The sequence below is a fragment of the Gorilla gorilla genome, chromosome 1, assembly GCF_029281585.2.
Source record: "Gorilla gorilla gorilla isolate KB3781 chromosome 1, NHGRI_mGorGor1-v2.1_pri, whole genome shotgun sequence".
Classification (NCBI taxonomy): Eukaryota; Metazoa; Chordata; class Mammalia; order Primates; family Hominidae; genus Gorilla; species Gorilla gorilla.
In genome coordinates, this window is record NC_073224.2 from 77,853,321 (window position 1) to 78,141,678 (window position 288,358).

General features: G+C 38.1%; 3 protein-coding genes and 1 pseudogene across 11 annotated transcripts; 3 read left to right on the forward strand and 1 right to left on the reverse strand.

The window, feature by feature from the left end:
- Positions 1-25,574: 25,574 nt before the first annotated feature.
- On the reverse strand, positions 25,575-211,362 carry RALGPS2 (Ral GEF with PH domain and SH3 binding motif 2). 8 transcript variants are annotated; one of them, XM_055366705.2, is made up of 21 exons: positions 198,606-198,706; positions 167,899-168,038; positions 164,034-164,173; positions 158,286-158,390; positions 157,195-157,245; positions 136,415-136,498; positions 133,117-133,206; positions 122,838-122,930; positions 111,273-111,399; positions 67,183-67,320; positions 65,826-65,916; positions 61,272-61,339; positions 59,600-59,735; positions 58,691-58,842; positions 55,112-55,166; positions 52,513-52,590; positions 50,796-50,901; positions 47,969-48,061; positions 43,523-43,628; positions 38,834-38,925; positions 25,575-29,346 (listed from the first exon to the last, which is right to left on the reverse strand). In XM_055366705.2, the coding sequence occupies exons 3-21, from the start codon at positions 164,088-164,090 to the stop codon at positions 29,317-29,319; spliced, it is 1,752 nt and encodes a 583-aa protein (XP_055222680.1). In that variant the 5' UTR covers positions 164,091-164,173; positions 167,899-168,038; positions 198,606-198,706; the 3' UTR covers positions 25,575-29,316. The 8 variants fall into 8 exon arrangements, with proteins under 8 accessions (XP_055222680.1, XP_030869516.1, XP_055222686.1 ...); XM_031013656.3 differs by lacking the exons at positions 167,899-168,038; positions 198,606-198,706 and adding an exon at positions 211,149-211,303; XM_055366711.2 differs by lacking the exons at positions 167,899-168,038; positions 198,606-198,706 and adding an exon at positions 210,371-210,492.
- On the forward strand, positions 73,226-95,106 carry ANGPTL1 (angiopoietin like 1). 2 transcript variants are annotated; one of them, XM_004027964.5, is made up of 6 exons: positions 73,522-74,085; positions 75,604-75,713; positions 79,029-79,877; positions 91,019-91,212; positions 91,857-92,127; positions 93,500-95,106. In XM_004027964.5, exons 3-6 carry the CDS (start codon positions 79,055-79,057, stop codon positions 93,685-93,687), a joined length of 1,476 nt encoding a protein of 491 aa, XP_004028013.1. In that variant the 5' UTR covers positions 73,522-74,085; positions 75,604-75,713; positions 79,029-79,054; the 3' UTR covers positions 93,688-95,106. The 2 variants fall into 2 exon arrangements, with proteins under 2 accessions (XP_004028014.1, XP_004028013.1); XM_004027965.5 differs by lacking the exon at positions 75,604-75,713 and having other exon boundaries at positions 73,226-74,085.
- On the forward strand, positions 188,745-189,964 carry LOC101132250 (tyrosine-protein phosphatase non-receptor type 2-like; annotated as a pseudogene).
- On the forward strand, positions 210,261-211,230 carry LOC129527780 (soluble scavenger receptor cysteine-rich domain-containing protein SSC5D). The gene has a single exon (XM_055366733.2). It carries the CDS (start codon positions 210,361-210,363, stop codon positions 211,228-211,230), a length of 870 nt encoding a protein of 289 aa, XP_055222708.2. The 5' UTR covers positions 210,261-210,360.
- Positions 211,363-288,358: the final 76,996 nt, after the last annotated feature.

Here is a 288,358-nt window from a genome sequence, read left to right on the forward strand (position 1 = left end):
CTGATGCAAGCCAGTCTTCCTAAGGGTGGTCACTGTCGCCATCCCCAGCAGGAGAGTGCTTTGGGAACCAAGAAAGTAAGCACCCACGCCCACCTGGTGCAGCAGAGAGGAGTCCTGCCCAGGTGCCTGGCCCGTCCCAGGCTTGGTTGGGACACGCGCTTCAGCTACCTTACCTCTCTGGTTTCAGATTCCCCTCTGAATGGCCAAGATTTCTTTTCCTGGAAAGCCGAGCACCTGTTTTTCCCGAGCCTCTGGTGCCCAAGCCATCACCACTGCTTTCCTGGGAACCACTCCAGGGTGGTTGACTTGGTACCTTGCAGAAACCCTTTTGCTCAAAAAAAAAAAAAAAAATCTACCTCTGAGCCAGGCGTGCCTGCCAGGAGAGACCTGGGAATATGAAATTCCTTAGAAGGTTTGCTCTGAGGCTGAAAGCAACTAAATGGCTGAATGGGATCATGTGGAGCTTCCTGTCCTTCTAACCTGAGAAACTCAAGCATCACATATTTTCTTGTATCTTCTTTCTCCCTTTTCTACTTAAGACTAAAATAGGTGCTCAAATAGGCGACCGTCCTGCTGCCTCCATCAAAACACGCTACGGCTCTAAGACGAAAAGATGCAACTCTTTTTGTGACTCGTGGACATGGGGCCATCCCTCAGTGCTTATTGTGCTCTTGACATAAATGATGACCCTGCAAACAGCTACTGGGTGCTGCCTATAGGCCAGCATTGTGTTAAGCAGTGTACAGGCACCATCTCATTTAATCATTTCAACTACCTTGTGAGGAAGGGAAGTATTATTTTTACTATCATTTTCCAGGTAAGAAAAGCAAGCCTCAGAAAGTTATGAAGCTGATCACACAGCTCATATGCAGTGGTGTTGGAATGTAGACTCAAATATTTCAGACTCGGGGTACAATACTGCCTTCCTGTGACTTGTAAATTCAGTCCAGTTGTGAAGTGCAAAGGCTTACTTGGACTGGTGATATGGTTTGGCTCTCTGTCCTTACCCAAATCTCACCTTGAACTGTAGTAATCCCCACATGTCTTGGGAGGGGCCCGGTGGGAGGTAAGTGAATAATGGAGGTGGGTATTTCCTGTGCTGTTCTCATCGTAGTGAATAAGGCTCACGAGATCTGATGGTTTTATAAAGGGGAGTTCCCCTACACATGCTCTCTTGCCCGCTGCCATATAAGACGTGTCTTGCTACCCCTTTGGCTTCCACCATGATTGCGAGGCCTCTCGAGCCATGTAGAACTGTGAGTCGATTAAACCCCTTTCTTTTATAAATTACCCAGTTTTGGGTATGTCTTTATTAGCAGCATGAGGACAGACTAATAGAACTGGTCTTTGGACAATAGACAAACTATAACACCAATCCTTTTTTTTTTGAGATGGAGTCTCACTTTGTCACTCAGGCTGGAGTGCAGTGACGTAATCTCGGCTTACTGCAACCTCCGCCTCCCGGTTTCAAGTGATTCTCCTGCCTCAGCTCCCCGAGTAGCTGGAATTATAGGCGTCCGCCACTACTCCCAGCTAATTTGTGTATTTTTAGTAGAGACGGGGTTTCACCATATTGACCAGGCTGGTCTTAAACTCCTGATCTCAAGTGATCCACTTGCCTTGGCCTCCCAAAGCTCTGGGATTACAGGCGTGAGCCACTGTGCCCGGCCTAGTCCTGTTTTGAGAAAGTAGAAAGTGCCATCCCTAGACAATCTCTGTCAACACATTATTAAAAGGTTAAATAGTGTAAGTTTACCAGTTGCTGACAGACATTGAACTTCTTTGGCCTGGGTTTTTCTCTACAAGTGGTGTTTTCCCACTTCCATGTTGTACCCAGGAAGTATGATGTTGGACCATCTGAAGTTGATGTTATTGCAGGTCAATACCGATAGACTATCAGCAATTTCATGTGAGTCAACCTAATCACAGATACTGCAGCTTGAGAAGCTTTTACTATCTTTACCACCCCATCCCCCCAAACTCTCAAGCAATAATTCTTTCTGCCCCAATTTTACCCTCACTTCAAGTTCCAGCTAAAATAATGCCAGCTCCTCCAAGAAGCCTTTCTCGAATTCTCAACTGGAAACAGTCTTTCCTGAACTTCCACAGCACCTGATTTGTACCTCTCTTCACTATCTTCTGGACATCTTGGTTGTATATATGTGTGCATTCTTTTGCCTGGTCAAGGAGCCATGTCTAATTTTTTTGTTTGTTTGTTTTTGTTTTTGAGATGGAGTTTTGCTCTTGTTGCCCAGGCTGGAGTGCAATGGTGCAATCTCGGCTCACTGCAACCTCTGTCTCCTGGGTTCAAGCGATTCTCCTGCCTCAGCCTCTGGAGTAGCTGGGATTACAGGCACCTGCCACCATACCCGGCTAATTTTTTGTATTTTTAGTAGAGACAGGGTTTCACCATGTTGGCCAGGCCGGTCTCAAACTCCTGACCTCAGGTGATCCACCTGCCTTGACCTCCCAAAATGCTGGGATTACAGGCGTGAGGCGCCTGGCCAGCCATGTCTAATTTATCCCTATCTGATCAGCTCTCAGCATAATATCTGGCACATGGTAGCTGCTGGTTAAGAGTTTACTGAGCTCAGCTGTGTGACTTTCTGCTCTTGTGGTGGCAGTGTCTATCCCAGGGCTTCACACTCTAGCTTGTAGGATAATCTGAGCAGAAATCGGGGAATGGGGGGTAGTCGTCCCAGTCTCTCCCACCCCCACCCTGGTACCTTCTCGGGAAAAGGGTAGTGAAAGTGCACCTCTGGCCCTGCTTGGGTGGAGAGTAGCTGAGGAGCCCTCTCTGAGTGAGACTGAATGAAAGGCTCAGGTGAGGATCACTTTAGATGTGCCAGGGACAGGGCCCTTTTAATGTCATTCTACCTCAGAGAAACATCTCCCGAATCTGGCTGATTGGCAGAGCCACAGACACAATTTCAGTCATTGCCTCATGTACCGTCTCAGGAAGTGGTCTGCTGGCCGGTGAGTCAGAAGGCAGGGGCTCTGCATTTTCCCCACCGACTACATTCTGGAAAGGATCCCCTGGCAGCCCTTCCCTCCCAGGCTTGATTAAAATGGAAGGGATTAGTGAATTTGTGTTTCCTCCAGAGAGGCGAAATCCACACAAACTGAGTCGGCTTCGTCTCTAGAAAATGTTGATGGTAGAAGACTGCATGCTCTTGAGTAGCTCATCTCAAGAGCTGTGGTTTCCTCTTTGTATCTCCTGGCTTAAAAGCATGACAGAAAAGGGGGGAAGCCAGGATTTGAAGTGGCTGACAATCTCCATCTCTTTGTGGGCAACTACCCAGTGCAGACTCCAGATCCAGCGCAGTCTCCAAATCCAGCGCAGTGGAGCCAGCATATGGGAGACATGGGGTGCGGGGGAGAACACAGGCGGAGACGGAGGGCTGTTGGGTCTTCCAGGCACCAGCTGTGTGACCTGGGCAGCAGGGCCCCTCCGGGTCATGCTGCACCTCACTTTCACCACCTCTCCTGTCTGCCAGCCTCAAGTGAGAATGCAGATGGTGCAGGCAATACTGCTGAAAACAAGTTCAGGGGCACAAAACCCAACCGCAAACACACATAAGAAAGTACTTAGAAAAATCATAAAGAGCTGCATGAATGTAAAGAATCAATATTATCCACTCAGTCCTTAACTCGCTTACTGAGTGGTTAGGAAATGCTAGGCAGTATGGGCAGTGCCCGGACACAGATGAAAGCTCCTGGCCCTCGAGGAAGTCAGACAGCAGTGGGGAGACAGACAAAGACAAGAGGAATCACCAACGCTAAGCAAAGACACAGGCGTGAAAGCATGCAGGAGCACGCAAGAGACTGTGTTGAGGAGCAGGTAAAGTGGCAGGGGTGACCCGGGGGAAACAGGATGGGGAAGGCAAGGGCATTCCAAGCACGGGAGCAGCACAGGCAAAGGCTCTGAGTCAGGGAGACAATGATGCATGTGGGGGACCTCCAGCTGTTGTTCATGGTGGGTGGGAGGGTGCAGGGCAAGGGCTGCAAGGCCGGAGCCTGTGAAGGTGGGCAGGATTGGATCACGAAGGGCCTTGGAAGCCATGCAAGTTGCTCCAGTGTGCTCTGGAAATGAGGAGGCCGCTGCGGGTTTTTATTCGTATTTATTTATTTTGGAGGCAGTCTTGCTGTACCGCCCAGGCTGGAGTGAAGTGGTGCAATCTCACTGCAACCTCTGCCTCCCGGGTTCAAGCAATTCTCATGCCTCAATAGCTGAATAGCTGGCATTAGGCATGCACCACCACGCCCAGCTAATTTATTTTTTTATTTTTAGTAGAAACGGGGTTTCACCGTGTTGCCCTGGCTGGTCTCAAACTCCTGATCTCAGGCAATTCGCCCAACTTGGCCTCCTAAAGTGCGGGGTTTCAGGCGTAAGCCACTGTGCCCAACCCCACTGCAGGTTTTTAACAGGCCCGTGGCAGGAGCGGATGTGGGTTTCAGGGAAGATCACCACGGCTGCAGGGTGCCCACATGGAGGCAGAGAGCATGCTGAGGAGCCAGCCTAGCCCCATCGGTAGCAAGCAAGATAGTGGAAACCCAAACTGAGAGGCAGTGGGTGTGGCACCTGTGTGAACAGGAGTCAGGAAATTTAAGTATGAAGGAAGCTGCATGTGGAGACTTAGTAACTGGATGAATGGGTTGAGGGAAGGTAGGAGGCTGGGATGCCTGTGGGACGTGGGCTGGTGAGAACCTGGTGCTATTTTCAGAACTGGGGATGCAGGAAGAGAGTCAGGTTAGGGAGGGAGATGAAGAGTTCTATTTTGAGTATCCTGGACTTCCTTTCTTTTAAGTGGAAAATAGCATTTCCCCTCCTTTATACTATCAATTTGTTTCATTGAAATGTCCTTTGCTGCAAAAAATTTTTCAGGACACCCAGAAGAATACATAAGTGAATAAAAATTCTCAATTCTATTACTTGGAGATAGTTAACATATTGGTGACTGTTCTTCCAAATCTTTTTTCTCTGCACATGTTAATTCTAAAAAACATAATTAGGGGCCAGGTGTGGTGGCTCACACCTGTAATCCCAGCACTTTGGGAGGCCGAGGCAGGTGGATCACCTGAGGTCAGGACTTCGAGACCAGCCTGGGCAAAATGGTGAAATGCTGTCTCTACTAAAAATACAAAAATTAGCTGGGCGTGGTGGCGTATGCCTGTAATCCCAGCTAGTAGGGAGGCTGAGGCAGGAGAATTGCTTGAACTCAGGAGGTAGATGTTGCAGTGAGCTGAGATTGTGCCATTTCACTCCAGCCTGGGTGACAAGAGTCAAACTCCATCTCAAAAAACAAACAAAAAACAAAATACATAAACAGGATAGAGTATAACACCTTGAAAAACTTTTGGTGCTCAGGCGTGCCCTAGATCAATATAATCAGAATCGCTGGGGGTTGGGGACCAGGCCTCAGTGTTTTTAAAGCTGTCCAGATGATCGTATGTGCAGTCAGGGTCGAGCACCAGCCCCTTAGAGATGAGGTAGTACAAGGAAGGAGAGCACAGGCAGCATCTGTGTTGATTCCACACTGTTCCTGCCTTCCTCCTGGAGGAGGAAGGATTCCATGCTTTCCTTCAGAAAGGAATCAAAATCTATGCAATAACAAGAGTCATTGACCCTAAGGCATTGCAGACTTCTATCCAATAGAATCAGACCCAGTCATGATTCAAAGACTTGAGGAAATGGCAGGACTTTTGGATAATCTTCTCAAGCCCAGTGGAGGCTTTGCCTTGGGTGATGGATGGTGAGGAGCCACGTCAGTGGTTGAATCATTGCATTAACACGTCAAGGCTCAGGCTTTCTAGCTGGCCATTGGAACTGAGGATGTCATTAGTCTCTTAGCAAGGTTAACTTTGGGTAATATGAAGAAAAGGGATTATGAACTCTTGGAATCAGCATTCACCTTCTTAGAGAAAGAAAAGAAGGCGAAGAGGAAAAAGAGTGCCTCCGATTCGCGTTAGAGCTTCGAGTCCAAGAATTGTAAACATGTATAGGCTGCCAAATCTCACTCTAAATATATTCCAATGATCTCATGTTTTCATATGCAGTGGAATAAAAAGAGGCATTTTTATTCATTTTGGATGACAGCATCTTGAGCTTTTATGGGAGTGTTGTAGGAGTATTAGTTTAACCAAGAGCTGCAATCAATATTTCAACCATTCAGAGTCACCAAAACAGGCATGTTAGACACTGAATGACAATTATCTTGTCATTGCAAGTTGGACCCTCAAACGTGTTCCCAAATATTGATGGCAAATCCCCCACCCCCAGGGGGAAAATCCCCCATCAAAGATCCTCTGAGGAGAGCCAAGCGAGGCACTGGAGAGAGCAGTGCACATATTTCGAGGTGATTAACGTTTCGGTTTTGGCCTCCTCATCTGCAAGGGCTTCGTCTGTTACTCGTTTTCTCTTTGGCCAAAGAGACCACATCCAGTGTCCCAAAGGAGAAGGCTGGAAATTTTTCGGAAAGCCCTTTTAGGAGAAGCCCAGTGAGAGGGCAAGCAAAGCTTCATTCCTTTTATGGCCAAGATCTCACAGTGTGAGACACAAAAAAGAGAGCAAGAGCAAGAGAGCTGGAGAGCATGTTATCTCTGTTCCTCTGCTCCTGGGGCTGTGGAGCCCACATGGTCTCCAACCTTGAGCTGAACAGAGTTGATACAAAAACCAGGGACCCTTTCAGTGGCCCCTGGGGTGACGGGAGGGTCCAGCACCCCACTTCCCCTCACCCTCGGGGTTAGCCTTCACCCCGCTCTGGCATCTTCGTCCCAGCCCTGCGTGCACATAAATCAAGCAGCAGGGTAGCTCGGAAACATGACGAATACCTTGGCTGGCTCCTGCTTGAAAAGACAAGGGGGGAAAAGAGGGATTCTAAAGTAACCCGGCCTTGGCTGGAAACACAGCCAGAATTTAGTGTTCCTGGAGCTGGCCCCAGCTGCTCAGACAGGAGCTGCCAGGGGAGCCTTCCCTGGGGGCAGCCCCAGCCCTCCACGCTCTGGAGGAGGAAAAAGCTTTGGTGTCTGTCAAGAACATTATTCAAAAATTCTTGGACACTTCTAAGCCCTTTCTGTGAGCATGGAGACAGGGGGTTGAGGGAAGCTTTGCCTAGGCTGGGATGGCACTTGGGTATAGCCCCAGGTTTGAGTGCTGCTGTATTCATGGACAGTGCCCCAGAGGTGGGTGTGTGATGCCTGTGTGTGTGTGCATGTGCATGCGTGTGCATGTATGTAGGGGACCGGTGAGGCAAGACAGCCCACTTAAGGACACGGTTTTAAGTACACTGCCAGCTTTCAGTCTGGGGGCCTGTGAATGTTGTGGCTGTTGGCTTCTCCCTTTCTCTGTTTCCCAGTTCCACCAGCTCCCAGTGTCTCTGGTCTCTCCATTCATTCTTTTCAGTGGGTCAGGCCCCTGCTGGAATGACTCTTCAAGAGTCTGCTCTGCCCACCCTGACCAGGGGCTCCCAGTAGGGAAAGCCAAGGGTTCTAGGCGTTGCCCTCCTGCCTCCTCTGTCTGCCAGGCCCACTGCAGGGGGCTCCTGAGTGTCCTGGCTCTCCTGTGAGGTGCCACAGAGGCAGGACTGCATAAGGGACTAGTTTAGCCTTCAAGGAGCTTCAGTCGAGAGATTCTCTTTGTTTTGTTCTTGAGGGTCATGAAGAGATCATTCCAATTGTCACCGACAAGAGATTCTGGGAGGCACCTGAACACAGTGGAGGGCCACAGAGAATCTTCTTCCACAGAGAGCTCTGTAGGGATGAGGCCTCAGATGTGACAGGCTCTGAGCACAGGAGTATTAGAGGCTGAGAAGGGCTGCCTCCCTAAAAAACATTAATCGTGTTAAAATATTCACTGCCCTCTCCAAAATCTCAACACTTAAAAGCATTTTTTACGTTTCTTTTCTTTTTTTTTTTTTTTTTAAAGGAAGAAGTACCGTGGGGACTCTCACTGCAAAGAAGACAGATCATTATCAACACTCCTCCCCTCTGTTCCCCAAAGTCCCCTCCTGACCGCAGCATCAATCTTCCACGCTGGCCGGCCGGTAATTAGCTTTCCTCAGGGCAGGGGCAGATCACCAGCTCAGGCCTCCATCCAGGGGTTTCCTGTCCCCAAAGTTGCACTAATGCAAATCCATTTTTCATTAGGAGAAAATAAAACTCACAAGTGACATCAACTGAAAAATGTTCTTTGAGAGCAAGTTATTTCCATTTAAAGCTAAGCACATGACAGCTGGTGACTTTTAATGGAAAGTAAAATTTGCTGGGCTGAATTACTATCAAACCACTTGAGAATTTGTTTCTAATTTTCCTTTTTGGAGAAAGGCAGTGCTCTGGAGTCCAGCAGAGCAGATGAGGAATGGAAAGGTCTGGTCTCATCTCTCATTGCGGCCTCAAAAGACCCTGGACAATCCTGAGTAAAATCATGTCCCAAGATTTAGTTACATTAATTTTCTTTACTCTGTACTTGAAACTCATTTAATAAGCTGGTTAGAAAACAAACTTTCTGTACCACCTTTTGTTTGGGCCCCCAAAACCAAAACGGTTGTATGTGTACTGAAAACTATCCACAGTTTCTCCACTTAATAGAAAATATCTGGTATAGCAGAACCTGGTGGGCATTTGCTATGGACTGAATGTGCCCCTGCCATTCATATACTGAAGCTCTAACCCCCAGTGTGATGGTATTTATTATGAGGTGGTGCCTCTGGCAGATTTAAATGAGAGCATGAAGGTGGGGCCTCCATTACTGGATTAGTGTCCTTATAAGAAGAGGAGAGACCAGAGCTCACTCTCCCCACCACGTGAGGATACAGTGAGAAGGTGGCTGTCTGCAAGCCAAGAAAAGAGCCCTCACCCAAACAGAATCTGCTGGTATCTTGATGTTGGATTTTCTAGCCTCCAGGACTGTGAGAAATAAATGTGTGTTGTTTAAACCACCCAGTCTATGGTATTTTGTTATAGTAGCTAGGGCTGACTACAACAGAAGTAGGCTAGAAGGAACTCTGTAATCATGAGCTCCAGGGATGAGCTGTCTATACACTTGTGCTGCATCAGACATGAAAGAGGAGTGGTGTGAGACTTGCTTTTCTGTGCATCCTGTTTCAGAGCAATATAAATTCAGTTCCTCTTATCTTCCAGAATCTTCTAGCACTTCTGGAATCTATAACATATGTCTGTATGGATAATAGCACCTCTGGAATTTGGGGACAAAGTCAAAGGGTGTCGGGATTTGAAGGGGAAGCCATAAGAATCTTCACAATATAAATTGAGATTAAACACTTGCAGATGCAACCCATCCTGGGGGTGGTTTTGCAAATATATTGCTGAGGATTTCATGGTTTGCTACATCAAGATTAGATACCCAAAGTTTATTGGAAGATTAAATTACAAAAAGTAATGACAAGGTAAGTTGTAATAAGTCATGTCATTTGATGAGAAGTAAAGAGAATTAAAGGCATGAAAGGGTCTGTAAGGAGCCTAGAAGAAGAGAGGTGAAGAGTAAGAATCTAGCTAGTGTTTCCCCAGGGGTGTCAGGGAATGGCAAAAATGTTCCAGACTGTACCAACGATCTGAGCCACACACTCCTGAAGACTTCTTTTACCCTGATTCCTGTTTAACAAGTAGTTTTCTAAATGCTAATTCAGTTTTTCTGGTACACAACAGAAAGGGGTCCCCTGCATAGTAATTAGAAAGGTGTGTCTCTGATGGTACATTACTTCAACTGGCATGCTGGTTTTCCCATCAGTCTACTAAGGGAGTTTGGTTGGCAAGAGTCCATTCCTTGAGGCCTGGTCAACGTTGTGTGGGCTGATTACAACACGGGGTTTCTGAAACTTAAAAGTTAAGGGCCCGATCTGGACCCAGGCCTCTACCAAGCCACAGATGACCTTTGAGGCTCCGCTTGATCAGGCAGCCAGCCATTGAACATCATCATGTGGCAACTCCACACCCACAGCTATCATGGCTCCCACTTGCGGACACATTACTTTGTATGTATTTTGTCTTTCTTAAACAACTCCTTGCTCCCATTTCTTCTCCCTCAAATTGTGAGATTTTCTGCTGCAGGGCTTGTCTCTCCTCTTTCATACATTAAATGTGTAAGATCTTGACCACAGGGACACTCAATATATTGAATGACTTTGTTGGCAAAGATATTTGAAAAGATGATAGGTGCAAATATAATTTATTTATCTTCTTTGGAATCCAGCTGTAAAATACATAAAATAGAAGCTAAAATGTTCTGTTGTTTGATCTTCAGTTTCTGTCTAAATTGAATTGACTCTCCATCCCATCCTACTTCCTTAGAGACAGACAAGAAACTCCTGTCACCATGCTTTTCTGTACTCTGTCCTACGACTTTGCTTCCATTTAATTTGTCCTCTACTTGTCATTAAGATGTTATTTGGGGCTGATTAGAGTTTGCACCTGTTTCAGTTTATTCCCGATTATATAGTTATAGGTAATCATTATAGCCAGCCACCATTATGGAACTACAAACCTCTCAATCATCCTATTACAGAAAATCTGCTGAACTGGGAAGTCATGGTAACAGGCCAGGCATGGTGGCACACACCTGTAGTCCCTGCACTCGAGTGGCTGAGGCAAGAGGATTGCTTGAGCCTAGGAGTCTGTAGTAAGCTACAATTGTGCCTGTGAATAGCCATGGCACTCCAGGTGGTGAAATACAGTGAGGCCTCATCTCCTAAAAAACACATTGAAAAAGGAAACTCATAGGAACAGCAGCAGTAGGCTTACCATGTGGCCTCAGCAGCCCTGGGAGAAGGAGAGTATGCAAGAAATAAGGAGCTTCAGCCAGGAGCGCCAAGAGGCAGAATGTTGGTTGCAGTGATGACTAGATGTGTGAGTTTGGGTAAGGCCCTTCAACCAAGACTATTTCCTTACTTACAACAGTGCAGATAACAATCCCTATCTCGTAGGACTGGTGTGAGGGTTACATAACATGACACGTGTCAAAGCCACAGCACGTTGTCGTTAAATGTCAGTTCCTCCTCTCTTTCTATGTCCAGGACATACAGGGATGGGATGAGGGAGCTCTTGTGTGAAGGCCCTTCCAGTATTCCCAGGACTTGACCTCTATGGAAGGGGTCCAAAAGCATCCTAAATTCCTATCCAGGGGCTCTGCTATAGCTTGGCTCCAAGATATCATAGCATAAACACAAAAAGGAAGAAAAGTCTGTCTGTACAATTTATAGAATAAGAAACTATGAAGTCATGCTTCACTGTCAGAATGAAACAACTTCTGGCTCTTTTCTTAGGAAGTTGCTTATGTCCAACTTACCTGACAAGTAGCCCCAGAGACAGACCACACTTCAAACTTGCTTGATTTCACCTTCAGCTGTCTGCTAGTGTCTAACATTTCACAGAGAGAGAGGAGAATAGCCACTCTCAATAACGGGTCCCAGCTGACCAAGGGTGCAGAATATTCATGCTGGCGGTTCCCATCTGCTGAGTGGTTACAAGCGCCAGGCCCTGTGCTTTGCATCTTCCACGCATGACCTTATTCAACCTCACAATAAACTTAGGAAGGAGGAGCTTTCTCATGCTGTTTTTGCAGATGAGGAAATACACTTGGGAGGGTAAGTGTGGTGGACAGGAAGAGTTGAGTGATGTGGGCAGTTGAACATGGAGGGAGAGGGGGCCAGAGTCCCACTCTTCTTCAAGAAGGGTGCCGGGTCATCAGGGAGGGCCAATGCATCCACTGGCAGATCAGTTAATCAGCATTACTAGTCCCACAGCCTAGCAGAGGGCAGGGCTCCTGGGCACAGGAGACAGAGGAGCCTTCATCCTTCAAAATGCCTCTCAATTGTTTCCTACCTGTGCTCCCACTTTGGGACAGACCCTTGCTCTCTCTCTCCTGGAGCATAGCTGTTTCCTGCCTGGTCTCCCAGCTTCCATTCTCCAATTCCTCCTTCTGGCACTTAAAATCCTGAGCAATTTGGCTCTAACCTACTTTTCCAACTTTATGTGTTGCCACTTCCCAATGTGAGCTCTTCCCAGCCTCAACTGTATACTTCCAGCTCTTGCTTGCAATTCTTCTCCCCTGGTCCTAAATCCTATGCACCCATGGACTCTCCTCTTCCACGTGGCCTTCCCTGGCCTCTCAGGGCCACAGTGTTTCTCCTGAATACGAAGAACTTTCTTAGTCTAGCATGGGCATCCAGCACATTTATGCAATTCAGGATTGCTTGTGTTAACCACTCTGTTTTGTGTCTGTAGTGAGGCTGTAAAACTCCAGGGACCACATGCAGCACAGTGCAAGGCCTACTGGGAGGCTCTGTCCCGGGAACAGACATTGGAAAAAAAAAAAGGTTATATTTACATGTTGACAGCACATGGATTTCTTCAGCTGAAAACTGTCATTAGCAAGGGAAATTAAAGTAGGAAGCTGCTGGGTTGTTCTTTCTTTGAGTTTCATAATAAATCACAAAGTCATTTGTGGAGCTTTTGTGCCGCAGGTTCTGGGCACCAAAATTGCAAGTTACAGCTCTGAAAGCCAGTGTCCACCAGGGCCGAGAATCAGACCAGAGTTTGAATCCTGGCTCCACCTCCTTACTGGGTGACTGTAGGCAAGTTCTTCAACCTCTCCAAATTTTCTGGTTGTAATTCAAGAAGTATCTCTACTGTACAGGGTTGTTAAGAAAGAATAAATTAGATACAATGTATAAAATAAGCTTAGAACCACAACATCAGAACCAATGACTATATGATGAATCAAACTGACTTACTTTCACAAAATGTGTTGGGAGCTTAGAATAGTATCGGTAGGAAAGTAGTGAGGACCTGAGGTGGGGTGAACAGGAAAACAGCTGCTCGGTTGCCTTTGCTTAGGATGAGTTTGTGCTCCGGGTGCAGGGATTAGGTGATGAGGAGGTAGTTGCCACTGGACAGGGAAATGTGTTGCTTCTTCCCAGCGACCTCAGGGGACACTCTCCTCACTGACTGTGAGATCCCCTTGGTCAGGGACTGCCTCCCCTTCCCCAGAACCTAGCACAGAGCAGGAGTTCAGCACATATTGGTTTTCATTGAACATTCCCAAGTACTTACTTTCCAAGAATAAAAGAAGCGGTTCTTTCTAGATTGACTTGCTAAGCAAAAAATGGATAATTAAGATGTTGCAAGGAAGTCGCTGGCAAAAGTCCAAGGAGCTGCTTTTCTTAAACCCTGCACGGAGGTGCAGGGGGTGACATATTTTGACAGCTATGACATAGCTCAGGGCAGATGGAAGAACAACAAGTACAAAAGAGAACTTGATTTTGGCTTTGGCCAAAGAGAACTTTTGACTTTGTTTGGCAACTGTTTACTGGATACCATAGTAGCATGCCTTGCCCTAGTGTGGTGTGAGAGCTGCCCCTCAGCCAGTGATGGAGAACGAAAATACTTGAGAGTAAAAGCCTAATTATTTAAAAATACATCAAAACAAAAGCAAAGAGGGAAACAATCTGGCTTCAACGTTTATGAGAGTCCAGAGTCTCTGAAGAAGCTGGTCCTGTTAAGGAATGGAAGACAGGGCCCCAAGGGAGCTGAGGGCGTGGCTGCTTCCCCAGGGCCTGCTGTGGGGGCCAAACTGACCCCGAAAGGCAGCGTGTCAGCCTCACAGCTGACTTGAGAACCAGCGGGGCCCTGGGTCTGGTTTACCACAATAAAGGAACAAAATGTTCCCTTTCTAGCAGAGCTGCTGCTGGTGGGGTTCGGGACAGAGGCGGGTCAGGGCCCTCCGAGATGTAAGGACACTGCTTTGCTTTGCCAGTGAACCCTGGTTTGGTTTGGGGGTATTTCATCTTTAAGGACTGTGAAGGTCCCATTTGTTCCCTGCTTTAATAAAAAATAACACAAGAAATAGGTGTTTCTTTCCCTTATTTTGAGACCACTAATCAATACCATCTGATCATAGTTTTAAAAATTAATAAATTAGGCTACACAAGCAGAAATCTATTTTTTAAGCTGTATTATTTCTTACCAGCACATCTAAAATTCTTAAAGGTGGCTGATTTTTTCCCCCTTTCTTCTTCCTTTTTCCCTCCTTCTTTCCTCCCTCCCTCTCCTCTCTTTTTTCTCCTTTCTCTCCTTTTTTCTTCTTCCCTATCTTTCTCCCATTTTTCTTTTTCTCTCTTAAAAGTCCAGAAGTAAGGCTCTTGTAGGGTTAGTTCAGCAGCACAAGAAAATCATTATGGGCCTTGGTTCTTTCCATCTTTCCCTTCTGTTCTCTGAGGACCAGCTTTGCTCAAGGGCCAGCCTTTATCTTGGTCATAAGATGGGATGCCCAGTTCTAGGCATCACATGACAACACCTGAATTGGTAAAGAAACATCAGTCAAAAGACTATAGGGGCCGGGTGCGGTGGCCCATGCCTGTAATCCCAGCACTTCGGGAGGCTGAGGCGGGTGGATCATCTGAGCTCAGGAGTTCGAGACCAGGCTGACCAACATGGTGAAACCTCGTCTCTACTAAAAATACAAAAATTAGCCAGGTGTGGTGCTGCATGCCTGTAATCTCAGCTACTCAGGATGCTGAGGCAGAAGAATCACTTGAACCCGGGAGGTGGAGGTTGCAGTGAGCTGAGATCGTGCCATTGCACTCCAGCCTGGTCAACAAGAGTGAAAAAAAAAAAAAAAAAAGAAGGCTATAGTGAGTGGTGGGGACTGTAGTGAACTGGAGAGGAAATGGCCCTATTTAACACATTCAAATACAAAACAATTTCTTCTTTTTGTAGTTTCAAAATATTTTGTTATTGTTAGGGAGGGGGAAAGGGAATTATGGATGTTTTCAAATAATCCTTTTGCGAGTAACTACATTGTTGCAAGCAGTCAAAACATTGTTAATGTTCCAATTTTGCAGAAGTCAGCATGGAACTTCAGGGGAGGTTAGGTGATCTGCCCCAGATGGAACTGTTACAGGAAAGGGGTCCTGATCCAGACCCCAAGAGAGGGCCCTTGGATCTTGCGCAAGAAAGAATGCAGGGCCAGTCCACAGAGTAAAGTGAAAGCAAGTTTACTAAGATAGTAGCGGAATAAAGAATGGCTACTCCATAGACAGAGCAGCCCCGAGGGCTGCTGGTTGCCCATTTTTATGGTTATTTCTTGATGATATGCTAAACAAGGGGTGGATTATTCGTTATTCATGCCTCCCCTTTTTAGACCATATAGAGTAACTTCCTAACATTGCCATGGCATTTGTAAGCTCCCATGGCGCTGGTGGGATTGTAGCAGTGAGGATGACCAAAGGTCACTCTCATGGCCATCTTGCTTTTGGTGGGTCTTGGCTGGCTTCTTTACTACAACCTGTTTTATAAGGAAGGTCTTTATGGCCTGTATCTTGTGCTGACCCCCTATCTCATCCTGTGATTTAGAATGCCTTAACCATCTGGGAATGCAGATGACCAGTAGGATTCATTTTACCCAGCCCCTACTCAAGATGGAGTTGCTCTGGTTCAAACACCTCTGACAGAATGGGAGTAAAGGCATTGTCAGCCCCAGGCTCTCTCTGCTGCTTCACGGCTGCTCAGAAAACTTGCTGCTGCCCAGGTGTGAGCTCTACCTCCTTTGCAAGATCCTGAGCTTCCTAAGGGTTGGGTGGTGTCTTCTTTTGTGCCCTCCCATCCCCCAACTCATATAATCATGATATCGAAGGGACCCCATTCACATTCACGCAGAGCTCAGGATGGATCCTCTGATGCTTCCCTTTCTAATCCAATTTTTAATTTCTGTGTTTTAATAAGTCCTCCAGGGATTCTGTTGCCCTCTAAAGTTTGAGAACCACTGTTCAAAAGTCTCTGTAATGCTTATAGACCAACAATCTAAATATTGGTTCTCAACCTGAGCTAGATATTCAGGTCACCTGGGGGAGCTTTCAAAAATTATTAATGCCTGGATCCTAGCCTGGCCTCCCACCCACAGACTCTGATAGAATTGGTCTGGTGTGCAGCCTGAGAACTGGGACTTTTAAAAACTTGCTAGGTGATTCTAAATTTCAGCCAAACTTAAGAACCACTGATCTAAATAAAATATGAAGGGAGACAACTGCACTGTAAACAAATGAAAGATTAAGTGGAAATCCAAAAGTGAGATGCACACTGACAAAAAATGAAAAAAAAAAAAAGGCTAACATGAAAGATTAAACTCTAACAATAGAAGTATAAGGGAAGAGAGATTATTTGGTTTAGGCACTACTGGAGGTATTTCTCTTCCATATTTAAAGGAGCCTGGAAAGCTCATGACTGCCTTCAGGAACAGGTGTATGTACTGATGGTTTCTAAATTGCTGTGGATTAGTGTTACTGGAAAAATCCTCTTTACTGCTTCAAAATGCACAGCTCAGTATGTTATGAAACACTCTCATCATTTGATATGTTCTCCTAACTGTCCTTTTCCCTTTTCTGTGAGTTCAGAGAGAGGGAGTGGGTAAAATAAGCTTGTGCTGTAACAGGGAACCTCATGTCACTTTCAAACAATAGTAAGATGTGCCCCTGGGAAAGTCCCATGACTGCAGAAGCCCTCCTGCTACCAGGCAGCTCAAATAACAAATGGCACTCGGAGACTACTTTAACCAATATGAACACAGAATAAAAGCCTCTTTTTAGAGAAGGAAAAACATAGAGACAGAAATGAGTTTTCCTTTAAGAGGGGAATCAGTTTTAAGTAAAAGCAAGGAAGCACATAGAATTTGTTACTCAAGTGCAGTACAGTATTTTGATTTGGAATGAGACAGAACTTCATTAACTGTACCCTAGCAAGTTAGTCTAGAATCAGAGGTCTCAATTCAAATTGCACCAGGCCATATTTGGATATTTTCTTAGGCTAATTCAAAGATCAAGGGAGATACAATCACCCTCAAAAGTGTAGTCATTTCTCTTTTAAAATGGAAATACTAACCCCATGTTTTTGTGGTTAAAATTTGTTAAAACATGATTTAGGTTATATAAAGTCATAAAACATGGCTACTAGAAGGCTTAACGGCTGGCAGGGGGTTCATTGATTGCACCTATTGTTAATTGTTCACGAATCTCCAGGTTTTTCTTCTAACTCAATTAAAAAATTTCCACTTTTCACATTAAAATCTCAGAATAGTTTCTGGCAATAAAAATGATGACTTGCTTGTCTTTCTCCCACAACAGCTTAACACAGATGCCAATGGTTTCTGAAAAGCTTGGGTCTGACAATCAGGCAATAATAAAGCAAATTCAGCAACTGTTACTTCTAGTTTAACTTGGGCTGTGGGCAAATCAGGTGCACATTTTAGTGTGCAGCAGACCCTGGCCTCAGATTCTGATTTGGCTGGTGGGGTGGCATTCAGAAGTCTGCATTTTATACAAGGCCCTCCAGCGATCTAACCCATGTGGCTGAAATACTCCTCTTAATAATCAACAATAGGCTGGGCGCAGTGGCTCATGTGTGTAATCCTGGCACTTTGGAAGGCCAAGGCGGGAGGATCACTTGAGGCCAAGATCAGTCTGGACAACATGGCAACTCCCTGTCTCTATAAAAACAAAACAAGGCCAGCGTGGTGGCTCATGCCTGTACTCCAACACTTTGGGAGGTCAAGGGGGGCGGATCGCTTGAGGCCAGGAGTTTGAGACCAGTCTGGCCAACATGGTGAAACCCTGTCTTTACTAAAAATGCAAAAATTAGCTGGGCATGGTAGTGTGCACCTGTAATCCCAGCTACTCGGGAGGCCGAGGCATGAGAATCTCTTGAACCTGGGAGATGGAGGTTTCAGTGAGCCAAGATAGTGCCACGGCAGTGCAGCCTGGGTGACAGAGCGAGACTCCATCTCAAAACAAAAACCCAAACCAACCACCACCCCCCAAAACCCCCAAACAATAATAAATGCGAATTGTTTCTTTTTTTAGACTCACTCTGTCACCCAGGCTGGAGTGCAAAGGTGCCATCTTGGCTCACTGCAACCTCCGCCTCCCGGGTTCAAGCGATTCTCCTGCTTCAGCCTCCTGAGTAGCTGGGATTACAGGTGCCTGCCACTACACCCAGCTAATTTTTGTATTTTTAGTAGAGATCGGGTTTCACCATGTTGGCCAGGCTGGTCTCAAACTCCCGACCTCAGGTGATCTGCCCACCTCGGCCTCCCAAAGCGCTGGGATTACAGGCGTGAGCCACCGTGCCCGGCCACGGGAATTGTTTTACAGGTGGCTTTTCTTCAGGTTTTCCTCTCCTTGCTAGTTTGTTCATAAGGAATATGCCTGGTTTATTTCTATATTCGATATACAGGTGAAGACACTCCTTAGTTCACTGTGACTTAATTCATAGGTAACTGCAAAGACCTGACTCTTGTGACTAGTTTTATGACTGTTTTGTAACTGTTCCATGTAAAATTTCCCCTTCATTCCTAATCTCACTCCCAGTGCCTGATTCCAAGAGCAGCTAGTAGGTTACAGTGTAACAATGACACTAATCTCCCTCACACTGACCAAGTGTTTCCTATGTGCTAGCCCTGCTCTAGGGCTTGAGATTTATCAGCTAAGTTTAGCCTTACAACAACTCTACGACATGGGTTCTGACACTGCACATTTTACTGATGAGGAAATTGAGGGACGAAGTCACCTGCTCCAGGTCCTGCCACTAGTTAAGTGACAGAGCCAGCGTCTGAACCCAGGCAGTTCAATTCCAGCATCAGAATCCTTATTCCTGTGCTCTATACACATACATGATTTCCCTAATACTGTCCAGATGTTCTCTGGCATGGCCTCATCAGTTTATACCCTCATCTGCTGAGTGCATGAGGATTCCAGTTTTCCCCAAACCATAACCGGTATTATCTGGCTATTTTTCACCAAATTTGATAAAACATATAGAACATGACAGCTCTCACCTTGCACTTCTCTACTAGTGAGGTTGAGCATTTTTTCATGATTTAGACTTCCCTTTATAAATTGTCTATTCATATCCGTTAGCTCAGTTTTCTCATTTTATTTTGCAAAAATGTCCTGTATCTTCTTGACATTAATCTTTTGCTCTTATAAACTCCTAAAGTTTTCTTCCAAATTTTCACCAGTCTGTTAACTTTGTCTTGTCCATTGAACAGAAACCCTGTTTTTTGTATTTACAGAAGGGCTTTGAGGGATTTAAGTTCTTTCCCATCCAGGTTCACAGAGATTTCCTTTCACTGTCTTTGTAGCTTTACCTTTAACAATCCAATCAGGTCTTTAAATTTCTCCACATCCTCACCAAACACTTGTTATTTATTTTTTGATAGTAGCCATCCCATTGGGTGGGATGTGGTATCTCACTGTACCCTTGATTTGCATTTCCCTAATTAATCCTGATATTAAGCATTCTAAAAAATGTATTTATTGGCAATCTTCTTCAGAGAAATGTGTATTCAAGTTCTTTGCCCATTTCTGGATTATTTCTGTTGCTGAGTTTCAGTTCTCTATACATTCTGGATATTAATCCCTTATCAGCTAGATGATTTGCATATGCTTTCTCCCATTCTGTGGGTTGCTTTCTGTTTATATTGTCTATGACACACATCTTAAATTTTCATTAAGTCCAATCTGTTTTTCCCTTTGTTGCCTGTGCCTTTAGTGTCTTATCTATAAAGTCACTGCCAAATTCAACGATGTGAAGCTTTTGCCCTATGTTATCTTCAGTAAGACTTACAGGCTTAGGTCTTACATTAAGGTCTTTGATTCATTTTGAGTTAATTTTTGTATACAGTGTTAGGTGAGGATACAACTTCATTCTTTTGCATGTGGAGATACAGTTCCCCAGCGCCATCTGAAAAGACTCCTTTCCTTATCGATGTCTTGGCACCCTGTCAAAAATCATTTGACCATATATGTGAGGGTTTATTTCTGGGCTCTCTATCCCGTAGGTTTATGTTTTTACGCAAGTACCACAGTACTTTGATTACTGTAGCTTTGTAGTAAGTTTTGAAATCAGGAAATAAGTCTTCCGGCTTTGTTCTTTTTCAAGATGTTTTGGTTATTAGGGGTCCCTTGAGATTCCATATGAATTTTAGAATGGGGTTTTCTATTTCTGTAAAAAACACTACAATAGGGATTGTATTGAATCTATATATTGATTTGAGTAGTACTGACATCTTAACGATATTGTCTTTCAATCCAGGAGCAGGTGATGTTTCCATTTATTTGCCTTTAATTTTTTTCAGCAACGTTTTATAGTTTTCATTGCACAAATATTTTACTTCCTTGGTTAAGTTAGTTCCTATTTTATTTTTTGATGCTTTAGGAAATGGAATTTTGTAATTTTCAGATTGCTCATTGTTAGTATACAGAAATGTGACTGACTTTTATGTTGACTTTGTATCCCGCTACTTTGCTGGATTCATTTACTTGTTCTAATAGTGTGTGTGTGTAATCTTTAGGGTTTTCTGCATATACAATCATATCATCTGTGAACAGAGATAATTTTATCTTTCCCTTTCCAATTCTGGCTAGAATTTCCAGTTCTATGTTCAATAGAAGTGGTGAAAGTGTACATTCTTGCTTTGTTCCTGATCTCAGAGGAAAAGCTTTCAGTCTTTCACCATTCAGTGTATTTGCTGTGGGTTTTCCATATATGGCTTTTCCATATATGGCTTTTATGTTGAGGTAGAGTCTATTAGTTTGTTATTATCATTTTTTTAAATCATGAAAGGGTGTTGAATTTTGTCAAATACTTTTTCTGCACCGACTGAGATTTTTTTCCTTCATTCTGTTAATATGGTGTACTATATTGATTTTCATGTTGAACCATCCTTGCATTTCAGGAATAAATCCCACTCAGTCATGTTATATAATCCTTGTAATACACTGCTGAAATTAAAATTATAGTGTTTTGTTGAGGATTTCTGCATAAATTGCTCATAATAGATGTTGGTCTGTGGTTTTCTTGTAGTGTCTATGTCTGACTTTGGTGTCAGGATAATCCTAGCCTCACAGAATAAATTAGGAAGTGTTCCCTCAGCTTTGATTTTTTGGAAAAATTTTAGAAGGATTGGTATTAATTTGTCTTTAATGTTTTATCATTCACCAGTGAAGCCTTCAGGTTCACGGTCTTTCTTTTTTGGGAGGTTTCTGATTACTGATCTATAAGCTCCTTACTAGTTATAGGTCTCTTCAGATGTTCTTTGTGATTTTGTGTTGGTAGGTTTCGAGTTTCCAGAAATTTGTCCATTTTCTAGGTTATTCAATTTGTTGGCATATATTTGTTCAAAGTACTCTCTTATAATCATTTTTACAGCTAATTCGACCAAATAAAAAATAATGTAACCAATGCATCACAAGTCTATGTGGAGTAAGGACGATACTTTTTATGCTTTTAGCTCTGACAGTACTAGAGCATATGTAAGGGTCTTAGATTGGGCAAAGGTTTGAGGGAGGTGCAAAATCATTCTTCAGAGCCTGAGACTGAAAGAAACTAGGCTAGCATTACAGGAATTTAGTCAAAGATAGATGTTTTTATTAAATTTGGAGATGGGAATTTGATAGGTCGGGCATGCATTTTTCACTGTATAATTTTCTGTAGTTGAACTTTTTATAATGTGGATATAACACTATCATAAGAACAAAAAGTAAATAGCTTCTGGTTTTATTGAAGCTCAGATTAGTTAAATAAATAATCCAGCCTGACATATTGATAACCTATTTTGTCCTACTGCTATTGGGGTTATCTTTTCAGACTTGGAATAACCATACAGAGGTAGACAAACATTTCTGTAGGTCTGCACTCATTTAGAATGTCCCCACAAATCTACTTTAGTTGAAACATGTAGCTTTTAGCTCAACAAATACTTGAAGAATAACACATTATGGTCCAGGCCATGAATATATTCCCGTGCTATTAATTTATCTCCTCTGGCCAGTAGGTTAAACTTCTGTAAGAAAGGTTAACTTCCAGGGAAAAGTTAAAGTCCCTTGCCAAACATAAACCGCTTTCCTACAACCAAGCTCAATATATTCAACTTATGAGATACAATAAGTCACTCACATAGAGCAGGATTTCACAACCTTGGCATTATTGACATTTTGGAACAGATAATTCTTTGCTGGGGGGCTGGCCTGTACACCATAGAATGTTTAGCAGCATCCCTTACCTCTCTACCTACTAGATGCCAGAAGAACCCTCTCCCAGTTGTGACAACCAAAAATGTCTGTAGACACTGACAATATCTCCTGGGGACAAAATCGCTTCCAGTTGAGAATCAATGACATAGAATAAGAAAATTAATTACACGTGGATACTCTAAATTTTGCAGTATCCCTGTGACCCACCATTTTACTTAGTTTTGACTGATAAGTGGTGGCTGAGAGCAAATGCCACTTATTTTCTGCCTAAGAGTATAAACATACTTTACAAGAAAAAGGAGAAATTTAAGTTGATGATTAGTTGGCCTAAAAATACAATAAAGATTATACTTGGGCTACACTATAACATGCTTAGGGTTCATTCTAGGGCTGTGTTATATTCTGAGGTTTTCTGAGGAGACTGGATAATTAAGTTCTTTGGCATTGTACCACTGCTTCTAATCCAATATTGTACTGGAGTCCTAGCCAAATAAGGATAAGACAAGAAAAAAAAGGTACAAAGATTGGAAAGGAAGAAACAACTATTCTTATTTGCCACCAATATAATTCCAACAGATCTCTGGACAAACCATTATAACTAGGTAAGGGAGTTCAACAAGGTTGCTAGATATAAGAATCAACATAAAGACCAATGGCATTCCTACACACAACAGTCAATGAGGAAATGTAACAAAAAAGTCACATTCATAGTAGAAAGAAAAACTAACTTACTTAGACATAAACTAATAAAAAATGTAAGAGACTACTCAGGAGAAAACTGTAAAACATTACTGAAGGACATTAAAAGCCCTAAATGAACAGAGAGACATGTTTACAGATGAAAGGAGTAAATTTTTCAAAACTGTTAATTCTCAAATTAACCTATAAATCCAAAGTAATTCCAATAAAAATAACAACAGTGTTTTCATGGAACATAACAAACTGATCCTAGAATTTACAGCAAAGACAAAGTCAAGAAGAGCTAAGGTAATTCTGAAGAACATACAATTAGCTCACCAGATACCAACTTATACAGCTATATAGTAATGAAGACAATATGGTATTGGTTGGGACAAACAACTGTTGAAACAGGAAAGGGGATCTAGGAAATTCTGCATATATGGGAAACTGATGTATGACAAAGGTAGTACTATATGAGGTAACGACAGGTTGGCCCCATCAAATAAGTGTCATTCTTCTCTTTTGGTTCAAGTAAAGGGACAGTGAGAATTTTCAAAGGGCACTATGGAGGTGAGAAAACTGCTGAAAACTGAATTATAATTTGCCAAAATATTGGGCTTTTCCTGGCTGGGGGTTCCTAAACCATGCAGAGGCTAAGCTAACGTGGAATTCTCAAGCATAACCAACACCCAGACAATAGCCTACAGGAGACTCCACACAGGTATTTCTGTACTTCTTCCAATTTAAAGCTCCATGGTCTGGAATATGGATTGTTTTCAGAAATGGTAAAAAGAAAAAAATGTTATGTATTAGCAAAGAGAGCCTCTTTGGGGACTACTCCTATTGTATCACATACTCGGAGTGGGAGATGTAGTTGGAAATGTTATGCCCTTACTCTCTATTCCCCACAACCCCATTTGTCCACATGCGAGGTGGCACATTCTTGTCCTGGGCTAGAGAAGAGTGACTAAAGTTTTTTCAGAGCTTTCCCTGCACCAACAATAGCCTTGTTGACTACCTTAGAAAGGGGAAAAAAATCAACTTAAAGTTTATTTGCACCTTAAAAGTTAATGATAAAAATGCAAATACAGTAACAAAAACATCCTCACACAATCTATAATTTTAAGTAATTTATTTCAATAGAAATATTTCAGAAAACTGTACTTAAATTCATTTTAAGTTAGCTTATGCAGACACACTGAAGATCGCACACTCACATGTGCATATTAAAAAGAAACAAAAAGTGAGAGAGGAACCAAGCTGCACATCACTCAAGGAGGTCATAGTGCAATCGAGTGCTTCATCATTAGAGTACCTCAAGTTAATTGGGATAAAGAATAAAAATGGCTTGTGTTTTCAGATATATTATCATCACTGGGTACCTGTCCTTACAGATGTTTGATCTCCTTCAGATTATGTTGTGAACCAGTTCCCCACCCCCTCCCCACACACATGTTCTTCAGTAGGATGTAAAACAATGAATTTGTCAATAATCAAGGTACAGAAACTCTTGAGAGTCTGACTTATTATCAGCTATTTTACCATACCTATTAAGTCAGTAATTATTGGACTATATATGTGAGTAGTTCTAGTAGGTCATATCTTCAGGGGAAACAATATTTGTTATCTGGTATCTAAAGCACAGCTATTATTTATGAAGTTTCTGCTTTTCTATTAAGAAAAAAAAGAGCCCAATCCCAAAACACTGTAATTATGTATTATTTTAATCCCATAATCACTTCTGTAGTACAAATGGCCAGGGTCAAAATTTAAATTTTGCTAATACTCCTCAAGGACCAGTTAACTCTTTCATTTGGCTTGAATGACTACTTGCCTACTCTGGAACATACTAACCCTTTAAAAAAATGTGAAAAGAACATTTTGATTCAGGTTAACATCCAGTAGCTCCAGGTCTTCCAATAATCTGAGAGAAGCAAAATATTTCCAACTTTGCTTTCACTGAAAAAACTAGCTTAGTCTCTTAACTTTCCTTTAACTTATATATTAGAGATATTTTTACTTTCTTGTATATTTTCAAGAAAATAATAACTGGCAGGTTAAGTGACTACTTGTTTGTTTTGAGTGTTACTTAAATGTAAAAATAAATGGAAATAAATCTCATTTCTGGCCAAAGGGATTTTCATTACAAGACTTCAGTACATTTAACAAAACTCAAATATTTCTGGTTGTATCTTATTCTTTTAGGGCTTTTCCAAAAGGCCTTACAATTAAATGTATGCTCAAAACATCGACAACAAAATAAAAATGAACTTGGCTGAAGAGTGCTCTTCAAATTTGTTTTTAAGAGTGCTTATCTAAAGGTTGACTGGGGTGGGTTCATTTTTTAATCTCCTACTCTAAAAGGATAGAAGCAGGGTAGGAGCTTGTTTAAAAAGACTCAAAAACCAAGGAAGACTGCAACAATCACCTACAGAGGTTTCTGTAAAGACTTTGTTAGACTTGGGGTGAGAAAGATTAAGCTGGTGGAGAGAGGGATAGCACACACTCCTGAAATAAGAGGAGCAAGAGGGCACATGATTATTGTCATACTTGATGCCCTAAAATTGCTCTTCAAATAATAAGGCACTGACCAAATTTTCTCCCCACTATAACTTGAAACATAGGTGTAATCAAATTGCTTTCAACAAGCAAAAGAGTTTTTATGCCTGGATCTCTTTCATTAGAACCCTCCAAATAGGGAAAAAAAATGTCACTTTAGACACAAGCCATTTTTAGGGGAGCAAAAGCAAAGGTACTTAAATCATTTTGAAAAGGTTCACATGGAAAGTAATTCATCATCAATGTGATTAAGTAGCAATATTTGTATCTCAAAGCTTAGAAAAAACAGAATACCGCTTTGGCTGTAAAATCGTATATTTACTATGTTTGAAAGAAATAATACAAAAAAGAGAGGAAAATAAAAGCAAACACTAAAAGGTCACTAAAGAAGTCATACCAACCTCATCACTTGCTTTGTATCATCTATTCATGCAACAGGAGTACTATTATTCCACCTGGACACAGTTAAACTCATCTTCCTTTTCAAAAAGGGATCCAATTATTTCAAAAGCCTTTGAAGCAGAGGATTTGCTTTATTAAAGATTATCTTCTGTTAGGCAACACGGGCACCCCTTGTTTGCAGAAGATGATTACGTGGTGGTTTAAACACTGGTTGTAAAGGAATGTGCCTCAAAAAAACAGGAAGGAAATCAATACCAGATCTATTCATTTAAAAAGCCAATGGATGGAACCTATTACTATCGATTTTCAATTAGTATGATGCCCTATAGTTTTGTCTTCAGTAGTAAAGGTATACAGTTTACGATTTAACCTTAAAAAGAAATAAAAGACTTACGCTCAAGTCATTTGGCCAAAAGATCAACAGGCTGCTCTTTGAGGGCCCCAGTTTAAGCTAATAAGGAACGCTAGAGTCTGTAAACATGTTTTCCATTCTTTTTTCCTCCTGTACCAATAGTGCTTCCTAGGCTCCTCATAAATCTTCTAGAAGAGGAATAAAGCCACTTATACAAACTTTGCAGTTATACACCCTGACTTTTGATATACAGAAAGAACCAATACCAACACAGTCTACACAGAAGGTAGTGCGATAGTTACATGGCATTTTCCACACAGAAAAAATATTTGAAATTGAAGCACATGCCTAGGGAGAAAAAAATACTGAAACTCAAATTGTTTGGATCCCTTTTTGTAATGTTTGCCCAAATAATATTTACATAGTGAAGAAAACAAAATAGGAAGGTGTGTTTGATTAGTTCTTGTTCAATTCTTACTGTCTGGAGGTAAAAATCATATTCTGAAAAACAAGCAAAGCCTGAACAGAGGGGGCACGAGGCCAAAAACAGTGCTCTGGAAGGTCATTCTGTAGTTATTTTCAACAGGCTATATAACATGCCAATCATTATGCTTATCATAAACAGGCTTAAATTTAAATTATAACTGAATTTCTAATGAGTTCTTCTTGGCTAAGGGTGAAACAAATGACCTTAATGCTGATGAACATTTTGAGTTTTTGAGTCACTTATTTACAATTGAGGGCAGGCTTAATAAGAAGATTCATCTTCCCACGAATGAACTACCTATATATTTAATATATTTTGGTAACATATTTTCTTTGAATTGTTATCAGGTATTATTTGGTAAATTATAGATAAAAAATTCACCTACACTATTTTAAGTCACTTCTCTGTTTTCAATTTGCTTCAAATGCTAAAATAATCTTAAAAAGCAATGACTAATTTTCTGAATGAATAAATTTTAAAGACAGAAAAACAACGACTTCTGCGCTGTTAAGAAATTTAGTCAGTCAGAGGCCACAAGTCTATCTATAAACTATTAACCAAATTTGAACACTATCTTACTCTACGCAAACATCCATTAATGTTTAGAGCCGAAAGTATCAAACACATCTTCCAGCTTAGCTCTCTCCCTTTGGCAAAACTATGTGATGTCAGGCTCTGACTTCCAACTGCATATCTCCACAGATATGGTTAACCTACAACATTTCTACGTTAGCTTATTATGACAAACAAATGAAATTAAAAAAATCCACAGGGTTCTCATTCACAATACTTTTTAAAAAAGCACATACACTGTTAAAAACACTATTTCTGAAGAGAAATAAACAAATTAAGAAATTTTTAAAAATGCAAAACAAAAGTAAGATGTGCAAGGTCTACGTAGTAATACTGCTGGCTATGTCTTTCTATTACCCAACATGGGTTAAGCTTAGAGCATTAATTGAAAAATCATTCAGCACAGGAAACTTTTGTCCTCTCCAGCCTGTGTCACTAAACCCCAAAAATAATGGTATTTCTGTTATATAAGAAGCATATTTGAACTCTTAACATCTTTTCCAAACAGAAAACTAAATTAAAAAACTTAACACTCAAAAAAAGCTCTTCTCTTTTCCTTTGGATGGATTTTAAGCTAATTATTGTATAAGCAATATTTTCTATTGAAGTTTCATGGACTCAAGGGCAAAATACTTATAATAAAAAAGTATAAAATTCTCTAAGAATACGAATGTGTGAAATTTTATGTGAGGCCCAAAGTAACAGAAGTCTATTAGTAGATATCAGTCACAAAGCATTACCTTACTCTAGGCCACTGCTAAAATTTATTATGTCTCAAGAGTTTATAACATTCGACATATAGCCTTTGTTTGAGTGTCATTTTTCATTAAAATTCTAAGGCATCTCACCTTCAAACTTTTTTTTTTTTAATAATTCAACATTTACTTTAGAAATTAAATGCATCATTGCATAGAAGAGTTCTCATAAAACTGCTTGGTCAACTACTGACAAAATACGGTTTCATGTCAGAGACCGACAGTAAATTTTCAGAAAAATGTTTTGGTATGTATATGGTAAATCATACAAGTATAAAGTTTAGATACTTAAAATTTCCAGAATCTGATATTTTCACCTTTATCCCTCTTAAAATTATTTTGTATGTCTTATAACAAAATATATACATACATCTCTATGTGTTACCTTTTAAACAAATATGATCCTGAATCTCATATTGAACAAAAAGAGAGAAAATGAATAATAAAAAAATAACTCTGGCATTATGCACATCAAATACTGTAAAAGAAAATATCCTGACAAAATATCAGTCTGTCTTGATGATAAAAACCACCTATGACTGGGAGAAGGGAAAATCCAATTAACTTGGAAAAAGATCTAATTATTGTAAAATCTCAGAAAAGTTTAGGTTGGGATTATAGTTCTTTACTTAAGCAGATCTGTGGTCCAACAATGAATTCATATAGAAAGCTAAACTTTAACCCTAGTTAGAAACAACCATGTTTTCTGGAACCTATTTAAAAAAAAGCATCTGGCAAATGAACACTCAGCCTTTGTACCTCCTGCAGGAAATAATGTTCCCCTTACAGTACTACATTTCAGAAGTTTAGTGTTTAAAAAATTCTCCCCTCATCCAAAACAAAACAAACACCCCCACCCAATCCCAAACGAACCCAAGAACTCACATGACTAACATTTCTCATTCCTACACTCTTGCTGTGAGAAAGCCAGTGAGGTTGCAGACTACTAGAGGGAGAACAAACCTTGCAGGTGGGCTGCTGGTACAATCCCTGCTAAGTCTCTTCACCTCGGTTCAAAACCAGCGCCTGATGGAATCCACAAGAATATGTTTTTCCTTTTTAAAGCATATCTAAAAAGGGCAATTCCCCCCTCTAAAATTATTACAAAGTTAAAAGAAATGCAAATTAGCTACGATCTATTCCAAGCACAGCACCGCCAGAAGATTCACACACACTATTTGGTGTTTCATGTTGGTTTTCCTTTCATTCTTTTAAGGCAGTGGTTTCCACAGGTCAGTTCTGAGATAAGAAGCATGGTTCATGGCAGTTTGTTTTGCAACTCCAATTTGTTCTCTGGGAATATCTCAATTCATTCCCTGAAATTAGTGCTTTTTTGGTTCAGAACTCCAAAGACTGAGACAGAGCCTCTGGGCTCTTCCTGGCACAGGATGGTTTATAGCTGGCGCTCTTTTATCAGGTCCTCATGCTCACACAGAAGCAACAGTTCACCTCTCTTTTTTTCTCAGGCTTCTACTCAAAAGTCATCAAGTTTGTAGGAACCTAAAAAATATAAGCATTAAAAACTGAGTTTAAAAGTTGTTTTTTCAAAGGAGTATTTCTTATCTTTCCTTGTTATTTAGGCAAGCCCAAATCTTTCTACTTAAGTATCTTTTAAAAGGAACTTGATATAAGGAGCTTCAATAGTTTATGAATAATTAACACGCTAGAACATTTTTGAGAGAAAATCACCAAAATGAGTTAATACTCTTTCTAGTAAAATGACATCTATATAGGAGAAGGGGTAGAGACAATATCTTTCTTGTCTAACACAGGGGGCTCAGTAGACGTTTACTGAATGAATAAATGAGAGCAAGAGTAAGTATGACTCTGGTAGGGTGAGATTCCAGACACACTTGTTTGCCATTATTTATTTTCTCATTATATATTACAAAAATTCCTAGGTGCACATTTTTAAAATCAGCAAAAATAATTTTATAACAAACATTACTAAGAATTTATTTGTAAAATCATGATTAAAATAAGTACAGAAAAACAAAATTCCTTATTAGAGTTTCACTATGTTAAAACAAATCCTCAAAACCAGTTTTCCAAAATACTGGGAGAGGTATTCACATGTCAGTGGTCTCTTCTGTCCTTAAGACAGTTTAACAGCTCTCACAGTTTAGCAACCTCTCTCTGAAACCTATTATATGCAAAAACATAAATATCTTACAAGTGTCAGCTTCTGAATAAAAAAATTATGTTGGACAATGTAATCATAACTGAATTACAAATCAAATACAACACAAATGCTCAAGTGCTTAAAGTATAAATTTTCAGGTCTGATTATAAGAAACTCATATTTTGCCGGGTGTGGTGGCTCACGCCTGTAATCCCAGCACTTTGGGAGGCTGAGGCAGGCAGATCACCTGAGGTCAGGAGTTTAAGACCAGCCTGGCCAACATTGTGAAACTCCATCTCTACTGAAAATACAAAAATTAGCTGGGCCTGTGGTGGGTGCCTGTAATCCCAGCTACTCAGGAGGCTGAGGCAGGAGAATGGCTTGAACCCGGGAGGCAGAGGTTGCAGTGAGCCAAGATCGCACCATTGCACTGTCCAGGCTGGGCAACAAGAGTGAAACCCTGTCTCAAAAAAAAAAAAAAAAAGAAAAAGAAAGAAACTTGTATTTAAGTAAAGTAAAAGTCTCATTTCTTTTTAAGTTGCCTGAATGTGGTTTAAGGTATTTTGCATTTGAGTCAGACTTTTCTACTAAAATTTTCACAGGTTCTACTTATAAATTTGCCACTATTCTAATTCTTGCAAGTATAGAAACAAATATTTATACACGTCTGGTTGACTTGTTGCACAGAAATACTCACTAATACAGTAAAAGAAATTGAACATTTAAGCTGGTATATGTATATATTGTCTAGATTCATCTTGGAATCTGAGATTGAAAAAAAAAAGAGTCTTAATACCCTAAATTACATTTAAAGAAAATGTATAGCAATGAGGTGAATCCTGAAAGGCTTAGTTTAGATAAAGCCTGATCTGTTTCTTTCATTCTGCCCCAGACACTAACCTGACAAGGCAAAAAATAATTTTCGCTCTATGACATTTCATGTCCTTTATGGAGGTTGCTAAAAATGGTACTAAATACTGCTATTAGTGTTTCATATATATTTGAAACAATAAAAATTATGAGAGAACAAAGCCCACTCCAACAATATTTAAAAAAATGCCCTCGGGATTGGGACAAGATGGCCAACTAGGCAAAGCCAGGAAGAGCTTCTCCCACCAAGAGAGATCTGAGTATCTAGTAGACCAGCATACTCCAAGCCTATCTTCTGAGAGGATGCACTGACAGAAAATCACCGATTTTCTGAGAGTGGGTGCAGAGATGATGCAGAACCAGGGCTGAAGAGCGAAGAAGCTAGGAACCCTGCACAGGGTTGTGGAGTGCTGGGACTCATTCCTGGCCCTGAACAGCTCCTAAGGAAGGGGTGAGTAAAGTAACTGTGGAATGGCCCATTCTCACCACAAACCGCTGGGATCCTAGTGGCAGGAGATCCCATAGTCCTCCTGGATATTTGAGTTGCCAGGGGGAACTGCCTGGAGAGCTGGCAGAGACAGAACTTAGGTCTACATGGAGCCCAGGTGGTATGGTGTGGGGAAAGCTGCAAACGAACACGGCCATAGGTGCCCACCCACCAAGGCTCTTCATACTCCTCTAGGTGGCTCTGACCTTTGCTAACTGCCATATTTGGAGACAGCAGGGCTGTGTTTCCCATGGGACTGGGGTGAGTCTGAGCTGCATGTCCCATTGTCTACTGGCCCCTTCCAAGGTCCCTGTTTGGCCACTCCCATGGGAGCAGGCACACAGCGTAGCTTCCACTATTCTGTTGGAATGCTTTTGCAGGCGACTGTCACCATAGTGCTTTTACCAGTGGCCCCCACCATCCTGCCAGAACACTTTCAACACTGGCCCCTGAGGAAGTAAAGCTTTTGCCAGTAGCCCCTGATGGAGAGGTTTTGCCAGCAGCCTGGGAGCACCTTGGTCCACCCAGTGCAGCTGGTGGTCGACCTCAAGAGGCCAGAGGAAAAAGCCAGGGGCCCACTCCCAGCCCCTTGGGAGTTACAGGACACAGCCCAGGAGTGCCAAGCTGAACCTTGGTTCTCTGAAGACAACCAGAAAGGAAGCCAATTGACTATACCCAACTTATACCACAGTCAAACCGTGAAGGGAAATCAAAAACATAAAAACAAAAAGCACCATCCAAAAGTCAGCAACTTCAAAGGATAAAGGAACATCAGCCCTCACAGATGAGAAAGAACCAATGCAAGAACTCTAGCAACTCTAAAAACCACAGTGTCTTCTTACCTCCAGACAACTACAATAGGTTCCCAGCAATGGTTCTTAACCAGACTGAAATGACAGACTTCAGATTTAGAATCTGAATAGCAAGGAAGCTCAGTGAGATACAGGAGAAAGTGAAACCCAGTTTAAGGAAAACAGTAAAACAATCCAAGAGTTGAAAGATAACACAGCCATTTTAAGAAAGAACCAAACTGAACCTCTGGAATTTAAAAATTCACTCTAGGAATTTCTTTCTTTTTCTTTTCTTTTTTTTTTTTGAGATGGGAGTCTTGCTCTGTTGCCCAGGCTGGAGTGCGGTGGCATGATCTTGGCTCACTGCAACCTCCGCCTCCCAGGTTCAAGCGATTCTCCTGCCTCAGCCTCCCTAGTGGCTGGGACTACAGGTGTGCACCAACATGCCCGGCTAATTTTTCTATTTTTAGCAGAGATGGGGTTTCACCATGTTGGCCGGGCTGGTCCCGAACTCTTGACCTCAAGTGATCTGCCTGCCTTGGCCTCCCAAAGTGCTGGGATTACAGGTGAGAGCCACCACTCCCAGCCTAGGAATTTCATAATGCAATTGGAAGCATTAACAACAGAATAGACCAAACCAAGGAAAGAATCTCAGAACTCGAAGAGCACTCCTTCAAATTAACAGAGACAAACATTAAAGAAAAAAATTTTAAAAATGAGCAAAACCTTTGATAAATATGGGATTATGTAAAGAGACTAAACCTATGACTCATTGGTGTTACTGCAAGAAAAGGAGACAGAGTAAGCAACTTGGAAAACATATTTGAGGATACGATCCACAAAAATTATCCCAATCTTGCTACAGAAGTTGATGTGCAAACTCAAGAAATTCAGACTCCCCACAAGATACTATACAAGATGAGCATCCCCGAGACACTTAATCATCACATTCTCCAAGGTCAATGCAAAAGAAAAAAATCTTAAACGGAACTTGAGAAAAGGCGCAGTAAAGGGAATCTCATCAGGCTAACAGTGGACCTTTCAGTAGAAACCTAACAAGCCAGAAGAGGCTGGGGGCCTATTTTTAGCATTCTTAAAGAAAAGAAATTCCAACTAAGAATTTCATGTCCCACCAAACTAAGCTTCATAAGTGAAGGAAACAGAAAATCCTTTTCAGACAAGCAAAGACTAAGGAATTCACTATCATCAGACTTGCCTTACAAGAGGTCCTTTAAGGAGTGCTACATGTGGAAATGAAAGAAAAATAACTGCCACCACAAAAACACACTTAAGTATATAGTCCACTGACACTATAAAGCAACTATACAATGAAGTCTACATAACAAGCAGCTAACAACATGATGACAGGATTAAATCCTCACACATCAATAGTAACCTTGAATGTAAACAGGCAAAAAAGGCAAAGTGGTAAGCTGGACAAAGAAGCAAGACCCAACTGTCTGCTGTCTTCAAGAGAACCATCTCACGTGTAACAACATACTAGGCGCAAAGTAAAGGTAAGGAGCAAGATTTATCAAGCAAATGGAAAACAAAAAAGAACAAAGGTTGCTAGTCTTATATTAGATACAACTGACTATAACAATGGTCAAAAAGGACAAAGAAGGGCATTACATAATGATAAAGGGTTCAATTCATCCAGAAGACTTAACTATCCTAAAGATACATGCACCCAACATTGGAGCATCTAGATTAAGAAAACAAGTTCTTAGAGACCTACAAAGAGACTTAGATAACTACATAATAGAAGACTTCAACACCCCACTGATAGCGTCAGGCAGATCACTGAGGCAGAAAACTAACAAAAATGTTCTGGACTTAAACTCAACAGTTGACAAACTAGACCCAACAGACATCTACAGAATACTTCATTCAACAACACAAGAATATACATTCTTTTCATTGGCACAAGGCACATTCTCTAAGATCAACCACATGCTTGGGCATAAAGCAAGTGCCAACATATTCAAAAAAATCGAAATCATACCAACCATAGCCTCAGACTACAGTACAATAAAACTAGAAATCAATACCAAGAAGGTTTCTCAAAACCACACAATTATATGGAACTTAAACAACTTTCTTCCAAATGACTTTTGGGTAAAGAATGAAATTATGACACAAATCAAAAAATGATTTAAAACTAAGGAAAACAGAGACACAACATATCAGACTCAATACCTATGTCAAGAAGTTAGAAAGAGCTCAAATTAACAACCTAACATCATACCTGGAGGAACTAGAAAAACAAAAGGAAACCAACCCCAAAGCTAGCAGAAAAAAAGAAATAACCAAAATCAGAGCAGAAGTGAATGAAATTGAGATGTGAAAATGCATACAAAAAAGCAATGAACCAAAAGTTGGTTCTTTGAAAGAAAAAACAAGATCGATAGACTGGTAGCTAGATTAACAAATAAAACAAGAGAAAAGATCCAAATAATCACAATCAGAAATTACAAAGGTGACATACAACTGACTCCATAGAAATATAAAAAATCCTCAGAGACTAACACTTATATGCACACAAACTAGAAAACCTAAAAGAAATGGATAAATTCCTGGAAACACAACCTCTGAAGATTGAATGAGGAAGAAACTGAATCCCTAAAAAGACCAATAATGAGTTCCAAAACTGAATCAGTAATAAACAACCTACCAACCCAAAAAAGCCTTGGAATAGATGGATTTCACAGTTGAATTCTACCATATGTACGAAAAAGAGCTAGTACCAATCCTACTGAAAATATTCCGAAAAATCGAGAAAGAGAAGACTCCTCCCTAACTCATTCCATGAAGCCAACATCATTCTGATTCCAAAAACTAGCAGAGACACAATGAAAAAACAGAACTACAGGTCAATATACCTGATGAACACAGACACAAAAATTCTCAACAAAATATTAGCTAACTGAATCCAGCAGCATATCACAAAGTTAATTCACCACAATCAAGTAGACTTTATTCCTGAGATGCAAGGTTGGTTTACCAGATGCAAATCAATAAATGTGATTCACCACATAAACGAAATTAAAAACAGAAAACCATATGATCATCTCAAAAGATGCAAAAAAGGCTTTTGATAAAATTCAACATCCTTTCATGTTAAAAGCCCTCAACAAATTAGGCACTGAAAGAACATATCTCAAAATACTAAGAGTCATCTATGGCAAACCCACAGCAACATCATTCTAAATGGGCAAAAGTTGGAAGTATTCCCTTACAGAACTGGAACAGGACAAGGATGCCCACTCTAACCACTCCTATTCAACATAATACTTACTGGAGGTCCCAGCCAGAGCAATCAGACATGAGAAAGAAATAAAAGGCATTCAAATAGAAAGAGGAAGTCAAACCATCTCTCTTCAGACTATATGATGTTATATCTAGAAAACCCCATAGTCTCTGACCCAAAGCTCCTAGATCTGATAAACAACTTCAGCAAAGTCTCAGGATACAAAATCAATGTACAAAAATCAACAGCATTTCTATACACCAATAACATTCAAACTGAGAGCCAAATCAAGAACACAATTCCATTTACAATAGCCACAAAAAGAAAAAAATATCTAGGGATACAGCTAATCAAGGAGGTAAAAGATCTCTACTATGAGAATTACAAGCCGGGCACGGTGGCTCACGCCTGTAATCCCAGCACTTTGGGAGGCGGAGGTGGGTGGATCACGAGGTCAGGAGATCAAGACCATCCTGGCTAACACAGTGAAACCCCGTCTCTACTAAAAATACAAAAAAATAGCTGGGTGTGGTGGCATATGCCTGTACTCCCAGCTACTCGGGAGACTGAGGCAGGAGAATCGCTTGAACCCGGGAGGTGGAGGTTGCAATGAGCCGAGATCACGCCACTGCACTCCAGCCTGAAGACAGAGCAAGACTCTGTCTCCAAAAAATAAAAAAAATTAAAAAAGAAAAAGAGAATTACAAAAATTGCTCAAAGTAATCAGAGATGACACAAACAAATGGAAAAGCATTCCATGCTCATAGATTGGAAGAATCAAAACTGTTAAATGTCCATATTGTCCAAACCAACCTACAGATTCAATGCTATTCTTATCAAACTACCAATGACATTCTTCAAAGAATTAGAAAAAACCATTCTAAAATTCATATGGAACAACAACAACAACAACAACAACAACAACAACAACAAAAGCCCAAATAGCTAAAGCAATTCTAAGTAAAAAGAACAAAGCTGGAGGCATCACACTACCTGACTTCAAACTATACTACAAGACTACAGTAACCAAAAAATAGCATGGTACTGGTACAAAAACAGATACCAATGGAACAGGATAGAACCAATGGAACAGTATAGAGAGCCCAGAAATAATGCCTCACACCTACTACCATCTGATCTTTGACAAAGCTGACAAAAACAAGCAATGGGGAAAAGACTCCCTATTCAATATGCTGCTAGGATAACTGGATAGCCATATACAGAAGATTAAAACTGGACCCCTTCCTTACACTGTATACAAAAATCAACTCAAGATGGATTAAAGACTTAAACGCAAAACCTAAAACTATAAAAACCCTGAAAGATAACCTAGGATATACCATTCTGGACACAGGCCCTGGCAAAGACTTCATGATGAAGACTCCAAAAGCAGTTGCAACAAAAACAAAAACTGACAAACAGGACCTAATTAGAGAGCTTCTGCACAGCAGAAGAAACTATCAGCAGAATAAACCAACATTCCTAGAGAATGGGAGAAAATATTTTCAAACTATGTATCTGAAAAAGGTCTAATACCTAGAATCTATAAGAAACTTAAATTTACAGGCAAAAAACAACCCCATTAAAAAGTGGGCAAAGGGCATGAACAGACACTTCTCAAGAGAAGAAATACACATGGCCAACAAGCATTTGAAAAACGGCCAATATCACTAATTGCCAGAGAAATGCAAATCAAAACTGCAATGAGATACCATCTCACACCAGTCAGAATGGCTAAGTCAAAAAATAACAGATGTTGGCAAGGTTGCAGAGAAAACGGAATGCTTATATACACTTGGTAGGAATGTAAGTTCAGCCACTGTGGAAAGCGGCTTTGAGATTTCTCAAAGATCTTGAAACAGAACTACCATTGAACCCAGCAATCCCATTACTGAGCATATACCCAAAGGACAATAAATTGTTCTACCAAAAAGACACATGTATGTTCATCCCAGCAGTATACACTATAGCAAAGACATGGAATCAACCTACGTGCCCATCAACAGTGGATTGGATAAAGAAAATGTGGTACATATATGCTATGGAATACTACACAGTGATTTTTAAAAAACAGTGAAATTATGTCCTTGGCAGCAACATGAATGCAGCTGGAGACCATTAAGTGAATTAATCCAGGAACAGAAAACCAAATACTGCATGTTCTCACTTGTAAGTGGGAGGTAAACACTGAATACACCTAGACAAAAAGATGGGAACAATCGACACTGAGCATTACCAGAGTGGGGAGGGTGGGAGAGGGGTGACGGTTGAAAAACCAGTGGGTACTCTGCTATCTGGGTGACAGGATCATTTACACACCAAACCTCAGTGACACACAATATACCCATGTAACAAACCTGCACAAGTACCCTCTGAACCCAAAAGTCAAAAAACAAACAAAAAGAATGGACTTAAAGGATGAAGAAAGTTTGAATCCACCATTTTTTACTTGTGTGACCCGTGTAGGTCATTTTGTATTATGGAGCCTTAGTTTCAATTATCAAGAAAGGGTAATAACTTACATCCTGATATGACAGGGTGAAAAATACTTCTGTAAGCTTTCTAAGCTTATATAGTGCATCATATTCAATATTACCTACTGATAATGCTAACCATAGACTTCTGCATTATCAATATGCTAAGTCAATGATTTTCAAATATATTTAACAAACAACTGGTTCTACAAAAAGTCTATATAAATTTCTATAAATGTGGCTATGTGTTTTATGTCTGCTCTACCAATCTGTGGTTCAACTCTAACTGTGCAACAGGGTTTGGGGAAAACAACACAATGGATTCCTGCTCTGCTGCAGCTGAAAGCCTTTCAATTAGACCATTTTTGTTTCAGTAAAATAAAAGCAAACAAAATTCAAATGGTTTTTGGTTTCACTACCACCACAGAAACCCACATCAAATTGTCAACAGATCAAATAAAGATGAATTCGAATAATTTTTATTAATTTAATATGCCATCTAATTTTTACCCTTTAGAGAACTATACTCTGACTACTATACTAGCTACCTTTCTGTGCTTTGAACTCACCTTAAGCTTGTTCCAGCTTCAGGCTCCCTGCACTTGCTCTTCCCTTACACAGCACTCTGCTCTGCTCTTCTTATAGCTCGTTCCTTCTTGTGGTTCTTGCCAATACCATCTCCTCAGGGAGATCTTTGCTGCCCATCCTTATGTTATCAAAAGTTGTCTATACTCCCATTGCTCTATATCACATACGTCTATTGTTTTCTTTATATAGTTCTGACTGTTCGAAATTTTGTTACTTGTTTGCATGATTACTGTCTAGCTCCTCACTAAGATGTAGACCTTCATGTCTTATTAACTGTAATCAATAAGAATAAAAACACCACCATTCTCCTAGTTAATTCAGAACTAGTCTGTTTACTTCTCTTGGAACTCTTTTACATATGTTCCCAAATTATGGACTATTCTGAGAATTAGGAGAAATGCTTACCTGTTGTTTGTTACTTTGGCAGGCTGCACTCAAATGCTTAAACCATAACATTGCATTCATTCTATTGCCAGCTTGAAACTTGTACGAATTTCCTAAAATTATCCAAAATAAGGGGGAAATATTAAAAATGTAAGGACAATGACACATAATAATTCTGCCAGATAATGAGCAAATTAAACATGACTAGAGTTTTCAGTTTTAGAATTCTATCCAACACCTCCATTTTATTGTATTTCCTATTTTTATTGTATTTCCAATACAATAAAGAGTTCTCGATGCAACACATTTACATGCTATCATATATTCAGAAAGTCACTTTTGCTGCTTATGAATTAGAAGAAATAATTTTGTCTCCTTAAATATTCTTTAGAATGAAATACACCTACATAAAATAACTGTGTGGCATCTCTAGATCTGTGTGGATAAGACTGCAGAATATTGGTTCTGAATACTTACTACTTAGATGATCTAAATATTATTATTATTTTTTTTTGAGATGGAGTCTCGCTCTGTCGCCCAGGCTGGAGTGCAGTGGCACAATCTCAGCTCATTGCAACCTCTACCTCCCAGCTTTACGAGATTCTCATGTCTCGGCCTCCCAATAAGCTGGGATTACAGGTGTGCACCACCATGCCCAGCTAAGTTTTTTGTATTTTTAGTAGAGACGGGGTTTCACCATGTTGGCTAGGCTGGTCTCGAACTCCTGACCTCAAGTGATGTGCCTGCCTTGGCCTCCCAAAGTGCTGGGATTGCAGGCGTGAGCCCCCACACCTGGCCTAAATATTAGTAGATGTTAAGTTTTAACATGCCAGAATGCTTCAATATGTTTAATACTTAAACACTAGCTATTTAGTATAATTAAGGATTAGTCATATAACATTGATAGACTATGCTTTTAGTCTTTAGTTACAAGATATTTGTCAATATTATTACAGATTTCCGGTTCTGTTGAGGGCTCTTGGGGAAAGTCTAGGAGGCAACTTTCTCTCTTTTAAGAAATTAGAAATTCATTTGTGCTGTGTGTATTTTGTAATTTCTATATTGACTTTAATTCAAGACTGACATATAATGAGGATATTTTAAATGGTTGTATGTATTAAGGTGAGAAAACAAATTGAGAAAAGAAAGGATCCATGTACTATAGGCTGCTCTAAATTAAGCTTTATTTCCTTTTTTCATTGACCTAAGTTCTTTTTATTTCACAATTTGTGCTGAATTCTATTCTTTCCTTAATAACTGCATTCAATGGCTCAAGAGCCTAACTATATTTAAGCATTATTCAGCTTTTCCTTGAGATTCTAACACTCAAAATAACTTTTTCACTTTCCGAAGTAATTGTTTCTTCACCAAATGTTTAGTCAAGTAACACTGTTACACTTGCTGAACTCAGACACAGACATTAGGTCAATGTGAAAAAAAAGCCATACCTACAATTAAGCTGGTCACAGCTACAATTTACATACTCACCCCTCCCCCGCAAAAACCATTAGTATAGATAGACTTCATAAAATTTTGGCTACCTGAAGTAGTTCTATTAGGCATGCTAAGAGAAACTGAAGAAAACAAAGAATCTGTTAACTAAATCCAACGAAAATGCTCTCGTCTTGAAATGTAATTTCGTGAATTATGCCTTTGATACGGGAAGGAGGCTGGGGCTTTGAATTCAAAATTTTGAGTAGGCTTCTATACACCAACAGTGACCAAACAGAGAATCAAATCAAGAATTCAATGCCTTTTATAATAGCTGCAAAACAAGACAAAACAAAAAACAAAACAAAACAAAACAAAACAAAAAAACCACTTAGGAATATACCTAACAAAGGAGTCGAAAGAGCTCTACAAGGAAACTACAAAACACTGCTGAAAAAAATCACTGATGACACAAATAAATGGAAACACATCCCATGCTCATGGATGGGTAGAATCAATATTGGGAAAATGACTATACTGCCAAAAGCAATCTACAAATTCAATGCAATCGCCATCAAAATACCACTATCATTCTTCACAAAATTAGAAAAAACAATTCTAAAATTCACATACAATCAAAAAAGAGCCCACCACAGCCGAAGCAAGACTAAGTGAAAAGAACAAATCTGGAGGCATCACACTACCTGATTTCAAACTATACCATAAGGCCACAGTCACCAAAACAGCATGGTACTGGTATGAAAATAGGCACATAGATCAATGGAATAGAATGGAGAACTCTGAAGTAAACCCAAATACTTACAGCCAACTGATCTTTAACAAAGCAAACAAAAACACGAAGTGCGGAAAGGACACCCTTTTTAACTAACGGTGCTGGGATAATTGGCTAGCCGCATGTAGGAGAATGAAACTGGATCCTCATCTCTCACCTTATACAAAAATCAACTCAAGATGAATTAAGGACTTAAATCTAAGACCTGAAACTATAAAAATTCTAGAAGACAACATTGGAAAACTCTTCTAGACATTGGCTTAGGCAAGGATTTCATGACCAAGAACCCAAAAGCAAATGCAATAAAAACAAAGATAAATAGTTGGGACCTAATTAAACTAAAGAGCATTTGCATAGCAAAAGCAACAGTCAGCAGAGTAAACAGACAACCCACAGAGTGGGAGAAAATCTTCACAATCTATACATCTGACAAAGGACTAACATCTAGAATCTACAATGAACTCAAAACGAATCAGTAAGAAAAAAACCAATCCCATCGAAAAGTGGGCTAAGGACATGAATAGACAATTCTCAAAAGAAGATATACAAATGGCCAACAAACAAATGAAAAAATGCTCCATATCACTAATGATCAGGGAAATGCAAATCAAAACTACAATGAGATACTACCTTACTCCTGCAAGAATGGCCATAATAAAAAAAATAAAAAAACAGTAGATGTTGGCATGGATGTGGTAAACATGCAACACTTCTACACTGCTGGTGGGAATGTAAACTAGTACAGCCACTATGGAATACAGTGTGGAGATTCCCTGAGGAACTAAAAGTAGAACTACCATTTGATCCAGCAATCCCACTACTGGGTATCTACCCAGAGGAAAAGAAGTCATTATATGAAAAAGATACTTGCATGCGCATGTTCACAGCAGCACAATTCACAATTGCAAAATCGTGGAACCAACCCAAATACCCATCAATCAACGAGTGGATAAAGAAACTGTGGTATATATATGTGATAGAATACTACACAGCCATAAAAAGGAATGAATTAACAGCATTTGCAGTGACCTGGATAAGATTAGAGACTGTTATTCTAAGTGAAGTAACTGAGGAATGGAAAACCAAACATCATATGTTCTCACTGATATGTGGGAGCTAAGCTATGAGGATGCAAAAGCATAAGAATGATACAATGGACTTTGGGGACTTGGGGAGAAAAGTGAGAAGGCGGATGAGGGTAAAAAGACTACAAATAGAGTGGAGTGTATGCTGCTCGGGTGATGGGTGCACCAAAATCTCACAAATCACCACTAAACAACTTACTCATGTAACCAGATATCACCTGTACCCCAATAACTTATGGAAAAAAAAAGCTGAGTAGGGTATATTTATTCTGTAAATCAATCTACTTAATCTAAAAAGAAGACATTTTGGTATTATTTTTTCCTGCCTCCAACATATTTGCTTACTTGTTTACTTAAAACACTTAAACATCATAAAAGTGGGATATCTGTTGATACAAAATAGTATCTGAATAAACAGAGGTCAAAATATAGTTGTGAAGTCAATAAAAGGTAACACAGTATTCCAGTTGTGAACTGCTGAAAGTATCTTTCTGGTACTTGTCAACAGCTAGCAGTTGTTATGATGGAAGAAAAGCAACCACTTGGGGATATTTTCTGATGAGCCTTGAGGTATCCACTATAGTCACAGGTAGAGTAAGAAGAACATATGATGTGATTATACATGGCCCATCCTCCAATTTCTCATATCTACTTTATAAACTCCAATGGTCAATAGCCAGTTATTTTATTCATAAGTGTCTCTCTATATACTGTATGTAAAATATTATAATTAACTTGGAAAGTGATCTGAGCCAAATATATTCAGAAAGTCACTGTTTTGCTGCTTATGGATTAAAAGAAATAATTTTGCTCTTAAATATTCTTTAGAATAAAAATACATCTAAATAAATACAATAATTGTGTGGCATCTCTAGATCTGTGTGGATAAGACTGCAGAATATTGGTTCTGAATAATTTAATTAAAAGTGATAGAATAAATACTTAAAGGAAAACTCTGCCACTTTCAGAACTTAAGAATAACAATCCATTTCAAGGTATTGATGAAGGAAGCAGTATGGCCTATATGGCAAGTCTCTAAAAATTTGAAGCAACAATGGGGTATATATTCTCAAATTCCCTCCCTCCTTTCCTAGTTAGGTCTCTAGGGATTAGCTGGGCTTTTAATTTTCAAGCATATATGCCCACGGAGCAAAGAAAATAAGCTCCACAAATATTATTAAAATACATAATGGGACAGAAGTATTTCCCAATAGATAAAACTACACAAATACTTTCTCTCTTGTGTATTCCAGTGAAACTAGGTTTTGGCTCATCAAGTTCTTCATGTATGCATAAAACATTATATATATGACAAGTATACACACATACATACATACATACATATACACAAACACATACACATACGCAGTATCGTAAGCCCCAGTTATTCTAACAATTCACCTTTCTCAGAGTCAGTCAGCAGGAAGAGATCAGGATGTTCAGGGTCATCAGCCATCATCACCATCCATCCTACCACAGATACATTCTTATTGGATGTTGATTTGAACTGAGAGAAAAAAAGATAATTAGTGGAAACAGAAAATTTATGGTTTATTCTAGCAAAACTTCACTGTTAGGGAGTGTATTTTCAGTTTCTCCTAATGAAAGATGAGATTTGTGACTTCATGCTGGTCTCAGTCAGCCTGGGGCCTTTTACTGCTGAATTTCATCCTAGGCATACCTTCTTCAGATAATCTCCTACTTTCCAGACCTTCCCAGCTTCAACTCTTCATCAAAACCTAACTGACCTATTCCCTATTCCCAGAGAGCATGTTTGTGAATATGATATGTTAATCTGTTGTTTTTTTTCTGAATTACTGTACTACTCCTTATAGGAAGGACATTTGCATTTTAGTAGCTATGCTATCTTACATCTGATGATGTAATAAATCAGCAGTGCTATCAGAGAGTTCTTTTTTTTTTTTTGAGACAGTCTCACTCTGTTGCCCAGGCTGTGGTGCAGTGGTGTGATCTCAGCTCCCTGCAACCAGATAATTCTTAATGACAATATTCTTACTTGTATTTTTCAAAAAAGAAGGGTATTCTTAGCATGTCTATTACTTTTGTAGTTAACCATTCTTTTATTATTATTTTAGCTACAACTTCTTTTCTTAATTCTGAGAAAGGGCAGTTATAAAAGAACAGGTTGGCTTAAGCTAGTGCTTAAGACTATATGTGAAGCCATTCAGGTATTGTTTAAAAATGAAACAGTGCATTGTATAAGGACGTGTACATGGTAAAACACTAAAGAAAAACAAGGTGACAATTAACAAGAAATTCAGGACAGCAAGAAGCTGTGGATATGGTTGACAGGAAAGAAGTGGATGCCTCTGGGAAGGCTTTGACGGTTCTAGTAACATTCTGTTCCTCACACTAGGTGGAGAGTATACAGGTGTTCATTTCATTTATTATGCTTTAAAATGTACATGTACACTACCTATCTTCTTTTGTATGTATGATATGCTTCACGATTAAAGGAAATGGGAAAAAGAATGAACATGGCACATTTATAACAACATGAAATTGAAATATGAAAGCTAAAGAAATCAGTAAGTTTTACTACTGTGAAGAATGAAATTGGCCCTACCACAGGACTGCTGATTTGACAGCTCATAATGTACTTCGACATGAATAGTATGATCTTCTAATATTCTTTTCTTAAGCCTAAAAACTTCCACCTCAATTCCCTTTTTCAAAAAGTAAAAAGTAACTCAAGCAACATAAACTGCTTCAGAAACAGGGATGAAACTAGAGTGCAAATGCCCTTTAACCACCAGCTGAATCCCATCACATTCCCCAGACATAATCATCACTTGAGGTGACAACCTCCAGACCTTATTCTATGCATTTATTATATCAGAGGTTTGTGTCATTGCTGCTGTTGGTTTTTACATATTAATGGGGGATGTATTTACACTCTGACTTGTGTTTTTCATCTATCAGTAACCATTTCCTTATTGATAAGTATTTTGGGTATTTCCAGATTTCTGTTGTCATAAATATTATAGAAATATTCTTCTACAGATAATCTTTGTGCACTTGTTCAAAAATTTCAGTAGGAAAGATTCTCAGATGAGGAATTTCTGGTTATTACCAAGCTAAATACTGACTCGGACTGGCCACCACAAAAACAATACCAATTTAGATTTTTACCAGCCATGGATGACAGTCTGTTTTCCCATATCATGACCAATGCTATGTCATCAATCTTTTAAATTTTTGTCTAATGGCAGGAAAGTGTCTCCCTTAATTTGCATTTTTAAATAGTAAGTGAGGTTGATCACTCTACCCACACAAACTCTGTTCTTCATAGGCAAAAAAATATACACTTTATAGAATACTAAAATAAGGTATACAGACTTCCGTATGTCCCACTTCTGGGTTTATTGCCATGAACAGGTATATTTTAATCTATGATTTTTTTTCTCCTCCAGCTTTTTATTTTGAAAAAATTCAAACTGTATAGAAGTTGAGAATGCCACAATGATTAGCCATATATCCTTAATCTACATTTTTGTGTTTGTTTGATCTTTCTGAACATTCAAATGCAAATTGCAGACATCATAACATTGAACCCTAAATATTTCAACATGTATCTTTTAATAACAAGAATATATTCCTATACAATCACAACGTAATTGTCATTTCTAAGAAATTGAAGAGACAACCACATAAAGTCCATGTTACATTTTCTTAAGTTGTTCCAATAATAACCTTTATAGCTTTTTAAATTTTTTCCCCAATATAACTCCAGGATTGAACTAAAAAACATACATTGCATTTAGTTGTCAAGTCTCCTTTAATCTAGAACAGTCCTCCTGTCCCCCTGCCCTTACTCCACCTGCCAAATTTTGGTCTTTTTAAGAATCTAGGCCAGCTGTCTCATAGAATGACCCACAATTTGGATTTGATTATTTCCTCATAAGATTCAGGTTAAATATTTTGGCAAAAAAAAAAAAAAAAACCAAAAACAAAACAAAAACAAAAACACAACAATACAGGTGGTGCTATGTTTAAATAGTGATTTTAATCCTTTATCGGTTGCTTACATATAGCAGATATTTTCCTCCAATTTATTCGTATTCTAACTTTATTTGAAAACGATTAAAATTTTTTTCTTCCATTTAGTTCTGTGCCATATCTTTTCTATCTCAAAATTAATACTAAATATAGATATAGACCTGTCTCTATATCCTCTATCCTGTTCTTCAAATTTATTCTTTAATTATATTTTAATTTAATTAGAAAAGATGAGAAATGCGGTCAATTTCCTTGGTACTCAGTAAGATTTTCTCACAACTCGCTATGCTTTAATTTCCAAACATTTTGCATACATTACCTATCAGAAACCTCATATAATTAAAAACCCAAAGTATAACATACTAGTAACTTTATGCACAAGCAACAATGCAAAGCACAAAACAATATTTAACATATCCATTAGATGACAAATTCAGTTATAACGTCTCTAATTTGGACTTTTTCTAATTGAAACTAAGAAAAAACAAAAAACAAAAAACCCATTTTATTCTGAATAATGACTTTTCTACAATAGTCAGCTAAGTGAAATCTATCCAGCAAGTATCTCAATGTGGCTATGTGAAAAGTTACTTTCTATATGAAGCTAAGGATTTAATTGAACTGAATGAATCCAACCTTTTTCTCACTTTGACAACAGCAGTACTAACTCTACAAATTGTTCTAGCAAAACTAATCTGTGTAAATGTTGTAGGGTATATAGGCATTATTGTCAATTTGACCAGAATACAAAAAATAAATATTCACAGAAGAAATCTCCATGATCCTTCACTCAAGTCCTTTATCTCAATGCAAGAGCTATCTTAACAATTATATAATAATAGTGAGCAAAAAAGCTAGTGCTTAAGAATATATATGATCCCACAGAGGTACAGTTAAAAAATGAAACCATGGATTAATTAGGGAAACATATATGCTAACACTATGAAGAAGAGCAAGACAATGAGTCATGATGATCAGGAGGGTGGCAGGTGGTGGGTATGGCTGATAAAGAAAGGCAATCTATCTTATAGTACTTCCCACATTCATTTAAACCAAAAATGTTCTTTTCTATACCTGTGGTTTGATTAAAGGGCTAAAACTGTGAGAATAAAGAAGAGTTTCTCTGAATTACTCTGAATTATACAGTATCATTTGGTTAAGTTTTAAGTAGAAAAAGGACTTAAATTTTTCCTCACTGGCTTACCTTTCCTCAGTAGGATAAACCACGTAATTTTTCTCCCCCAAAACATGTGACTTAGAAATAAAATTCCTCTCAGATTTTATTAATGCAACATAGAAAATCATTCTTCCTTTCAAAGATTCTATCACTGGTATGTAAAAACAAAACAGGATGCAAAAAAGATTTATAGGAAAATTCTACAGGGTGAAAAGAGGCTTCTTTTAAGTAATATGAAGCACAAGAAAGTGACTGCAGTAACTGTTGTAATTGATCATTCCTCTTCATTGTTGGGAAGAATCACTGAACCAGAGATTGAGGTGGAAAGAACTTTAGATGTTGGTCCCATATTTCCACATTTTGCTGATTAGGAAAGGAAACTCCAAGGCAATAGTTTTGAACAATATTGAACAGGAAACTCCAGATTTGAGAAAGCTTTGATGTCAAAATAGATAAGCGTAATCTGCAGTTTTGACATTTGCAATGGAAAAATGGTATTTAAAAAAGAAATAAATGCAAAAACTTTTGGACTAGAAGATAGGAAAAAACAAGGCAAACCCAAAAAACCTTGTATCCCATTAGGACTGCTTTCTTTATAACCATGAACAGTCTGGGAAATCACGCTAAAAATGTAGAGAACAAATACTTACATGTTTTCTTTCGGTAGCCTTTAGAGATTTGGCAGCATAGTAAAAAAGCTGTGTCCCACACAAAGCTGCCCAATATTTTGTCCAAGATGCTACCTGGATAGGACAAACACAGGAATATACTATTACAGTGCTCCTGGCTTCTTAGTTTCTTTACATTCTAAGTGCCAATGATCAAGTCCACTTCACTTCAACCAAAGTCCTAACCTCAGAGTTGAGCTGTATCACTTCTGAAATCTTAATCTCAAATACTCCTGTCACTTCCATCTAACTACCTGTTTGTAGACCCACATACTCAGTCTTTCCTCTAGCTACAAAAGAATAGTTAACCCTGATTCTATCTAAAGGCAAACTCAACTCTCTTTTTATGCCCTAGATTCCAACTCTCTCTCACTTTTTAAAGAAGTTTGCTTTTGCAATTAACTCCATTGCTTCTCAATCTCTCTCCCTCTACCACCATTATACAAATGAACCTTAATAGTACTCCCACCTTTAAAATCCCTCCTTTGACCCATCTCCTCACTCCCCAGACACCAACCAATTTCTCTTCTCCTTTTCACAGCATAACTTCTTGCAAGGGTGTCTCTAAATCTTGCCTCTACTTCTTCTGTTTTGCCCATTTTCTACTTAACTCATTTCATTTGGCTTTTGGGCCATCAAGGTCACTGATGATTGTAATTTTAGCAAAGCCTCTGTCCTTATCATAGCCAGCCTCTTAACAGCATCTGACCCAGCTGGCCACTCTTTGCTTTTTGAAGTACTGTAACTGCTAGGCTTCTGGGATAACAGTTCCTTAGTTTTCCTTTATACTCTTCTTTGTGGGAGACCTTTAATGCTACGGAGCCCCATCTCCAACCTTGTTTTCTTCTCTAGCTATACTTTCTTCTGAGATAATCTATCACCCAGTTCCATATTTCAAATACTATCTATCTGTATGCTAATGACTCCCAAATCTCTCTCCCTGCCACCTCTCTGCTGACCTCATGATCCATACTTTTTCAACAGCCACAATGACACCTCCACTTGAATGTTTAATAAGCATATCAAACTGAACTTGGCCAAGACTGACCTGCCCCCCATTTCAATAAATGTCCCCAACATACACCCATCTCAGTCCCCAAACCTAGAAGTTATCTTTGTTTTCACTCTTTCTCTCATACATCATGTTTAATTTATCATCAAACAACTCCAGCTTTTGCCTCTTACCTGATCTCCTCCACCTTCCCCAATTTCAATGTGTAAACTACACAAGCCTTCTTGTCTCCTGAACTCTAGATATTCACACAGCTAACTCACCTTCCTCATTCAGATCTCAGCTCATATGTTTTGCCATGGTGGCATCCCTCCTTGCCCCATCATTCTGTATCCTATGACATTATTTTAAAGCCTTATTCTCTATTTCTCCTCACTGAAATGTAATCCAGGAGGAAGACACTTTGCCTCACCTTGTTCACTGCTCTATTTCTAGCATCCAGCACACAAAAGGTATGGTAATGCTTCAACTGACATGCAATTCTGAGTTCACTAGCCTGCCTAAGAGATTCTTGATTTGTATGTGCCTTTGGCTTACTGTGATATAAACAACAAAATAAGATTACTTATATGAAGCCCCCATATCTTCAAAAGCTTTAAGTGTGAATATATATCAAAGGTTTTATATTTCAAATTTGAGAAAGGGAAAAAAATTGTTCCTTAGTAGTCAAACTACTATGCTGGTGTTGAGGAAGAAGAAACTTCTTTGATACATATTAAGAGCTTTGTTCCACCAATCTTCCTTTTTTTTACCCCCAATATAGTTATGGGTTTGGAAAGCATTTAATATTTGGGTTCTATGTTATGTAGAAAACAAAACTGTATTACAGGAATTTAAATAAAATGATAAAACGCAATCAAATTCCATTTTTTAGGGTTGTTACTCTTTATTTTCTATTTTACCTAAACTTAATACTAAAATACTTCTTCATGATACACTTTCAGGGTTCTCTAAGAAATAATTTTGTATACGAACTATAATGGGGGTAAAAAAAAGTACAGGATTTAAGCACCCTTAACACATGATTTAACAGAAATCTATATGGCACATATAATAACATTTTATGTTAAGAAAACATGGTGAAACAAATGTGTACAATATTTTCCCTCTTATCTGTGGTTTCAGTTACCCACAGGCAACCACAGTCTAAAAATATTTATTGGAAAATTTGAGAAATAAACAATTCACAGGTTTTAAAATCATGTGTTGTTCTGAGTAACATGATAAAATCTCACACAGTTCTGCTCTGTGCTTCTGTGGACATAATCATCCCTTTCTTTGTCCAGCGTCTCCACACTATATGTGCTACCCTTGTGCCCCACTCCCCACTGCTTCCTTAAGTGAAAAGAAAAGTTCTTGGGTTAAGGAAAGAAAAATTAGACGCTAAGGTTGCTAAGATCCATGGTAAGAACAAATTTTCTATCTGTGAAATTGTGAAGAAGGAAAAAGAAATTCATGCTAGTTTTGCTATAGCATCGCAAACTGCAAAAGTTACGGTTACTGTGTAGGGTTAAGTGCTTAGTTAAGATAGAAAAGGTATTATATTTGTGGATGGAAGACATGAACAGAAACATGTTCCAAATGATGGTAATTTGGTTTGGTACTATCTGAGGTTTCAGTCATCCCCGGGGGATCTTGGAATGGATGACCCAAGGATAAGAGGGGAGGACCTTATTTAATATTATTTCAAGTCTACTATAATCAGGTTTTATTTTAATTGTTTTAGTACTTTTACAGAGTCTTATAAATTTGCATATTTTTAGAGGTGTATTAAAATATAATATGATGAAATCTTACTGTAGGCTTTTTGCCTTCTTTTAACAAAGTTTTTCTCCTGAGAACACCTTGAATGGTAACAGCTCCTGGATATAAATGTACTGCCAAATCTTCTGATTCTGCAGAACTATAATAACGAAGAAAAGAACACATAAGAGCTTTTGTCTATAATAGTCATCAAGTAGGTACTTAAATAAAATGTAATTATTCTTAATTTTAAAACTTTGTTACTTTATTCAGAGCTGAGAAGACACTGACAATTCTAAAGGTTTATTAATCTTGAAATTTATAAGCTGTACAAAAAGTTGATTAGAAAGTTATTAAAGTCAGCAGATGGTTAAAAACACACTCTATTACATATTTGAACAGTATCACTTAGAAAGAATGCAGTAATTCACTTTAGTAAATATTAAATTAAAAAATTTAAGATTTGTTTTCTTCTTCTTAACATGCCACACTGCATCACTGTTGCAACCTTATTTTCCCCATAGAAACTTTAAGTCCTGGTAGGAAAAATGAGGATTCTATTTGTTAAAAGTATTTAAGTATATATAAAACTGAAAATAAAAATACAAGCTCAAAAAGAAAAAAAGAAAACATGCTTAATTTAATTCTAAAATAGCAGAAAGAAGTAATAAAGTCAATAATAATATATTTTAAAAACTAGCTTTCTGCAATACATTTTAATAACATTTAAATGGTGTCAATGGATAAGTGATTATGGCCTAATAGCGCTCCACGAAAGGAAAAAACCCAAAACTCAAGATTTCCTTTTCATGTATCTTTAAAAAAAAAAAAATCACAAAATAACCAACACTTTAATATCTTTCCCTAATTGATTTAAGGTCCTATGTTTAATACAATAATTAATGATTTCTACATGAGCCAATAAAACATACATGCTGATAAAAATGTCACTGGTGACTTGACATGAGCTGCAGAATTCCTATAAGAGCAATGAAAACTAAAGTTTGCCAGTTTATTCCTTTGTGATTATTTAGGTGTCTTCAGAGTGACTTAAGAACCTATAAACCAGTAGAAATTTCATGCTAGACCCTATTTATATTCAGGGAGGTATATGCAGGGAGATTAGACACCATCAAACTGACGTAAAGTTTGCTTCTGAAGTTTGGTATTTTGTTGTATTATGAATTGATTACCTATCACCACTAAACCCCACATTCCCAATCAATACACCACCCTTATCTGCCTCCACAGCTAATAACAGTCCAAAAGAGACCTGGTTTAACTAGACAAACAACTGAATGAATATGAATTTAAATATACAAATGATTATTTTATGAAATAGACTCGTCTACCTTCAGGACCTGTAGTTTATATGAAAAACTTTTTAAAAAGACAAATCAAATATAAATTTATTAGCAAAGTAAATGCTTTGATTACAACTTATGAATAAAGAAGTAGATTTTTATATTGTTCATTCAAAAACTATCAGCATTAGAAAGACCGGTGCAGTTTAAAGGCTACCAACTTGGAAGCATTTTAAAATATATAACATTAAGACGCAAGTTTTAGCAATTAGCTCTGTGGATCAGAAAGAATAGTTGAAATTTATCTTCATATTAGATCTTGGAAAGAAAGTTTTTCTAGGTAATTTGTTTAGTTTTTAAATCAATTAGTTGAGAAAGAAAAGAAATAATGTCAGACCACACCCATGTAAGCCAATCACCAACACCATAAGGGAGTTCTGTGACCCCTGAATGCAGGGGAATTGTACCTGCTGGCCTTCATGTGACTTCGATAGCCATTTCGTGCCACTCTTGTCACCGGGCCGAGAGAATGGTATAATCTGTTCCTGTTGGATTCCATTATAAATTGTATATATTACATATACTTTTATTCACACAGTCATTATCAATACCTAGAACAGTGTAATAGTTTCTTCTTGTAATATAGCCTTCTAAATCTTACAAAAGGATAGTATGTGATTGTTCCTCTTTCTTTTTTAAAGCATGCAGCATAGATTTCAAAAAACTTTTTCTTCTACTATTGACTCTAGAAATACTTAAGAGGTATTTAGTACACACCATATATTTACATATACATTCACTTTCACAAATCTGCTAAAAGAATTAAAGAGGTATTTGTAGCCAAATAATAAAAAAAACCTCAAAAATACTTCAAAAATTCTTACGTTTCTATACCACTTCTTGGATTCTAGTTTAAATATGATGCCCGGATTTATATAAGTAATTCGTTTTTATTATATGTCCCTATGAAGACACCTAAAAGCAATGTGGCTTGTAAACTCATGAGGAAAACTTTATTTTCCTCTTTATCCTTTATAGTAAATAAAAGAAATGAACTGAGTAATAGAGGCGTTATATTATTTCTACATTAACTGACAAAGCCAATAAATGATAAAAATGATGAGTTAATACTTATCCAAAATGGCACATAATAGTTAAAAACAAAAAAAAAATAAAAACAGACACATAAAAATACTGATACTTCTTTGCCTAGGAAAACCCGAAAGTAGCACTGTTGATAAATGATGTTTTAAAGGAAAAGCATTATTTCAGCAACTTAAACAATGTATTTGATGTCTGTCTAGAAAAAAAGACAACAATGTATTTGATGTCTGTCTAGAAAAAAAGACAACAATGTATTTGATGTCTGTCTAGAAAATAAGAACAGAAAGTGGTATGTCAACATTCAGAGTACATTTTTCAAGTTCACTATCCATGAGTAGTACTTTATATCCTAGTTCTTTATTCACTTTCTATTATTTCATGTCTGAATCTTGCTGGGCAGCATTCATTTCACTGCTCTCAAAATGTTCTAAGAGCCCACTATTTTAAACTTGGCATAAGAAAAGTAGCTTTTTTTAGCCACACATGTCTGCAAAGCAAAACACCTGTTATAAAGCAAAAAAATTGTTTTGAGACGTGAAGGTAACATCATTAAATACTGTCTTCATAAGTAACCTGCTGGGATGAGAACAGATTATTTAACACACCACCATTCTGGTTACTCATAAGTCAAGCAATCTAAAAAACAATTTGGTTAATCAATATTTTTTAAATATAAAGATTACAGTACACTCTATAATCAACTTCTCATGGTTTTACGTTCTTTCTAGAGGGAAAGACAATTTGAACAAATTCAGACAACACGTCAAAGGCAATTCTTCTGTTTTTCACATTTCAGGCAAACCCAAATGAACAGATCAGAAGTAAAGGTTGGAAGAAAAATAATACAAAAATAAATAAAAATAATTTGTTTTTACTTCTTATTATCCCACAAAACAAAGAGAACAAAAGTTGGGAACACTGATAATTAGAGTAGAAAGGATCAAAAGTACTTTGCAATGTAGAACTTATAAACAAAATCTTAATCACATAATAGTGAGAAATCTTTATGAAGTCACATAAAAAATAAGGATCTATTTTTCCAATTAAACAGCATGAAATTTACGATTTCAAAAAAAATTTAATTTAAAATTGTTTTATAAATTGTGACTGATAAGGAGTTAGGCAATTAAACATTTTCAACTTCAGTATTAATATGACATTTAACATTCAATCTAAATGACCCGCTTGAGTAATGAATATAGGCATTTTTAGAAATTTAGTTACTTAGTTCATATACAAAAAAGGGAGTAATTATTTTGGTCAAGAGCCAAATACCTTATGAGTCTGAAATGGCAGAACTGAAATGGTCAGTGAAAACATAAGAATCCTAATGGACATTTAATAAATAATTATTTGCATTGTTTGGTCACATTATTCAGATCTTATATGTACTTAGACCTCAATATAGTATGATATTTGCTATAGGCAGATGACAGCTTTAACAGCTTAAAGCAACAAAGGAAGGAGAAGGGAGCACAACTTAGAGTATTTCAGTATAAAAGTGTACTCTGAAAATTTTGAGTTTATGACCATTTAAATTCTAACCTTAACTTGCTTTACTTGTATAATTTAAAATTTATTAAATCATTTTGTCCTTGACAAAGCAGCAGAGAATAAAGTTGACCATTCCACTAAATGCCTTAAAATTACTTAAATGAACCAGAACTTAAGGAAATAATTTTTTGAATATGTAAGTAGGTTACTTATCAATGATCGGTTATTATTTTTAAGTTATAAATGTAAATGTATTAAAATTCAATACATGTGAATTGAGATAAGACTATCATTCATTCTCATTACTTACATATCCAAACTTTAAATATCAACTTCTAATTTCTTTTACCAGTAGAAAACTTAATCGCTTAGGGATATGTAGTAAATATTATCTCTTAAAATTTGTATTATATTATTTAACCCGGACAAAATAAACTCAAAGTAGTTCAAATGGACAATTTATCTTACCTTTCAAAAGCAGGCCATGAGGTCTCTTCACTTAGTTCAGAACCATCGCTGCTACCTAAAATGAAAAGTTATTCTATTTTTTAAACATCAGAATTACCTCTCTAGTTTGCATTTCACAATTTAAAAATAAATTAATTAACTATGCTCATAAAATGACAATCGCATTGTAGATGAACATATCCACATATTAATTCTTTATTCTAATATTACTGCTGTTAGGTTTATTTTGCAATATATTGGAAGACAGTTGACACGACAACCTAAAATAACAAAATAGCATAAAACATTTTTGCTTGCCTATTTGTAGCTGAAATTCATTATGTCAATAAACAATTTTTCCTACCATTAGAGAACATAAAATAACACAAAATTTCTTATTAGGTTTGTCATAATTTAGGACCAATATAATTATAAAATCCTTGGCGATTCATGGCATACTTCTTTCTCTTTGTATTAAAGTCCATTACTACCCTAAGCATAAAAAACCTAATGAAATCCAATTATTTGTCTCTAGAGACAAAGAAGATGGAATCTCTAAATTTAAAAAACCAAAAACCGGTGCTATAAAAATGCAACAATTTTCTCTTTGGCCAAAAGATCAGTTAAAATAAAATGGTCTTCAAACAGAACGTTTACAACTAGCTAGGGGGAAAAAAAAAACCAACAAAAAAACTATGGGGAATGAATTTAGAGAGTCCAAAACAGCTTAGTTGACTTAAATGTTACTTTAAAGATAATTCTGGCTCTCAAAAAAATTAGGATGACTAATAGGTCAAGTTAAATTGTCTATCAGACAGGGTTCTAAGAAGAGAGACTCAAACTCTTTTTTACGAGCAGGGTTCTGAGAGACTCAAATTCTAATGCTGTAAGGTATCCATCAGATATCTGTAATGGATGCTGTAAAGTATCCATTAGACTCGTCTCTCTTAGAGACGATGGATTAATACCCTTCTACGGGTTTGCAATGGCACTAGTTATGTACCATCCTTGGATACAACTGAGATAACAATCACTGAAATAATTTTCTGTATTGTATGGTTCAGAAGAACCAGAGGTAACCCGTGGTGGTGGTGGGGTCTTGTACATTATCTACATTATCTTTTGATTTGTGGCACTATGTGGTAAAGACTGAAAATTTAAGCATAATTAGGCTAACTTATTTGTAGAAAATGTAAGCATGAAGCTCAGAGTGAATATGCTTCTCTTAGTTAGCTAGGTGAGACTACTCAAGATTATCTAGGATAGATACCACATTAGAAAATGTTTAAGGCCGTTCTTCTAAGCACTGGTTAATTTTCCCACAGTATTTTCAAAGCCTTCACTGTAGATTAATATTGCATGTAAAAGTTAAAGCTAAGGGAAAAACTCGTGTGTGTATATTAACACCTATCATCTTATGGTAATAGACTTATTCTTTTTTTCATATTGTTAAAGCTTTAAAACAAAAATCCTCGAAGGTAAATGCCTATGTGTAATGTTCTTAGTTTACAAACTAGGATGCAATGATCTTTTACTGTTTACTTACTTAGCCTTAGAATAATTAAAAAATAAACACAAATGCAAAAATCTGCTCTAAAAGAGAAAAGTCTCCACACTGAGACACTAACTGTAACTCAATAAAATAACTAAACAATAATCTTGTGGTAGCCAAAAGGACATCCATGAAAAGTAAAAGCTATAAACTACAGAATAATTCTCATTATAACACTTATGAGAAAGAGTAAAATATTATATACTTGAGAGCTGTAATTTTAAAAACTTTTTGCTTTAAGTGGCATGCCAAATTCCATACGTGTAGAAAATTTTTGACTGAAAAAAAGTTCTTTCCTTTGCAAAATTATTCTTCATACTGAGATTAGTATTTGCATATAGGCAACTTAGAACATTGATAAGAGGTATTTCAGGTGACAAACTTGCCTTCTTTTTAAAACATTTTATCATTTAATCACTTGCATTTTTATATAAAAAGGGGACTATCAGAATAAACAACTACTGAATGGTAATGGAGAGCTCTGAAATAATTTAATTTTAACTCTCAAGGGCTAAGAAAGTCAGTATGTTCCAGAAAATCAATCTCCTTTTGCATCTCCTTCTACTGGCTGTTTACCAATATTGATTAAGATATTAGTAACAATAGGCTTAGTCCTTGAACAATCTGGTAGTTAATCATACATGAAGACATATTCCTCCTTTATTTCTTTTTAAAAATAAAAGTAGCTATTATATGAATAATTTCTTTCTTTTTTTGAGACAGAATCTCGCTCTGTGATCCAGGCAGGGTAGTGCAGTGCTGCGAACATGGCTCACTGCAACCTCTGCTTCCTGGGTTCAAATGATTCCTATGCCTCAGCCTCCTAAGTAGCTGGGATTACAGGCATGCACCACCACGCCCTGCTAATTTTTGTATTTTTAGTAGAGATGGGGTTTTGCCATGTTGGCCAGGCTCATTTTGAACTCCTGACCTCAAGAGATCTGCCCATCTGGGCCTCCCAAAGTGCTGGGATTACAGGTGTGAGCCACACTGCCCAGCCTATATGAATAATTTCTAATTGTAACAAGAAATAATGCTCATCTAGAAGATACAAAAATTAAAAGTTTAGGAAGTAAAAACAAACAAATCCCTCTCTTAATCTCACATCCCTTTCTAATATGGTCTCTATTTTCTGCTCTCCTTCACAGTAGCTATCTCTGTTTCCTCACCTCTCATTTTCAAATCTACTCCAATCCAGGCCATGCCCTGACACTTCCATGAAGCAACTCTTATCAAGGTCACCAATGACTTTTATCTTGCCAAATCCCCCAGTCAATTCCCCATTCTCATCTTAGCTCTCTTGTTCTGCATTTGATATTCACACATTCAGTACTTTCCTCCTCCTTGAGATACTTCATCTACTGGGCTTTTGTTTTTTTCCCCCTAATTCACTGATCTCTCCTTTTTAGTTTCCTTTGATGACTCATCCTTCTTTTAAAAAATAATCAGACTTCTAAATGTGAGAATGTTTTTTTATTTATGTACACTCTCTCTTTAGGTACCCTCAACCAATCATGGCTTATAAATATGCTACCTCTCGTATATCTTCAGATCTGACCTTATCCCCGAGCTCCAGATTCATATATTCAACAACCTACCTGACATCTCCACAGGGACTAAACATGTCCAAAACAGACCTGATTCCCCAAATTCACAAACGCTTCACTGCCCACAGATTATTACTCTGTCTTCTCTACCTTGGTAATAGCATTATCATCTAACTATTATACTTGTTTAACCCAAATAACCTGAAGTCATTCTTGACTCCACACTCTTCCTCCTCCCCATATCCAAATCACATGCAGTTAACTAATTCAACCAGCCCACATGTTCTTTTTCCACCTTCTTCAAATGCTTCCCCTTCTGGAGTTAAAAACAGCAAGCACTTTTAAAACCATCACAAATTATTAACTTCATCCCATATTTAACTGCTACTTTGATTTTTTAACCAAATTTTCTCTATGTGTGGTGGGGTTTTTTCCAGCCAAGTTTTATTAACATTTTTATTTAAAGTTAAATCGCAACCCTCTCAGAGAAGTATTTCTCACCTATTGATATTCCACTAGAAAGAGTAGAACTTTCAGCTTGGCCTCGAGATGGCGCATGGGGCTCCATGACGCTATCATCTAACAGATGTCTTGGTCCTGCATTTGGAAACGTTGCACTCTTAAATTCTGCTGTGTTCATTTTATGAATGAAACTGGAAACAGAAAAAAAAGTTCATATCTTTTATTATTGTTACTAATTTAAAAACTGCTCTTTATATAAAGATTTAGGACATAAAAGATTTACCTAACTGTCATACTCAGATCTTACCATAAAAGCCTCAAATGAACAGTTTAGGGAAAATGTTTTAGGAAACCTGGCCATATCTATCTATATAATTAGAGCATACTTTAAAATAATTTCATTTTAAGCCTCGTGTCCATTTAAAAAATTGTTTCCACATTCACTTTTGGAGAACAGTTATTACATTTCCAGAGAAATCATGGCAAAAGTGAACACGTGCCCCCATTTTGAAAAAACAATACTGCAAAACTAATGAAGTTAAACAAAAAGTCAGTTTTCTTTATATTTAGGAATAAAGAAAATAATTTTTATAGCTGTTATTTTTGACTTATTTTGGTTAAGACAAATAATGACTGTCTTGATATAAAGGTTATAACTTTTTTAAAAAGGTATATTGCTATCCTGATTTTATTTATGATGGCCCTCTGTAATGTTCATTTATCGTCCCCAAATATAAATGCATTGTTGACAAAATCCCATTTCCAAATTCAGGTAAAGTAAGAAATAAAAGCTTTTAGGCAAACAAGGCATTTTACTGAATCAGAAAACAGCTATTAAGAAAAAAGAAAACTATTCAAGGATACCATTTTCTACTGAACTAATAAATCGACAATAAATCCAATTATAAAAGACTTAAAAATTTGAAAGATAAAATTAAAAATGCTGACTTATAACCCAAACTATGGCACTTCCTATGTCCATGTGGAATCAGATTCCGAGGGGATGGCGGTGTCTGTGGGAGCAAGGCTCCTTCAGCTGCCACACTTTTTCGTCCACTCTGTGGAGACGCTCCTACTTCAGGACCTAAGCGTTAAATTTAAAGAGATTTTCAAATGATTACTTTATTTTTCAATCCCTTGATAGAAAATATTAAATGTGGTTCAAATTTTGAGATAGTACTGATGTTAGTTCTATTTAATTGGCTTGAAGATGAGAAATATATTCTAAGTCCTAAAACACAAAATCCCAAACCATACAAAATCCATTAATTTTTATCTTACTTATACTAAGTAGAGGCAGTGTAAATATTTTCTCCATTTACATAGGAAGAAGTAGAATTAGAAGAGACTAGCTTTCACATCACAGACAAAATCTGGACTAAACACACAGGTCTTCTGAGTCCTAGGTTCAGTGCTCTTTTAATTTTATACATTCTTTACTCCTAGTTTCAACTTCCTCTTAGATAAAGAATGTGTAGGGTAGGTCAAACACTCAAATCAGAAATTAAATCTACACTGATACTGTTCAGGCTTATGGGAATAAATAAAAGAATATTATGATAGTGCAAAACAGCACTTTAAGAATAAAAAGAAAAGCAAATTTAAGAAATTTAAACTGCAATGTTTTTTCTGCTTGGAATATTCTTCCCCATAGACATTGTCATGGTTTGTTTCTCCACTTCTTCACATCTTATCAGATTAGCCATCAAATATTTTTAGAATATACATGAAACTTAGTGCGAAGGCCTATATTGGGAATTTTAAAAAAGGTACTTATCAGGGATTTCTTAATGACGATTTTATGTTTTTTAAAAAATTATTTGTGGTATATGCATAATATCCCCATTACAATGTAACAGGTAAAGTAAGGAACTATGATTTTTACATTTTTAATACTTGGTATAGTATTAAAGTGAACATTTGAAAAAATTACGTCACTAAAATTGACTTCTATAATTATTCAAATTAGTAGACTTTCCCATTAGACCACAGAAATTTCTAGTGTAATCAACCTTCATTGCCTAGGACAGTGCATTCTTAATCAAAAATGAATATTCATAACTACTTATCTATTATTTTCCATCTGTTGCATCTATCTATTTTCCTTGATTAGGTAGCATACTTGTTTGTACACTACTGACAAACTATAACAACATTTTTTTTTTGAGATGGAGTCTTGCTGTGTCACCCAGGCTGGAGTGCAGTGGCACGATCTCGGCTCATTGCAAGCTCCGCCTCCTGGGTTCACGCCATTCTGCTGCCTCAGCCTCCTGAGTAGCTGGGACTATAGGTGCCCGCCACCACACCCGGCTAATTTTTTTGTTATTTTTTTAGCAGAGACGGGGTTTCACCGTGTTAGCCATGATGGTCTTGATCTCCTGACCCTGTGATCCGCCCGCCTCGGCCTCCCAAAGTGCTAGGATTACAGGCGTGAGCCACCCTGCCCGGCCAGCAACTTTTAAATTAAAAAACAAAAAACACAGAAAGGACAGATTTTAATATCAAAATAAATTTTACATGCAGTATAAGATGTACTAAGTTTTTATTTACTTTGGAGTATATTCTTCCTTATTAGGTTATCTGATTTAGATTTGGTAACAAGAGAAAACTATGTACTGACCTACTAAATCTTCTCTGGAAGCAGCAGAACGTGGGGTGCTTGTACCTGGTTCTATCTTTAATGAAAGCCTGAATTTTAAAAAGACAAAATACATACAATGATTAATTAACACTTAACAAAATAAGATTAAAGTTGTGTATTTTCTCACAAAAAAACTAAAAACATTTTTATGAAATAATCTGACCTATATACTTTTCTTCAAGAGCAATCTTCTTCTTTTTAAGAGACAGGGAATCTCACTTAAGCCTCAAACTCCTGGGCTCAAGCGATCCTTCCATCTTGGCCTCCCAAAGTGCTGGGATTACAGGCATGAGCCACCAAGCCTGGCCAAGGGCAATTTTTAATTAAGATGTTAAGTCTCTTATCTCTTTCATACAAAGCTGATCTTATGGTTATTCTAGGAAATATTAGGAAGGGAAAATACATTAAAAAGTTGTATTTAAAAACACAAAAATCTCCCCAATTACCCCAAAGTTGCCAAACCATGGAACACATTTAAAGATATTTGATGAATGACTAAATGATGATTCAACTTAGAGCTTACACTGATACTTTACATTTAAATTCAGAAACTTTCATATGTATTATTAAATATATTATGCAAATTATTTCTAAAAACACCTTATTTAAAACTAACCATCTAACAAACCAGCTGACAGAACTCTTCAGCAGAAAGATCTATACAAATAAAAATGTTGTTTGCAAAATTCCTAGTAAGTCCCTGTCCTAAGTCAGAGTTTATTATATGGTACTTAAGTTCCATTTAGGATAATATATCCAGTTCTGAGTTTCACAGTGAAAGAGATTATGATTTCTATCAGTGGAAGCTATTTCAGAAAACAGGACACTAAAGTAGTTGTAGAAAATGCTTTGGTGTAATACACGAAGCTTAATATTGCTGAGTCTGTCTGAAATTTAATAAAAACTGTTTAGTATTCTACTGACTAAAATTTTAAAAATAATTAAACAATACAAGAGGCATTTATAATGATAAATCTACTGTAGGTTAAGTTATTAATTATATTCCAGTTATTTGATAATATAAAATGCATATATTGAATAGATAAATGATTAACCAGACTTTTTCTTTTTATGAAGATGTTTAATTATTTAGGCTACAAACTATACTGCATTCATTCATGTGACAAATATTTACTGAACACTTGTGTTGGGCACTGTGCTCAGAACTGGAATGTAACAGAGATTACGGCAGACACAGTATTCCTGTCCTTCTGAAGCTTACAGTCTAGTGGATGAAAGAAAAGTAGTAAATGAAATAACTACCATTTCCCAATGGCACCAAAATAGAAAGGAACAGAAAGGGAGCTTATTGGGTGAATCACATTGCTATTGGTAGCACCTAGAAACTGACAGCAATATAAAAAGCAGAGGCATCTTTAAAAAGCAGTGAAGGCTAGTCTGAGTGCCAGCTGCTTACAACATCGTCAAAGCACCACATAATAATAGAGATGCTGATTCATTAAGAACAGGTATGTTCAGTATTAAAATAAAATCACCCAGAAGAATTTTCATCCTGACCAAAAGACATGTAATTTGTAATATCTATACTGGCTGCCTATGTAGATGAAGTTGCCCAAAACAGGCCTTTTGTAAGTGACATGCCATTTCTATTTACAAATTTTTCATCATAAAAGGCATTTTTTTCTAACAAAATGTTTTCTTCTAATTTTTTCTAATAATTTTAATGACATCTTAAAATGCTCTATTTTTCAAACACACTAAATTATTAGGCTCATGCAACACACTGCATTTTTAGAAAAACAATCTGTCAGTGAGTGCGGTGGCTCACGCCTGTAATCCTAGCACTTTGGGAGGCCGAAGCGGGTGAATCATCTGAGGTCAGGAGTTCAAGATCAGCCTGGCCAATATGGTGAAACCCCATCTCTACTAAAAATACAAAAATTAGCCGGGCATGATGGCGGGCACCTGTAATCCCAGCTACTCGGGAGGCTGAGGCAGTAGAATTGCTTGAACCCCAGGAGGCGGAGGTTGCAGTGAGCTGAGATCGCGCCATTGCCCTCCAAACTGGGAAACAGAGTGAGATTCCGTCTCCAAGAAAAAGAAAAACAATGTCTTCTCTAGTCCCGTATGATGTCCCAATAACACCAAATGACTCATCGTTCGCCATGCAAAGACACTGTTTCTTATCCCATTCCTTTGATCATTCCATCCCCAGCATACTTTTCCTTACCCTTCACGTGAGACTAACTCCCACTCACCTGTTAAGATTCAGCCTCAGATGACGCTGTCTCCTGAAGCTGTTCATATTTCCTTTTAGTTTTCCTAGGTAAAGCTGGGTTAGGTCCCCCCTATCTATGTTTCCACAGCATCCTTGGCATATCTTTATTATAGTTCTGTTTGAAATGTTTTATAATCATCTGTTTTGTGGATGTATCTGACATTAGACTGAGCTTCTTGAGGGCAAGAACAGTATCTTATTTTTATAATCCCAGCAACTAGCACAGTAACTGGCCTATAACAAAACCTTAGTAAATATCTGTCAATGTAATGGAAGGGCTGCTCTGGTTCTAGCTCCTCATGAAACCAAAAACCAGTATAATAGCATTAGCTTTCCTACAAAAATGAAGGCATTATATGATATGTCAGTTTACAGAATGTCAGAACTACTTCATGGCTTCACTGGCTAAGTCTACCCTTTTAGCAAAGTAAAAACTAGCTTTAATAAATATTGTATTATAATTTTACAGTAGTCACAAAAAATTTGCCATCCTCTATAAATTGTGCAAAATTTTCTTAGATTACATTTCAATCTAATAAACTTTAAATTCTTTTAAGTTCAGTAAGTTTCTTGAGCCAGATAAATATCTAATAGCTACTTACTCACATTTTGAATTTTAAGATATCTGTTCTACACCTCACTGGACAAAACTTAAGTATTTATTAGGTAGGAGTTCTATGTCAGTAATTAGAGAGAAGGGAAAAACAGTGGTAAGTATAAGACACAGACCATCAAACTTGAAAAACAACCTAGGGCAACAGATTTGTGAAACAACTCCAGCTTTAAAAAGCTTCTTCATTGACTTCATACATTTTCAAGTAAGTAACCATGTAGAAACTTTTTGTAGAATGAAAATTGGTACAGAAATACAGTGTTGATATTATGGTGTGAGAGAGAAGATGGCAATAAAGGCGTTTTCAAACATTAGTAAAATTTTAGATGCATTTAGAAAAATTATTCCTAGATGTTTTCCAGAATTTCTATAGCCATTTACTGGGACTAATTCTGTTCTACAAAATTTTTAAAAAACTGTCAAAATCTGGAAAAAGGAAGTTAATAATCATTACCAAAGGAAGATAAAAAATATTTCTATGTAATGCATTAACACTGAAAAATAATCTAGTCTTTCACTTCGATAAATTTTTGAAACATGATCTTTTATTGGAAAAAATATTTGTGAAAGTGCAAAATTCAATTTGAAAGCTTGTGAACAAATGGGATAATAAAGCTAAGTAAACTTTTTAAAAAAAGTAACAAATGAAGCTAAAAGAAAAGAGTGAAGCTTCAAGAGAAATAAGCTCTTTATCCTCCCACCTTAAAAAAAAAAAAACCCCAGCAGTTTTGATGTAAACTATATCAAAGAAAGATGAAAGGGTTAATAATTTAAAAATTTCCTCTCCCATCTTTGGGAAATACTGTGGCTATAAGGAGATAAAAATGGATATCAGCTATTTTAAAAGTGATTTCAAACAATCTTTTTTTTTTTTTTTAGACAGAGTTTTGCTCTTTTTGCCCAGGCTGGAGTGCAATGGTGTACTCTCGGCTCACTGCAACCTCTGCCTCCTGTGTTCAAGTGATTCTCCTGCCTCAGCCTCCCAAGCAGCTGGGATTACAGGCATGCACCATGCCCGGCTAATTCTGTATTTTTAGTACAGACAGTGTTTCACTATATCGGTCAGGGTGGTCTTGAACTCCTGACCTCAAGTGATCCACCTGCCTCGGCCTCCCAAAGTGCTGGGGTTACAGGCGTGAGCCACTGTGCCCGGCCTCAAAAATCTTTAATAAAGAACTTGCTATAATACAGGGAAAAGGATAATTGTGCTACATTGGAGAAAGGTCTCTTCTCCTGAGACAAGATGGACCAACAGTCTCTCAATCCACAAAAACAATGAAAAACAAACAATGATGTGTCAATAATTAGCATTAAAGAAGAGTAATTTTTCTATTTTAAAAAGTTGCATTAATTTTTCTGTCTATTAAAAGACAAATTCTATAAGGATTCAATGATTGAATATGGGGGAAAGGAAGAAATTTAAATTAGAACTATCAAACGTTAGCTCTCTACGAACAGAGAGATAAAATATTAAAAAGAACAGATGAGGTATTTGTATATTGGCTCAATCATAGCAAGTGATTAAGAAGTAATACATGTTAGTACCTTTACTGCTGTAAACCTACCACTGGATTAGTCCTTTGTATGATACCATGTAGGATTTAGATGTTTAAATACATAGGGATAGAAAGATGGAGGACAGGACAAAGTTATACAAACCACTTTTGAAGATCCAACCTACTTGTAATTATCGTCTTCCACAAACTTTTGTAGTTCTTCTATATACTGAACGGAGTTGAGATATTTTTGGACATGAGGCAACATGGGAATATCTAGGCAAAAGGTGATAAACAATTATCTGATAAAGTACATCTTAACCAGAACTTTAAAAATTAAGCTGAAAATAACTTAAACGTAAATTAAGGCCACATGGCAGCAAAATTTAAATTAACTCTAGAAGGTCATTACTGAGATAAACTTTAATGTGAATCTGAAGGTAATTTAGAAAATTACAGTTGTATATTGTTTGTATAGATTGTTGTATTTTTTTAATAGCTCCAATTATAAAGTCCCATATATTTGAGAAATTTCACAGAAAAAGATCAAGAACTATTCTAAACTAAACAGAAGACATGAAGGCAGTTACTTTTCTTTTAAAGAAACCTGGTTCCTATTTATAAATGTGGTTTATCTCCTCCCCTTATAAGTTTCAAGCAAGATTAATTTAACATCACAACTTGATGCTATGTTTAAAATACTGAGAAAAGGACAAAATAAGGAATTATTTGATTTAACTTTCAGTAAGATTCTATCTCCACACTGATAGTTTTAGGAAGTTTTTGAGGTTTTCTAAAAAGTATAGATGCATGAAGCAAAAGTTAACTTTAAGATAAATTCACTTGAAGTAATCATATAATGTAAAACTCAGTTTTTTAACCCATAAAAATTATGTATTAACAGCCTAACTTTATTCCCTATCAAACTGGAAGTATTTAAACATTAAAAAAAATGCCTTTTCTCATCATTTGGGCTTATGTAGCTGTTTCTATATTTGTCATTCCATAAAATACATGTTGGACAAAAATTGGTTATTTACTTGATAGTCTGACTCAAGAAAGTTGGTCAATTGTCACGAGGCTCAAGGGTCTCAGCTATACTTCCCTAATTGAAAACTGTAAGAACGACTTACATAATAGATCAGGGAGATCAAATGAGATAATAGAAAATGACTAGAAAATGACTTTGCAAACTATAAAGGGCCAAATAGCTGTGCTATAAAGGGCCAAATAGCTGTGAGGTAGTAATATTAAATACTTAGTGCCTTTGTGCTGTGAGAAAGTTGCTGCAAAATAGCAGAAAAGCAAAATATAAAAATAAAAATTTTAAATATTAGATACTTAAATTCCTTAAAAGCAAGATCTTAAACAGGATGCTACATAGTAAATGGCAAAATAAAACAAGCATTATTTTCCTTTACATTAGAATGGAAATAAGAAATTGATGTCCCCTGCTGTGTGAAAAGTGATCATCAGTGTGTGTAAATAAATCACTGGATTACAGCAATCTTAACGGCTTGGCATTATCCCCCAGAAACTTACCATATTCACAAGACTGCTGTAAATCAGAAATTATTCGAAGGATATTATTCATTAAATTTGATCTTTGCTCATTTTCTAGAATGCTGCCAGTTGATGGGTAGGCTGAATCGATGTATGTTAAATCTGACAAATAGATACCTGAAATAAAGTTAGATAAATGAATGTTTTCTTAGTTGTAGGTTGGGAGACTATGACAAAGAAAAGGGAGGAAGGGGTTGTTTATAGATATATTCCACTGTACGCAACATTTAAAATATATTGCTATTAATACACTGAAGCCTGGGTAACATATGGTTACCGGGGCCTAGCTTTCCATACAGTTGGGGTCAGACATATACCAATTTTTTGTAATAATATGCTATTTTGTAAATGTCTTCTTGTGATTTCATTTTCAAGTACAGTTTGAGGCTAGAGTTAGAAACTCCAGCACATATGGGAATTAATGGAAAGGAGCTGAGTTCTTCAATTGGCTCTGCCTCTGACTAGTTTCATAATGGAGAGTTATTTTAAACTCAGAACCTCAGACTTAAAACCTATGCAAGTATCCATTTTCCAAGGTGTGTTACAACTTGAAGATATTAATTTAGCCAGCAGCCCAGCCACTGATTGACACAGGGAAATTATTTAATATTTGTTTTTACTCTCTTGCCTTGAGTTGATAGCTAAAATTTGAGTCTTAACTACTTTGAAAATTATCTCAATCTGGTAGAAATGTTTTACATTTTAAAGATCAACAAATAAATTTCTGAAATGGTTCATGTGACTACAAATTGAAGTTAACTATTTCTTACCCTCCATGCTTTTTGTACCAACAAAAATAACACATCCTCTAAAATTTGGTTGTACTAGTCCTTAACATGAAAGGTCACTTATTTAAGATTATTTCTGGAGAGTTCACAATGCACATGTGAAATGTATTAGACAACTATAGCTGGAGAGAAAAGAAAAACATACCTTCCTACTTTTACCCCATTACTTCATGTTCATGTACTCTCAGGGTAAATGCAGCCAAAATGACATACCCACTGCCTTCTAAATAAACCCTGTTTTTACTCAGCTTTTTCTTATACCTTATGTTTTCTGGACTTATCTCTGCCTATCCAAATCTTATATTTTGCTTATCTAATTTGGTGTCAATATTCTCTAGTTTTCTCACAGATTCCAAGAAAGGAATTCAGACACTGTCTAGTCTAATCCTCTCCTTTTATAGATGAAGAACCTGAAATACATAGATAGTAAAGGGACCTGTCTAATGCCATGCAACCTGTTAGTGACAGAGCTGGATCTCAGACGTTTCACTTATAGCCCAATTTTTTAAAAAATTACTTATATTCTATTAAAATATCATACATTATGTGTGCTTACTATTCACTTAATGACTTTTATGACTTCAAAATCTCATTACTTATGTTTTTTTACATTTATATCTTATCTATTCAAGACTGCAAACTCATTTAAGGCAGTTGCTCTATCTTGCACTCCAAGAGAAAGAAAATCTTGTGCAATGTTTTGACAATAGGTGCTTAACATAAAAGGTTGGCATGGTAATCTTTTTACTCATCCTAGTATCATTCATTTTCCACTCAGTAAATCTTTACAGTATTAAGCCACCTATCATACTTTTTTTTTTCTTTAGATAACCTCAACTTTATTTCCCTATGACTCCAAATGAATCTGAGGTTCCAAATGAAGCTGAGGTTCTTCCCACTTTCCCCAATCTTGGAGGAAGAATCATCTCTCTCTTCTTCTGAAATCTCAACTGTAATTTTGAATGCAATCGTTGCTGCCTCCTTCCAGACAACCACTGTTGCCTCTACTATCATTCACCCCTACTGGCTCCTTCCCCAGAGCCAGTATACATATTTTTTTTTTAAACCATTTTTTTTTTTCAAGAAAGAGTCTTGCTCTGTCTCAGGCTGGAATGCAGTGGTGCGATCTCGGCTCACTGCCACCTCCGCCTCCTGGGTTCAAGTGATTCTTGTGCCTCAGCCACCCGAATAGCTGAGATGACAGGCACGCACAACCACGCCTGGGTAGTTCTTGCATTTTTAGTAGAGATGGGGTTTCACCATGTTGGCCAGGCTGGTCTCGAACTCCTGGTCTCAAGTGATCCACCCGCATCAGCCTCCCAAAGTGCTAGGATTACAGGCATGAGCTACTGCACCTGGCCCAATATACATGTTTAAATCTCCCCTACTTATAAAACAAAATCTAAGCAACTCTTCCTTCAAATCTGATCCCACGCCTCAAGATAACATCCTTGTCCTCCCTTCAACAAACACCTTGGAAGAGAAACATAGAATAGTACACTTCTTTTATTCTTCATTCTATTTTTAATGTAATATTTGATACACGTGTCAGGAGAATTGTGAAAAACTTTGAGATGGGAAAAAAGATTACTGGGTATCCTGTCTCCAGTGCACCCATTTGGTCCTTCTGAGCTATTTTACAACTCTGCACAGCTGCTGAAAACTTGTAATACAAATTATTGTCCATAAACATGCCAAAGAATTATGTCCAGTGGGATCTAATCAGTGTTGACCAATTTTGCAACTATTTGTAAATTTACTTCAGCGTTCCTGATTGCATATATGTGTGTTACTTTGAATTCTCCCTTGACACATTTTTGATTCCCTTATAAATTTAATAATTTAAATGAAAGTTCTGACACATATTCATTTCATATTTGTGTGAGAATCGTGATTTCACAAAAATTATTGCCGGGAACGGTGGCTCATGCCTGTAATCTCAGCACTTTGGGAGGCTGAGGCGGGCAGACTGCTTAGGAGTTTGAGACCAGTCTGGGCAACATGGTGAGACTCCTGCCCTAAGAAAAAATTATCAACACATGTGACACTTGTTGTTATCAAACAATATAATAAACATTTGTGAAAGACCAGTCAACTTATGACTACAACATCCCTAAGGAGAGCTAAAAGATTCCTCAAGGAAATGGCATGGGGATGTTGGCATATGTACATCAATAACAGCAATAAAAGATATAAAAAAGTAGCACAGAAAAGTTTAAACAGGAGTTTCATAAGAATTCTGTGCAAAAAAATGTCATTCCTTGCTGATGGGATCAGAGAAAGCTTCAAGGAAGAAGTGGGATTTGAGCGGGGTACTAATGTGCCAGTTCTTGCCATTCTTCCATCTTATTAAACTCAGATGACAACTTGCCCGTAGTCACTCGCTATACTGTGCTGTCCAATATGATAACCACTTGCCACATGTGACTACTGTTTCATGGGTCTATTCTGAATTGAGGTGTATTTGAATATAAAACAGACAAGATTTTGAAGAGTTAACATGAAAAATTAATGTAAAATATCTATTAACTTTTTTATTGGTTACATGTTAATATTTTAGTATGTTGGGGTAAACTACTTTAAAAAAGAACTACGACATCATCAATACTGTTGCATCTATCTGTATGTTCCTTCTCTACTTCATCTCCTTGCTTCCTGTCCAGAAGTAACCATTACCTTGAACTTTAAGATCATTCCCTTATTTTTTCCCCCAGACATTTGTCTGTATCCCTACTTTTGCCTATTTTTGAACTTTAAAAATCATATTTTATTGTATGTGTGGATTAAATAATAGTATTTGTAATGTTAGAAAAGTGTCTAGTATGGGAGGCTGAGGCAGGAGAATGGCGAGAACCCAGGAGGCGGAGCTTGTAGTGAGCCGAGATCGTACCACTGCCCTCCCGCTTGGGTGACAGAGCAAGACTCCGTCTCAAAAAAAAAGAAAAGTGTCTAGTACATACCAAGTGATTTATAAGCATTTATTAAATAAAATTTAAAAATATGGTCTTCTGTGGTTGCTTTGTCTATTTTGTTTCTAAGACTTGTCCACGCTGTTAAATGCTGCTGTAATTCCTTATAATGAGAACAAGCTAATGCGTGACAATTGTAACTCATCCATTTTATTTGATAGACTTTTGAGTTACTCCCATCCCACCCCCAACCATGTTGCTATAGACATTCTTATACACATCTCCCAGTACACATGTACAAAATTTCTTCAGGATATACAAACATGCCTAGGAGCAAAACTGCCAAGTGCTAAAGTATATTAATATTCAACTTTACAAGATGGTGTCACATTATTTTTCAAAGCTGTATCAATTCATACTCCCACTCATGGTATATAAGCTTCTGTTGACCCACATTTGTGCTAACAATTGGTATTATCCATCTCAATTTTGCCAATCTTCTGAGTATAAAATGGTATCTCTCTGTCTTAATTTTTATTTCCTTGATTAGTAATAAGGTTAAATGTATATATGTCTATGTAATAAATGTTTCTGTCCATTTTTTCTTTTGGGTTGTCTTTTTCTTATGGATTTCTAATTTCTTAATGTATTGTGGACACTAATTTGTCAGTTAAATTTTATCTAGTCACCCTTCAACACACTAAATAATCTGAAATCTGTATGTATCACTTATTTTGGAAATGGCATTAATAACTTTCTCATTCTAAGTCTTAAAACATCTCTCTTGGTCTCCCCTCCCTATGTAATTTCTCTGCAGTATTGTAACCATTCTCGTCTAGTTCTCAGGTTTTCCCTACCTTGAACTTTCGTATCTTCCCCCTAAGCCCCCACCATTCTTCTTTTTCCTCATGTTTCTTGGAAGCTGGTTTCCTGGAAATTGGTATCATGGTCTGTCATTAATCTTCCTTTACATTCTACATGTACTTTCTCTAGTATCTTAGTTCCATAGCTTTAGCTACTACCTAATTGCTGGTGACTTTCAAATCTCTCCATATAACTGAGCTCCTGACTTTCATTTTCAATTTAACATATCTAACCACAATCTGTCCCTAAATACCTGTCATTCCAATTTCCTACCCTGGCTAGTGATATTACTAAGTGCTCAAGTTAGAAAGCTCCAAACTGCTGAAATTTAAAAGCTCAGAAAGAATTTACTATCTCTTATTTTTCCCAGATTTAAGCCATTAGTGACTACAACATAATTACTGAATGCTCAAGAAACGATACATAATACAAATCAGAGGCCAGAAGCTGGCAGCACATCTGTCCCAATGTTTTTTAAAATCAGGAAGTATTACAGGAAAAATCTAAATGGCTCTTTTTTCCTGAATAATGGGAAGATCTGGCAACACTGTCTCATAATCCTTCATGGCCACAAGCACAGCTGAGAAGGTGCAGGCAGATCCCTTTAAATTAACCAAAAGGATGCCAACTTGCCATAAACTTCATTTCCCTCCAGTATCTTACTACTGATTTACTTCACTGATTTATATTACCTGCTCCATTCTTCTTGTGAGCATTTGCCTTTCTAGGCCCTTGTGTTTGCAACCTCTGGTATACCTATATATGGCATAGGAATTCAAAGAAACGATTCTGTGAAAGAGGTAGAAAATAAGCTCAGACTTTAAATAAAGGATGTGGATCAACAGTGTGGCCTAACAGAAAGAGAAACACAGCACAAGCTATAGCAATAAGGAAGGGAAAGCACAGGTATGTAGAGAAAGCCCAAAAGTTTTATCTAGAAGCAGCTTACAGCAACTAGGTAATCAATGACAGAGAGTGTGGCATAATGCTTTGGCATTAGATTCAAATCCCAGTTCCACTACTTAGTACTTAAGTGCTAAGCTAAGTTACTTAAGCCTAAGTTTGTGTTTCTTCAGCTATTGAATTACTTAACATTTCTTCAATTAATGAAATACAATAGTATAGTTGTACTCAACACTTATTCATTTCTTCCACCACCCTATTTCATAGCAGAAGAACCTTGCCAGAGGCAGGTAAAGTGATTTGTCTAAGTTCACATAGCTAGCGGAGAGTCAGAGCTTCCTTGTTTTTCACTCAGTTCAGGGTTATGTTTGTTTTTAAACCACACCACATCAATTAATAACAAGAATGACCTTTTACAGAGAGGAGAGGTCATTTTGTAGAATAGGAGGATATGACATCATGTAACACCAGAATGTAATATTTAGAAGTCTTAAGCATCTGAAAGAATTTCACTTATGTTTGGTAATTATATATAAAGGCTGTTTTATCTTAAGACACATTACACAGTAAGACATAACATACTACAACAACATCAAGTTTCTTGTAAGTTTAAAACCTTCATTAGCAACTTAATAAGTAAAATGTTTACAAATTCTTCTAGGCTATAAAGAGTATTACATTATTTAGATGGCTGCCTCCTGACAAAGTCTAGCTCTTGTTCTTTGTTAACAAAAACCAAACTCATCAGCCTGCAACTACTTCTAAGTGAAGTGGAGCACTATTTTTTTTTTCAGTATTCAACTTAAAAGATCTCTGGCCAGCAGACTAAAATGTTTGTTTTATAATTGCCCGCTGAACTATGATAGTTTGTTTCCAGATGGTGCCCTTCCTTCAACCTGCACACAATCTCTCCTTGTTCGAAACTATTCAACCTCCTGCTGATCCCACCCCCCTATTTAAGGCTACAAAGAGGAAATCCTAAGGAGGAGATTCCCGCCCCCAGTCTCCAGCAATTTTTGGTGATGTAATATGTGGGCTGAACTTGAGTCTACTGAGAAAGAGGGAATCACTATTCAGGGGTACTGTATATACAATCTGGGTCAGCTGCAGCTGGTTACTGCATTTCTCCATGTGGCAGACAGAGCAAAGCCACAATGCTTTCTCTGCTGGATTAAAGACGGCCCACAGACCAGAACTTCCACTATACTACTTAAAATTACATAGGTGGCTTGTCAAATTCAATTGATTAGTATTGTAAAAGGAAAAAGAAGTTCCTTCTTACAGCTTGGATTCAACGGTCCAAAACAAAAATGCAGCTGCCATTAAAGTCACAGATGAACAAACTTCTACACTGATTTTTAAAATCAAGAATAAGGGCAGCAAGTTTCTGGATTCACTGAATCAACAGATACAAAAAGGTATTTAATATTTCTTTTATTTAAAAATATTATGTATAGCAAATGCATAACTATTTTATATTTGTAGTAGAAATTTCAGAATCTTTTACTAAACAAAGACCTTTGGAATATACTACAGTTTATCTCATCTGAAAAAGGTTTTATCTTGCAACTTGACATAAAAACATTAAGTACTGTGCAATGGTTAATGCATTATTTGAGGTTCAATTTAATGATGTTTAGTGTATATGATTACAGACTGATACATGCATGCCATGCTGGGTTTCTGAAAACAAGTGCTTTAGTGACAGTAGAAAGAAATTTTAACAAGTAACAGATTAAATGTATAAGGCTTACAGCACAATGATTAAAAACAAAGGAATACAAACTAAATAGTCGTGAACACAATTAGTTTCTCTTCCTGCAGCCACAGTGTGGGTGCTGAAGATATACATAAACTGTTGGATTTCTCAGAGTGTAGTCATAAAACAAAGCTAAGATATAAAAATAGTTGAAAGTCTTTGCAACAAAATCTCAATTACAGTATAACCAAATATTAGGCAGAAATTCTTGTACAGATGTAAGATTAATCTATGGCATTTCTTGTTCCAACTCAAAATTTTAAATAGCTTTCCAGGCTTACATGTAATAGTAATTTAATTTGGATGACAGAAATTAAACTTGCTACAAATGGAATCACTTGGAAAAGCTAAGTTATTGATATACACACAAAAGCATTATGTAAGTGGTATTAACAATAGAAAATAAGAACCCAGAAGATGTAATTAAATTCATGACTAAAAGGCCAAAAATATGTAATATTTTAGGTAGAAATAATTTTGTTAAGCACACATAAGAGGTTTCCTTCAATATTCTATCTGGGAGCTTTTTTTACATGCATTATAAAAACTATTAAAGATAAAATTACTTGTTACCAATAGTATGCCTTAAACCAAAGACACTTAAGTTTGTTAGATTCGGGGCTCCTTTAGCCTTGTAAAAATTAAAGATATTAATGGTTAAGAATCTTGAACAAGCAAATAATGGTAAAGCTAAAATTTTTTCCAACTTTGCTTTCGTGTCCTTTCCTTAAAGATCTAAAACTGTAAATGCTGGCAGGATTTCTGTTAAACACATATTTTACAAGAAATTCTAACAAAATTTCCAAGCAACAGTGGATCTGAAATACTGTCATCTCTCTTTTTTGTTGTTGCATGCTATGGAAAGTGCAGGACTTCATTAAGACTCAGTTCTTACTGACGCTGTCTTAGGCAGGCATTTAATCTGAACCCCAAATTACACAGACAACTATTTATCCTTTTCTTAAATATATCCAGGGGATTAGATTGTTCTCAAGTCTCTTCCCAGAACATATTTCACAATCTAGAAATTCTTTATCTAACATATCCTGAATGCTTCATAAATTTAACTTCATTGCCTCATGCTGTTTTCAGTGCATGACCCAGCCAGTTAAATGCCTCTGTGAGTTTACCATCTGAAAGGAGGCAAATCTTGACTTTCGTTTCTTCTCTCTACTAGCTGGCAATATAGCAACTATGAAGAGAAAAGCTACTAATAAAATTAACCCAACGCATAGAAGACTTTTTTTTCTCTTCTAAAAACAACTAAGTAAAGACTTAAATTTAAACGTAAGTATTCTATAACTAATTATAACATTCTCTTGGGGCCTAGGAAAATTTTAACATATACAGAAAGTTTTATGAGGTAACACAGATTTATGGATCTTTTGCTTCAAAACTGAACATATGTGAGAAAATATTAAATAAGAGAATGTTTTTAGAAAACATAACAGTAAATGTATTTTTAAAACCAGTTCTTTACTCCTGACGTAGCTAGTCTACTACTTAAGAAATGTGGCTCCTTGCCCTGCTTTAAGTGACAGTGAAGCCAATACTTTTGTATTTATTAAAAAAAATTATATTTATTTAAAAACTAAACTTTTAGTTGTCTCCTTTAAATGCTAATTTAGACCACTTTCTCTTATGGTAAACAGTGATTTATCTTATGATTTAATCTTATAGGAACCACAATGAGCCAAGGCAGAATACATACAAGGAAGCTGTTTTTATTTTAATTTAGATTAGCATTTTGGTGTTTTTTGTTCTTCAATGACAACACTGATGCAAAGTCCTAACAGCAGTCTTGGATGATGTGCTTTTAGCTGTTCTATAAAAATCTGTGTCTGGTATTAATATAAGCTGTTCAATCAGAATATTGCTCATAAAATTCTATTTGTTTTAGAGTTTTATATTACTTCCTGCATTTTCCTTGTTTTGGTAGTTTATTTCATAGTAAATATTATTTAAGTAAAATAATTTTATGATCTCAGTTTCCATTCTAGTATTAAAATGAATGGACTTTAGCAGTGGTAAGTTAAATTAAATATATAGGAAAAATGATATGCATGTGCCCAGGAGGATAACGGCTTTTATTTTCTTGTCGCTAGTTTTTAAAATAACCCATATCTAAATTCCACGAATCTGGAGATATAATAAATGTTTTATCGGTTTTTGGTACAGGTAACTCCTATAGAGTAAAAGTCTATTTTAAAAAATAAAATAGATGACTGTTTCTGTCTAAATTTTCTATATATGTCAGAAAGCAAGGTATGAAAACATAAAAAGCTAAAAAAAAAATACCCATGTGTGCTTTGGCTATCAGTCAGCAAAAGAAGGCCTCGATAGAAATACAGATTGTTATGTCCTCCCTATCTTTTGTTTTCATTCCCTCTCTTGTTAGTAAAATAATAATAATTCGCCATACTCCATCTATATTTGCCTTATTTTCATTATCTACCCATTTTGAAGACACTATTCAATTGAAAAATACCAAAAAAGGAACATGGTTTTAGAAAGTGAAAGTAGCAGTAGTCTTCATGATGACAGCATAAGAGTCTATATTTCATTGACATGACCTTTGTTTTCGGGAGGGGTCCATAATCATAGGTTAGATATATAACTATCAGCTGACAGAATACATATGGAAGGAAAGAAATTGCCGCAGAAGAGTCTGAGATGTAAAAAAATGATTTGGCAGAACATGGACACAAATTCTACCAAAAATTATCCATAAATACTTTTGCATAATTAAGTAACCGGTCAATGAAAAGGGATATAAACCAGGAAAAGGCAGTGAAAAACAAGAAACATAAACTTAAGACTCCTCTGTGGTTATGACATGACTAGGGTAAAAATCATAGGTCTAGAAAAGTTAGGAGTAGAAGGTTTGAATCCCATTTGAGTGATTTAGCTTCTCAAGGATTTTCCTCCTTTATAAAATGATACAGCATTACTTCAGTGTTATAAATGCAAATAGTTAACATGTGTTAAGCTACATAAATACAAGGGATTGAAAACATGAACTCTGAAGTCTTCAGCCTGGATTCAAATTCTCGCTCCATCACTATGAACCTGTGTGACTCTTGATAATAAGGTACTTAACTTTTGGATGTCAAGTTTTCCATCTGAAAGTGGGGATCATAATAATCTACTTCATAGGGTTGTGGTGATAAGTAAAACATGAAAATGGCTTAAAACAGTGCCTAAGACTGAACAAGCACTCAATAAATATTAATTACTGTTATTGTGTTGTTATTAACAACAGGCATAAACAACTTAGGAGCTGGTTTCTTAAATCAAGAAACAGGTACTTATGTGGAAATTTGGACAGAAAAGCTCTGTCTTAGGGTATCCACTGCCATCCTTCAAAAATGGCAGATAGGTATGAAGTTCGCAAGAGTGAAAAGGTGGCCTGTAATAGACCAGCTCGTTAGTAGATCTGACAGAGTGAACATACCTTACCCATTCTACTTCTGCTACTCTTGTGGGAGGTAACTAGAGAGAAAGGAAAAAGTCTTGGCTCTTGAAACTGTTTCCTCAGAAGAATTTGTACCATAAAGAAGTATTTCTCATCTGCTACAGCAAAAACGAAACATTCTAAGCACATATTTTAGTATAGGTGCTGCTTCTATAAATACTGACTATGGGTCAGAGAACCCGATGTAGACCTGGTTCTCATCTTTGTGTGGCCTTAGCCTTCAACATGCACAGAGTACAAAGAGGTTCTTGAATGACAGGGTCTCTAAGGCATTTCCAACTCTGACATTCATATTCAATTACAGATACGTTTCTTTCCTTGGTAACGGTTGTAGAAAATTACTAACATTTTACTAAAATACAGTTCAGTAGGACTTCTGTTAGAAGAACAAACCTGCTGAATTATCTATAAGCTTAGAGTACATATAATTACAGTTCAGGAAATATAATTACCCACAATGACTGTGAGCATTCTATCATTCTAAAACCTGTCACTAATCCCAAAAGGAGATGCTATAAAAATAAAAAGCATGTGATGCTAAAACTATCTGGGTTTAGATTTCCCTAAAATCTTTAACTTTATTGAACATTTTAATGAAGATGACATAATTTATTACAGAGGATCAATTTAATTGGAATTGCATGGTATGAATCTAAAACATTGGCTAGTAAAGTCACCTGGTAATTTTAATACTAGTTAGGCAAGAATGTTTTAATTAATGCCTTACAAACACTGTGTACCATTTTCATAGTCTTAAGGTAGTGAGCTTTTTAAAGGTAAGAAAGCAATCTTATCAGGGTCTCAAAAGTCTCAACAGCACTAGCAGCGTATCTTTGCACAGAGTAGACACTGACCAAAATCTGCTCAATAAACTGGGGAACAAAAAGGATTACAATAAGGTGGTAGCTGGAAGAGTTATTCTCTGAAACCTAATCTTTAAACAAATGCCAAAGTATTACAACTTAATATTAAATTTAAGAAATTAATAAAGTTAATTCTAGCCTAATCTATTGACACCAATAACTATTCAGTTTTTCCCTCAGATAGTTTTTAATATTACTGACTTTAACATAGATTAATATGAATTCTTTTTGCTTTTTCCCCTTCACTGATTTGTTTTTCAAAAGACATCATTTTACAACCTCATTTCAAAATGAAGGCTTTTACCTGGACCCTAGGTGTGCTATTCTTCCTACTAGTGGACGCTGGACATTGCAGAGGTGGACAATTCAAAATTAAAAAAATAAACCAGAGAAGATACCCTCGTGCCACAGATGGTAAAGAGGAAGCAAAGAAATGTGCATACACATTCCTGGTACCTGAACAAAGAATAACAGGGCCAATCTGTGTCAACACCAAGGGGCAAGATGCAAGTACCATTAAAGACATGATCACCAGGATGGACCTTGAAAACCTGAAGGATGTGCTCTCCAGGCAGAAGCGGGAGATAGATGTTCTGCAACTGGTGGTGGATGTAGATGGAAACATTGTGAATGAGGTAAAGCTGCTGAGAAAGGAAAGCCGTAACATGAACTCTCGTGTTACTCAACTCTACATGCAACTATTACATGAGATTATCCGTAAGAGGGATAATTCACTTGAACTTTCCCAACTGGAAAACAAAATCCTCAATGTCACCACAGAAATGTTGAAGATGGCAACAAGATACAGGGAACTAGAGGTGAAATACGCTTCCTTGACTGATCTTGTCAATAACCAATCTGTGATGATCACTTTGTTGGAAGAACAGTGCTTAAGGATATTTTCCCGACAAGACACCCATGTGTCTCCCCCACTTGTCCAGGTGGTGCCACAACATATTCCTAACAGCCATCAGTATACTCCTGGTCTGCTGGGAGGTAACGAGATTCAGAGGGATCCAGGTTATCCCAGAGATTTAATGCCACCACCTGATCTGGCAACTTCTCCCACCAAAAGCCCTTTCAAGATACCACCGGTAACTTTCATCAATGAAGGTGAGTTACCTCTTACTGTAAAAAGTGGGAGTATGAGGTTTATATTTTTATGCTTTATGAAACAATGCTCATAATAAATGCTTATTCTTCGTTTTGCGATGTTATATATGTACATTAAAATTTCTATTGTTTTTTATTAATATCAAGAATTGAACTTAAATACATCTCCTCTTCCAGCTCTGAAGTTCCAGGAGTTTATAAAAACTTAACGTATTCTGTGAAAAAAACCAGTCTTCCATCCAAATTCTTATAATCGAGGGGCTACTATTCTTGAGATAGGAATAAGTACATGCTCCACTCCGAACCACTCCTGCGCACCATAACCATCCTATCAGCTTCTAGCTAGGTCGTCGCTGCTACCCGACAATTCTTTTATTTACTTCCTGCTGCTTGTACATCATCTTCTTCAAAAGAAACATGTAAAATTTTGCTTTCACTCTCTTCAAGCTGTAATTACACCTCATTATCTCCACTCTCAGCAGATGACTCAACTACTACTATACTGAGTAAGTCTAATCAGGTCCTGGGTTTTGTTCTTTCTTATCTTGAAAGCATCTGTACAAAAGCCATGCCTTCTTGCCCTCAGCCTCAAGAAAAGGTATCCCTCCTATTTTCCAAGGCTAAACAATTAGTACTGTGTATCCTAAGAAATATAAATGTTCATTATTATAAAAAAAACTATTGCATTGATCATGCATGATTCCAAACTCTACTTTTAAATTTCATTTCTTTCTCTCTTCATGCATTCAATGTCAGTCACTGATCTAGGTGTCCAGAAAACAAAGATGAATAATTCATCTTTGTTTCAGTTTACTAAACCCACTGCTAACTTTCTGAATTCAGTATTTTATGTTTATTTTACACTTGCATCCATTTTCTCACAACTCATTCCCCAGAATCCTTTACAAGCTGACTTGCTTCCTTAGAGTGGAAGGGAAAACCCAAATGCCCCCAAAGCAATGAGTAAATAAATTGCAGCTCATTCACTTATTGAAAAGGCAGGACATAAAACATATACTATGAAATAATTTTAAACAATAACAATAAAAACACAGACTAAAGACTAGAAAGAAATATATCATGAAGTGGTTTCATCTCTCTGTCAGTGAATACCACTTGGCTATTCACAGCCCTGCTTTCCTGGCCTTCTACATTTTAACATTCTTCCTTCACTTCCTATTTCTTTAGGTCCTTCACTGGCATCTTCTTTCTTATATGCCTTTAAGTCTTTCTTCAAGATATTCTACTTTAGAATATTTTGGCTTCAAGCATCACCATTGCTCAGATGATTCCTGAATGTAGCTCTCCCTCCTGATTTAACCAAAGCTAGATGTTTGCATTTGGATATTTCACCATTACCTCACATGCTACTGCTTTCTTTATTGAAACACCTTTCAGCTTATCTGTCAATTTAGCATATCTCAAGGCTTAACTCAAATAATACCTTTGATGTTATGACTTCCCAGATTCAAACAAACATACCTAGGTGGCTTTTTCCCCAAATCACTGACTATTTCTTAAACATGTTTTCTATATGATATTACACTGAAGTTATCTATTTATACGTCTGTCTCCTTGCTAGTCTGAATGCTTCTGGAAGACAGTTAACTGTCTTTTCACCATTTGATCTCAACATCTGTTTTGATTAATGTTGTCATCCATTTCCAAATGAGCTTGGCTCATCTTTGATACTTCCCCAGCTGCCCCATACACAGTCCACTGAATTTACTCATGTCTCCTTTTTGGTCTCTTGTGTGCGTGCCCCTCATTTCTATTCAGAGCCAGAACTCTCGTTTAGATTCAAATGATCCACAGCAGCAGCTAGAAGACAGAGACTCCATAGGCTACCAGCTGTGTGATCTTAGGGGAAAGAAAATTATCTGTGCCTCAGTTTCCTTACCTGTGAAATGGGAATAACAGTATTTACCGCATAAGATTTAACAATTGAAGAGTGCTTAGAACAGTGCCTGGCACTCAAATGTTAGTTCTTACTATGAACTGTATAATAGCTTGCCAACTGGTGTAACTCTGTTTTCTCTCTCCATCAAAATATATTTACATTGCCAGCAGATTCATCTTCTTAAACTACTCACATATCTGCTTCTGCAAACAGAAAAAGTCCAATTTGCTTAGTCTGGCTAAGAGTAATGTCCTCTTAAAGAATAAAGCCTACTTTCCTAGCGGACCTTCCACTAGTTTCCTTCACAAAAACCATCTGTTCCAATAAAATAAATTCACTCATTTTCCCCTAAATATTTTCATGCTTTCTGCCTACTCAAAGAATAAGGCTCAAGCCAAACCAACCAACCAACCAACCAAATAAATAAATAAATAAATAAATAAATAAATAAATAAATAAATAAAATGCAACTCCTCCTTGAGGCCCTTGTTGACGCCTACAGGTTTGAAGTGATTGTTCCTCTCCATGAATACCTCTACTCTCTGTAACATACATAAGACATTTTGTATAGTCCCTCTTAAATTATCAGTTATCTTTACATACACTCAGAATACATCTAACTAAGAGGCTTTCCAACTATATTATAAGCTCCTTCCTGGTAGATGGTTACAGTGTCTTATCTGCAGTTGCTAAATATGTGTTAGCTGATTTGGTGACATTTTTATAGAGCTTCTTAAAATTGTCATTCCAAAGACCCTCATGAAAGTAATTTGATACATTATATCATATTGGATTTGTTCATTTTATACTGTTCTAAGTTACAGTAGCAATAGGCCAGAGTATCATTAAATTAAGTAAATGATTATCATTATTAATATCCTCGCTGGGCATGGTGGCTCATGCCTGTAATCTCAACACTTTGGGAGGCTGAGGCAGACGGATCACTTAAGGTCAGGAGTTTGAGACCAGCCTGGCCAACATGGTGAAACCCCGTCTCTACTAAAAATACAAAAAAGTAATGGGCATGGTGGTGCATGCCTGTAATCCTAGCTATTCAGGAGGCTGAGGCAGGAGAGTCACTTGAACCTGGGGGGCGGAGGTTGCAGTGAGCCGAGATTGCACCACTGCACTCCAACCTGGGCAACAGAGTGAGACTCAAACAACAACAACAACAACAACAACAAACAAACAAACCTCAATCCCTTTGATTTCCAAAGGAAAATACGGTGTATAAAGTGACCCACTGGGTACAGAAATAAAAAACAGAAAAAAAAAATTGCTTTTGATATCCTTTAAAAATTTTGTTTTATGTAAGCTTTTATATAATTTATCAGTAGTTTGTACACATAAGTTATAAATAAACATAATTGAGCTGTGTGAATTTTTTTTAACTGATGAGGTATATAATTATGTAAGTATGAAGACAACTGCCATGGAGTATTCTATGTGATCCCTGAAGCTTGAGTGGATGGTATAATCAATTCTAGCAGAAATCACTATTCACATTTTTAAACACTGACAAACTTTTCTAAGAAAATGTTTATACAAAATGAAACCAATTCTATGTTTTATTATACACTTGGCATTAGTACAAAAAAAAAACCCACTAATGCTACAGAATTAAACCTCATATTAGGGATTTAGTATGTCAAAAGTCCTCTTAAACACATTTTGTTTTAATGAAAAAATGGTGTACCTATCCCCAGTGAAACTTTCTTTAACACAAAAATTAAGGGCAGATAACTTTTTCTGTTATTCATTATTTGTTTTATGTAAACATTAGCTTTTTACTTATTTTATTCTATAAATGTTGATCTCTTAAATTCAAAGGGATAATCTGTTACACCATAAGAATTACTACACTAATTAGTACATTAATGAACATATAAGGGAAAGAGCATGTAATTAAGAACACCTGGTTCCACCATTACCTTTGTTATGTGACCTTGGGTAAGTCATTGCCAGTTTGTGTTTTCTCATTTGTCCAATGAGAGTGCTGGACTGGATTATTCTAATATCCTTTTCAAATTCTAATATTCTGTGATTCTTACTAAATTAAATTACTACAAGCAACAACACATAGGCTGGCTATTTTCTTTACACAATGTGCTCAATTATTCACTTATGTTATTTTTACATCTGTCTGGAAAAAAATGTCTCAGGCTGTTTAGGTGCTTGCACAAAAAGGGTAAAGATGGATGGCTACTGGTGTACTTATGTATGCTCTGGCACCAAGAAATTCCTATTACTGTACTTTACATGGAGGTACGTGGTCATTCTAAAGTCTCTACATGCATAAGGTGAAAATATACAACAATGTATATTTTAAGAGGTGTTTAGCCAGTTACAAAAGATAAACACTGTATGAGACTCTACTTATATGAAGTATTTAGAGTGGTCAAATTCATAGACAGAAAGTAGAATTGTGGTTGCCAGATGTTAGGCGGAGGGTGAATGGGGAGTTGTTTAATGGTTAATAGTTACAGTTTTGCAAGATGAAGAGTTCTGGAGAAGGATGGTGGTGATGGCTGTACAGTATAAATGTTCTTAATGCCAATAAACTGTACATTTAAAAATGGTGAAGACAGTAATTATGCATATCACATTTTATAAAAGGTGTTATGACAATCTTTTATTTTCTTTAAAAATGGTTATAAGAAAAATCTACCTCAAAAAACCCATGAAGTTATAAAAAATAGTATTTACATAAAAAACATTTTTCAAACACATTACCTTCTTCTCTACCTTAAAAACAAAATGTTTGAGAATGTAATAATACACCTGACAAGTTGCAATCAATGAAATTCTTAACTATTAATGTTATTTGGTGCCTGCATTTTGGGTTAGTTTTTATTAAAAAAAAATTACTCTTTTACAAATAGCATATTTATAAAAACAAGTTTATTCCTTGTAGGAGAGCTGAGAGGAGAAAGTTCCTTCACCATGTGTAAAAGCATAGATCTGAGTATCAGTAAACTTGGATTCTGGCAAAGCTTTCTGGGGTCCAGTTGCCTCTTTTGTAAAATAAATTATTGTGATGATTAAATGAGGGGGTACAGGTAGAAGTGCTTTGTGTATGGGCCGAGACGGGCGGATCACGAGATCGGGAGATCGAGACCATCCTGGCTAACATGGCGAAACCCCGTCTCTACTAAAAATACAAAAAAATTAGCCAGGCGTGGTGGCGGGCGCCTGTAGTCCCAGCTACTTGGGCGGGGGGTTGGGCGCGGGGCTGGCGGGCAGAGGCAGGAGAATGGCATGAACCTGGGAGGCAGAGCTTGCAGTGAGCCGAGATCGCGACACTGCACTCCAGCCTGGCGACAGAGCGAGACTCCGTCTCAAAAAAAAAAAAAAAAAAAAGAAGTGCTTCGTGTATGATGTGGCATGGTTTGACCACCATTAATCATTGCATATTTTGTACACTTCCCTTTATGTGTCTTTCCTTGTCATATTAGGTATATGAGGACATAAATGGTAAGCTTAAAAAGTTAAAACTTCGTAGTGGCGGGCACCCGTAATCCCAGCTACTTGGGAGGCTGAGGCAGGAAAATTGCTTGAACTCGGGAGGCGGAGGTTGCAGTAAGCTGAGATCGTGACACTGCACTCCAGCCTGGCGACAGAGCGAGACTCCGTCTCAAAAAAAAAAAAAAAGTTAAACTTGGAAAGTAGTCATTAGAAACTAAAAATATGCTTTTCAGTGGTAGGCTTATTTTAAATCACCAAATATTTACATTTTTCAAATTATTTATAATGCTTCTTAATATACTTTTTAGGTATAATTGGTTTCAATGGAATACTTATACTAACATTTAATACAAAACAAAAAAACTAGTTAAGCCAAGGTGCTGTTGGAAAATGACTGTATTAGCCAGTAGTGAGAAAGTAATTGATAAATTCTTTAATAATTAAAAAAAAGTTTGGGTTGCTAAATACAGTTTAAACATACAGATTAATAAACTAAGTAATTCATATTATTACAGAAAGACCCTACTGTCACTTTAGAAAGTATTTGTCTCAAACTTCCCACTCCAGAAATGTTGAATATATTTAACTGAAAGTTAATGCACAACCCAACTGAAAAGTTTACCTCTCAAAAGATCCTACTTGGTAACCAATAATTTGAAAGCTCTGAATTGGTTTACTGTTTCTCTTGTCGTAAAAAGTATTCTCTTTGTAATCTGTAATTCTCTTTGTAAGAGCTCTTTTTACAGAAAAAGAACACATATGTTACAGATGGCTCCCAGTAAAGCTGCTATTCAAAGTGTGAAATCCTTTTTTCTTTTTTAACTCACTGTTCTATGCAAAATACGGGTTCTTAATAAATACATCTTGGGAAATAATGTGGCATGACTGGTCAACATTTTTCTTTCTATAAATCAGAGGTATTAATATGGTTTCATTAGCCCTATGTAAACTTTAATCCTCACATAAATGGAGGAACAGAGAGACTGGTTCTTCAAATTCAATGTACAGAATTCCAGTTGCCTGCTTTGAGAAGACTCTTGCAAAAAAAAGTTGATACTATGCTTAGTTTAAAAGAAAGGTAATTCCAGTTTATACCTTTTGAATCATCATGAACAAATTCCTGATTCACATATCAATTTATTTCTGAAAATATGCAAACCTGTAAATTAAATCTGGCTTCTCAAGAATAAAGCTTAAAATTTTCTATTTGTCATTAATTTCTTCCAAGCAATATTCTTTATGGTACAGAAAAAGCAGTGAAAACATTTAAGATAGGGACAATAGAGAATCTAATTTTAGGGCAGAAAGTAAATACGATTTTCAGGTAATAATGAGAAAATATTTCTGCTAGGATCAACAATATACACTGGACTAAGACAGGTTAATGGTATGTTTATAAAAATAAATACAAACAAATATTGAATTCTGATATTTAATATCTTTACTGAGGAGAAAAAAATAGCTTTAGGCACTGCTAAATTTTATCCATATGTTCTGGAAAAGAACTTCAACTACATTTCCCTAAGTCTAACAGATATCCAACTGTAAACACAAAGCCCACTGCAAAACATGGGTTGAAAATTAAAGCTGAAGATAATCTTAAATTTGCATAATTGAAGTCTTATCAAATCAAAGCTGGATTCAGAAAACCAGAACTCTCCATTTTGCTTTAAACATCTGAGTGTCTATTAAATAGCAAAAAATGAGTATAGCTCTATGGAACAAATGATACTTGACAAATATTCTGTCAACATTCAGAACACTGATGTTTCTAAATATTCTGCAGCAAAGCAAATAACCTAATAAAAGTCCAACCTTTGAATATATACTTAAATGTAAACTGTCAAAACTATACTCAAATGAATGCAGAGTAAGCATTTACAAAAATGATATTCATAGAATAAGCAATACAAAGATAACATTTACAGAATATGCAAATTTATAAAATGAGATATTTATATGTTGTAACAAAACTACTTTCATGTGTGCATTAACTATAATACTAACAGGTTTTAAAGTAAGAGCAATGCTCCTCAGATATCTCAGCTAGTTCTTAGACTTTGCTACCATGTGCGCTACATAACTCCATCAAAGTACCTGTCATATTATAGTGGAATTCTCTCTTTCTTGTGACTTCTCCCACCCCCCACTTGACTCTAAGGTTGTTTCTTTATCCCTTGAGCCTAAAACAGTCCTTAGCCTGTAGTAGATGCAGAAAAGACATTTCTTGAAAGAATAATGCAGAACTAAGGGAATTCTGGGAACCATGCCTACTAGGAATCACATAGTTTCATATCTACATATCTGAATTCCTAAGTGGGCTCAAACTGTGGATACATACTGAAAGATAAAGTCCTTGCCTATGAATACTGTAAGTATACAAATATACTACCTGCATTACACGCAATAATCTAAGTATGAACCTGGGAGTCATAATTCACTTTTCCTTCCATCTCACTCCCACATAAGAAATTAAAATTCTGTAAATTTCATCTTTTCTGAAATATAGGCTCTTTACCCTTCTTCCTACTTGACTACAATGCATGTTTCTATAATGTGAAGTAGCCCATATGTGACTAGTGAAAAGGAGAATAGTGGTAGCAAAACAGAGAGGTTATACTGGTTTACATGGGATTTTTTCCAAGCACATTAATGTTTTGTGCCACAGGTAACTGCAGCTGAATACAAATTATGTTAAGAGCTAAAATTAGCTACTATTTTTAATGCATGAATTTGCAGAACATGAGGTTTTTCAGTAATATTTATCTGCAGTAGAAATGACTGTACATTCATCTTTGATGAGCTATATTAAATTTATTAAATAAGCAGACATTAAATAAGCTGCTTTATTAAATAAGCTACAATTATGTGTTAAGATGAGGAATAAAGGAGAAATGAAATAACTAACAATTACCGATGATGACTACTTTGTTGGGTATAGTGTTAAGGGCTCTGAATACGTTCACTAAGTTGAGTCTATCTCAGAAGCACAAAGTTGGTTTAACATTCAAAATACAATCAATGTAAAGGCTGGGTGGAGTGGCTCATGCCTGCAATCCCAACACTTTGGGAGTCTGAAGTCCGACTTGAGACCTGGAGTTCACTTGAGACCTGGAGTTCAAGACCACCCTGGGCAATGTACCAAGACCTCATCTCTCAAAAAAAAAAAAAAAAAAAAAAAAAAAATTAGCCAGGCAGGGTGGCACTTGCCTGTAGTCCTAGCTGCTTGGGAGGCTGAGGTGGGAGGATCACTTGAGCCCAGGAGTTCGAGGCTGTGGTGAGCTATGACTACACCACTGCACTCCAGCCTGGGCAACAGGCTCCAAAAAAAACAAAACCCAAAGCCATATATATATATATATATATATCTGGAAAAGTACAGATAACACAGTTCTCAAAATGTCAACAATCCTATTCTCCTTATAGTATAGAAATTCTTATAAGGATAAAACTATTACCCTTATCGTATAGAACTTTACTTGACTAAACTCTCACATATTTCTAGTAAAATATAAAATTTGACAATCAGAATTTTTATACATTCTTTGTTCTAATATATATATTTTGTTCTTATATATATTACACTTTTCTGTTCTTATATTAGATATTATATATAAAATGTATATATATTCAATGTAATTCGTGTACTAACAACAAAAAGAAAAACCCTATCATCACCTCAATAGATAGATAAAAAGCCTTTGATTCCTGTGATGTGTCTAGTTAGAAAAGAAATTAAAAAAGAAAAAAGACTTTAAAAGCCTTTGAAAAAATCCAGAATCCATTCATGATAAAAACTCTCAGCAAACTTGGAACTGAAAGGACAATAATTTTAAAGTAGTGGTTGTAGCTATTTTCAATGTCTTAAAGGAAAATACGTTTATAACGAATGCAAAGATAGGGCATCTCAAAAGAGAAATAAAAACTATAAAAAATCAAATTGCAACTCTAGAACTAAAAAATACAATACCTAAAATAAATATAACGCAAGAAAGACACCATAAATAAGACTTTCCAGTTTCTCAAAGTTTTACTAGTCTGTACTACTTATGGACATTGCATTATAATTTTTAAAAATTTAAGAGAGAAAAATATCAATGAACTATAATAAACATTTGGACTAGAGAAACTGATGTCCTCTTGATTTTTGCGTGTAGTTTTTAATTTCCTTGTATTTAAAATGAGAAATTTAATCAACAAAAAATTATAGACAGTTTCCTAAGGGTTTAAACACTGATGACATGAAGTAAAAAAAACAAAAAGTCTCTGTCCTCACGGAACAATCTATAAGGAAGAGCTCATAGTCTCTAAGAATCCCTTCTATTGTTATAGTTGTGTAATTACCTAATGAGATTAATTCTATCCCAGTAAGACCCAAAAGGAATACTGTACATATCTGGCAAAGTATAGATAACACATTTCTCAAAATTTCAACAATCCTATTATCCTTATAGTACAGAAATTCTTGTAAGAACTTTACTTGACTAAACTCTCACATATTTCTAGTAAAACATAAAATTTGACAATCAGAATTTTTATACATTTTTTGTTCTAAGAGATCTTTAGGGTAATTCTTTTTTCTAAATCCATTAATATATTTTGCACGTTTATAAAAAAGGCTCGAAACACTGGAGAAGGATGAAACTGAAGAATATTCACCTGATCCAAAAATGTGGAAATCTCAAGTTCAAGAGTCAGACACCCTAAAAGTAATTTCACAAAATGTGTTGTCACTCGTAAAATTTGAAGAAATTATTAGTGGATTAAAAATGGAGAATACCTAAAATTATGAAATAACATGAGGGCAAATGCATGCAACACAGCAGTTCAGAGCAGGGACTCTGGGATTAGACAAGGATTTATGCCTAGGGTTTACCATCTTCTATGATACATGACATTAGTTAATCGTTCTATCTCTAGAACATCTATCAACTATCACCAGGTAACTGTAGGTTAAATGAGAAAATTACTATTAGTCATACAGATTGATACAACTCTTTAGATACTCATTTATGCTAACATTCCTGAAATGTATTCTCATGGGCTGTTAGTAAGTGTTGTTGGGGGAAATTTAAGATTCTATGAGTTTGGGCATCTGGTTTATTTCAGGGCTTTTCAGTCTTTAATATGTGAATGTACACTGAGAATTTCCAAAAGGGAAACATAATATTTTGCATTTCTAAAACTTATTTGACTGACCCCATTTGCAATGAGTATCTCAAGGTACTAGTATGTTCCACTGAAGTCAAATTTCCAAAACTGTAACTTGGGTATTATGCAGGACTATGAATAAGCTGATATCCTCTGATCCAGTAGATCGATCCCTCAGCATTTTTATAATATTAAAAAATGAATTCAATAAGAATGAAGACACTTTGTGCAGTGTTTTTATAATAGCAAAAATCCATAAAACCTCAATGTCCAATGATAGAGGGATAAAAATATATCAATGTCAAGGATTATTATGCAGCTAGAATGGAGACTATAGCTGCATGAAAATGTTAAGACAGAATCCAATTTTCTACATGTATTAGGATTATAACAATATAAAAAATACATATATGGAAAAGAAAAGAACAGATGAAAACGAAACAAATTAATGTTCCAGATAGAACTGGAGTCACCCTTTTATTTAGTTATATTTTATAATATTGTATATATGATAAACAATGGTAACTGTAAACAAAGACACAAAGGTAAGAATCTTGATTAAAAACTTTTAATATGTCTCTTCTCATATTAAGTTTGCTGATAATAAATGATATTTAAATTATAGGACCATTCAAAGACTGTCAGCAAGCAAAAGAAGCTGGGCATTCCGTCAGTGGGATTTATATGATTAAACCTCAAAACAGCAATGGACCAATGCAGTTATGGTGTGAAAACAGTTTGGATCCTGGGGGTTGGACTGTTATTCAGAAAAGAACAGATGGCTCTGTCAACTTCTTCAGAAATTGGGAAAATTATAAGGTAAATCAGTGATGCAGACCTAAGGGAAGTAAAACAAACCCATTCTTGCAATAATGCAAGAAACAAGATGCTATGCAATAAATAAGACACACAGTTAAAAATAACTATCCATATGTTTTTTCATTTTCTACATCTGTCAAAAAAATGATTCTCATCTCTGATTTTAAAGTCAAAATTAAATTGCAAAAAGGAAACAGAAGATATACTTTAAAATGATCCCTTTCAGTCTGGATGACTTATACTTACTACTTTACAAAGATTACTATTAGGAAAAAAATGTTGGGCTCTTTAGATGAATATGAGAGAGACCAGGAACCCTTTTTAAGGATCTGGGTAGTATACTAGCTAATATTTTTAGTAGCTATGGATAAATTTTATTCTCATTTGCATTGTCTTATTTGTAGGATTTGAAGCTAGCTATGCAAATGAATACTGACATATCAGAAGCAAAAAACAAACAAACAAACAAAAAGAGAATGACAATGTGTGGCTTATAAAACGCAAGTGACCAACTAAAATGGAAGCTCACATTACCACTTAAATGGCCAGTATCTTTATGCTATCGAATGTTTAACACTGCTCTATAAAAATGTTTACTATCTCTATACTTATTTATGCACTCATGTTTCTTCACTTATTAACAGAAAGGGTTTGGAAACACTGACGGAGAATACTGGCTTGGACTGGAAAATATCTATATGCTTAGCAATCAAGATAATTACAAGTTATTGATTGAATTAGAAGACTGGAGTGATAAAAAAGTCTATGCACAATACAGCAGCTTTCGTCTGGAACCTGAAAGTGAATTTTATAGACTGCGCCTGGGAACTTACCAGGGAAATGCAGGGGATTCTATGATGTGGCATAATGGTAAACAATTCACCACACTGGACAGAGATAAAGATATGTATGCAGGTAAATATGAAAAACTTTCATTCTTTGTAGAATCATCACCTTCTATGCATTAAATAGAATCTACTAATATATATGCTACTAAAGTCTTTTCAAAAAGGTCAGTTTTGGTCACTGTGGCAGGAAATACAACCAACCTACTGAAAGAAATAGCTTTTAGGATCTCTTCTATAAGGCAATCCCAAAGTGTGATCTATGTGAAAAACAAAGTTCTGGGAAAAAAACACAAAGCAAAACAGAAACACATTAATCTGGAAATAAAGTGCAAGTGCCTACAATTCATAACAAATACTAACTGAACACCTACCACGTGCCAGGCACTGTTGTAGGTGCTAGGGATATAACAGTGAACGAAGTCCCCGCCCTTTGGAGCTTACTCACTGGAGGAGAGACAAAACAATTTGTTAGGTGGGAATAAGTACTCTCAAAAATAAAACTGTGTAAGAAAATAGAAAGTGGTGGGCAGCAAGGCCTGGGATGGCAGCTATTTTATATGGGTTCGCCAGGAAAATCTACTGTGAGAAAGCAACATTTGAATAAAGAGTCGCAAGGAGTGAAGGATGCAAGCCATTTAGATACATGGTGTAAGAGCATTTCTTTGAGGGGGAAAACCAAGATGACTGTGACATGTGGCACAGGAATAACAAAAAAGCTTGATTCAGAGGGGAAACTAATATTTTCATTAGAAAGAAACAACTAGACCATCCACATAATTTCAAATTTAGTTTTCATACGCTTTTGACTTTTTAACCCAGGTTTCTTCTCGTCCTGATACAGAGATCCCCTCCTCCCCTCCACCCAACAATTCTCCCCCATCCCTGCCCCAAACTGGTTTTTCTCTCCAGCTGTATTTTGGCAAACAGCACACAGGTCTCTATTTTAACCAATTTCACACTGGTAAACGAGAAAAGAGGAGAGATAGACCATAACATATGTCTTATTTACAGAAACTCATTTGACTGCTGGTTTTATTTTACTTTGTATTATTTTTTGCTATTTTATTTTGACAATTCAATTTTCCTCAGACTTTTATCTTCTTCTGTATCTTTCCTTCCCAATTTCTCCCTCTGTAACTCTTTCACATATAAACACTGCTTGCATCTACTCTGCTAACTAGAAAATTAAATCCCCCTTTTTAAAAATGTACATTGTAAGCAAGCAAAGAGCAAGAGTTAAAAAAAGGCAATTCAAGTGATTTTTCAAGCAGTTGATGCAACAGCAATCAAATACGTGAAGGCATTTAAAACTGCTAAGATAAAGGTAACTGGCATTAGTAAGGGAAGTTCAAATTAAAGGTAGAATAAGTTTTTTATGATTGCAGAGTACCACACCTAGAAGAAACTTTTACATTTATATCTGTATTTTTTCCTCAAAGGAAACTGCGCCCACTTTCATAAAGGAGGCTGGTGGTACAATGCCTGTGCACATTCTAACCTAAATGGAGTATGGTACAGAGGAGGCCATTACAGAAGCAAGCACCAAGATGGAATTTTCTGGGCCGAATACAGAGGCGGGTCATACTCCCTAAGAGCAGTTCAGATGATGATCAAGCCTATTGACTGAAGAGAGATACTCACCAATTTAAATGACACAGAACTTTGTACTTTTCAGCTCTTAAAAATGTAAATGTTACATGTATATTACTTGGCACAATTTATTTACACATAAAGTTTTTAAAATGAATTTTACCGTAACTTTTTAAAAGGGAACCTATAAATGTAGTTTCATCTGTCGTCAATTACTGCAGAAAATTATGTGTATCCACATCCTAGTTATTTTAAAAATTATGCTGACTAAATACAAAGTTTGTTTTCTAAAATGTAAATATTTGCCACAATGTAAAACAAATCTTAGCTATATTTTAAATCATAAATAACATGTTCAAGATACTTAACAATTTATTTAAAATCTAAGATTGCTCTAACGTCTAGTGAAAAAAATATTTTTAAAATTTCAGCCAAATAATGCATTTTATTTATAAAAATACAGACAGAAAATTAGGGAGAAACCTCTAGTTTTGCCAATAGAAAATGCTTCTTCCATTGAATAAAAGTTATTTCAAATTGAATTTGTGCCTTTCACACGTAATGATTAAATCTGAATTCTTAATAATATATCCTATGCTGATTTTCCCAAAACATGACCCATAGTATTAAATACATATCATTTTTAAAAATAAAAAAACCCCAAAAATAATGCATGCATAATTTAAATGGTCAATTTATAAAGACAAATCTATGAATTTTTCAGTGTTATCTTCATATGATATGCTGAACACCAAAATCTCTAGAAATACATTTTATGTAGTTCTAAAATCCGCAAAATATTGGTATTACAAAAATGCAGAATATTTAGTGTGCTACAGATCTGAATTATAGTTCTAATTTATTATTACTTTTTTTCTAATTTACTGATCTTACTACTACAAAGAAAAAAAAACCCAACCAATCTGCAATTCAAATCAGAAAGTTTGGACAGCTTTACAAGTATTAGTGCATGCTCAGAACAGGTGGGACTAAAACAAACTCAAGGAACTGTTGGCTGTTTTCCCGATACTGAGAATTCAACAGCTCCAGAGCAGAAGCCACAGGGGCATAGCTTAGTCCAAACTGCTAATTTCATTTTACAGTGTATGTAACGCTTAATCTCACAGTGTCTTTAACTCATCTTTGCAATCAACAACTTTACTAGTGACTTTCTGGAACAATTTCCTTTCAGGAATATATATTCACTGCTTAGAGGTGACCTTCCCTTAATTTATTTGTGAAGTTAAAATTTTAAAGATAGCTCATGAAACTTTTGCTTAAGCAAAAAGAAAATCTCGAATTGAAATGTGTGAGGCAAACTATGCATGGGAATAGCTTAATGTGAAGATAATCATTTGGACAACTCAAATCCATCAACATGACCAATGTTTTTCATCTGCCACATCTCAAAATAAAACTTCTGGTGAAACAAATTAAACAAAATATCCAAACCTCATAGTGGTATTATTCTTTGTTTTACCTGTGGTCATCTTAAACTGGTTTTTCAGTCCCTCTCCACTTCCTTCAGAACCAAAGAATCTGTTATAAGATTCCTGGAAGGAACTGGGCATCTAACTGTTACACCAAATCTTAAGTGAATAAAACTTTACCAAGGCTTCTCAGTTATTGAAAGCAGTATATCATTTCATTTAAACACCCAAAACTTTATCAAAGACAAGCCTTACAGAATTTTCACAGAAGAATATCATTAAAACTAGAATGTGAAAGTCAACATACAACCTTGGAAAACTAGGCTGAATGCTAAACTGCCTTAGCCAATGGGCCCATTCTGCTCTCCTTCAGAGAGCTGATTTATTTTACTCTGAAGTTCCTAGACAGCATAATAAGTTGGGCAACTAAGTTTCTTGAGAGGAGAGAATAAGAAGTGGTATTATATGATAGTTAGTGTAGGTTCTGAAGTCAGAACTGCTTGGGTCTGTGGCCCAGCTCTACCACTTGCTAGCTGTGTTACCCTGAGCAATTTATAAACTCCTATCTCAGCTTTCTTATCTATAAAATGGGGTATAATAAGAATATCTAGCTCGTGGTTTTTGTGACGATCAAATAAATGAGTTAATACAGGTAAAACATTAAGAATAATGCTTGACATTTGTAAGTACTCAGATTTAAACTATCATATTATTACTACTCATCTACGTACTTTCTGCAATACAAATCATAGCACCTTGCATAGAGTAGGTGATCAACAAACGTGTTTTAAAAACAATATCCGGGCCAGGCGTGGTGGCTCACATCTGTAATCCCAAGACTTTGGGAGGCCGAGGCAGGTGGATCACTTGAGCTCGGGAGTTTGAGACCAGCCTGGCCGACATGGGGAAACCCCATCTCTACTGAAAACACAAAAATTAGCCAGATGTGGCACATGCCTGTAAACCCAGCTACTTGGGAGGCTGAGGCAGAAGAATTGCTTGCAGTGGGCCGAGATTATGCCACTGCACTCGAGCCTGGGGGACAGAGTTAGACTCTTTCTCAAAAAACAAAACAATATCCAAGTTTTCGGGTATGAAATTACATTGATCCATTATCTTCACTTGCAAATCTAACAAAGCCATGCCAGCTGTTATAGTAGGCAGTTAAGTGGCTGGACCAAAAATAAAAAGAAAACTTAAGGCAAGAAGAGACATAGTATGAATTTCAGCCTAAAGAGAGTCTTGTGAAAGACCAGGTTAGCTCATTTGTGTGGTAGGTAAGGTCCAAGAGCTACCTACTTTGCAGGTCATCTAGGAATAAAGATGGGTTTGCCTTATCTTCAGTAAGACTGAACTACAACCTTCTCTTAGAGCTGGTTTATAGAAGGATTCTTTTCTTTAATTTTTTTGTTTTTTTTAGACAGGGTCCCACTATGTCACCCAGGCTGGAGTGCAGTGGCACGATCTTAGCTCACTGTAACGTCGAACTCCTGGGCTCAAACAATCCTCCCACCTTAGCCTCCTGAGTAGCTGGGACTACAGGTGCATGCCACCATGCCCAGCTAATTTTCGTATTTTCTTTGTAGAGATGGGGTCTCACTGTGTTGCCCAGGTTGGTCTCAAACTCCCGGCCTCAAGTGATCCTCCCACCTTGGCCTCCCTAAGCACTGGGATTACAGGTGTGAGCCACTGTGTCCAGTCAAGAATAAGTTAATGAATTTTATCCTACAACAGATATAGACTCTATTCTGGACTAAATGGGAGGCCATCATTGCCTAGAACACTTGACCTCCTGAAGCAGATTTTAAAAATTTGAGATTTTGGAAAATGCCAAAATTAGACAGCAACTTGAAATTTAGTAGACACCTACAAATACACTATCTCTGGGCTTCACGCCTCGTAGAATAAAGATCAATTTTCATTCTAATGTTTACTTAACTCTGAGTCATGATAGGAGAGTGCTATTCTCTTAGCATTATATTTCTTAGGACTCCTGCTGGTAATATAAGAAGCAGAATAAACCTTCCACAATCATAAAAACATTTTAAATAACTTATAAATCTGTACTAAAGTAATATGGTTTACATATATTTAAATTAATCTTTGTAGTAAGTTAAAGATTATTATACCCTAACAAGTTTTTAGTCTTTTTATTCTAGTGTCTGTGAAAAATAACCAAGTAAGAAAACAATGATTCCACTTACAAGGCTATGACCTCGCCCTGAAAAAACGGCCATCTTATCTTAAACTAGCTCACTTTTCAGTTTTTTTTTTCTTTTTGAGACAGAGTTTCGCTCTTGTTGCCCATGCTGAAGTGCAATGGCACAATCTCGGCTCACTGCAACCTCTGCCTCCCGGGTTCAAGCGATTCTCCTGCCTCAGCCTCCCCATTAGCTGGGATTACAGGCGCCCACCACCACACCCAGCTAATTTTTGTATTTTCAGTAGAGATGGGGTTTCACCAAATTGGCCAGGCTAGTCTCGAACTCCTGACCTCAGGTGATCCGCCTGCCTTGGCCTCCCAAAGTGCTGGGATTACAGGCATGAGCCACCATGCCCGCCCACTTTTTAGTTTTATCAGTGGAGTTAACTGTTATCAAGTTATAATTTTACACATAATTATAGGAAAGACTGATGAATGAACTCAAAATTTTAACCTGAACACAGATACCCCAAATTTTAATGTAATCCATAATGCTTTCTTTGAGCTGTGAATGAAATACATATCTTTACAGCAAGTCAATTTAACCTCCTTTGTCTCAGTTTCTTCACCTGTAAAATACAAGTATCATTACTGCTGTTATGTATTAGATAATCTATATGAAGTACAGTGTCAGCTATACAGGCCTAAGTGTTGAATAAATGTTAGTGAAATTATTACTTTCCTGCTAAAGCCTGCTTAAAAAAATTACAAAACAAATCACTGAAATATTCACAGTTGGAAACACCACTGGTAAAACTGTTGTTAGGGGAATCTGATTCTGTTTACAATTAGCATGCAGATCTGTATAGCTGCTGTTCTTATTTTTTTTAGAAAGACAAGGCACTTAAAGAAAACACTATGAACATGGGGATAAAATTAACACAACCCCACCCCCAGCTCTTTTATTTCAGAAGTCTTTGGTCTAAAGTAAACGTCAGAAAACATATCAACAAAGAACTTAGAGGAATTTTAAATATATAAAAGAGTGAGGGTAAAAAAATATATAAATGAGGTAATGGAAAATGGGGATGTAATTCTGGCTAAAGAAAAGGGGCTAGCTGCCATTTGGTCAGAGCTTATTCTCAAATCCAAAAGAAAATCAGTGAAGATGCTTTACTGCTGTTTTAGTATACAATATATAACAACATGTAATTAAAAGAATAGGGTAAGGTAATCCATAATGTATATTATTGACAAATCAAACTAAAGAAAGGAAAATGGAATAAAACTTAAAATATTAAAAGCCAATGACATTTATTGACCAACAGGCATTTTTGAGATCAGTGTCAGAGCCTTACATATTGAAGAAAAATTCTATCAAACGAGAGGAAAAATCTCCTTTTAATTCCTACAGATCAGCAAAAAGACTTGGACTTTGTTGAAATTATCTGAATAGAAATATGAATACAAAACTATTATTCTTGAAAACATTTTTACATGAGTTAGAAATTTCTAAAACTAAATAACTATATTCTACTGAATATTTAACAATTCAATATACGCAAAAACGACTGAAAACCAAATCGGTAAGATTCTTATCATTTTAGGTATGCTTTAAAAATGTCATTAACTATGATAAGGACACCACTAACAATGTAAGGCACAAGGCAATGATATGCATCTCTTCCAGGATATAGAAAAGAGGAGAGATTATTCATGAGGTTAATGATATCCTGGACCTTTGTAATTCCAGAGATATTAAGTTCTATAAAGGCAGGGACAAAGCCCATTGTAATCTCTTGCTATATATTTAGCACCAAGCACAGTGCTAAGTAAATACTAGGTGCCAGCTGAGGCACCAAAAACAAAACAAAATAACAACAACAAAAAAAATCAGGGGTGGGTAAGGAGTTGATCCATGCAAATATGCCACGCAAATACATTTATTGTTTAAACAGAAATTAAATCAAAATCACTGAAACAATGGGAAGAGCTAGAAAGGGATGATTAGTTGAACCAAGAAACATTTATTATATGACTACTTTTGTTCTAGATGCAGTAAGGATAAACCCTTAAACCAAGACAAATAGGGGCTTACATTCTGTTGAGGAGGAGACAGATTAATGAAAATATCATAAACGGTGCTTTTCAGAGAGCAGTAGGCAAGGAACACTATATTACAGAGGGTTATAAGAACAGCATTTCTCTTCTAACAAAAAAGTACTACCATGAAAACCTGACATATTAAATTAAAAATTAAATGGGGAAGGGGAAGAAGTCTCTCTCCAATAGGAAAAAGGAGTCATATCTAGATCCATCAAAAGAGTATACTCACATTCTACAGAGGGCTAGAGATTTTACAAAAACTTTTCTGTTACATTCTGCTTCTACTTAATAGGAAGCAGTATAGAGTACTGCAACAATTTACTGATTTCCATAGTTCAAAAAATATGGTGTTTTTTTTTTTTTTTTTTGAGATGGAGTCTTGCTCTGTCACCCAAGCTGGAGTGGGAGTACAGGCGTGTGCCACCACACTCAGCTAGTTTTTTGTATTTTTTAGTAGAGATGTGGTTTTGCCATGTTGGCCAGGCTGGTCTCGAACTCCTGACCTCAGGTGATCCACCTGCCTCAGCCTCCCAAAGTGCTAGGATGACACGCGTGAACCACCGCACCTGGCCAAAATATGCTTTCTTGGTCGAGCTACTGCATCTTTGTAGTACATAAAGTAGAAATGAGGCTTAGAAAAAGCACATTAAAGAATATTTATGATGTTTCATATGACTAAATTATTTTTTTCACAATATTCTAGTTTGCGCTCGTCAGCAAAATAAAACTTACCATGCCAAATTCTTCAACAAGCCCCTTAAGACTGTTCTCCAATGACAAGAACAAATAAGTGTTATTAATGACTTTCAGATTTAAAAGCAATAATTCTCTTATAAAGCAATTTTTTCCTTCAGATTTGCCAACTATTCCTCTCTAGACAAATTATATCCTTATTCTAAGAATTTTTCACGATATTGTCCAAGCTGACTAATTTTTACCTTGAATGCAAACCAACAGAAGAGACAATTTTTCAAGGGATGATGAGTTGAGAGCCAAGAAAACATTTCTACTTCTTATAATTTAATCCACATTGAACTACAGATAAATTTGGTGGTATCAAAATAAGAGTTTTATCAGCATATAGGACTCTACTCCCTTTCACAAGCTTCACAAAAATTGGTAGGTTTTGGTTCTCATTTTTAGGGGAGAAAAAACTATTAGTTTGGACCATATACCTCATGTTAAGAAATCATTAGCTGTTACCTTTTTTCTATTCACTATAGATATTTCACTGATATATTCTTTCCATAATAACCTCTGCAGACATAATGAATAAAGCATAGCATTATGCAAACTCTGTATACTTGAAGAGGAATAGTTAAATGAAGCTACCAATTTGCATAATGAGTTTTGCCTTTTAATTGTCCTTAAGGCAACTTCTATCAAATGTACAGCATTTATAAATGCTGAAGTTTTTGTCAACTGTACTAAGCCTAGCTTCACAGGAATAGAAAAGGATTCTGAAGTCAAAACCATGTATGTTTTAATAGATTAAATACATTTAATCTAACGGTTTGCTATAAGGCAAAGAGGTCATTACATTAAAAGGATGATTTTCATACTGGAAACGAACTAAACTGAGTCATAAAAACTCATCTGACAAATGTTTCATTTTCCTTTCCCATGTCTACCAAATATTTATGCCCAGGAGTCCACAATAATCTCACAATCAAGATGCTTCTTCACATACCCAGATAGGGACGAACTATATGAAGAATACCAGTATCTAAAATTATGCAGATGCTATAGTGTATGTTCTTAATTTCCTTCTGTTTTTTTTTTTTTTCCCCTTTTTGGTTTCTTTTTAAATTATACTTTAAGTTCTAGGGTACATGTACACAATGTGCAGGTTTGTTACATATGTATACATGTGCCATGTTGGTGTGCTGCACCCATTAACCTGTCATTTACATTAGGTATATCTCCTAATGCTATCCCTCCCCCCTCCCCCCACCCCACAACAGGCCCCAGTGTGTAATGTTCCCCTTCCTGTGTCCAAGTGTTCTCATTGTTCAATTCCCACCTATGAGTGAGAACATGCGGTGTTTGGTTTTCTGTCCTTGCGATAGTTTGCTCAGAATGATGGTTTCCAGCTTCATCCGTGTCCCTACAAAAGACATGAACTCATCTTTTTTTATGGCTGCATAGTATTCCATGGTGCGTATGTGCCACATTTTCTTAATCCAGTCTATCATTGTTGGACATTTGGGTTGGTTCCAAGTCTTTGTTATTGTGAATAGTGCCGCAATAAACATACATGTGCATGTGTCTTTACAGTTGCATGATTTATAATCCTTTGGGTATATATACCCAGTAATGGGATGGCTGGGTCAAATGGTATCTCTAGTTCTAGATCCTTGAGGAATCGCCACACTGTCTTCCACAATGGTTGAACTAGTTTACAGTCCCACCAACAGTGTAAAAGTGTTCCTATTTCTCCACATCCTCTCCAGCACCTGTTGTTTCCTGACTTTTTAATGATTGCCATTCTAACTGGTGTGAGATGGTATCTCATTGTGGTTTTGATTTGCATTTCTCTGATGGCCAGTGATGATGAGCATCTTTTCATGTGTCTGTTGGCTGCATAAATGTCTTCTTTTGAGAAGTGCCTGTTCATATCCTTTGCCCACTTTTTGATGGGGTTGTTTTTTTCTTGTAAATTTGTTTGAATTCTTTGTAGATTCTGGTATTAGCCCTTTGTCAGATGAGTAGATTGCAAAAATTTTCTCCCATTCTGTAGGTTGCCTGTTCACTCTGATGGTAGTTTCTTTTGCTGTGCAGAAGCTCTTTAGTTTAATTATATTCCATTTGTCAATTTTGGCTTTTGTTGCCATTCCTTTTGGTGTTTTAGACATGAAGTCCTTGCCCATGCCTATGTCCTGAATGGTATTGCCTAGGTTTTCTTCTAGGGTTTTTATGGTTTTAGGTCTAACATTTAAGTCTTTAATCCATCTTGAATTAATTTTTGTGTAAGGTGTAAGGAAGGAATCCAATTTCAGCTTTCTACATATGGCTAGCCAGTTTTCCCAGCACCATTTATTAAATAGGGAATCCTTTCCCCATTTCTTGTTTTTGTCAAGTTTGTCAAAGATCAGATGGTTATAGATGCGTGGTATTATTTCTGAGGGCTCTGTCCTGTTCCATTGGTCTATATCTCTGTTTTGGTAACAGTATCATGCTGTTTTGGTTACTGTAGGCTTGTAGTATAGTTTGAAGTCAGGTAGCGTGATGCCTCCAGCTTTGTTCTTTTGGCTTAGGATTGTCTTGGCAATGTGGGTTCTTTTTTGGTTCCATATGAACTTTAAAGTAGTTTTTTCCAATTCTGTGAAGAAAGTCATTGGTAGCTTGATAGAGATGGCATTGAATCTATAAATTATCTTGGGCAGTATGGCCATTTTCACGATATTGATTCTTCCTACCCATGAGCATGGATTGTTCTTCTATTTGTTTGTGTCCTCTTTTATTTCGTTGAGCAGTGGTTTGTAGTTCTCCTTGAAGAGGTCCTTCACATCCCTTGTAAGTTGGATTCCTAGGTATTTTATTATCTTTGAAGCAATTGTGAATGGGAGTTCACTCATGATTTGGCTCTCTGTCTGTTACTGGTGTATAAGAATGCTTGTGATTTTTGCACATTGATTTTGTATCCTGAGACTTTGCTGAAGTTGCTTAGCAGTTTAAGGAGATTTTGGGCAGAGATGATGGGGTTTTCTAAATGTATAATCACGTCATCTGCAAACAGGGACAATTTGACTTCCTCTTTTCCTAATTGAATACCCTTTATTTCTTTCTCCTGCCTGATTGCCCTGGCCAGAACTTCCAACACTATGTTGAATAGGAGTGGTGAGAGAGGGCATCCCTGTCTTGTGCCAGTTTTCAAAGGGAATGCTTCCAGTTTTTGCCCATTCAGTATGATATTGGCTGTGGGTTTATCATAAATAGCTCTTATTATTTTGAGATACGTCCCATCAATACCTAATTTATTGAGAGTTTTTAGCATGAAGGGCTGTTGAATTTTGTCAAAGACCTTTTCTGCATCTATTGAGATAATCATGTGGTTTTTGTCTTTGGTTCTGTTTATATGTTGGATTATGTTTATTGATTTGCATATGTTGAACCAGCCTTGCAACCCAGGGATGAAGCCCACTTGATCATGGTGGATAAGCTTTTCGATGTGCTGCTGGATTCGGTTTGCCAGTATTTTATTGAGGATTTTTGCATCCATGTTCATCAGGGATATTGGTCTAAAATTCTCTCTTTTTTTTGTGTCTCTGCCAGGCTTTGGTATCAGGATGATGCTGGCCTCATAAAATGAGTTAGGGAGGATTCCCTCTTTTTCTATTGATTGGAATAGTTTCAGAAGGAATGGTACCAGCAACTCCTTGTACCTCTCGTAGAATTTGGCTGTGAATCCGTCTGGTTCTGGACTTTCTTTAGTTGGTAGGCTATTAATTATTGCCTCAATTTCAGAGCCTGTTACTGGTCTATTCAGGGATTCAACTTCTTCCTGGTTTAGTCTTGGGAGGGTGTATGTGTTCAGGAATTTATCCATTTCTTCTAGATTTTCTAGTTTACGTGCAGAGAGGTGTTTACAGTATTCTCTGTTGGTAGTTTGTACGTCTGTGGGATCGGTAGTGATATCCCCTTTATCATTTTTTATTGTGTCTATTTGATTCCTCTCTTTTCTTTATTATATATATAGTCTTGCTAGTGGTCTATTTTGTTGATCTTTTAAAAAAAACCAGCTCCTGGATTCATTGATTTTTTTGAAGGGTTTTTTGTGTCTCTATCTCCTTCAGTTCTGCTCTGATCTTAGTTATTTCTTGCCTTCTGCTAGCTTTTGAAGGTGTTTGCTCTAGCTTCTCTAGTTCAATTGTGACGTTAGGGTGTCAATTTTAGATCTTTCCTGCTTTCTCTTGTGGGCATTTAGTGCTATAAATTTCCCTCTACACACTGCTTTAAATGTGTCCCAGAGATTCTGGTATGTTGTGTCTTTGTTCTCGTTGGTTTCAAAGAACATCTTTATTTCTGCCTTCATTTTGTTATGTACCCAGTAGTCATTCAGGAGCAGGTTGTTCAGTTTCCATGTAGTTGAGTGACTTTGAGTGAGTTTCTTAATTCTGAGTTCTAGTTTGATTGCACTGTGGTCTGAGAGGCAGTTTGTTATAATTTCTGTTCTTTTACATTTGCTGAGGAGTGCTTTACTTCCAACTATGTGGTCAATTTTGGAATAAGTGCGACGTGGTGCTGAGAAGAATGTATATTCTGTTGATTTGGGGTGGAGAGTTCTGTAGATGTCTATTAGGTCTGCTTGGTGCAGAGCTGAGTTCAATTCCTGGATATCCTTGTTAACCTTCTGTCTTGTTGATCTGTCTAATGTTGACAGTGGGGTGTTAAAGTCTCCCATTATTATCGTGTGGGAGTCTAAGTCTCTTTGTAGGTCTCTAAGGACTTGCTTTATGAATCTGGGTGCTCCCGTATTGGGTGCATATATATTTAGGATAGTTAGCTCTTCTTGTTGAATTGATCCCTTTACCATTATGTAATGGCTTTGTCTCTTTTGATCTTTGTTGGTTTAAAGTGTTTTATCAGAGACTAGGATTGCAACCCCTTTTTTTGTTTTCCATTTGCTTGGCAGATCTTCCTCCATCCCTTTATTTTGAGCCTATGTGTGTCTCTGCACATGAGATGGGTCTCCTGAATACAGCACACTGATGGGTCTTGACTCTTTATCCAATTTGCCAGTCTGTGTCTTTTAATTGGAGCATTTAGCCCATTTACATTTAGTTAATATTGTTATGTGTGAATTTGATCCTGTCATTACGATGTTCGCTGGTTATTTTGCTCATTAGTTGACACAGTTTCTTCCTAGCATCAATGGTCTCTACAATTTGGCATGTTTTTGCAGTGGCTGGTACCAGTTGTTCCTTTCCATGTTTAGCGCTTCCTTCAGGAGCTCTTGTAAGGCAGGCCTGGTGGTGACAAAATCTCTCAGCATTTGCTTGTCTGTAAAGGATTTTATTTCTCCTTCACTTATGAAGCTTAGTTTGGCTAGATATGAAATTCTGGGTTGAAAATTCATTTCTTTAAGAATGCTGAATATTGGCCCTCACTCTCTTCTGGCTTGTAGAGTTTCTGCAGAGAGATCTGCTGTTAGTCTGATGGGCTTCCCTTTGTGGGTAACCCGACCTTTCTCTCTGGCTGCCCTTAACATTTTTTCCTTCATTTCAACTTTGGTGAATCTGACAATTATGTGTCTTGGAGTTGCTCTTCTCGAGGAGTATCTTTGTGGCACTCTCTGTATTTCCTGAATCTGAATGTTGGCCTGCCTTGCTAGGTTGGTGAAGTTCTCCTGGATAATATCCTGCAGAGTGTTTTCCAACTTGGTTCCATTCTCCCTGTCACTTTCAGGTATACCAATCAGACGTAGATTTGGTCTTTTCACATAGCCCCATTTTTCTTGGAGGCTTTGTTCGTTTCTTTTTACTCTTTTTTTCTCTAAACTTCTCTTCTCGCTTCATTTCATTCATTTGATCTTCAATCACTGATAACCTTTCTTCCAGTTGATCGAATAGGCTACTGAAGCTTGTGCATGCGTCACGTAGTTCTTGTGCCATGGTTTTCAGCTCCATCAGGTCATTTAAGGACTTCTCTACACTGGTTATTCTAGTTAGCCATTCGTCTAATCTTTTCTCAAGGTTTTTAGCTTCTTTGCAACGGGTTCGAACTTCCTCCTTTAGCTCAGAGAAGTTTGATAATCTGAAGCCTTCTTCTCTCAACTCGTCAAAGTCATTATCCATCCAGCTTTGTTCTGTTGCTGGCAAGGAGCTGCATTCCTTTGGAGGGGGAGAGGTGCTCTGATTTTTAGAATTTTCAGCTTTTCTGTTCTGTTTTTTCCCCATCTTTGTGGTTTCATCTTCCTTTGGTCTTTGATGATGGTGACATACAGATTGGGTTTTGGTGTGGATGTCCTTTCTGTTAGTTTTGCTTCTAACAGTCAGCACCTGCAGCTGCAGGTCTGTTGGAGTTTGCTGGAGGTCCACTCCAGACCCTGTTTGCAGGGATATCAGCAGCAGAGGCTGCAGAACAGTGAATATTGCTGAACAGCAAATGTTGCTGCCTGATTGTTCCTCTAGAAGCTTCATCTCAGAGGGCTACCCGGACGTGTGAGGTGTCAGTCTGCCCCTACTGGGGGGTGTCTCCCAGTTAGGCTACTTGGGGGTCAGGGACCCACTTGAGGAAGCAGTCTGTCTGTTCTCAGATCTCAAACTCTGTGCTGCGAGAACCACTACTCTCTTCAAAGCTGTCAGACAGAGACATTTAAGTCTGCAGAGGTTTCTGCTGCCTTTTGTTCGGCTATGCCCTGCCCCCAGAGGTGGATTCTACAGAGGCAGGTAGGCCTCCTTGAGCTGCAGTGGCTCCACCCAGTTTGAGCTTCCAGGCCAATTTCTTTACCTACTCAAGCCTCAGCAATGGTGGATGCCCCTCCCCCAGCCTCGCTGCCGCCTTGCAATTCGATCTCAGATGGCTGTGCTAGCAATGAACAAGGCTCCGTGGGCGTGGCACCCTCCGAGCCAGGCACGGGATCTAATCTCCTGGTGTGCCATTTGCTAAGACCTCTGGAAAAAGTGCAGTATTAGGGTGGGAGTGACCTGATTTTCCAGGTGCCTTCTGTCACACCTTCCCTTGGTTAGGAAAGGGAATTCCCTGACCCCTTGCACTTCCTGGGTGAGGTGATGCCTCGCCCTGCTTCAGCTCATGCTCGGTGGGCTGCACCCACTGTCCTGCACCCACTGTCTGACAAGCCCCAGTGAGATGAACCCGGTACCTCAGTTGGAAATGCATCAATCACCTGTCTTCTGTGTTGCTCATGCTGGGAGCTGTAGACTGGAGTTGTTCCTGTTCGGCCATCTTGGAACCCTCCCCACTGCCTTTTGTTTTCTAATTCTTGGATAACCCTCAGACACATGCATTTTACTAGAGAATATGAGAAGCAGAGGAGGAGGAAAGAGAAATGCATTAAAACACCAGGCTGTAGTGTGGTACCGCAGTGTCAATACTACTACACTGACTGGTCACTGGTAGAGAAAGCTAGGAGATCAGATGGGGATCAAGTTTGGAGGAAGAAGAAGAGATGATGAATTCACTTCTGCACATGTTGAATGGGAGATACCTGTAGATTTTTCTCACTTAATGAATCAGTATTTTAGTATCTAAAAATGTTAGAAGGCCCCAGGGATTAAGTAGATAGCTAAGATATACAGATAGATATAAAATATACAGTGATACACAAAGTTAGACAGATTCAGTCTAGATTTGGAAGATCAGGCAATATACAGAAAAAACCTGAATGAGACCACTCCGATTATATAGAGTAAGAAAAGAAGTGGACTGGCTGAGCCCAGTGGCTCACACCTGTAATCCCAGCACTTTGGGGGGCTGAAGCAGCAAGACTGCTTGAGGCCAGGAGTTTGAGATCAGCCTGGGCAACATGACGAGACCCTGTCTCTACAAAAAAAAATTTTTAATTAGCCGTGCTTGGTGGTGCACACCTGTAGTCTCAGCTACTGCAGAGGCTAAGGTGGGAGGATCGCTTGAGTCCAGAAGTTTGAAGCTGCAGTGAGCTGATCATGCCACTGCACACCAGCCTGGATGACAGGGTGAGACCCTGTCTCCGAAAAATAAAAAAATAAAAAAAAAAGAAAGAAAGAAAAGAAGTGGACTGAGACCTCTCAAGAATACATTTAAGAGACAAAGGTAGAGTAAGAGCAGCTAATAAAACAAAAGCCAGAAATGTAGAAGGGAAACCAAGAAAGACTGGTGCTACTTGTGGAGGATTTCAAGGAGGAGAAATAACTGACACCAACCCTCACACAATTAAGATGGGGCTTGAGAAACATCTATTAAATGTTTCAACCAGGAAGTCACTGGTGACCTTATTAGGAAAATTTCTAGAGAGTGAAGATGGAGAAAAAGGTGACAACAAGAATAAGATACTTTTAAATTAGCTTAAGTATAAAGTGAAGCAGAACTACATGGTGAGTGTGAAACGTAAGATCCTACGTCATGAGAACATATAAAATGAAAGGGAACTGAAAAAAGAAGGAGTCATTGGAGATGACGGGAAAAATGGAAGATACAAGAAAAACAATGCTTGTAATATTTTCTCCAAATTAACATCTGTACCTCAACATTTTCCACATTTGCTTTAACCCGCAGGTATGATTACTCTTTGTTTCAGGTCGGGGGCTGAGATAGAAGAGGTATATTCTCCACTAGAAAACCTTTCCTGATTCCACTAAACTCCAACTTGGCTAGTGCTTTCTTCCCCAACTTTCTCTCTGTGTGTGCATGAGAGTGCATGAATGTACCTAAGCACATATACAGACGCACACAGCTTCAATCCTGTACTGATGTCTCCACTGTGGAAAAATGTCAAGAAGGTCCAAGAGTACAAGAAGGTCCCCAACTAGAAATCACAGCATAAGGATTCCTATTATCTTATTTTCTCATTTTGAATGGAAAATAATCTTAATTTTCTTTTCTAGAAGATACAAATTATGAAATTTAGTTTGAGAAAAACATATTTCAATGAGAAAAAGAAAGCAATCGTAAAATTGGTAAATTTTAAAATGAGAGTTCAGCAGGTATAATTGGAGCTCTCTAGGTTAAGACTTCAGAATGCAGACCTGTCAGTAACTAGGTCTTAGGACTATGAGCCAGGTCTTCTCCCTTTCTGGATCTTGGTTTTCTCGATAGTAAAATAAGTTAATTAGAAGACATCACTACAGCTGGGTGCCATCACTCATGCCTATAATCCCAGCAATTTGGGAGGCTGAGGTGGGCGGACAACTTGAGGTCAGGAATTCAAGACTAGCCTGGACAATATGGTGAAACCCCATCTCGACTAAAAATACAAAAATTAGCTGGGCATGGTGGTGCATGCCTGTAATCCCAGCTACCTGGGAGGCTGAGGCAGGAGAATCACTTGAACCCAGGAGGTGGAGGTTGCAGTGAGCCGAGACTGTGCCACTGCACTCTAGCCTGGACAACAGAGTGAGACTCTGTCGCAAAAAAAAAAAAAAAAAAAAAAAAAAAAAAAAAACGAAAGAAAGAAGATATCACAATGCTCCCATCCAGCCTTAAGGAGAACATGATTCTAGTCCTATGCATGCTATTTCTAGGTAAAGAGAACAAGGCTCAAAGAAGAAAATTCAATGACTTGAAAAATAAGGACTTGTAGAGTCATTGTGGAATTGAGGATTGCCAATTTTCAGTCTAATGTTCTTCACACTATAAAAAGTACACATTCTTCTGAATTGTGAAGGTATTATTTTTGAAAAAATTCCCTATTCCTTCTCTCCTCGAATTATATTTGCAAGTATGGGCACAGCCAAGGCTATGGTAAAACACAGAGCACCACGCTGGGTGTGATGGCTCATGCCTATAATCCCAGCACTTTGGGAGACTGAGATGGGCGGATCACTTGAGGCCAGGAGTTCAAGACCAGCCTGGCCAACATGGCGAAACCCTGTCTCTACTAAAAATACAAAAATTAGCTGGGCATGGTGGTGCTTGCCTGTAATCCCAGCTACTTGGGAGGCTGAAGCAGGAGAATCACTTGCACTTGGAAGGCAGAGGCTGCAGCAAGCAGCGATCACACCTCTGAGCTCCAGCCTAGGAAACAGAGCGAGGCTGTCTCAAAAAACAAACAAAACAAAACAAACAACGACAGCAACAACCTAAAAATGTAAAGCACATACAGAATGTCTTTCTCCTAATATCCAGCTTAGAGCCTCTCTGATAAGAGTCATGCTTACTATGATCCTAAGCTGTTTATCAAAGAAACAGGACAAAATATTCTGGGATGCAGCGGCCACTAACTCTACTGTGCTTAGGGGTATTCTGCCTTCAACACAAGGTACACAATAGGTCCCCATTCTCTGCAATCCTAGGGTGTCCCACAATATTCTAAAGAGTTAAACTCTTCTCTGGGAAACTAAGGTTGATGTTCTATAGTAGCTAAATGGGCATGTATCAACTGCCTTTGTCCCTTCTTTGTCTTCTAGTCACTGGGACTGTAAACACTTCAAGGTGACACTGTAATCACTCTCAGAAATAGCTATCTTGAAATTTAGTGTGAGTAATTTCATCAAACACAAAATCTGGGGGGTGGGGAGGACCAGAAAGCACCAAATCTTCATCATTTGATTACTCTCTACATAGGATCAAATCAATTCATTTTTATGTATGCTAGGTATGTATCATGTATTTTCCTTATGTTTGATTTACATACCTATTTAAAAGAACAACTTATTTGGGTCTTCTTTTCATTCAAACACCTAACAAAGCATTATTCATATTTTGTTAAAAATAATCTTATAATATTACTGGTTAAATACTTCTTGAATTTATAAGCACTACAATATATATAATAAAGAGATAAATTCTTAATTAGATGAGATGCGAAATACAGAACTGTCTCAGCACGAAGCTAAATTGCCACAGTGAATCAACTCATTTCATTCAGGTAAACAACAATACCAATATGCATTGAGACTACTTCAGAATTCACACTAAAGTATCTCCTCACTATATAAGGACTTTGATCAATTTCCTTAATGTATTAAACATCATTACAAACTATTATATTCTTTAAAAGCATTACTAAAACAGCTAAAAAATATTGTTTTACTATATGGTCCTATTCTAAGAAAACATAATAGTCTATGAAAAACCTTGACGGCAAAAGGCTAATCTAATATGAAAATACATTCCAGGTAATAGGGTAACAACTATCTTTAGGCATTTTTTTTCAGCTTACCAATCTTGAAGTAACTTATTTAAAAGATACAAACATTTAAAAAATACCTTGAATTTCACATAAATTACTGAGTAAGGAAGAGTAACAACTAGAAACAAAAAACACACAGTGACATAACTCACCTAAATAGGGAATGCAAGGTGTCATCTTTAAGCTACTTATATAGTCTCTGAGTCTTTTGTAGTTATCTTCTTTACTCATTACATATTCTAATTTTTCAAAGGTAGTTTTGTCTTTTCGACTTAATAACTAAAAAACAAACAGAAAAACCTAAGTTATTTACAAATCTCATTTTATTGTAGCAAAGACCTGAACTGAAGTTGTATTTACTGTGAATATGGATTTTAATTTCAAAGTTATATCTTCTTTAATTATATCTTGGTAGTATATAAATAAGACAAAATCAGATTTGTCTATTAATAATCCAAATTCATTATTTATAAGATATCCTTTGTATGTTCATAAAATTAACTAAGTAATAAATTATAACATTTTCGTGTTTACTATTTTAAATTAATCAATTTTTATTAATCACCTTCCTAATTTTAGAAAATTATGCATTCATATTTAGCTCAAATGTCCAAGTATTTTAAGGAACTGTCCCTTGCCACCTCAAAGATAAACATCATTCTTGCATAATGTTAAGAAATAAACACTAAATTTTGCAATTAACACTTTTTCTTGATAAATCTAGTCATGGCTAGTCCTAATAACTGTAAAATCCTTTAATTCCTTACATTTTTGGATTTCTGATATTTTCTTCTCTTTGATCAGTGCTATATCACATACAACATAACTAAAAGATACTGTTGTAAGACACTTGAGAGGCAGATTTGCAGTAAGTGCCTTTGAGATCAATGTAAATAATCAAGGGGAGTTAAAAAAAAAAAAGCAAAGTCAGTCAGTCACCCACAATGGTGTTCACTAAAAGGTTCAGGAAATAGTTTTTCAAATCATTCCAAAGACTGGAAAATTTTTTTTTTTTATTTAGACATGAAGTTTCTATTTCATTACTACATTAGATTTCACTTTATTTCATATTAAAATATTGGTGGTGTTTTACAGCATGCAAAACATTTCCACCTATGTAAGTCTCACCTAATTTTCCTATGAGATTAACAAAAAAGTATGAGTATTAATTTAGAGATGAGGAGACTGAGATCACAAGGTTAGCAAGTAGCAGAATATAATACTCTCTGTTACCCACTCACTTACAAAGATGTATGTCCTTGTTTTTCAGGATCTCATAGTCTGGTTCTGGAGATAAGAATATTCTGACACCTAATCCACTACTCTTTCTAGTATTATAAGTAGCACAGTTGGGATCTATTGTTCAGAGGCTCAAAGATGCAGACTATCTTCAGAAAATCTCTATTAGAAAAATGTCTCAACAGTATCGCTCCCTCTTTAAAATACAATGTCAAGGGGTCCTTTGCTTTAATGTTTTAGATGGATATGCCATGGTCTAAAACAGCGGTTTTACAATTTTCTCTTACTCCACTTTCAAGATACTTGATTAGTAATCTCAAGATTAGGTGCAAATGTTTGCTTGCTGCCTGTATATCTATCTTTTTACCACTTAAGGAAGTATCTGGATATGTAAAATATAGTTATGTGACACAGGGATAATGATAAACCTGCTCTTTATTTTCCCCTAAGTCAGTCATTCAAAAACTTTGGTACAATACCAGGAGAAACAAATTACTTAGAACTCGTAACTAATCTTGCCACAGCTGAAACACAGAACTGTTATAACAAACTATATGGTCTAATACATAAAAAATAACATGATTTTGTAATTTTCATAATAAATCAATAATCAGATAAATAGAATTCAATCTGAGTTGTGGTAGGAGAGACTTGTTTCCAGAAGACTAGAGGAAGAATGTGAATGTAAAGAACTAATTAGATGTTAATATAGGTATTTCCTGAATGATAGCTCAGAAGCTCTATTAACTGAGAAGCCTTTTCTTTCTTCTTTTCAAATCTTCTTTTGATATTTATAATGTTATATTTATAAAGTCACTTTACTGTATTTTCCCCTCCAAAAACCTCTGGGGGTTGGGGGGGGGGGGGCGGACAAAATACTTCACAGTGTTCTACTTCTACATGTCCTTGGCACCAAGAGCATGACAAATGGGGGCAAGCCTCTTCACACTTTCATTGGTATTAATGAAAGAGGAGACCCACAGAATTCTAGATGTTCCTGACCAGATATCTAACACCACCTTACCACCACAATCTGTTTTGGGGGAAAACCTAGATGAATGCCTGCTCATGTCAGTCACCCCAGGAAACACAAACTCCCAGATTATTCCTCGTCACCTTGATTTGTATCTTCACACAACATGTATGAATGTGTGCAACTGCATAAATGAATACTTTATCTTAGACCCGGGGTGCAGATTAATTATAATCTTCTGTTTGTGACACTCAATTATCATTAGAGCCTGGTATGGCTTTGTTAAATGGATTTAAACTTTATAATGAACACACATGACTCATCTTCCATCCAATTGCCTTGACTGCCTTTAAGAGGTAACCAGTAACCACTACTCTGAATGTTCTGTTTATCATTCCCCTCAAATTTTATTTCATTTTTGGCAAATTTTATTCCATTTTAACTTTTATTTCATTTTTAGTCTTTGGCAATTACTTTGTTCATATAACATTGTGATATTAAAGCTTCATCCATGAAGTTGTGGGAAGCTATAGTTCATTCATTTTCACTGCTTCTATGTGTATCCTCTCCTCTACAAAATACTTTTATAATGTTAATTTTTCTATGTTTTTTCTTTTTTCATTGTTAAGAGTTCTAGATGCAAATTCTTGTGTTGGACACATTCTAGTTGGACAACTGTTGCACATATCTTCCGCCCACTGCATCCTCTTTTCCATTTTAAGGTATCTTTTGATGAACAGAAATTCTTCCTCTAACATGACAAAATTTATTATTTTTTTCATTGTTGGAGCTTTCTGTATCTTATCTAAAAAATCCTTACTTATCCCAAGCCAGAAATCTATTCATGCCAAACCAGAGAGATATTCACATATATTTTTCCTTCTAAAAAACTGAAGTTTTTCATTTCACATTTAAGCCCTTGAGTCATCTCACAAGGATTTTTGTAAATGGCGCGAGGGGCCTGATTTCACTTTTTCCCCCAAACTGGTGACCAATTTTGCAGCTCCAATTAATAAACAGCCCCTCATTTCTTTACCAACTTACAATGCCATCTCTGTCATACACGTATCAGAATCCTGTAAAAACAAAGAGGTATTTCTGGGTTCTTCATTCTGTTTCATTGGTAGATATGTCTAAAACTGCAGGAATCATACACTGTCCAAGAATACAGTATATCCTGACATCTGTTAGGGCAAGTGCTTATGTCCCCAATTCCCATTGTCTTCTTTAGCTATTCCTGAACCTTTAAATTTCCATATAAATTTTACAATCAATCGTCCACCAGCAGTACTGGGGTATAACTGACAAATTTAAATTGCATATACTCGAGGTGTACATGTTTTAATACACATATATAATGAAATTATTATCAAGCTATCAAGCTAATTAACATATCCATCATCTCACAAAGTTAGTTACTTCTTATGTATTTGTATGGTAAGAACATTTAAGATTCACTCTCTTAGGCTGGACACGGTGGCTCAAGCTTGTAATCCTAGCAATTTGGGAGGCCAAGGCAGGCAGATCACTTGAGGTCAGGAGTTCGAGACCAGCCTGGCCAACAAGGCAAAACGCCATCTCTACTAAAAATATAAAAATTAGCTGGGCAAAATGGTGGGCGCCTATAATCCCAGCTACTCAGGAGGCTGAGGCAGGAGAATCACTTGAGCCTGGGAAGCGGAGATTGCAGTGAGCCAAGACTGCGCCACTGCGCTACAGCCTGAGTGATAGAGCGAGACTCCATCTCAAAAAAAAAATAAATAAATAAATAAAAAAATTTTAAAAAGATCCACTCTCTCAGAAAAGTTCAAGTATACAACATAGTCTTATTAACTATAGTCAACTATAGTCCTCATGCTGTACATTAGATCTCCAGAACTTATTCTCTCTCCATTAGTGGTCCCTAACCTTTTTGGCACCAGCGCCAGTTTTGTGGAAGACAATTTTTCCATGAACATGAATGGGGAAAGGTTTTGGGATGAAACTGTTCCACCTCAGATCATCAGGCATTAGATTCTCATAAGGAGCACACAACCTAGATCCTTCACATGCGGAGTTCACAATAGGGTTCATGTACCTATGAGAATCTAATGCTGCCACTGATCTGACAGGAGATGGACCTCATGCCGTAATGCTCACTTGCCTGCTGCCCACCTCCTGCTGTGGCCTGGTTCCTAACAGGCCATGGACCAGTACTGGTCAGCAGCCCAGGGTTTGGGGACCCCTGTTCTACATAACTGAAACTTTGTACCTACTGACCCAACATTTCCCCTGCCCCTCAGCAACCATCCTTCTACTTTTTGCTTCTATGAGTTCAGCCTGGTAAGATTTCACAGATAAGTGAAATTGTGCAGTTGCATTTGTCTTTCTGTATCTAGCTTATTTCACTGAGGATAATGATCTCCAAATTCATCCATGCTGTTGTAAATGTAAGGCTGAATAGTATTCCATTGTGTATATAAACCACATTTTCTTTATCCATTCATCTGCTGATGGACATTTAGGTTGGTTCCATATCCTGGCTATTGTGAATAATGCTGCAACGAACATAGGAGTGCAGATATCTCTTTGACATATCAATTTCAATTTCTCTGGACACATACTCAGAAATGGGATTGCTGGATCACATAATTGTTCTATTATTATTTTGGGGGGAATCTCCATACTGTTTTCCATGACTGTACCAATTTACATTCCCACCAACACTGTAAAACAGTTCCCTTTTCTCCACATCTTTACCAATACTTGTTAGTTATCTTTTGGCTTTTTGATAATAGCTATTCTAACAGGTGTGAGATGATATATTATGTGGTTTTGATTTGCACTGCCCTGATGATTAGCGATGTTGAGCACCTTTTGATATACCTGTGGGACTTGTGTATGTTTTCTTTTGAGAAATGTCTATTCAGATCCTTTGCCCATTTTTTAATTGGGTTGTTTTCTTGTTATCACATTGTCTGAGTTCCTTATACAGTCATGTGCTGCAAAACGACATGTCAGTCAAGAACAAACTGCATATACAACAGTGGTCCCATAAGATTATAATACTGTATTTTTTACTGTGCTGTTTCCATGTTTAAATATACAAATACCACCGTGTTATAAGTGCCTACTCAGTACAGTAACATGGTATATAGGTTTGTAGTCTAGAAGCAATAGGCTGTACCATATAGCCTAGGTGTATGGTAGGCTATGCCATCTAGGTTTGTGTGATTACACTCTATGATGTCTGAACAACAAAATCACTGAACAACACATTTCTCAGAAAGTATCCTCATTGTTAAGCCATGCATGACTATATTTTGAATATTAACCCCTTATCAGATGTATTATTTGCAAATATCTTCTCCCATTCCATAGACTGTCTCCTTTGCTGTACAAAAGCTTTTTAGTTTGATGCAATCCCATTTTGTATATTTTTGCTTTCGTTGCCTGTACTTTTGGGGTCATAGCCAAAAAATTATTGTCCAGATCCACTGTCAAGAAGCTTTTCCCGTGTGTTTTCTTCTAGTAGTTTTACAGTTTCAGGTCTCATGTTTAAGTACTAAGTATATTTTGAGTTCATTTTTACAGATGGTATGAGATAAGGGTCCAGTTTCATTCTTTTGCATGCGGACATCCAGTTTTTCCGACACAATTTATTGAAGAAACTACCATTTCCCCATTGTGTGTTCTTGTTATCTTTGTTGAGGATCAATTGACTGTAAATGTGTGTATTTATTTCTGGGCTCTTTATTTTGGTCCATTGGTCTACATGTCTATTTTATGCTAACCACAATATTTTGATTACTATAGCTTCACAGTGTATTTTAAAATCAGAGAGTATGATGTCTCTAGCTTTGTTGTTGCTCAAGATTGCTTTGGCTATTCGGAGATTTTTGTGATTCCATGTGTATTTTAGAATTGTTTTTTCTATTTCTGTGATAAATGTTATTGAAATTTTGATAGTGACTGCACTGAATCTGTAGATTGCTTTGGGCTGTATGGACATTTTAACAATATGAATTCTTCCAATGCACAAACACAGGATATCCTTCCATTTATTTGTATCTTATTCAATTTCTTTCATTAATGTTTTATAGTTTTCTGTGTATAGATTTTTCACCTCCTTGGTTAAACTTAATTTTTCAGATAGTTTGTTATTAATGTATAGAAATGCAACTGATTTTTGTATGATGATTTTGTATCTTGGAATGTTACTAAATTCATTTATTTAGTAACATTCAGTTTATTTTACAGTTTCAAAAACCTGTTAGAACTCTAATAGTTCTATCCATGATCATGGGCTATTGCTCCCTCTATTTAGCTCTTTGTTAATGACTTCCTGTAAAGTTTTACAACTTTCTGCATATAGGTCTTACACATTTTATTCCACTTATTGTTTGATATTTTGTTTCTTTTGTTGATATTGTAAACGATGTCCTTTTAAATAATACTTGTTTCAAATATAACCGATTTTGTATTGCTCATATATTCAACCACTTTAAGTAAACCTATTTTTTAAAAACTGTGGTAAAATATATATGTAACATACAATTAACCATTTTCAGGGGGACATTTCAAGGATATCACCAACATCCATATCCAAAACTTTTTCATCTTCTCAAAATGAAGCTCCATATCCATTAAAAAATAACTCCCAAATCCCATTTCTCCCCATCCCTGGCAACCATCAATCTAGATTCTGTCTGTATGAATTTGATTACTCTAGGTACCTCATATAAGTGGAATTATAGGAATTATTACAGTATTTGTTCTTTTGTATCTGGCTTATTTCACTTAGCATAATGTCTGAAGGTTTATTCATGGTGCAGCATGTATCAAGATTTCATTGCTTTTAAAGGCAGATGAATATTCCACTGTATGTATAAACTACATTTTGTCTATTCATTCATCCACTGTTAGATGTTTGGGTTGTTTCTACCTTTTGACTATGTGAATAATGCTGTTATGAACATTAAAACATATACAATAGCAATTGTATGTTGAATACAACAGTGAAATTGTGCATCCTTTTCCTTGATGCTCTTAATATTTTCCCTACATAGAATGTTGTTGTCTTTTTGGTACATTCCCTTTATCGGTTAAAACAAAACAAAACAAAACCATCCCAAACCTTTCCAACTGTATCCTCCTGAATTCATGGTCCATCCTCTGCAAAATCCCTATCCTTAACATTTTCTGTAAGCATTCCCTTTCTTTTCTTATAAACCTTGTAACATATGCCTGGAGGTTAGGTTAGGTGTAATCTTTGCTCCTTACTCTTCACAATTTCTTCCAGCTCATTATCTCTCACCCTGCTCCCTAAAATCCTCCAGCTTCTATTAAATTGAAGGCACTAGGATAAGTGCTGTCCAACAGAATTTTTTGTGATGGTGAAAATCTATGCCTGTGCTGTCCAATATGATAGCCACTAGCCACACGTGACTACTGAACACTTGCAATGTTGCTAGTATGATCAAGGAACTAAATTTTTTATTTTATTTTATTTTAATGATTTAAATTTAATAGCCACATGTAGCTAATGGCTACCATATTAAACAAGAGAACCCTAGATTACAACACTTATGTTACTGTCATTTATAGATCTACAAGTCATTTTTCCCCTATATCTTGAAGATTTTGGTAGTTGGAGAAAAAAAATCCATGAACCAAAATTATTATCATAAATGTTGGTGATTGCCATTTCATGGAGAGAATACTCCCAATACCCTGGTTTCTTAGTTTCTGGACTTCTGCTCCAATGATCTTATCTTCTACCACCCTGAGCTTGCACTCCCTTTCTCATTCTGAATCCAGTGATTATTTGACTCCACTGTGGCTTCCAAACCACTGACCAGCCTACCTTTTCACTGTTCATTATCTCCCTCCTTTTACTTGGCTTAGTTTCCTCATCTGTCAATAAAACAACTCTCATATTTTCCGTCTTTCACCTCTTGTGCTACCCTTAACCCCTCTGGTACAAAAGCCTCGAAAAATCCCATCTCTGGTTAAACACAACTCTTGGCACTATTGAAAGCTTATGCTGAATATCTGAACCTGGCTGGAGAATACATAACTCTGCTAACTGGTTTTACTTTAAATTCATGATTAAAAAAAAGTCTTAAGCAGATGGATCCTACATAAGGTCTATCAAACCTATTACGTTTTCTTAGTTAACGCACTCTCACACTCTCCAGATGACTTTTATATCCTCTCTTCTTTCTTCAAATCTCCAACACCTCTCCCATACCACCTTAACTAAAGACCTTGCTTTTTTATGTCTGAGGAAACTAAACAATCAGAACTTCTAAGAATCCCACCACGAAATCTACCAACTTACCTGCATCTGTAACTAAATGTGTTCCCTTCCCTGCTGATAAAATGGATATCTTTTCTTTTCTTTTTTTTTTTTTTTTTTTGAGACAGAGTCTTGCTCTGTCGCACAGGCCGGAGTGCAGTAGCGCGATCTCGGCTCACTGCAAGCTCCGCCTCCTGGGTTCACGCCATTCTCCTGCCTCAGCCTCCAGAGTAGCTGGGACTACAGGGGCTCATCACCAGGCCTGACTAATTTTTTTGTATTTTTAGTAGAGACGGGGTTTCACCGTTTTAGCCAGGATGGTCTGGATCTCCTGATCTCGTGATCCGCCCGACTTGGCCTCCCAAAGTGCTGGAGTTACAGGCATGAGCCACCACTGCACCCGGCGTAAAATGGATAAACTCTTACTGATACACTAGAGTACTAAATCTAGTTCTCTTTCATCTCATCAAGCATATCACTGGTATAATCCCTCATTCTCTTGTCATTTTTTTAGTTCTACTAGATTATTGCCACCAACATAAAACATATTGCCATTGATGCCATTTCCAAAAACAAAACAAAATACAACAAATCTTTGGTCTCACATTCCCTTCCAGGTACCATATTTCTCTGCAAACCACACTGAAGCCCTTTACAGTAAAATTCCTCAAAAGCATTCTCTATACTTGCTGTCCCACTTCTTCATCACCATTCTCTCAACTCCAGTCAGTTTTTCACCCCACTTCTCTACTGAAATCACTCTTCCCGAGGTCACCAATCCTTTCCAATTGTCAGGTCATCTCAAACTTTGCACCTTATTCAAATTATTAGTAGCATTTGACAAAGGTGATCAATTTTTATTGAAACATTTTCTTTACCTGACTGTGAAAAATGTCTCCTACCCAAAATTTCCTTTGTTGATTTCTCCTCATTTTTCCAATCTCTACTTGGGAATCCTGGAGGTTCCCAGGGCTTTTCATCTATGCTCCCTCCTTAGGTAATCCCATCTAGCTTCAAATAGTTTACATTGATGATTATAACAATCTCTCTCTAGCCCCAACCACTCCCGTAAACTTGTACATCTAAGTCTGACCTTACATTTCACATGGATGTTTACTAGCCAACTCAAACACAGTATGTGTAAAATAGAACCCCAGCCCACAATGGTCCTTCTCTATACCTCTCTGAATATGAGTAAACAGCACCTCCATTACCTGATTCGTGCCACCTCTTTGAAATCATCTCCTACCACCGAGTACCTTCCTAGCTTATTCTACTGTCAACACTGACCACTCTGCCATTTGAATGTATCTGGGCCTTTTTACTTGTTATTACCTCTACTTGGAATTCTCTTCCCCCAGATATCCAAATAAATGGTTCCCTCAATTCCTCCAGGTCTCTACTGAACTGTCATTTATCAACAATTCTCTTACCATGTTACATAACACAGTACTGTCCTGCCTTCCTTTCTACTTTTCTTCAGAGCATTTATTGCTATTTATGTCATTTATTTATTTGTAATTTATTTTTCCCCAGCAGAATGTTAGCTGTATGAAAATAGAACTTTGTCTAGATCATTCACTATTAAATGTCAAGCAATTACAGAGTGCATAGCACAGTATGAAATATTTTAAAATACAAACCATCAAGTTTTATTCAGATAAATAATGAAGCTGTTACCAAATAAAAATTATTATTTTCCACAAAAATACATAAGGGAGGCAATGAAAATATCTTCAAGGAAAATAAAAATTAACTTCAGCAAAATCTACCTCATTACTAAACCAAATCATAAATAAAAGTATAGGACTGGGCGTAATGGCTCATGCCTGTAATCCCAGCACTTTGAGAGGCTAAGGCGGGAGGATCACTTGAGGTCAGGCGTTCGAAAACAGCCTGGACAACACAGTGAGACCCCATCACTATAAAAACTTTTTTAAAAATCAGTTGGGCATGGTGGCATGTGCCTGTAGTCCAGTTACTTGGGAGGCTGAGGCTGGAGGATCCTCTGAGCCCAGGAGTTGGGGGCTGCAGTAAGCTATGATCGTGCTACACTCCAGCCTGGGTGCAAAAAATAAAACTAGAATTTTTTTTTCACAGAGTATAATTCTTTTCCCTAAAACTTTAAAGATATTATTCATAACTGTATATTTATAATCATTTCCATTCCTCCATGAAATTCAAATTTTAAGAAAAGACAATAAGGCCATAATTATTAAAAAGAATTTTTAAAGAAAACCCTTCACACCAAGGTGTTTCTATAAAATAGAAAAAAGAAACATAAAAAGGATCATAAGCTTTTCCATACTAATGTTTTTCCAATATAGAAATCTACACTGGTTTTCATGGGAAACATCTGTCTCTTCAGATACTATAAAAAGCAAAAGCAGCACTTTGTTAATTAAAAACAGTTATATTTTAGTAATAAAAAAAGTTTTAAAAAGTCAGTCATGATTTTAGCCCAGAACCTTAAAAACACATTGATCCTTTGTACAAAATGTAATCGATTCTAAACAAAATAGTTGCTCTTTAACATTATAGTATTGAATATAAATAAATTTAATTGAATATAAAATTTTACTTATATAAACTATAAATGAAAAATACCTGAAAAGACTGAGTACAATATCATGTTACTCAAATATGAAAATACACAAATTTGCAGAGGTCAAAATTCAAACTCTGATCTCGTATAAGTAATAGAACCAAATATGATTAACATAATATCAGCATGTGCAGCAACAGCAAATAATTCCATGTTAATCATCAAGTTTTCCATTATTTCTAAGGAAAAAACTTAAGATTTACTCACTAAAAAATAATGGAAATTGAAATCAGTAAAATTTTTTTGAAACCTATGATTCAGATATGCCTCAAACTTTCCAAAAGCATAATCTTTACGATTAAATGCATTTTTTTTGTATTCATACCTTCCATCAGTTGAATATTGAACATTATGTTGTCAAAGATACTGAAAGTGTTTCAACAAAAATGATTCTCTAAGGAGCAAAAACTAAGCACCAAGCTGTACCCAAAAATTACCTTATACCCAGTGCACTGCTTAAGGAGAAAAAATGTAGGTATCAAAGAATAGAGTACAAAGCAATTTAAAAATCCTTATTGATTATCATTATATTAACTTTAATAAGAATTACAAAGGAAATGAATATATCTTTCCTTTCCACAGGAAGTCTAACCTTTCATTAACTAAAGAATATTACTCACCGCCCATGTTTTAGTCAACCTGAAAATTGGGGCACTCTGTAGGCCAGAAACCACTGCCATAAGTGCATGAAGGTTATTCAGCTCATACAGTTTCTGAAGATTTGAAAAAAAATGGGGGAGAGGGATGAAAAAGAACAACATGAATACAAGAAAATTTAGACTAACAAGTACAATCTTGGCAACTGGTAGTGTTCCAGCATACATTACCTTCATTACTGAGAACTGTCTTTAGAGTACCCACTGTGTTTACACTAAGTTGTTTTGGTGCACAACAGAACTTACGTGTTCTACCCTGGCATTGTCCCCAAACTCTGGGAATAAATCTACTTCTAGTTGAGTAATATATTAAGAAAACCAAGGTTATGTCTCATTATCAAGTTTACACGGTATGACCATGAAAGCTGGTTTCTAGTAAACAGTCTCCCTTATACTGAACTATTACTAAGCCTCTGCTTTATGTTTCAAGTTTCAATAAAGGGTCAACATCCAGGATTCTGATTTGGTTTCCCATCCAGTACTCCCATTATTCCAGGGCAAGGGAGAAACCTGCCTTTCACAGTACAGTCCCCCTCAATTTTCTGCTTCCTCCTACCCAAATCCCCAGATCCTTTTTCCCTCAATCGTGCTGAGACATTGATTTTACAGTCTGTATGCATAAAACTCCTACCTAACACTAGTTTCCAGCTCTTTCCCATGAGATCTGCATAACATTTATTGCTGACTTCCCAGATTTTTAAATACTGCCTGATGCTTATATCCTGCAAGTCCTGTCTAAAAATCAGTCATTTTACAACTGTCCTAATCCTACAACCAGGTAAGCCCCAGGTCTAGAAAATGCTGTGGATAGAGCATTTAATTGAAAGCCTGAAGAAAACAAATAAAAACAAAATAAATTAATAACACAAAACATAATATAAACCTTCATCCAAGGTTATATAATCTAACTGGAAAACCATTCAATGAATGTATTTTAAGCATTTATTATACTAGGCACCATATTAGACTGCATACACAAAAATGAAAAAGACCTATCAAGAAGCTTCAGTCTAGCGAGACATGAAAACAAATATGAATCCAATTTGCATATTTCTAGAATAAAAGTATATATAGGGTTATATAAATAAAAGTATATATCGGGTTCTACAGAATAATCAGCCCCTAACTTTGTCTGAGAGATTCAGATTTCCAGATATGACACTTGAGAGTGAGGCGCTATGAGAAAGAGGGAATACAATTTACAAAAAGCAAAAAGGCATGAAGGTGTCTGGAAGCTGAATATGAGAAGTATCAGAGTACCAGAAGATGAAAACAGAAAGGGCCATTTTTACATGTGAAGCCTCTTTAAAGGCTAGATTTGCTCTCATAAGCAGTAAGAACTCCAGTGGAGGATTTGGAGAATTTTTAAATTTGAGAATGATATAACTGAATGCCAGGCATCGGTTCACAACCCTTTATCTGCAATTCTGAGATCTCAAACCTGAAAAGTCAAAGTTTTGTTTATTTGGTAGTGTGGTCTCAGGTTCACTAGGTGGGAAAATCTAACCTGATGTGAGGCTAATGACAGACTTCATTGATCTCACTTAAGGTGAATAATTACATGTTTTGCTCCAAAAATATTAAGTGTGTTTGATTTCAAGGTATTACATAAGCAGGAGGTGGAGGCGATTGTGATGAGCATGCCACAGATGGTATATGAACTATACCACCTTTCTAAAATCTGGGGAAAAAAGTGTATTCCTAAATATATCTGGCCCCAAATGCTTTGGGTAAGATATTATGGATGTGTACTACATTTTGGAAAGATCAGGAAGCAGAAGGTGGCATACAGGAAGGGAATCAGTTCAGAGACTACAGTGAGAGATGATGAGAAGGATCTGATACATTAGTGTCACTGGAGTTGAAGAGGGGGAATGGATTCAAAATTTAGTAAGGACTACATACCAGAAGTCTGGTAAATTAGACACCTTGACCTACTCTTCCAGTGAAAATAATTAAAAATATTCGGTAAGATATGAAACACATCTTATGAAAATTCACTGTAAAGCTAGCAATAAAGTAAGGAATACTTAGGGCCCTAAAACTAAGGAGAATCCAGAGATGTAAGCTGAACACCAAAGCTGGCAATCCCTTGGAGGACATTTGAAAATCGGTTAGCTTTCCAAGCTTCATGGGACACATTGCCCAGGGCCTAATCTATGGTGGGGGTTCCAATAAGAGACTCTCATTGCATAAAGCAGAGACACTGAAGGACTCATTGCCTGAGCATAAGGGCAGGATAGAAGTAATCCTTACCCACGACCAAGAGACTGCCAGACAACAATGCCTGCTGTGAACCTTAGTGCTAAGGGAAGAGGGGAGGGGTCTTATGGAGGTTTGCAGCCCAAATAACTACTTCATAGTAAGAATAAACAGAGGCCGGCCATGGTGACTCACACTTGTAATCCCAGCACTTCCGGAGGCTGAGGCAGGTGAACTGCTTGAGCCCAGGAGTTCATGACCAGCCTGGGCAACATGGCAAAACCTTGTCTCTATAAAAAAAAACACAGAAATTAACCAGGTGTGTGGTGGCATGTGCCTGTAGTTCCAGCTACTGGGGAGGCTGAGATGGGAGGACTGCTTGAGCCCAGGAGGCACAGGTTGTGATGAGCTGTGCTTGAGCCACTGCACTTTAGCCTGGGCAACCCAGCAAGACCCTGTCTCAAAAAAAAAAAGAAAAAGAAAAACAACAAAAACCTCATGCTGAACTAGCAGCTTCTGCCTAAGATGTAGAACAACATGAGAAACCATTGTTAAAGCCATAATGGCAAGAAAACAAAATAGATAAAACTTAGAAAACCATTTTATTAAAGACACTGGAGAGTTGTGGACACAAAGAACACAAATAACTAAATTCCAAAGTAAAAAAACCCAACAGCCTTTAAACAGTTTTTCCCCAGTGGGCATACGCTGAATCTCTACAAGGCTAGGCAAAGATGAAGGCTCCGATAGGCAGATTTTGCTAAAGTAAAATCTGTGGGCTGGTATAATAGACTAGAATCTGTAGGAGTCTCAAACCTAGAGTTGGCTCTGTGTCCACTGATTCACTCCTAATGGAACTTTCTTTACTGTGTGCCAGTGCTGGAGGCTGACAGCTGGGTTAGAAAGCAGAGAGAGATCTCTGGGATTTAGATCCCAGGGTCCTACTACAGCAAGGGGCCTGTACCATACAAAGTACAGATTTTGCCCTGAGCCATTTGTGACCAGAGGTTATCTGAAACTAACTAAAGCTAAAACTCAACCCTATCCACCTCAATTCCTAATTGGATCAGAAAAATCAGCTTCTCTCTCTTTTTTCTTTTTTGAGACGTGGTCTCGCTCTGTTGCCCAGGCTGGAGTGCACTGGCATGATCTCGGCTCACTGCAACCTCTACCTCCCAGGTTCAAGTGATTCTCCTGCTTCAGCCTCCTGAGTAGCTGGGACTACAGGAGAGCCCCACCATGCATGGCTAATTTTTGTATTTTTAGTAGAGACAAGGTTTCACTATGTTGATCAGCTGGTCTCAAACTCCTGACCTCAGGTGATCTGCCCGCCTTGGCCTTCCAGAGTGCTAGGATTACAGGCGTGAGCCACCATGCCCAGCCAGAAAAATCAGCTTCTCATTCTCGTTCCCTCACAGAGGATTGGGCTTAACCACCGTGGGAGAAGAGAGTATTTACTCCAGTCTCTACCATTCTTTTAAATATAATGTTTAAAGGTAGAAAAGTCAGAAAGGAAGAAGTCAAATCTGCCTTTATTTTCAGGTAACACGATTGCATATGTAGCACCAAACAATTAGAAAATGAGCCGGAAAAACATTTACGATAATATCAGAACATTGGCTGTCTATTAGAAATAATGATATGCAAGAGTGCTTCACTGAAAATAAAGCACTGCTGAGAGAAATTAAAGAAAACTTAAACAGAAATAAACCATGCTTGTGGATTGAAAGTCTTAATGTTGTTATCAATTCTTCCCAAAGTGATCTATAAATTCAATAAAACCTCAATCAAAAATGGAAGCAGGCCATGTTGTAGAAATTGACAAGCTACTTCTAAAATTTCCACAGATATAAAATGAAGATAGCATAGCCAAGACAATCTTGAAGAAGAAAAAAAAATTAGAACACTATCAGATTGCAAGGCTTACTACAAAGCTACAGTAATTAAGACAAAGAGATATTGGAATAAGAATAGACAAATAAATCAAAGGAACAGAAATATACCTACACATATTTGATCAAGTAATTTTCAACCAAAATGTCAAAGCAGTTAAACAGAGAAAAGAATGGAGTTAGCACAATTAGATACTTTTTTTTTTTTTTTTTTTTTAAATTGAGACAGAGTCTCTGTCGCTCAGGCTGGAGTGCAGTGGCGCGATCTTAGCTCACCACAACCTCTGCCTTCCAGGTTCAAGTGATTCTCCTGCCTCAGCCTTCTGAGTAGCTGGGATTACAGGAGTGCACCAACACACCTAGTTATTTTTGTATTTTTTAGTAGAGTTTGGCCAGGCTGGTCTCAAACTCCTGACCTCAAGTGATCTGCCCGCCTCAGCCTCCCAAAGTGCTAGGATTACAGGTGTGAGCCACTGTGCCTGGCCTAGATATTCTTATGAGGAAAAAAAATGAACCTTAACTCCTACACCTTCCACCATACACAAAAATTAATTTGGCTGGGTGCGGTGGCTCACACCTGTAATCCCAGGACTTTGGGACGCCGAGGTGGGTGGATCACCTGAGGTCAGGAGTTCGAGACCAGCCTGGCCAACATGGTGAAACCCCATCTCTACTAAAAATACAAAAATTAGCTGGGCGTGGTGGTGCATGCCTGTAATCTCAGCTCTTGGGAGGCTGAGGCAGGAGAATCGCTTGAACCTAGGAGGCGGAGGTTGCAATGAGCTGAGATTGCGCCACTGCACGCCAGCCTGGGTGACATGAGCAAAACTCCATCTCCAAAAAAAAATAACTTCAAACTATAATACTTCTAGGAGTGATCAAAGGAAAATGTCTTTATGACCCTGGATTAGGAAAAGATTTATTAAACAAGACACAAAACACAGTAACCACAAAGATAAAAATAACAAATGGGACTTCATCAAAATTGAACAGTTCTGCTCACTAACCAAAAGACAGCATTAAAATAAAAACGCAAGGCATAGACTAGGAAAAAATACTTATTTCTGAAAAGGGTTTGTATTCAGAATACATTAAAAAAATCCCTACAACTTGATAAGACAAACAATCCTATTAAAAATATGGGTAAAAGATTTGAAAGGACAGTATCACAAAACAAAATATCCAAATGGTCCACATACATATGAAAAGATACTCAACCATCACTATCATCAGAAAAATACAAATTAAAACCACAGTAAGATACTATTACACACCCAAAAGAAAGGCCAGGTTAAAAAAAAAAATTAAACACCAAGTACTGGCAAGATGTGTGGAGTAACTGGAAGACTTTATTGCTGACTGCAATTTAAAGTGGTAAAACCAACCGGGTTATGTTGGAAAATAACAATATTTGGCAGTTTCTAATAAAGTTAAAACATATTCCTAATCTATAACCCAGAAAGTCCACCATTCCTAGGTATAATCCAAGAAAACTCAATGCATACTCCACAAAAATGTTCATAACAGTTTTATTCATAAAAGCCAAAGTAAAAACAATATGTGCATTAATAAGCAAATGATAAAGAAATTGTGGAATATCCATACACTGGAAATCTACTTAGCAATAAAAGAATTATCAATAACATGCAATGTGGATGAATCTCAATGGTAAGCAAGAGTAGTCAACCACAAGCAACAGCTTTCTGTAGGATCCCACTTACATAAATTCCCAGAACAGCCTTCATCTATATTGTAGCAGTGGGGTGTGTTGGCAGGGCAGTATGGAGGAAATGTTGTTTGGGAAAATGCTTGAAGGAACTTTGTTGCAACATGAAGGGCCTTATGAGAAATGGGCCCTTACCAGACACTGAATCTGCTGACACCTTGATATTGGACTTAATCCTCATAGTTCTCTAGAATGTTTGTTGTTTATAAATGTTTGTTTTTACAAGCCACCTAGTTTATGGTATTTTTGTTATAGCAGCAAGAACAGACCAAGACAGAAATTAAGGATCAGTAAATCTGACTACTAAAATTAAGAACATGTAAATCAGAAAATATGAAAAAAGTGGTAAGACAAGCTACAAATAGGAAGATACATGCAAAGCTTATGAGAACTAGCATCTAGAGTTATATAAAGAACTCCTACAAAAATCAATAGAAGACTGCCAGGCGCGGTGGCTCACACCTGTAATCCCAGCACTTTGGGAGGCCGAGATGGGAGGATCACCTGAGGTCAGGAGTTCAAGACCAGCCTGACCAACATGGCAAAACCCTGTCCTACTAAAAAAAAAATACAAAAATTAACTGAGCATGGTGGTGTGAGCCTGTAATCCCAGCTACTTGGGAGGCTGAGGCAGGAGAATCACATGAACCCAGGAGGTGGAGGGTGCAGTGAACCAAGATTGCACCACTGCACTGCAGCCTGGGCAACAGAGTGAGAATCCATAAAAATAAATAAATAAATAAATAAAAACAAACAAACAAAAAAACCAAAACACACACAATAAAAGACCAATACCAAAACAGAAAACTGCTGAAAGATCTTAAACAGACCTTTCAAGAGAGAAAACCTAAATGGCCAACATAGAAAAGATGTTCACTCCTATCAGATTCAATGAAAAGCAATTAAAACTAAAATGAGATAAATTTCACATCCACCAGAATTGGCAACAATGAAAAATTTTGACAGTATCAGATGGTGACATGGATGTGGAGCAACAGGCATCTTCATACATTGCTAGTGAGCATATATAAATATAAACCAGTTTGGAGGTTATCTATAACAAAGCTAAAGAGATGAGGGGCCAGGTACAGTAGCTCGCACTTGTAATCCCAGCACTTTGGGAGGCCAACATGGGAGGATCACTTGAGCACAGGAGTTCAAGACCAGCCTGGGCAACATAATGAGACCTTGTCTTTACAAAACAAAACAAAACAAAAAAAACAGAAATTAGCCACGGGTGGTGGCATATGCCTGTAATCCTAACTATTCGGGAGGCTGAGGTAGGAAGATTGCCTGGGCCCAGAAGGTCAGGGATGCAGTGAGTTGGGATCACACCACTGGCCTTCAGCCTGGGTCACAGAACAACAAGATCCTGTCTAAAAAAAAGAGAGAGAGAGAGAGACTCAGTAATTTCACTGCTAGTACGAACTCTGTATTTCTAGGGCTTCAACCGTCACATAAGCACCAAGAGACTCATACAAGAATGCTTATGGCAGCAGGGCTCATAATAGCCAAGAATTTGGAAATAATCCAAAGTACATTGAATAATTTGTGATATATACAAATAGGATACTCTACAACAGAGCTACTCCCAAAACCATTAAGTAACACTGCTGAGTTATGAAAGTACAAAAGTAAATATGGAATAATTCAATTTAAACAAAATCCAAAAGCATATATTTGCAGCAATGTATGATTCAGAAACATACACACTGTAAAAGAAAAAATTCAAGGCAGTAGTTCCCATTGCAGTAGAAGGGAAGGAGGTGGCATATGAAGAGGCATATGAAAATTCCCAGTGGTCAGTGGGTGCATGGGTAACCACATTATCATTCTTTTGATACTTTAAATATTTTTATATTCTTTTGTATCTATGTGACGGTAAGTTTGATGTGTCAACTTGGCTAGACTATTAGTATCAGTTATTCAATCGAACCCTAATCTAGGTGTTGTCATGAAGATATTTTGTAGATGTGGTTAACATCTACAAATCAAGAGATTCCACTTGATAATGTGTGTGGGCCTCATTTGATCAGTTGAAAGGCTTTAACATTGAAAACTGGGGTTTCCTGGAAAAGAAATTCTCTTTAAGACTAGTGCCTAAACTCCTGAGTTTCCAGCCTGTTGGCCTACCCCACAGATTTCATACTTGCCAGCCCCTTCAATTGTATAAGCCAATTCCTAAAATCTATTTATACATTTTATATTTAGATCTCTTTATACATGTTTACACAGAACTCTACGGTTCTATCTCTCTGGAAAATGCTGACTGATACAATACTCAAGTAAGAGACCTGCCAGTTTTATAACAAACAATATAGAAGGCAGAGAGTCAGAATAGAAGGGTTTAAGGGACAATGAGAAAAAAAAATTATGAGTTTAGAGCTTGGGATGAAGGCAAGTGCTGTCAAAAATAATTCAAAGTCTGAACTGAAGTTAAATGATTGTTTGATGAAGACAGTGGTAGGTTTGAGCAAAATTTGGTGGTTTTGAGTGGAACATACAAGTAAATTTAAAAACTAACAAAAATATCAGAAAATAATAATGCAGAATCCATGAAGAATCATTAATTTTTATTAGTTAAAAACCAGTATTGGCCGGGTGCAGTGGCTCACGCCTATAATCCCAGCACTTTGGGAGGCCGAGGTGGGAGATCACTTGAGGTCAGGTGTTCAAGACCAGCCTGGCCCAACATGGTGAAACCCCATCTCTACTAAAAATACAAAAATTAGCCGGGTGTGGTGGCATGCACCTGTAGTCCCAGATACTTGGGAAGCTGAGATGTGAGAATCACTTGAACTCAGGAGGAAGAGTTTGCAGTGAGCCGAGATCGCACCACTGTACTCCAGCCTGGGCCACAGAGCGCAACACCACCTCCAAAAAAAAAAAAAAAAAAAAAAAAAGTATTTACCTAACATATCATCACAAAGAATTTCTAAAAATATTTTGACACTTTTGCAAAATATCAAATTTGTAGAAGGCTAGCTCTGCCACCTAGTGCCACAGAATGTTAGAATACAATTGCTCCCATGTTCTTAAGGAAAATAGGAAAGAGTTATGACTTTTAATAACTGTAAACATGATATCCTCATTTTATTCTGCCTTCTTTCATTCACATGTGAGGAAAGTTACGTATTTATTACAAGAGTAATGAATGAACGTGGCTACAATGACCATACTTCTTAGTGAACTTAACATTAAAGGAAACCAAAAATATATTACCCTAAAATATACTTCTTTGACATATTTTGAGATGGCTATTCAGAGGGCCTACGGACAGAAATAGCCCTGAAAAGCTGCCTTTTGTGGAGGAGATTCACATCTGTAGAGAAAATCTACAATGGTGAAATGAACAGCTAGGTTTTCTCTGAGCATCCTCTCCCTTGTCCAGATCTAGGAAAGATTAACTCAACCATAGGCTACCCCAACTATTCTTTCTGAGGGTAGCTCTGAGATTATCTGAGATATTTCCTTGAGGTATCTGTCTTTGCTTAACATGTTTTTCTCCCTTCGCTCTCCCATAACCTGTAATGCCACCTCCCCTAGAGCTCAGAGAAACTTGGTCTCAGGACTTCGTTCTCTGGGCTCATTCATTTTACCTGAAAATCACTTACTCTTATGTACCCCCTCCCCCAAAACTCCCCTCTCCCCAGTGAAGAAGATATTTAAGCATCAACCATTTGGCCCTGCTTTGAGTTTATACTTTGTATGACTCCTATGCACATGTAATAAATCTGCTATGCTTTTCTCTCATTAACTTGTCTTTTGTTATATGGCTGCCGGCCTTGACCCTTCATGATGGAGAGGAAGCGCTCACTCCCCCTTTCTGCCCCTCCAACCAAATTCAGAGTTGTTACAAGTTTTAATAAAATCTTGATATCCTTTGTAGAACATCCTGTCTCACCCTTCTAATTTCCAACTACCTTTGAAATCCATGCTTCATTTCTCTTGCTGTATTTATTATCTATGTCACAAAATAACTGTTCAGTTAACAATGTGGTAATATCACATATACCATTCTCTTAAAAATAAAGTCTTATTCTTCACATAATTCACTTCAGAAGTGAAGTAGTATTCTCCTACTTAATTCTTTATGGCTTTCATCACCTGCAGAATAGTCCAATATTTTATAAATATCATACTTTACCATAATCCAACCTTTGTCTACTTATTCAGTAAAACAGATCACATAATTCAGCTACTCAGAGAGTAGGAGGAAGAATATAAAAGAAAAGGTAGGAAAAGAGGAAGAATAAAGGAAAAGGCAGAGAAAGTAGGCATCCAATTTTAAAAATTGACTTATATCAATGAGCCTTATTTTTCCAGTATCAATAAGCAGTGAATAAAGCATCATGAACATTTATTCACTTACAAACATTTATGAATGGTTGAACTCAAAAATAAAAACACAAGTTTTTCTTACCTTAGCAGTTTTAATATAGTGGCTCAAAACTTCTGCTCTAATTTTTAATGTTTGAGCATGAAGAATCTCTCTAACAACCCAAAAGCTTACCTGTAAATAAAAATTTTAAATAAATATCACTATGATTTTTAATTTGTAAGTTTTTTTGCTGTATTTTAAAAAATTTTGGCAGAATTAGGTAAGCTCTAAAATTAAACATTGTAAAAGATGCTACTTATAGCAGGTTTTTCTGTGGCTGTGTAATTCTACATGACTGTTTATTTAGATTGAGTAGAATCATAAGTGAAGATTCCCAAGTAGGGTTTTCTTGGTGTAAATAAAACAAAATATCAAAAGAAAAAAATATATATCTAAGTTAACATTCTAAGATTAAAACTGCATTTCAAAAATTTTGTAATGTTTTCAAATAAAACCATCTTGATTTAAAAAATAATTAAAACTAATTTATTAGAAGGCAGATTAGATATATAATATGAAAATGCTCTACTCTGAATAGTTTGCTTATTATATGATACAATATGTCCATGTAATACACTTTAATTCATGTACTATGAAAACAAAGTCAAAGCACTGTAAGTTGGTTCACTTATACAAATCTAAATACAGAATATAGTTCAAAATTATTGTGCAAAAAATAATACCACTGCCTCATATTTCTTCACATTTTTAATGAGAAATATTTCAGATTTTACTTGCAATTTTCATCTGTAAAGAAATGTCATTATGTATGTATTTTACATATATTTTACAAATATATATGTAAATATAAAGTATACATATTTTACAAAGTCACCTTAATATTTGTTACTATACTTGGGCTACTAATAGTAATAATCCTCCCCAGTTCTAACAAGGTTTACTCCTAAAAAAAAAAAAAAAAAAAAATCAAGTTATGCTATGGAAATCTTAATAACCTTAGCAAATATCAACTACGAATTCAAATCTAAAGTGCATGTTCACCAACTTAATTAAATTTAACATCAGGCAAATTTTAAGACAAATATTATGGTGATTTGTTTTGTTTTGGAGATAGAGTCTTGTTCTGTTGCCCAGGCTGGAGTGTAGTGGGGTGATCTCGGCTAACTGCAACCTCTGCCTCCCAGGCTCAAGTGATTCTCCTGACTCAGCCTCCTAAGTAGCTGAGACCACAGGTGTAAGCTGCCATGCCCAGCTAATTTTTGTATTTTTTTAAATTGAGACAGGGTTTCACCACGTTGCCCAAGCTGGTCTCAAACTCCCGAGCTCAGGTGATCCACCAGCCTCTGCCTCCCAAAGTGCTGGGATTACAGGCATGAGCCACTACACCTGGCCAACGTGACTTTTTTTTTTTTTTTTTTTTTTTTTTAAGACAAGGTCTTAGTATGTTGCCCAAGCTGGTCTTGAACTCTTGGGCTCAAGTGATCCTCCTGTCTCTGCCGCCCAGCAGCTGGAACTACAGGCACTTGCCACTGCACCTGGCTTAGACAAATGCTGTGGTGATTTTAAGCATACATTCTTTGTCACTCTCTATCAAAAGTTAGGACGTATATCACTTCTTAATGAATCTGGGCAGGCTTGTGACTGCTTTGATGAAGAAAGTGTTAGTGAAAGTGACACTGACTTCCAGGACGAGGTCATAAAAGACCATGCAGCCCCTGCCTCGATTGCTGGAACATTCTCTTGGAGAGCCCTAAGCTACTATGTAATAAATCCAGCCACCCCGAGACCCCCATACTGGAAGGGTAAGTGTACGCACTCCCCAAATGACAGTCCGTTAAAGCCAACTACATTTAAGAACGCTGACCCAGAAAAACCAACACCAAGACATGGTTTCATAAAATTACTGGACTCACAAGAAAAAATATTTTTGCTATCAACCCCTAGAATTGCTGGGTTACACATAACAAACTGTTTTTTTTTAATGTATTTCTGAATTGGAAGAAAAATAAAGGATTTCCTCTAGAGATCAAAAACAAATAAGGAAATAAAAGCAAAGCAGTGGTTACAAGAGTGGGTACTGTAACTGCCCTTGGAGGATTTCCTATCTCGGTGACATAGGGGCTTGGGACTTAATGCTCCTTCAAAGACATAATACAAGGCCTCACACCTCTCCGCTCCTCCATTTCTATCTAATGCTGCTCAAAGGTCTACAATCTCAGTGAAAAGGCAGACTAAAACAATTCACTTATTTTTCAACTCCCTTGAAAAAGGGAGACAACATACAAGTGCATCTATAATAATGTAAACTCTGGGTGGTCAAGGAGAAAAAAGAAAAACTCTTTCATAAGAATTTGTAGACTGAGAAGAGTGACTCATGCTTACAATCACAGTGCCTTGGGAGGCTGAGGCAGGAGGATCGCTTGAGGCCAGGAGTTCGAGACCAGCTTGGGCAACATAGTGAGACCTAATCTCCACAAAACATTCTTTTTAAATTAGTCTGGCGTGGTGGTGCACGCCTGTAGTCCTGGCTACCTGAGAGGCTGAGTCAGGAGGACTGGTTGCAGTGAGCTATGACTGCACCACTGTACTCCAGCTTGGGTGACAGAGACCCTGTCTCTAAAAAAAGAAAACATTAATTTAATTTTAAAAGAAGAATTTGTTAACTACAGGCTGCCTTTAACTGGATTTGGTATTTAAATTTTTACTACAGAGAAGTACAAAGATGCCCCAAGCAAAACAATAAACATAAAAAATAGTCCCAGGTCTGCGACAACCCTACGTATGAACAAAAGCAAACAAAAAGCCTCTTAGAATAATGTATTCCCTCAACTGAGGCAGCAGCAAAATTCTCATGAATAAAGCTTAAACAGACACGAGCTTTCAAGCCAAAGATACAAAATTCACTACATATCTTTGAAAAAACCACTTTAAGAATGAGCAGAAATAGAGTAGTAGTACCCCAAGAAGTTCCAATAATAACACAGAAACTATGTTGAAAATTAATAAATTTTAAAAATAAAATAAAAATAAGAAAAGAGCATGACTGGTGTAAAAGCATAGAGATTTGAAACAGATAAAACACATCTGAAGATAATCAGTGAACTGAAATGTAGATCTGAGGAAATCACTCAGAATGGAGGACAAAAACAAAGAGAGAAAATATGTAAGGTTAAGAGACAAGCAGGAAAGAATGTCAAGTTCCAATAAATTTTCAATAGGAATTACAGAGAAAAAAAGAGATCATGCACAGAGACAATACTTGAGAGATACTGGCTGAAAATATTCCAGAACTGATGTAAAAAGTTAAATTATTTCTTAAGGAAAAAGTATATATTGAGGAACTGAATTTCAGACACAGTATCAAAATTTATAAACTCACATGATTGAATCTTCTTGTGAAGGCAACTGCATTTGGTGCAGAACTATATTTTTCTTTTTTATTCCATCCACAACTTGAAAGCTCCTGGAAAATTAAGGTGAAAATTAAATATAAGTAATAGCCTAGTTTTTTTCTGCCAGATTAAGGCTTTCAAAACATTAAAGACAGTTTGTGTTCTTTTCTAGAATCACTTTATTTAACAGGAACATACGTAATATTATATCCATTCAGTTGGATCACAAAAGCAAATTTGATTAGCAGGACATAAGAGAGCACAATGACTATGAAAACATAGGCAAATTTACATTCCACAGGCAGAATACTGGTGGATTCTTTTCTGAAAAGATTTGAATCCCAAGAGGAAAAGATCCACAGATAAAGATGAGCATCCCACACCATACAGTGAAGACTATTCAGTCACCCAGAGCTCCCAATCAGCTTTCTAGTATCTTTGAGCTAACAGTCAATTACCCCAAACACTTGAAGAAACCTTTAATAAAAGGGATCATGATCCCCAAAAAGTGCCTGTCGACAGAATACAAAATGCCCACAAACTTGTATATTAAAAAATTGATTTTCATTTTACACTAACCTCTAACTGAAATAAGACAGTCCTTTTAGTTATAAATGTAGGCTACAGATTACAGTGGCATTGGCAACACATGTGATGTAGTTACCAATCAAAATCACTGATATTTTCATATCACATTACAGTTGATGCAGATACCTTAAAAATATCATTTACACTCATCACTGCTTCAAACTTATGGTAGTTATTTTATTTTTTTGAGACAGGGTCTTCCTCTGTTGCCCAGGCTGGAGTATACTGGTAGGGTCACAGTTCGCTGCAGCTTTATCTCCCTGTCTCAGGCAATTCTTCCACCTCAGCCTTCCAAGTAGCTGGGGCTACAGGTGTGTACCACCACACTCAACTAATTTTGTTTGTATTTTTTGTAGAGACAGGGTCTCGCTATGTTGGCCAGACTGGACTTGAAGTCCTTTGCTGAAGCAATCCTACTGCCTCAGCCTCTCAAAGTGCTGGGATTACAGGCATGAATTATCACACCCAGATACGGTAGTATTTAAGACTGACCTCTCGATTTTAATACATTAAGGGCAAAGAAGCACATGTATTGCTGTGTAACAGCTTTACAAAATATTTTGTAAGTATATTTTAATAGAACTGATTTCCTTTTAAAGAAGGGTTAGCATTCCATAGGCTTCAGCCTGCCGGACGGGTCCAAGGTCCGAAACAGGTTAACAAACTTCTGTAATACAACAATAGCCAGGGAGAGAGAGAACCACAACAAAAAAGAAAAAGAACTGAGGAAATAGAGTTAGGGCAGAGAACGAGTTAGGGCAGGGAGCGAAGAAAACTGAGAAAAAAAGAAGCCAAAACCATATAATTATTATTTTTTAATACATGAGAAAAAGACACTGTACCCATTAAGCAAAAACAGGAGGATATATAAAAAGAAATATTCAGAGAACAGAGCTTTTAGATATAAAAAATATAAGAGAAATTTGAAAGTCAGTAGAAGAGTTGTGAAATAAAGGTGACTAAATCTTTTAAACAAAAAGTTAATGATAGGAGTAAAATGTTGTTATGCTAATTTGAAGACCATAAGAGTCAACATCTGAATAACAGTAATTTTAAGAGGGAACAGAGAAAACTGATCAGAGATTCAAAAACAAAACAACAACAAAAAAACAGCACATATGGAAAAAAGGGATCAGAAGGTATCAGATATCTTAATAGCAGCACTGGAAGTTAAAAGACAACTGAAGCAATGCCTTCAATTTTGAAGAATTCAATTTTCTAGAATTCTATATCCAACACAAATATCAATGAAGTTTGAAAGTAGACTACAGACGTTTTCAGACATGAACATCTCAGAGAATTTGTCTTCTATGTACCTACTCTCTGAGAACTAGTAGAGTATGTGCTCTATCAAAACAAACTAGCAAACAAAGAAAAAGGAAGATATGAGACCCAGGAAACTGAAAAGCCAATATAGAAAAAAAATATATATATATATTGGGAATCCTCTGATTAACAGAAATGGGAGATCCTGGGGCAAAGCTATGAACAGACCTTTAAGAACAAGAGTCAAGAAAGGAGCAAGAGGACAGAAATTCCAACAGACATCTGTTTCTGAAAGTGAAAAAAAAAATTCCTTATGTGTTTGGAAATATTAAGAAGAGACATTCAGTACATTCACTTCTGGCAGAAATTTAGTGATGGATACAAAGAAAACTAAAGTACATTTTAGCTCAAAGAAAACAAAACTTAAGTACAGGTCGATTGTAAAAAATATAGTTACTTAGTCAAAATTGTGATATAACTGTATGTGCAAAATAAGGAGAAATGAATTATATAAATGGGGGGAGAGAATATAAGACAGTGAAATCATCTTCTATAGTAAAGAGTTAACATATCATACTTAAAATAGAAAAATCAAGGAAAAGTAAGGATTTAGATATATTATGTGAAAAACAGACATAAATTCCTCAAAGAAGAAACAGCTAGTAACTATCTGATCTTTGACAAACCTGAGAAAAACAAGCAATGGGGAAAGGATTCCCTATTTCATAAATGGTGTTGGGAAAACTGGCTAGCCATATGTAGAAAGCTGAAACTGGATCCCTTCCTTACACCTTACACAAAAATCAATTCAAGATGGATTAAAGACTTAAACGTTAGACCTAAAACCATAAAAACCCTAGAAGAAAACCTAGGCATTACCATTCAGGACATAGGCATGGGCAAGGACTTCATGTCTAAAACACCAAAAGGAATGGCAACAAAAGCCAAAATTGACAAATGGAATATAATTAAACTAAAGAGCTTCTGCACAGCAAAAGAAACTACCATCAGAGTGAACAGGCAACCTACAAAATGGGAGAAAATTTTCGCAACCTACTCATCTGACAAAGGGCTAATATCCAGAATCTACAATGAACTCAAACAAATTTACAAGAAAAAAACAAACAACCCCATCCAAAAGTGGGCAAAGGACATGAACAGACACTTCTCAAAAGAAGACATTTATGCAGCCAAAAAACACATGAAAAAATGCTCACCATCACTGGCCATCAGAGCAATGCAAATCAAAACCACAATGAGATACCATCTCACACCAGTTAGAATGGCAATCATTAAAAAGTCAGGAAACAACAGGTGCTGGAGAGGATGTGGAGAAATAGGAACGCTTTTACACTGTTGGTGGGACTGTAAACTAGTTCAACCATTGTGGAAGTCAGTGTGGCGATTCCTCAGGGATCTAGAACTAGAGATACCATTTGACCTAGCCATCCCATTACTGGGTATATACCCAAAGGACTATAAATCATGCTGCTATAAAGACACATGCACACGTATGTTTATTGCGGCATTATTCACAATAGCAAAGACTTGGAACCAACCCAAATGTCCAACAATGATAGTCTGGATTAAGAAAATGTGGCACATATACACCATGGAATACTATGCAGCCATAAAAAATGATGAGTTCATGTCCTTTGTAGGGACATGGATGAAATTGGAAATCATCATTCTCAGTAAACTATCGCAAGAACAAAAAACCAAACACCGCATATTCTCACTCATAGGTGGGAACTGAACAATGAGATCACATGGACACAGGAAGGGGAACATCACACTCTGGGGACTGTTGTGGGGTGGGGGGAGGGGGGAGGGATAGCACTGGGAGATATACCTAATGCTAGATGACGAGTTAGTGGGTGCAGCACACCAGCATGGCACATGTATACATATGTAACTAACCTGCACAATGTGCACATGTACCCTAAAACTTAAAGTATAATAAATAAATAAATAAATAAATAAATAAATAAAAAGAAGAAACAGCTAAGAGATCTGGGTGGGAGTGGAGCTCCAGGATCGAGGTTGGAAAGATGCGAATAACTGAGTTAGGATTTTGCTATATTTTGTTCTCTTATGCAAATATTTGACTTCTTAAACACGATACATGCAAAACTTCAATAAAATCTTAAATTAAATTAGAAACCAAAAAAAAAAAAAAAGGAATAGATTGAGTCAGGGGAAGATTGAGGAAATAGTTAAGATGATACTATAGTCCTTCAAGAAAAAAGTAATGTTCCCTCAACCAGGGCACTGTCAGTGGATATGGATACGATAGACTCAAGATACTCTGGAGGCAGACAGGACTTCATCAAGAATTGGACTCATGTGATGTAAGCTAAAAACGAAGTCTGCAGAAGTACTAAGATTCCAGGTTTCTGCTTTGAGCAACTGAGATAGGGAATACTGAGGGGAGAGATGACAATTATTTCTACACAGTAGATAAGGAGTGAATGCTCTGGAGATAAAAACTGCCTTTTTAAATCTAAAATTAGATCATATCTTTCAAGCTTGAAATTTCTCAAAGAAATAATGAAATGATAAAAAGCAATTCTATAGCAAAAATAAAAATTTCTGGATATTCAATTAGCCTAGCTGTATGATCATTTTATATTATCTCCCTGTAAAAAAAGAAAACATTTAGTAGTAAAAATTATATTCACACAAAAATATTATGACAATGATACTGAAAACATCAAACTGCTAGAAACATTTTTGTTCTTTCCAAAATCACAGCATACATACACAACTACATAAAGATGTCATATTTTAGGATAAAATTCCTAAGATTAAATCCCTAAGTAACTGAATTCATTTTTAGCCAATTACTATAATTACAAAACTTATATTAATGCTATAATCAAAGTGCCTATCAAATTAAACTTATCAAACCGCTCAAAGTAGCCATTTGACAAAGAAGTCAAACTCCATTATAGACCTTTACACAAAAGGCTGATTTTATTTTCCTATTGTTAAGTAATGCTATAATTACAAATAATGAATATCCTTGCACCTTTTCTGACATTTCTGATTATTTCTTAAAAATATAGTCCTACAAGAAATCACGAGGTCAAAGAGTATGAACCTTTTCAAGGCTTTGCTACCTGTCAAACTGCCCTCCTGAAATACTGAATCATTTACACTCCCACGAGAAATGAATGTAAGTTTCACAACACTCTTAACAAAATGAGGTACATAGTTGACCCTTGAACAACATGGGTTTGAACTGTGTGGGTCCACTCATACACAGATTTTTTTCAAAAAATATTTTGGAAATTTTGTCTTGAAGATTTGCAACAATTTGAAAAAACTTGCAGACAAACCGCATGGCCTGGAATATCGAAAAATTAAGAAAAAGCTAGGGATGGCGTGAATATATAAAATACTAGTCTATTTTATCATTTACTACCATAAAATACACACAAATGTATTAAACAAAGTTAACATTTATCAAAATTTATGCACACCAACAGACCTTACATGCTGCCATATGCAGTCCAGAGAAATGTAACAAACATAAAGGTGCAATATTAAATCATAACTGCATAAAATTAACCATAGTACATACTGTTCTACTATAATAATTTTGTACCCACCTCGTGTTGCTCTTACAGTGAGTTTAAGTGTAGAGAGTATTCCCTTAAAACACCCTGTGATGACACTACTTATCTCCACATGAGCAGTTCCTATCTCCAGTAAATTGTATTATCACAGTAAAATGTGATTTCTCACGGTTCTCACGTTATTTTTCATCATGTTTAGTGCAATATCCTAAACCTTGAATAACACCATGGGACCCATAAGAAGTACCACTAGAGATGCTGGAAGTGCTCCTAAGAAGCAAAGAAAAGTCATGACATTTCAAGAACAAGTTGCATTGCTTGATATGTACCATAGACCGAGGTCCTGCTGCCATTTCAGTCAATATATCTTATAAACAGACTATGTAAACTTATGATATACAATACAGTACTGTAGATGTATTTTTCCTAATAACATTTTCTTTTTTCTAGCTTACTTTAAGAATATATTATATAATATATATAACATACAAACTATGTGTTAATCGACTGTTTATGTTATCAATAAGGCTTCCAGTCAATGGTAGGCTATGAGTAGTTGAGTTTTACCTGCAAATTTTCAACTTCTGGGAGCCTGGTGTTTCTAACTCCAGAGACATTCAAGGGTAAAGTGTAGTTCTGATTATTGTTGTATGAGATAGGCTAGTGATGTAACACTGTTTCATGGGGGAAATGTTTTCTGATACAGAAACTACCATCTTATGAGGTTCAAAAACATCTTGTCTTGTTTTCTAATTATAAGCTTCTTTAGAATGGAGGGCTTCAAACAGAATTTTAACCCAGCTGCTTCCAAAGAATGTGACTACACACCTCTCCCTCCCTCCCTTCCTTCTACCCATCAAGTCACCTTTTGTTAATTCCTCTGGTGTGGTGTTTATTAGCTCTTGAATTTCTCCAAGATCCGTATCTTGAAACTCTTAGCTCCCTAACTTTTTTGCCATATCCGCAATCTTTTTCATGATTTCCTTGATTGGCTCTGTCATAAAACCTGTGAATTCACATGTAACATCTGGACACAGTTTTCTCCAGCTGAAATTTATTGTTTTGGGCTTGATGGCTTTCATGGCTTTTTCTTTAACAATGATGGCATCTTCAATAGTGCAATTCTTTTAGACTTTGATGATGTTCTATATAAGGGTTCTCTTCCATATCACTGACAATCCTTTTCATAAAGTATTGAGTGTAATGAGCCTTTGGTGTTGAACACATGGGGCTCTGGGTGGCCAGGCGCATTGCTCAGAATCAAAAGAACTTTAAAAGGCAGTCCCTTATTAGCAGGGTTCTTCCTGGCTTCAGAGACAAAGCATCAATGGAACCAATCCAGAAAAGGGGTTCTCATTTTCCAGGCTTTATTATTTCACATCCAAAGACTGGCAGCTGGTGTTTACCTTTTCCCTTCAAGACTCAGGGTTTAGCAGCTTTATAGGTAAGGGCAGTCCTGATCATAAACCCAACCGCAATTGCACAAAACAGTAGAGTTAGCCTATCCCCATCTGCCTTAAATTGTGGTGCTTGCCTCTCTTCCTTGCTAACATATGTCCTTTGTGGCACTTTTTTTTTCCAGAGTAGGACACTTTCATCTGTATTAAATCTGTATTAATTTGGCTGGGTGCGGTGGCTCACACCTGTAATCCCAGCACTTTGGGAAGCCGAGGCAGACGGATCATGAGGTCAGGAGTTCGAGACCAGCCTGGCCAACATGGTGAAACCCCATCTCTACTAAAAATACAAAAAATTAGCCAGGCATGGTGGCATGTGCCTGTAATCCAAGCTACTCAGGAGTCTGAGGCAGGAGAATCACTTGAACCCAGGAGGTGGAGGTTGCGGTGAGCGGAGATCGCGCCACTGCACTCTAGCTTGGGCGACAGAGCAAGACTCCGTCTCAGAACAACAACAACAACAGCAACTTGTTCAAGCAGATACCCATTCTCCTCAATGATTTTCTCAATGGTGTCTGGGAGCCTGTCTGCTGCTGCTTGGTAGGCAGAAGCTGCTTCTCCTGTTATCTTGACAATTTTTAAGCAAAACTTCTTTCTAAAATTATCAAACCATCCTTTGCTGGCATTAAATTCTCCAGCTTTAGATACTTCACTTTCCTTTTAAGTTGTCATATAATGACTTTGCTTTTTCTTGAATAATATTTGAGGCTATGGGTATACTTTCTTATAGAAATACTGGACACATTTAAAAAGCTGCATTTTCAATACAAGATAAAAGACACAATATTTCACAAAAAGTGTGGGGTTTCCATACCTGCTGGTGTATGAAAAGTGATGACTTCACAAATTTCCTTTTTTAAAAAAAAACAAAAAACAATGCTCCTTACACTGGATTCATTTATCTTGAAATGGCAGACAACTGCAGCTGCAGACCTCAATCTATGGTACATTTCAAGCAATCCAACTTGTTCCTGTAATGTCGTAACTTTTCTCTGCTTCTTAGAAGCACTTCCACCACCACTAATGGTACTTCTTATGGGTCTCATGGTATTATTCAAGGTTAGGATGTTGCACTAAACACAGTGAGAGATCACATTTTACCGTGATAACACAATTTACTGGAGACAGGAACTGCTCATGTGGAGATAACTGATTAGCATCATCATTTTCAGCAGATACTCTCAACACTTGAGCTCACTGTAATAGCAACGCGAGGTGGTTACAAAATTACTACAATAGAATGGTATGCACTACAGTTAATTTTATGCAGTTATGACCTAATACTGCATCTTTATGTTTCTTAATAGTTCTCTCGACCACATATGGCAGAACACAAGGTCTTTGTGTGCAAAGTCTTGATAAATATTAACTTTTCTTAATACATTTGGATATATCTCATGGTAGTAAAAGACAAAATAGACTAGTATCTACATATATTTTATACATTCACGCCATCCCCTTTTCTTAATTTTTTTTGATATTTCTAAGCTATGTGGTTTTTTTTTTTTTTTTACAAATTGTTGGAAATCTTCAAGACAAAATTTCCAAAATATTTATTGAAAAAAATATGTGTATGAGTGGATTCTCACAGTTCAACAAGATGAAGAACAGATTTGTGGCTGCCAGGGTTAAGGCTGGTGAGGAGTAGGAGAGGAGTAATGCGATGGGTGTGACTATAAAGAGGTAGCACAGGGAGAGATCTTTGTGGTGATGCAATAGTTCTGAATCTTGACTGAGGTAGTGGTTAGATAAATCTACATATATGACAAAAATCACAGAATTATACAGACATGTATTATAAAAATATCAATTTCTTGGTTTTGATATTGTACTATAGTTATGTAAGATGTAACTGCTGAGGAAAACTGAAGGAAGAGTAAGTGAATGGGACTTTTCTGGACTACTTTTATAACTTCCTATGGGCCTCTAATTATCTCTGTACTATTTTGTTGCAACTTCCTGTGAATCTATTATGTCAAAATAAAAAGTTAAAAAACAGCAATAAAAACAAAACTACATAATGAATTATGAAGCTAAAATTGCACTGGGACTCCCAAGAACTAACCCACTATTTCTTCTTAAACTTTGACATGCATTTATGGTTACCTGGCATTAAAGGAATTTTGCCCTGCCCCACCTCTACCTCTCAAGAGCTGCTAAATTTCTCTGTGATTAAAAAAAAAAAAAAATTGCTTTTCCCTTTGTCTCTATCTCTTTCTGTTTCAGATTCTAAGATCTTCCTCCAAGTCACACTAGAATACAATCCAGGAAATAAATTATGCCACAGATGCCATCTTGCATATTGACAGTTCAGCCTGGTCAAGAATTAGTCTATACTAAAATATCTCATATGAACATCAAAAGGTTGAAGTAAACTCAACAACTCAAAGGATGCTTTTTTCAAGGGTATGACTTAGGAATAAAACTGTTTTGAGTATACTATGTAAATAAGCCTCCATTTTAGCAAAGGCTAAATGAAATTTAGCAGCCTTGACACCCCTTAAAATTTGTTACAATGGATTTAACTTGCAATTTTAAAATCACGTAGTAAAGAGAAATCTTCAAATAGTAAATCATATATAAAGGCAATTTCTTAACAGTCATTATAAGTGTATTTGAAAGAATATTCATTGATTAATTTTAAACTATGAAACTACTAAGCCCAATTTTCACTTGCATTTATTTTGGAAGCACAGGGAGGGCAAAATCCCACAAATGATGACCACCTACCCTATGAAAGAATTACTGAATTCACAGAAGTCACAGCTTCCTTATATCTTGTAGGTTTGTTCTGCAAAGAAATTCTTGATCTAAATTTCATCTTGTAGGTTCCAATACTCTTAAAAGGAATGTTCTAAGGGTGATGCTGTAGGGATACCTACAGATAGAAGAGAGAAAAGGCCAATATAGACTAGTATGTAGATAGAGCCTGAGGGAAGAAAAGAAAAAGCTATGGAATCTGTAAATGACTGGAAGCAGGGAGAGGGCAATGGGGCTGGGAGATCCTAACAAAGAGAAGATAATTATTGCTGAGACATCTCTGTGCTCAAAAGAGGACAGCTTTAGAGGAATACGGTATATCCATTAGCATTCAGCCTAATATGGTTATCTACAAAGAAGTCTCAGTCACACATGAAGTGCTCACTACTATTCCTATATCTTAACCCACAATATAAACTTTAAAACTAACTCCTAGGTATTAAGATATATATATATATATAAAAACCCTATTTTCTAATGTACTCACATCCTCTTTTCTCTTCCTTCCTCCCAATATGTTAAAGCTGTCCGTATAATGAGATCACAGATACAGGCAGGAGCTTTCTTTTCCTATCTCTGATGTCATATACACCTACACTACCAAACAACACTTTTCTTCTCTACCTTCCTTAATCCTAATCTAAGCCTTATCTTACTATATATTAAAGAAGTTCATAGTGATGAACAGCAGTAATACAAACTGACAAAACAGCTGCAACTTGCTTCTAACACAGCAATTGGTTTATTCTGGTCTGTATCGCAGAACAATTTCAAGTCTACAAGTCTTCTTTGCTTTCTTCAAATCTCTCATTATATTTATTAATTGTTTATATTTTAATTTTAAGGCAAATGATTAATTTTCATTAAAACAAGGATAGAATTATGATATTCCTGATGCTGGAACTTTGGATGTTTCCAAGATTATATTATCTTGACATACACTAGAAGGTTTGCACAGAGAAGCTTTTTCTATACACTGTCGGAAATATCTCAATTGTTAAATTTTTCAGAAATATTTTAATAAGATACAGTCCAGGTGTGGTGGCTACACCTGTAATCCAGCACTTTGGGAGGCTGAGGTGGGTGGATCACCTTAGGTCAGGTGTTCGAGACAAGCCTGGCCAACATGGTGAAACCCCATCTCTACTAAAAATACAAAAATTAGCCAGGTGTGGTGGTAGCACACCTGTTATCCCAGCTACTCAGGAGGCTGAGGCAGAAGAACCACTTGAACCCGGGAGGCAGAGGTTGCAGTGAGACAAGATCGCACCACTGCACTCTAGCCTGGGCAACAGAGTAAGACTTTGTCTCAAAAAACAAACAAACAAACAAGAAATATTTTAATTAATAAGAATCAGAATTATCTATTACGTACTTTCCCTCATTTAACCAACATTCTTCCTTGATCCCTAGTAAATCCTAGTGATCCCAGTTATATAGAGGGGCTTATTATTTTTTGTATTTAATGTCTGTTTGTTGATATAATCTAAATGACTGACTTAATGTATTGATCTACGAGGATAAATAGAGTATAAAACTTTCTTCTTTGCTTTTTTTTTTTGAGACAGAGTCTCACTCCATCACCCAGGCTGGAGTGCAGTGGCGCAATCTCGCCTCACTGCAACCTCCGCCTCCCTGGTTCAAGCGATTCTTGTGTATCAGCCTCCCGAGTAGCTGGAATTACAGGCATGCACCACCATGCTTGGCTAATTTTTGTATTTTTAGTAGAGATGGGGTTTTTCCATGTTGGCCAGGCTGGTCTTGAACTCCTAGCCTCAAGTGATCCACCTGGCTCAGCCTTCCAATGTGCTGAGATTACAGGCGTGAGCCACCACGCCCAGCCTAAAACGTTCTTTGAATGCTCTATATGTCAGACTTTCAGATATAGCCTGTCACTTTAAGAATACTTGAGACCCTCATAAAAGAGGCAAACAGTATCCAATGTAATAACTACAGCACAAATTTCAAGCACAGCTGATCCCCTACTTAAGGCTTATTAAAAGCACCAGAGAATTGCTACTGGAAAGAAAACCGCACTGCAAACCACCTTTTTGTCATAACTCACCTTGTGCTTAGTAACAGAAAGTTCATTCTGAAGAGAAACCCTATTAGTGTAATCAATGTAGCAATGCCTTCTGAAGAAATACAAGCTTTATAGAACATCCGAGAATTTATAATAGACAAAAATCTAAAACAAAAATCCTCTAAATGTAATAACATGGAAAAATCTTCAGAATACAGTCAATGCTTCTGCAACATGAAAGAACTCACACTGGAGAGAAGCCCTATAAATAAATGTGTAAGAGCCTTCTAAAAGAAAACAATCTAAGCCAGGTGTGGTGGCTCACACCTGTAATCCCAGCACTTTGGGAGGCCAAGGCAGCTCACTTTAGGTCAGGAGTTTGAGACCAGCCTGGCCAACATGGTGAAACCCTGTCTCTACCAAAAAATACAAAAATTAGCTGGGTGTGGCGGCACGCGCCTGTAGTCCCAGCTACTCTGGAGGCTGACGCATGAGAATCACTTGAACCCAGGAAGCAGAGGTTGCAGTGAACCGAGATCACGTCACTGCTCCCCAGCCTGGGCAACAGTGTGAGATCATGTCTCAAAAAAAGAAAAGGGAAAGAAGGGAAAGGGAAGGGAAAAGAAAACAAACCTTCATGATCAAAAGAGAAATCATATTGAGGAGAACTATGTATATAAGAAATATGGGAAAACTTTAGTAAGTGCTGAGCTTTGACTGAATACCAAAAATCATTACTAGAAATTAATGAAACTACAGAATCCTTTGGCAAAACTTCTGCCCTACTCAGCACTGGAAAATTCATACTAGGGAAGAAACCTGAAAATATAGCCTAAATTATGGGAAGGAAAAAACTCCTGTTTCTGTAGAAAGGATGTTATTTTACAAAAGTCACATTGGGTGGATAACACTCTTGCAAAAATAACTCCAAAATGATAAACAATGGGAGATCATGTGCCTACAGGCTATACAGTATGAAGTTTTGAAATGGTCATTTATCAATCTCTAATAGTAAACAGGTGAGAAGGTATTATTCTAAGGTGCTAGAGACACCAGTGAATGGAACAAAGATTCCTGCCCACATGGAATTTATATTCTCGAAATGGGATGACAGACCCCAATCTGTACGTGCTTGACTTGTGACAGCCCCCCAAACTTTATCACCTATTAAGACTCCTGGGCTGGGCATGGTGGCTGACGTCTGTAATCCCAGCACTTTGGGAGGCTGAGGTGGGAGGATCACTTGAGCCCAGGAGTTCAAAGACCAGTCTGGGCAACACTGCGAGACCCCATCTCTTAAAAAAAAAAAAAAAGACCCCTGTGGTTTTGATCGAAATTCTTATTTATTAAAGCCTTATAACGACTAACTGCAGCTTAACTCTGAAATTACCCACTTCCAGGAATTTCTCAGAAATCTATAAAGTATTTTAAAGATCAACCAGTCTAAATACCCTTTATTTAGATTTTAAAAAAATTTCAAGGCCAAAGACAAGAAACAGATTGTATTAGCAGCACAATTTATAAATAGCAAAGCTGAAACAAAAATACAAGTCTTCTGGCTCCTTGCTCTTATGGTTTGGCCGCTAAAAAATTATCTTCTGTAATTCAAAGGGCTTTTAAATAAATTTTAAAGTAAGTGAAATTAAGTAATTAAGGATTTATTGAGCACCCATTCAGACTGCTGTGTGTTGGACCCTGATTTTACAAAGGGGGAGGGGCAGCAGCAAAATATATGGCAATTTGTCTTCAAAACTGCTTTAAACTAAAAAAGAAAAGACGGAAAGTGAGAGAGCAACTGTGTGAAAGTAAGAGTTGCAAGGGTATATTAATAGTGGTTGAATATAGATGATGGAACTTTTCCCCTTCTTTATAATCAGTGTAATTACAGTTTACAGTTACAACCATGTTATTGTATTTTCTCCCCACCACTAAGAGACTACATATCGAGAGGAAGGGCGAACAGTAAAAACCAAGGTTTTGTGTGAAAGGGATCACTATCCATAGAAGTATCCAAATTTGGTCACGCAGCTTGGGCCAATGGACAAATGGAACATCTTAGGATTTCTGCAGCACCAGTATGGAAACACCAGGGCACAGTACTGAGGCCAGGGGTGGAGAGGGAGCTGTCAGGATATATATAACTGACTGAGCTGTGACCAATCTCAGTCCCAACAACCACAGACAGACACTAAAGAATACTCCTATTTCTAGAGCCAATGAGCTGCAGCCTTGTAATAGCATTTTATTCTTTCAATAAATATGCTTCAGAGTTGACAGGAGAAAAGAAGGGGAGAAAATTTAGGAGGTAAAGTCAATGGGAGATACTGGAGAACAGGAGAAGAAGGACAGAGAAAGAAGTGGAAAGGCTGAATTTTTGGTTTCTCAATTGTATTAAAAATGGATGGTTCAGAGCACTCAGAGAACCTTAAAAAACTTAACAAAATATGAGTGAACTTTTTTCCTATGTAATTAGATTCCTACTAAGTAGTTTTTAAAATGACTGGTGAAGTTTAATGGTGAATTCTTTTCTTTGGTAAACATATTTGCCTGTCTTCTCTATCATTACACAAAAAACTAGAAAATAAAGTACCAAAACCTGTTTTCTTGTTCTTCAATCTGAAGTAATTTCAAGTGTGTTACAGAATTGGAGAAAAACCAGGCTTAGCATTATGCTTGCTTCAGATCTGCTTTTAAAGATGTGATTTTACTTATCCAGTATTTTATCAATGACCAAGGACAATCTTTGTACAAAGAAAAATAATTTTTAACACTTCAGAGATAAGACAGTTTCTACAGTGAAATAAAAGACTTGGAATTTTTCTTTTTTCCCCCGAGCAATTCTGAGATATATAGTACAACAGACATTGTAGGTAAGCAGCTTTATTTCTGAGCAAACAACTGTACTTCTTATAATTGCCCTATAGTCTCTTCCTCCAAGTCACGAACGAGTTTAGGTAGAACACGTCTAGCTAAATTCTGCTTGACATACGAGAGTTGAAAATGCAGAATTCCATAAACTAATAAGAATTACCAGGTCCTACTTAGGAAATTAAATCGGGAGTGGGAGATATATATCATACGTAACTCAGAAACTGTCTACATTATTGAAAGCTGAGACTTGCCTGGTTCAATCACCAATCTGCAACTAAAATCACTATACCACACAGTTGGATTCAGAATCTATATTCTTCAAAATTGAAATTTAGTTCATATTTTAATATAAATAAACCATCACCTAAAATAATGTTACATGTGGAAACACAAAAATGAGCATTGATTTAAATAGTTTTCAGCCTGGTGTGCTGGCTCACACTGGTAATCCCAGCACTTTGGGAAGCCGAGGCCGGGGGATCGCTTGAGCCCAGGCATTCAAGACCAGCCTGGGCAATGTAGTAAGACCTGGTCTCTATCCAAAAAAAAAAAAAAATTAGGCAGGTGTGGTGGTGTATGCCTTTAGTCTTAGATACTTGGCAGGCTGAGGTGGGAAAACCACTTAAGCCCAGGAGATCAAGGATGCAGTGGGCCGTGATCATGCCATTGCAATCCAGCCTGGGCAATACAGTGAGACTCTGTCTCAAAAAACAAACAAAAACAAAATACACTGAAGATCTTTTAAACAGTTTTATAAAGTATATGTATACCTTTAATATACAATTATATATGAAGTGGAGACCTGAATATTGATTAATGGACACAAACATAAAATTAATTTACTAGTTATAGACTCAGTTATAACCAATATCTTTTCATAATATCTGAGGTTTAATTTTGATTTAACAATAAGAATTCCTTTATCCTCCAGTGAAGGTAATATTCTAATGTATACTATATAAAGAGACAACATTTTATGTTAATAAAGATTAATACACTAAACTGGCTGCCATCATAGGTTAAACAATCTATTTTTAACTTATCAGTAGCAAGAGTTTTGACATAATAAACAATATCTGTACAATCATTTTGGAAAAAAATTAGCAATAGTTGATTAAAAATTTAAAGATGCTCTATAATCCAGTGATTAATGTATTAAAGTGTATATATCAACATAGATGCTAGTCAACAATGTTGAACATCAAAAGCATGCTAAGAAGACAAGAACATCAAAAGCATGCTAAAAAGACCGAAACAACAGAACACCATCTACATAAAATATTTGAAACTGCAATAGCACGCGTTAAGGGATACCTATACATAAAGAAAAAATATAACTAAATAGGAATGATACAGACTAATACTGGATGGTGATTACCTTGGTGGGAGAATGCAGAAAGCCTTTCTCAGTACTGGTTAGATACACAGGAATTTATCTTATTATTTACTATGCTTTGTTATATGTCTTTAATATATCATACTAAATTTTAAAAACATTTTTCTGCCAGATAACAAAGGCCTTTTTATACTGGCCAGATTTAATACACTCTTAGTGTTCACGTGAGACTAATACATTAAGAATATATTGGCTGGGCGCAGTGGCTCACACGTGTAACCCAGCACTTTGGCAGGCCAAGGCAGAAGGATCACTCGAGCCTTGGAGTTTGAGACCAGCCTGGACAGCATAACGAGACCCTGTCTCTAAAAAAATAAAATAAAAAATTAGCCAGGCATGGTGGCACACGTGTATGGTCCCAGCTACTTGGGAGGCTGAGGTGGGAGGATCATTTGGGCCTGGGAGGTCCTGGCTGCAGTGAGCCGTCATTGTGCTGCTGCACTACAACCTGGGGAACAGAGCCAGACCCTGTCTCCAAAAAAAAAGCTAAAAGTATTTTGGTGCTACATCATTTCTTCCAATAGTTACTGTTGTCAATTTTTAAAAACACTCTCTCATTGGGCAGACATTTACTAAATACTATGTTCATCCTCTCATTCTAAATATTGAGCTTCCACTATGTGCCAGTCAGATAAAATGGTAAGCAAAAATTGTCAGTCTCTGCCCTCATGTAGCTTAAAATCTGGTGGAGAGGCAAGCAAATCAAGTACCTGTATTCACTCTCTTGATAATCTCACCTACACTTTTAAATACCACCTCTACACTGACATCTCCTAAACTTATTATTTCTAGACTGGACTGGAAATATATGCCAGTATACATTCCCTAACTCAACATTCTCCTTGGCTGTCTAACAGGCATGTCAAAATAAGTACGTCCAAAGCCAAACTCCTGCAAAATCTGTTCCTCTAGCCTTTCTCCACAAGGGTGCATTGTGCATTATATTTTATATGAATAGCAGCCCCAGGAGTTGTATAGGACAACAATAATAATTTTTCATCCCAGAGAATATCAACTACATGCATCTGGCTTCAGGCCAAAAACCTTGGTGTCATCCTCTACTCTCGTTTCACATACAATGTCTGGCAACTTCTCATTTATCTCTTCCATTCCCACCCTGATCTAAGCCACCTTCATCTCTCACGTGGTCTCCTTGATTCAGTCCTTGGTACCACCTCTTCTTCCCCTATGCTCACTTTGCCACGTATCCTAGTCAGCAGTACCAAAGAGCTGCTTAAGGCCGGGCACAGTGGCTCACGCCTGTAAACCCAGCATTTGGGGAGGCCAAGGCGGGTGGATCACTTGAGGCCAGGAGTTTGAGACAAGCCTGGCCAACATGGTGAAACCCTGTACTAAAAATACAAAAATTAGCGAGGTGTGGTGGCATGCATCTGGAGGCCTAGCTACTAGGGAGGCTGAGGTAGGATAATCACTTGAACCTGGGAGGCGGAGGTTGCAGTAAGTTGAGATCACACCACTGCATTGCATTCCAGCCTGGGTGACAGAGCAAGATTGTCAAAAAAAAATAAAAAAGAAAAAGAAAGAAGGAAAGGAAAGAAAGAAAGAAAGAAAGAAAGAAAAAGAAAGAAAGAAAGAAAGAAAGAAGAAAAGAACAGAAAAGAAAGAAAAGAAAAGAAGAGAAGAGAAAAAAAAGAGCGACTTAAAACCTAATGCGGAAAATGTCACTTCTCTGCTCATAACCCTCTAATGGCTTCCCATCTTTTTCACAATGGTGTTCAGGGCCTCACACCATCTAGCCCTCACCCTACCTCTCATCTTCTAGTACATTCCCTCCCTTGCTCACTCACTGTAGCTCACTGGCCTTTGCCCCGACTTTCCCTTTGCCTGGAATACTATTTCCCCAAACACTCATATGGCTTGCTCTCTCACTCACCTCCTTTAGGCCTTAATGCAGATGTCATCTTCTCGGTAAGGTCTTCCTGATCATCCTATCTAAAGTTGCAACTCCCACTACCCTCACACTTCCTATTCTCTTCTCTCTGTTTTATGTTTTTCATGACACTGTATAGCTAACCTCACCCAAATATCAGATCCATGAGGGCAGGAATTTTAGTGTTGGCTTACTGCTATACCTTCAGCAACTAAACTAGATGTTTTAAATTGCATATATAGGCATACAATAGGCATCCAGTAAATATTTGTTGAATCACAACACAACTGTAAAATTGCAATTGACGAGTCCAGTGAAAAAGTAGAGTGCTAGGTGACCCTGAAGAAAGACAAAAAAAGCTTACCTGAGAAGTCAAACTAGAGCTGAGAACTGAAAGATGAGGAGAAGTTAATTAGGATGTGCACAAGCTCAGTGGTGAGAGGGGCTAAAGGAAGGCTAGTATATCTTAGACCAGAAAGACAGGAAAGATGTAAGATGGGTTTGCAGAAGGTAGAAAAAGGTAAAACTGTGAAGAGATCTGTAGACCATATTAAGATGGTTCTTTATCCTCAGAGCAACAGGAAGCCAATGAAGTGTTTTAAGCAGAGCGATCACATGAACAGATCCAACAGATGTTGAAAAGATTACCATGGCTACTGGGTAAAAAAGCATTTAGAGGGGTCAAAGTAAATGCAGGTAGATGAAGTAAGAGGTCACTGCAATAATTCACTTGAAAGAAGACGGTATTTTACATTGGGGTGTTGGGAGTAGAGATAGACTGGATAAATAAGGTACTTAGGAAGTTAAAAAAATCAAAGGGATTAGATAAATGGAGTAAAGGTCAAGGGAATTTTAAGGTTTATTTCTAAGTTTCATAAAGTACTATCAGATGCCCCAAGGGAATAAAAAATTCCCATAGATGTGAAGTCTATGTCTTCAAGTAGTATTATCTGGATCTTCAATATCCAAGCTCCTAGCCACCAATGGCTACTAAGCACTTGAAATATAGCTACTCCAAATAAAGATGTACTGCAATTGTTGTATATGTTGGATTTGAAGGCTTAGCGGAGAAAAAAGAATGTAAGATATCTCAATAATTTTTTACACTGATTACAAGTTGAAATGATAATATTTTGTATGTAGCAGGTTACATAAAATCATTAAAATCAATTTCATCTTTCTTTTTACCTTATAATGTGGCTACCAGAAAACAAAGTTATATAAATGGCTTATACTATATTTCTGCTAGACAGCACTGATCTCATATAAAGCAGCAATACAACTGTTGCAGTTCATTCAAAAGGAAAAAATACACCTAAGAAGAAGACAGGTGAATTTTAGGTCAAAAACGTAATTTGCATAAAGAATTTCATTTTTTTGATTTTTTTTTTTCAGGGAGGAGAAGAAATAAGTATTTCTGGTTTTTTCTTTTTGCCATTTAAATACAAAAGCCATTTTCTTCTTGTGCTTTATTTATAGAATACATTGTTCTTCTTCTATTGCTAATCCAATGGTTCTACTTAGAGAGCCCTCTGTGGTACGGGGGAAAAGTTAGGAAAACACAGAATTGCGGAAATGATGGGAACTGAGAGATCATTTCGGCCCACCCCTTCATTTATAGGTATCGAATTTGAGATACTAAGACAGGAAGTAACTTACTTGAAAATCACAGGACTAATACTACCCAAATCATGTAGGACATAAATGGAAACTCATAGTCATTACAGTGTTCAAGGCCACTACAGACTTGTATATAGCACAATGAATACACTATATTTTGTTCCCGAAAAAACTAAAAATGTATCTATTTATAGTATTGAATTTCAGGATTATCAATGACTTTGTTTTGGAATACAAAATCACATTGATATACTAGATGAGAGGTTAAAAAAAATCAGATTTTAGAGTCTGAAACCCAGTTCCACCACTTAGTTGTGTACCAAAGACAATTATCACTGTTTCCTCATCAGCAAAACAGAGATACTATCATACTCAGGATGTTAAAATGATAGGAACACTATACACCCCCCCCCCATGCTTATAGTGGATAGATGCATAACGCCAGTCCCTTTGTTTTCATTAGAAACAAATGATGTGTTTCTTGATCCTTTCTCTCCTCTCCAAAATGTCAACGCAGTCATATTATTAAGTCATAAAATAAAGATATAAGGGAAAAGATTACTAGAGTTAGTGGTGAAACCCAGTTTCAAATTTCCATCTTCCCATTAAAAAGCTTCAAAGCAATAGGTAAATCATTCAACTTCCCTAAGTCTATTTCCTCCAGTAAGTAATGAAGCCAAATCAATCAAAATGATTCAAATACAGCTGACCTGTAAACAACACATGGGTCTACTTATACATGGATTTTCTTCCACCTCTACCACCCCTGAGATAGCAGCACAAATCTCCCTTCTTCCTCAGTCTACTCGATGTGAGGCTAATGAGGATAAAGACCTTTATGATGATCCGCTTCCACTTAATGAATAGTAAATATTGTTTCTCTTCCTTATGATTTTCTTAGTAACATTTTTTCTCTAGTTTATTGTAAGAACCGAGTACAAAATACATATAACATACAAAATATGTGTTAGTTGATTGTTTATGTTACCAGTAAGGCTTTTGGTCAACATCAGGCTATTTGAAGTTAAGTTTGCAGGGAATCAAAAGTTACAGAAAGAGTTTTCACTGAGCAAGTGTCAATGCTCCTAACCTCCGCTTTGTTCAAGTGTCAAGTATAGTCCTATCTATGACTCAATAATGTATTGCTATGAATGCCACGTGGGTTTCTGAGGCCCAAACAGTATGTAGATAAGTTACAACACAAGCTTCAAACATTTTAAAATTAATATGAAGTATAATTTGACATTTCTAAAACACTTAATTTGAGATTGATCGTTTTCTATATTTAAAAGGAACATTCTCAAAACTACTTACATCTGGTTGAATAGCTTTAAATACTGGAACATCCATTAATGTTATCTGACCCTGAAATATAAAGTAAAATTGACAATTTCTTCTTTGGAATTCTATACCATAACATGTAACCTAAATTAAAATTATATTCTATACTAAAATATTACCAAATACTCAATTTTATAAGGGCTTATGGAAAACAAAATTTAGCCCCTGTACCATTAAACAGAATTATTTCTAATGATCTCATGTCTATTTATATTTTCTTGGAAGATAAATTGTGTAAAGTTAAAAAATAAAAATAATTTTAAAAATTTGGACAGTCACATTAAATTATAATCAAAAAATAAAAACCAGATTTATTAGTTCATGTAGCAGTGTTCTTGTTATGATGATTACATTACAGCTCCTCAAACAGTGGTATAAAATCAGATATTACTAAAAAGGTTTTCTTCCTAACTTATAAAAAAATAATGAAACTACACTAAAGCCAACATTATATCTAAGAGCTTTATATGCTATGGACCTATCCCACTTATGGCTATAGATATAAGACAAAAGTCAACACTATCAAGGAATAATATGCTATGACCAAGCACAGTTTATCTCTGGAATGCAGCAATGGTTTAACATTAGGAAATCAATATATTCTGTTAACAAATTAAAGGAGAATGAGAAAACAAATAAATTTATATTAAGAAATAAATGTTTTTCTAGATACCTTTCATCTAATAACACCTTCATATTTCATTTTTCAATTTTTTAATTAAAAAAAACCAGTGAAAATGTTTCTTAGATATGTCAACAAAATACAGTTGGCTTAGAGAAATGGTATAGAGGGATGAAAGCAATTACCATAATGGTAAATACATATTGCTACTTACCAAATTGAAGTGTAACTTATAAAGTTGCCCTAAAAAAAAATGTACAGCTTTTCTTACTCTTCCCACTTCATCCCTCTGTTTGCTCCACAGCTGTACTATTTTCCCCAATAATTCCCATATCCAGGTTTCTAAAAGCTGTCTCTTTTGCTGGACCTACAAATTCTAACTCAATAGCACCAATATGTAAATTATGTGCAAAACTGGAGAAGACAGAGGTAGGAGGCTTACCGCATATTCTTCTGGTGTAACCTTAAGAACATCGAATACCACAGCATCAAAGCTTTTCTTCAATTCAGAGCCTTTGTCACTTAAGGATTCAGAGCTGCTACTTTTCTGTTAAAGTGAAAGAAAATGCAGCCTTTTAAATACTGTCTCACAATCAAGTGATAGAAACTAGATTGGCCTTAAAAACTGAGAAAACAAAACAGTAGGTTAACAAATGCTGCAGAAAAGCTGAGCAGAACATGCTGCTTAGTTGTTAGAGTACCAGATAAAGGGTCAGACAACTTGAAATCTAAAACTGTGACTTTAAATTTTTAGGTTCTTGAACGAGTCATTTTCTTGTGTGTCAGTTTCCTCATCCTGACAACCTATCATTTTCTACAGAAATAAATGATCTTAACTAGTTCAATGATTCTCAAATAAGGTAAAGGGAAGTCAGGGGAGAAGGCTATACACTTACTTAAAATTTTTTAAACTAATTTTTATTAAGAAAAAGACAAATTAGCTTTATAACATAATTATCAGAAAATATTCAGAATGCTGTTAATTAAAGAGTTACATATAATCCATTCTTCGTTATGTGATCTGTTTGTGATAGTACGATTAATACTATTCTTCCTATTATATTACAAATTTAAGTTTTCCCTGCTTAAAAATTACTGTTTCAAGTTTGAATATGCTGTGGCTATACATAGAACGAAAGGTGGATTTTGGCCCTGAAAATCTTATTACTGTTAAAAATTTTCCACTTCGTCTGTGCCATGACATGATAATATTCTATATCAGCTGGCTAAATTCAGAGGAACATCAATATGAGAATATTTAGATCAGGCTCTATTAAATGGTGGTAGGATATGAGGCTACAGATAACAGCAAAAAAATTAATCAAAGTTTCAATTAGCACAGTACACATAGATCAACCCACCAGCTATTATATATTAGTTTTAAGCACTTGTCATTACGCCTTATTTTTGCTTTTCCTCCCTTTTAGTAGCAGCTAAATACCAAGTATCGAGCCACGATCATTACAAAGAAAGGGATCTGTCCTTAACTTTAAAAAATTCTCAACTATTATTACTTCAAATATTTCTTCTGCTTCTTTCTCTTGTCTTTCTCGTGTTCCCATTATGCATATGCTACACCTTTTGTCACTGTCCTACAGTCCTGGGCTATTCTGGATTTTTTTTTTTTCATTCTATTTTCTGTTTGCATTTCAGTTTGGGAAGTTTTACTGACATGTCTTCCAGTTCACTGATTCTTTCCTTGGCTGTCTATTGGTCACCAGTCTACTGGTACTGGTTAGCTCACCAAAGGCATTCTTCGTTTTTGTCACAGTGCTTTTGAATCCTAGCATTTCTTTTCAATTCTTAATAGTTTTAATATCCCTGCCTATATTATCCATTTGTTCTCGCATGCTGTACGCTTTTTTTCATTAGAGACTTTGGCATATTAATGACAGTTAATTTTAATTCCCAGTCTGATAATTGTGAAATCTCTGCCGCATGAGTGTGGTTCTGTTGCTTGATGTATCTCTTCAAATTGTGTTTTTTCCTTGCCTTTTAGCATGGCTTGTAATTTTTTGTTGAAAGCTAGAAATGGTATATTGGGTAATAGGAACTCACGTTGAATAGGCCTTTACTGTAAGGGTTTATTTTTATCATGCTAGGCATTATGCTGTGCTTATAATTTGGTGTTGTTATAGGTGTCTGAGTCTTCAGTTTCCTCTAGTATCATTTTTTTATCCTCTGTTGTCTTTGGGTTTCCCTAGAAATCTCTTCTTACAGTCTGAGCCTTGCAGTTCTTTCAGCTGAAATCTTAGTATTATACAGGAGCCCTGCTGATGTGGTGGGGGAAGGCAGGGTGTGTGTGTGTATTTGAGGGGGTGCTGGGGGGGAGTGCCCTATAGTCCTAAGATTAGGTTTCAGTCTTTCACTGAGTGTGTCCCCAGGCTGTGACCTTCACAAATGCTTCTCTGTCCCCCTGGCTCTGCTTAGGTGAGACAGGAAGTCTAGAGGGGCTTCAAGTTGAGGATCTTTCCTCTCCCAAGTAGGTTAGGCTCTGGTGAAGTAGTTTCCCTTGAGGGCAGGTGGAGAACAGAATGCTCTGGGCATATTTCAATATGGTTACTTTCTATCTGGGTGTATTTCAAAATGGCTACTTCTTTCCTCCTCCTGCTAGAAGCAGAAGTGATTTTTTCTCTGTCTTTACTGTGAAAAACTGGTGGGCATCCTAGAGGTAATAAAAATCACAAAAGCAGAGGGTGAGAAGAACCTAAGACTGGACACCCAAGGAGTTTTTAACTTTCAAGCTAGTCCAGCAGTTCATCAATTAGGGTTTACATGGCTCCACTGACTTCTGCTCCCGTAAGCTGTGATTCTCTATTTGCCTATCTCTCCAGGTTTCAGGGCATCACTGTTAAATGTGCTCTGTGATAGCAATTCTCTGATAAAGCTAAGAGGAGTTATTGATTTTCAGTTTGTTTAGCTTTTTTCCTATTGTGAGGACAGGAGTGATGAATTCTAAGCTCTTTACAAATCTGAGCAGAAACCTGAATTCCAGTGAATGAATCCAAGCAGAAACCTCAAGTCTCATAAACAAAATGGAGTTTTATTTCTTGTGTTTAATCTCTGTAACTATGACTAGTTTATAGTATGTCAACAATATTATTTTACATCCCAAAACTAATACAAAATTTTTTTCATAATGTTAAGTATTCAAATAGACATCAGCTAAACAGTATACACCAATCCAATAGCTGTCCAAATAACCAGATGCATTCTGTCAGGTGAACACATGAATCATAAACATAAATCAGTAATTTTCTCCAAGTTTTTAACTCATCCAAGTTAGTAAACCATCATGACAATTTTATTGCTTATCAAAAAGAATAAACACTTCTCTTTTTTCCCTCTTAATGGCCATTAGAGGCTTAAAAATTACTAGTGTGCATTTTGACATGCTTCCCTAATACCAGTAATAAATTGGTAATGATAAGACACTAAGCAATAATGTCCACCAGGAGAATAGCAATAATTCATTCAAGGCACGACTCAAAAACTTCTAAATGTCTTCTAAATGTCTGAAAACAAGTTCACTGTAATTCTTCTACTGATGGAAACTTCAAACACAGGTTAAATATAAAAGGATAAAGTATTTTATCCATTCTGTAAGCTTATCACTTCTATAAGAAATTTGTACTTTGATGTTACTAGACCTATAATTTGAGAGAAGATGGAAAATACAGATTTTTAATTTTATTTTCTTGCCACAATAAATGGACAATTTAAAGGGCAGACTTTTTTCACTCTTACTTTATAACTGCTAATTATACTACTCTGAAGCCTGATGTAATTAATTCACTTTTAGTAAAGTCAACAGAATTGTTTGTACAAGTGAAATGATCTATTTTATTTAACAAATATTTGTATTCTGCTTCCTATGATACTAGAACACGTATTTCTGAATATATAGTTAAAAATATACACATACATACATATATATAACATATTCAAGAAATATGGTTATAAATATACAAAGAAAACAAACATATATAAACATAATCTTATGGTTGTAAATATAAAAAAGCTATGTATACATTTACGGAAAAAATTACAGAAAGAGATTTTTCTAAGTGACAGTTTTAAAAATAGGAAAGCTCCCATCTGTTTAAGGGATTAGGAGAGGCTTTATTAAAAGCATAGCATTTGAAATATGTTTGAAAGACAAAATTTTTGTGTGCAGTGATGGGGAGGGGACACACCAGAATGGGAAGAAAAATTCCAGCTAGAAACATTGGTATAGGCAAAGTTATGACAGAAGAAGGAAAATGTTATAGTTTATACAGACACCAGCAAATGTAGTATTCTCTCGTTAGACTGTTAAGTTTCAAGTAGAGGATTAGTAGGGGTTAAATCCAAAAATTTGGGGCCATTTTGAAGAAAGTCTTGAATAAAAGGCTCAGTGGGCATTTAAATTTAATTAGTAGGCAATGAGGAACCACAGACAGTTTTGAGAAAAGATAAAGTTTAAGAGTTGTATTTTAAGAATATTAAACTCAAATTTCAGTTGAAGGACCAGAAACAGCAGAAAATATAAGTGCAACACCCAACTAAAAGGCCATGGCACTAATCCAGACAAGAAATAATAAACGACCAAACTAACATGGTAGTACAGTAATAGAAATTAGGAGAAAAGTACTGGATCCCAGAGATAACGCACAGTGGACAGGCTCTAAGATAGCTGCTAAAGATCTCTATCTCTTGGTATTCTCAACCCTGTGTGATCCTCTCCCCTTGAGTGTGGGCAGAACCTGTGACTTGCTTCCAACCAGCAGAATATGGAAAAGGAGATGAGATGTCACTTCCATGATTACGTTCTATAAGATTGGAACTTCTGTCTTGCTAGCGGACTCTCTCTGCTATGATGAGACAATGGTTGTGGTGGGCAAAAATTAACAACACATTGGCCGGATGCAGTGGCTCAAATCTATAATCCCAGCACTTTGGGAGGCCAAGGCAGGTGGATCACCTGATGTCAGGAGTTCAAGACCAGCCTGGCCAACAAGGTGAAACCCCATCGCTACTAAAAATATAAAAATTAGCCAGGCGTGGTGGCAAGCACCTGTAATCCTAGCTACTGGGGAGGCCGAGGCAGGAGAATTGCTTGAACCTGGGAGGCAGAGGTTGCAATGGGCCCAGATCGTGCCACTGCACTCCAGCCTGGGCAACAAGAGCAAAACTCTGTCTCAAATCCCACCACAAATAAACCACATATCTAAAGATTAAAACTTAGATGGCTATGGAAATGTGATGCTATTAACGTAAGTTAGAGAAAAGCCTTGGACTATTTTCTTTATGGTTGTGGAGCAGAACAGTAATAAGAAACTTGATTTTGTGGACATTAAAATGTCTGGTCCATCAAAAATGCTTAATAAAATTCATGAGGGAAGCCAGGGCTAGAGATAAAAATAAATCATCTACATAACAAAAACAATTGAAACCATAGACTTAGACTATTTTCAGTGATATCAAGGCCTAAGTAACTAGCTGGGGCAAAATGGAGTTGAGGCTATTAAGGAACTTTGAGGTCAAGGTGTTAAAGGGTCATAAACATTATTCTCATCCAATATACTAAGAGAAAAATAAGAAATATAGAAGCCAGATGCTAAAGTTATTAAGGGAAGCAGGCAAGTTCCCTAGATTTATTCACAAAGAAAAAAATTAAAAAGTTGGGGCAAAAATACAATCATAATATATTAACTAGAGGGGTGAGCATCTAGTTCAGTCTTCACATCTCCATCTTAAATGCTAAACTACATCAGCAGAGTAAGCCCTTACAACATTCCAGCCTAATGGTTCTTTGGTTTCCTCTAATATATGTGGAATCAAGGGATCTAGATGGGTCCAAAATTTAGTGATTCCAAGTAAAAGAATCTTTCTTTGCCTTACTTGCATTATTGCCCTCAAGGATGATGTAATGTAAAAATACTCTAAAAAGGAATTCTATGTTTCTTTTAAAAATAAAGAGTTTTATGAGTTACCATTATTTGTCATTATTTTTCAAGTATCTTAAGTAGATAAGGATTAAGTATACCTATGATGCACAGGGAACATACGAATCACTAAAGTAAAAGTTAAAATATGTGTATTTCTGCACTAAATGCATTTCTGATTTAAGTATGTGAACAAACATAATGCTTGAAAAATTAGAAAGCCAGGTAAGAAACTTTATACCCAAGCTTCTTAAATATCTTACCTCAGAAGCAGTAGCTGCAATATTGACACTGCTTGCCTGCCCGTTCATTAGGTCCATGCTTTCCTCATCAGTCCCTGACCTTATGTTAACAGCAACAGAGGACTGATTGCCTCATGTCCAAGGCCACAAATACATTATTCCTGTAAAAAAAAAAAAAAAAGTTAAGCATATGTCTTCCTCGAAGTTCAGGAAAACAACTCTATGCCTACCACCATGCCAAGAAACAAAAATTTCAACTTCACTAAACTCTATTTATTATCTTAGCTCAGTCACTAAATCCAAACTGAGGACAATCTTGTATGCTCTTCTCAAACAATCAGAACACCAAGTAAACAGTATTCAATAGATGTTATTGTTATGTTCTTCATAAGCAAAGCAAAAGCATAACTTTTTGCTAAGTGGGTATTGTAAGGGAAAAAAATCAAATGTACAACTTTCTTAAAGTAAATAAAATGTGTAAAAACACAGGTGGCAAAGTAACACATACCACAACACAATAAATTTTTAGCGATCCAAATGACACCTGTAAATCAACAATACTGAATAAGCTTATCACAGCTAGTGATCTAGATTACCAACATATCACAAATACTTAAAATATTATGAACTACATGTCATAAAAATACAATCATCTCTCAGTATCCATGGGGGATTTGTTCCAGGATCCACTACAGATACCAAAATCCACCGATGCTTAAGGCCCTTATATAACGGTGCAGTATTTGCATATCACCTATACACCTCCTCTTGTATACTTTAAATCATCTCCAGATTACTCATAATACTTAATACAGTGCCAATGCTATGTAAATTGTTGTTATATTGTATTTTTTAGGGAATTATAGCAAGGAAAAGTCTGTACATGTTCAGTACAGATGCAATCATCCTTTTTTTTTTTTTTTGCCCCAAGTATTTTCAACTCAGATTTGTTTGAATCCAGATGTAGAACCCACGGATATGGTGGCTTTACTGTACCATAATACACACTATGTTTATTTGTATAGGACTTTAAAGTTTATTAAATATCTTTAATACATTATGTTGATTTGCACAACTACCAATAACACTAATTAGGGAAGATATACCCACATAACAAACAAACACAGAGCTTCTGAGGACACAGGATGGTAAATAAGGAGCCAAGAACAAGTTTCAAGCCATCAAAATTCTAGTCAAATATTCTTTTCACAACACAGATTTTCCACTTTACTGGAAGTCAGAGTACTTACTTGAAGTTCTAATACCTTTCCATAAATAACCTGTCATATAAACTGAGTAGGTAACTTTACCTCTAGGACAGAATTTCTTCCTCTTTATAAAATGACAGCAGTAAATGAACTTTAAGATCCCTTTTCAACTTTAAAGATCTATGACGTTTTTCATAAGAGAAATGGTAAGTGTCTATAAATTAGGTACTCTATGGTACATTCACTTTAAAAGCTGAGTTTTAAATGTTAATAATAATTACTTCAATGCTAAGTTTCCTTTCTCTGGAGAAGCAATATAGGATATAGTGATTTAAAAGCACAAATTTTGGAACCACATTACCTCTGTGTAAACCCAGGAAATTTTAACTTTTCTGTTCTGTTTTGTCATCTATAAAATAGGGATAATAAGTACCTACTTCATAGAGTTGTGGTGAAGCGAAATGAGATAATATACACAAAGCACCTAAAACAGTGTTGGCACATGGTAAATATGCTATTAATATGATGCAACGATGATGCAGATGTTACTATCTGCTTAATCCCCATAAAGCTTAAATTCAACAGAGTCTCTTAAATAAAAAACAAAAGACAAAACCTTAGAAATACACCTTTGGGAAGCAATTGTTGCTGGGCATTACTAAAAATCCTAATTGCAAACACAATGAATGAGAATGGCTAAGATCTGTTTCCTAGATGTAGTATAACATGCTCTTGGTTTTGAAATGCTTAAAAATTATTACTAATGATAGCAGCCTTCAGTCACATCTTGAATTTATCTTAATTTATTCAGATACAGCCTAGGTACCTGCTAAGAGCAGAACATCGTGCTAGGATTTTTAAAACAGAAATATATTCAAAATCATGAAGTTTTAAAACCATTTAACGCACCTACTTAGAAAATCAACGTGAAAATGAATAAACTACAAAACAATTTCCTCCCATCTAAACTATCTTATTCTATAAGCTTCATTATCCTTATAGTATTAAGAATCAACTTATATTTATACTGCTATACAACAAAACCAGCTGATAATCCAGATTCTCTTTGAACATAGCACTCAGTTTGCAAAATATTTTTCAAATAATTTCATTTCATTCCACTTTCTAGGCAACATTAAGTATAACAAGAATTTATAAATCAGGGGTGCCCCCTAGTGCTAAGAAAAAGATTTTAATTTAATAGTTAAAGGAGTTATATCTTTAACTTACTTTACGTATCAAAATATACAATTTATTACTTTTACTTAAAAAAATGTAATACAGACCAGGAACAATATTAAAATATTTGTAAACTATAAGCATGAAGAATCACATTTTCTCTCCCCTTTTTTTTTTTTTTTTTTTTTTGAGACAGAGTTTTGCTTGTTGCCCAGGCTGGCATGCAATGGCATGATCTCAGCTCACTGCAACCTCCGCCTCCCAGTTTCAAGCAATTCTCCAGCCTCAGCCTCCTGAGTAGCTGGGATTATAGGCACAAGCCACCAAACCCAGCTAATTTTGGGTATTTTTAGTAGAGACAGGGTTTCACCATGTTGGTCAGGCTGTAGAGACAGGGTTTCACCATGTTGGCCAGGCTGGTCTCGAACTCCTAATCTCAGGTGATCTGCAGGCCTTGGCCTCCCAAAGTGCTGGGATTACAGGCGTCAGCCACTGCACCTGGCCTTCTTTGCTTTTAAAATAAATTGTCACCCATGTATTTCATGAAAATTAACGTCACATTAAAATCCATTACATATTTTAAAATATAGCAAAGCATACCTTAAAGAATATAAACTTTTCGTAACTATTTACAAATGTACATGTCAATAGTATTTTTTTTTTTTTTTTTTGAGACAGAGTCTTGCTCTGTCGCCCAGGCTGGAGTGCAGTGGCGGGATCTTGGCTCACTGCAAGCTCCATCTCCCGGGTTCACACCATTCTCCTGCCTCAGCCTCCTGAGTAGCTGGGACTACAGGCGCCCGCCACCACACCCGGCTAATTTTTTGTATTTTTAGTAGAGATGGGGTTTCACCGTGTTAGCCAGGAGTCAACAGTATTTAATAATGTTGAAGTATAACAGAGAGGCTTATACGATATTATAAAAGTACTACAAGTTCTAAAAGACAGAGATATGAGTTTATTCTTTTAGTACGTCCTTCAAAGACCTTTCTATACTTTGCACACAGAAAAGTTCACATTAAATATACCAAATATATGCTTTAATATTTTATTTACTTTTCTTTGTGTTATAAATGACAAGATCTTTCAACATGACTCAACATCACAGTAGCTTTTTTTTTAAGAGACAGGGTCTTGCTCTGTCATGCAGGCTGGAGCACGTGGCACAATCTTAGCTCACTGCAGCCTCCAATTCCTGGGGTCAAGCAATCCTCCCACCACCTCAGCTTTCTGAGTAGCTGAGGTGTGCACCACCATGCCCGGCTAATTGTTTACATTTTTTTAGAGACAGGGTATCACTATTACATCGTCATCTATAAAATAGACGTTATTTCTCAAAGTGTAGAGAAAAGTTTAAAAATAGGCCAGGTACAGGGGCTCACGCCTGTAATCCTAGCACTTTGGAAAGCTGAGACAGGCAGATTACCTGAGGTCAGGAGTTCGAGACCAGCCGGCCAACATGGTGAAACCCCATCTCCATTAAAAACACAAAAAATTACCTGGGTGTGGTGGCGCGTGCCTGTAATCCCAGCTTCTTGGGAGGCTGAGGTAGGAGAATCGCTTGAACCTGGGAGGCGGAGGTTGCAGTGAGCCGAGATTGCACCACTGTACTCCACCTTGGGAGACAGCGAGACTCCGCCTCAAAAAAATGTTTAAAAATAACAAAGTTACTTCATTCACTTAAGTTAAAATTGTTTTGCCTTCAGTCAATAAAAAGAGATTCTACACCTAAGTCTTCCAAATATAATTTTGTCACATTTGAACTAAACTATGAAAGCATGGGCTGATTCATTTGTAAACTGTCCCACATCTACACAGAAAGGTTATATTTCCACATACCTAAATAGCTTGAAACTAAACAACTTGTAGGAGAAGAGAGACTTTCAAGTGATTAAATATTAAAGGGAGAAAAATCTATAAAATAATGCATTTAAAGGTTATGCTTTATCTCCTGTATAGAAAGTTCACTAAGATAATTTGCTAAGTAATCCTAATAGACAAGAGCTGAGATCTCCTAAGATACCTGACCCAAAATATGAATATAGGTTAACTAGAAATTCAGGTAATAGAAAAGAAGTTCCAAATAAAAAGATAAACTGTGCTCTCCAAATATTTTGTGTTTTTGTTTTTGGTGGGTATGAGGTATTTTGGCCAGATGCTCTACTCAGAAGACTACCCCATAAAAGTTCACTTAACTCATTATAGCCTATATTTGCAATAAGACAAACAAGAAAACCAACATCTGGATACAATATTAGCAGTTAAAGCATGGAAACAACCCAAGTGAATCAGAAATAGGTTTAAATATTTGACAAAAGTGTGCTACTGTGGACCTAGGAATGGTCAGAGAAAGGAACATAGCATATTAGTGTGGAACAGCAGAACAGAAAAACAACATGGCAGTGCTGATGGGATAAGACAGACATCAAGATTCCATGCTTGGAGGCTCTTGGGTTTAAGAGATTCCCTAACCCCTAGGGGACAGCCATTAAGGATCTCTTGTACCTGGAACGTGAGGCTAAACTGAACATCACAGAATAATCTATAGGCAAGTGACTGCTACACAATGGAAAACTATGCAGCCATTAAAATACTGTAATACTTAATGACACATGAAAAAAATATTTATAATATACTGCTAAGTGAATGAAGCAATTTACCAAACAGTATTTAAGGTATAGTCCTTTTTGGTAATCATTATTATAACATAAAGAAGAGAGATGCACCAACATACACTAAAATGTGGTTATTGCTAGGTTTATGACAATTTTTCCCTAACTTTAGCTTACCTGTATATTTTTAAATTTCCTACAAAGGCATTAATTAGAAAAAAGTAAAAAAACAAAAACAGTTTTTCCTCACAGACTGCTTACTAGTTACAAGAAAAAAAAAAAGTAACTATACTGTGTGAAGAACTGGACAATCCCTTAACTGAGTACATCAAAATTATTACCACCAATGGGGAAAAGAGAGACATCATGTGCCTCTGCATGTGATGATACTCCGGGAAGGACACAACATTACTGACAAGAAGTTGAGCTGGGAACCCATAACTGAAATCTAATCTCAAGGACATGGACAAGTCTAATCTGAGAAACATTCAATACATATATTCTTCAAAAAATGCCAATGTTATGACAAAGGCTGAAGAACTATTACAATTTAAAGGAAACGCAAGAGATATGGCAACTAAAGGTCCTGTACTGGATGGTAGTAAATGCTTTAAGAGATATTAATGGTAATTCACAAAATTGGAATATAGACTGTAGATTACCGTATCAATTTCCTAAATGTGACAATTTCCTGTAGTTATTAATACATAAAGAAGGCTGGGTGCGGTGGCTCACGCCTGTAATCCCAGCACTTTGGGAGGCCGAGGCAGGTGGATCACCTGAGATCAGGAGTTCGAGACCAGCGTGGCCAACATGGTGAAACCCCATCTCCACTAAAAATACAAAATTTAGCTGGGGTGGTGGCCGGAGCCTGTAATCCCAGCTACTAGAGAGGCTGAGGCAGGAAAATAGCTTGATTCCGCGAGGGGGAGGTTGCAGTGAACCGAGATAGTGCCACTGCACTCCAGCCTGGGCAACAAGAGCAAAACTCCGTCTCAAAAAACAACAACAACAACAACATAAAAGAACTTTGTTTTTAAGAAACACAGAAGTACTAAGAGGTAAAAGGGTGGCCAGGCGCGGTGGCTCACGCCTGTAATTCCAGCACTTTGGGAGGCTGAAGTGGGTGGATCACCTGAGATTAAGAGTTCGAGACCAGCCTGGCCAACATGGTGAAACCCTGTCTCTACTAAAAATACAAAAATTTGCCAGGCCTGGTGGTGGGTGCCTATTGTACCAGCTACTCGGGAGGCTAAGGATGCAGTAAGCCAAGATTGCACCACTGCACTCCAGCCTGGGCGAGAGAGCAAGACTGTCTCAGGAAAAAAAAAAAAAAGTATGAAGTATGCAAACTAATCTTAAATATTTCAGGAAAACAGTATGTATATGTGTGACAGAGAAAATAAAGTGAATGATAAAGACAATGTGGCATCTTTTTCCCCCCAACATGGTTGATTAGAGGCTTTTAGCATGCATCAGCCACTTGGAAATATCAAGATAGTGCATAAAGATCAACTGTGGGCTGGGCATGGTGGCTCAAGCCTGTAATTTCAGCACTTGGGGAGGCCGAGGTGGGTGGATTGCTTCACTTCTGCTTAGGAGTTCAAGACCAGCCTGGGTGACATGGTAAAATCCTATCTCTAAAAACAAAAAACAAAAAATCAGCCAGGCATGGTGGTGTGCACCTGTAGTCCTAGCTACTTAGGACACTGAAGCAGGAGAATCACATGAGCCTGGGAGGCTGAGGCTGCAGTGAGCCGTGATCATGCCACAGCACTCCAGCCTAGGCAAGAGAGTGAGACCTTGTCTCAAAAAAAAAAAGCAATCGACTCTGTAAGCTTTAATTCAGGAAGGAAAACAGAAACCCAGTGGAATCATAAACGACACCCAGAGCCTGGGAAGGAGAACACAGGCTGATAAAAGTGAGTGAGGCCCCAGTATGCAAGAAAGGCAGAGAGCCTCTCTCTGTGACACTTTTTCCCTCGGCATCTGAGCAACCCAGGCCAAGGAATAGAACATTGTTGCTCCTAATCCCTGAAGCTAACTGGGGTGTTGGAACTGTGCTTTCCCCCATTGAAGGCCTTGGATGTGTGGGGAGAGCTGCTACAGCTGCACTTTCTCCCGGACAGTGAGATGGCAAAAAAAAAAGACATACCTGAGACTGGGTAATTTATAAAGAAAAGTGGTTTAATCGGCTCTGGTTCTACAGGCTGCACAAGCTTCTGCTTCTGGGGAGGCCTCAGGACACTTACAATCATGGCAGAAGGCAAAGGGGAAGCAAGCATATCTTCACATGGCCAGCAGGAGAGAGAGAGCACAAAGTGGGGATCTGGTTGTTTCACACACTGTCAAACAACCAGATCTCGTGAGAACTCTATCATGAGACAGCACTAGCAGGATGGTGCTAAACCATTAGAAACCACCCCCATGATCCAATCACCTCCCACTAGGCCCCACCCCCAACACTGGGGATTACAATTCAACATGAAATTTGGGTGGGGACACAGAGCCAAACCATATCAGCCTATATTCAGCATTCTTAAAGAAAAAAATTTCCAACCAAGAACTTCATATCTAGCCAAACTAAGCTTCATAAGTGAAGAAGAAATACTACCTGTTTCAGAAAAGCAAATGCTAAGGGATTTCATTACACCAGATCTGCCTTACAAAAAGTCCTGAAGGGAGTGCTAAACATGGAAAGGAAAGACAGTTACTGGCCACTATAAAAATACACTTAAGTACACAGGCTAGTAACACTATAAAGGCACCACACAAGTCTGCATGATAACCAGCTAGCAACATGACAAAAGGAAATAATCCATACATCGCAATACTTACCTTGAATGTAAATGGACTAAATGCTCCAATTAAAAGGCACAGAGTGGCAAACTGGATAAAGAAGCAAGACCCAATTGTATGCTGTCTTCAAGAGACCCATCTCAAATGCAATGGCACCCACAAGCTCCACGTAAAAGGATGGAGAAAAATCTACCAAGCAAATGGAAAATAGAAAAAAGCAGAGGTTGCTACTCTAATTTCAGACAAAACAGACTTTAAACAAAGATTAAAATAAATAAATAAATAAAGGGCATTACATAATGGTAAAGGGCTCAGTTCAACAAGACCTAACTATTCTAAATATACACACCCAAAACAGGAGCAGCCAGATCCATAAAGCAAGTTCTTAGAGACCTATGAAGAGACACAGACAAACACACAATAATAGTGGGAGATTTCAACACCTCACTGACAACAGGCAGATCATTCAGGACCTGAACTCAACACTTGATCAAATAGACCTAACAGACATTTACAGAACACTCCACACAGACAAGAGAATATACATTCTTCTCATCTGAACAAGGCACATACTTTAAAATCTACCCACAATCGGACATAAAACAATCCTCATTAAATTAAAAAAAAAAAACAAAATCATACAAAGCACACTCTCATACCACAGTGTAGTAAAAATAGAAATCAATACTAAAGAAACTCAGTCAAAACTGTATAATTACATGAAAATTAAGCAATCTGTTCTGGAATGATTTCTGGGTAAATAATGAAATTAAGGCAGAAATCAAGAAATTCTTTGAAACTAATGAGAAGAAAGTACAAAGGTACAAAAATCAGTAGCACTCCTATACACCAACATCCAAACTGAGAGCCAAAGCAAAAATGTAATCCCATTCACCATAGCCGCAAAAAGAATTAAAAACCTAGGAATATAGCTAACTAGAGAGGTTTACTATCCTTACAATGAAGATTATAAAACACTGCTCAAAGAAACAGAGAGGACACAAACAAATGGAAAAGCATTCCATGTTCATGGCTAGGAAGACTCAATATTGTTGGCCAATGGCCATGCTGCCCAAAGCAATCTAAAGATTCAATGGTATTCCTATCAAACTACCAATGACATTCTTCACAGGATTAGAAAAAACTGTTTTAAAATTCATGTGGAACCTCAAAAGAGCCCGAATAGTGAATGCAAGCCTAAGCAAAAAGAACAAAGCAGGAAGCACCACATTACCCAACTTCAAACTATACCACAAGGCTACAGTAACCAAAACAGCATGACACTTCTACAAAAACAGGCACACAAACCAATGGAACAGAATAGAGAGCACAAAAATAAGGCCATACACCTACAATCTGATCTTTCACAAAGCTGACAAAAACAAGCAATGGGGAAAAGACTCCCTATTCAATAAATGGTGCTGGGATAAGTGGATAACCATATGCAAAAGACTGAAACTGGACCCCTTCCTTGTACCATACACAAATACAAAAATCAACTCAAGATGGAGTAAAGACTTAAAGGTAAAACTTAAAACTATAAAAACCCTGGAATGATAACCTAGGAAATACCATTCTGGACATAGGCCCTGGCAAAGATATCATAACAAAGACTCCGAAAGCAACTGCAACAAAAACTGACAAATGAGACCCAATTAAACTAAGGAGCTTCTGCACAGCAAAAGAAACTATCAGAGTAATCAGATACCCTAGAGAATGGAAGAAAATATTTTCAAACTACACAACTGAAAAATATCTAATATCCAGGATCTATAAGGAACTTAAACAAATTTACAAGCAAAAAACAACCCCACTAAAAAGTGGGCAAAGGACATGAACAGATACTTCTCAAAAGACCTAAATATGGGCAATAAGCATATGAAAAAATGCTCAACATTACTATCATTAGAGAAGTGCAAATCAAAACCATAATGAGATACCATCTCATACCAGTCAGAATGGCTATTATTAAAAAGTCAAGAAATAACAGATGCTGGCAAGGCTGCAGAAAACTGAAAATGTTTATGCGCTGCTGGTGGGAATGTAAATTCGTTCAGCCACTGTGGAAAGCAGCTTGGCAATTTCTCAGAGATCCCAAAGCAGAACTACCATTCAACCCACAATCCCACTATTTAGTATATACCCAAAAGAATATAAATTGTTCCAACACAAAGACATATGCACGTGTATGTTCACTGCAGCACTACTCGCAATTGCAAAGACATGGAATCAACCTAAATGCCCATTAACGGTAGACTGAATAAAGAAAATATGGCATATACACATCACGGAATACTACACAGTCATAAAAAAGAGTGACATCATGTCCTTTACAGCAACATGGATGGAGCTGGAGGCCATTATCCTAAGCGAACACATGAACAGAAAACAAAATATTGCATGTTCTTCACTAATAAATGGGAGTTAAACACTGAGTACAGTGGGCACAAAGAGAGGAACAACTGACACCAGGGCCTACTTGAGGGTGGAGGGTGGAAGAAGAGTGAGGATTGAGAAACTACCTACTGGGTACTATGCTTATTACCTGGGCAATGAAACAAATCTGTACATCAAACCCCTCAAAGCACAATTGACCTACATAACAAATACTCCGGACCCTAAAATAAAACAAAATTTAAAAATCATTCAGAGCTTCTGGAACTAAAGAACTTAAATTTAAAAACAGGAGGTGAAGGCGGGTGGATCATTTGAGGTCAGGAGTTTGAGACCTGCCTGGCCAACATGTTGAGACCCCGTCTCTACTAAAAACACAAAAATTAGCCAGGCGTGATGGTGTGTGCCTGTAATCTCAGCTACTTGGGAGGCTGAGGCAGGAGAATCACTTGAACCTGGAAGGCGGAGGTTGCAGTGAGCCGAGATTACACCATTACACTCCAGCCCAGGCAAAAGAGCGAGACTCTGCCTAAAAAACAAACAAACAAACAAACAAACAAATAAAAACAATTGAAAGCTTTATCAATAAACTGAACCAAACAGAAGAAAGAATTTCAAAGCTTAGAGACGAGACTCTCAAACAAACCCAGTCACGCAAAAATAAAGCAAAAAGAATTTTTTTTTTTTTTTTTGAGACAGAGTCTCACTCAAGTCGCCCAGGCTGGAATGCAGTGGCTCAATCTCCGCTCACTGCAAGCTCTGCCTCCTGGGTTCACGCCATTCTCCTGCCTCAGCCTCCCGAATAGCTGGGACAGCAAAAAGAATTTTTTAAAACGAACAAAGTCAGGCCAGGTGTGCTGGCTCATGTTTGTAATCCCAGCACTTTGGGAGGCCAAGGTGGGCAGATCACTTGAGGCCAGAAGATCGAGACCAGCCTGGCAAACGTGGCCGAAACCCTGCCTCTACTAAAAACACAAAAATTAGCCAGGCATGGTGGCACATACCTGTAATGTCAGCTACCTGGGAGGCTGAGCCACAAGAACCCCTTGAACCTGGGAGGCGAAGGTTGCGGTGAGCCAAGATTGTGCCATTGCACTCCAGCCTGGGTGACACAGCAAGACTCTCAAAAAAAAAAAAAAAAAAGAATAAAGTCTTTGAGAAATATGGGATTATGTAAACTGACCAAATCTACAAATTATTGGCACTCCTGAAAGAGACCGAGAAGAAGAAAGCCACCTGGAAAATATATTTGAGAAAATAATTCAGGAAAATTTCCCTAATCTTGCTAAAGAGATAGATATCCAGGTATAAGAAATTCAGAGCACCTGTGAGACACTATGCAAAATGAACATCACCAAGGCGTATCATCACCAGACTGCTGAAGGTCAATGCTAAGGAAATAATCTTAAAGACAAATAGAGAAAAAGGTCAGATCATGTATAAAGGGAACCACATAAGTCTAACAGCAGAGTTCTCAAGACACAGAGTGGCACACTGGATAAGAAAAACAAGACCCATCCATCTGCTGTCTTCAAGAGACCCATCTCACATCTAATGACACCCATAGGCTCAAAGTAAAGAGCTGGAGAAAGATCATGCAAAGGGAACACAAAAAAGAGCAGGTGTTGCTATTCTTATATCACAGAAAACAGACTTTAAACCAACAACAGTAAAAAAAGACAAGGGCATTACAGAGTGATAAAACATTCAATTCAACAAGACTTAACTATCCTAAATATATACACACTCAAAATTAGAGCACCCAGATTTATAAAACAAGTACCTTTAAACCTAAGGAAAGACTTAGCCACACAAGTAGTAGTGGGAAACTTCAACATCCCCATGACAACGTTAGATCATTGAGGCAAAAACCTAACAAATTCTGGACTTAAATTTGACACAGACCAACTGGACCTAATAGACACCTACAGAATACTCCACCCATCAACCATACAATATGATCTGGAACATGACAAGGATGCCCACTATCACCACTGTTATTCAACACAGTACTGGAAATTCCTAGCTAGGGCAATCAGACAAAAGAAATAAAAGACATTCAAACTGGAAAGGAAGAAGGAAAACTATCCTTGTTTACAGACAATATTATCTTATTTTTGGAAAAACCTAAAGACTCCACCAAAAAACTATTAGGACTGATAAACATTCAGTAAAGTTGCAGGGTATAAAATGAACATACAAAAATCAGTAGCATTTCTGTATGCTAACAGTGAACAATCTGAAAAAGCAATTTTAAAAAGTAATCCCATTTACAAGAACCACAAAAAAATTAAATACATAGGAAGTAACTTAACCAAAAAAGTAAAAGATGTCTACAATGAAATTATAAAACACTGATGAAAGAAATTGAGGAGGATGCAAAAAAAAATGGATATTGCATATTAACGGACTCAAAGAATCAATATTTTTAACTTGTCCGCACTAACTAATCTACAGATTCAAAGCAATGCAATCCCTATCAACATACCAATAATATTCTTCATGGAAATAGAAAAAACAATCCTAAAATTTATATGGAACCACAGAAGACACAGAATAGCTAAAGCAATCTTGGGCAAAAAAAAAAAAAAAAAGAACAAAACTGAGGAATCCTATTACTTGACTTCAAATTATACTATAGAGTTACAGTAACCAAAACAGCATGTACTGGCATAAAAACATAGAAATAGACCAGTTGAACAGAACAGAGAATCCAGAAACAAATCCACACACCTACAGTAAACTCATTTTCAACAAAGGTGCCAAGAACATTCATTGGCAATGGGAGAAGCACAGTCTCTTCAATAAACAGGGCTGGGAAAACTAGATATCCATGTACAGAAGAATGGAACTAGACCCCTAACTCTCACCTTATACAAAAATCAAACCAAAATGGATTACAGACTTAAATCGAAGACCTGAAACAATGAAACTACTACAAGAAAACACTTGGAAAACCCTCCAGAGCATTGGTCTGGGAGAAAATCTATTGAATAACACCCCATAAGCACAGGCAACCAAAGCAAAAATGGACAAATAGGATCACATCAAGTTAAAAAGCTTTTGCACAACAAAGGAAACAATCAACAAAGAGATGACTTACAGAACGGAAGAAAATATTTGCAGCCTACCCATCTGAGAAGGGATTAATAACCAGAACATATAAGGAGCTCAAACAACTCTACAGGAAAAAAAATCTAATAATCTGATTTTTTAAATGGGCAAAAGATCTGACTAGACATTTCTCCAAAGAAAACATATAACTGGTAAAGAGGCATATGAAAAAGTTCTCAACATCACCGTAAGTGTCCATCAACAGATGAACGTATGGATAAAGAAAATATTATACATATACATAATGGAGTACTATTCAGCCATAAAAAGATTGAGATCCTGTCATTTACAACAACACGGATGGAACTGGAGGTCATGTTAAGTGAAATAAGCCAGACACAGAAAGATAAACATTGTATGTTCTCACTTATTTGTGAGAGCTAAAAATCAAAACAATTGAACTCACGGAGACAGAGAGAAGGATGGTTACCAGAGGCTGAGAAGGGCAGTGGAGGGGATGAGGGCGGGGGGGTAGGAAGTGACAGATAATGGGTATAAAAAGCAGTTAGAAAGAATAAGACCTAGTATTTGATAGCACTACAGGGTGACTATAGTCAATAATAATTTAATTGTACATTTTAAAATAACTAAAAGAGTATAATTGGATTGCTTGTAACAAAGGATAAATGCTTGAGGGGATGAATAACCCATTTACCACGAGATGATTATTACGCACTGTATGCCTCTATCAAAGTATCTCATGTACCACCTAAATACATACACCTACTATATACCCCCAAGAATTAAAAATTAAAAGAATCAATGAAACCAAAAGTTGGTTCTTTGAAAGGTTATATGAGATTGACAGACCACCAGATAGACAAACTAAGAAGAAAGGAGATCCAAATAAGCAATCAGAATTGACAAAAGTGACATTACAACCAATTCCACAGAAATACAAAAGATCCTCAAAGACTATTATGAACACCTGTACACACACAAACTAAAAAATCTAGAGAAAATGGATAAATTCCTGAAAAATCACAACCCCCCCAGATTGAATTAGAAAGAAACTGAAACCCTAAACACACCAATATCAAATTCCAAAATCGAATAAGTAATAAAATACCTACCAACCGAAAAAGGCCCTAGACCAGATGGATTCACAAATTCTACCAGACACACAAAGAAAAACTGGTAACAGTCTTCCTGAACCTACTCCAAAAAATCAAGGAGGGGGGACTCCTCCCTAACTCATTCTATGAAGCCAGCATCACCTTGATACCAAAACCTGGCAAAAACACAACAAAACAAGTAAACTGCAGGCCAGTATCCCTGATGAACATAAACGTAAAAATCTTCAACACACGACTAGCAAGCCGAATCCAGCAGCACACCAAAAAGTTAATTCACCATGATTAAGCAAGCTTCACTCTTGTGATGCAAGGTTGGTTCAACACACACAAATCAATAAATGTAATTCACCACATAAACAGAATTAAAAATAAAAACCCTATGATCATCTCAATAGATACAGAATAAGCTTTTGATAAAATCCAACATCCCTTATGATAAAAACCCTCAAAAAAACTAGGCATCAAAGGAACATACCTCAAAATAATAAGAGCCATCTATGACAAACCCACAGCCAATCATACTGAACAGGCAAAAGCTAAAAGTATTCCCCTTGAGAGCTGGAACAAGACAAGGATGCCCACTTTCACTTAACATAGTACTGGAAGTCCTTGTCAGAACAACTGCACAAGAGAAAGAAATAAAAGGCATCCAAATAGGAAAAATAGAAGTCCAACTAGCTCTCTTCACTGACTATGTGATTCTATACCTAGAAAACCCTAAAGACCGCAAACGAGCTCCTACAACCGATAAATGACTCAGTAAAGTTTCAAGATACAAAGTCAATGTACAAAAATCAGTAGCATTTCCATACAACAATAACGTTCAAGCTGAGAGCCAAATCAAGAACACAATTCCATTTACAATAGAATCAACAACAACAAAATACCTAGGAATACACAGAAACAAACAAACAAATACCAAGGAGGTGAAAGATCTCTACAAAAACTACAAAACACTGCTGAAAGAAATCACATATGACGCAAACAAATGGGTAAGCATTCCATGCTGCTGGTTTGAAAGAATCAAAAAAATTAAGGAGGAGGGACTCCTCCCTAAACTCATTCTATGAAGCCAGCATCACCTTGATACCAAAACCCGGCAAAAACACAACAAAACAAGTAAACTATAGGCCAAATAGCCTGTGGTAAGTAAACTATATGGCCAAATTAAAATGGCCATATTGCTCAAAGCAATCTGCAGATTCAATACTATTCCTATAAAGCTACAAACATTTTTCACAGAACCAGAAAAAAACTACTCTAAAATTCATATGGAACCAAAAAAGAACCTGAGTAGCCAAGGCAATCCTAAGCAAAAAGAACAAAGTGTGATGCATCACACTACCTGAGTTCAAACTATACCATAAGGCTACAGTAAGTAACCAAAACAGCATGGTACTAGTACAAAACAGACATACAGACCAATGGAACAGAATGGAGAACCCAGAAATAAAGCCAACAGCTACAGCCATCTGATCTTGTATAAAGTTAACAAAAATGAGCAATGGGAAAAGTCTTCCTATTTAATAAATAGTGCTGGGATAGCTGGCTAGCCATATGCAGAACAATGAAATTATACCCCTACCTTTTACCATATACAAAAATTAACAAGATGGATTAAAGATTTAAATGTAAAACCTAAAATTATAAGAACCCTAGAAAAAAACCTAGGAAACACCATTCTGGACATGTGCCTTGGGAAATAACTTATGACTAAGTCCTCAAAAGCAAATGTAACAAAAACAAAAATTGACAAGTGGGACCTAATTAAAGAGCTCTTCCACAAGAAAACAATCAACAGGGTCAACAGACAACCTATAGAATGGGAGAAAATACTGACCAACTACGCATCTGACAAAGGTCCAAAATTTATAAGGAATGTAAACAATTGAACAAGCAAAAACAAAGGACAAAAGATACAAACAGACACTTCCCAAAAGAAGACATACAAGTGGCCAAGAAACATATAAAAACGTTCAACATCGCTAATCATTAGGGAAATGCAAATCAAAACCACAATCAGATATCATCTCACACCAGTGAGAATGGGTATTATTAAAAAGTCAAGAAATAAGAGATGTTGGAGGCTATGAAGAAAAGGGAAGGCTTACACACTGTTGGTGGGGATGTAAATAGTACAGCCACTATGGAAAGCAGTTTGGAAATTTCTCATATAACTTAAAATAGAACTACCATTTGACACAGCAACCCATTACTGGGTAAACTTTCAAAAGAAAATAAATTGTTCTTACCAAAAGACACACGCACTCATATGTTCATCACAGCACTATTCACAATAGCAAAGACATAAAATCAACCTAGGTACCCAACAATGGTGGACTGGATAAAGAAAATGTGTTCCATGTACACCATGGAATATTACGCAGCCATAAAAAAAGAATGAAATCATGTCCTTTGCAGCAACATGGATGCAGCTAGAGGACATTATCCTAAGCAAATTAACACAGGAACAGAAAACCAAATACTGCCATGTTCTCACTTATAAGTGGGAGCTAATCAATGGGTATTTGTGGACATAAAGATGGCAATGATACTGGGCACCACCAGAAGGAGGAGTCAGGGAAAGGGGGAACGGTTGAAAAACTAACTACTGGGTACCATGCTCACTACCAAGGTGACGGGATCAATCATACCCCAAACCTCAGCATAACACAACATACCCAGGTAACAAATCTACTACACATGTACCCCATGAATCTAAAATAAAAACTGAAATTATAAAAGAAAAAAAATCACACATGCATTGGAAAAAAATAAAAAGAAAAAAGGAAATGTGACAAAATGTTAAAAACTGGTGAACTGGCCGGGCACTTTGGCTCATGCCTGTAATCTCAGCACTTCAGGAGGCCAAGACAGGCACATCACCTGAGGTCAGGAGTTCAAGACCAGCCTGGCCAACATGGTGAAACCCTGTCTCTACTAAAAACACAAAAATCAGCCAGGCATGGTGGCATATGCCTGTAGTTCCAGCTACTCGGGAGGCTGAGGCAGGATAATCACTTGAATCTGGGAGGCAGAAGTTGCAGTGAACTGAGATTGCACCACTGCACTCCAGCCTGGGCAACAGAGTGAGACTTCGTCTCAAAACAATCAAACAAACTAACAAAAACTGGTAAATTTAGTAGAAGGTATATAGGAGTTCTCTATTTTAAATAATTTTATATGTCAACTTGACTGAACCACAGGATGCCCAGACATTTGGTCAAACACTATTCTGGGTGTGTCTTTGAGGGTATTTCTGGATGAGATAAAAACCTGGATTAGTAGACTGAGTAAGGCAGATTGCCCACCCAATGTGGCAGACCTCATCTGTTGAGGGTATGAATAGAACAAAAAGGCTGTAAGAGGGAACTCTGCCTGCCTGAGTGCTTTAACTGAACATTGGTGTTTTCCTCCCTTTGGACTCAAGACTGAAACAACAAAACTCTTCTCAGGTCTAGAACCTGCTGGCTTTTGGACTAGAACTTATACCACCGGCTCTCCTGCTTTTCAGGCCTTCACACTCAGTCAGGAATTACATATTAACTGTTCTGGGTATCCAGCTTACCAATGGCATATCTTGGGACTTCTCAGCTTCTAGGATCATGTGACCCAATTCCTTGTAATATATACTATATAAGAAATTATATAGTGTATGTAATTATATAAGGATTATATATATAATAAAATATATATACACATCCTATTCATTCTGTTTCTCTGGAGAACCCTAATACACTGTAAATTCTCCCAAATTATACAGAAGCTCCTCAACTTAAAAACCTTCAACCTGCAGGCTGGGGCACGGTGGCTCACACCTGTAATCCCAGCACTTTCGGAGGCTGAGGCGGGCGGATCACGAGGTCAGGATATCAAGACCATACTGGCTAACACAGTGAAACCCCGTCTCTATTAAAAATTAGCCGGGCGTGGTGGCGGGCGCCTGTAGTCCCAACTACTCAGGAGGCTGAGGCAGGAGAATGGCGTGAACCCAGGAGGTGGAGCTTGCAGTGAGTCAAGACTGCGCCATCACACTCCAGCCTGGGCGACAGAGTGAGACTCCATCTCAAAAAAAAAAAAAACCTTCAACCTGCAAATTTTCATAGAAACCAACAAAGCCATACATCCAATACACAGTACAACTCTAATGCAGGTACTGTTATAACTGAAGCATTTTACGGTTTTTTCTTCCTGCTTAAAGCACTTGGTACATAAGTATCTCTAACTCGATTCCATAATAAGACAGAGACGCTTGGTCTCAAACATTTTTGTTTTTGAGTATTACGGTGAACATTATGCTACAACATAAATTTTAAAAGAAAAAGTACAACTGTTACCACCAACAGATGGCGTTAGTGATCACTTGTTTAGCATCAATCTGGACTTGAGACAAAATGAGCTGAGGAACAGCTTTTTGGACCTAAGCTCATATATCCATAAATTTTTGCCTCGTGCTAATAATACAGATGAATATTATTTAGGAGATGGAAGATATTTTAGAGATCTCAACTTAGGGTGCATTTCAAACCCCCAGGTCTTCTCTAATTTTAATATTTGACTCGTCTCAGGGCCCACGTCCCACCCCCGAATACCATAGAGAATCATGGCTATAGGAATTCATTGTAAAGTGATGAGAAAGTGTTGTATCTTTCAAATGTGTAAGAATGAAAGAATACGAAGGCAGAAAAAAAGGGACAAATTTGCTAACCCACTGCTTTGTTCCAATCCTGATTTTACATAAGACAACATCGATCCAATGCCAAGGTCATGTGATCTTGCCAAGTCCACATAACCAATATGGCACAGGTAGACCAATTCAAGTCTTCTGTTTGCTAATCCTCAGCACTTTCCATCAGCCCTTCTTGAATGTTTAAATGCTGTGGAAATGTGTGAGTGGCCAGGGATAAAATAACTAGTTTCTCTCCTTTTTCATTTCTAATAAAAGTTCTTTAGTTGAATAAGATTACAAAGGAAACAGTATGTACAAAGGAACAGTGAAATCCTTTCTCGTATTCAGCGGACTGCCAGTAGTTCAAGTACAGTACAGAGGGCAAATGTAAACAGAGGTGGGAAGCATCAGGAACTGAGTCTGAAGAAATAAAGGGCAATGTTTGTCACAATAATAGAAAAGCCTGGACTGTGCACAATGAAAAGGCAGAGTCCATATTAATGAACTATTAAATTGTATCTTACAAATTCCATTCAGGATACATACATAAACAGAAAAAGAGAGAGAGAAAGACCATACTGAATTCAGAAGTCTCAACAAATGGATACCTAAGCAATGACTTCACCTACAACAGACCCTTGGTATCAGTTTATTAAGTATTTTTTCCAAGGCAACTTGAAAGATTTCCAAATTGGAGAATATTACTATGGCATATAAAACATTAAAGTATAACTATTTTTTAACTCCTTCAGACCTTTAATGATTCTAAGAAGATTGAAATAATTTATACTTATTCACATTACTATATAAACTGTAAAGGTGACTCATATGCACCATGAATTTAAGCCATCACGAAATGTTACATTTTACTCTTTAATTTACTCTAAATTCTTCCTTCTATAGCTATTGCTTTTTGCTTCTCTTTGATCACCAGCAGTAGGAGTAGCTGCAGGAAGATAGTGCTGGCAACAAAAGCTACTACGGCCAGGCAACATGGCTCACACCTGTAACTCAGCACTTTGGGAGAGGGAAATGGGAGGGCCACTTGAGCCCAGGAGTTTGAGACCAGCCTAGGCAACAAAGTGAGACCCCCCCCCCTCCCGCCCCACCAATCTCTACAAAAAAATAAATAAAAATTATCTGGGCATGGTGGTTCATGCCTATAGTCCCATAGTCCCAGCTACTTGGAAGGCTGGGGTGAGAGAATTGCTTCAGCTTGGGAGGTCAAGGCTGCAGTGGGCCAAGACTGTGCCACTGCACACCAGCCTGGGCAACAGAGTGACACCCTGTCTCAGAAAAAAAAAAAAATTACTACACAAATAGTAGAGATTAGCAAATCAAACTGAGATTTACCTACTAGGTAGCAGACCAGGACCAATCTGGGCTCAGTAAATTACAAATTGTCATATGCCATGCATCCTCCCTGTCATTCATGGGATAGAATAGTGAGAACCCACAATTATAAGTGTAAATTTGTGAAAGCCAGGAATCTATTCTATCAGCAACCGACTAGGAAAAAAACGTTTTTTGCTCTAACAGTAAAGATCCCTCTGGTCTTTTAAAAGTAACAATACCTATAATAACATAAATATTTGCATAGTGACTTGTAGCTTACCCACATACTTTAATTTCACCAGAAGGATTTCAAGAAATGTTCTAGTAAATTTATGACCTAGTTTTTCATCAGAACATTTTTATTAAGAACTGAGAGTACTAGGTCTCTGAAGATACACTTACTCCTTCCTGCATAAGTTCCGGAGGCCACCCAACGACCAGAACAAGGGAATTTCCTGTCTAAGTATTGAGGTGTTACAGAGATTGAAACACTGTTCTTCATTTATTCTAATACTCCTCTAAGATAAATATTATTATTTATCAATAATGTAATCAATTTAAGAAATTGATAACCAGTCTAGAAAAGGAGGCTTAAAGAGGTTCAGAAGGCTATGGAATAGTGTTCTCTCTCAAGAAGAGCAAATAAAGCTTTCCAAGAAAACTTCCTTCCATCTTCCTCCCCACTCTGAAAAAAGGTGTCCCTATTTGTTTCATTTGCTAGAATTCCTTCGTATTTACTTCTGTCTGCCAAGGAAGAGATGTCAGGAATATCTTCACAGAGAATCTGGTATCTGAGATGAGTCTTAACAAGTAGAAAATGGGCATACGAAAGGGAAATTTATGGTAAGGGCAATCCTGGCACGAGGAAATGCTATTTGCAAAGCCACAAGAATGGAAGAAATTGCCATAACAGAGGAATGTTGGTTCTTTGTAGAAAAAAGCATAAGGGTTTGGGGGGGAGGGACATGGGGTGTCTGTCTGTGTGTGTGAACATGGAAGATAAATTACAAAGACTCTAGCCAGCTCATGAACCACTTACAACAGCATGGAAATAAATGTACTTTAATGTAAATCAAGATTTCCTAACTAAGAGACATGAATAAAACTTTAGGGCCATACATTGCCTAATTCCCCCCAAAGTATGAATACTGTGTCAATGAACACACCCAAAAATAAACTCATTTTCCTGGATCCATAGCTATTAGTGATTTTCAAAGGCACTCAGGAATAAAAAGCAGTTAAGAACCACTGTTCTGGGTGACTGGGAGTCCCTGTATAATTATAGACAGAGAAGTGTACCACAATACTTTTATTTTAGAAAGGTAGCTTAGGTAACATATGTGGACATTTGACGAATTTGAGAACCTTAAATGCAGAAGGAGCAATAAGAAGGTTATTATCCTACTGCAGCCAAGAAATTATAAATACGAACATCAAAAAACCTAATTCCAGAGACTTTTCAAAGTAAAAGTGCCTGAATTCATCAACCAGCTGCATGCAGACTGTGAGAGAGGAAAAAGCTAAGGTTGCCTTATTCTACTTCTTAAAGTTCACGTCATTCACTTACTACATACCATCATCAGTAAAAGCCATTAAACACAGCACAGCAGCTGCAAGTGATAGGGTGCCACTTTGTTTTATTTGCAATGAGCCACCACTGAAAAATTAAGCACAAAATATCAAATATCCCAAAGAGGAAACACTGGTGGCCTAGAGCAGGGTTTGGCAGACTGGCCCACAAGCTAAATCCAGCCCCATTTTTGTAAATAAAATTTTAACAGAACACAGCCACTCATCCATTTATGTGTTGTCTATGGCTGCTTTCACACTCCAAAAGCAGAACTGAATAGCTGCAACAGAGACTTGCATGGCCTGCAAAGCGTAGATTTTAATTTACTTTTTGGGCCTTTAGAGAAGGTTTGCCAACCTCTCACCTAGAACAAAAATGGATAGATTCTACTTCAGAAAGTACTATTTTTTTTGTTTGTTTTCTTGAGACAGAGTCTCACTCTGTCACCAAGGCTGGCGAACAGTGGCGTGATACTGGCTCACTGCAACCTCAACCTCCCAGGCTCCAGAGATCCTCCCACCTCAGCCCTCCAAGTAGCTGGGACAACAGGTGTGCGCCACCATGCCTGGCTAATTTGTGTGTGTGTGTTGTTGTTGTTTTTGTAGAGATGGGGTTTTCCCACACTGTCCAGGCTGGTCGTGAACTCCTGAGCTCAGGCAATCTGCTTGCCTCAGCCTTCCAAAGTGCTGGAATTACAAGCGTGAGCCACCGCACCCAGCCAGAAAGCACTGCTTTAGTGCAACAGATGTGAGTAATATGCAAAGTAAGGCACTCTCTACCTCTGTGCATGGATCAAATCCAGCCATGTAGCCATTAGCCTTCTGGAGCAGCTGTAGATAACTCTGCAATAGCAGCAAGCTACTTCTAAGATCCTCATCAAATTGAATTTACAAAATCCCAAGTATTACTCCGTTTAGAAAAATACTACTCCTCAAAAGCAACATATTAGGGGCCAACATTTCAAACCAATCCAAATCACTGTCCTTCCCCTATTCTTCCATTCATATCTACCTTCTCTCTCCTCAAGGTTGTCTTTTAAAACGAAAAAGAAGAAAATGCTAAAGATCCAAGTGTTATTAGTAAACTGCTGAAAAACCAGGCTCATTGCAACCTCCGCCTCCTGGGTTCAAGCGATTCTCCTGCCTCAGCCTCCCGAGTAGCTGGGATTATAGGCACTCACCACCACGCCAGCTGATTTTTGTATTTTTAGTAAAGACAAGGATTCATCATGTTAGCCAGGCTGGTCTCAAACTCTGGACCTCAGGTGATTCATCCACCTTGGCCTCCCAAAGTGCTAGGATTATAGGCGTGAGCCACCACACCCAGCCTGCATGAATTAAAAAAAAATTTTAAAAACAGCTTTCTTTGGTCCAAAAACAAAAGACAAATTTTAGTCTATTAATTACGTGACAGACTAAATGGGTTGTTGGTGGTGTGTACCTGTGAGAGGACAGCTTGAGCCCAGGAGTTCAAGACTAGCCTAGGCAACACAGCAAGACTCCGTCCACCTCAATGTTTAAAAAACAAAACAAACAAACAAAAAAACCTTTATATATAGGTTACACACAATAAATTACACATGTTCAAAGTACATATATAGTATACACCTATGAAAAATCAAGATAGGGAACATACTTAGCCACCCCCAAAGTGCCTGCCTTCTTTTTTTTTTCTTTTTTTGAGACAGAGTCTCACTCTGTCACCCAGGTTGGAATGCAGCGGCGCGATCTCGGCTCACTGCAACCTCCGCCTCCTGTTCAAGCGATTCTGCTGCCTCAGCCTCCTGAGTAGCTGGGATTACAGGTGCCCGCCACCACAGCCAGCTAATTTTTGTATTTTTAGTAGAGATGGGGTTTCACTATGTTGGCCAGGCTGGTCTCGAACTCCTGACCTCAGGTGATCCACCTGCCTCAGCCTCCCAAAGTGCTGGGATTACAGGCGTGAGCCACCGTGCCCAGCCAGTGCCTGCCTTCTTTTGCTCTGCATAATTATTTTGAGACCTCATCCCTGTTGTTGTGACTATCAATAAATAGCTCATTCCTTTATATTGCTAAATAGTATAGTCGCATCACAATTTGTTTATCCATTTTTTCCAGTTTGTGACTATCATAAATAAAGCTGCTGTGAACATTAGTACACAAGTCTTTTCACTAGATACCTAGGAGTGGAGCTGCTGGTAGGTGTACGTTAACTTCTTTTTTTTTTTTTTTTGAGATGGAGTCTCACTCTGTTGCCCAGGCTGGAGTGCAGTGGCACAATCTTGGCTCACCACAACCTCCACCTCCCAGGTTCAAGGGATCATCTTGCCTCAGCCTCCCGAGTGGCTGGGATTACAGGCATATGCCAAGATGCCCAGCTAATTTTTGTATTTTTAGCAGAGACAGGGTTTCACCATGTTGGCCAGGCTGGTCTCAAACTCCCGACCTCAAGTGATCCACCCGCCTCGGCCTCCCAAAGTGCTGGGATTACAGAAGTGAGACACTGTGCCCAGCCTGTATGTTAACATTTTAAGAAACAACCAAACTGTCTCCTAAAGTAGTTGTACTGTTTTACAGTCCTAAAAGCAAAGTATAGAGTTCTAGTCTTTCACATCTTTGCGAACACTTGGTATGGTCAGTCTTTTAGATAGGTAGTGCTAGTTCACTGATTTTAATTCCCATTTATTTAGTAACTATTAACATTATGATTAATGTAATATATGCTCTCCACGGATCGTGCAGGGCCTGAGCCTCTCCGCTGGCACAGGCTCTACTCGCACCAGCTCGCTCCTGCTGCCATGCCCACCACCATCAAGTGGGAGTTCAAGGAGTTGGATGCTCAGCATCGCTGGCAGCTGCTGTACTTGATGATCACAGTTGTGTTAAACTGCAAAATGCTGAGAATGATTATATTAATGCCAGCTTAGTTGACATAGAAGAGGACAAAGGAGTTACATCTTAACACAGGGTCCACTTCCTAACACATGCTGCCATTTCTGGCTTATGGTTTGGCAGCAGAAGACCAAAGCAGCTGTCATGCTGAACCGCATTACGGAGAAAGAATTAGTTAAATGTGCACAGTACTGGCCAACAGATGACCAAGAGATGCTGTTTAAAGAAACAGGATTCAGTGTGAAGCTCTTGTCAGAAGATGTGAAGTCGTATTATACAGTACATCTACCACAATTAGAAAATATCAATAGTGGTGAAACCAGAACAATATCTCACTTTCATTATACTACTTGGCCAGATTTTGGAGTCCCTCAATCACCAGCTTCATTTCTCAATTTCTTGTTTAAAGTGAGAGAATCTGGCTCCTTGAACCCTGACCATGGACCTGCGGTGATCCACCGTAGTGCAGGCACTGGACGCTCCAGCACCTTCTCTCTGGTAGACACTTGTCTTGTTTTGATGGAAAAAGGAGATGATATTAACATTAAACAAGTGTTACTGAACGTAAGAAAATTCCGAATGGGTCTTATCTCGGACCGCAGATCAACTGAGATTCTCATACATGGCTATAATAGAAGGAGCAAAATGTGTAAAGGGAGATTCTAGTATACAGAAACGATGGAAAGAACTTTCTAAGGAAGACTACCTCCTGCTTTTGATCACTCACCAAACAAAATAATGACTGAAAAATACAATAGGAACAGAATAGGTCTAGAAGAAGAAAAACTGACAGGTGACTGACGTACAGGACTTTCCTCTAAAATGCAAGATACAATGGAGGAGAACAATGAGAGTGTTCTACGGAAACGTATGTGAGAGGACAGAAAGGCCACCACAGCTCAGAAGGTGCAGCAGATGAAATAGAGGCTAAATGAGAATGAACGAAAAAGAAAAAGGCCAAGATTGACAGACCCCTAATATTCATGACTTGAGAATATTCTGCAGCTATAAATTTGGAACCATTGATGTGCAAAGCAAGACCTGAAGCCCACTCCGGAAACTTAAGTGAGGCTTGCTAACCCTCTAGATTGCCTCACAGTTGTTTGTTTACAAAGTAAACTTGACATCCAGGGAATGAAGAGCATCCACCAGCGTAAGACCTTGCAGAACCTTTAACTGGATGTTAAGTGTTTATAATGCATGTATGAAATGTAGAAAGATGTACAAGAAACAAATTAGGAGAGATTACTTTGTATTGTACTGCCATTCCTACTGTATTTTTATACTTTTTGGCAGCATTAAATATTTTTGTTAAATAAAAAAATATATATAAGGACTAAACATCTTTTCATATACTTAGCGTATCTTCTGTGGTGAGGTATCTATCAAATATTTTGCAGATTTCAAAAAGTTGGATTGTTGGTGTTGAGAGTTCATTAGTATATATTCTATATACAAGACCTTAATCACATATTTGATTTGCAAGTATTTTCTGCCATCCTGCAGCTGGTCTTTTCATTCTCTTAAGAATTCTCTCTTCGGCCGGGTGCGGTGGCTCACACCTGTAATCCCAGCACTTTGGGAGTCTGAGGTGGGTGGATCACCTGAGGTCAGGAGGTCGAGACCAGCCTGGCCAACATAGTGAAACCCCATCTCTACTAAAAATACAAAAATTAGCCAGGTATGGTGGCACATGCCTGTAGTCCCAGCTACTTGGGAGGCTGAGGCAGGAGAATTGCTTGAACCTGGGAGGTGAAAGTTGCAGTGAACCAAGATCACACCACTGCCTCCAGCCTGAGCGACACAATGAATCTCAAAAAAAAAAAAAAAAGAAGAAGAAGAAGAAGAATTGAATTCTCTTTTGAAGAGCACGTTTTCAATTTGATAAAAAATCATTTTATCAATGTGCTATTTTAAGGATCATGCTTTTGGTGTTGTAACTAAAAATAATTTTGCTTGACTCAAGATAAAGATTTTGTCCTAATTTTGCCAAAAGTTTGTAATTTAAGTCTTGACCATTTAGGTCTTTGATTCATTTTGAGCTCATTTTCCCACACAGTGCAAGATACAGACTGAAGTTCATTTGTTTGCATTTGGATATCCAATTTGTGCCAGCATTATTTGTTGAATAGATTATCCTTTCTCTGCTGAACTGCCTTTGCACCTCGTCAAAATTCAGTTGTCCATTTATGTACTGGCTTACTTCTGGACTCTGTTCTATTCCATTGATCTATTTCGCCATCCTTATACAAATACAACATTGTTTTGACTACTTTAGATTTATAATAAATTGTGGTATCAGATAGCATTAGACCTCCAACTTTGTTCTTCTTTTTACAAAGCTGTTTTGGCTATTCTATGTCCTTTACATTTCCACATGAATTTTAGAATCAGCTTGCCAATTTCTATCCCCCCACCCCACCGCCAAAAAAGAAAGCCTGCTAGCATTTTGACTGGAATCACATTGATCAATTTAGGGATAACTGTCATCTTAGCAACAATGAGTCTTCTCACCCATAAACAAAGAGTATCTCCCCACCTATCTAAGTCTTCTTTACTTACTTTCTATGATGCTGTGGAGTTAACAGTATTTCATATCTGATACTACTATCAATAGTACTGGTTTTATTACATTTCAATTTCCAACTGCTCATTGCTAAATAAATGCAATTGATATTTACAGACTGACTCTGTAATCCACAACTTTACTAAATTCACTTAGTCCCAGAAATTTTGCAAGTTCCATCAGATTTTCTACAGACAATCATGTCAACTACAAAGAAGATACTTTACTTCCTCCTTTCCAGTCTGGATGCCTTTTCCTTTCTTCCTTTTTTTTTTTTTTTTTGAGATGGAGTCTCGCTCTGTCGCCCAGGCTGGAGTACAGTGGTGCGATCTCAGCTCACTGCACCCTCTGCCCTCCCAGTTTCAAGTGATCCTCCTGCCTCAGCCTCCTGAGTAGCTGGAATTACAGGCAGCTGCCACCATGCCGCGCTAATTTTTTTTATATTTTTAGTAGAGACGGGGTTTCACCATGTTGGCCAGGCTGGTCTCGAGCTCCTGACCTCAAGTGATCCACCCCTGCTCTCCAGCATCCCTAAGTGCTGGCATTACAGGCATGAGCCACCAAACCCAGCTTATTTCTTTTTCTTGACTGTATTGGCTGCAATGAACCTCCAGTACACTGTGAAACAGAAGTGGTGAGAGTAGTCATCTTTGTTTTGTTGCTGGTCTTAGGGAAAAAGCATTCAGTCTTTCACCATTAAATATGATACTACCTACAGTTTTTTCAGAGACATCCTTCACTGAGCTGAAGAATTTCCTTTCTAATCCTAGTTTTCTCAAAGTGACTACCCAGAATGAAGGTTAGATCATCAAATGCTTGCCTCCCCTGCCCCCAATTTTCTGAGATGATCATATAGTTTTTTTTACTTAATGTAGTGAATTACAACGATTGCTTTTTAAATGTTAAACCAACTTTGCATTCCTGAAATAAACCCCAGTTAATTATGATGTATTTTTTAATAAACTGTTACATTCAATTTACTAAAATATGGTTAGAACTTTTGTATGTATGCTCATGTGAGTTATTTCTGTGTAGTCTTCTTACCTCACAATGTCTGTCTAGTTTGAGTAAGAAGGTAATGCTGAGCTCACAAAATAAGTGAGGAAGTACTTCTTCCTCTACAATTTTCTGGAAGTGTTTGTATAGAACTGGTCTTAATTCTTCCTTAAACATTTAACAGAATTTACTTGTGAAGTCATCTGGGTCTGAAGTTTATTTTGGGTTTTTTTTTTTGGTGTGGAAATATTGTAATCACAAATTCAATTTCTTTAACAGATACAGGGTTATTTCAGGTTGTATATTCTTCTTGAGTGAAGTTTGGTAGTATGTGTCTGTCAAAAAATTTGTCCAATTCATCTCTGTTTTAAAATGTATAGGCATACAGTTATTCACAGTATTCCTGTTATCCTTTTATATCTGTAGGCTCTGTAATGATGTCACTTCTGTCTTTCCTGATCTCAATCAGCACAGTTAGAGCTTTATCAATTTTATCGATGTTGCCACAGAACCAATTTTTTTAACTTAAATTAGTTCCATGGCAACATCAATAAAATCAATTTTCATTGATTTTTGTCTAATTAGTAGAAAGTTTAAAAACAATTTCCACACTGACCTTTATCATTTCCTTTACTGTAATTGCTTTCGTTTTACATCAAAATCATTTTCATTGATTCTAATGAGTAGAAAGTTAAAAATAATATCCACACTGATCTTTAGTATACCCTTTCCTGTAATTACTTTAGTTTAATCTGCTCTTCCTCTAATGCCTGAAGGTAGAAATGGAAGTGAATGATTTGAGATCTTTCTTCTTTTCTTATGTAGGCATTCAGGGCTATAAATTCTTTCTGAGTTCTACTTCAATAGTATCCCACAAATTCTTTTTTCTTTATTTATTCTGTTAAGAGACAGGGTCTCACTCTGTTGCCCCATGTTGCCCCAATCTACAGTGGCATAATCATATCTCACTGGCCTCAAATTCCTGGGCTCAAGTGATTCTCCTTTCCAGTAGCTAAGACTATAGGGATGTGTCACCATGTCTGGCTAATTTTTTTTAAAAAATGTTTGTAAAGACAGGGTTTTGCTATGTTGCCCAAGCTGGCCTTGAACTCCTGGCCATAAGTGATCCTCCCACTTCAGACTCCCAAAGTGTTGGGATTACAGGCATGGGCCACCACAACCAGCCCCACAAATTCTGATATGTTGTTTTCATTTTGATTCAGTTCAAAAGACTTTATAATTTCCCTTTTGATCTCTTCCTTGAACCATAAATTATTTAAAATTGTGTTGTTTAGTTTCCAAAGACTAGATTTTCCCCCATTTTGTTAATAGTTTCAAATTGAATTACACTGTGATCAGAGAACATACTTTGAAGGATCTCAACCCTTTTAAATTACTGAGACTTTTTTGTGGCCCAAAACATAGTCCATCATGAAAAATGTTCTGTAGACATTTGAGTAAACTGAGAATAATATGTTATTGTTGGGTGGAGATTCTGTAAATGTTAATTAAGTAAAATTGGTTGACAGTATTGTTCAAGTCTACTATATATCCCTATGATTTTCTGTCTGCTTGTTCTATCATTTACTGAGAGAAGAGTAAGTATCCAACACAAATTGTGGATATGACAATTTCTCCCTTGAATACTATCAGTTTTTGTTTCAAGTATTTTGAAATTCTGTTATTAGGGGCATAAATGTTTAGAACTATTACATCCTCTTGATTAACTGCCTTCTTTATCATTTTGTAATGACATCCTTTATCCCTGGAAATACTCTTTGCTTGGGTCTTGTCCAATATTAACATAGCCACATAATGCTCTTTTGACTATTGCGAGCATGGTGTATCTTTTTCCATCCTTTACTTTTAGCCTATTTGTGTCTTAATATTTAAAGTAGGTTTCTTGCAGGCAGGAGATGGTTAACTCTTGTTTTTTTAATCCAATCTCACCATTTCTGCTGCTTCTTTTTTTGACGGAATCTCGCTCTGTTGCCAGGCTGGAGTGCAGTGGCACGATCTCAGCTCACTGCCACCTCTGCCTCCCAGGTTCAAGCAATTCTCCTGCCTCAGCCTCCTGAGTAGCTGGGACTACAGGCGTGCGTCACCATGCCCGGCTAATTTTTGTATTTTTGGTAGAGACAGGGTCTCAACATGTTGGCCAGGATGGTCTTGATCTCCTGACCTCATGATCCTCCCGCCTTGGCCTCCCAAAGTGCTGGGATTACAGGCGTGAGCCACCATGCCCAGCCCATTTCTGCTTCTTAAATGTGTTTAGGTCTTCTAGATTTTATGTGATTATTGATATGGTTAGGTTTAAGTCTATTATATTTTGCTATTTGCTTTACATTTGTCCCATTTTTTTCTCTTTTTATGCTTTCTTCTGAATAAGTGAGTATAGTTTCTAATTCCATTTTATCTCCTTTGTTGGCTTCTTAGCTACAACTCATTGTTTCACAGGATTGTGTTAGGATTTATAGTATTTAACTTTAACTTACCATGGTCTTCCTTCAGGTGATATACCACTTCATGTACAGTACAGGAACTTTACCAAGAATCACATCTTGCCCACCTAAGTTTCTAGACCTGAGGTATACTACGTCTTTGTCAAAATGGGAGAGAAGCAAGTACTAGAAAAACATAAAAGAAATAGTAACAACAAACTGAGACCTCCTCCTTAGCTTCATTTAAAAAGAAAGAATTGAAAAGGAATTAGATATTTAAAAATTAAAACTCTATAACTGGACCACCTGGGTTTGAATTCTATTTCTGCCCGTTACATATTGTATAACCTTGGGCAAGTTGGTTAGCCTCTCTGTGCCTCAGTTTCTATATCTTTACAATGAAAGTAACAGAAACATCCAATGAGTTAATACAGGTAAAATGCTTAGAACACCAAGCATCTATTAAATGCTCAATGTATTATTATTCACACTGTATAAGACAATATTTTCTAACTCCCTATACCTTATCTTGTTTACACAGCCCCCACACAAGGTTACTCTGCTCCAAGTGAATCAGTAAGGAGATTAACTATAGTTAGACTCTTAGTTGCAAAAAAATCAAATTACCTCAAATATCATTACATATATGATACTATTTATTGAACATTTGTTATACGCTTAGCATTGTTCTAAGCTTTCCATGTGTCATTCTCACTTAATCCTCACATCAACCCAGTGAGAAAAAGTATTGTTATGATGCTCATTTTACAGATGAGAAATGAGACAGAGAGTTTAAGCGATTTGCCCAAGGTTGCAGGGGCTGGTAAAAAAGCCAGAATTCTAATGTCAAATGTCTGACACCAAAGCCTACAATCTTTCCTGGGGGTGGGGAGGAATGAATGTAGTCTCAAGAAGGGCAGGAGCCACAGAAGTACTAAAGGAAGAACAGTATCTACGGTGCCAGAAACTAGAATCTTCACTCTCATGTTCCATACCTCTCTCTCAAACCACATGGTTTCTCTCAGAATTTTGCACTTCTCTCAGCACACATGCCCTACTCTTTTACAGTTACCAAATGGCTTCCTCATCTCCTTTATCATTTCTGTAATTCATAGCTTCTGCTTACATCTACTTTCCATTCCCTTAAACTTTAGTTTTACAGGACTCTACACCAACACATCTTTGCAGCTTCAGCTCCCACGGTTCAATGGTAAATTAACTCCATGTTTTCTATAACTGACTATATAAATTTTCCCAGGTGGTTGATGGATTAGCAACCCTTAGGTCAAATGCCCACTGCTGGACCAATCCACTGCAATACAGTTTTATATGGTTTAAAAAAATAGCTATTGAGCTCTGTTCTTCTGCAATGTACTGTAGAAAAAGCAGATTTCCTCCAAAGGAACTGTGGGCAAGCCAGAATTATAAATGACATATCTAGGATACTGACTCAGATAAATCACTACTACTCTGGGACTCAAAAGTCTTGCCAGGATTTCTAATCTACTTAGTTATAGTAGTTGAGTAGTTATAAATACAAAATTTGGTTGTTACGAAGGGGATCATATAATTTACAGCATCACACAAGACATGAAATACAGGTCCAGTGATTATTAAGTCAAAGGTTGCCACACTCCATTCAAGAGTACCACAACTGAGGAGGAAAACCCACTATTATCTATTATTTCAAATACTGTTCAGAGTTAGAAGTAGTATCAATGACCCTATTCATCCTTATAGCTATATCTGGTTAGGCCATATTGGAATGAAGCAGATGAGGTGGCTAGGTTTGTTGACTTCATTCCTACAGCCAGTTCAGCTGTCCAAACTGTTTAGATAAACAAGTGCAGCACAGATGGCTTCATTAGTACTGCCTGTTCCCTTAAGTCCAAACCTTCAAAGTGGGTATCTTTAAAAACCTTTTGGCAATGAGTTCTATCTGTCACCTTTTGGATCTCTTGAAGAAAGGAAATAGAGTGACATGCTAAGTTAGTGAATAACAATATGTACTATCATTTCAATTCTAATTTCCCCTGCTTCATTTCTAAGGGCTGAATATTTAGTCCCACCTCATCAAAGGTACTGTATTTCCCGCCACATCCCAAACAAACCGTTCAAATCGTGCCAACAAGACCTAGTTCTTGTTGCCACATCTTGAGTCATGCTGTTTCAACAATCAGTATGTTCTTTCCACATAAATGAAACACATTCCTTAAGCACCACTCCTGTCCTCACTGAGCCTCTTCTTCTGTGACCTGCTAATGCTCTTCAATCTGACACAAAACAACATATTGTTTTATGTTATTTACTGTGGTTTCACATATAAGACTGTCTCTGACCAAGAAGACATGAACAACAATACTTTTATAACACTCTCAAGTACTGTGCTTACAAGAAAACATTTAAAAACGCCAGTGGCCAAAACAAGCAAGTCAGAAGCAGAGTTTCTTATCCGTAAGATATCCTCAAAATGTTGCTCTTTAAGTAGACTTATTCCTGTCCCTCTAGCTTTAAGAGATAGGATCTAAACTACAAAAACATACAAAACTATATCAGCACATCAAAATTGCAAAAAAAAGAAAAAACTTACTAATCACCCACCTACAAACCCCTAAACTATCTATAAAGATTTCAGCACATACACAAAAGTGTAGCTTAAGAAAAGCAACAGACAACATACAGATTTGTCATGTAAGCTAATTCCAGAAGGCAAAAAAATGTTCTAGACAAATCCTGGAAATCTAAATCAGGACTGGAAGAGGTATAACGAATAATTTACTCCAGTAACCCTAGAGATCTAGAATAACCACAGATGCAACAGAATCTGGGCTATAATTACACTTGATCTTCAAAATTCTGAAAGAAAGAGTAAAAGAAATCCTTACAATGATCCTATGAGAAGGCACTATTATACCCAATTACAAATAAAAAAGCTGAATGTTAAACAAATTAAGTAACTTGCCCAGATTCATACAGACTTTCATCAAAGAATTATAACCATTGTCTATCCTTAAAAAATTTATTTAATTTTAACTTAGTAAATTATATGGCTGATCCCAAAAACATGTAGATACTTATTAGAAATTTAAGGAAACAAAAAATTGAAATTTAGTTTTGACATTCACATTCCTTTCAATGCAAATATAAGATATACAACTATTAGCAGACGGCAGTGGCTCACACCTGTAATCCTAGCACTTTGGGAGGCCAAGGCGGGTGGACTGCCTAAGCTCAGGAGTTTGAGACCAGCCTGGGCAACATGGTGAAACCCTGTCTCTACTAAAACACAAAAAATCAGCCGGGCATGGTGGCATGTGCCTGTAATCCCAGCTATTTGGGAGGCTGAGACAGGAGAGTACCTTGAACCTGGGAGGTGGATGTTGCAGTGAGCCAAGATCGTGCCACTGCACTCCAGCCTGGGCGACAGAGTGAGACTCTAACTCAAAAAAAAAAAAAAAAAAAAAGATATCCATCTATTAGAAAATAAAACTGATAATTTTTGACTAGACCTAACCAAAATCTATAGCCATATTGTGTTCCTAGCCAGCACATTTGAGCATATCACTACTTGTTCAAAAATCATTATTGTGGTCAAGCGTGGTGGCTCACACTGTAATCCCAGCACTTTGGGAGTCTGAGGCAAGAGGATTACTTGAGCCCAGGAGTTTGAAACAAGCCTAGGCAACAAAGTAGAGACTATGTCTCTACAAAAAAAACAAAAAAATTAGCCAGGTGTGGTGGTGTGCACCCGTAGTCCCACCTACTTGGGAGGCTGAGGCAGGAGGATCACTTAAGTCTGGGAAGTCAAGGCTGCAGTGAGCTGTGATCATGCCATTGGAATCCAGTCTGGGTGAGAGAATGAGATCCTATCTCGAAAGGAAAAAAAATCATTAATGTCATTTAACTTTCTGACAATTGTTTAACCATTTGGGTAAAAAGACAAAAATTAGATCTTACATTAAAATAAGATGAATTAAAAATGAAAAATATTTAAGCCATAAAAATACTAGAAGTAAACATAGGTGAATTTTAAAATATATTTTGACATAAGAAAGGCTTTCTAGGACTCACAGCAGAAACAGAAACAAAAGAAGAGATTGATCATCTGATTAAAGGTGGCGCTGGCTGGGTGCGGTGGCTCATGCCTGTAATCCCAGCACTTTGGGAAGCCGAGGCAGGTGGATCACGAGGTCAGGAGTTCAAGACCAGCCTGGCCAAGATGGTGAAACCCCGTCTCTACTAAAAATACAAAAAAATTAGCCAGGCGTGGTGGCAGGCGCCAGTAATCCCAGCTACTCGGGAGGCTGAGGCAGAGAATTGCTTGAACCTGGGAGGCAGAGGTTGCAGTGAGCCAAGATCGTGCCACCGGCACTTCAGCCTGGGCGACAGAGCAAGACTTCGTCTCAAAAAGAAAAAAGGCGCAAGACAGTGAAATACATGTATTTCATCAATTCTTAGATGTGCATTTTCTTACCTTTTAAAATCTCTGAAATTAAGATGCCTCTTAAATTCAAATGCCATATTCTTATTTTTAGATGTACATAAATAGTGCATCTTGCAACTGAAGCCATTTTAGATTCAATGAAATACAGTAAGTTGGGTAACAAAAGATAAAACAAGGAAAAGTAAAACAAGAGACAAAGAGTTAATATTTTTAATACATAAAGACTTCTTACACATTAATGTGAACTAGTAGGGTGCTTCAACTGCATTGGTTAATTTCTTAAGTTAGGGATTAACTGCATTATTCTTCATATGCTTTTTGTTTTGTTTTTTAAGACAGGGGTCTCCTTCTGTTGCCCAGGCTGGAGTGCAGTGGCTCGATCATGGCCACTGCACCCTTGACCTCCCGGACTCCAATTCTCCAGCCTCAGCCTCCTGAGTAGCTGGGACTACAGGCACACACCACCATACCTGGCTAATTTTTTGCATTTTTTTGTAGAGACAGGGTTTCACCACATTGCCCAGGCTGGGTCTTAAACTCCTGGGCTCAAGCAATCCGCCCACCTTGGCCTCCCAAAGTGCTGAGATTACAGGTGTGAGCCACCGCGCCTGACTCTATACACTTTTTTGTATAACTATTTCATTAAAAGACTTAAAAGATTGAGCAAAAAGAATGGGTAGGATGTGAAGAGAAAATTGGAGAAAGTAGTATAATATCACACATATGAAAACAGTACTTTCATTGAAAATGTTTAAAATGCAAATTAAGGCTGGGTGTAGTGGCTCACATCTTTAATCCCAGCACTTTTGGGAGGCCGAGGTGGCTGGATCACTTGAGGTCAGGAGTTCAAGACCAGCCTGGCCAATATGGTGAAGCTCTGACTCTACTGAAAATACAAAAATTAGCCAGGCATGGTGGTAGGCACCTGTAATCCCAGCTACTTGAGAAGCTGAGGCAGGAGAATCTTGAACCCAGGAGGCGGAGGCTGCAGTGAGCCGAGATCACCACTGCACTCCAGGCTGGGTGACACAGTGAGACTCTGTCTCAGAAAAAAAAAAAAAAAAAAAAACCACAAATTAAAACACAGAGCACTTATTACATAACACATCAACATATATACATTTTTAAAGCTAACTGCCAAGTGATTAAGGGCATAGAGAAACAAACATGTACACCATAAGCGAGTATGCAAACATACTTAACTTCCAAATAACTCCCTTTTTAGGAATTCATCAAAAGGAAATTATATAAGTACAGGAAGAGCTATAAAAAAAGATGTTAACTCTATCACTGTTATACTATCTAAAACAACCTAAATGCTCAAGAGTTTAAATAATGATACATTCACACAATACAATGCTACCATTAAAAATGATAGTAGAAACTATCTTTGAATGCAATACAATTATCCCCAGAAATATACAAATACTTTTAAATAAGTACAAGAATTTTTTTGCTTATCTTTATTTTTTATGGTTTCATTTTTTACTTTTGAGATACATGTACAAATATAATGTACATATATCTAAGGTATTCTGTGTGATGAATTTTACAATGTAGACACCCATGTAACCACCAATCAAATATGGTGAAATCCCATCTCTACTAAAAAAAAAAAAAAAAAAAATACAAAAATTAGCTGGGCATGGTGGCATGTGCCTGTAATCCCAGCTACTCGGGAGGCTGAGGCAGGAGAACTGCTTGAAGCAGGACTTGGGAGGCAGAGGTTGCAGTGAGCTGAGATCACGCCACTGCACTCCAGCCTGGGCTACAGCATCAAAAAAAAAAAAAAAAAAAAGAAAAGAAAAGAAAAGAAAAAGAAAATATAGACATTTCTAGCACTCTAGAAGGTCCCTCTTTGTTGTTCCTCTTACCTTTCTAGCCCCAACTCCTACACACCATGCTCATGCTTCTATCACCATACATGAGTTTGACCTTGCCCGAAACTTTATGTAAATGAAGTCATGGAGTATGACTTCATGGAGTACGTACTCTTTTGTGCCTGGTTTCTTTTGCTTACCATTTTATCTGTGATAGTCACCCATGTTTGCTGAGTATAGCCATAGTTCATTCTTTTCCAGTACTGTACAGTGTTACACTATAAGGCTATACCACAAATTATTTATCCCCTTTTTTTGTTGTTGTTGACAGACATTTGGGTTGTTTCCAGCTGGAAGTGATTACGAAGCTGCTATGGACATGCCCTGTTTGCTATGGTTTTGGCGGTTTCATAACTTATTTTTATTTTATTGCCTCTTAATTTCATTTTAACTACTTCTATTATAAAATAAAAAGGATCAAACAACCAGAAAATAATAAAGAAAAAAAGATCTGCTATCCCACCACACAACTACTCAACATTTTTAACATTTATAGTTCACATAACTGAGATCTTGCTATACATGCTATCCTTTTTCTAAATCAACTCCTTTAGTTATTTTTTCCCTTTTTTCTCTCCCTCTCCCTATTTTAGACCAACAAGAAAACAAACATTTACATTTAGTGTGCAACATTTTCCACCTTACAAAATCATCGAAACACATACAGACATAAAGGTTTCGGAGCTGTTTGCTTCATACAAATACTTGGTACATCCCTCTGCATCTTGCTCTTCTCAAATATTATGGCAACACTGTCACATCACTGATTATTTTTCCTATCTTTAACAGCTTTACTGAGATATAATTCACATACCATACAATTCACCCATTTAAAATGTACAAGTCAATGGTTTATAGCATATTCACAGAGGTACAACCATCAACACGGTCAATTTTAGAACATTTTCATCATCTCAGAAAGAAATCCATACCCTTTAGCTACCACCCCCTTACCCCTGCTACTGGCCTAAGCCACTAATCTGTTTTCTACCTCTATCTGCTGTTCTAGGAGAGGAACTGCTGGGTCATATGGTAACGCTACGCTAAATTATTTGAAGAAGTGCCACATGGTCTTCCAAAGAAGCCACATCCATTTACATTCCCACAAGTGTATGAGGATCCCAATTTCTTAACATCCTTGCCTACACTTGCTATCTAACTTTTTCATTCAAGTCATCCTAGTGGTGTGAAGCGGTATCTCACTGCAGTTTTGATTTCATTTTCCTGATAGCTAATAATGTCGAGCATGTTTTCATGTGCTTATTGGCCACTTGTTTATCTTTGAGAAATTTCTATTCAGCTCCTTTGCCTGCTTTTAAATTGAGTTGTCTTTTTATTATTGAGTTATAGGAGTGTTTATACATTCTGACTACAAGTTTCTTGTTAGATATGACTTGCAAATATTTTCTCCAATTCTGTGTATTGTCTTTTCACATTCTTGATGGCATCCTTTGAAGCACAAAAAAATTAATTTTAAAGTTCAATTTACCTCTTGCTTGTTTTGTTGCTCCTGCTTTTGGTGTCACTTGGTGTCATATGTAAGAATCCTTTACCTATTCCAAGGTCATAAAGATTTACCCCTATGTTTTCTTCTAATGTACGTGTCCTCTGATGCACATATATACTGATTTCTATCAGGTCTATCCCCAGACATGAAACTGGTGGATCACAGAGCATATACTGATACAGTTTTAGGCAAATGCTGCCAAATAATTTTCCAAAGTGGCTGTACCAATTTTCAAACCCACTTGAAATGTATAAGGGTTCCAAATGCTCTACATTCTTGCCAACACTTTGTATTTCAGATTTTTTAACTAACACCATTCTGGTGGGTATGTAGTGGCATCACATTATAGTTTTAATTTGCAGTTTTCTAAAAATTATGTATCAGTACTTTTTAACCTTGGCCATCTGAACAATTCATTTTCTGAATACCTGTTCTAGTCTATTGTCCGTTTGTTTTAAAACTGGGTTGCCTGATTCTTTTGTATTGGTTTGCATACTTTTAAATATACTCTCTATATAAGTCCTCTGACAGATGTAAGTATTGCAAACACCTTTTCCAGTGTGTTACTTGCCTTTTCCTTCTCTTAATAGTATTGTTTAATGAATAGATGTTCTTATTTAATGAAATACAGTCTTTTCTTTTCTGGTTAGTACTTTTTGCATCCTGGTTTAAAAAGCCTTTGCCTCCAACAGGGTCATACAGATATTTTTCCATGTTTTGTTTTAGAAACTTTCACATTAAATCTATAGTTCCTTCAAGGAACAAAGAATCTGTATGTTACAGAATTATTTCTGATAATGGGGGAAAAAAAAGAAAGCTTTACAACTGATTTCATGAAGTCAGCGAAACTTTGAATTCAAAATATACCCATGTAAACCTCATTGATAAATGTAGATCTTAAAGAACTCTAAGACACCAGCAAGTCAAATTCAGCAGTGTGGGTGAAAAAATGCACCACAGCTAAATAGGGTTTAACTCAGGAATGCAAAGATGGTTCAACAGGAGATAATCTATTAATGTAATACATCCTATTAACAGATTAATGGAAAAGATGATCTCTACCTGCAAAGAAAAAGCACTTGATGAATTCAACATTGTATATTTAAAAAAAAAAAAAAAAACTCTTAGAAAACTAGTATGACAAAGCATTTCTTAATCATATCTACCAAAAGTCTTAAGTTATTTATCAAAACCAATAGTAAGGCATTATAATTAATGATGAAATATTAAAGGCACTCCTATTAAAATCAGGAACATGGCCGAGTGCCATGTAATCCCAGCACTTTGGGAGGCCAAGATGGGAGGATCACGAGGTCAGGAGATCTGAGACCATCCTGGCTAACATGGTGAAACCCTGTCTCTACTAAAAAAACAAAAAATTAGCCGGATGTGGTGGCACGCAACTGTAGTCCCAGCTACTTGGGAGGCTGAGGCAGGAGAACCACCTGAACCCAGGAGATGGAGGTTGCAGCGAGTCGAGATCGCGCCACTGCACTCCAGCCTAGGCGACAGAGTGAGACTCTGTCTCAAATAAATAAATAAATAAATAAATAAATAAATAAATAAATAAATAAAATAAATCAGGAACATAAAATTCAGAACCATGTATCTCAAGTGAGCCCTTACTGCTGCCTGGCAATCATACTCTCCCTCTTCTATTCACTTTTTTACTCTTTGACAAGTGACTATGTCATGTATTATTCCTTCTCAAACCTCTAATACATATTCCCATTCTTCCTTACTCTCAGATGATGAGCTTGGCCTCTATACACAAAGGTAAATTGAAACACTCATGAGAACGTTCTCGAGCTACCACCATCATGTGTCTATCCATATACTTTGTCTTCTCTCCTATTTCTATAGTAACTCTCCCTACTCCTGGTGAAGCAAAGGCTAATCCTTCTGCTTGTATAAGATCAGGTGTCAGCAAACCACAGTCCCACACTGCTTATGCTTGATTTCACTTGACAACAGCAAAGCTGAGTAGCAGTAATGGATTGTATTGCCCAAAATGCCTAAAATACTACCTAACCTTCAAAGAAAAAGTCTGCTGACCTCTAAACTAGATCGTATCTCCTCTCCATATAATCATGGACACTGCTGGTTGAAAGCGCCCACTAAATTCAGTGTAGAAGAAATAAAGTAAAATCAATACAAGATACATAAAATATCAGGGACATAGCAGATATACTGAAGACAAAAGATCTTAGGGCCAGGTCACATATGAAGGATGAAGATTTTGAATGGCATAAGACTTTTCAACAACCACTTCAAACTAGAAAATCAGGCCAGGCACAGTGGCTCACACCTGTAATCCCAGCACTCTGAGAGGCCGAGGTAGGCAGATCACTTGAGGTCAGGAGTTTGAGACTGGTCTGGCCAACGTGGTGAAACGCCATCTCTACTAAAAATACAAAAATTAGCCGGGTGTGGTGGCGCATGCTTGTAATCCCAGCTACTTAGGAGGCTGAGGCAGGAGGATCACTTGAACCCAGGAGGTGGAGGGTGCACTGAGCCAAGATCATATCACTGCTCTCCAGCCTGGGGGACAGAGGAGACTCTGTCTCAAAAAAAAAAAAACAAAAAAAAAAAACCCAAAAAAACCCAAAACAACTAGAAAAGTATAATCATCTGTTAAATTTGAAGATGATTTTTACCTTGGAATTCTATACCTATCCCTGCCATATTATCAACCAGGTGTCAAGGTAGAAGGAAAATATTTTCAGCAATACACACATCTCACAAATTTTACCTCTTCACTCTTTCTTGAAAGTTACCAAAGGATGCATTTCACCAAAACGAAGGAGTAAATCAAGAAAGCGGAGGATATGGATCCAGAGATCACAGGCTCCAACACAGGAAAATGGCAAAAAGAATTCTCAGAATCAGCCAGGCGCAGTGGCTCACGCCTATAATCCCAGCACTCTGGGAGCCCGAGGTGGGCGAATCACTTGAGGTTGGGAGTTCGAGACCGGCCTGACCAACATGGAGAAACCCCGTCTCTCCTAAAAATACAAAATTAGCTGGGTGTGGTGGCACATGCCTGTAATCCCAGCTACTCGGGTGGCTGAGGCAGGAGAATCGCTTAAACCCGGGAAGCAGAGGTTGTGGTGAGCCGAGATCACGCCATTGCACTCCAGCCTGGGCAACAAGAGCAAAACTCTTGTCTCAGAAAAAAAAAAAAAAAAACAGAATTATCAGAATCATGATGAAGGGAAGTCACAATTATAGCTACACAGCATAAGTGGAGGGCAAAAGTGCAGATTTGAGCAAGAAGATAGCTCAAGAATAATTTTCATTTTTTTTTTTAAAAACTGAATGGTCAATCAATTACCTGATGTTTGATGACATTGGGACAGTTTGTAGAAAAAAAAATTAGAGACAAATAGGAAACTAAGAAATAAAAAGAAATCAACTCCAAGAAATATAATCATAGTACACTGTAAGGTTCCACTGTAAACATATTTACAAAGTCATAATAATGTAAACAACGAATGCTGATTTAATCAAAAGCATGACTATATTGGGAAGACATGGGAAAGAAATTTCAAGGTGGCCTAAGAATCCTAAAGCATAGACTCATCTACCACAGAAGAAAGCCAATAGACAACATCTAAAATTGAAAAACAGGAAAACTGAAAAACAGGGCCAGGCGTGGTGGCTCACACCTGTAATCCCAGCACTTAGGGAGGCCAGGGAGAACGGGTGGATCACTTGAGGTCAGGAGTTCACAGACTGGCCAACATGGTGAAAACCCATCTCTACTAAAAATACAAAAATTAGCCAGGCATGGTGGCACATGCCTGTAACCCCAGCTACCTGGGAAGCTGAGGCAGGAGAATCAGTTGAACCCAAGAGGTGGAGGCTGCAATGAGCCAAGATCGCACCACTGCACTTCAGCCTGGGCGATAGAGCAATACTCTGTCTCAAAAAATAAATAAATAAATAATAAAACTGAAAAACAAACAGTAAAAGTATACAATTTTTAAATATGTAAATAAATAGAAGAAACACCTATGGTTGCTCTGAAAGCAGGACATAGGAGGGAAAGTCATGAAGAGATGAGGCAGAGGACCGGAGTTTTAATTACAGGTTATCTGAGTACCTGGCTTGGGGCCAGAAAAATTCAGATTTCAAATTTTGTTGAATTTCAGATTTTGTCAGATTTTGGAAGACTTGCATTGCCAGTTGGGCATCCCAAATCCAAATATTTAAAACTCAACTGCTCCAATGAACATTTTCTTTGAGAGTCATGCTGGCACTCAAAAAGTTTAATTATTTTGGAGCATTTTGGATTTCAGATTTTCAGATTTGGGATGCTCAACCTGTATAACCCTTGTAGTACAATCTTCTTTTTAACTGCACAGCTGTATAAATCAAATATTAATCTTTTTTTAAAAAAGGAACAAAACCAGGGGTCCTTTGATCACTTAATAACAATACCCCACAAATATCTGAGCATCACTATGTGTCAGATACTTTTCTAGGTGCTAGGAAGAGAACAGTGTACAAAATAAGCCCTTGTCCTCATGAAGCTTACAATCAGAGAGGGAGGCAGATAATAAACTAATGTACGTTTTAATGTCAGATAAAGCAATGACGTAAAAATAAATAAAGCAAGGCAAAGGCACAGAGTATGATGGGGGATGCTATTTAATAGGGTTTTCAGAAAACACTTCTGCCAGAACAACAAAAGGAAATCAAACTAAAGAAAATCTGTTCTGAAAAAAAAAGGTCATGTAAGTGAAATAACAGAAATCAATTAAATTCAAGATGAGCGATTCAAGTCTTTCCCACTCCAAAGCAATGTATTATTCAAAAGCCAGTACCAAGTTTCTCTGTAATGAAATAAACTGCCAAGCCTCCTCAAGCTAAGTCATATGAACACTGCTATATCCATATAACTGTATGTATATATAGATCCTTCCCATATCCCTAACTAGCTACTTAGTAAAGTGACTATGTAAATTTATATTCAAACTTTTTTCTTTCCATAGAATAGGTAAATGTAACACATTTTAAATTCCAGTGTTTTATTTCTATTATGTAGTTAAAAGTTTTCCTAAATCAAAAGCTCAAGACATTAAACCAAAAAAGATTCCAGATTAATTCCACGTTACTAAAATTTATCACACACAATCTTTATTCTCTCACTAAAAAGGATTCAATAGGAAATTTAAGACACATTTAAAGAAACAATTTACAGGGTAATGCAATACATTCATTTTCCTCTCCAAGGAACTTCACTCAGGCTGGGGTAGTTTCAAGCTATTTGAATTATCTTTCATTGAAAATTAACTTAAAAAAAAGTATTCATATTAAAGTGACAATTTTATTCCAAACACAGTCGTTACACAATAAATATCTCATATTCAAAAAATGGATACACCTCAATATCTTATTCTCAAACTGTGTATCATTAAAATTAAAAGTAAACCCAAACTATGTGTCTATTTTACATAGCAAAAAAAAAAAAAAAAGCATACTTTCGGAGAAAATAAATGGGTTTAAAGTTTAACTCACAAAAGAAAACAAATTTGATTCAATAAATTTCAATTAATAGTTGGTTTACGGTTTAAAAGTTATTTAAAAATTTCTGAAAAAGCAGATTATCAAGGAATTGGTTCACTCACAGTCAGCCAGAAATAAAAAGGTGATATTTTAAAATTTTAGACCAAAAAAGAAATTTAGATTCCCTTATAAATAAATGCCAAGAGAGAATATTTTCAGCAAACATTCATTTAACTACATAAACCAAAAGAATAAGGCTGTCTAACCACATGTAAACTACGCATCATCTGACTTCAGGTAGAATGTTTATCTTTGGTATACTTGGTAACCAGAAACCCAAAGTATATAAACATAGGCATATTTTAAAAACAATTGTCTTAATGTTTTTGTTCACTAGGCAATAATTCCCACAATTCTCAGAAAGAAAAAAACAATATCCTTAACCAAAAAGTTATCAGAGGAGTTTCTACTTCTTAAACTTTTAAACAAACATATTTGCCCACTTATCATTTAAGCTCCATCAGGGCACAGACCTGTCTCTTCCCCTGTTGTGTCCCCAACCTCTACGGAACTAACTGGCACCAAGTAGGTACCCAATAAACATGTGCAGAATGAACTGAGTCTCTGGAAAAAGCTTAAGTGTTTTAAGTTGCAACAGGACAATTTCACCTATACATCCATCATTCATTACACTGAACTCTAATGACGTAATAAAAAGACTCGTACCAGGTATTTAAAAACACACACAAAAATATATTACTCACATATGTATGTGACTCACAAAGCCAGTTTTTCAGTTATGTTTTCTCTCAGGAAAATTTGTTGTATTCTTTCTAGTATTACAAATAAATATTAGAAAAGCATGTTGTGTTCTGACAATGCAAGCGTTATCTTCAAATTTATGCTGCAATCTGAAAAAATTTAGGCAAACTAAACAGTATTTCCAGAGTCCTGCCCCAAAGTATTACTAAAAGTCAAATTCCTTAATTCAATGAAAAGTGAAATAACGCACAGTGGCGCGTGCCTGTAGTTCCAGCTTCTTGGGAGCCTGACGCGGGAGGATCGCTTGAGCTCAGGAGTCTGAGACCAGCCTGAGCCAAATAAGGAGAACCTATCTTAAAAGGGGAAAAAAAAAAAAAAAAAAAAAGTGGAATATAATGGAAAAAACGCACATCTTACCGTTCAAAAATTATGCTGAATTTTAAAAAGAAAAAATGAACTACGCTTAAAATAAATACACTGAAATTATTTATCCCAAATGGCATTAATGCCCTTACATTTTGATATTTAGATCTGCCTCAAAAGACCTTTGAAGCTACATGATAAACTTCATGCCTACAAAGCTTGAGTTAGAGGTTATCTTTGTTAAAATAATACTGTTTGGATGCTCAGTTTTGGAAGTTTCCTCATAATTCTAAAGTAAGATATTTAGCCGTAAGAGTAATACACTTATGCGTACGATTCTATAGCACTTGTTCTATAGCACTTGTACAAGCATAATGATCTTGAGTGGAACAGGCTTTATAATGAGCAAGCTATGATCTGTCTAACAACGATACTCTGAAAACACGGGCTGAAAAGTTTCCTAAAATTCTGATGGTCATCTTCAAAGAAACTTGAACAGGAATCGATCTAAAGGTGGACACAGAAAAATACCCAAGTCAACTCATGAACACTGGTAAGAAAACAAGGCCCTCTATAGCAACTAAAGTGTTGGGGAAAAAAATCCAGGGAGCATAAACGATAAAGCTCAATTAACTGCTGCTTGTGTGATTCCACTTTATGATCTTAAATACACAGTAGGCATTAGATATTTCTTTTAGAGTTTTTTTTTTTTTAACAGAAATTTAGTATTTCAATTGCCCCTCCTCCACAGCTAACATCGGTGCCCTTTCTTCCTCCTCCCTTACCCCTCCCAACTCAAACAAATTAACATTTGTACTAGGTACCTCCTATCAGCTCGCAGCTTCTTCCCAAACACGCCCACGTACACTGAAACTGGCCTGCGTCTACACAACACACAGCTACAGGAAAAGAGCTTCGAGGGGGGAAGCTGGGGCGGGGGGGGGGGGGGGGGGTAATAATTCGCTCCGCACAGGTTTACGGCTATTTTCCAGAAATTAGTTCCTCGCTCGTGGCTCGCGTTTCTTCCAAATCACCTCAAAAGCACGGTGTTTATGAGCCTACCTAATCCGATACTGCAATGGAATTCCGGATATTTGCAGACAGATCTCCCGGCTTTGCAAGTGTTTGATGAGATACGTTCGGAATCTCCTTTTTTTTCTAGAGCCCGGTTCCAGGCCGTAGAGCAAGCCGACCTGGGGCTGCGGCCCCTGCCCCACACCCGGCCCGCGCGCCCGGCCCGAGGCCAGCACAGGACGCAGCCCCTCCGGGGCCGGGGCTGGCGGGGGCCGCTCGGGCTGCGGGCCGCTCTGCAACAGGTCACCCTGACCGCGACTCCGCGGGTTCGCGGGCGGCCAACTCTGCGGCCAGGCTTCTGGGCGCAGCCGCCAGGGCCAGGGGAGGGGGTGTGGCCCGGCTTCTGCTGGTCCTGGCTCCGAGGTCCGGGATCGCGCTCACCTGAAGGGAGGCTGAGGCGCCGCTGGGCGCCAGAACAGAGCGGGCGGAGGCTGGGGGCTTCCGCCACCCGAGAGGGAGAGCGAGGCGGGTTCAAGGGGTCGCAGCGCCCCCGGCTTCAGGACGGCGCCCCCGAGCGGGGACCCCACGGCCGCTCCGACTCTGAGAACCCGCGGCCGAGGGAGGCGCGCCCCCCAGCGCCCTTCTCCCTCAGCCTCAGCCCCAGCTCCGCAGCCCCCTCCCTGCGCGCAGGGCGAGCAGCCCCGGGGCCCACGGCCGGGAGAGCCACACTCCGCAGCGCCGCCGCCGCCATTCCCCGCGCCGCCCGGGGGGCGCCGCGTACCCACCCTCCCTTCCCCGCACCGCCCCGCGGCCTGAGCCCACCGACCTGTGCAGCCGCGGCCGTCGCCTCAGAGGATGGAAAGACGATGCCGGCCTCACGCTTCACCGCCACGGCCGCCGCCGCCTAGAGTAGCACTCGTCGACCCGAACAGTCACCGTCTCTCATTCAGCACCCGCAGCAGCAGCCGCCGCCGCCGCCGCTGCCGCTCGGGGGAGGAGAGTGAGCTGGAACCACCCCGTCCGCGCCAGGGGTGGGGGACGAGAGCGGACCTGGCGGGGGCGCGCGCCAAGCGGGCGGGGCGGAGCCGCGCGCGCGCGCACCAACGGAGCGCGCTCGCGGGGGCCCTGAGAGCTGCAGCCGTCAGGGTCTTAACCTCGCGCTTCCCGCCCGCAGCTTTTCGGCCCCGCGGAGCCCAACTGCCGCCGGGGATCGGTGCCCGCAGCGCGCGCAGCCATCCGCAACTCCACCGCCCGGCGCCTGCTGAAAGGAGGGGCTCCCACCGGCCAAACAACGGGGGGGAAGGGGTGGGAGGATGGACAGGTGGGGCGTCCGCCACCGCCTGGCCACCCGCTCCCGGAACGCGGCCCTCTGTGAAATCCGCCGTGATGTCTGTGGCCTTCAGCGCCGGGCTCTTCACCTTTAAGGCCAGAGAACAAAGTCTGGAAGCACTTGGCCCCAAGATCAAATATCCAGCCCACGCCAGCGGTGTTTTTAGAAGTCACTGCGGACAAATGAGGGGGCTCCAAATGTGGAGAGTCACCCCACTGCCTTAGATAAGGTCATAAATTATGGTGATCAACATCCTCACACATTAAGATTCGGGAAGTGTTAGAAGTAGGCCTTTGTAAGATGTTACGCAGGGTACTACCCTTGACTTAAGGAGCAAATGACAGAAATTGGGCGGAAAGGTGTTGTTTCGGAGTCTACTAAATGGGTGGCCTACTTAAAGCTAGCACCATTTGATGCAGTGTGACTGTTAACGGAAGGTTTTAAGTGAGCCGCCTTTGTATCTGCTGTCATTAGACCATTTGGAAATGGATAATTATTTGATGATCTGCAGTTCTTTCTCTAGGCAATGTGCAGTAGAATGTGGAAAGAATACTATGTACCAGCATTAAGTGTAAAACATGAAAGGACCAATAATTCACTATTCCCATTTGGTTTCTTTCGTCCCTTTAATAACCGCTAAACAGAACTGATTAATCTTGAACGTTGAAGAATGCTAATTATTTCCTCCTTTGATTGCCTTGTGTCATAGCCTTTTTACTCTAGTTGGGGACGCTAGAATGCCCTTCAACCTCCTTCTCTCAAATAGGGTTACTTTAAAGCACCCCAACGCAAAGTTAAGTCAAAAAGAAAAACAGCAAGGATAGGCAACAAAGTTCGTAGTGTTTCATTTTTATTCCATTTTACTTTCAAAGAAAGTCTTGAATCATGACGAAATCACTAGAAGAAGTAGAGCAATCAAAAGAAGAAAAAAAGCGTTCCCCCCCACCCAATATTTCAAATGACAAGAGTCCAAAAAAAGAAAAAGGAAGATGATTGGTAAAAAGGAGGGAAGTGCATTATGTATACAGAAAGTTTTCCCATAGATGTTAGTTGCTTCAAGTCCCAAATAAACAACAACAAACTGAATGAGCACTTGGAGGAAAAACCCCTTCCAGTTATTGAGTTGGGTAAATGTTTAGTCTTCTTAAAGTGTTACTAAGAGATTAAGGAAAATGTCGTTGGCTATATGCCAACAATAATACATGCAACATACATACCATTATCACACATAATTAACTGCTCTTAAGAAATATGAAAACTGAGGAACGGAACTCTTAGGTTGTTAAATGTCATACAATTATTTGAAACTTGAATTAGGGTTTCATAGATATAAATGAGCCAGGGTCCCTACATCTGCCAATAATTTTCACAGCTTATTGTAAAAGCAGTGAAGTTTTCGCTTGGACTTTGAAAAGAAAAAAACATATGACTCATGAGCAAGGCCATGGATACACTAAATTCTTACGCCTACTGAATTTGAGTTTGAATAATTACCCCAAATCTGTTTCTCACATTGATAACTTATAAAACAATACTTTTATTAACCTTAAGAGTTGTGTTAAGTTCAAATTTGTGAACTTGGTAAGATTAAGAATTTGTATATAGGCCGGGCATGGTGGCTCACACTTGTAATCCCAACACTTTGGGAGGCTGAGGCAGGCAGATCACCTGAGGTCAGGAGTGCAAGACCAGCCTGACCAACATGGTGAAGCTGGTCGCTACTAAAAATACAAAAAAATTAGCCGGGTGTGGTCGTCGGCACCTGTAATGCCAGCTACTCAGGAGGCTGAGGCTGGGGAATCACTTGAACCCGGGAGGCAGTGGTTGCAGTGAGCCAAGATCGCACCACTGCACTCTAGCCTGGGCAACAGAGGGAGATACTATCTCAAAAGAAAAAAAGAATTTGTATATAAAAATAGAGAAAAAAGTTTGTCCTCAATATCTTTTATAAAATAAGTGTCCCTTCCCATTCATTGATAAATGAAAGCAGTGGCTTTTTATACCAAATTTTCTTTACCAGAGCACTTTTATCACAATCAAATTCTTTATGTTGCTTTATGGATTCCAATTGCTTTTGCCAAAATACAAGAAATATGCAAAGTCTTAGTATAACAAAAAGTACTAATGTATAAAATAGAAATGCCATTATGTGAAATAGAAGTCGATAAGAATTCAATATGCTTAAAAGTCATTTCAGAGGAATCGCCATTATGTAATAGTTTTATTACTATCCATCCAAATTATTTCCAAGGGGCAAGCCGAGGAACTAATTTAGATATAGAACAAACAGTTCAAAGAGACCACCACTGCAGTAAACCAATCAACAAGCAACACAATTCATTACAGCTGTCAAAACAAAATCAAACTGGCATGGTAAGAAAGCTTATTTTTTCAGTAATACTTAATTCTATTACAACCAAAAGAATTTCAGTAATAACATATACCTTTGTTATTTCTCTAAACTTTCATCTCTTTTTTCAAATGTATATAGTGGCTGGACATTTTGAAGAAATTTGTTGGTTGTGTTTATGATGTCACAATTTAAAATAAAGGCAAAGTTAGCATTCCCAAAATTCACCTTGAGGGAAAGGACACATAAGGGAACTTCCAAGGGCTAGACAGACATTCTCCAGAAAACTGACAATATGGTACAAGGAGAGCCTGCCGTAATTCCCAATCGAGAGAGATATGTCACAAGTCTCCAGATACCAAAACAAAGATAATCAACAGTCCGTTCAAGTCTGAGCACCATATTAATTTTACAGTTACATTTACAGTTAAGCTGCATCTCAAAGGGGCAACTCTATGTAGGGTGTTAAGCAGCAGGGATTTATTTGCTTAATGATGGTTAATGTTTTCCTAGACTAATTCTTCAAAAGGCCGGAAAGTATAGAAATGTTTGCATACACTAATGCTTTTCAATATTAATTTTAAAGATAGTTTTAGTAGGGCCGGCACAGTGGCTCAGGCCTGTAATCCCAGCACTTTGGTAGGCCAAGGCTGGCGGATCACGAGGTCAGGAGATCGAGACCATCCTGGCTAACACGGTGAAACCCTGTCTCTACTAAAAATACCAAAAAAAAAAAAAAAATTAACTGGGCGTGGTGGGGGGGTGCCTGTAGTCCCAGTTACTCAGGAGGCTGAGGCAGGAGAATCGCTTGAACCTGTAAGGTGGAGCTTGTAGTGAGCCAAGATCATGCCACTGCACTCCAGCCTAGGCGACAGAGCAAGACTCCGTCTCATAAAAAAAAAAAAAAAAAAAAGATAGTTTTAGTAATGACTTGTTTATCTGACAGTATTAGGAAAGGGGGCAGTAAGGGATTAGATATAATCAGATATTCTAAATAACTGAGATTTTCATCTTGAAGTACTAGAAACAATTTAAACCACTTTTATTTATTTTTCCTGAAATATCACCAACTCTGTCTTAAACTAATAAAACACAGCACAGTTGTCTTGGTATCCACAGGAACTTCCGGGATACCCAAATCTGTGGATGTTCAAGTCCCTGATATAAAATGGCAGAGTATGTCACGCATGTAATCCCAGCACTTTGGGAGGCCGAGGTGGGTGGATCACGAGGTCAAGAGATCGAGACCATCCTGGCCAACATGGTGAAACTCCATCTCTACTAAAAATACAAAAATTAGCTGGGCGTGGTGGCGGGCACCTGTAGTCCCAGCTACTGGGGAGGCTGAGACAGGAGAATCGCTTGAACCCAGGAGGCAGAGGTTGCAGTGAGCTGAGATCGCACCACTGCACTCCAGCCTGGCAACAGAGCGAGACTCCGTCTCAAAAAAATAAATAAATAAAATGGCAGAGTATTTGCATATAACCTATGCACATCCTCCCGTATATTTCAAATCATCTTTAGATTACTTATAATCTCTGATACAATGTAAATGCTATGTAAATAGTTGTTAAACCATATTTTTAAATTTATATCATTTTTTATTGTTGCATTGTTATTTTTAATTTTTTTCCCTAATATTTTCCATCTATGGATGTGGAACCCATTGACATGGAAGGCCAGCTGTATAGCTGAACCTATTTCTGATAGCCTAGAGGTACCTCAGGAATAGGTAAAGTTAAAAAACAAAAGCTATAGTACCAAGATATCCTCAGGAGCCAACAAGTACTGTACTTAGTACTCTTCACCATACACTAAGTAATCACAGCCTTCTATGTTCCTGCATTCTTCTGAGTCTAATGGATTTGGTGGCCCTCATAATTGATCTTTCTGCTGTGCCTTCTTGTTGCTGCCCCTGCTGCTACAGGTTAGCTCTGCACACACATTTCACACACATACACCTCCCCTTGAATTGTCTTATCATGTTAGAGTGGGCTGGGAAACTAAATAACCAATGTTTAAAAATGCATATAAGGCTGGGCACGGTGGCTTACGCCTGTAATCCCAGCACTTTGGGAGGCCAAGGTGGGCGGATCACCTGAGGTCAGGAGTTCGAGACCAGCCTGGCCAACATGATGAAACCCTGTCTCTACTAAAAATACAAAAAATTAGCTGGGCAAGGTGATGGGTGCCTGTAATCCCAGTTACTCGGGAGGCTGATGCGGGAGAATCAGTTGAACCCTAGAGGCGGAGGTTGCAGTGAGCTGAAATCTTGCCACTGCACTCTAGCCTGGGCAACAAGAGCAAAACTCTGTCTCAAAATAAATAAATAAATAAATAAGCATATAAAAGAAGAAAAGGCTAAAACAACTCTGATATTTTGGAGGCATTTACTTAGTGTAAAGACCTTTCACTTGCTTTGATATTTTCCTCTGTTATTTTGGATCATTACATTTACCAGACAACTTTTTTTCCAGATAAGTGAATTATTACTGTATTCTACTTCCTTTATAATATTTTTAGGCATTATTCTTTATATTTAATGATAGGAAAGGATTTTGGTTGAGTGTTCATCTCTATAGTTTTCTTTTTATATATCCTGCATGTTAAAATAGGTTAGAAATTAAAAAAACAGGAATTGATAAAGGCACACCAATAATTAATTGATAAAACAAATGGAGAAAAAGGAAATACTCTTGCTTATGGTAGAGTGTTGAGAGATTGTTGAAGTTAGAAAATCATCATTTTGCAACCAGTTAGGGCAAAGATTAAGGCAAAAACCATCTTATATCTAAACATAGGAAGAAATGTTGATGAGGAACAAGATATTTGCATGATCTTAGAGTATTTTTCCATAGACTTCTTATTAGTTGCAAGGAAAGGAGTAATTATACACTGGATAAATTGGACAAAACCCTCACCAGGTGATGAAAATTAACATCACAATTGAGGGACAGATGGACATCATTTGCCTCCAGATGTGATTCCCCGAAGACATAGCATATAATGAGGAAATGAGGAATCTAATGAGGAAATACCAGACAAATTCCAAGTGAGCAACGTTTTGTTTTGTTTTTTAAAACAGGTAGGGGTACTGTATCCTTCAAAGATGTCACTGTCATAAAAGACAAAGGCAGTGAAAATATTCCAGCTGAAGAGCCATGACAACTAAATGTAATATGAGATACTAGACTGGATTCTTTCCTGGAGGAGGAAAAAAATGCTATATTGGACATTATTCAGTTAATTGGAAAACTGATGGTAGATTGATCAGATAAAAATATTTCATCAATGTTAAAGTCACTGAAATTGGTAACTGTGCTGTGGTTATGTCTCTATTCTTAGACAATATATACTAAAGTATTTCAGAATAAAGGGCCAGGACATAGGTATGGTTCTGAAAAAAAAAATACACACATATATAGTGAGAGAGAAAACAGAAATGATAAAAAGGTAAAATGTTAATAATAGGCGACTCTGGGTAAAGAGTAGATATTACTTGCAGTCTTTCTATAATTTTGAAATTAGTTCAAAATAGAACGGTTTATTTAAGGTTACAATTTTAAAGAAGCAAGAGCAGCAGAAGTAAGCAATTCATAGACTATAACATCAGAGTAATTTTAAATAACCACCTTACTGCAAGATCCCTTATGCTTTCTGAAGTTGTTGACTGCCTCCATGAAATTGTCTCATCTTTCAGGTTAAAATTAGAGACAAGATGTCTTATAATTGAAGAGGCATCTTATTCACCTTTTCATTTTATAAATGAGGGAACTGAGACTCAGAGATTCAAGAGACTTGCTCAAAGTCCCTTAACCAGTTATGACAGAGGACAATCTTGATTCTACTTCTATCTCTGCAACTGCTAAGCTGCTACTGCCAGTTTCTATCACTTTCTCTCTTCTCTCCTTCCTGACTCTGAGTTTCCTAATAGCTTTGTATTGTCTTCTTTCTATGATTATACAAGGAACCTATATGCGGCCTTACTGTTTGAACTATCACTGCTCCACTGGTAATTCTTACCCAGGCTTCTGTAGCACATCTCTCATTGCCCCCATGATGTCTGCATTAGGACATTTCATCATCAGTTCAACCTCTGTAGGTTCAAACTGAAAAAAAAAAATAGAAGAAAAAATTGTAACGGCTAAGAAAATCTATTCAACCTTACCAATAATCAAAGAAATGCACATTAAAACAAGATTTGTTTTGCCTAATAGCTTGCCCAATTAATAAGATTTGTAATATTTTGTTCTAGCAAGGATGTAGCCCACAGACTCTTTCATACCCTGGGTGTGTAAATAAGCATATCTCTTTCATGTACAATTTGCCAAAGTCAATGAAAAACATAAATGTACATAGACTTTGATCCAGCAATTTCACACATAGGTATTTGTCTTAAAAAAATACTGTGATGCTGTTCAAAGAGATATACAAGACTGTTCATTAAGCATTGTAATAGCAAAAATTGGAATAATATATGTCCATCAATAGGTGAGTCAGTAAATACAAAATCACAGTATTTTTTTACAATGAAAAGATAGCTCTATATGAACCAATATTGGAAAAAAAGTTGAAGAGAAATATGCATACTATGATTTCATTTCCTTTTATGTACATAGAAATCAGCCTAGAAAGCTATACAACATATTATCACAAGATAATAGAATTGGGGGACGGAGAAGAGAACTTTCATTTTCTACTTATATATTTCCATTGTTTGTTGTTGTTGGAGGGTTTTTTTGCTAGAAGCATGTATATCTTCTATAAAAACAACAAAGGTGTTGCTTTCTTTTTAAACTGAAAATATTTAATTCCTTAATCAACATCCCCTGCAACATCACTGTTTCCATTATTTCTTTTCTCTCTCAGGCTTTAAAATGACCTTTAACTCTTTTTCTCTCCTTCGTCATGTATCCATTTAGTCCTGATTCTTGTAAAACATTTTATTGCAATTATTAGCCCCAACCACATATGTAGAAAGGTAATTCTAACAGATCTCTTAGATTTAGCTACTCCCCACACCTTTCTTTTCACACACCTTTTCCTACACCACTATTTTCATTGTGTCACATGTCTTCTTCATCCCCCTCACTTCCCAATTCAAAAATCCCTAGCTGTTGCTTTTTGATTTAGTAAGGTGATATCTAGGGACTACCACTGCCCCAGTCTCCCCTACTAATTCACTTCATCACCACTCTACACACTAGCCAAACCATTATTTTATGTATTCAGTAAGCAAACACTTATTCTCTGATCACCAAATACTCCCCTACTCCTATCATTTCATTGCAATACACCTTTTCCCTACCCTTTCTCTCTGTCTGTTCTAACAGTTTCTTTAGGATCTGACTTAAGACCCACCTCTACTCCTTCCTAGAGGATGTGCTGATTGATATGTCTATTTCACACTGACGTCTCCCTTCTCCAAATTCCTGTTGAGGTTTTCATTGGCATCCTGTCTCACTTTGGCAATTTATTATATAATGCCTTACAGTTTTGTCAAAGTGTGAACTTCTCATATCCCCCAACAGACTGTAAATTCCTGGAGAGCACGATCCCTGATTTTTTCCCTGGATTCATTTTTGCTGAGCATTTATAATAGACAGACAATGCATTAAATGCCTCACCTATGTCACCTTATTTAGTTCTCACAACAACCTTGAAAGGTAGATATTTTTGCTACATTTTGGTAGTGGGACAAGGTTAAATGACTTGTCCAAGGTCATGCTGCTAGGAAATGGCAAAGTGAGTTATCAGATCCAAGCAGACCGATTCATAGTCTCCATGCTCTATTGCCCCCCTATAAAACTGCGTTTCCCATGTATTTGTCAGTTAACAACACAATGTCACAGATGTCAATGAGGCTTGAAAGATACTTATTGACTATAATATGCTTTGTGCTAACAATCAGCAATCCAACATATGCTACTCGGTACACGTCTAATACAGGTTTAGTATTTTCTATTATTTAGTCCTGTTATAGAAACTTATTCAACAGCTCCGCAGAGTAAAACTAGTTTCAAAATCTTAACACTTTTAGAATAACGGGAAAGTTAAATTGGAAAAAAAAATGGCATTAGGTTCAATTCCTCATTTTGTCCACCCAAGTGTATTAAAAATATATGTTTCAGGAGATAATTTTCTACCATAATAGCACAGTAATAAAGTTGGTTATCACATTACAGATGGGAAAGGCTTACTGCATAACCACTGAGTCTACTTTCCTGGAGAGATGCAATTCTATCTGTGGTTTCACATTCCAGAAAGAAAGATTCTTACTCCTTCTGGAAATTAGTAACATAAGCATTTTAAAGTACTTATGTTAGATCAACCAGTACATTTTATATAATTTTTACTACATTTAATTGAGACTTCACTCAGCAAGAGAGACTTTCTTAATTATGATATAATCCAACATATACAGGTTTGATATTCATTGTTGAGTGCTGGCAATTGTATTTGTCACTAAAAGGCACTATAACAGAGTAGTTATTAATTAAGATTATCAGACTTGAGAAAGTATAAGTGGTAATAAAATTAGTTACAAATTGACTTTCAAACTACGACTCTAGTTAGAAAACATGACTTCAAAAATAAAAACAGCCGGATATGTTAGTCATTTTTCAAAAAATTGGTATGAATGTACTGATATGTATTACACTATAAATGTTAACAGCATACACATTGAACCTAAAATAAAATCACTTTAAAACTAATGGGCTTTAGGGCTGAGTTACATCTAAACATAAATACTCACAAAGACTTACTTATATTTCAGTACTTTTGGTCCTATCAATGTTATTAATTTTGAAATATACCCACAACAGAGGCAGTGCTTCTGGCAGATAAAGCCAAATTTACTGACCACCTTCTATACTTGGTAAATTGAATATACATGTTTATCTGTGCTACCTCCCCAAATTTCCCTAAAATTATAACAAAGAACGAAAAGAATGGAAGAGATGCTAACAAATGATAAATTTTGGAAGATAGAGAAAAAGACAAATAGTGATTGAGTTAGCTAAGCAGAGAAAAATGAAATCAACTGCCTGTAGAGGTGAAAGGCAAAAATAAGCCAGCTGATTTGCACCGCAGAACTTTGGAAATTTTAGGAATTGGAGACACCAGATACTAAGGAAAATGGGGATGAGAAATGCCTCTAAAAACAAGATTGGATAAAAGTCTGTAAAAAGAAGAGTTGCAGCCTCTGTCCTACCTCAAGCTACCACGCCACCCCCACCCTAAAGGGAGAATGCACTTTTGCTCTGTGGAGATTTAAACCGGAGAGATTGAGGAGAGGTATCTGACTCTTAATTATGAGCAAGCAGTGCAGCACCACCAAACATTTTAGGAAAGTCTCTAACATGATAGGCAGAGAGCATCTCCCAGTCCCAACCAACACCCACCCCCTCACCAGCCCCCAACATACCTGCCCCCTCCAGAAAACAAATGGCAGGAACGGGGAGAATTTTTTTTAAGTTTCATTAATATCTGTGGAAAGATACAACATTGCGTTCATTAACATTGCGTTCAAATAAGGCTATGATGCTATGAAAAAGTTACAATCAAGAACAGAAAAAGGCTCTTACAAATTACAAATATAATAGCTAACATAAAGATATTAACAGGAAGTTGGAAGGTAAATTGAAGTTTCCCAGACAGTAAAAGACTCTAGCCCAGGGGTGATGGCTCAAAGCCTCTAATCCCAGCACTTTGGGAGGCCTAGGTAGGAGGACTGCTTGAGCCCAGGAGTTCGAGACCAGCGTGGGCAACAAAGTGAGAAGCTGTCCCTACAAAAAAATACAAAGATTAGCCAGGTGTGGTCGTGTGTGCTAGTGGTCCCAGCCACTTGGGAGACCAAAGTGAGAGGATCACGTGAGCCTGGGAGGTTGAGGCTGCGGTGAGCTATGACCATACCACTGCATTCCAGCCTGGGCCACAGAGTGAGACCTTGTCTCTAAAAAACAAACAAACAAAAAAACTCTAGACCTAACCATATTTTAACTCTACACTGAGCTAAGAATGTAGGCAAATCAGTGCTTTATAAATTGCTAATGGGAAAGAAATTGGTAAAATTTCTACTGAGGACAGTTTGGCAATTTCTCTCAAAATTAAAAATGTTACAAATTCCATTTCTAGGAATTTTATCCTACAGACAAACTCACTTGTGTTTAGAAAGAGGTATATGCAAAGATAGTAACAGTAAAAGACTAAATATACTAAATGTCATCAGTAGGAGACTGTTCAAAAAATTACATTACACCCATACACTGGAATGCTGTGCAGCCATTTTAAAAATGAGGTTGCTCTAAATGACCCACATGGAATGATTTCTATGGCATACTGGAAAAAGCAAGATATGGAACTTTGTGCTTAAATACAGAGAGCACATTTCTAGAAGAATACACCAGAATTGACAATGATGATTACCTCCAATAAGGGGAACTGAGGGCTGGGGTACGGGTAAGAGGGAGACTAAGTTTTCAATGTGTGCCCTTTTGTATCTTTTTAAATTTTGTATCTATTTTTTAAAACTATTTTTAATCTATAGAGTTAATGCTTCCATTTATCATTAAAATTTATTCATCTCTAATCAAAATAAAGTTTGTAATTCTCATCTGATTTATTCCTAAATCCTTTAGGATCTTTTGGTTCAAGTGCCCAAAATTAGACCCTGAACTATAATAAACAATACCCTTGAATTGAACATGGCATCTTATTATAATCAATTAAGGTATACTGTCCTCTTTTTGGTTTTTAATTATATGGCAATACTGATAACTGGTGATCCTATATTTTATCATAGTCATTGTGCATGTACCTCTTTTCCTACACTTCTACCATGACCTATAGCCTCTAGTAAAATGGTGGCCCTGAGTGACTGAACCTCTACACATCCCTCCCCTGACCTGCAAAGGTGATGGAGGACCTAGGCCAAGCTCAATCTTCCTGCTTCCCCCAGGAATTTGGAAAAGGGTCACTGAGAAACAGTCAGTTAGCCTTGGAAGCCAAACCACAAGGTTATGTAGTGCTCAATTAATGGCAGAAAAGACACAAGTAAGCAGAGAAAGAAAGCCAGTCTCCAGAGAGAGGTACAAGGCTGATGAGGGACAGAAACCACATGAGAGATGATTCCTGTCTTTCCAATTCCAGACCCATTGGCCTTTTTTGCTTGTATAACCTGGTGCTTGTCTGCTGTCTGTTTCTTAAGCTGGTGCGAGTAGTTTTCTATTCCTTGTGCCAAACCATTTCCTTTCTCCCTCCCTCCCTCCCTTCCTTCCTCCCTCCCTTCCTTCCTTCCTTCCTTCCTTACTCCCTTCCTTCTCTCTCTCTCTCTCCTTCCCTTCCTCCCCCCTCTTTCTCTCTCTCTTTCTTTCCCTTCCTTCCTTCCCTCCTTCCTTCCTTCCTTCCTTCCTTCCTTCCTTCCTCCCTCCCTCCCTCCCTTCCTTCCTTCCTTCCTTTTCTTTCTTTCAAATGAGGTCTTGCTCTGTTGCCCAGGCTGGAGTGTAGTGGCATGATCATGGCTCACTGTAGCCTTGACCTGCTGGGCTCAGGTGATCCTCCCGCCTCAGTCTCCTGAGTAGCTGGGGCTACAGACGTGCACCACCACACCCAGCTAATTATGATACAGAGTCCTTTTTTCTTTCTCTCTTTCTTTCTTTTTCTTTCTCTTTTTTTTCTCTCTCTCTCTTTCTTTCTCTTTCTTTTTCCTCCTTCTTTCCTTCCCTCCCTCCCTTTCCCCCTTCCTTCACTCCTTCCTCCCTCCCTTCCTTCCTCCCTTCCTGCCTTCCTTCTTTCTCTCTCCCCTCTCCTTCCCTCCCTCCCCTTTCTCTCTCTTTCTTCTTTCTTTCTTTCTTTCTTTCTTTCTTTCATTCTTTCTTTCTTTTTCTTTCTTTCAAATGGGGTCTTGCTCTGTTGCTCAGGCTGTAGTGCAGTGGCATGATCATGGCTCACTGCGGCCTTGCCCTCCTGGGCTGAGGTGATCCTCCCACCTCAGTCTCCTGAGTAGCTTTTCTTTTCTTTTCTTTCTTTCTTTCTTTCTTTTTCTTTCTTTCTTTCAAATGGGGTCTTGCTCTGTTGCTCAGGCTGGAGTGCAGTGGCATGATCATGGCTCACTGTGGCCTTGCCCTCCTGGGCTGAGGTGATCCTCCCACTTCAGACTCCTGAGTAGCTGGGGCTACAGAAACGCACCACCACACCCAGCTAATTAAAAAAAATTTTTTTTGTACAGAAGGGTGTCACTGTGTTGCCCAGGCTGATCTTGAAATCCTGGGCTCAAGCAATCCTCCTGCCTTGGCTTCCCAAAGGGCTGAGATATAGACTATTTTCCAGCCTCCTTATTAAAGAATGGTCTTTTATTTATTAATACTTCTCACTATTTATCCCAGTAGAAATAATATTATAATGGGAACATGGTCATGTGGAAGTTAGTCACTGTTCTCCCAGTGAACCACAATAAACAACTCAACCTTCCTTTCTATATCCAGTTTCTTTTACTTTAAAATTAGGATGAGAATATTTGCCTTATCTTCTTTATAACTTTAGCCTGAGGATTAAATAATATTACAAAAGCAAAGATAAATTTGAAAAGTGTTTTAAGGCTGGGCGCGGTGGCTCACGCCTGTAATCCCAGCACTTTGGGAGGCTGAGGCAGGCACATCACTTGAGGTCAGGAGTTCAAGACCAGCCAGGTCAACACGATGAAACCCCATCTTTACGAAAAATACAAAAATTAGCCGGGCATGGTGGCAGGCACCTGTAATCCCAGCTACCTGGGAGGCTGAGGCAGAAGAATTTTTTGAGCCTGGGAGGTGGAGGTTGCAGTAAGCTGAGATCACACCATCGCACTGCAGCCTGAACGACAAAGCTAGACTCTGTCTCAAAAACAAAACAAACAAAAAAAAAGTTTTAAAATTTCAGGTATTATAAGTAGTATTATGGTTATGTGTCATAATGTCAATTTCAGAGCACTTCCTGAAATCACTGAAGTTAATTTGAGTGTTTGGTGTTAACTTGAAGTTGTAAGACCTGCAGGGTCTTAGTCGTCTCCATTTTCTTTCCTTTGTTTCCAAATTGCTGACCCGGATCAAAACATCAATGTGCAGGCTGGGCTGTGTTTGCCTAGTTCCAGATTTGTCCCTCAACACTATCTTTCAGACACCTTCCAATTCTCCGCTTCCCCAACCCCTGGCTAGCCTTGTCCTACCCATGTCCAGGTCAGGCTCCTGGAAAATGAAGCGGGCCCACCTTGCCTGGAAAGGGAATTCAGACAAACTTACCTGGGTAGCACTTAATCAACACACCCCATTCTCTCCTGAGTTGTTCAAATGATAAACCCATGTCAGGCTCCAAACTCGCATTGTAAAATCTCATTCTCCTGCCACATCTCTGCAATATCTTAAGAGAGACAGCCAGCTCATGGTATCAGAACAATTAATCATCTTCAACATCTATCCCCCTTCAGGAAGGACAAAGCTCCATCCCATTCTTCTTACAAACATATGCTGTCTTCTGACTTCTTTTCCTTGGATATTTATTTCAATTTGATATTACCAGAATACATCTATTTTCCATTATGCAGGGCACCAGTATGATTTTCTCAGGTTTCATACAACCCCCTAGCGACAGCCAAATGGATGCTTAAGCTACAAATGAGTTAGGTTTCAAATGAGATATGAATCCTATTCAATTAACTGTATAAAATTTGTTATATAACCAGCAAACAGAAGTTTAAGTCTAAAAATAGTATTCAAGATCTAGGACAAGAGGTGGAGACAAAAAGTCAGGAAGAATATGAAATCCTCAGGAAAAGAAAGAATTCAACTGCTAGGTTAGTATTTGTTTTCTACAGAAAAACTTCCAACATAACCCATGCTATAGTGGGATTTAGAACATAGTGATAAGAAACTAAGTTTCCTCCCTGAATGTCATCAGGAAGAAACTAAAAGTGTAAACTTGGAAATTGTAACATGTTAAAAATCTCTCTTCACATGAAAAAAAAGAATGTGTTATAATAGAAAAAATATAAAAAGAGGAGTCTGGAAAAATAATTGTCTGGACACAAAAGTGATCACATAGTTAATACAAATATTCGTAGAGTGGAAAATGTCAATCTTTCTGACTCATACAAAGCAATTTCTTGATACACAATCTATTCCTAAAATGAATATCTCTACCAGGAATGGTGGGGGGTGGAGATGGAGAGAGGAGAGTCAGGGGTTGTACAGATGATCAGTTCTGTTGGTTAGCTATGTAATCTAATAAATTCTTATTCTGATTCATTTCTTGTTCATTTAATGGGAGTCTCATCAGCCTCTGAACAGCCTGATTAAATTTCTCATCCTGCAAAGGCAAGGTAGAACTAGTCCTAATAGCTATTGTACCCCACGAGGCCCTTCCTAAAGGACTAGATTCCCCTCATGTTCCTCATGTTCATTTTTACATTTGGCATCTGAGCTCCTTTGTGCACCAAAGACTAACCCATTTTTAAAATGTGCTTATTATTGTGTTGCCAGTTGGCATTGCCCTTCGATGGCACTCTCTGTCTTGTATTTCATTAATGTATAACTTCTTGTAATAGACTATAAGTTCCTTGAGGATAAAGGTGTCTTTGAATTTGTAGTCCTTTATTACCACCATCCCAATGCCTTGCACACAGAAAGTTTTCACTGAAAGGTTTTCATACATAACAAATTGAGGTGAACAATACTGATAATGGACAAGTTACTTTACCAAAGTCCTCAAATTAAAATTTCCACAGTGATTAAACCACAGCTCCTTCAAAATCCAGGTCATGGCTCACTTTCTCCAGAAAACATTCTCTTTTATCCCTTGTTTCCTTAATTCTTATTTCTTGATTTTTATTAGGGATATGACAGTGCATACCTTGACTAAAGAAGCTGTTTTTAATGTTAGACATGTTTCTTTTTCTTTTTCTTTCTTTCTTTCCTTTTTTTTTTTTTTTTTTTTTGAGACAGAGTCTCGTTCTGTCACCCAGGCTAGAGTGTAGTGACGTGATCTCAGCTCACTGCAACCTCCACCTCCCAGGTGCAAGCTATTCTCCTGCCTTAGCCTCCCGAGTAGCTGGAATTACAGATACACGCCACCATGCCTGGCTGATTTTTGTATTTTTAGTAGAGTCGATGTTTTGCCATATTGGCCATGCTGGTCTTGAACTCCTGACCTCAGTGATCCACCCACCTCATCTTCCCAAAGTGCTGGGATTACAGGCGTGAGCCACTGTGCCCAGCCTGTTGTACCTGTTTTAAAGACATATTATAAGCAGATGCTTTCTCTTCCCAGCTAGTTTCTAAGTATTTTTGAAAGTAAGGAACCATATCTTCAATTTCCTCACACCATTCATACACGATTCTGCATACAGTTTTAACTAATATTTATCCAGTGCTTTCCAGGTACCAGGTGGTTTTTAAACACTTCATATGGATTTGATCATTCAACCCTCATGGCAACACTACAGTACTAGACATAAGTAACTAACTCAAGGTCCCACAAACAGAAAGTGGCAGCACCAGGATTTGATCTTGGGCAGTCTTGCTCCAGAGCCCCTTGTCTTAACCACCCTACTTTACTGCCTCCTAAACAAAAAAACATTAACACAAATCTGCTTTATTGCCCTGTAGACAGAAAACATTACAGTGGCTTCAAGAACAATTGGTTTAATCTAAAAAGTTTATTACAGACATGCTTTTTGGTAAAGGGTGGTTTGTGCTGTAGTCAGACGGAAGAGATTTTTCTGCTCCTTTTGTTTCTCTCTTTGCTCCTTTTATTATTTATATTGCTAAAATAGCTGCCTTACTACCATAATGTGATTCTGTTTTTCATGGAAAATATTGCACTACCACCAAGTTATCCATAACACCACAACTTCTTGACAGGTTGGTCATTTCTGACACTTGTGTATGTCTCAGAATGTCAGTCCCAAAGCCCCTCGCTGCTGCTGCCTCACATACAACAGCAACAGCAGATTTACCTGAGGGTGGGTCTCTGCTACTTACCAGCTGTGGAACCTGTTCTTTAGTTTTTGTTTTTTTTTGGATGGAGTCTGCTCTGTTTCCCAGGCTGAAGTGCAGTGGCGCGATCTCGGCTCACTGCAACCTGTGCCTCCTGGGTTCAAGTGATTCTCCTGCCTCAGCCTCCCACGTAGCTGGGATTATAGGCATGCACCACCACAGCTGGCTGATTTTTGTATTTTTAGTAGAGATGGGGTTTCACCATGTTGACCAAGCTGGTCTCAAACTCCTGACCTCAGGTGATCCGCCCACCTTGGCCTCCCAAAGTGCTGGGATTACAGGAATGAGCCACCATGCCCAGCCCCAGCTGTGGAAACTTGGGCAAATCTTTGAAATTGTCTTCACCTCAGTTCTTCATCAGACAAACAAGGACAATAAAATCTTCATGAGAGCGTTATTGTAAGGTTCAGAGATGATGTAGGGAAAGTAACTAGCACAGCCTCTGGCACACAGTAGGTGCTGAATTAATAGTAGTTGTTATTATTCTCTTAGCAATTCATACAAGCATTGCTGCGCAAGAATTATCAACATAGAGCTGTTCTTAAAGATCTGCCACTCACTGAGCCTCCTGGTACTGTAGTTTTTTTGTTGTGCTGTTGTTAAAACTGTTTCAATTATAAATCTCACAGATTCTTGTGCCCCATTAATCAGTGAAAGGACATAGTGTCTTTATGGATTTGCATATTATTGCTTTAGATCCCAGTCACTCCAGAGAATTTGCTGTGAGGCAGCTGGTCATTTCACCTTCCTTGGTTAGTCCCACAGCTGTCAAATAGATAGAACAATGACATCATTGATTTGGGATGTTTCTTGCAAGTAAAGAATAATAAATTAAAAATTTCCTATCACTCTCCTAATGCAAAGATGCAAAGTTGTCTATAAATGTGTCTCATAGGTCCTTAATACTTTTTTTTTTCTTTTGAGATGGAATCTCACTCTGTCACCCAGGCTGGAGTACAGTGGTGTGATCTGGGCTCACTGCAACCTCTGCCTCCGGGGTTCAAGTGATTCTCCTGCCTCAGCCTCCCAGGTAGCTGGAATTACAGGCATGTGCCACCATGACCCAGCTAATTTTTGTATTTTTAGTAGAGATGGGGTTTCGCCATGTTGGCCAGGCTGGTCTCAAACTCCTGACCTCAGGTGATCCACCTGCCTCTGCCTCCCAAAGTGTTAGGATTACAGGCGTGAGCCACCGCACCTGGCCAGGTCCTTAATACTCTGAACAATTCAGGGCAGATTGTGCAAATCGATCTTTGTCAATGAGGAATTATTATGATTTGGGTTGTTGCAATACCTAAAAGGAAAAAGACAACAAGTTATTGATACTATGATCAATTTTAAGATTAAGCAGTGTCGAACAAAATAATCTTGCATTTGGAGGAGTCTTGAAGATCTCCCCATTTTCCTCTCTTCTTCCACCTCCTCCTACTTGATATTTAGATTCCTTTATAAAGAATGACAAAATGTCATTCAGCCTCTGCTTCACCCCCACCATGCAGCTCATGAAGACAAGACAGCTTGCAATTACCAATCTCTAGTTGGCCGATACTGTTCATAAATTCAGATTCTATTGTCTTTTTTAAAATTAAGCATTTCAGTGGCATATTGTGCTGTTCAGCCCATTAAATGCACATCACTATTCTTATTTCATTGAACAGCATTAGTTATGAAGGTAAGGCTACTAAATTAGAATTGTAGAGACCTGGGGACCTGGGCTGTAGTTGGAGTTGTGTCACTAGTACAGACAAGTCAACCACAGCAAGCTCCAGTTTATTCGATTGTGAAATGCTGGCTCTCTGTCTGACCTGCCCAGCTGCAACATCCCTGCTCAGCAGACAAGCAGGCCCCAACTTACAAATGGATCCTGTTCCAAAAGACCATGGAAGCTTGTTACTTGGAACTCAGAAACTATTTTCCTGTTGGAACAACATTATAAATGACGGTTGGGATCTCAGGTTTGTCCACAGCAATCTACTTCATTCATAAAGGTAGTTAAATTATGACATCATTCCAAGGGTAAGAGGGATGAAAAAGAATTTCTTTTTCCTTTTCTGGATGCAAGTCAACACTAGACAAAACTTTGAAATATGTGCTGTTTACCTTGGCACCTTCCCACTTCCATTCCTTTTCCTCTCTTCCATCTTCTTAATGTCCTTTAGGGACCCAAAGGCTCCAACCCACACCTGTTTCACTCTACAAAGTTACTAACTTTCTCTATCCTCTCCATTTCCACCCCACCATTCTCCTACTGCTCCTCCACCCCCATCTTCCATCTCTAACCCCGCTGGTCTTCGCCCTACCCCCACCTTGTCCTCCCATCAAACTTCCACTCCTTCAGTGAAGCTGTCCTCAGCTAGATTAGGGAGAAGGAAATCTGATTTAAATGATCTGTAAATACCTAAGCTTAATAAGAGCTGACATTCACATAGTGCTTCCTGTGTGCCTGGCACTATTTTAAGCATGTATCAACTCTCTAGATTCTCAACAACACTGTGAGAGAGGTGCTATTATCTGCATACCACAAATGAGGAAACTGAGGCACAGAAAGGTTAAGTGACTTGCCCAAGGTCATAACGCTATAGTCAGTGGTAGAGGTGGTATTTGAATCCATGCAGTCTTATACTGAAGCCTGTGATCTTATGCTCATTTTAAAGAAGTCTATTTTCTTCTTTAAAATGAAATGTTTAACCCAACTGAGTCTCCACAGCTTAAGCAGCATAACAGAGAAGTGAACAACATTTAAGTAGTGTCACAGAAGATATTCTGGGACAGGCAGGCACAAGGCCAGAGTGAAAAGTGAGAATGAGGCCGGGCATGGTGGCTCATGCCTGTAATCCCAGCACTTTGGGAGGCCGAGGCGGGCTGATCACGAGGTCAGGAGTTTGAGACCAGCCTGGCCAACATGGTGAAACCCCATCTCTACTAAAAATACAAAAAAGTTAGCCAGGTGTGGTGGCAGGTGCCTGTAATCTCAGCTACTCAGGAGGCTGAGGCAGGAGAATCACTTGGACCTGGGAAGGCGGAGGTTGCAATGAGCCGAGATACCGCCACTGCACTCCAGCCTGGGCAACAAGGGCGAGACGCCGTCTCAAAAAAGGAAAAAAAAGAAAAAATAATAAGAATGCTTTGCAGGGCTCAAGTAGGTGATGAAAACGAATAAATGGTGGCTTTACTATTGGTGGCTTAGATTGGATTCTTTCCTCATAGGCACAACCTATAGGAATGTTCTTCCCATCCACAGAAAAAAAGTTATCTCCTATGTTTCTTGATTCTCTCATTCTACCTTTCTCTTCCCAGTTTTGAAATAGATACAAGAAAAGGTTGACATTTCTCATAAAAGACCTATAAGACTGGCAGCTATGTGAGTGCCAACAGTAACTGGAAATCAGCTCGGGCACCTTGGTGTGCTGAGGCTCTCTCTGTGGCAACCAGACAGCATGTATCCTCTCTAGAGAGACAAAAGCTTCTCAGACCCAGGTGTTTTTTAGTAGGCAGGCAAGCAGACAGTTCCACTCCAGAGCCTGGGCTCTTAACTGCTGTGTTATCCTGCCTGGGTTCAAGTCACACTTGGACAATGTTTTTAACATACTTCATTGTAAATGTATTGACTTTCACAGTTAATTGTTACAGCTGTAAACAAATTAGAAAGATGTTTGTACTTATCAGAACTCCTTCAGTTGCAAGTGCCATGAACCAATTCAAACTATCTGTAAAACACACATGTGTATTGGGATGTAAGGACACAATGTCAGACATGAACTAAATCTAGTGATGCAAGCAATATAATTAAGCCCCCTCTTTCCATCTTTCAGATCTTCTGTTGGTGTGTTGACCTCATCTATTTCTACAGATGAGAAGATAGCACCCCAGATACACATGCTTTCAGCCCATAAATCTCAAAATGAGGACAGGCTTCCACCCTAGCTCCAGCTGAAAAGTACCAGTGAAGGGCTTTGATTGGCTTATTTGGGGTTGTGTGTCCACCCCTGAGCCGATCACCTGACCTGAGGAGCTGGATTTCTTTGATTAGCCAGGTCTAGTTTATTTATTTGTCACCATGATGTGGGGAGTAGATGGCAGAGTACTGTGACTGATAACCCCACCATGCTCTAATAAAGTTGGATGGCTCTGGGCAATCAAAACTATAGCTGTCTTCTGTAATGTTCAATGTTATCTCCAGCTTGAAAATTAGGGAAATTAAAGAGACAAATAATAGCTTACATTGGATAACTCAAAAAGCCAAAACCAGTTTTAGGATAAACACTTTGTGTACTTAGCATATGCCTTATTGGCTATGACAAATGTCTAAATAAAAAGTGAAAAATTCATTCAATCATAAAGATGTTTCAAGATATTAATTTCGGTGTCTTACAAATATGTAGGTAATTGACTGACTCTTTTTTTAAAATCTGGATGTTTTAATACTATATAAACCCAACTTAATGCCATTCAGAATCTAGAACATGTAACCCTGAATCATAATTACATGATTTAAAAAAATTGGATTTTAATAGGCAATTTATTGTCTTGCCATATCATGTTTCCACTCAACAAGCTAGAGCTAAACCAGAGAACTAATATAAGATAGAAAGGAGAAATTGCATTGCCATTACATTTCCATAATAGAGTTGAACAAAGAACTAAAATCAAGATATGCTTTATTTAAAAATTTCAAAATCATTGAAGTCTTTGTAAGTCTTTGCTATAATTTTCCACCACATTTAATTGGTATTTTATACAACGAAATACAAAAATGTCAACGGAATTTTCTCTTCAAAGTTAATGCCTTGTCTGTTTCTCTTTCATCATATTCATTATCAATAGAGTGTGTTAAATCTCCAAATTCTCAGTTGTAATATGCTACGCAAAAGAAAAATAAACATTTAATTTTATATTGTTAAGTCAGATTTATTTCTCTACTTGCTAACAAAATAAATGTATTGAAGTTATACCATAAGCCAGGCCTTCATGCTAAGCATTGTTCACATATAACTCTTTTAATCCTCACCACAATCTTAAGAGAAAGAGACCATTTTACAGGTGAGGAAATAGGCATTGATGTAATCCTTAAAACAATCATCTGGGGTAGATAACATTTTAGTCCTCTACACTGATGAGAAAACTAAGGCTCAGAGTGGTTATGAAAATTATGCAAGTTCACAGAGCTAATAAGGGATAAAACTGAGATTTGAACCCAGGCAGTCTGGGTTCAAATCTCAGTTTTGGCCGGGCATGGCGGCTCACGCCTGTCCCAGCACTTTGGGAGGCTGAGGTGGGTGGATCACTTGAGGTCAGGAGTTTGAGACCAGCCTGGCCAACATGGTGAAACCCCATCTATACTAACAATCCAAAAATTAGCCTGGCGTGGTGGTGCGCTCCTGAAATCCCAGCTACTTGGGAGGCTGAGGCGGGAGAATCACTTGAATCCAAGAGGCAGAGGTTGCAGTGAGCTGAGATTGCACCACTGCACTCCAGCCTGGACAACACAGTGAGACTCTGCCTCAAAAAAATAAAATAAAAAAATAAAAATCTCTGTTTTATCCCTTATTAGCTCTGGTTTTGTGCTTACACTCTTAATCACTATTGTTTTACCTCTTCCAATTACTTAATAGTATATATAATATCAAATATACAACGTATAACCGATGGTAGGTAATGCTTAACCATAAAACGTGTTAAACCTTGTTTTAGGATCCCCTTGGTCAAATTCTTCTCTATAGCTCTGTAGTTACCATAGCACCACTCTTCCCATATTCTCTTTTTGGAAAAAAAAAAAGTGGAAATAACTAATAGTAACAATTATTGTTTTCAAGTAAAATACGCCAAGATCTGTGTGTGCTTTTCTCAGAAAGATGAATTTCACAGTATTGCAATAATACAACATGGAATGCTTACATGTGCCTGTGGAAAAACTCTATGACCCAACTTGTGTCAGTTTCTTGTTTAATACTACAATAAAGAGCAGAGAAGGATCTGCTTATTAGGTCATTTGGACCCACCTCCAAATAGAATTAAGACTGGGACCTCTCCATAACTAATCATTTTTGCACCAAAAAGAAGGTCTCACTCCCTCTGCCTTTGAAGCAGCTGTTTGTGGGCAAAAATTCTTGTGTCTTGCGTAAGTCCCTTTCCAAAAAGTAAATGTGACACATCCAGGCTTGCTTGCATATATTAAAGTGAGGGGTGGTGGAGGGGAGAGGGACAGGGAGAAAAAGTATCACAGGCAGCAGCTAAAATCTTTGCGACTTTGTAGAATTTGTTTAGACTTCTTTTGTGACAAGATTGCAGCCTGAAAGGGCCCCAACTGGAATGACAATTTTGTTCCAGGGAGGCCTCCTTAAGGATTAATCAAAGCACCTTAAATCCGTGGGTCTTCCTACCTTTTAATGTTTTACCTATATTTCTGTTCAAAGTGAAGTTTGAAGTTAGAAACGGTGTTGGTTTCATGTTGGGATGGTATAAATTCAGAACATTTGAAGCAGTACAGGTAAATAATTCTTATTCTTTTAAATGAAACTATAATATTTTAAAGTATAAAATTTTAAAAGCATTTAATAAAACTAGTAAAAATTGTATGTGATTTATTTTAAAATTGGCATGATGTGTTTGATAAGTGCACCAATATGCTTCAAATAGCATACAACCATATCCAAATATATATCAAATATGATATATTCAAGGCATATCATAAAAGTATTCTAATTTTGGTTGTCACCTGCTTTTAGTTTATAAAATATTTAATATATGTTCTCTTTTATTAGCAAGAAGTAAACTTATTTAATTATGATGAAAACTGTATATGTCAACTTAAATATGTGCAAGAGAACACTTTTTTCAAAATTCTTATATAATATGCATAAGCTGCAAAGCTTAAAGATCACTGCTCTACAGAATAAATTCCTGACTTTCAAAACCCTTCATAATCTGACCCCCTACTACCTCTTCAATTTTGGCCTTTTTCACATGTTTATGTGAGGTTTTAAAAAATCTTAGGTAAGATAAATGAAAATTTTAAAAATCATATTTACACATCTAGTGTAACTGCAGAACAGCAAAGTGAAAGAGATCTCAAAAAAAGACAGGGGGCGGGACACATTATCTTCAAAGGAATGAAAATTAGACTAAACAGCAACAGTGAAAGTCAGAAGGTGGTAAATCATATCTTCACTGGGTTGAGAGAAAATAATCTTCAACCTAAAACTGTATAGCCAGCAAAAAATCTTTCCAGAATTTGAGTTTGCCAATTTACTGAAGAAAATTCTAAAGAATATATTTCAAGCAAAAGTAACATAATTTCAAATGGAAAGTGTGAGATGCAAGAAGAAATGAGCAAAAACATGGTAAACATGTGAGTAAACATAAATCTAAACTAGATGAAACTATAACGACACCTTATGGGGTTCAAAATCAATAAAGAATAAGTGCACATCTGCAATAACATATAAGTCAAGGGATAAATAGAAATAGAATGTTCAAATGTTCTTATGTTATTTAAGAGGGAAATAAAGGTATTGATAAATGTTAGAATTTGATAAATCAAGTAGGCAGACTAAAATGTCTTAGTCACTAAAAGAATAAGATTAGAGTGTATAACTTCCTAATTATTATAAGAAAAAACAGATGGGAGGAGAAAGATATATTCAATCAGTCCAAAAAAAGACAAGAAAAGATAGAAAAAAACACAGTGGAAGAAAAAACAAGACAAATAACACAAAATAAGATGGTAGAAATAAGCCAAAGATAGCCACAATTAATACAATTAATATATATTATAATTATATAGTAGTAACCTATATTATGCCAGATAACACAATATATTTATTCATTCTCTTCATATAGTCCAACTAAATTACTAATAAATATCAAGGAGATAACTAGTAAAAACTCACCCATTTGAAAATTAACAAACATATTTTGAAATAGCTCAGAGAGCAAAGACGATAATGAAAACGAGAAAATATTTGTAATTGAATCATAATGAAAATACTGCAGTAGTACTCAGACAAAAGAAGAAAGTTTGAAAGTTAATGAGCCAAACACCCAGCTAAAGCAGCACAGATCCAAAGAAAGTAGAAAAAAGAAATAATTCAGTTAAGAAAACAGAAACTAATGGGAAAAATACATTAGATAAAATCAACGAAGTCAAAGTTTTCTGAAAAGATGAGTAAAATGGACAGAATTCTGGTAGCTTATCAAGAAAAAGAAAAGAGAACATCAATAAACAATACTGGGAATGAAAAAGGGGCCATGTTGTAGATATTGCAGACACTAAAAGGTGAGAGAATACCCTGAACAATGAACATGCCAAGAGATTTGAAAACTTCAGTAAAATGGAAACATTTCTTGGAGAGTATAACTTAAAACTTCCTCAAGAAGATACAAGAAAACTAAGTCTACAATTTTAAAAAGTAAATACTTAGAAATCTTCCAACTAAACCAAACCAAAGCAAACATACCATCACCACTACCTCCACCAGTTTTGCTGCCATTTCTACCAAACATTCAAGGAACACATCATTCCAATATTTAAAAACTTATTCTAGGCTTGGCATGGTGGCTCACACCTGTAATACCAGCACTTTGGGAGGCCAAGGTGGGCGGATCACAAGGTCAGGAGTTGGAGACCAGTCTGGCCAATATGGTGAAACTCCGTCTATACTTAAAAATGCAAAAATTAGCTGGGCATGGTGACGCATGCCTGTAATCCCAGCTACTTGGGAGGCTGAGGCAGGAGAATTGCTGGAACCCAGGAGGTGGAGGTTGCAGTGAGCCAAGATTGTGCCACTGCACTCCAGCTTGGGCGACAGAGCAAGACTCCTTTAAAACAAAAACAAAAACAAAACTTATTCTAGGTTACAGCAAAGGAGAGAATAATTTATGATGTTTGGCTAACATAACCTTGGAATCAAAACTAGTAAGGACAGAACAAGAAACAAAAAACTCAGTCTCAATTATGAACACAGTGGCAAAAATATAATACTAAACAAATTAGTCATAACTGACTCCAGCAGGTTGAATTTATCCCTGAAATATAAGATACCTTAACATTAGAAAATTGATTAATATAATTCACCACATCAACAGAAAAAATGAGAATAATCTCATGATTATTCTAAAAAATAAAGAAAAAGATTTGGATAAAATTCAATGATCATCCATGATCATAATTTCAGCAAGTCAAGAAAAGACAGGCTATGTTATCATTTAGAAAAACATGTGAAGTATTTTATTTCTCCTCACATCAAGAGGTTCACTCTATTTCTCTTCCCCTTGAAAGTGAGCTTTCCTAGTGATTTGCTTTGACCAACAGAATACAATGGAAGTTACCTGTTTGATTTCTGAGTCTAGGCTTTGAGAGGTCTGTGGCTTCAATTCTACTTAGAAGCCCTAAACTGGCCAGGTGCAGTGGCTCATGCCTGTAATCCCAACACTTTGGGAGGCCAAGGCGGGTGGATCACTTGAGGTCAGAAGTTCGAGACCAGCCTGGCCAACATGGTGAAACTCCATCTCTACTAAAAAATACAAAAATTAGCCAGGTGTGGTGGTGGGCACCTGTAATCCCAGCTACTCGGGAGGCTGAGGCAGGAACATTGCTTGAACTTGGGAGGTGGAGGCTGCAGTGAGCCGAAATCATGCCATTGCATTCCAGCCTGGGTGACAGAGCAAGACCTCACCTCAGAAAAAAAAAAAAAAAAAAAACATAAAAAATAAAGGTCATGACATCCTCATCTCAGACTCCTAGCCTGCAGAACTGTGAGGAATAAATGTCTATTGTTTAAGCCAAAAAAAAAGCTTACAAATAAATGTAACAAGAGAAGTGTGTAATATATATCAAAAATTGTCTTTAAGTTTATTGAAATAATTAAACATGGCCTATAAAAATGGAAAGACATACTATTTTATGTTTTAGAAGTCCCAATTTCATAAGCATGTAAGTTCTACCCAAATTGTTCTAAAAATTCAATGTAATTTCAATCAAAATGACAACACAGGGTTTTTTTTTTTGTTTTGGAATTTAATAAGCTAATTTAAAAATATATATACAGGAACAAGTGGCCAAGAATAGTCTGAAGAAAAACATAGTTGGAGGTAGGGCAGGGTAAATGCCTTATAAGATAGCAAGACTTATTATGAAGCCGAAGTAATTAGGAGTGTGGTGTTAGTTTAGGAATAGAAAAATTGGCCAATAAAATAGAATAAAGAACCTACAAACAGACCCACATAGATGTGAAAAACTGAATTATGTCAGCACTGTCAGTGCAGGTCATGGGAAATCAATAAGTGGTACTGGGACAATTGTTTACCCATAAGGGAATAATTAAATTGGACCTCTACCTCATACCGTATCCCACCCCCCTAATCAATTCCAGGTGGATTATATACTTAAAAGTAAAAGGCAAAACTATACAACTTATAGAAAATAATATACGATAGGCTAGGCGCAGTGGCTCACACCTTTAATCCCATCACTTTGGGAGGCTGAGGTGGATGGATCACTTGAGGTCGGGAGTTCAAAACCAGCCTGGCTAACATGGCGAAAAGTCATCTCTACTTAAAATACAAAAATCAGCCAGGAGTGGTGGCGAACGCCTGTAATCCCAGCTACTTGGGAGGCTGAGACAGGAGAATCGCTTGAACCCAGGAGGCGGAGGTTGCAGTGAGCCGAGATCATGCCATTGCACTCCAGCCTGGGTGACAGAGTGAGACTCTGTCCCAAAAAATAAATAAATACATAAATAAGTAATGTCTTCACAATCTCAGTGTAGAGAAGAATTTCTTGAACCAGACTTTAAAATCACAAACTCAAAAGAAAAAATTAGTATTTTTAATTATATATATATTTGAAACCCTGGTCATTAAAGATGAGCCACAAACTTGGAGAACAAATCTGTAAAACATAACGGCAAATAATTTATAATCAGAATGTAAACAACTCTTACAAAGCTTGATATAAAAAAGGGAAAAACATTAGAACAGGAACTTCACAGAAGGAACCTGAATGCTCGGTAAAAACATGAAAAGATGCTTAACTTTATTAGTAATCAGGAAGATGAAAGTTAAGATTTCATCTTAACTCACATCTTAAGATTTCATCTTAAGTCACAATGTGACACTGCTATGAAACCAGTTTGACTAAAACTAAAAACATAATAATATCAAGTGTTGACAAGTATATTAAGCAACAGAAAGAAACTCTCATAAACAACAAATAAGCATGCAAATTGGGACAATAATTTTAGAAAACTATTAGTGTTATCTAATAAGGTTGAAGAGGCATGTATCTTATAACCTAGCAATTCCACTGCTAGATAAATATTAATGCCTTAGAGAAACTTACACATGTGTACTAGGAGACACACACAAGAAAGATCAGAGTGGTATGATTTGCAAAAGCCAAAACCAAGAAACAACCTAAGTATTTATCAATAGTAAAATGGATAAATCAACAGTGGTATATTTCATACAACAAAATACCATACAGTGGTGAAAATAAATGAATTACAAATATATGCATGAATCTGAGGAACATAATTTTGGTAAAAGAGCAAGTCACAGATGAATACCCACTGCATGATCTCATTTGTAGAAAGTTCAAATACATGCAAAAGTAAACAATGTAGTGTTTAGGGATAAAAACTATAAAGGAAAGTAAAGGAATGTTATTTACAAAATTCAGGACAGTCCTTGTCTCTGTGGGAGAAAGGAAGAGGAAGTATAGGGAGGGGTTCACAGGTTAAATTTGATTTTTTAAACTTGAAGGTTGAAGGTTAGGTGAAGGATAACTCTATCTTATCTGTCAATCTATCTATCATTTTTTTTTTTTGAGATGGAGTCTGGCTCTGTCGCCCAGGCTGGAGTGCAGTGGCTCACAATCTCAGCTCACTGCAACCTCCGCCTCCTGGATTCAAGCGATTCTCCTATCTCAGCCTCCCAAGTAGCCGGGATTACAGGCATGCGTCACTATGCCTGGCTAATTTTTGTATTTTTAGTGAAGACAGGGTTTCACCATGTTGGCCAGGCTTGTCTTGAATTCCTGACCTTAGGTGATCCATCTGTCTTGCCTTCCAAAGTGTTCATATTACAGCCGTGAGCCACTGCGCCCAGCCCAATCTACCAATCTATCTATCTTATCTATCTAGTCTATCAATCTATCTAATCTATCTATCATCTATCTATCATCTATCTGTCTGTCTATCTATCTATCTATCTATCTATCTATCCATCTATCATCTATCTATCCCTTTTACATAGTTAGTATTCTCTTCAATCCACTCGATATTTATTAAAGATTTAGTCAAGTGTCCAAAAATACCCTCACATTTAATCAGGATGACCTCAGGTCATCCTCAGTTGCATCAGGTCATCCTGATTAAACAAACCTCCATGTTTGTTTGCAACTAACAAAGCCTAAACTAACCAGTTGTGGTGGACTTTGCAAAAAGAAGGCCTTGGAAAGAGAATGATCTGATTTGCTTAGCCTCCCTAAAAGGAATGCAGCCAGATTTGGTGGTATGTGCCTGTAGTCCCAGCTACTCAGAATGCTGAGTTAAGAGGATCCCTTGAGACCTGGAGTTCAAAGTGTAGTGCACTATAATGGCACCTGTGAATAGTCACTACTGTCCAACCTGGGCAACATAGTGAGACCCCATGTCTTAAAAAAAAATAAAATAAACAGGTTGGGAGCGAAGGCTCATGCCTGTGTTCCCAGCACTTGTGGGCCAAGGTAGGTTGATTGCTTGAGCCCAGGAGTTTGAGGCCAGCCTGGGCAATATGGCAAACCCCATCTTTACAAAAAATACAAAAGTTAACTGGGTGTGGTGGCACATGCCTGCAGTCTCAGCTACTCTGGAAGCTGAAGTGGGAGGATCCTTGAGCATGGGAGGCAGAGGTTGCAATGAACTGCGATCCTGCCACTGCACTCCAGCCTAGGTGACAGACTGAGACCCTGTCTCAAAAAATAAACAAATAGGCTGGGCGCAGAGGCTCATGCCTGTAATCCCAGCACTTTGGGAGGCCGAGGCGGGCAGATCACTTGAGGCCAGGAGTTCAAGACCAGCCTGGCTAACATGGCAAAACCCTGTTTCTACTAAAAATACAAAAATTAGCCAGCCATGGCAGCGTACTCTTACAATCCCAGCTACGTGGGAGGCTGAGGCATGATCAGGAGGCTAAGCTGGGCGTAGTGACTCACATCTGTAATCCCAGCACTTTGGGAGGCCGAGACGGGTGGATCACTTGAGGTCAGGAGTTTGAGACTAGCCTGGCCAAAATGGTGGAACCCTGTCTCTACTAAAAATACAAAAATTAGCTGAGCGTGGTGGCAGGCACCTGTAATCCCAGCTACTTGAGAGGCTGAGATAGGGGAATCTCTTGAGCCTGGGAGGCGGAGGTTGCAGTGAGCTGAGATTGCACCATTGCACTCCTGGGCAACACAGCAAGACTCCATCTCAAAAAAAAGGAAAGGAAAGTAGAAGAGAGGAGAGGAAAGGAGAAGAGAGGAGAGGAGAGGAAAGGAGTCTGAATCTGAGGCAGGAGAATCGTTCGAGCTCGAGAGGCAGAGCTTAAAGTGGAGCCAAGATCATGTCACTGCACTCCAGCCTGGGAGACAGAGGGGAAACTGTCTCAAATATAAATAAAAATAAATAAATAAATAAATACTAATTAAAAAAATAAACCAAACAAATCAAAGAAATGCAGAGAGCAAGAATTTGGCAGCGTCTGTCAAATATCACCACGCACACACCATTTTATATTCTACTCCCTTATACTCTCTACCTCATTCCATTCATATTAATTTGCATTTTCAATATTTTTCACTTCTCCCTATTTTGAGTGGGTTCCCAGTTTCTCTCAATGGGAGAAAGTACATCTTCCATTGCTTTCCTGGGACTGGGGATTTTTCCCAGGCAAAATTTACCAGCAATAGAGTCAAAGCCTCCTCTTGGGTTTTGTAAAAATCTCAAGGCCCTTGAAGAGAATTATGAAGAGTGTCCTGGAGGAAAGAGAAGAGGGCAAATACTTTTTTTTCTTTCTTTCTTTCTTTTTTTCTTTTTTTAACTTTTGGAGAGAAATGGTAATTCTCTCCAGAAATTCCCCTGGATGGAGAAAGGGGGAGCCACAGGGAATCTCACATTGCTCAGCAGCAGTTTCCGGGAAGCATCAGCAGAGGCTGGCTGCATGTTGTATCTAAGGGCTAGGATCTCAGCACCAGGGGCCCAGTCTCAGCAAAGATTCCTGGACCTGAGCACTGGGTGTGTGGAAGGAGAATGCTGCTGGCTTTTAAGGGACCATAGGCTGGGTCCATGACCTCATTGCCATTCTCAATTTATAGAGACAGAATTGAAAGCTAATTCAGTTTTCTAGCTTGGCTGATCCAAAAAAAAAAAAATTAAATTAAATTATTGATGATTGGGGTATACAAAATACTTAACTTTTCACACAAATATATTCATAGTTTGTAATACTACAATACAAATACATAGGTTCTAATAAGTTCTACTCTTCCTCATTCTCATCAAGAAAAAAAAATTGTGACATGTTTATAATTGTATGTATTGGATAATTGTATGTATTGCATAATTTCTTCCTGATGGGAGAAAACTCGCAATTTGAATAGGCATTCAAGATTACTAAAATTTCTACTTACAACATTACACATGTGAAGGCTAGAAGGGTTTCCCACAGATTAGCTTCTGACTCTACATTTCAAACCTTCTTTCTCTTTCGTTCCACTTACCTTCAATACTACAGGACATGTTCATGTTGCAATCTGGCTTTTTGACCATTGAGACCCTTGGGTCTCAATACCGGGTAAGCTGTCTCAGTGACAGCAGAAGCACTCCCCAAAGGCATTCTGACATGGCGAAGTCAGCCCTCTAAACCCCAACATACTGTAGCTCCAACCCAACTTCTCATTTGCCAGATCCCCAAAATGCCTGTGAGATACTCCAATGCCACCCTACTCAAGAGGAAGTGTGACCGAGGAAGTCAGCCCACAAAGAGATAGTAGTCTTAACCAACTGCATGTAAAATATCTTACTTTTGCAAATCTTACAAAAAGTATGAATGTATCAACATATTACCAAGGCCCCTCCAACAGCCTTGAAAGGGCCCTTGTAAGTGAGGGCCATGAAACTTAAGCTTTAATGGCCCAGTAAATCTGCTAGTGGGCTTGTAAATGTTCACTGAATGAGTAAATGAATCAAATGTGAAGCACCTGCAGCCTAGAACTTTTTGTAAAGTAGAAATTGTTCATCTTATCCTATCTATCAGGGCCTGGATATGATGTCTTTTACTAATTCCGTGCTCCTCAAATCTTCTGAATAAAAAAAATTTCCCCAGGTACCTTGATATAGGAAAGGTGGTGCCTAGACAGCAGGCCCGAGCATCCTGGTTGTGAAGAAAGTACATCTCCCATCGCAAATAGATAAGATGTCAGTCCGGATTGAATATCGGTCTATCAGGAGTTTGGGAGTTTGGTTTGTGCAGTTGGGTCCTGAAAAAGTGACACTTCTGAATGTCCCGACAAAACTGAGTTTCAGAATTTACCAAGCCAATGTGCCTACATGGAAATGCGGCACCCAGTGTACTGCCACCCGAAAAGCCAAGTCACTGCAGCTAGGTTGACCTTTCGTAGGGAGATGCATCTAACTCAACAAGTATATGGCAAAACTGCCACTGTGAAGACTCAAAATAATATTCAAATTGGGTGAGAATTATAGATTAACTGGATCTTATACAGGTGACGTTAAAAAGGAGGGGGTTGCTCTTTTGCCACTGCCTTTCCATACTTTAAAAATAATTAATGCTTGGCCGGGTGCGGTGGCTTATGCCTGTAAACCCAGCACTTTGGGAGGCTGACACCAGCAGATCACTTGAGGACTGGAGTTAGAGACCAGCCTGACCAACATGGTGAAACTCCTTTACTAAAAAAACTACAAACAAACAAAAAAAATTTGCTGAGTGTGGTGGAGCATGCCTCTGTAATCCCAGCTACTCCAAAGGCTGAGGCAGGAGAATTGCTTGAACCCGGGAGGCAAAGGTTGCAGTGAGCTAAGATTGCATTCCAGCCTGGGTGACAGAGTGAGATGAGACCCCATCTCAAAATAAATAAATAAATAAATATATACATACATACATACATACATACATAATGCTGTTTTTTCTTTTCTTTTTTGAGACAGAGTCTCACTCTGTCATCCAGGCTGGAGTGCAGTGGCGTGATCTCGGCTCACTGCAACCTCCACTTCCTGGGTTCAAACAATTTTCCTGCCTCAGCCTCCCAAGTAGCTAGGACTACAGATGCCCACCACCATGCCCGGCTAAATTTTGTATTTTTAGTAGAGATGGGGTTTTGCCATGTTGGCCAGGCTGGTCTTGAACTCCTGATCTCAGGTGATCCACCCACCCCGGCCTCCCAAAGTGTTGGGATTACAGGGTGCCACTGTGCCCAGCCCATAATTCTGTTTTCATAATAACCAAAAATTATTTTAAAAATCTACTTGCCAGTGTGTGGGGCCAGAATTTTTTTTTCTTTTCTTTTCTTTTTTTTTCCAGCTATGGGACAGCAGTTCTTAAACCCGCTAGGAGAAAACAGAAGAATAGAAACCCCTAAGCAGTTGCTTTAAAACTGCACAGGGACGCATCAGCTATTGTTTCGAGATCATGGTCAAATTCTTCACTCCTTCAAGCTTTAAGTGCTTTTGGGGAAAGAGAAAAGGACTGTGGTTACATTCACCATTTAACAACAGATCCCATTTTCTTCTGGAATTTTTAGAACTGGAAGTTGAGAGATCATTGCATCCAATTCCTTCATTTTACAGACAAGAAACAAAGTACCTAGAGTAAATTACTCCTGCAAGGTCACATGCCTAGTGATAGACATGTGGACTCTGGAATGGGCTTAGGATATTATTTTAGACCCAAGAAATCCAGAATTGACCATCACAGAGCCTGTAAAAGAAGATATATGGTGAGCCAGCTGCTGTCCCAGATTGTTTGCAGAAAGGCACTCAGATCCCCAACACCTCTGCCAAATTAACAGCTGGTAACAGTTGGAAGCAACTGTCAGTTCTAGAATTTTGAGCTTATGAAAATCTTGTAATTAATGATATTAGGGAACCGTTGCTCCTCCTGGTCCCATTCATCATTCATTGGAAGGTGACTGGGACCACCAGCTGTCGCATACAAACTTAATCCTAGCTAGAACAGAAACTGGATTTGGAAGATGATAAAACCAATATCAACCAAGGGCAGATTGGCATTTAGAAGAAAAGTCTGCAGGAGAGCTTAACCTTGTCTTTTGAAAGAAGGGATAGGAGAAGAAGAAAAAGAAAGTATGGCAAAATAAGCTAAAAAGGCCTAACTACATATCTCCTGGGGGAAAAAAGTGACAATAAAAGGAAATGATAATGGAATATCTCTGGAAGGATAAGTAACGAAGGAACTGATAATTGCCTCCCAGGAGGGAAACCAAGTGTTAGGAGTTTGGGCATGGAAAAGACTTCACTGAATTACCTTTCATACATTTAGGCTTTTGAATCATACATTTTTAATCTTTTTTTTTTAATGTAACTTTAAAAAAGAAAATAACAAAGGAATATTTCTTAAGATTATAGTGGTTTTAAAACAATCCTTGTGAAGGAAGGATAGGATCAGTTCAATAAAATCCAGACTTAACCTGGCTCTTTTGGAGAGATTCAGAGACAGCATGGCCAAGGGTGTGCTGCCTTAGGCCTGGTGCAGGAACAGCTGGCTTCGACTGGAGCATTACATTCTGATTGAAGGCCAATGCACGTTCCTCATTCTTCTCTAATGTTTCTTGCTGTAATACCTCTCTGAAACTAAATATTTCCTTTTTTGGAGAAGGATTAAATATAGGCAGAATCCTATTTTAACAACTATCATCACGCTGTCCAGTTCAATATAACAAAGTTCTTTTCCTAGCCAACAGCCCATACTAGCATGGTTTTTTTTTATATTTGTTGGTATGTATAGAGGCAACAGTAAAGGATTTTATACACACACACGTATATATTTTCTTGAGAAATTATATATATACATACATTTTATGCATGTATGTGTATATATACAGATGAAAATATTTCAGAGACATAGCATTATCAGGACTCAGAACTAACTATAGAGGTGGTGTCAAATAGCATATAAAGTAGTTAATGTGTTATGTAGGATGTAGCAGCAGAGATGAGTGTGCAGCACAGAAAAACACAGCATTCAAGAAGCAGTATAGCATAGCAATTTAAGGCATGGACTCTGGTGTCAGGCTACATATGAATCCCAGCTTTACCACTTGATTAGCAATGCAACTTTTAGCAAGTCATTTTCCCCTTTTGTGACTCAGTGTTAGCATCTGTAAAATGGGGCTAATGATAGCATAAGTCTCAAAGTCTTATTACAAAGATTAAGTTAGTTAATAGATAAGATGTCTGGAATAGTGATTGGTCACATGGTAAGAACTACCATAAATAAGTATTAGCTATTGTCATTCTACAAAGAGAACTTTGATAATGTGGACCATGCCACTTTCCCTTTGGCCCCCAGATAGATTTTTTTTTTTTTTTTTTGAGACAGAGTCTTGCTCTGTCACCCAGGCTGGAGTACAGTGGCGCCGTTTGGGCTCACTGCAACCTCCACCTCCTGGGTTCAAGAAATTCTCCTGCTTCAGCCTCCCAAGTAGCTAGGATTACAGGCACCCGCCATCATGTCCAGCTAATTTTTGTATTTTTAGTAGAGACAGGGTTTCACCACCTTGCTCAGGCTGGTCTCGAACTCCCGACCTCAGGTGATCCATCTACCTCGGCCTCCCAAAGTGCTGGGATTACAGGCATGGGCCACCATGCCCAGCCCCCTAGATAAATATTATCACTCATGTGCGACGATGTATTTTATCAGAGTCTCATCATGACCTGGGTGAAATAGTCCTCAAGACAATCTACTCCCTTTCTCTTAATTCCATGCTCACCCAGCAGTTGTCTTTATTACTAATCCAGCTTTCCAATTTTCTACCCCTAGGAAAGGGAAGTGTGGTGTTCTGAATGAGATGCAGGTCATCTATCTCCTGCAAAAGGTCATCTCCATTGAAAAATGAAAGCATTGGCATTCTGATTTACATGTCCATCTCATGTGAGTGTTCCACTGAGTCTGCACCTCTGGGAATACACTCATAAAGTCTAGTTTATGGACCTGCCCAAAGTGAGGTCCAGAATCTGGATCTTGGTAAAGTTACCAAGGAAATGTCAACCCAGAGGCCTCTTGGGGGTGCATGAGCTGTGTTCTTCCCCAGGAAAGACCTCCGGTGCTCTTACTTCATCATTGATGGCAACCACTCAACATGGTTGCAAAACATGGTGGTTACTTTGCTCAGAAAAATGTTTTTTTTTTTTAAACAGTACTTGTGTATAGTAATTATTTTGAAAACCTGCAATTTGTTAAATACACGTGTCAAAATTAAACTAAGCAAGGAGTTGGTAATTCTGTTTCTGAAAGCTAAAGCAGAAACAGAAGGGACTTTGAACTTTTTATAGAAAAGGATATTCTGAAATATCAAAAGTATATTCTGAAATATCCTTTCTATTTTCTCCTGCAAGCTCCTGGGTGTTTAGGGTTTGTGTTCCCAAATGATTTGTAAAATAGGTAGTTTTCTGGTGAGAGTTGTTGGAATTGAGGTGATCAAAATTCCAGTACAGTTTCAAGTTCAGACATAACAGCAATACATTCGGATCCAGGCTCATTAGAAAGCCTCTGTGGCCTGCCATGGTCAATCTCATCTACAATAGTAGGTTGTGTTCTGGGAACCTGGTAAGCAGGTCACTGACAAACTGAAGTCTGTCCAAAGGCAGGCAACTCTAGGGAAGAACCATCTCACACATATCAGTCGGGATATTTTCAGTTGCAAGTAACAAAGCACTAGACTCAAACTGGGCTAAGCAAAACAGTATGTTGACTTGTAGTTGAAATCACATAATTCTAAAGTAGAATTGCCTTCAAACAAGGCCTTTCTTCTCATACAAGAAGTACTCAGATTTTTCTCTGCATCTCTCCACCTGCTTTTTGAATATTGGTGCCTTTTTCAGTAGGCTCTTCCCTTCATGGTCCAAGATAAACGTCAACAATTCCCAAGGTTCCATGCATCCTCATCTTCATCCCACACTTTAAAACTATCATTTCTAGTTCACTCCTGAGATTTGTTCTGATTGGACTAGCGTTGATCAAGTGTCCACCCCTTGAACCCATCTCTGTGGCCAGGAAAAAGGAACGATAGCCTAGGTCATACACTCCACCCTTGGAGCAGGGGCAGAGTCAGCTTCTTCAGAACCAGATGGAGCCCCACTCAGAAATCAGGGGCTATTGGGTCAAGGGAAGAAAAAAATAAATGCTGCAAGAGGTAACCAATAAAGGTATGTGCTTGATCATACGAGGAACATTTGAAGGAATAGTGTCCTTAGCTTAAAGATGAATAGACATGAAAAGGACAAGGTAGTTTAAGATTTGAAAGTGTTACTTGGAGGAAGCGTTAGATTTACTCTGTGTAATTCTAGTACTGATGGTTAAGGGGATGCAGATTTTGATTAAATTTAAGTAATTCACCCACAAGGGAAAAAATACATTCATAACAAAAGGGCATATTATGAAATTTGAAAATCTTTCTCCTTCTTTCCCTTTCCTTTCCTGCCTCTCACCTTCCTCCATCTCTACTCTCCAGAGATAGCCTGTGTGAACTGTTTAATGAAAAGAAAACCTTTCTTAAGATTAGAGCTACCCATAAGGACTTGGCTATGTCTTCAATATTGATTGCCCCATCGTCTCAAGTAGGATATTTTAAAGATTTCTACTTTAGGTGGAATATGGACCAAGTCACTATAAGTAACTATAAGATACCAGTACTCCATTTTTGAGGCAGCATGACTTAAAGACGGGCTGAGACAATTTAAGGGGGAATTCCTGCTTATAAAAAGGTGAGAAAAATTTGAGACATTCAAGAGTAAATATTGTTTGTTGATGGAACAAAAGAACTGTGAAATCCCCTTTCCCTAAAACCAAAGCTATGATGACAGATGGAATGAGTAACTAGGTAATGAGGATGAATAACTAGGTAGGAGGATGAATGAAATAGAGATGAGTAGATGTGAAGCTCAGTCCAGTCAAAAAGCACTTGAGGCCAGGTGCGGTGGCTCATACCTGTAATCCCAGCACTTTGGGAGGCTAAGTTGGGCGGATCACTTGAGCTCAGGAGTTTGAGACCAGCCTGGGCAACATGCCAAAACCCTGTCTCTACTAAAAAAAAAAAAAAAAAAAAAAAAAAAAAAAAAATTAGCCAGATGTAGTGGCATGTGCCTGTAGTCCCAGCTACTCAGGAGGTTGAGACAGGAGAATCGCTTAAGTGTGGGAGACGGAGGCTGCAGTGAGCCAAGATCGTGCCACTGCACTCCAGCCTGGGTGACAGCAGTGAAACCCTATCTCAAATAAAAAAATAAAATGTGAAAAATTAAAAAGAAAAAAGCACCTTGAACCAGATCACAGATGCAGGAATGAGCAGAAAACTTAGGAGAGGCAACAACACTCACACAGATGGCCAAGGCCCCTCTGGCCTGTGAAAAGGCTGGTTTGACTGAATGTTATTTGGGATCTTTCCTTTACACATGAATAATTAAATGTATCCCATGTATGTTCTGAGCTAAAGTAGAAAGAACAGAAAAACACTTAACCTTTTCAAAATTATTTCACAGCTGAACTTGTTCCAATTTACTCCTGATATGTTAATGAAATAGTAGTGGTTGTCATTTAATGTTTCTAGTGTGATCAGAATCAGAAGCAAACAAAATATTCTGAATTTGCTCTTTCATAGACTGTAAGAGTAATAGAAATGAGATTATGTCTTGTCCAGGCCTAGTAAATAAGTAAATCTTAATTAAATAAATAAATACCATTCATTAGGGGTTGACTCTGTTTCACATTCAATACATCTACCTAGCATTCAACAAATCTGATTTAATGAAAACTTCAGAAAACCCTGTGAAGTTATTATTATCTCTATTTCACAGATGAAAAATGAGGCCTGGAAAAGTCAAATAACTTGTTCAAAATCACACAGCTAATAAGTGGTGGAACCAGGCCGGGTGCAGTGGCTCATGCCTGTAATCCCAGCAGTTTGGGAGGCTGGGGCTGGTGGATCACCTGAGGTCAGGAGTTCAAGACCAGCCTGGCCAACATGGTGAACCCCGTCTCTGCTAAAAATACAAAAATTAGCCAGGTGTGGCAGTGGGTGCCTGCAATTCCAGCTACTCAGGAGGCTGAGGCAGGAGAATCGCTTGAACCTGGGAGGTGGGTGTTGCAGTGAGCTGACATCACACCATTGCAATACAGCCTGGATGACAGAGTGAAGCTGCATTTCAAAAAAAAAAAAAAAAGTACTGGAACCAGAATTGGGACCCAGTTCTATCTGACTAAATCCATATCCTTTCCACATCCCCCTGCCTTTATGTATGTGAATGTATAGACAGAGCATGTTCATGACTCTACATGGTCAAATATCATGCATGTGTACAGAGCAATCTCAAAATAGAAGTTTTTAGTTCTTTCTAAAGACAAATTTATCCAGGGGAGAAGATCATCATAAAGACATAAACATGCCTACTGGATTTTCAGAGGATCCCATAAGTTCTTTAATACTTAGATATCTGGACTGCAAAATAGTCTTATTTTTTTCCTTTTGTTGTGGATTTATTTTTCAAGGAGTTGTATAGCAGTGACACATTGGATTGTTATTTCTGAGGCTTGTTTTGAAATATGTATTGAAACCTTATGAACTCTGCAGTTCCTGTGGTCACACATTTTTTCTTAATGACTGTTAAATGATGTGTTTTTTTTCAAAAGCTCTAAGAGAGCATGACCTTTACCCAACAGGTTTCAATTTTCAAAAAATATTTCCTTACTTTTACACTAAGCTAGATATTTATTTTCATTTCCCTAGTTTCCCATTCACTTTAGCAGATCTTCATGTGCTCAGCCTCTATGCCAAGGCCTGTGAGGGCTTCAAAAGGAGGACACATGGGTTGGTTAAGTTTTCCACTATCAGCTCTTCAGAGAGCCCGGCCTTCACCACCCGAGCAGACACCCTCCCCCATGCCCACCCTCATCATTCTCTGAATAAGGTACGCTTTTCATCTCTTCATTTCTTCTCACAATCTGTAATTGTTTCATTTATCACTTGTTTATTAACTGTTGTCCCCACATAAATTTTGCTTTTTTTTTTTTTTTTTTTTTGACGCAGAGTCTCACTCTGTTGCCCAGGCTGGTGTGCAGTGGTGTGATCTCGGCTTCCTGCAACCTCTGCCTCCCAGGTTCAAGCGACCTCTGCCTCCCAGGTTCAAGTGGTTCTCCAGCCTCGGCCTCCTGAGTAGCTGGAATTACAGGCATGTGCAACCACACTCAGCTAATTTTTGGTATTTTTAGTAGAGATAGGGTTTCACCATGTTGGCCAGGCTAGTTTCAAGCTCCCAGCCTCAGGTGATCTACTCTCCTCAGCCTCCCAAAGTGTTGGGATTACAGGCATGAGCCATCACGCCTGGCCGACATGACATAAGTTCTGAGAGGGCAGAGATCTCATCTGTCTTCCTCACTGCTGTGTCCCCCAGCAACTTAGCATAGTACTTGGCACAGAAAGCTCTGAATAAAAATTGCTGACTGACTGAATGAGTAAATGGATGTCTCCAGAACCTAGCAATGCCTACCACTTGGTAGGCACTCCATGAACCTTTTCTCATAATGAATGAAGTCATCAAGAAAGGAGACAGGATTTGACCTGTGATGTGAGGATGTGAGGTAATGATCGTGAAGTTCAGTCCACTCAAAAAGCACCTGAGGCCAGGTGCCCCTATAGAGGGGCATTCGACCTTTTGTCTGTACAGAACAGGCATTTTTTTTTTTCTGGCAAATGCTCCTTAAAACCATGTGGGGGCTACTAATCATGAAGTACTTCAGAGGTATGGCACATGCTCAAGTTGAGTTAATCAGTGTTCTTCTTTCTTCTGGGCACATTGACTGGTCTCTAGATAGGCACAAAGTCCCGCCCAGGTCATTCAGTATCTTTTTACCACTCATTTTCAAACTCAAGCAGAAGATATTCCTTTTTTCTCTAGTCAGAGAGCTGCAAGGATGTGTGCCCAAGGCAGCTATGTCTTCAAAGCTGGTCTGAGAGGATGATGCCAACAGGCAGAAATTCAAAGGCAGGGGATGGTAAGCAAGCCCCAGTGGCCAAGGGCCAGAGGACTTTTTCAAGGCTTAACTGTTCAGCTTCAAATCTGTGAGTGAATCTTGTGTCTTATCATAAATAACCTCCCTAAAAAACAAAAACTTAGTGATTAGGTTGAATCTGAGAATCCCAAGTAATACAAATAGGGGTAGGTAGACAGACAGGAGTAGGGATGGGCTTTTGGACAAAAGCATGAAGGTTAGATTAAGTATGAATTTTTAGGAAAGTTCATAATGAAACGCTTAAATGATAGGTGTTTATGACCTTCAGCCAATGTATATTACTGCTATCTCTAGTATGACCCTCATTTATACAGTTAGCTTTTTCCATTAAAATAGGAAATGGAATGTGATGACATGAGGAAATACTTAGGATATAAAACTAAGTGGAAAAAGATAAATATGAATACAGATACAGCTACATAGAGTACAACTATATAGAGGACAATGATGCAGTGAAATTGCACAGACTTAGAGTCATGGATTTTGATTTGAATCCAGTTTCAATTTCCTAGGGTGTGAACTTGAGCATATTAATATCTTTGAGCTTTTGTTTTTCTCATCTGTAAATCAGGGATAATATCTTTGAAGGGTTTTGAAAGATAAAATGAAATATAGTATGTAAAATCCCTAGCACAGTGCCTGGCATTGAATAGATGTTAGTGTTCCATCCTGTTACAAAATAGTAAAACTCATTGCCTAGAAAACTAGAAGAAAAAAGTCTAAATGTTAACAGTACTTGTGTTTGGATTCATCCAACAAACGTTTATTCAAGACCAACAATGTACATGCACTAGGGATAAAACAGTGAACAAAGTGGACAAAGTCCTTGACCTCATGGAGCCTAAATTCTGGGTAGGGATGTAGACAATGAACAAAGGCATAAATTAAACAGTGATTCACACATCCTGAAGTGCTAAAGATCAGAAGAACCCAGCATTTGTGTATGTGGAAGTGGTAGTGCAACAAGTTTAAACCAGGTGTCCTGAAAAGCCTCACTGAGAAAGTGATATTTGAGCAAAGACTTGAAGATGAAGGATGGTAGCACTATGGATACTTTTTCCTTTTTTCTTATATCTACTTCTCTGATTTTTAAAATGAGCATTTACATTTTATTGTTTTTAATTTTTTATTTTGAAAAATGGTTTATTAGCCTTATTATGGTATAATAATAAGGCTATAATATTTACTAGCCTTATTAAGGTATAATCGAAAAATAAAAATTGTATACCTCTAACATGTACAATGTGATGATTTTATCCATATAATAAAGATTTGATTATATATATGTTCTATATGTATACACACACAGTGAAATGATTACCACAATCAAGCTGATTAACATATCCATTACCTCACATTGTCACCTGTGGTGAGAACACTTAAGATCTATGCACAGAGCAAATTTCAAGTACACAATAGGTCGGGTGTGGTTGTTCACGCCTGTAATCCCAGCACTTTGGGAGGCTGAGGTGGGAGGATCACTTGAGGTCAGGAGTTTGAGACCAGCCTGGCCAACATGGTGAAACCCCATTTACTAAAAATACAAAAATTAGCTGAGTGTGGTGGAGCATGCCTGTAGTCCCAGGTACTCAGGAGGCTGAGGTGGGAGAATCACTTGAGTCTGGGAGGCAGAGGTTACAGTGAGCTGAGTTTGCGCCACTGCACTCCAGCCTGGGTTACAGAGCAAGACTCAGTCTCAAAAAAAAAAAAAAAAAAAGTATGCAATAGTCACCATGATGTATGTAAATTCCCAGGATTTATTAATCTTAGAACTGAAAGTTTGTACCTTCGGTTAACATCTCCCTCCACAACCCTTCCCCCTCGCCTCAGCCCCTGGCAACCACCATTCTACTCTCTGCTTCTATGAGTTTGACTTGTATAGATTCCACATATAAGTGAGATAATATAGTATTTGTCTTTCTATATCTGGCTTAATTCACTTAGCATAATCTCCAGGTTCAAGCCTGTTATCACAAATTGTGGGATCTTCTTCCTTTTTCATGGCTGAATGATATTCCAATACGTGTGTGTGTGTGTCTGTGTGTGTGTGTGTGCACGTGTGTGTGTATGTGTGTGTGTATAATATTTTCTTTATCCATTCCTCTGTGGACAGACACTTGGATTATTTCCATATCTTGGCTACTGTGAATACTGCTCAATGAGAATGGGAGTGCAGAGACAGGTTGAATATACCTTATCTGAAATGTTTGGGGCCAGAAGTGTTTTGGATTTCAGATTTTGAAATATTTCCAGATTATGAGATATCTTAGGGATGGGAGCCAAGTCTAAACATAAAGTTCATTTACGTTTCATATATACATTATACACATAGCCTGAAGGTAATTTTATACAATATTTTAAATAATTTTGTGCACAAAACAAAATTTGTGTACACTGAACCATCAGAAAGCACAAGTATCACTATCTCAGCCACCCAAGTGGACAATCTGTGGTTGTTTGGCATCATCATCATTCCTGACTCTGAATTTATATGCTACCAATAAGCAATCATTTTCTCAGACTTATTCACACATAAGTACTTACAATAAAAAATGTGACATATCATTAATACAGTGAAAAAATAATGTGTTCAGGGAAACTAAGCAGCACAGTGGCATCGCCAGAATACCTGTATCAGCTGTGAAACAATGGTAAGGACAAACCGAAGCAAATATTCTTGCTTCTCTGTCTACAATGCTGCATTTCAATTACAAAGTTACAACTCTACACTGTATTTCTTTTTCTTTTTCTTTCTTTCTTTTTTTTTTTTTTTGAGACAGAGTTTCGCTATTGTTGCCCAGGCTGGAGGGCAACGGCCCGATCTCAGCTCACCACAACCTCCGCCTCCCGGGTTCAAGCGATTCTCCTGCCTCAGCCTCCCAAGTAGCTGGGATTACAGGTGTGCCACCACGCCCAGCTAATTTTGTATTTTTAGTAGAGACGGGGTTTCTCCATGTTGGTCAGGTCTCAAACTCCCGACCTCAGGTGATCCACCCACCTTGGCCTCCCAAAGTGCTGGGATTACAGGCGTGAGCCACCACGCCCAGCCTGTATTTCTTTTTTTTAGGTGAGAAGAAACATCAAAAGAAGTTGAAGGACCAGGAAGTGGGTCCTCTAGGGATGAGGGGCATCTGCTGGCTTTTTAAAGTGTTTCCTCCAGATTAATCTGCTTCATTGACCACGGTTTTTGTCTTAGAAGTCTCTCTTGATTTTATAAACAGACATGATTTCTTGTTCTATTATGAATACACACTGCTCAAATCCTTCAATAAGCTCATCACACATTTTCACCATGTCATCTGTAGGCACTTTTTCTGCAGTGTTAACAACATCATCTTCGTCATCACTACGATCACAATCACCTTGATTCAGAACCATTTTCGCTATTTTACCATGAATCTGTGAATGAACAACTGGAGCCTCGGTATTGATGTTAAAAACGTCTTCAATATTCACTTCTTCCAGCTTACTTAGAGACTCCAAAAGTATATTTTTTGCATATGTAAGGAGGTCAGGCATCACTTTATTCTAACTTGACATATGGAATCCTTTAGAGTCACCATCTTGTTTATCATCATCACTGAACATAGTTGTAGGACACAGGTTATGCCAGGCCAGTGACTTTAGTCACTGTGTGCCAAGCATTGCAAAAGCATATATAGTGTATATAGCTAAACTCCTTTTGAAAACCTTCCACACCCACACCTCTGTCCACTGGTGTTAGAATGCTGTTTAAGAAAGTGTTTTTATATTTACTCTTATCTAAGAATTCCCTGGTCATGTAGTTGAAATAATGGAGTCACATTTGGGGGAAAGTACATGGCATAAACATTATTTTTGGTGAGAATTTCAGCTGGCGGATGAGAATGAGCATAACAGTTGTCAAGGAATAATGAAATCTTCCAATTGCCATCCAACCCAGCTTCCCAGCAGTGAGCACATGCCACTGGTACAAAATGTTTGTGAAATCAATCAGAAAAGATATTCCTGGTGATCCATGCCTTTTTGTTAATATAATCATAGATTGGTATGAAATTCACTTTTTGGAAACAGTGAGGATGCAAGCTTTTCCCTACCTCAGCAAGTTTACACTTATGTAACTTATGCATACATGCTGCATTGGAACATCCCAGCATAGTTATTCTGTCCTTGGCATCCTTAATTCCTGTAGGAGCTGTCTGATTAGCAGTGGTCAGTGTCTTTCTGGGGCAACAATGCCAAAATAGCGATGTCTCATTAGCATTATTGCTATAGTTTGGATGTTTGTCCCCTCCAAATCTTGTTGAAGTTTGATCACCAGCGTTGGAGGTGGGAACTAATGGGAGGTGTTTGAGTCGGGCAGTGTGGGGCAGGGGTTTGCAGATCCCTGGTAAATAGATTCATGGCTTCCCTGAGGGGAGGAGGCATGAGTGGGTTCTCACTCTATTAGAGAGAGCTGATTGTTAAAAAGAGCCTGGGACCTCCCCAACCCCTGCTTCTTCTCTTGCCATGTGATTTCTGCACAAGATGGCTCTCGCTTCACTTTCCACTATGAGTGGAAGCAATCTGAGGGCCTCACCAGAAGCAGATGCTGGCACCGTATTTTTTGTACAGCCTGAAGACCCATGAGCCAAATAAACCTCTTTACTTTGTAAATTCCCCAGCCTCAGGCATTCCTTTATAGCAACACAAAATGTACTTAGACAATTACAAGCTTGTTCTGGCATCAGATTTTCATCAGTGATGACCTTGACAAATTCATCAATGAATTTCTCTACTGCTTTGTGATCAGCAGATGCTTTACCACAAAAAAACTTCAAAAATTTAATACCATATCTTTTTAAAAATTTCTGCAACCAGCCTATTGAATATTCACAGCTCCCTCCAATTTTCAGTTCATTGTGATAGATGTTTGCTTGTTTCATGATCAGCATACCATTAAGTGGCATGTGTTCACTGCAATGCTGACAGATCCACTCTTTCAATACATAATTGAGATCTTCATTTTTAGCTTTATGCTTTTCCATTTTTCATAACTTCTATTCATCACTTTAAGCATAGAACTTCAACAGCTTATCCTTCTGTTTCTTCAGGTCTTATATGGTGGCCATTCCAACACAATACTCTTCTATAAGATATTTCACACTTACACTGCTGTCCAGTTTCTCCAATAGCTTGACTTTCTTTCTTTCTTTTTTATTGAAACAGAGTCTCTCTCTGTCACTCAGACTGGAGTGTGCAATGGTGCGATCTCTGCTCACTGCAACCTTCACCTCCCAGGTTCAAGCAATCCTCCCTTCTCAGCCTCCCAAGTAGCTAGGATTACAGGTGTGCATCACCATACCTGGATACTTTTTTTTTTTTTTTTGAATTTTTAGTAGAAACATCATTTCACCATGTTGGCTGGGCTGGTCTTGAACTCCTAACTTCAAGTGATCTGCCCACCTTGGTCTCCCAAAGTGCTAGGATTATAGGTGTGAGCCACTGTGCCTGGCCTGCAACCTCCTCCTCCCAGGCTCAAGCCATCCTCCCACCTCAGCTTCCCACCACCATGCCTTACAAATTTTTGTAATTTTTTTTTTTTTTTTGGATGGAGTCTTGCTCTGTCACCCAGGCTGGAGTGCTTTGGTGTGATCTTGGCTCACTGCAACCTCCACCTCCCAGGTTCAAGTGATTCTCCTACCTCAGCCTCCAGAGTTTCTAGACTACATCACACACAGAGTTAACTTGAAATGGACTAACTAGTGGAAAAATTAGTCCATTTCGAGTTAACTCTGTGTGTGATGTAAGATAATGGTCCAATTTCATTATTTTGCATGAGAATATTCAGTTTTCCTCATGCCATTTATTGAAGAGATGATCCTTTCCCTATTATGCATTCTTAGTGCCCTTATCAAAGATTAGTTGACTATATACACATGGAGTTTTTCCTGGGCTCTCTATTGGTCTATGTGTCTGTTTTTATGCCATTGCCATACTGTTGATTCCTATAGTTTTGTAATATTATTTGAAATCAAGAAATGTGTGCCTCTACCTTTGTTCTCTTTGGCCATTCGGGGTCTTTCATGGTTCCACATAAATATTAAGATAGTTTTTTTCTATTTCTGTGAAAAATGTCATTGGAATTTCATTGAGATTGCATTGAATCTGTAGAGCACTTTGGGTAGTATGGCTATCTTAACAATATGAATTCTTCCAGTCCGTGAACACAGAATATCTTTCCATTTTATTTGTGTCTTCTTTCATTTCTGTCATCAATGTCATAATTTCCCGTGTACAAATCTTTCACTTCCTTGGTTTAAGTATTTTATTTTTTCTCATGCTATTGTAAATGGGATTGTTTTCTTCTTTTTCAGATAGTTTGTTATTAGTGTATAGAAATGCAACTGATTTTTGTATGATGATTTTGTATCCTGGCACTTTACTGAATTTTAAAATTATTTCCAACAGTTGTTTTGGAGGAGTCTTTAGGGTCTGCCACATATAAGATCATGTCATCTGCAAACAGAGACAATTTCACTTCTTCCTTTCCTATTTGGATGGCTGTTACTTCTTTTTCTTGCTTAATTGCTCTGGCTAGAACTTCCAGTACTATGTTAAATAGAAGTAGCGAGAGTAGGCATCCTTGTCTTGTTCTTGATCTTAGAAAGGAAGCTATCAGTTTTCCACCAGTGAATATGATGTTACCTGTGTGTTTGTAATATATGGCCTTTATTATGTTGAGGTACGTTCCTTCTATACCTAATTTGTAGAGAATTTTTATCATAAAAGGATGTTAAATGCTTTCTCTGCATCAATTGAGATGATCATATGATTTTTACCTTTATCCTGTTAATGTGGTTTATTACATTTATTGATTTGTGTATGTTGAACCATCCGTGCATACCAAGGATAAATTCCACTTGATCATAGTGTATGCTCCTTTTAATGTGCTGTTGAATTCAGCCAGTTAATATATATTTTTTTAATTTAAAATTTTTTTTTGAGACAGATTCTCACTCTGTCACCCGGGCTGGAGGGCCATTGTGCAATCTCAGCTCACTGCAACCTCTGCCTCCCGGGTTTAAGTGATTCTTGTGCCTCAACCTCCCAAGTAGCTGGGACTTCAGGCATACATCACCTTGCCCAGCCTATTTTTGTTTTGTTTTGCTTTTTGAGACAGAGTCTTGCTCTGCCACCCAGGCTGGAATGTAGTGATGCAATCTCGGCTCACTGCAGTCTCCGCCTCCTGGGCTCAAGCTATTCTCATGCCTCAGCCTCCCAAGTAGCTGGGATTACAGGTGTGCACCACCACACCCAGCTAACTTTTCTAATTTTAGTAGAGACATGGTTTCACCATATTGGCCAGGCTAGTCTCAAACTCCTGACTTCAGGTGATCCACCCACCTCGGCCTCCCAAAGTGCTGGGATTACAGGTGGGAGTCACCGCAACTGGCCCAATTTTTGTATTTTCAGTAAAGACCGGGTTTCACTATGTTGGCCAGGCTGGTCTAAACTCCTGGCCTCAAGTGATCTGCCCACCTTGACATCCCCAGTTGAGCCACTGTGCCTGGCCTCAGCCTGCAAAAATTTTATTGAGAATTTTTCCATCTGTGTTCAGTATTAGCCTGTAAGTTTCTTTTCTTTTAGTGTTCTTATCTAACTTTGATGCAAGGGTAACACTGGCCTTGTAAAAAGAATTTGGAAATGTTCCTCCCTCTTAATTTTTTTTTTTTTAGAAAAGTTTTAGAAGAATTGGTGTTTATTCTTCTCTGTTTGGTGGAATCCACCTAATCTTTTGTATTTTTGTGGTATCAGTTGTAACTATTCTTTTGTCATTTCTGATTGTAATTTTTTGAGTCATCTTTCTTTTTTTCTTGGTTAGTTTACTAAAGGTTTGTCAATTTTGTTTATCTTTTTAAAAAATCAACTTTTAGTTTCTTTGATCTTTTAAATTGTCTTTCTGTTCTCTATTTCATTTACTTCTGCTCTAATTTTTGTTATTTTTCTCTCTTCTGCTAACTTTGGGCTTAGTTTGTCTTTTTTTTTTTTTGAGACAGAGTCTCGCTCTGTTGCACAGGCTAGAGTAAAGTCGCACAGTCTCAGCTCACTGCAGCCTCTGCCTCCTGGCTTCAAGGAATTCTCCTGCCTCAGCCTCCTGAGGGTGCCTGCCACCAGGCCTGGCTAATTTTTGTATTTTTAGTAGGGATGGGGTTTCACCATGTTGGCCAGGCTGGTCTTGAACTCCTGACCTCAAGTGATCTGCCCACCTCGACCTCCCAAACTGCTGGGGTTACAGGCATGAGCCACTGCACCTGGCTGTGAGACCTTTCTTTTTAAAATTTAGGTATTTATCTCTATAAATTCCTCTGTTAGAACTGCTTTTGTTGCATCCCATGTTTGGTATGTTATGTTTCTATTTCTGTTTGTTTGAAGACAGTTTTTTAATTCTTCTTTGACCCATTGGTTGTTCAAGAGCATGTTGTTTAATTTCTATTAATACTATTTGTGAATTTTCCAATTTTCCTTTTGTTATTAATTTATAGTTTTATATTATTGATTTCAGGAAAGATACTTGATGTGATTTCAATCTTCTTTAATTTGTTAAGACTTGTGCTATGGCCTAATATATGATCTATCCTAGAGAATGTTCCATTGCTCTTGAGAAAAATGTGAATTCTGCTGCTGTTGAGTGGAATGTTCCATGTGTGTCTGTTAGGTCCATTTGGTTTATAGTATTATTCAAGTCTACTGTTTCCTTATTGATTTTTTGTCTGAATGATCTATCCATTGTTGAAAGTGGCATATGGCCAGGCATGGTGGCTCACGCCTGTAATCCCAGAACTTTGGGAGGCCGAGGCAAGCAGATCACCTGAGGTCAGGAATTTGAGACCAGCCTGGCCAACATGGTGAAACCCTGTCTCTACTAAAAATACCAAAATTAGCTGGGCATGGTGGCACAATTCTGTAATCCCAGCTACTCGGGAGGCTGAGGCATGAGAATTGCTTGAATTCGGGAGGCCGAGGTTATAGTGAGCTGAGATCACGCCACTGTACTCCAGCCTGGGTGACAGAGCAAGACTTCTGTCTCAAAATAAAAAATTAAAAAAAAAAACAAAAAACAGTGGCATATTGAATTCTCCTATTATTGTATTGCTATCTATTTCTCTCTTTAGTCTTGTTAATATTTCCTTTATGTGTTTAGGTTCTCTGACATTGGGTGCATATATATTTATAATTTTTATATTCTCTTGATGAATTGACTCCTTTATCATTGTATAATGACCTTCTTGGTTTCTTGTGACAGATTTTGACTGAAAGTCTATTTTGGCTGATATAAGTATAGCCACTTCTGCTCTCTTTTGGTTACTATTTGCAAAGGATATATTTTCCCGTCCATTCACTTTTAGCCTATGTAGGCTAAAGTGAGTCTATTGTAGTCAGTATATTATTGGTCTTGTTTTATTTTTTAATTTTTTTTTTTTATTTTTTGAGATGGAGTTTTGCTCTTGTTGCCCAGGCTGGAGTACAATGGCACAATCTTGGCTCACTGCAACCTCCACTTCCCGGGTTCAAACCATTCTCCTGCCTCAGTCTCCTGAGTAGCTGGGATTACAGGCATGTGCCACCACGCCCAGCTAATTTTGTATTTTTAGTAGAGATGGGGTTTCTCCATGTTGGTCAGGCTGGTCTCAAACTCCTGACATCAGGTGATCCGCCTGCCTTGGCCTACCAAAGTGCTGGGATTACAGCCATGAGCCATCACACCTGGCCTCGTTTTATTTTTAAAATCTATTCAACCACTCTGTGTCTTTTGATTGGAGAATTTAAACCTTTATATTTAAAGTAATTCTTGATAGGTAAAGACTTACTATTGCCATTTGTTAATTGTTTTCTGACAGCTTTGTAATTCCTTTGTTCTTTTCTTTCTCTCTTATTGTCTTTCTTTGTGATTTAATTTTTTGGTAGTGCTATGCTTTGATTATGTATCCTTTTATCCATTATGTATCTGCTAGATTTTTTTTCTTTTTGGTTGCCATGAGGATTACATAAAATATTTTATAGTTATAATGGTCTATTTTAACCTGATAACAAATTAACTTCAATTACATACAAATACTTTACATTTTTACTTCTCTTCCACCTTGCATTTTATGTTACTGATGTCACACTTAACATCATTTTATTGTGTCTATTAACAAATTATTGTAGCTATAGTTATTTTAAATATTTTTGTCTTTTTTTTCTTTTTTTTTTCTGAGTCAGAGTTTCACTCTTGTTGCCCAGGCTGGAGTGCAATGGTGCAATCTTGGCTCACTACAACCTCTGCCTCCCAAGTTCAAGTGATTCTCATGCCCTGGCCTCCTGAGTAGCTGGGATTACAGGTGTGTGCTGCCACCCCTGGCTAATTTTTTGTATTTTTAGTAGAGATGAGGTTTCACCATGTTGGCCATGCTAGTCTTGAACTCCTGACCTCAGGTGATCTGCCTGCCTCGCCCTCCCAAAATGCTGAGATTACAGGCGTGAGCCACCGTACCTGGCCATATTTTTGTTTTTTAACTTTTATACTAGAAGTAAAAATGATTTACCTACTGCTATTATAGTATTAGAGCATTCTGAACTTGACTATGTATTTACCTTTACCAGTGACTTTTGTGCTTTCACATATTTTTATGTTGCTACTTAGCATCCTTTTGTTTCAACTTGCAGAACTCCCTTTAGCATTTTTTGTAAGGCAGTTTTAACGGTGAGCTTTGTTAGCTTTTGTCTGGGAATGTCTTTATCTCTTCTTTATTTCTGAAGGATGGCTTTTCTGGCTTTAGTATTTTGGTTGGCAGGCTTTTTTTTTTTTTTAATTTTGTTTTTGTTTTTTAAGCACTTTGAATATATCTGCTGAGAAATCTCTGATAGCCTAATTGATTTCCCTTGTATGTGAAGAGTTTCTCTTGCTGCTTTCAAAATTTTCTCTGTGTTTGATTTTTGATGATTTGACCACATGTCTTGGAATAGTCTTCTTTGGATTGATCTTGGGAATTTTGAGCTTTTACGAGTCTTGATGTCCACTTCCCTCCCAAGATTTGGGAACTTTTCAGCCACTATTGTTTTAAATAAGATTTCTACCTCTTTCTCTTTTTCTCTTCTTCTGGGACTTCCATAATGCACACATTTATTCAATGGTGTCCCATGGGTCTTGTATTCTTTTGTCACTTCTTAAATTCTTTTTTCCTTTTCATTCCTCTAATTGGCTCTGGTCCCATGTGTCTCCTCAAGGGTCTACAGTTGGATCCTCAGATAAAGGGCCTGTTACCAGGTGAATGAATGGGTGTGGCTCCCTCCAGGTCTCTGGTAGGACTCCTACTAGGTCACTGGATGGGTCCCTGGACAGACGGTAATGACTCCAAATGGTAGCTGAGAGGGGCTGGAACTGAGTCACATGGCTGTTTCAGGATCCACAGCTGTGATGGAGGTCTAACTGGGGACTTGACAAGAGAAAGTCTTTATCTGCTTAAACCAGTGTGTAAAGACTGGCAGAAGTGACTGCACCTTCAAATGCACAGACATGAATGCAAGGCGACATGAATCATGAAGAAACAGGCAAACATGACACCATCAAAGGAAACTAATAAAGACCCAATAACTAGCTCCAAAAGCAGACTGGAGCTGGGTCACAGGGCTGCTTCAGGACCTGCAGTTGGATTGAAGTCAGTGGGGCTGCCTCCAGGGGGCCTGCCCTGCCAAAGACAGCTCCTGAACCATGGCTGAGAGGGGCTGAAGCTGGGTCATGGACTGCTTTAGGGTCCATAGCCAGGACCCAGGTCAGCCAGCCTATTATCCAAAGCATGGGCAGAGGTGTCTCCTCCTGAGTCCCTTGATGGATGGTGCTGGTGGGGAGGACCTAGGCCAAATAGGGCTATATCTCAGTCCATTGGCAGATGGGGCTATTTCTGGGTTTATAGCCAGGATCATGGTCAGTGAGCCTTCCACCTGGACATGGGTCTGCCTTCTTAAAATGGCTTACCTAGGTCTTGGGTTCCACCTGAGGTTTGCAACCTCCTACGTAGATCCCAAAGCTCTCACAAAGGCACTTTTGTCTGTGGATGGCTGCCAAATTATTGTTGCTATGGGGGGATATGAGCACGGACCTCCTATTCAAATATTTTGCTGGCATCATTCTACAAACTGATTATGTTTTTGAGACCGAGTCTCACACTGTCGCCCAGGCTGGAGTGCAATGGCACGATCTCGGCTCACTGCAACATCTGCCTCCCAGGTTCAAGCGATTCTGCTGCCTCAGCCTCTCTAGTAGCTGGGATTACAGGCATGCGCCACCATGCCCGGCTAATTTTTTGTATTTTTAGTAGAGAACGGGTTTCACTATGTTGGCCAGGCTGGTCTCAAACTCCTGACCTTGTGATTCACCTGCCTTGGCCTCCCAAAGTGCTGGGATTACAGGTGTGAGCCACTTCGCCTGGCCAAAATGATTTTTAGATTTAAAAAATATAAATGAGGCTGGGCGCAGTGGCTCACGCTTGTAATCTCAGCACTTTGGGAGGCCGAGGTGGGCAGATCACCTGAGGTCAGGAGTTCAAGACCAGCCTGGCCAAAATGGTGAAACCCCGTCTCTACTAAACATACAAAAATTAGCCGGGCATGGTGGCAAATGCCTGTAATCCCAGCTAGTCGGGAGGCTGAGGCAAGAGAATCACTTGAACCCAGGAGGCGGAGGTTGCAGTGAGCAGAGATTGTGCCATTGCACTCCAGCCTGGGGGACAAGAGCGAGACTTCATCTCAAAAAATATATATATATAAATATAAATATATATATAAATATAAATATATAAATATAAATATATATATATCCAAAACAATTTTACTAAAAGCATTTATTATTATAACTAATTTATTCGTGGTTCCTAGCTCTAAAAAATTTTTCTTTATCACTATTTTCAAAACATCATAGCATTCCTAGAAGGCAAGTAATATTTTATGCCTATTTTACAAATTTAAAATGAACTTCCTCAAGGTCATACAATTAGTAAATATTAGAATGGATTCTAGAGTCCAGACTTTCATGCTGCAGATCCCATGTTCTAGGGTAAATTCATACTTCTTACAGTCCCTATACACAGAATCATCTATCTTCTCTCAAAATTTACCTATTCAGCTATACCTTCAGAGGCACTACTCAATTTTAACAATTTAACAGTTATTTATTGCAGCCACTGGAGTGGGAACTACAACAACATAATAGTCCCTACACATATGGGAATATATGTAAATTTTTTGAGTGGGGTTGTGTTATTTAAAAGGCCATATGGAAATGACCTTTATGTGATATTTAGTATGATGCTTTTTAAGTGGTACCCTATTCCAAATGTTTACTGCTAAAATGTTTTCCCTAGAATGAAAATTGAAAACAAGAGGGCACTAACATCTATCAGTGTTATGTTCTGGGATGATGTGAAAATAGCCATTGTGCTCATTGACACTTTTTACAAAAGTGAGAGTTAGAAAATGTGCCTTGAGCTTGTTAGATGTGAGGGAGTAAATCAGATATTCCATTTTTCTAAGAGCCTAATCCCCAGTAGGTATTTCTCATCCTGACTTCCTTTGTAATTTTTCTGCTCACTTCTGTGACAGTTTTAGCTGAAACCCAGAATTTATGTTTCAATGCAGAATCAAAACATACAAATAAACTAAATACAACAGGGCATTATAACTAAAATATATAGTTATAAAATATACTCATAAAAATATTGGCTTCGAGTTGATAGAATTAACTTTATGGTCTTCAACAAAAACACACTTTTTCTATTTGTTAGAGAAATCCTGAAAGTATCTGAGTCTTTGAAATAGTAGTACTAAAACAAAGCAAGAATGACCTCTTGTTCCTGTTATTCAACACCACAAATGCTACAACCAAAAAGAAAAAAAAAGAAAAGAAAAGAAAGAGAGACAGTAAGAGAAAAGAAATTTTCTTAGCTGAGAACCAAAATAGTTGCCTCAAGAAGTCTGCAGTATTTTCTAATCTATATAGTTATAGCTGTAAATTAAAGGAAATAAAATGTGTTAAAACACACAACATGACACAAAGTAGATGTTCAATACCTGTTAGTTGAATCTTCATTTGATTCTAAATCTGAATGGATGGTAGAAAATTTGTGAACTGTAGCACTCATCAATTCTGCCATTTACAAAACTTCTTTTGTGACTATTTCCTCAACTGATACGACTTCATTGACTTAGGTGTTAAACCCAATAGAACATTGTGTTTTTTTTTTTTTTTTTTTGAGATGGAGTCTCGCTGTCTCCCAGGCAGGAGTGCAGTGGCGCAGTCATGGCTCACTGCAAGCTCCGCCCCCCGGGTTCACACCATTCTCCCGCCTCAGCCTCCCGAGTAGCTGAGACTACAGGCGCCTGCCACCACGCCCGGCTAAATTTTTTTTGTATTTTTAGTAGAGACGGGGTTTCACTGTGTTCGCCAGGATGGTCTCGATCTCCTGACCTCGTGATCCGCCCGCCTCGGCCTCCCAAAGTGCTGGGATTACATTGTTTTTTAATTAAGCACTTAATATATTCCTAGCCTCATGTATGTTTTAGAAGAGTTGTATTAATTAGCTTCCCTTTAAATCTCTCTTTTCCTCTCAAACCTCAGACAAGAGTCAGAGTCAGGGTGGAAGCTTTTTCAGGTTAGGATCTATTTATAAAAGGCATGGTGTGTTTAAACTTGTGTCATTGTCACAACTTGTAGGAAAATGTTCAAATATTTAAAAAGCAAACTAGATCATTTGAAGGGCAAAGAGAAATAGCTTTGATCCATAGATTTTACCAAGAACTATTTGCATGTTCTATTTTGCAGAGCCTGCACATTTATCTGCAGATTATGAAATGTTTTGTGAACACTAAAGCAGAAAACTCCCCAGAGTAGACAATCTTCTGTCTTCCCTTGTTACTTCTATCTTGCAGAACTTCTCTAAGCTGTAATTCTTGCTTCTGTGCTCTTTAGATGTCAGCAGTGGTAAGAATAGACTCTTTACATGGAGGGAGGAAGATCTGACTGCGAACAGGAGAATCGGCATATGCCATGCTACCCAAAGGGCAGTTTCTCTCTCTCTCTCTCCTTCCTTCCTTCCTGCCTCCCTCCCTTCTCTCTTTCTCGTTGTCTCTTTCTTTCTTCTTCTTTTATTTTTTTATTTTTTTTTATTTTTGAGATGGAGTCTCACTCTGTTGCCCAGGCTGGAGTGCAGTGGCACGATCTTGGCTCACTGCAACCTGCGCCTCCTGGGTTCAAGCACTTCTCTCACATCAGCCTTCCTAGTAGCTGGAATTACAGGCCTGCACCACCATGCCCGGCTAATTTTTCTATTTTTAGTAGAGATGGGGTTTTGCCATTTTGGCCAGGCTGGTCTTGAACTTCTGACTTTAAGTGATCTGCCACCTTGGCCTCCCAAAGTGCTGGGATTCCTGGGATTACAGGCATGAGCCACTGCACCTGACTGAGGACTCCACTTTTTAAATCTCCTTTTTAAAAGAAAAAAAAAAATGAGCTCAACTGCATGAACTCCACTTTTTAAATCTATGTGGAAGTAAGAGTAAGAGTACGTACCTATGGGGAAACTCATGGCAGGAAAGGTTAAAACCAAAGGGGCTACTTCCCTTCATCTCCCCACCAGAAACTAAAAACTTCAACAACACTTGAATCAAGGGGCTTTGAAATTGACTGATCCTCCATCAGTTCTTTGGATGAGAAATTGGTCTGGTCCAATTCCTTGGTAGAGTAGATCTACTGAGGTTATTTCAAATACAGCAACAATCCAGGACTAGCCCATGTTAGATAACTGTTGCTTTTATAAACTTATTTTGTGTGTGGTAAAATACACATATCATAGCATTTCCTATCTTAATAATTTTTAAGCATACAAGTCAGCGGCATTAATTACATTCATAACAAGTTCATTTATTCATTCATTCAACATATCTTAGTTGAGTGTATGCTATAGGGCATGCGTACCGTCTGATCTTAAAAACAAAGATCCCTAGTTTCATGGAGCTTTCTTCATTCTAGCAGAGAGAGGCAGAAAACGAATAGTAAACATAATAAATAAATAGATTAGGTGGCATGTTAGTAGGTGCCAAAGGCTATGGTTAGGTCCTGGGGCACAGCGTGCCCAATGTCTGATGGCTTCTGCATCTTTCAAATAGTCCAGAGACCCTTGCTTATCTCCTACCTCCAAAGTCCCACCTTCAAAGACTATTAGTGAACTTGGAGAGTTCACTGGTGTATTAATAGTTCGTTTTCACGCTGCTGGTAAAGACATACCCAAAAACTGGGAACAAAAAGAGTTCCACATGGCTGGGGAGGCCTCAGAATCACAGTGGGAGGTGAAAGGCACTTCTTCCGTCGCAGCAGCAAGAGAGAAATGAGCAAGATGCAAAAGCGGAAGCCCCTGATAAACCCATCAGATCTCGTGAGTCTTATTCGCTATCAAGAGAATAGCAAGGGAAAGACCAGCCCCCATGATTCAATTACCTCCCCCTGGGTCCCTCCCACAACACTTGGGGATTCTGGGAGATACAATCGAAGTTGAGATTTGAATGGGGACGCAGCCAAACCATATCAACTGGTTACCTGACTGAGTAATTAATAAAGAAAATGTGTTCCTTTGAACTGATCTATACGACAACTAAATATACAACAAATGCTGATGGCAGTTGGGGATGTCAGTTAAAAAGTGTAAAGGTTCTTGCTACACATAGTGTGTTTTCCCCAGACAATAGTCTTCACTTTGAGAATAAGTGTCAATACACATAATTTAAACAGAAAGCCATGCTTTTTTTCACCACATGCTTTTTTTCACCAATAATGTGATTTTTTAAATAAAAGAAAGAATTATATAGAAATATATACATTTTGAAAATTCTGTCACCTCAAAACCTAAAGTGGCCAAGGACAGAAGAGGTGAGGAATGCAGTGATTTATTGTACTCTGCAATGACAATGGAAAACGAATTTTGAAATGCTTTCTTTTGTCAAGTGCAAGGATGCTATCAGATGTTTCCTATAATATATTGAGCTTCTGCTTAGGCTCTTTCAGGTAGCAAGGAACACTGTTAACAGAAGTTTATTATAAGCATATATGTGGAAGGAAATAGTAAGCACATGATTATGAAACTAGACCACACCTTCATCATGATCAAAATTAACGTTACCAATGCAGGACAGATGGACATCTGTGCCTCCAGCTGTGATACTTCAAAAAGGACACAACATCACTAATGTAGTATTCCAACCAGAAATGCATAACCTGGGAGAATATCAGGTAATATCAAGTTGAGGGATGTTCAATAAAGCATCTGACTTGATTTCTTTAAAAATGGCAATGTTATAAAAGACATAACATTGAAAGGCTGAGCAACGGTTCCAGATTAAAGGAGACTGAAGAGTAGCATGACCAACTCTTCACCCATTCACCTAGGACTGAATAGTTTCCCAGGATGCAGGACTTTCAGTGCTAAAATGGAGAAGGTCTGGAAAAACAGGGTTATTCTGAATTGATGACTTGATCACCCTGCTGAGGAGACATAATCATTAAATGCAATATGTAAAACATGTGATCCTGGACTGGATCGTGGATTGGAGTGAAAAAAAAAAAAATATGCTACAAGTACATTATTGGGATAATTCACAGAATTAGAACATCGACTTAAAAAAAGTACAGTAAAGTATACAAAACATAAAACTTACCATTTTAACTATTTGTAGATGTACAGCTCAGTGGCATTAAGTCCATTCACAATATTGTGCAACCATCATCACTATCCATCTCCAGAATGTTTTTATCTTTCCATACCTAAACTCTATACCTGTCAAATAATAACTCCCCATTTCCTCCTACTCCTAGCTCCTGGTCACCACCATTCTACTTTCTGTCTCTAGGACTTTGCCTATTCTAGGTATCTCATGTAGGTGAAATCATACAGTATTTGTCCTTTTGTATCCAGTTTATTTCACTTAGCATAATGTTTTCAAGGTCTATTTATGTTATAGCTTGTGCCAGAATTTCATTCCTTTTTAAGGCTGAATCATTTTCCATTGTATGTATGTACCACATTTGTTTTTGTTTTGTTTTGTTTTGAGACAAAATCTCACTCTGTCATCCAGGCTGGAGTGCAGTGGCACGATCATGGCTCACTGCAAACTCCTCCTCCCAGGTTCAAGTGATTCTCCTGCCTCAGCCTCTCAATTAGCTAGGATTACAGGTGCTCGCCATCACACCCAGCTAATTTTTGTATTTTTAGTAGAGATGGGGTTTCACCATGTTGGCCAGGCTGGTTTTGAGCTCCTGACCTCAGGTGATCTGCCTGCCTCGGCCTCCCAAAGTGCTGGGATTACAGGCGTGAACCACTGTGCCTGGCCACATTTTGTTTATTCAGTCATCTGTTGATGAACATTTGGGTTGTTTCTACCTTTTGGCTGTTGTGAATAGTGCTGCTATGAACAATGGTGTAGAAATGTGGGGTTTAACATTGAACTATTATATCAATCTAAAATTTCCTGAATTGGAGCTGTGTACCACGACTGTGTAAGAAAATATCTAAGGAAATACATACTGAAATATTAAGAAAAAAAGTGATATATGCATCCTAGTCTCAAATGCTTCAGACAAAAATGAGAAAGAGAGAGAAAGAAATGTGGCAAAATGTTAAAAATTGCTGAATCTGGGTAAAGGGTATGAGTTCTTTGCAATATTCTTGCAACTTTTCTGTAAGTTAATTTTTTTAAGTACAAGAGAAAGGAAGCAAGGGAGAAATTTGATTTATGATATGCAGTCCTTGTGGAGAAAGAAGAATCTATGAAAAGCTGGTCCTCACAGAGCTTGCAATGTCATCAGGGTAATGGAAGATAACGCAGGATTCATCACAGCTTACTTGGGTATCTTGTCTCTATGAACAGAAGTTGGCAACTATACCTATTTCTAGTGCTCGCTCTTTCAGTTTCCAAACTACTCTCTGCTTCTGCCACTACCAACTAATTTCTCCATCCTGTCCTCTCTTCCTCATCTTCAGCTTGCTCATAGCTTCTATTTTCTTAGGGCTTCTACTTCCTCTTCTCTGTGTGTGTGTTGGCTGCTGCTGCCATCTTCCTCCGGTCCAGGCAGCTGTTGTGGGGTCATGTGGTACACAGCGTGACAACCTTTGCATAGGAGGGCTGCAGCCATGTAACATAAGTGTCTTGCTTGGCCAGTCTAGTCCAACTAAAAGACTATGGTTGGAGCCCTAGATGTGGTGTAGGGAGTTGGTGGTGAGAAAAAGCAAAACCCCAAATCTCCCCTGAGGCATTGTGACCCATGTTTGATTGACCTTGGAAATATGAGGAAAAAAATAGAAACTGTGTATATGAAAGTTCAGTAGAATTGGAGGAGACAAGATTTCATTGTAGTTTTGGAGAACATTTTAAGGTTGAGTACTGGAAAAATTCGTCTCTCTCTCCCTCCCTCACTTCATTCCTTCCTTTTTCCCCTGATTTCCTTCCACAAAAATTCATTATGTGCAAGGCATTATAATAGTTGCCATGGGGAATCTAAATTGTATAAGATGTGGTCCCTGCTACAAGAAGCTTATAATCTAGGGTAGTGCATTTTAAACTACAGGCTGCAACCCATTAGTGATTAGTAGATTGTGAAATCAAATCGGTGCATCTGACCAGCATTTAAAAAAACTGAAATTCAATAGAAAGCTCTTAGAGTCCATCACACTTGGTCATGGTAAATATTGTTGAATGAACATTTTTATAGGTGTGTGTATGTGTATACAGGATTGTGATATAAAATGTATTTCTGCTGTGGATTATAGAAAAAATAATCTCAAAGCCATTGATCTAGTAGAACTTAAGCCTATAGCTTCAGTGATCATCCCAGTGCTGATTTCTATCTCCAGCCTAGAACTTCTTCCTGCTCCACACATGGCTTTTCAACTCCCAGCTGGACATCTCAAACTAAACATATCCCATATTGCCCATATCATCTTCCTCCCTAAAATGTTTCTGTTCCCGACATTGAATGTTGGTTAACGACATCCACATCTATCTGGTCATTCAGGACAGAAGACTGAGAGGTATCTAAAGTGTCTTCTTCTGTGCCTTCTCCACTCATTCTTCACATTCAATTAGCCAATCTGCCTCCTCCCCTCCATCCTTATTAGCACTCTTTGGTTTAGGACCTGTATAATTTCTCTCCTAGTTTCTTGCCATACCTTCTTAACTGGTCTCCTTTTCTTCAGTCTTGTTTCCTAACTCCTGCCCAACAAGTCTGTGTCCTACATTTATTCTCAAGTAATCTTTTAAAAATGCTAAAATGAGTCAGGTGCAATGGCTTACACCTACAATCTGAGCACTTTGGGAGGTTGAGGCAGGAGGATCACTTGAGCCCAGGAGTTTGAGGTCAGCCTGGGCAACATAGTGAGACCCTGTCTCTACAAATAATATTTTTTTAAAAAATTACCCAGGCATGGTGGTGGTATGTGCCTGTGGTCCCAGCTATGTGTAAGGCTAAGGCAAGAGGATTGCCTAAGCCCAGGAGGGCTGTGATTGTGGCACAGCACTCTAGCCTAGGCAACGGAGTAAGACCCTGTCTCAATTAAAAAAAAAATGCTAACATGACATTTTTTCTGGTGAAAAACCTTTGATGGTTCCCCACTGCTTTGAGAAAAAATGTCTAATCATGAGAGCCAACATCGTGCTGGGTCTACTTTTGCTACCTTCATCAGCCTCAGTTCCTCATCCTCTCTTAGCCTTACCCCTGATTCTAGTGGTACCAACTAGCTCAGGTGCTCTCATATTTCAGTGACTTTGACTCCCACCTTGAATGTGCTTGCTTCGTTTCTTCGCCTGCGTCTAAATCTTACCCCGCTTTCCCAGCACAGCTCTAATGTCACCTGGTCTTGGGACCCTTTCTGACTGCCCTCCAAGGTTCTCCTTGCATCCTAGGCACGCTGCTGTCCTAGCTAACAGCGCGGTCATTGTTGTTTGGGTTGTCTTGATTATGACCTAGTTGCTAGCAAGGACTCTGTTTTGTTCATCTTTATAAAACAAGCAACTAGCCCAGTACTTGACATCCTAGGCACCGACCAAACATTTGTTGAAAAAATGAATGAAGATGAAACTCTCAACAGCCCACTCCTTGATTATAATGATAGTATCATAATAATGTTAAATAATTCTTGACAATACTCTTGTTTTCAAAAGTCTTTAGAAGTAGAGGGTGACTGGTTGGCTAGATGTGCTTTGTCTCTATCAGTCCTTTTTCCACCGTCCCCTTCTCTGTCTGGTTCCGATGAGACTAAGAGAACATTGCCATCTGCTTGTAGGAAACATCCAGGAATTCTCCCACCAACAGATTCCTGTTAAAAAAACACACACACACAGCCAGAAAAGACAAGACAAGAAGACAAGAATGCAATGTGTATTGTGTTTATTTTATCTTAAACCCACTTTGTTGTTCTTATTGTTATCTGTATTGTGTTCTAGGCCTTAGGGAGGGAGGTCAGATCCTTTTGTTGCTTACTTTGGATGTAAACGTGCCCGGAAGCAGTGGGCCTGGTCCAGAGTGACTTTGAAGGAATCTTTCAGTCCAGACCCCATAATGCAGGGTCCCAAAGTCACCATATGAATTCATTTGCCCCCACAGAACTATCTCAATTTCCTCTTTACTCTAGGCACTGGGGATATAGTGACAAAGGAAATGTGGCCCCTGTCCGGAGGAGAAAGGGATCATTTGTTTTTTTCCTCTGTATATTCTTTTGTTGTCCTGGACTTTTGTTTTCTCAGTGTTTTTTTCTTGAAACAAGTGACAGTTAGATATTTCTAAGTAATACAGCATTTTTTTTTTTTTTTTTACAAAGGGTTCCACCTCTATGTGACCAGGCAGAGCTATTCTGTGTGTGTGTGTGTATGTGTGTGTGTGTGTGAGAGAGAGAGAGAGATAGACCCAGTCTCACTCTGTCACCCAGGCTGGAGTGCAGTGGCGTAATCTTGGCTCACTGCAACCTCAGTCTCCTGGGCTCAAGTGATTCTTGTGCCTCAGCCTCCCTAGTAGCTGGGACTACAGGCGTGCGCCACCATGCCTGGCTAATTTTTTGAATTTTTAGTAGAGATGGGTTTTCACCATGTTGGCCAGGCTGGTCTCGAACTCCTGACTTCAAGTGATCCACCTGGCTTAGCCTCCCAAAGTGCTGGGATTACAGGCGTGAGCCACCGCGCCAGCCTGACAGAGCTATTCTTATTGCAAAAGTTTGGAGTTCAGAAATGAGAGCCCCAAGGGTCAATATATTACTTGTCTGAAACAAACAGATGGTGGAGGGAAAATGTTCTCTGGAATTTGCTTTTTTCATATGTAACATGGGTGTGATGTTATTTCCTTCACATGTGAAGACTCACTGAGCACCCAGCAGAGAGGTGAGTACCCAGGGATGTAACACCCGCTAGATGTAAGTCTTCTTCCTAGTGCATCAGAAAATAGGAGGGACACTGAGGCCAGCGTGGAGGAACGTAGCACAGGTTCAGTGTTCCCATCACCCGTGGTGATGCTGTGGTGTATGACACAGTAGGAGGCACAATGGAGGCATTTTCTTTTTTCAAATGCAATAAATGGCCTAGTTACAAGCTTGGGAATAAAGTCAATGCTGAAGCACTCTTTAAAATGTCGCTTTGGTGCTACATAATGAGATGCCTTTCTCTTCTTTGAGAAGAGGTGGTAGCCAGGGAACTATAACAGGTTTAACCATCCAATTAGTCACTTCATCTTAACAGAAAAAAATGAGTAGGTCCTTTGGGTTTTGCTGTGCTTATCTAGGTCATTTCCAGCTTCTAGTCACAGTAAATCGATTCTACACAGCTGGAACATTAGCAACATCTGGATTTCTCAAAAGGTCATGTGTGTGCATCATTAGAGCAAGACTACAAAGTATCATTTTGAATCATAATGAATATTCCACTTCCAAAAGCAAGGATGTTTTTAAGGCAGCTGCAGCAAAACTAAGGAGGCAATTTACTTGAAATTCAATTGTGATCATTTTTTGGTGATTAAAAACCTAACATTTTCCCAACAATATCTCCAATGTGCTTTCAGAAAGCCCCCCAGTGCCATGCCTTCACAGAAGAACCAATACTTACTGGATTCTATAGCAACAAACAATTATTTCTAATCAGTGAGTATGTGAGGTCCTCCTGGCTGGGTCCATTCTCAGATTCAGCTGTGACCTCTAAGTTTCTGAGACATATTCCAAGAGCAAAGGGGCTTCTCCTTGGGATTTCTACTTAGGCTGTGGGGAAATCTAATTGTAGCGCCCTTTATCTGTTCCCAAGGTACTTTGCCTGAGTATTGTGCCGGCAGCAGAATACTCCTTTATTCCCAACTTCAGTCACGACATGACACCACACTCATCCTTGACACCTTGACACCCCACTGGAAAATGTCACGTCCCCTTCAAATAACTCCTCTATGTGACACATTCAAAATTTGCTCTGATCTGACCCTTTTTAACCTATTCAATCTCAGTTCCTTTTTGCCTCTGTCATTTTCTCTCTGCCTCTATTAGATCAGTTTATTTTTATTGCCACACGAATCTTGTGGTTTCCCCACCTAGCTTATGCTAGGCCCTTTCTTCTTTCTTTTTTGCCTACTCAAATATTTCCAGCCCTTCCAAAGCCCCAGATAGAATCTTTGTTTTGTTTTTGGTTTTTGTTGTTGTTGTTTTGTTTTGTTTTTAGTGTACTAATACTCATTATTCTTCTGATTCCCCAAACCCCCTTGTTATTAATAGTTGATATCCGTTCCTCATTTGTTCTTTCATTCTTGCAACAAATATTTACTAAGAACCCACTATTAGTGCTATAGTTTGGATATTTGTCCCTGCCTAACTCTCATGTTGGATTGTAATCCCCAGTGCTGGAGGCGGGACCTGGTGGGAGGTGTTTGGGTCATGTGGACAGATCCCTTATGGATTGGTGCTGTCTTCATGACAGTGAGTGAGTTCTTATGAGATCTGGTCATTTAAAAGTGTATGGCAACTGCCCCACTCTATCTCTTGCACCTGGTCCCACCATGTGAGACACCTGCTCCCTCTTCACCTTCTGCCATGATTGTGAGCTTCCTGAGGGCTCCCTGGAAGCCAAGCAGATGCCAGAACCTTACTTCCTGTAAAGGCTGCAGAACCATAAGCCAATTAAACCTCTTTTCTTCTAAATTACCTAGCCTCATGTATTTCTTTATAGCAACACAAAAACAGCCTAATACAGCTAGTGACCATTCTGGAACTCAGGATGCCATGGTGAGTAAGACAGTCTTTGCCCTCTTGGTGATTTTATTCTAGTATGGCAGACAGATAATCAGGCAGTAAGTAAATAAGTAGTATAACGGACTGAGACAAATGTTGTGAGAAAAAATTAAAAGGCAGGGTAAGGGCTAGTGCGTGACCATAGGAATAAGACCTTTTTCCATATGGTGATAGGGAAAGGCCTCTTTGAGGAGGAGACACTTGTGTTTGAGGAGAGACTTAAATTATGACAAGAAATCAACCATAAGCTGGCCGAGCGCAGTGGCTCACACCTGTAATCCCCACACTTTGGGAGGCCAAGGCAGGTGGATAACGTGAGGTCAGGAGTTCGAGACCAGCCTGGCCAACATGGTGAAACCCCATCTCTCCTAAAAATACAAAAATTAACTGGGCATGGTGGCAGGCGCCTGTAATCCCAGCTACTCGGGAGTCTGAGGCAGGAGAATGGCTTGAACCTGGGAGGCAAAGGTTGCAGTGAGCTGAGATCGTGACCTTGCACTCCAGCCTGGGTGGCAGACCGAGAATCTGTCTCAAAAAAAGAAAGAAAAGAAAAGAAAAAGAAAGAAAAGAAAAGAAATCAACCATAAGCTAACCCAAGAGAAGAAAGGGAAAGGGAACAGGAAGTGAAGTCCCTGAGGCAGGAATGTTCTAGAAAGATGAGGGGTATTCTAGGAGAACAATAAGAAGGCTAACATGGGCAGAGTGTAGTAGGAGATGAAGATGGATGGGAGGCAGAGGTGAGAACCTGCAGGGCTTTGAGGGAGAGAAGAATCAAGTGCAACTCCTTAGGCTGGGTGCGGTGGCTCATGCCTGTAATCCCAGAAGTTTGGGAGGCCAAGGAAGGTGGATCACTTGAGGCCAGGAATTTGAGACCAGCCTGGCCATCATGGCAAAACCCCATCTCTACTAAAAATACGAAAATTAGCCGGGCAAGGTGGCACATGCCAGTAATCCAGCTACTTGGGAGGCTGAGGCAGGAGAATTGCTTGAACCCAGGAGGCAGAGGTTGCAGTGAGCCGAGATTGTGCCACTACACTCCAGCCTGGGCAACAGAGTGAGACACTGTCTCAAAAACAAAACAAAGAGCAACTTCTTAATGTTAAGTCTAAGTGCCTGGATAGATGATGTTACCACGTCCTCATAGGGAAAGCTTGGGGAAGGAAGTGAATGCAGATTTGTATGGGGTTATTGAATCTGGAAACAAGAATTTCTTTTTGGACATGTGAAGTTTGAGAACCCTTGAGACATCCAAGTGTAGCTGTTGAGTAGACAGTGGGATATGTAAGAGTTTGAAGCCCAAGGAGCCATCAGGCTAGAGATACAACCTGGGAATTCACTTAAGCTTAGGGATGAGAATGTAAATTGAGAAGAGGCCAGAACCCTGGAGCCCACCGGCATTTAGAGGTTAGGAAGGAGGAGATAGAAGGAAACTCCAAACATGTGGCCCTTGAGGTATCCCACATATTTGGACACATCCATGGTGTTGTGTGGTATGCCAATAGTTTCACGTGCGCCGGACTTACCATGAAAACCAAGGCTGCAAACTTCCTGAGACCACTCATATTTCTCCATGAGAGCAGGGCTAAAGGTCCAAAGTGTTTTATTGGTGTGTAGTCTTGGCACAGTCCCTGTTTACCATGTATTTCTTAGAGCAAGGAGTGTACACTGCCAGGCTATTGAGGGAAGTGTGGCTTCTTCCTTTCTCAAGGACTATATCTTTGAGTTAGTTAAGAATTCTCAGACTTACTTTACTGGCAGTGAACTGATGCACAGAGAGATTAACTGATTTATGCCCGGCCCAAACTGAGTCAACAGCCAGCCCGAGGCCACACTGCAGTGTTTATTAAATTATGGACTGAGGATTGCCAGCATCTCAGCCACCTAGAGTGTTGCTTAAGAAAAAAAAATATATATAGGCCGGGCGCAGTGGCTCATGCCTATAATCCCAGCACTTTGGGAGGCCGAGGCGGGCGGATCATGAGGTCAGGAGATCCAGACCATCCTGGCTAAAACGGTGAAACCCCGTCTCTACTAAAAATACAAAAAAATTAGCCAGGCGTGGTGGTGGACGCCTGTAGTCCCAGCTACTTGGGAGGCTGAGGCAGGAGAATGGCGTGAACCCAGGAGGCAGAGGTTGCAGTGAGCCGAGATTGTGCCACTGCACTCCAGGCTGGGCAACAGAGCGAGACTCTGTCTCAAAAAAAAAAAAATGCTAACATATATGGGTTATCTATTAAGTGCTTTACAAATGGCAACTCTTAATCCTCAGAACAACCCCATGCAAGAGGCTTATTATCACCAATTTACAGAGGAGGAAATAGACATGAGAGAGTTCCACAGGTAGCAAAGGAGCAGATTAGTCTAGTTCCATGCTCCCGACCACAGTGCCACACAGCTTGCTGAAACAGAATCTCTGGAAATGGGACACAGGAGAGTCTGTATTTAGAAAAATTTCTGGGGGCATTTTTGTGTACTGTATATGAAATCCTGAGAACTGATGTTTCACTGGATCTCAAGTTTGTTCTTTGAAGCTAGGGAAAACCTTAATTGCTCTACTATTTTTTTAACATCTCTAAGTATCCATGTTTAAGTAAATGTATTAGTTTCAGATTATTCTTGGTAGTATTTTGTTAAACATAGGTAACAACTTACTACACAGTTGTCATTTCAAGAGGTAAAGCATATGATTGCACATTAAACCAGCTGGCATTGTCTAATATGTTGACAATAATTACCTAACAATTATTGACATTGTTGCATCCTACTGTCAAAAGGAATAATGTGTCTTTTTTTCCCTGTGTTTATGATTGGACACATTTGCCTACAGAGATCCATAAACAATAATGAAATAAATCAATCCTATGGCCAGTGCAGTAGTATGCATGACTCCATGGTGGCAGTTTGCCTTGCTGGCTGAGAGGAGGTGGTACTCTGACACGTCTCAGCTCTGCACTCCTTAGCCTAGTAAAGATATGGCCTTTTGATGTATGGGATATCCCAGAGAGCTCAGACATTACTCTCTGTTGACCTTTGTGGATGGTCTCAAGAGCTTATGGGGTGAAAGAGAAATGAAGTCATAGGAGTAGTTAAAAAAAAAGAAAGAAAGAAAATAAGTCCAGTTCTCAGTTGAAAAATAGACACATGTTGAATATCCAAGGCCTTTAGATCACAGGAGATAACATTAAGCAAACTCCTTTCTGTTAACAAGAAATTGTGCTTTACTGTCACAGATCTCCACCCAGATTGGCCCTTGAATTTGCATTATTCACACAATGAGACTGGTTTCACCTGTTTGCAATTGTTTAACTATTAGTCATCAGTTCAGAGGTTGCTTAAGCTGATTTCGCCTGCAGTTTATCTTATACACATTTTATTTATTTATATATTTTTGAGACAGAGTCTCACTCTGTCGCCCAGGCTGGAGTGGTGTGGCACCATCTTGGGTCACTGTAACCTCCAGCTCCCAGGTTCAAGCAATTCTCCTGCCTCAGCCTCCCAAGTAGCTGGGATTATAGGTGTGTACCACCATGCCTGGCTAATTTTTTTTTGTACTTTTTTAGTAGAGATGGGGTTTCACCACATTGGCTAGTCTGGTCTTGAGCTCCTGACCTCAGGTGATCCTCCCGCCTCGGCCTCCAAAAGTGCTGGGATAACAGGCATGAGCCACTGCACCCAGCCCTTATGCACATTTAAAAATTACACATTAGAAATCAACAAAGGTGACATGCCTGTTATATATTGTCAAAGGAGAAAAAAGATCTAAAAACAATTTGGAAGAGAAGTGAGGCCATTACACCAGGGAGAACTAAAATCTTAGTCTTTTTTATGAAAAGAAAGAAAAATAAATAAATGGGGTGGAGGATGGGTTATCAGGTTTAGAAAAAAGAAAGAAAGAAAAATACAAGATGCCCAATTAAGTTTGAATTTCAGATAAACAACAAATAATTTCTTAGTGTAAGTATGTCCCTTGCATGTCTGAGATATACTTTTGGTGAAAAATTATTTACTATTTATCTGAAATTCAAATTTAAGTGAGTGTCCTGTATTCTCTCTGGCAATCCTACTTAAGTAGTGCCTTTTAAATCTAAGTTTGAAAAAAATCCTTTTAGAAAACAGATGTCTTCAGGAAACTGGGTCATGGATTCAACAGCATAAATACTTGCTAATTATGTTGCACAGTGTCATGGGATTACATATTTATTAGATATAAATAAACTAGCAATAATAGTGACTGAAACTTACTTTGATTTGAAAACCCATCCATTTTATTTATCTTTTTTTTTTTTGAGACAGAGTTTTGCTCTGTCTCCCAGGCTGGGGTGCAGTGGCACGATCTCAGCTCACTGTAACCTCCACCTCCCAGACTCATGAGATTCTCCTGCCTCAGCCTCCGAGTAGCTGGGATTACAGGCGCCATCACCACACCTGGCTAATTTTTGTATTTTTAGTAGAGACGGGGTTTCACCATGTCGGCCAGGCTGGTCTTGAACTCCTGACCTCAGGTGATCCAACACCTGAGATAAACTGAGTGGGCTTCTGCTCCCTGCAACAAAAGGAGCCTGATTACTACAGATCTGCATCTTCAGGTAAATAAAATAACTCAGATTCTCAAGTTGGAATCTTTACCATCCTGATTTGAGAAGCAATAAAGAATCAAATCACCAGACAATATGTACTCGCAGTTATCAAATACTGCCTTTACAGAGCTATTAGTTGTCTTAGGGAAACAAGGCAAAAAATCATTAAGTGGGTGAAATGTTTGCATTTCTCTTCACATCTGCAGCAAAGAGCTGACACTAGTTTAAAACCTATAGACTGTGGAACAAACTGCTTTCTGGTCTGAATATTATGGTTTATTCAGCCATTAGCAACATTGTTTTTTCTTTTCTTTTTTTTTAACTTTACAAGAAATTTAAATAAAACTTTCTTTACCCTGAGTGGATTTCACGTTTTGGTCAACACTGGCCTTTTACTACCTACGTAGACCTCAAAGAGGGGGAATTAATTTCAAGGGTCTTAGGAGGAAATAAGTTCTCACAATTATATTTTGAAAGTGTTTTTGAAATTATCCATGGTATATTAAGGGAGATTTATCTGCTGGCTGATGGAAATTTAAACCTAGCATTCAAGAGAGAGGTTAGGACTATAGGTATAGAGACTTGGAAGTCGTTGGCATATAGGTGATAATTAAAGCTCCAGGTAATTGAAACAAGTTGGAAGGGGGATTGTGTACAGCGAAAAGACAAGAAGACAAAGGTTACTATCTAGGGCTTTTTCCCCAAATCCACCATCATCAGATTCACTTGTGGAACCTGTTGTTCTCAGGTCCTACCCTGGACCTATTGAACCTGGAAGATTGAGGCAAGGGAGACTCCCAGGAGTCTGCATTTTGAAAAAGCATCCTAGGTGATCCTTATGCAACCCCACAGAGCCAAGGGTATATTTGCCTCAGTCAAAAAAAGGATACCAAAAAAAAGAAACATCCTGGATGGTGGCTCCTGGATGGTGGCTGCTGTTGGTTAAAGCTACAACTGCACACCTATCAGTGGTTCCTGGCACACAGGACTCAAGAACTGCAACATTCTTGAGGCCAGTGGGACCTCCAAACATCAGAAATTAGTTAAAGATACGATACTTAAATGGGATTGGTCACAGCCTTGGTTCCTTGTCCCTGCACTGCATGCTTCCATTGCCCTACCGTGAACCACTTAGGGTATACGAGGAGCATTTGTGAATTGCCATAGTGGATTCTTCCGGGGATTCCTTGGTAGGGCTTTTTCCTTGACTTAGTCACAGCAGTGGGTTGAAGGTAGAGGATCCGAGGTGGTGGCCAACTCAGAGGCTATGTAAAGTAAAAGAACATGACTCAACAATGAGTGATACATAGTCACTAAGTGCCCTGTGCCCAGCTTGGCCTTTGTACCAAGGCCTCCTCTGTGCCCTCTGCCAGTAGGGTGAGGAAGCCATAATCATACAGGCCAGAACTCAAGCACTATGAGAGATTTGGGAGCACCAGCAGGCCATAGACTTCTGAACCCAAAGTTACCTTTCTGGAGGTTGGTGAAGGGGATTGCACTGACCATTGGCCATTGGGGCTGCCTGGAAGTTCCAGAATGTGGCCCCAGAAGCACTCCAGGGGGCTGGGGAGGTATGCCCAGAGGGTTTATTTGAAGAGGGCAAGCTGTGTGCCACCAGAAAGAATCACTATTATGCCTAACAGCTGCTACTGGCCTGGCATAGACCAGGAGGCAATGAGTCAGGTCAAACCAGCTCTAATAGCACTTGCCTCCAGTGGTGCTTGGCAGTCAATCCTATAAGATGCTTTGATTTTTTAAACTGGTGACTATTTTGTAAAGAACTATTTTTATAATATATGGTATTTTTGCTTAAGTAATTTCATCTTCAGCTCACGATGAATTTGAAGAAGTGTCTTTCAACAGAACTGGATGTTGCTGAGGAGTGACAGGTTGCTAACATGTAGGAGTGGGGTGGAGTTTCTTGGCAGGGTGCATGTTTCTGTAGGGGATTGATTATGGGTAGCTGTGAAGGTCCTAGAATTGCTATAAATGTATATGGGGTTATTTTGAAATAAAAATGCTTATAGCTTGTCTGCATTGAACAATTGGGGCTGTTAAGTGCAAGTTTACAACGCTGGGATAAAATGTATATGTTCTCTCCCTTTACCTTCCCAAGGGAGCAGATGTAAATCTTACCTGAAGAGTAACTTGCACTTTCCTTTAGGAGGCAGGGGTAAGCAAGCCTTGGGCAGCTTTACTGTGAGCCTTGATAATAGCTATTTCATATATTGTGAGGGTCGGCTGCTTAAAATTGTTTTGCCTTCAGAGAAAAGCACCAAAGAGAGACAATAAAGCACAAAGCGGGTGTGTGTGTGCAAGCACGCTTACGAATGTGGCAGGCATAAATGTTTATGCTTATTTCTCCTTGTTATACACGCTCATTGTAAATATTTCCAAGATCATAGAAATATAAACGCATCTTCTACAGACAAGCAGGATTAACAGCTTTAATATTCTTGAAATTTTAGATACACAGTCACATGGATGATCAAGAAACTGCTTTCCATAAAAGGTTAGGGAACATACAAATCCCTGGGAAAACACATTTCCTGTGGGAGGGATGAGATAAATGCTTGTAATAAGATGTATTAACCATCCTCAGAGACAGATCCAAACAGGCAAAAATCAACAGCAAACTGGGACGCGACTGCTGGGGTAGCTAGACGTCACCCTTGTATGCACACCAGAAGCCAAGAGATTTACCGAGCTCCCAGATGCAAGCACATCCTTCCTTTCTTTAAATCCGATTTTCTTGCCATCTGTTCCTTTACTCCAGCCTTGGCTGTAAACAAAGTTTATGCACAGCGATGCGTTGCGTTGCCAGGCAGCTCTCCTCACTCCTCTGCAGCAAAGTCAGTTCTGGAGTGAAAATCTGTGGGCTTCATTATTATCCATTTTCCCTAATAATATAAATTGTGAGAGAGTAGAAATTGGTCTTATAAATTGGATTTTCAGCTTCATTTGGGGAACATGGTATGACACATACTGTCTGGTTTTGAAAATTCTGTAAGGAAACATTTAAATGAGTAGGGAGGATTTAACTCATAGAAAAGGATTTCCCCGGCCCTCAAGAACAGTAAGGACATTGTGAAGGGGGCAGTCTCAAGGGCCACAGTAAATCGGTCAAGGAGAAACTGACGCAGCAGCTGCCGTGCGAAGGAACTTGCTGCCTCCAAGGTTACAATTTGACATGGGGCTGGGGACGCAGTGGGTTGGAGGCAGGAGGCGTGGAAGATGACTTAGGGATGTGTATCTAGGAAGTGAGCTGGTGGCCCTGAGAATATACTAGAAGAGTCAACCATCTGGCAGCTGTGAGGAGGGATCAGCTGACCTTTGGCCTCAAGCTATATAATATTTATCATGCACTCTTCCTGAGAGAAGCCTGGAGCAGGACACATCTTTGAATGGATTCAGTTAATCCTTTTACTGTCCTATGAGTAATCAGAGAAGTAGAGAGGAGCAAACAGAAAAAAAAAAAATTCCACATTTAAAGGGGTCACTGCCATGGCAAAGCAGAAAATAACATTCACTCTGCTAAGCAACAACAGGAAAAGTCAACCTTGTGATCCTTGTCCACCGATTCTCAGAGTCCAGGCAGTGGCAGAAGTGGGCAGAATTCCCTCAGAGTGTGCATGCTGATCACTGCAGGGCATTGTTCATTCAGTCCCACCATGGTGGGGGAAAGGGACTTGCCTGTTTGGGGGAACCCATGGTAACAGGACAAGCTTTTGCCATTGCAGTTGGGACTGATGACATATAGGGATGATTAAGCAAAGAGGTAAGTAAAATGAGGGTTACTTGAACACAAGCACTGTGAGACCCGACAGTCAATCTGAAAACCAATGCAGCTACTAAGTGACTAATGGCAGGAGCGTAGACATCATGGATATGTTGGACAAAGGGAGGACTCAAATCCTAGGCAGGACAGAGCAGGACAGATCACAAGGTCAGGGGTTTGAGACCAGCCTGGCCAATATGGTAAAACCCCATCTCTCCTAAAAAATACAAAAATTAGCTAGGCATGGTGGCACGCACCTGTAGTTCCAGCTACTTGGGAGGCTGAGGCAGAAGAATTGCTTGAACCTGGGAGGCAGAGGTTGCAGTGAGCTGAGATTGCGCCACTGCACTCCAGCCTGGGCAACAGAGTGAGACTCTGTCTCAAAAAAAAAAAAAAAAAGAGCTCCCGATGGTCAAGTCTGGGCAATTTGAGTATCTGAATAAGTGATAGTTACTGATTTTTAACCCTTTGAATAAAATAGGAATCTATGAATCTACATTGCTAAAAAATAAATGCATAAATGGAGACGAAAGGAAAGCTCTATCTGATAATAGAAGCCTTAAGGTATCTCCTCATAAAATATTTAGGGATGACTCAGTGGAGATACCCGTGAGACACCATCTTTACCAAATACATTGAGCATGATGAGAGTCACATTTCTCGCTGTCAGAAGGGAATTATAAATACTGAAAGGGGAATGGCTAGAATAAGCCCTGTGGAATTAGACTGGAAGAAGAGGAACCAGTGTGAACTCATAGCTTTATGTAGACATTGACATAGATGTTGACATAGGTACCAATGTGTGTAGGTGTTTATGTGTCTGTGCATATGCCCTTATCTGCGGTTTTGCTTTCCTCAATTTCATTTACCTGAAGTCAACCTTGGTCCAAAAATAATACATGGACAATTCTGGAAATAAAAAATTCATGAGTTTTAAATTGTGCGCTGTCCTGCTCTGTCCTGCCTAGGATTTGAGTCCTCCCTTTGTCCAACATATCCATGATGTCTACGCTCCTGCCATTAGTCACTTAGTAGCTGCGTTGGTTTTCAGATTGACTGTCGGGTCTCAGAGTGCTTGTGTTCAAGTAACCCTCATTTTACTTACTAATAGCCCCAAAGCACAAGAGTAGCAATGCTGGCAGTTCGGATATGCCAAAGAGAAGCTATAAAGTGCTTTTAAGTGAAAAGGTGAAAGTTCTCCTTAATAAGGAAAGAGAAAATTGTATGCTGAGATTGCTAAGATCCACAGTAAGAACGAATCTTCCATCTGTGAAATTGTGAAAAAGGAAAAAGAAACTGCTAGTTTTGCTATCACACCTCAAACTGCAAAAGTTACAGCCACATTGTTTAATTAACGATGGAGAAGGCATTAAATTTGTGGTTGGAGGACACGGACAGAAGTGCGTTCTAACAGCAATTGGGATGGGTACTATTCATGGTTTCAGGCAACTACTGGGGGTCTTGGAACACATTTCCCACAGATAAGGAGGGACTACTGTATACACACAGAGATATATATGCACATACATGTATATACTCATACAAATATGTAAATAGATATATACATATATATTTCCTAGTTCTATGTTCTGTGACGGCTGGAAGGAAAAATACCTAGTAGCAATGAGCATCCCTAGCTTGCAGGGTGTGGCTTCTAAATATTATTCTCCATTTAAAGGAACCAGGGTTCCTTAGAGAAATGGTTGATTCTAGGGCTGAAGTACATAAAATAAAAGATGAAACAGGGACATCTTGTACTACAAAGTAAGGAAATGTCCAAAGCATGGTAGGGACATATCAAAAGGTCACAAGATGCCTTAAAAGAGCTCCCAATGGGCTGGGCATGGTGCCTCACGCCTGTAATCCCAGCACTTTGGGAGGCTGAGGCAGGCAGATCACGAGGTCAGGAGTTCGAGACCAGCCTGGCCAATATGGTAAAACCCCATCTCTACTAAAAAATACAAAAATTAGCTAGGCATGGTGGCACACACCTGTAGTTCCAGCTACTTGGGAGGCTGAGGCAGAAGAATTGCTTGAACCTGGGAGGCAGAGGTTGCAGTGAGCTGAGATTGCGCCACTGCACTCCAGCCTGGGCGACAGAGTGAGAATCTGTCTCAAAAAAAGAAAAAAGAGCTCCAGATGGTCAAGTCTGGGCAATTTGAGTATCTGAATAAGTGATAGTTACTGATTTTTAACCCTTTGAATAAAATAGGAATCTGTGAATCTACATTGCTAAAAAATAAATGCATAAATGGAGACGAAAGGAAAGCTCTATCTGATAATAGAAGCCTTAAGGTATCTCCTCATAAAATACTTAGGGAAGACTCAGTGGAGATACCCGTGAGACACCATCTTTACCAAAACCAGCGATAGGACAATTCGGCATTGTATGCCTCCTGATAGATGCACTGAGAAGAGTAAGGCATTGCTTCTGAGGTGTTCTTGCTACAAACGCATAAATCACGAGGAAACATCAGACACACCCACATTGCAGGACATTCTACAAAGTACGTACTTCAAAAAAATGTCAAGGTCATGAAAGAGAAAGAAAAACTGAGCAATTGTTCCAAAATGAAGGAGATTAAAGAAAAATTGTAACTATAAAAGGCCTGTACCTGTACAAGATATTATTGCAACCATAGGGGAAATTTGAATGCGGTCTGTGAATTATGCGGTAAAGTTGGATCAATGTTAATGTTCTGGTTTGTTCATTGTCAACGTTAATTGATGGTTTGAATGTGTAACAAAATGTCCTTGTTTACAGGAAATACACACTGAAGGATTAAAGGGTAAGGGGGCATCATGTCTGTAACTTTTTCTCAAGTGGTCCAGGAAAAAACCAAAACAACTTTAATGTGTGTGTGTGTGTGTTTACTAGAAAGAATAAGGCAGATGTGATTCAATGGTCATAATTGGTAATCTGGGTGAGCGTCAGTGCTTGGAGTACTTGGAGCTCCAAGTACTATTTGTACAATTTTTCTATAACTTTTAAATTTCAAAAAAAAATAGGCCGGGCGCGGTAGCTCACACCTGTAATCCCAGCACTTTGGGAGGCCAAGGTGGCTGAATCACCTGAGGTCAGGAGTTCGAGACCAGCCTGGCCAACATGGTGAAACCCCGTCTCTACTAAAAATACCAAAATTAGCTGGGCTTGCTGGTGGGCACCTATAACTCCAGCTACACGGGAGGCTGAAGCAGGAGAATTGCTTGAATATGGGAGGCAGAGGTTGCAGTGAGCTGAGATAGCGCCATTGCACTCCAGCCTGGGTGACAAGAGTGAAACTCCGTCTCAATGAATAAATAAATACATAAATAAAAAATAAATAAAAACAGAAAAAACTATCTACTATGGATCTCTATGTACACTGACCACAGTGAATCAAACTGAGCAGTTCAATTCAAATCAAG

Bases quoted from the DNA above. Each gene is read 5' to 3' on its own strand.
- ANGPTL1 (XM_004027965.5), top strand. From the start codon at position 79,055: ATGAAGGCTTTTACCTGGACCCTAGGTGTGCTATTCTTCCTACTAGTG. The intron at 79,878-91,018 runs GTGAGTTACCTC...TTTAAATTATAG, and splicing joins GGTAACTTTCATCAATGAAG to GACCATTCAAAGACTGTCAG. The intron at 91,213-91,856 runs GTAAATCAGTGA...ACTTATTAACAG, and splicing joins GAAATTGGGAAAATTATAAG to AAAGGGTTTGGAAACACTGA.
- RALGPS2 (XM_031013656.3), bottom strand. From the start codon at position 164,090: ATGGACCTAATGAACGGGCAGGCAAGCAGTGTCAATATTGCAGCTACT. The intron at 136,499-157,194 runs GTAAGTAGTTTT...TTAATTTTCCAG, and splicing joins TTAAAGCTATTCAACCAGAT to GAGCTTTCAAGTTGTGGATG. The intron at 111,400-122,837 runs GTGAGTAATATT...TTTGTTTTTTAG, and splicing joins GGTTGACTAAAACATGGGCG to TTATTAAGTCGAAAAGACAA.
- LOC129527780 (XM_055366733.2), top strand. From the start codon at position 210,361: ATGAGCCTACCTAATCCGATACTGCAATGGAATTCCGGATATTTGCAG.